Below are 251,691 nucleotides of genomic sequence, written 5' to 3'. Positions count from 1 at the left end.
ATTCTGGGCTCACCAGGCCTCCCTCCCGTCCAGCTTCAAGTGGCCCCTTAGTGTGCCATCCATCCATCCCATCCAGCACAGCAACCCCCTCGCAGCACCCCGGGCCTTACAGCACACTCCGAGTGCCTCAGGGGGCCGTTGGGCTTCTGCATCCCACCCCACTCACCCCTCCTGCCCAGCTACCCCATCCCAGCGACCTCAACCAAGCCATTTCACCTCAGCCCACGGGTACACCTCCTCCCGCCCCATCACTGAGCAGCTGCAGGAGCACATAACTATGGATGCCCCCATGCAGCAGCTCTGGGACCGAGTGCGGGCCATGCCGGGGGATCAAGGGATGCTGTGGCTGCAGGCCCAGCTCACTAACCTGTCTGGGGCTCCGCGCCCGGAGAGCACGAGAAGAAGGAGGCCTCCGGTCCGCTTTACCCCCGCAGGCTCCCCTGCCAGGAGCAGGAGGCGGGGGGAAGAAGGTCCCATCGCAGCGGAGGTCAGCGCGGGGAGCATGGGGGCCCAGGCAGCGGCGGCGGATTGCGGGGAACGCAGTGGGCGGGCGGATAGGGGCCGGAGTGCGGAGGCTCGCTCGCCCATGCAGCAGCAGGCAGAAGGTCCACGCCCCCTCCCTCTTCCCCCTCGAGGTCCAACCCAAAATGGCCGCCACCCGGAGCTCCCACAAGATGGCCGCCACCCGGGTCTCCGAAAAAATGGCCGCCGTCCTAGCTCCTCGAGCCCACGGCAAAATGGCCACCGCCGGGACAATGCAGGCAAGAGCCCCTGTCAGCGCGGCCAGCGCGGCGGCGAACTCAGTGGTGGGGCCAGCGGGAGCCCTGCGGCAACCCCCGAAGCGCAGCGCACACGCACCCCATCCCCAACCAGCCGCCAGGCGGCCACCACCACCCATAGGCCACACAGACATGGCCATCGAGGGGGACCCAGCCCAGCCCTGAGCCTGCAGGCACCGGGGCAAGTAAAGGGCTCACCACAGAGCCCCAGCACGGAACCGGGGACTGTTGGGGGGAGGCAGGAGCCACAGACAGGGGGCCCCAGGAGGACAGAGGGACGCAGGGCAGCGCAGGGGGGGGGGGCGCAAGTCTGGGGGGAAGAGAGCAGCGGGCAAGGGGGCCACAGGAAGCCAGGGTGGGGGTCAGGGGGCAGCACAGAGGCCCAGCAGGTGGGAGGGGGGAGGAGGGCGGCAGCAACAGCCGGAGCACGCCACGGAGGTGAGTTCGGCAGAGGAGGGGGGGGGGGAGAGCGAAAGAGATCAGGAGGAGGACCAGGGCCAATACGGGGGCCAGCAAGAGGGCGGATGGGGACATCAAGAAGGCGCGTGGGAAGCGAGGGTGGACCAGGCGCAAAGCCGGGCCAGCAGCAGCGGCGAAGGACAGCAGCAGCAGGGCGCGCGGCAGCGGTATAACTGGGCGGAGGGAGTCGCCTCTTTGTTATTGCCTCCGCAGGTCGCCCATCACGGCTCCGGGGAGCAGATAGCTCAGGGGCCACATGGAAGAGATGGACCAGCGACACTACAGGAGGCGGAAAACCAAGCAGGTGAGACTAACAACACGATTGCCAACAAAATGTATGCTTCTACAACTGCTAATGGTGTTTATCAGGTTGGGGACCAGCGGACTTTACTGCTGGAAATTCTAAAGGCCATTAGGGCAAATAATACAACATTAGGTGCCGCTGTGTGGGTTCCAGGCGGTGAGAGTGCCTGGGACCCCCCGGCCCCCGGTTGTATGGGGGCAATGGGAAGCCTCCTCGTGGCGCCCCTGGATAGTGCTGTATAGCATGAACTAATTCCCGCAGGGCGATTGTTTTGCGGTTTTTGGTTTTGACCCTGCATATTTAGGCATGCGAAAGCAAATGCTTATTTGCATGAGCAATGTCTCGTGATTAGCCAATAGGCCAAATTAGCAAAGCCAGATTTGTCAGGTTCACTTGGTTGATGCACACATGCTTTTTCTCTGATTATAGTTAAAATAATACAACTCAGCAGGTGGGGGCCTGGGGAAGGGGTGAGGAAGCAAGGCCCGCGAAACAGGCAGAGGTGTGCGGCTCGGTTCCAGAGGTTGGGAACGTTCAACCGCCGGTCGCCGCAGCCCCAGAGGTAGCAACGACCGAGAAGGCCGAACGGGCACCCCGTCTAGCCGATTCGGCTAAGAGCAGCACCTACATCTGTTTTGCGGGCCCCTTAGGTTTCCACGTGTCAGAGGAAACAAAGGAAAAAATTTGGAAGGGTCAGTACATTGACATATTCACAGTGCTCCCCCTGGATAACTATAACATAGACAAGTGGGAAAGGGGCAAAGAACACCGCAAAGAGGAGGACGACATAAGGCGAATGTATAGATTAATACCCAGGACATTCCCCAACTGGTCCAGGGCGTTCCACATCTTCGCCAGCATAGTGGGGGAAAAGACCCCAGAACAATGCGCAGCAATGTTCTGTTACTTAGACGGCATCAGGGAAGCATATCACAAATATGGAGGGAGGGCCTGGCTGCTATACGATGAGCAGTTCCGGCAGAAGATGGCAGTCAGGCCATCTTTAACGTGGGAACACAGGGACATCATGCTATGGATGTCGCTGAGTTGCCCAGCCAAGCCGGAGTACGGTAGCGAGTACAAGGGGGGCTACAACACCCCCTTTCAAGCGCCAGACGGTGGGGCAGATGCCTCGCTGGCCCAGCAGAAAAAAGGTTTATGCTGGAACTACAATAATGATATCCGCGAGCGGGGAACCACATGCAGATATAAGCACGATTGCGAGGCCTGCGGGGCCAGCGGGCATCCAGGGGCTAATTGTTTCAAAAGAAACAAGAACACACAGGGAACCAAGACAGAGCAATGAACTGGAAAAGGGGGTCACGCCAGTTAACGTCGGGGCAATGGCCCCACAGCTAGATAGGTACCCCAATAGGGAGCAGGCCGACCATCTAGCATATGGCTTTCGGGAGGGGTTTATAATGCCATGCAAATCGGCCTACTCAAACGGCAAACGCAAAATTAGAAATCCGCTCACCAATTCCCAGAGGTGGTGGCACAGACACTTGACAAGGAGCTAGCCATGGAAAGGATGGCAGGCCCCCCTTTTCAACACTCTCCCATACCCAATCTACACACCTCACCCCTAGGGGGGGGGCCTCAAAAGAGAGGCAGGTAAATATCGCTTTACCCATCACCTATCGCACCCATGGGGCACGTCGGTAAACGACGGGATCGACCCAGGCTTAGCGGCAGTACGATAGGCATCTTGCGTCAGGGCCGCGGCCATGGCGAATTAAAAAAAAATAAATAAAATGTTTGGGCCATCACGCTGGCACGGCGGATTGAACTACCGGGCGCACTGGAGGTATATCGCCGCAGTGAACACGAAAGTTCGTCTGTCCACTGGCTTCTGCATTAGCCTTCAATGGAGCTTTAAGGATGGGGGAGCTGGTAGGCCCCAATAGAAGTAGAGGGGGGGGGGGTACAGCGGGAGGATATCTCGCTGTCTCTTTTATATGGCCTGAGAGAGGCTCTCGAGGCAGCGCTCTGCGTGTGGGCGGGCATTCGTCCTTGAGAGGGCAAGGACGAATGCTGTGGCGGGTCCTTGACAATGCCGTATCTTTGGACATCGAGAAAGTATTCCCCACCGAGCTGGCATAACCAATTAATGCGCCGAATGAGGATCCCATAATGGAATATATATGATAATGATAATGGATAATGGCAATAATGGATAATGCAATAATGTATAATGTGATAATGTAAGCCGAAGGCTGGTGGCCGGCACGGGAGGGCATTGTCAAGGGACCTGCAGAGCGCTCAAGCGCCCCGCCATCTGTTAATAGAAATATGTTTGTGATGGTAATATGTTTTTGTTTCCCCCCCCCCCCCCCTTTTTATTTCAGGGTTTCTTGTCACAGCTCATTTAATGTTTAATGTCAATACTGTAATAAAGCTGTGGCCTTATAACTCCAATTGGGTGTCATAGCTTTTGTTACGGTAATTAAGAAGGTCGGCTCAAATAGGGCCCTACCCTGGTCATGAAAAAGGTTTTAATCTAGTATCCATGTAAGATAAACAATAAAATCGCTCATAGCGTAACTCTATAAAATCAACACTAGTCAGCCTGCGCTGGATTAAAACCTTTTTGACTACTTGTGATGGAAGTTGCTGATGCCTGGTTATTTTGACAACACATGCTAGACCCACCTGGATCTGAGGTGGATATGATCTGGTGAGCGGTTAATATTGCGGGAGAGTCTGCTGTGTCGACACATTGCTTGAATCACGCGTGCATCACTTTTCGCCCGGGGAGTGTGGTTTTTGGAAGATTAATTCCCTGCAAAATATCTTAAAGGAATTATCAGGCAAATGACATGAAAGCCGATTTACTTACCTGGGGCTTTCTTCAGCCCCTTGCAGCTGACATGTCCCACACCGCAGCCCCGCTCTCAGCCGACGGCCTGGGGTCCCCGCATAGTGTCTCGTCAGGCGTCCTCTACTGCGCCTGCGCGAGCGCCGCTGTCAACCAAGGCCATGCTGTCCGCGGCTTACTGTGTAAACGCAGAACTACTGCGCCTGCACAGTATGCTGCGTACAACCAGGGGTCTTGATTGACAGTGGCGCTTCACGCAGGCGCAGTAAGGACGACCTCGACGTCATCCTCTGCACCGTGCAGGGACCCCGGGCCGGCGGCTGAGAAAGGAGCTGTCAGCTTGGGACAGTCGGCTGCAAGGGGCTGGAGAAAGCCCCAGGTAAGTAGATTGGCTTTCATGCCATTTGCCTGATGACTCCTTTAATGTGACTCACGGCACACTTTGTGTGTTTTCTTATGGAGTGTTTGTAGGCAAAAAGAGATACAAAAATTACATTAAAGTTTGTAAGAGAAAGGAATAATAAGAAATTGAGGTGGAGAGATGCATTATATCAAGTGATTTCATATCTAAAAATACAACAGTGGTGTAGTGGATAGCACTGTCATCTTGGGTCCCTGGTTTGATTACCAGCCAATGCACCATTTTGTATGCTCTCCTCGTGTATGTGTGCATTTTCTCCGGGCAGTCTGGTTTCCTCCCACATCCCAAAAACATACAGATAGGATAACTGGCTTACCACTTAATTGGCCCAAGGCTGATGGACATATGACTATGGTCAGGATTAGATTATGAGCCCCTCTGAGGGACAGTTAAAGAGGAACTCCAGTGAAAATAATGTAGTAAAAAAGTGCTTCATTTTTTACCATAATTATGTATAAATGATTTAGTCAGTGTTTGCTCATTGTAAAATCTTTCCTCTCCCAGATTCACATTCTGACATGTATTACATGGTGACATTTTTACTGTGGGCAGGTTATGTAGCTGCTCCTAGCTGTTTTGGCTGTTAGAGGCAGCTGTAAACAGCTAATTCCTGTCTGTGAACATTGTTACATTGTGGCAGTTTGCCCAGAGTACCAGCGGTACTCAGAGCTTCTTGTGGGAGGGGTTTCAGCACAAAATCAGTCATACAGCCCCCTGATGGTCTGTTTGTGAAAATTATTATATTTCTCATGTAAAAGGGGTATCAGCTACTGACTGGGATAAAGTTCAATTCTAGGTTGGAGTTTCTCTTTAAGTGACAAGAATATATACTCTATACAGCGCTGTGGAAGATGGTGGCTCTATATAAATAATACAAATAATATTCTATTTACATTTTATACAGCCTCCAAACTTTTGGGGGATTGGGATGTACATTTATTATGACTATATTGTAAAATCTGTGATCATCGCCAGAGATCATGTGTTATGAATATATTACAATGGTTCTAAAATGTATATGCACCAACGGGTGTCCTAAAATATCTACTGACACAGTTAATATGTATTAATAGCACTGCTAGCAAAACAGATTTGTATAACACAAAAAATAAAATAAAATGAAAAAGTTAGGGCCCTGAGACTTAACAGGGAAGGTATCATATCTTATGAGAAGAATATTCCAGGCAGCTTGTATGAAATATAATGAAGAACATGTTGAAAATTAAAAACTTAATACAATTTTAAACAAAGAGATGCAGTTAGCTCAAAGGATGACAGGTAATAAGTAAGAACAGATCCCACAAGTGTTCAAAAAAAAATTACAGTACAGGTACATTAACCTTACAATAAGAACCCACATGGTGGTATAAATGTAACTAACACAATAACCTCTGGTTTATACAAATAGACATTCTGCAAAGCTAGTATTCTGCTCCGGGACCACAGATCGGGAGATCCACAAATAAGATTCTATAGGCTGAACAGGTTCACCTTGCAAACAATATACTGTATTAGACCAGGGGTAAATCCCAAATTATAAAGTAAAATTAGGAAAAGTAAATTAAAGAGGAACTTTTTTGTAAAAAAGCTTATTGAACAAACTTGCTTAATTTTACAATATTCATTTATAAATAATTTAGTCAGTGTTTGCCCATTCTAAAATCTGATCTCACCTTACGTTCTTAAATTTATGCCAGTATGTTTACTGCTGCCAGGGTGAATCACTGTGGAATCACAATGTATTTTTTCCTGTGTAAAGTAAGGAGGAATATCACATCATGTCCCATCATCATTAGTCAAATAAAGCTGCTTTCGGTGAAGCACTGCACCGATCATTTGTGCACCACCACAGGCCATAATGAGAATTACAGCTATAGCGGCGCTCTGCCCAGTGAGCAATCGCTGGAGCTCAAATTAGAAAAAAAGAGGTAATTCGGTTGCTGGCAATAGCCGGTGCCTGAATTACGAGTTGTCTTAACTCGGAGGGGGAATAGCATTAACACCACCCAGGAGTTTCACTGCAGCAGGGTGAGATGTATTTTGACTTCACCCTGTGCTGATATTTGGCCACGGCCATTTCAAATGTACACCCCAGAGTGCTCTGTTGAAAAAGGTTACATGACATCCTAGCCTAGGCTTTGACATCAGTGGGAGGGCGGGGTTACATGCAAAAATACAGCAATATATAGATATAAGATGTGTTTCAGATGCTGTAACCATGATAACTGAGAGAAAAATGGGTATCCTGAATATTTGTCATGCCCTATTATATAGCATTACAGTTCCTCTTTAAATAATCAATTTAATGAGCAACATACATCAATATAGCTACTTAACTAAACTGTACAGGGGCATATTGTGTTAATTCAAAGTATACCGCTAAGTATGTTGGTTTTACTTATTATGCACATGGTGGGATTTGTTTTTTATTATTGTCTATCTATTTTGAGCTCTTTCTGTCTATGTAATTGCAGCACTTTAAATTAATTAATAATTGTCAACACAACTCATTAACGGCCATAAGGTTTAGGTGGGACATTTTTCTTCAGCTTTCTATACATCGTCCCTGGAAAGTCCCAGGCTCCCCGCCCCCTTGTTTTGTTTCTATTTTGTTATCCAGATCTGTATCCTTCCATCAGTTTTGGAATTAGGAATAGTTTTTGTTTTGCACATACTTAAGTTGATGTATTTTTGACTGGACTGTTTTCCAATGTTACTGTAAAATTGCCAATAGTCAGCAATATTGATTTTCTGCTATTTGTAGAAGCATGTAGCAAATGACAGTCATTTATATTGGCATACAGAAGTCCCAACTGATCTTCTGCGGGTGCAGGATGGTGCTTCCACCACTAAGGCTGCAGGAGCTTGCTCTATTCAGCACTAAGCCAGGACACCTAATGGACTTCTTCCAACAATACATTCAAAAAGCATACAGACAAGAATGAGCATTATATTAGAATGCTGGATTGTGAGATATGTTTTATCTGTTATGCCTTTTGAATGATGCAGTGATAAAAGTGCATTCAATGGTTTTGGGTGTAGACTTTTAGTTCTTGGAGCAGCATCTTTTCAGCACAGTGAGATGGAGGATGTTTGTTTAGGGTGAAATCAGCTAAACGTGGCTGTCTAGCCTGTGGATCCAAAGTGTGTAGAAGTGTCCCTTGTTTAAAGATACAGCACACAGCATCATTGTTCCCCTCCATTCCCCCGTCCAACAATACCTTATCTATTGAGCGCCACACCGTCATTCCTTCTCCCCTACTAGCAACAGGAAGCATCACTCTGGTATACAAGAGTGACAGGTCTGTACAGGACTCCTCCCCCATCATGCCGCCGATGGGAATGAGAATGTTTTCTGATGGGAGAAACTATTTGTAGGCACATACATTGCACATACTTCTAGTTATTATAATGTATTTTTATACTACCAAAAAATATTCTGCAGTGCTACATACAGTACACTGAGCAACTCATGTCACTGTATATAAAAAAAAAAAACAATGCCTGTAGTACCAATCAGATTTACCATGAAAAAATACTGAACAACCCTGGATGCTTGCACTAGTTTTTTCTCTCTCTACTTTTGGCCTCCTCTGTCATTTCAGGCAAAACTATTAAGAATACTTAAAATGAGGTTACTGTCTGGATGTCATCTGTGCAAAGAAAAAATATTACCACATTATTTTTTAAACCATATTCAGTGAAATAGTGGTGCAGCTGTGCAGCCACAGCAAGGCATTCTATGCAACCCCCACATGCTCTAGAATACAAATGGGGGCTTGCTGGCCTCTACTTTGTACCTAGAGAGTAACAAAAAAACAATACACAACTATGAGTGTCAAAACTTTGTGTTGTGGTGGAGCACCCATGAACAAAGGATCACAGGTGTGCCAATGCCTGTAGTTACAGTACTTGGTGACTAAATAGCAAAAGAGTCCATACAGCCAGGCACCCCCATCAGTAAAACATAACTCTTAATTAGAAAGTCATTAAAATGACAGCCAAAGGTTAAAAAAATGGGCCCAGCACAGTCACTGGGGCCATTTTTAGCCTTCAACTGTCATTTTAATGACTTTCTAATAAAAGGCTATGTTTTATTGATGGTGCTGCCTGCCTATACGGCCTTTTTTACAACTATGAGTGTTATCAGTAGCTTTTTTTTACATATACCAAGTAAACTGAATTAGCTTTGTTAAATAGCGCAGCTTATTTATTTAAGGTAGACCTTCACCCTGCTTAATGAGAAGCGTTCAGAGTGCTCACTCCATATTGTGCTGTGTCATGGTCTGAGCATTGTGTTGGCCACCACAGGTGATGTTGGGTCCACCTGTGCATTAAGGCACTAATCCTAAATGGGGCAATACAAAAGGTGACATCCCTAAGGACCTTCCAACTGTGTCTATTACAATATATACATTAGAAAATATATTGCTTCTCTAGAAAACATTACAATGTAATTTCATTTACATTTGCTTATTATTTCCTTAAACGAAAATGTGAAATTAATAAATATAACAGTGGCAAAATATATATCATATTCCAAACAGTGTCATACTATTCTGTACCACAAAATTAGAAAATTGCTGTTGGTTTTGCTTAGTCAATGTCACAGTTCAGTTTTGGCTGGTTGTTGTCTCCATTGACCAGGCCTTTCTCCTGCTGCTCTGCCAATACTTGCCACTTCTGCTTATTCCTCAAGCACCCCTCAAGCAGCGGGTAACATGACTCAGACACCTGGGTTAAGGCCTGTACAAGGGGCAAAAACAAAATGGAGATATCATCAAGAATCTGCAGTCTGGAAATGTAATACCGTTCCGTTTACTTAAGTCTTAAGGTGGCCATTAATGATACAATCTCTAAACAAACGTCCAATCAGTTGTATTTCGCAGCATTGGTGGTACCAATGGATCATGAACAATAGATGTATTGATTGTTCTGTTATTCCATTTTTCTGATTCCCCTGAATGCATTAAATTGTGTGACATTTATGGGTCCAAACGATCATTTCTGATCAATTGGATCTCCCGGGCATCGTTTGGAAAATTACATCATTAATGGGCACTTTAAAGTGACACTTAAGAGAAAAAAAAATGAGTTTTACTCACCTGGGGCTTTCCTCAGCCCCCTGCAGCTGATCGGTGCCCTCGCCCTCGACGTGTCCCTCCGATCCTCCTGTCCCCGCCGGCGGCTACTTCCGATTTCGCCGTCAGAACCCGACAGGCTGGGAACGCAAGTGATTCTTCGCGTTCCCAGCCACAATATCGCCCCCTATGCTGCTATTGCGGCAAGGAAGGTCGCAATAGCAGCATAGGGGGCAATATTGTGGCTGGGAACGTGAAGAATCACTCACGTTCCCAGCCTGATGGCCGGTGACGGTGAAACCGGAAGTGGCCGCAGGCGGGGACAGGAAGATCGGAGGGACACGTCGAGGGCGAGGGCACCGATCAGCTGCAGGGGGCTGAGGAAAGCCCCAGGTGAGTAAAACTCATTTTTTTCACTTAAGGTTCACTTTAAGGGGATCAATAGATGTGGAGACCATTCAGGGACTACACACAGAGATGATCTATATGATCTGTAATCCCCTTGAAAGTACTCACTGGTGCAGGATCTGGACAAGCCAAACCATGAAGCAAAATGAAGAAAGGATCCACACACTTCAGCTGAATTTATGTAAAAGCCGGTATTGTTTATTGAAAAAAATCCACAGGTAGACAAAGACAACCACAAGGTCAAAAAACTGATGGGTATCAGGCTCAGACTGTGCCCTTAGTCATAGTTTTAAAGGACCTGAGAAAGAGGTGAGACCTTTATAGGTGGGGAAGAAAACTCCACCCACACTAAGAGCTGGTTCACACAGACGGTTGGCGGCGTTTACCGCCAAGCCTTCGGGACTCGTCGGCTAAATGCTCCCATTCAAGTGAATGGCTCCCATTCACTTGAATGGGAGCATTTAGCCGACGAGTCCCAAAGGCTTGGCGGCTACCGGCGATTACCATCGACTGCGCAAACACGGCGTTCTGATCCCGATTAAACTCATCATTTCAGATAGCCCTAAAAGCCACATGTGGCGTCCAGGGTCGCATAGTCGCCGCGGCTTCATGTCCCCTCACAGGGACGAAAAACGCAGAAGAAAATACTCGTGCTCCAAAAGACTTCTGTAGCCTTCTTCGGTGGCAGAGAGCAGTATTTGACCAATTGGTTGAATACTGCTACTGGTTGAGCCAGCGCTGGAACACGGGGGCTGTGAGAGGAGCGGGAAGGCTCTATCTATAGGACCCAGAGCCTCCCCTCTCCTTAGGTAAGTATCTGCTTGATATTTTTTTTAGGTTCCCATTTACTTTAAATTGTCAGCCTGAAATTAAGCTTTAAGAAACATATTACAATAGGACAGCATTAATTTTTACAATTTTTTGATCAGCATTAAAACCAAATACAGAAATATAATGATTACCAACCTCATAAAGTTCTAAGCAGATTGCGTCAATAAATCCAACCTGCATGCTGGGTATTTTGTCTTTCTTTTCTCTGTTCATTAGATCCTGAAAGATAACGATATCAGTTCAGACAGGGTTCTTTTGTCAAAACAGCTACTTTTCTTCCACAGAGGGCCCATGTACACTACGTGCATTGCGTAAATGGTTATAACTACAAGTACTTTTTATTATGTAACATGTATGGTGCACCAAAAAAATAATAATAAATAGAATGCATAATATGAATTGCAATATTCAAAGTCATTGGTAGAATGTTCCTATGTGTTATTATTCACATAAAAAGAGAACATCAGCGCTGCGTAATATGTTGGCGCTTTATAAATACAATAAATAAATAAAAATAAAATAAACATTAGAAGCCAACGATCGTGCGCACAGAACGCAGGTTCCTGCGTAGCTACCAGCCTGGGACCCATGGACTAGCGAGGCCCACTAACATGACAGAGAAACAGCTGTAAGGGCAGCAGTCCTGGAGGACCCCCTGTGCCACACCGCTTCCATCTTTTACCTCACAGCCTGTCACCATTAGCTTTGGACATGCAAGTACCTGCAGCCTGCACTGCAAGCTCTGCTCCCCACATGCCTTTCCCTTCTATGCTTGCTACATGCTATATATTGTAAATAATGCATTTGCTGGACATTGCTGACAAGTTACTACTCCTGGTTTGACTTAAAGGAATAGTATTAATGCCTAAGTGTTCTAAAATGACAATGTACAAATAATGTCTAAGTAGCTGTTTAAAGATTTTATTACTTTTCATGTTAAATATCAGAGGCATACGCTTTAATTTATTGAGAGTAGGATTTAGCTATATTGGGACAAATCAATTGCAGAAGGGGTGTCTGCTTCAATGCACAGCTAGAGTTGCATATCAGACTACAGAGTATCTTTCTCAGAAAGCAAAAACAGTATGAAAAGCTGTGACAAAAGCTGGGGGCTTTCTCCCTCTCTCACAGAGTTACACACAGGGTTAACTGATCAAGTGTGAGGGGAATTTCCCCTCTCCTCATGGCTCAGTCTGCCGTCAGTTTTGGCGTCAGTAAAGTTTGAAAGTATTTTGATAACAGTAAACAAAGAGGTTGCCAGTGAAATGTATACACAAGTACGTAGCAGCACTTCCCAAACAATTCCTATCTCAATTGAAAAAAATATGTAGATCGATAGTGTTCCTTTAAGCATAGAATGTGGAAAGGTGTGTTTTGGCAATAAAGTGGTGCCAGTATTTTTACCCCTTAAGTGTCTGCCTATTTTTCCTCCTTTGGTTGTGTAAAAATAGAACATGCATAGTGTCAACAAACTGTAAGGGACTGGCTTACATGGGCTTCTGCGTGACAATAAATGCAACGTTTTCGGCAAGCAACAAAAGCAACGTTTAAAAGTGATCAACTGCTGTTCTATTCAAATTAATGGAAGCGTATTTTTTAAATGCCGCGTACAGCTTTTCACGTTGTTTGCATAAATGCTGCGGTAGATCCTGTCATCTCATCTTAGACACTACGGGCTCGATTCACAAAGCGGTGCTAACACAGTTAGAGACTTTGGGCTTGATTCACAAAGCGGTGCTAACAGTTAGCACGCTGGTGAAAAGCCCTTTATCATGCCTAAACTCAGTTTAGGCATGATAAGTTTAGGTGTGATAAGTTTAGGTGTGATAAGTTTAGGCATGATAAGTTTAGGTGTGATAAGTTTAGGCATGCTAAGTTTAAGTGCCAACTGCGTTAGCACCGCAGTGCACAGCTGATCAAAAGTTTTACGCTAGCAAAGACTGGTGCACTTTGTATAAAGTTTAATGGCGCTGCTTTGCGTGCGGGACTTTGCAAGCGATCTAAACTTATCTAAACTTAGCATGCCTAAACTTATCACACCTAAACTTATCACACCTAAACTTATCACGCCTAAACTGGCTTTTCACCAGCATGGTGCAATGGTTATCATGCCTAAAGTCTTTTAGGCATGCTAACTGGGTTAGCACCGCTTTGTGAATCGAGCCCTTTAGGTGTGATAACCATTGCACCACGCTGGTGAAAAGCCAGTTTAAGGGCTCGATTCACAAAGCGGTGCTAACCCAGTTAGCATGCCTAAAAGACTTTAGGCATGATAACCATTGCACCATGCTGGTGAAAAGCCAGTTTAGGCGTGATAAGTTTAGGTGTGATAAGTTTAGGTGTGATAAGTTTAGGCATGCTAAGTTTAGATAAGTTTAGATCGCTTGCAAAGTCCCGCACGCAAAGCAGCGCCATTAAACTTTATACAAAGTGCACCAGTCTTTGCTAGCGTAAAACTTTTGATCAGCTGTGCACTGCGGTGCTAACGCAGTTGGCGCTTAAACTTAGCATGCCTAAACTTATCACACCTAAACTTATCATGCCTAAACTTATCACACCTAAACTTATCACTCCTAAACTTATCATGCCTAAACTGAGTTTAGGCATGATAAAGGGCTTTTCACCAGCGTGCTAACTGTTAGCACCGCTTTGTGAATCAAGCCCTAAGGGTGATAAGTTTAGGTGTGATAAGTTTAGGTGTGATAAGTTTAGGCATGCTAAGTTTAGATAAGTGTAGATAGCGTGCAAAGTTCCGCACGCAAAGCAGCGCCATTAAACTCTATGCGAAGTGCACCAGACTTTGCTAGCGCAAAACTTTTGATCAGCTGTGCACTACGGTGCTAACGCAGTTGGTGCTTAAACTTATCATGCCTAAACTTATCACACCTAAACTTATCACACCTAGGGCCTGATTCACAAAGCGGTGCTAACAGTTAGCACGCTGGTGAAAAGCCCTTTATCACACCTAGGGCTCGATTCACAAAGCGGTGCTAACCCAGTTAGCATGCCTAAAAGACTTTAGGCATGATAACCATTGCACCATGCTGGTGAAAAGCCAGTTCAGGCGTGATAAGTTTAGGCATGATAAGTTTAGGTGTGATAAGTTTAGGTGTGATAAGTTTAGGCATGATAAGTTTAGGTGTGATAAGTTTAGGCATGATAAGTTTAAGCACCAACTGCATTAGCACCGCAGTGCACAGCTGATCAAAAGTTTTGCGCTAGCAAAGTCTGGTGCACTTCGCATAGAGTTTAATGGCGCTGCTTTGCGTGCGGGACTTTGCACGCTATCTACACTTATCTAAACTTAGCATGCCTAAACTTATCACACCTAAACTTATCACGCCTAAACTGGCTTTTCACCAGCGTGGTGCAATGGTTATCACGCCTAAAGTCTCTAACTGGGTTAGCACCGCTTTGTGAATCGAGCCCTAGGTGTGATAAGTTTAGGCGTGATAAGTTTAAGCACCAACTGGGTTAGCACCGCAGTGCACAGCTCATCAAAAGTTTTGCGCTAGCAAAGTCTGGTGCATCTCGCATAGAGTTTAATGGCGCTGCTTTGCGTGCGGGACTTTGCGTGCCATCTAAACTTATTTAAACTTAGCATGCCTAAACTTATCACACCTAAACTTATCACGCCTAAACTGGCTTTTCACCAGCATGGTGCAATGGTTATCACGCCTAAAGTCTCTAACTGGGTTAGCACCGCTTTGTGAATCGAGCCCCTAAACTTATCACGCCTAAACTTATCACGCCTAAACTTATCACGCCTAAACTTATTATGCCTAAACTGAGTTCAGGCGTGATAAAGGGCTTTTCACCAGCGTGCTAACTGTTAGCACCGCTTTGTGAATCAGGCCCCTCATGTTGAATACAAGACAGCTGTGTTTGAGCAGTTCCGTGTCCCCTAGGGGGCTCAAGTGCACCATGACAACAAAATGCTGGGACCAGATTCAGTAGCAGAAAAAACACAGAACATTTATATTGTGCTTTCTCCTGGCAGATTCAGGGCCCGTTTCCACTAGCGCGAATCCGCATGCAGACAACGCATGCGCATTCGCATAGGCAATACAAGTGGATGGGACTGTTTCCACTTGTCAATTTTCATTTGCGTTTTTCTGTGCAGGATTTTTCTGCACGGTAGACCCTGCAGAATTCGCCTGCGTGTGGAATGCAGGCGAATCGCAGACAATGTATTTAATAGGGAAATCGCATGCGTTTTTTGCATGCGTTTTTTCCCGCGATTTCGCGTGCGATTTCGCATTGAAAGTAATGTAAATTGACACAGGCAGTGACATGGTTAAAATCGCATATACCCTGCCTATGCAAAATCGCGGCAAAATCCGCATGCGATTTCATCAGCGGTGATATGCGGCCATTCCGCACCGCAATAGTGGAAATGGGCCCTCAAACTACTTCAGGGCTGCAGCCACTTAGGGCACGCTCCACAGGCGACAGGATCATTAGGTAGCATTGCCCAAGACTCCTTACTGTTTTGTGTACTGGCTTGAGCCTGGATTCGAACCCTGGTCAGCGGCTCAGATCCTACATCAGGCAGCAAATTTGCCAGTACACTATCCAGCTGAAAACCCTTTGCATTGGCTGAATTAAGTCATCCTGACAGTCGCTTGTGGGAACCAAGCCTAAATCACTGGCAGCTTCCACAGCACGTCCCCCCCCCCCCCCACTCCTTTTTTTCATATCAGCATAGTCTGAGTGTGCTAAAAATAATTTCCCACTATGGATGCCTGCATGAACATGCACTTAACCTAATACTCATTCAGTAACCTTTATTAGTGAGATTCAAAAAAAAAAGGGATTCTGCTGCATGGTATTTATTACAAGGCTGCAGTACGGAACATATCTGAATAGGAAAACCATAGCATACTTACAGTTGGTTCTATATTCAGTTCTCGCCTCTCTTTATCCCCTTGATCATAAAATTCTGTAGCGACAAGCTCCGCTATCTGAAAATATAAAGTTATTTTTTTAAATAAAATATAAGGTGGCAGAAATTGCAGCCACTAGCAGGAGAGATGAACATCTATTGCAGTGAAAAAAATACATCTACTAACTTGGCTGTTTTTTGCCCAGAGCTAAGGTAGCCCTAATGGTCTCTATGCAGAGGTTTATGAAAAAGAGACACGTGTCGTTTACCATATGCAGGTATATCTTTAGTGCAGTGAGTGACGTTATGAAGAAGACACTTACAGGGCCAAACACATAAAGAATACAGAGTGGTGACAAGGAAGCAATAAGGAGAATGCTGGGGGAACTGGAGGGGTTGAATCAACACACAAAGATCATGACAAGGAGTTATCCTATGAAAGCCAACCTGGAGTCCCACGTAGCAGTTCCTCTACACCGTAGCAGCCAATATGACCAATGAGGTGAAAAGGTCCTCGCCAAGACTTTGGAGTCTGTAAACCCACCGTCACTTTGTTGATGCACTCAAAATAAATGTATATTTTACCCCAACATAGATTTTTGTTTCTGTTGTGCACTTACAGTATGCTTTTGGATCCCATTTCTACACAAACCTCAGAAAACTACACTTGAGCAGTCCTTCAGTATTCCATTCCCTGGTGCATTTCTGGTCTAATATTAGTGAAGAAGGAAGAGTCTACTGTACAGGCTACCACAAAACTCAAACATGATTACTTAGTTGCAGCGCTGCGTAATATGTTGGCGCTTTATAAATACAATAAATAATAATAATTAGTTTTTTTTTCTTTCCTCGAGTTCTTACAGTCATCCATGTCATAGATGACCTTGTACATAAATACAAAACTTCTGTAAGAAAGCTGAAATAATGTTTGCCAAGTCTTGCAGTTCATATTGTTCACACTGAAGAAAAAATATTGAGTTCACATAGCCCAAGAAAAACAAGAGCTTAACCTAATTTAATAGGCCTAATATACCTGGACTTTATACAGCATTAGGCCGTATTTGATCCACAACCATGCGTTTTTCTGATTCTCATGGATCTTCATCCTGGAAATACCACACCCCATTCCACCTACAAGCTAATGACACCATGGAAATGGAAATTACAGGCTTTGGAAATTCATGTGCATTCATCACCTGGGTAGATTAGCCCCCTGTAATGCCTCAGCCAGGGCCGGCCCTAGACTTTTTGCCGCCTGAGGCAAACTTGAAAGAAATTGCCACCCCCCCCCCAAGCCGTGGGTGGGGGGCAGTCCAAGCTGGAAAGGGTAGTGGGCAGGAAGGGGGTATTGGGCACAGTGGCGGGGAGGGGGGTCGCCCCCTCGCCTGGGTCCCCTGATCTGTGCTCCTCCTCCAGCTTTAAAGAGGATCTGTAACATCAAAAGATCCCCTGGGGGGTACTCACCTCGGGTGGGGGAAGCCTCCGGATCCTAATGAGGCTTCCCACGCCGTCCTCCATCCCTCAGGGGTCTCGCTGCAGCCCTCCGAGAATAATGACGTCAATATTTACCTTCCTGGCTCCTGCGCAGGCGTTCTGACGGCTGTCGGCTCCGAACTATACGGAAATACCCGATCGCCGTCGGGTCTGCTCTACTGCGCAGGTGCAAGTTTTCGGCGCCTGCGCAGTAGAGCGGACCCGACTGAGATCGGGTATTTCCGTGTAGTTCGGAGCCGAGAGCAGCCACAGCGCCCCCGCTGGAGCCTGCAAAGGTAAATATTGAACTGACAGTCGGCTCTGTCGCCGGCTGTTTGGAGGGCTGCAGTGAGACCCCCGTGGGACAGAGGACAGCGTGGGAAACCTCATTAGGATCCGGAGGCTTCCCCCACCCGAGGTGAGTACCCCCCAGGGGATCTTTTTGAAGTTACAGAGTCTCTTTAAAAAGTTAAGTAGCAGCCGCTACTAGTAAGAGGCAGCGGGCGGGGATGACTCACCTCTTCCGCGTTCCAGCGTGCGTTCCACTGTCGTCACTTCCTGCAATGCAGCCCACTGTATTGTAAGTGGACGGCATTGCAGGAAGTGACGACAGTGGAACGCACGCTGGAGCATGGAAGAGGTGAGTCATCCCCGCCCGCTGCCTTTTACTAGTAGCGACTGCTACTTAACTATTTAAAGCTGGAGTGGGAGCGCAGATTGGGGGACCTAGGCGAGGAAGGGGGGTCCGACCCCCCTCCCCACTGCTAGGCCCAATACCCCCTTCCTGCCCGCTACCCCTCCAGCTCGGCGCCCCCCCCCCCCCGCACCCACGGACAGGTGAGGGTCGCCCCCCCCAGAAGTGCCGCCTGAGGCATTTGTTTCACCCTGCCTCATGGGTGGACCAGCCCTGGCCTAAGCAACAAATCACAAGCTATACCTCACAATTATGTCAGAAGATGATATACAGCCCGTGTACTGCATGCTTGTCTACATCATAAACAATTTCACCCATGCAGTGAGATGTCAAGAAAGAAAATCCCACTTCCACTTGACCTTCTGGAACTGACCCGTGTAATTCTCATAATTCCATCCATCTCTGCTGCTCTCCTGCATTGTTATCTGTCTTCCAGGAATTCTGTTTGCTGGCCAGAGGCCCAGGACTCCATCTGGTGCCACGTCATTTAGAAAACGCTCTTTTTATTTGGTTCTGTGTCCAGTGTTATGATTAACACAGATACTGTATTTACTGTTCTACTGTAGGGAAATATTCTACTTCATTGGCCAGGATACAGTTTATGACTTTACATCTTGTGTATGAAATATGCCTTTTTTTATACACACCAGTTATAATGCAGTACAGTGAATTTAAATAGCACATAAAATAAACAACATGAACGGCAATATTTATTAAAGTTCCCTTGTGGAAATCCCCTGGAAGTTTTGACTGTGTAGTAACTCTCTCTACTCCATACAAAGTTTATAGCGGGAAACAGGTAATTTATATTGTTTACTGTATATACAATGTATGGGACTTCAAAAGCGCTTCTGATTGGCAAGGATCACAAGCCCCTCCCCTCAGATGCTGACCTTCAGTCACCAATTGCTGCCATTTTTTCTTTTAATGAAAGGTTGGAATGTTACTCAACATCATGTGATCTAGCTCAGCCAATCGAGAACTAGTTACCAGAGGGATAACATTTACTGTACAACAGAGGGGTGTTCTTCAATGCAAAGAAAAAAAAAAGACTGGTCTTTTATAAACAGGTTGACATTTATTTTGAAATTGCACTACATTACATTGCAAGGCACTAGTGTGAGAATCATGCTTTGCCTTCAGTGCATTGTCTTTTGACCTTGAATATTGCACAGTGCATTATAATGTGCATAATAATAGTGTAAGAAGGCTCACAGAGGCAAATTTTCTAAGGTAAGGGACACAAGGCATACTTTAAAGCTTGTCTGATATTAGGTGGTAAAGGTGCGAGTCCCTCACCTCAGTCATGCCAGAACACTGAGGGCTTCCTGAATAGTCAGTAAATGACAGTCCTGAAGTACCCCCAGTAAGATCGTTTTGGTTAGAAATTCAAATGTCAGACATTAGAGGTGCCTATACTGTATCCCCTATGCTATCAAGGTATTTTGTGTTCAGCTGAGGAAGCGGGCCATGACCCGTAAAACGCGTTGTCAGATTGCTTTTTGTATAAAAAATTTTTTCCAGTTGAACTGGTGTCTATATCATCTGGAGATGTAAGCAATTACCTCTCTTTTATTTGCATTTAAAAATACCAAAATAAAACATACATCGGGCGCCTCCATCCTACCCACTACCAGTCAGACCTCCTTTGGAGGTAATAGCTTTGCAGTTTTTCCGGAAAGTCTATCGTACTCCAGGAGAGCGACCGTCCAGTACCCAGCAGGACCTGGAGTACCGGGCAGGGATGGTTAATTCCTTGCAGGCCTATACGGTGGTTGCAGGAACTGCAACCCACCTTTGTGAGTATATATTTATATGAGTTTATCTTCCCTATACCTGCTGATACTGCACAATTGGGCTCCCGGTCTCTCCCTACTTCTTACCTACATATTCTTGGCCCTTACAAGAATCACCAAAAGGAAAAAAATATAACCTTAAAAATGACTAATACTAAGAAAAAATAATTTTTGTATACAATATAAAAAAATAATTCAACAAGACAGCCAGATATCTGGCTTTGTTTAAAAAGAAATAAATATAAAATTCAATTTCCCTCTCGATGCAGAGCCACGTTAAACATAAACAAGGGCATTTTACCCATTTACTTATGAGTAATCATAGCACTATAGAGGGAGACCATCTCCTTGCACTTGTGTACTGACTGAAACTCATCTTCAATCACCTGCTTTGAAAAACAGTTGATATAAATATACATGCATGAGCTGGTTTAGGTTAGATACACACCCGCTGTTGAACTGGCCAGGGTTTTGTTATTGCAGACAGGTCACACGCGGTCATCAGCATTGCTCTGCACAGAACAATCAGAATCAGTATCTGTTATTAAAAATGCATGCAAAAAAAGCTTGCTGGGTACCACCAATACTAACTCATTGGCCCATGAGCAATTAACTTTTTCTCCTGAATTTTGTCCTAGGAGATAATTTTTCATCTTGTATTCTAACATTTCAGCACTTTGCAATTGAAAAAGCACCAAAAAGTAGGTGAAAAGTACTATTACCATTATTTTGCATATGTTCTTGCTTGTTGGTAGTTTAAAAGACATTTTATTGACAAGTTTGAAAATATCGCCTAGGAGAAAACTCAGGAGAAAAAGGGAATTGCATATGGGCCATTGTCATAAAACATAAAGGACAGTATGCTATAGTAGAGCATGTGCCACTAGACTAACATAGTAAAGTCATCAATTATGTTTATAACTTGCATAGGTGCCAGCAATAATCTGGTCAGTCAGAATAACAACAAAACTACTGATGTACCTTATCAAACTATCAATCAAAAACTGTATAAAAGCCATAAAAACTTTATCAAAGCTTTGATCAAAGCAATCAAGGGGTTGATTCACTTTCCTACTGTAACTACTGAGCACAGACAGTGCACGGCATTTTTACCAGTGCTAATGCCGCTAGAGTAGTACACGTTATGCATAGGCAATGCTCACATTGCTACAGTAACACAAATTATGTTACTTGCATAATGTGTGTTATCATAGCAACCTGAGTATTACTCATGCACCAGTGATTGTGTAACATGCAGTACTCTAGTACTGGTAACAATGGCGAGTGCTGTCGGCGCATGGCTGCTTTCAATAAGGTATTGGCTCCCAGATTTGCCAGAATCATTAACCTATGTATGGCCATCTTAACCCATTAGCAGCTTCAATCGAGTTATCTCATTTGGGATAAGTGCACTGCTTTTGACCTCAGAATTTGCTGTTCTGTAATTAGCTTGGAATGCTTTGATCTTTCCCTGCTACCTTAACCACTTGCCGACCGCACGCTTATACCGTGCGTCGGCAAAGTGGTAGCTGCAGGACCAGCGACGCAGTACTGCGTCGCCAGCTGCAGGCTGATTAATTAGGAAGCAGCTGCTCGCGCGAGCGGCTGCTTCCTGTCAAATCACGGCGGGGGGCTCCGTGAATAGCCTGCGGGCCGCCGATGGCGGCTCGCAGGCTAAATGTAAACACAAGCGGAAATAATCCGCTTTGTTTATATTGTACGGCGCTGCTGCGCAGCAGCGCCGTAAGGCAGATCGGCGATTCCCGGCCAATCAGCGGCCGGGGATCGCCGCCATGTGACAGGGGACGTCCCTTCACTGGCTGCACAGGACGGATAGCGTCCTGTGCAGCCTCGATCGCCGGGGGGGGGGGGGGGGCAGGTAGGAGAGGGAGGGGGAGGATTTCGCCGCGGAGGGGGGCTTTGAGGTGCCCCCCCCCGCAACACCCAGACAGGCAGGAGAGATCAGACCCCCCCTGCACATCATCCCCATAGGGGGGAAAAAAGGGGGGCAATCTGATCTCTCTGCCTGCAACCTGATCTGTGCTGGGGGCTGCACAGCCCACCCAGCACAGATCACTCAAAACAGCGCTGGTCCTTAAGGGGGGGTAAAGGGTGGGTCATCAAGTGGTTAAAATACAGAAACTGAAAGCAGAAGTCCTCTATTATTGTTTTACACTGCCCCCTAGTGACAAGTGGCCATAAATACACATTACAGCAGTACTAATTAGAAGCTGGGAAATCTAACAAAGAAGAAATAAAAAAAATTACTAAAATAATTTGGTTTGGAGCACTTGCAAGCCTCTAAATAAATTGGCTGCTAAAGGGTTAAATGTGTAAACCTTGTATGGCCACAGATCAGTTAGATTTGATTGCTTGTCCAGCATGGTAGTGCAGTGATTAGTACTCTCAGCTTGAATCCCAGCCAGGGTACTATCTGCACAGAGCTTGTATGTTCTCCCTGTAAACGCGCGGGTTTCCTCCAACATCCCAAAAACATACAGGTAAGTTTCTGTATTTTCCGCCTTATAAGACACTCCTGAATATAAGATGCACCTAGGTTTAGAGGGCAAAAACCAGGAAAAAAAATAAATATATATATATATATATATATATATATATATATATATATATATATATATATATATATATATATATTAAACCTGGTGCATCCATATTCCAGGAGTGTCTTGTAGATGTTTTCCACCCAATAGGCATCCTCCTATTGCCCTCATGAGTCCTCCTGTGTCCACTTCTGTCCCCAGTGTGTCACCGTCTGTATCCAGTGCGTCCCCTTCTGTCCCCAGTGTGTCCCCTTCTATCCCCAGACCCCAGTGTGCCCCGTTTTGTCTCCAGTATGTCCCCAGTGTGTTCCGTGTTGTCTAACTGTTACCAACGCAACAGTATGTCCCCAGTATGCCCCTGTGTGTGTCCATTCCCTTGTGTGGTCCGCTCCCTCCAGCTTGTCTCTCCACCCTCCCATGTAATTAGTAGTGTAGCGCACGTCTTATCTAATCCATGATCCATCTCTCTCTTCTGCTTGGCTCCCCTTAGTAAACGGCTTGTGCTGATCGCGTCATCAGCACAAGCCATTACTAGAGCAAGCCGTGCGAAAGAGAAGGAGGTCTGCAATCGCCGCAGATTCCATGAATTAGGTAAGACATGTGCTACACTACTTATTACACCGGGGTAAGGGGGGGAAGTGAAGAGACAAGCGGACCACACAGAGGGAGCAGACATACACAGGGGCACACATGCAGGGAATTCTCGACGTGTCGGCGGGTCGTATCGGCAGGTGTTCGTAAGTCCGGGATTCCCTGCCGTTACCATATAAGACACAGGGACTTTTTCTCCCCAATTTTGGGGGGAGAAAAAGTGCGTCTTACACAGCGGGAAATATGGAAATTGGCTTCCCCCTAAATTGGCTCTGGACTACGATACATGCATACACATAGACAAATGACTATGATAGGGATTAAATTGGAAGCCCCTCTGAGGGACAGTTAAGTGACAAGACAATATACTCTGTACAACACTGTGTAAGAAGTCGGCGTTATTTAAAAACAAAATAATAATAATAATAATACAAATAATAATAAAGAAGAGATGGATTCTAAATGGGTAACACACTTTCTGTAAATTCAAATAATTGCGAAACTGAGAAAGACTGAATTTTCAGGAAACGTGAAAGCTATATGACCACTATTTTACAGTTCATCTTTAAATAATACAGCACATACAAAAATATAGCATATGTAGAAAGCAGGTCGGCACTTGCAATGGTGTCAGCTTAAAATAGCTTTATTTTATCTGGTTAATACAGTATTAAAATATAGCACAAGATTGCACATATTTCCTACCCGATACCTAGGAGCTGTGGGGTGAGGTGGGAGCGTTAGGGGCTGCCTTACGACCGTTTCGCTCTCCTGAGCGTCTTCAGAGGCAATGCGCACGCCATCGCGCCGGTTTCTAACCTATTTAAATGAGGGTATCTACCCATAATGCGCGGCGTGCTTTCCCCGTCATCCCTCCGTCCTCCTGCAGAAGCTGCGTCATTTGACGCTATCCGCCCGGAAGTTGGAGCGTTCCACGCTGGTTTCTGCTTCATGCGTCCAATTTTATTAGGTACGCATGATTGCCAAACCACCACTAGATGGAACCAAAGCAAAGGGAAGATGCAGGCGATGATTGGTGATGCAGGGAATACCTGATTTCATACAAATCAGTGTACCTTGCCAGGGAATGATCTCAACTCTACAGATGCTGACACGCCTCTACAGGTTTCATCCACGATTACCGCAGCTGCACCAGCCTCTTTCAGACTTTGCCAGACCCACGGACCAGCAATACTTACACAGTGAGTAGCTGCTCACTGACGGGACCCCCTGTGCAGCCCAAGTCCACGGCTCTAAAAAGGACTAAAGCCACTCACTGACGAAACCCGTACTGGCGAGTCAGTGGCTGAAGTGCTGTGGAAAAGAGGCCTAAAACTAAAAACAAGATTGGCTGCAGGTAGGCTTAAACCTCACAATTTTAACAAAGGAAGTGTGTGTGTGTGGTGTGGATGGGGGGACGCGGGATAATTTCTGTGGGAAAAACGCTTTAGCGATGCCTTCATGCATTTGCTCATGTAAATAAGTTGGAATGATGTCTCCTGTTCTAGCCATTCAGTTCTCAAAAAGCTGTAAATGCAGAGAACAGACATATTCATAGTGTTTCTTTATACTTACATAAACAGTTCTTTTTGTGTTTGATCTTCCCACCTGAATTTCTTTCTTTTTACTAGTTCAAAGAAATCCCCTCTCCTCCTGCAAAACAAGGAAGTATCATCACGTCCGTAGAGTGTGACCCTTAATAAAGTGCAGTAGTAAGCTGTGTTATGTAAGCCTGACAAGCACCCCTAGCTATGTTATGATGGTTACCTATACCAAGCTTGACGGGTCAGAGACAGATTACTCATTACGCACAAGAAAAGTGGGCACTGCCAAAAAATAGCTCAGTTCTTCCTTTTATGGTGAGTTTCCCTGAGCCGTGACTGAACCTAATAAATCAGAAATGATTGCACTGGGGAAAGCAGAAAATAATAGAACAGCCACTGATCATTTAGAACTTACTTTATATAAAGTGCCAAATCTGTAGCAAGGATGGCCTGCTTTATCATCTTCAGTGCAGACTTGTAATCCTGAACAGACAGTCCGCTCAGAATCTGGTTACCCTGAAAACAAAGGTACTTTAATTTATTGCAGACGCAGAATGCAGGGATAAGTGCGACACAACACTGATTTATAGTCATCTGTGTAATGATATAATGCAGGGTATGTATAATCTTAAAAGACAGATTTATAAGAAAAGCCACAGAAAATGAGTATCTCAGTTATACGTGCTGTCTGGAGGTTGAGTCCCTTTTATTTTTATATATCTCTTGGATAACTTTCTAGCTGTTTCAGGGTTTCATTTATTAAGGCTAATCCAGTGAAAACTGGGCCAAAATTGAGATTGAACAAAACATGTAAATGTTCTACCTTAGCCTGACTACAAAAATACATACAAATACAGACAGATGTGCTGCTGGATCTGGAGTTTTTTCTTAGCTAGGCTTGTTTTTGCCATTTTGTAAATCACAAAATTCAACAGAATCCCCACTAGTCCAGATCAGATATTTATATGGATCAGAGAGCAGACCTTCAAAACATTCCCTAATCAAGGTTTATTAAATCTGCAATAAAAAACAAGCTGCAGTACACCACTAGCCACCTGGCTATCTGCTGATAGTTTAAAAGAAGCAGAGAACTGGTCTCCCACTGAGAGCTATGCAAGTGGTTGATCTGATAGGCCTAGTGCACACCGGAGCGTTTCCGCTGCGGTTTGCGATCTGCTTGCGGGTGCGGATCTGCTAGGGTAATGCATTTCAATGGGGTGGTGCACACCAGAGCGGGTGGCGTTTTGCAGAAACGCATACTCCCGGGCTGCAGCAGATTTTGGATTGCGGATGCGTTTCTGCCTCAATGTTAAGTATAGGAAAAACGCAAACCGCTCTGAAAAACGGCACTTCAGAGCGGTTTGCCAGGCGTTTTTTGTTACAGTAGCTGTTCAGTAACAGCTTTACTGTAACAATACATGAAATCTACTACACCAAAAACGCTACACAAAACCGCAAAACGCTAGCTGAAACGCTGCAGAAAAATAAGAAAAAGCGTTTCAAAATCTGCTAGCATTTTGCGGATCTGCTAGCGGTTTTTGGTGTGCACCAGGCCATACATAAGTTATGAACTTTTGATGAAAAATTTCATCTGTTTCTTGAAATCCACAGGCTTGTACTTCACAAATCTGGATTCAGCAAAAAAGACTGTTAAAGTAACTTTAAACACTGACAGTATCAGACCTCCAAATGGTAAGCACTCAATATGAATGGGTTCTACTGAATCAAAAACACCAGCAGAGTGGTGTTTAGCCCATCTGAAAACGGCAGCTCAAGCAAGTTCAAATTTCCCTACTCTCACACATGTATCATAGTGCCACAACCAAATATTGCACACAATAACAGAATGTGCACAAAATGATAGGTGTATGTGGCAGCAAGGATAATCCAAAAAGTTTGACCTGCCCCTTGCTCACCTGAAACAGTGTTGTGACTGAGTGAGCTTGTCCAAGAGCACTAAAATGCTTTATTGGGAGGCAGGAAAACAAGGAGGGTTATAGTTTTCCTGCCTCCCAATAAAGCATTTTAGTGCTCTTGGACAAGCTCACTCTTAACTGGTTATTGTGTTGCTAAAGGTTATAGACAACATCTTTTCCAATAGCTCAAACATGTATTGATGAACTGTGGAGGTAGTGATTGATGCATGTTATTTTGGGTAACAATTGTTGCATTTGTTATTTGGGGTGGCGGTGGTGGGATAATTGCTTAACAGTAGGCTTATATGTTGGCCCAGCTGAACAGGTTTATAAGAAAACTTAATCTGGCCAAAGCAAGGTTTTCTGTAGGTAGTTAGGCCTCTTTTACACTAAAACTGATGTGTTTTAGCTTTTCATAACAGTGTGAAAAAGCTTTCAGTTAAAATGCATATAGTGTAAACTAAACTATAGGGAAACATGGACATTACTTTGAAGATCAGTTAGGCCTAGATTCCCCAAGATCACAACAGAATTTGTATGGTGTCTGTTAGCAAAAAGGTTTGATACAGGGTGACCTACAGCATAAAATATCTATATATATAATAGAGTAAGTGCCTCAACCTTCAAGCAAGAAGAAGAAGTAGTGCCCTGCCCCCAGGGCCGGTCCAAGCAAGAAGAAGGGGCTGGTCCAAGCAAGAAGACGAATTAGTGTCATATCAAACCAAGGGCAAAGAGGGATAATTTGCATATTCAGTAGCAGTGCATTGTGGTTAGCCACAAATGTTCACTTATAGATGAATTATTGCAGATTTGCTTCTGTTTTAAGAAGGCAAATTACACCAAGCTTTGCTTTTTTTTAGTGGGAGGGCCTTTTGGTCTCTTTTATCCTATACATCCTTTTGGTCTCTTTTATCCTATACATTCTTAGTAGTTTGGGTCACCCTGAGCTGCTTGGTTACTCTGTTGTACTGGTCCAAGCCCTATCTCATACAGCCACATCAATCCCTGCTATGTACTGAAGAGGACCAAACGTCTAAAATAGGCTGGCACATGTGGGTTTGATGTGGCTGTGTAAAATTTAAAGCTATAGGCTTGCTATACACCAGTGGTTCTGGATGCTTTCTTGGCTTACTAAGGTTGAAAAGGAATTATTTGCATATTTAGTAGTAGTGCATTGTGGGTAACCACAAATGTTCACTTATAGCTGAATTATTGCATATTTCCTTCTGTTTTAGGAAGGCAAATTACACCAAGCTTTGCTTTTTTTAGTAGAAGGTCTTTTTGGTCCCTTTTATCCCCCTATACATTCCGAGTGGTTTGGGTCACCCTGAGCTGCTTGGTTACTCTGCTGTACTGGTCCAAGCCGTATCTCATACAGCCATATCAATCCTTGTCATGTACAGATGAGGACCAAAAGTCTGAGGCAGGGAACACACTACATGCGTTTTTGCGCGTTTTGCCGCGAACGGCAAAACGCGCACGATTTTAAAGCCTATTGAAAATAATAGCCTAGCTCGGGAAACGCTGCGTCGCATGCGTTTGTGCGCGTTTGCGTTCGCGTTTTTTTCCGCGTTTTGTACCCGCACAGTTTTCTGCTTTTTTCCGCACATTGCATGACACTACATGCCATGCAAACGCAGAAACGCACGCGGAAAAACGCACGCGTTAGACGCGACCGCAAAACCCGACGGAAACCTGGGAAACGCAGGGGAAAACGGCCCTGCAAGTGTGTTCCATGCCTCAAACATGCTGGCACATGCGGGTTTGATATGGCTGTGTAAAATTTAAAGCTATAGGCTTGCTATACACCAGTGGTTCTGGATGCTTGCTTGGCTTACTAAGGGGAAAAATGAATTATTTGCATATTTAGTAGCAGTGCATTGTGGGTAACCACAAATGTTCACTTATAGCTGAATTATTGCATATTTCCTTCTGTTTTAGGAAGGCAAATTACACCAAGCTTTGCTTTTTTTAGTAGAAGGTCTTTTTGGTCCCTTTTATCCCCCTATACATTTCGAGTGGTTTGGGTCACCCTGAGCTGCTTGGTTACTCTGCTGTACTGGTCCAAGCCGTATCTCATACAGCCATATCAATCCTTGTCATGTACAGATGAGGACCAAAAGTCTGAAACATGCTGGCACATGCGGGTTTGATATGGCTGTGTAAAATTTAAAGCTATAGGCTTGCTATACACCAGTGGTTCTGGATGCTTGCTTGGCCTTCTAAGGGTGAAAAGGAATTATTTGCATATTTAGTAGCAGTGCATTGTGGGTAACCACAAATGTTCACTTATAGCTGAATTATTGCATATTTCCTTCTGTTTTAGGAAGGCAAATTACACCAAGCTTTGCATTTTTTAGTAGAAGGTCTTTTTGGTCCCTTTTATCCCCCTATACATTCAGAGTGGTTTGGGTCACCCTGAGCTGCTTGGTTACTCTGCTGTACTGGTCCAAGCCGTATCTCATACAGCCATATCAATCCTTGCCATGTACAGATGAGGACCAAAAGTCTGAAACAGGCTGGCACATGTGGGTTTGATATGGCTGTGTAAAATTTAAAGCTATAGGCTTGCTATACACCAGTGGTTCTGGATGCTTGCGTAGCTTCCCAAGGGGGAAAAGGGGAAATTTGCATATTTAGTAGCAGTGAATTGTGGGTAACCACAAATGTTCACTTATAGCTGAATTATTGCAGATTTCCTTCTGTTTTAAAAAGGCAAATTACACCAATACAGTGTGCGGCATTGCAGGAAATGACGACAGTGGAGCGCACGATGGAACACGGAAGAGGTGAGTCATCTCCGCCCGCTGCCTCTTACTAATAGTGGCGGCTGCTACTGTGCTTAAGCAGGAGGGGGAGCGCACATGGGGAACCCAGGTGAAGGGAGAGGGGTTCCTGCTGAGCTTAAGCTGGAGGGGGAGTGCACATGAGGGACCCAGGTGAGGGGGGGGGGGTTCCTGCTGAGCTTAAGCTGGAGGTAGAGCTCACATGGGGGACCCAGTTGAGGGGGGGTCCAAACCCCCCTCCCCACCGCTGTGCCCAATACCCCCTTCCTGCCCTCTACCCTCTTATGTGGCGTATGCTACGCCGCGGGTTGGCTAGTAGATTATAACTGTCTCGGTGAGATATGATTTGTTAGTTTGTTTTCACAATTAGGTAAAACTGGGTGTTAGATACTTATCTCACAGCATAAAGTCCTGATCATACTACACTCATTATTAAGAACACCATACTAATACGGTGTTTTACCCCCTTTTGACCTTCAGAACTGCCTTAATTCTAAGTGGCATTGATTCAACAAGGTGCTGAAAGCATTCTTTAGAAATGTTGGCCCATATTGATAGGATAACATCTTGCAGTTGATGGAAATTTGTGGGATGCACATCCAGGGCACAAAGTTCCCGTTCCATCACATACCAAAGATGCTCTATTGGGTTGAGATCTGGTGACTGTGGGGGCCATTTTAGTACAGTGAACTCATTGTCATGTTCAAGAAACCAGTTTGAAATGATTCGAGCTTTGTGACATGGTGCATTATTCTGCTGGATGTAGCAATCAGAGGATGGGTACATGGTGGTCATGAAGAGATGGACATGGTCAGAAACAATGCTCAGGTAGCCCGTGGCATTTCAACGATGCCCATTTGGCACTAAGGGGCCTAAAGTGTGCAAAGAAAACATCCCCCACACCATTACAACATCACCACCAATACACCACCATCACCAACCAGGCATGATGGATCCATGTTTTCATTTTGTTTACGCCAAATTCTGACTCTATTGAGACCCATTAGACCAGGCAACATTTTTCCAGTCTTCAACTGTCCAATTTTGGTGAGCTTGTGCAAATTGTAGCCTCTTTTTCCTATTTGTAGTGGAAATGTGGAAATGTAGTGGAAATGAGTGGTACCCGGTGGGGACTTCTGCTGTTGTAGCCCATCCGCCTCAAGGTTGTGCGTTTTGTGTCTTCACAAATGCTTTGCTGCATACCTCGGTTGTAATGAGTGGTTATTTCAGTCAACTTTGCTCTTCTATCAGCTTGAATCAATCGGCCCATTCTCCTCTGACCTCTAGCATCAACAAGGCATTTTCGCCCACAGGACTGCCGCATACTGGATGTTTTTCCCTTTTCACGCCATTCTTTGTAAACCCTAGAAATGGTTGTGCGTGAAAATCCCAGTAACTGAGCAAATTGTGAAATACTCAGACCGGCCCGTCTAGCACCAACAACCATGCCACGCTCAAAATTGCTTAAATCACCTTTCTTTCCCATTCTGACATTCAGACCCATATGCAATTAACTTTTTCTCCTGAGTTTTCTCCTAGGTGATATGTTTAAACTTGTCAATAAAATACATTTTAAGCCACCAGAAAGCAAGAGAATACTCAAAATACATTTGATAGTACTTTTCCAACTACTTTTTGGTACTTTTTTTAGTTGAAAAGTAATGGAAAGTTATTTTATATTGAAGATGAAAAATTATCTCCTAGGAGAAAACTCAGGAAAAAGTGAATTGCATATGGCCCTCAGTCTGGAGTTCAGGAGAATGGCCTCAATTCACTAAGATCATGCTGGAGATAATAAGGCAAGAGAAAACATACTTCCACACAGTAAGAGAGTTATCTTATCTCTTCATTCCTTAAGTTGCCTCCTCTGTAGTTAATTTACCTCCTCTGTAGTTAATTTACCTCCTCTGTAGTTATTTTCACACGCAGTTAATAAACAGCCTGGCCCATATGCAATTTGCTTTTTCTCCTGAGTTTTCTCCTACGAGATCATTTTTTAGCTTCTATTTAATATAATTTTCATCACTTTGTAATTGAAAAAAATACTAAAAAGTAGGTAAAAAGAACTGTCAAAATTAATTTAAGTATTTTGTTGCTTGCTGATGGTTTAAAAGGCATTTTATTGACAAGTTGTAAAAATATCACGTAGGTGAAAACTCAGGAGAAAAAGTGAATTGCATATGGGCCCCTGTCTTTAACTCTGGAGTTATTTTAAGGATTGAAGAGTTAACTTAAAGACAGAAAAGTTCGCTTTAGGTTTTCCTGAGGTAAAATGTTTCCTGAATACGACATGCCTCATCACCATGGTGATAACTCTATGTAACAATCAGTGTCAGCACACAGAGAGAATATGATTATTGGTGATCTGCAGTATCACCAAGAATACAGATATATACCTGATTATTGATGATCTGCAGAATCACCGATAATCCAAGTATAACCTCTGGACACCTTTATAATGTGAGTGTTTGGTGCAACAGTAATGACTTTGAGTAAGACCACCCGAGGAGCAGGTGGTCTCTGGCAGTATGGGCAATACCGCCTTTTGGGAAGTACAAAAAACATCCAACAGGCTGAGGCCTCCAAAGGGGGGGGAGTCCCAGGCTGAAGGTAGGAAGAACCTCCGAGTGAGTGACACCTGAAAGGTGGATGTCACTAGCAGGTCTGGAGACTATCTCTAAGGAGAGCGATAGCTCTCTAGGTCGGGCAAGCCAGGTCGGCAACACACAGACAGACAAGGTACAGAGACAGAAGGCTGATTCAGTATCCAAAGGCAGGCAGGGTTTGGCAACAGATAATCAGATACACGTGGGTACCGAATCAGAAAGCAGAGGGATAGTCAGGAATGCAATAGGTCATAACAGATATCAACAATGCCTAGTCTTGGGTGTGAGGTCCGTGGTCTCTACACCCTGGAACTAGTCTGGAGTATAATATCATGGTACAGAGTATTCCTAGACTTAGGTGTGAGGTCCGTGGTCTCGACACCCTGGAACTAGTCTGGAGTATAACAGAATGGTAACACAGAGTCCCTAATCTTGGGTGTGAGGTCCGTGGTCTCAACACCCTGGAACTAGTCTGAAGTATAACAGAATGATAACACAGAGTCCCTAATCTTGGGTGTGAGGTCCGTAGTCTCAACACCCTGGAACTAGTCTGAAGTATAACACAATAATACACAGACGTAATCTGGCTCAGTGTGAATTCCCAGGTCCTCCTGGTTCTAACACACTGTAGGGTCTGACTAAGGTCTGAGTGCTTCCACGTAAGTGTTCGCAACGACAGACAACTTGAGACTGACCAGCAGTGACTATATATAGCGCGGCGCTCTCCGGCGCCACCCATCAGCGATCAACCAATAGCCACTTGCTTTGAGGTCAGCTGACCAACCTGGTCAGCTGATCCCTCCTTGTTTGTCATAAAGGTTCTGCCTCTCAGCGCGCGCGTGCGTATTCCTCAGCCTGTGTGAACGAACAGACCCAGCCACACCAGACGCACGCTGCTGTGTGCAAACCACCGCGATGGACGCGGAATCAGCCGCCTTGCCGGCAGTACACGCGGTGGCTTTTCCGCATTTTATCACACTCTAGAAACGTTATTAACGACAGGAGATAAGCTTAGTGAATTGAGGCCATTGTCTTGACCAGGACCACACCCCCAAATCCATTGAAGCAACTGCCATGTTGATTGGTTGATTAGATAATTGCATTAATGAGAAATTTAACAGGTGTTCCTAATAATCCTTTAGGTGAGTGTATAATACATCAGAAAACACAGGTAGTAACGAGATCACCTTTGGCTTCAATGATTTGTATAAGAACAGAGAGCTCTACAGAAGTCCTCTAATTCACACTGCTGACTGCCAATGTTCACTGACCTGGCTGTTTAGTATCATGAGACACTGGTCAAAGTGATGATTCTCCATGATGGAATGACAGTATAGTTGGGCTAATGGGTGTTCACTCCTAAAAATGCAAGAAATATTGGTTAGACTCAAAGTGCACGTTGATATATTATTATTACAATAACATAGGAAATCGGAATGCAACCTTTATTATTGGCCTAAGGCCTCTTTCACACTATACTGAAAAAATGATAAAAACTGATGCTTTTTACCTTTCCATAGCAGTGCATTGTGAAAAAGCTTTCAGTTAAAATGCATATAGTGTGAACTGTGCTGTAGGGAAACATGGACATTACTTTGAAAATCAGTTGTCTTTTTAGTTATAATGGAGAGCAACTGATATAGTGTAAAATGACCATAAAGTGCAGCAGCAGAATGTATCCAAAGTGTGGTATACTATATGCACACTTCTCAGTGTGAAGTGCTTTACCCTTACATTGAAGGGACCCTGAACAATCTGCACTTAACTGGGGCTTCCTCCAGCCTCCCGTAGCCCGTGAGGTTCCTCGCCGTCCTCTGGGTCCCCTCCATGGTCCCTCTGGCAGCTCCGTTAACCTGGCGACCTTGGCTGAAGTTGCGCAAGTATGGCCCGTCCGCGCACCCGGTGCGTCATCACGCCGGTCGTCGTAAGTGTCTTGCGCATGTGCGGTTCTCGAAAGACTGAACCGCGCAAATACAGGACGTTTACGGTGTGCGAATGGTCTGCGCCGTGACTTCAGCCAAAATCGCCAGGAGGCGACCCAGATGACACCAAGGGACCTCGCGGGCTAGCGGAAGCCCCAGGTAAGTCCAGATTTCCTTTTTTGGCACTATTCGGGTCCCTTTAAACTAAATACAGTACTGCATTATAGGAAATGTTGAGGCATTCTTGTGTTACACACATAAGGGTGTCTCCTTTGTCTAAGTGTTGGATCAGTAAGGGCCCGTTTCCACAGCTGTGGAAACCGGGCCGAATTCGGAGAGTTTCCCCGCAGGCGAACCGCGCGGGGAAACCCTGCCATAGGAAACTATGGCGCCGCTGGCCAAATCGCTTACCTTAGCGATTCGGCCGACATTGCTGTCAGTTTCCGTGCAGGAGGCTGCAAATCCCATAGCCGTGCATGGCACTGCTTCTGGGATTCGTCAGCGTTCCCGCTGACCAGGAAGTGCCACCGCGCATCTTGCAGCCGCGCAGTGGCCAGTGGAAACGGGCCCTTAGACATAGAGGTCCATATGCAATTCACTTTTTCCCCTAAGTTTTCTCTTTGGAGATGATTTTTTCATCTTCTGTTTAAAACAAATTTTTATCACTCTACAATTGAAAAACTACTAAAATGTAGGTGAAAAAGTACTGTCAATATTGTTCTGAGTATTTTCTTGCTTGTTGGTGGCTTAAAAGGCATTTTATTACTAGGAGTGAAAATAACACCTAGGAGAAAACTTAGGAGAAAACGTGAATTTCATACGGGCCAGAGATATTTAAAGATTGAAAGATGATGGACATAGACCTTGTGACCTGAGGTGTTTTAAACATATATAAAATAGATTAGCAGCACTTCATAATTGTGGCAATGGCGACTTTGTTTTTAAATCATATTTTTCATTGTCCTTTTTTTGCATAGAAAAATATAACAATAATGCAGCACCAGGCTGCAGTCATACATTCCTCACAGCCGTATATCATAGTATACAATATAACAAATGACATTTTGTACAGCATGAAATGACTGTGATAGTATGTGTCCAGTAGAGTCTCCTTATTACAAGATGTTAAATATAGTATTCAGTATCTAGTCACCTAATTCAAGTCTATTAATAGCAATCCAGCGGCCCCTAGCTTTTTTGAATTTTTTTATGGCATTTCCTCTTAGCATATACCCATTTTAGCAGTAATTCCTTAAAGAGACTCTGTAATGTCAAAAAGATCCCCTGGGGGGTACTCACCTCGGGTGGGGGAAGCCTCCGGATCCTAATGAGGCTTCCCACGCCATCCTCTGTCCCACGGGGGTCTCGGCGCAGCCCTCCGAACAGCCGGCGACAGAGCCGACTGTCAGTTCAATATTTACCTTTGCAGGCTCCAGCGGGGGCGCTGTGGCTGCTCTCGGCTCCGAACTACACGGAAATACCCGATCTCAGTCGGGTCCGCTCTACTGCGCAGGCGCCGGAAACTTGCGCCTGCGCAGTAGAGCAGCCCCGACGGCGATCGTGTATTTCCGTGTAATTCGGAGCCGACAGCCGTCAGAGCGCCTGCGCAGGAGCCAGGAAGGTAAATATTGACGTCATTATTCTCGGAGGGCTGCAGCGAGACCCCTGAGGGACGGAGGACAGCGTGGGAAGCCTCATTAGGATCCGGAGGCTTCCCCCACCCGAGGTGAGTACCCCCCAGGGGATCTTTTGATGTTACAGATCCTCTTTAAGGGTGTATGACACTCAGGCCCATAAGCAATTTACTTTTTCTCTTGAGTTTTCTCCTAAGTGATATTATCACACCTTGTCAATAAAATGCCCTTTAAGCCGCCAGCAAGCAAGAAAATACTCAAATTAATTTTGATAGTACGTTTACACCTAGTTTTTGGTAATTTTTCAATTGTAAAATGCTGAAAAGTTATTTTAAATAGAAAATGGAATATTATCTCCTAGGAGAAAAAGTTAATTGAATAAGGACCCCAGTCTAATTTTAACAGGAGAGTTCTGTGTTTCCACTTCAAGACAATTATTTTGTGCACATATCCAACTGCAGACCAAAAGGCAGTAATTTTGTGTGTAGAGAGTAGGTCATTATTCAAATTACCCAACAGTAGCGCCTCAGGCAGCATCGGAATGCTTATTTGGAACACCTTCTGTAGTTCACTGTGCACCAGAGACCAGTAACACTAGGGCCCATATGCAATTACCTTTTTCTCGAGAGTTTTCTCTTAGGTGATATTTTCAAACTTGTCAATAAAATGCATTTGAAACCCCCAGCAAGCAAAAAAATACTCAAAATAATTTTGATAGTATTCTCTCTTCTACTTTTTGGTACTTTCTCCATTGCTGAAAACATTATTCTAAATTGAAGATGAAAAATTATCTCCTAGGAGAAAACTCTCTCTATATATATATGTACAGTATCAGAACAATGGAGTCACAGTGCAGGTATATAACTGTGCCAGACTAGTAAGCTGGTAAAACCTTACACTGTGACATCAGTCAGTAACACGCTCCTCACATGCCGTGTCTCACTCTCTACTGTCCCACAGTAAGGAATGTTATAGTCCTGAGTTACTGAAGACATCTGCTCTGCTTTTGAACTACAAAAGTCACATGAGGTCACCAAACATGAATTTTAAGAATTGCAGCTCAACTGGTTTAAACCAAGTGTTTTTGATAATGATTTTCTATAAAAAGGACCCATTTAGTCTAATGGGCCACGAATGGCCTGTTTTAGATTCCTAAGTATAACATTGTCTGCAAATTATGGTAACATCTGAATTATTTTATTTGGAGATGATTAGAAGGGACTGGTCATCAGATCTTAACTTGTAATTATTCCTGTAAAGTGTCAGGCAGTCATGTATAAAGTCATAAAGTTTTAGTTGACTCTGGTACAGATTTTTCATGGAAACAGAATGTGCTACATGTGGTTTAAGATTACACTTATACCACATACATCAAAAAAGGTGCCCGGAATATTGGGCACCCAGTAACCCCGATATTAAAATATTAGTAAATTTACCAATATTTTACTATTTAAAGTGGTCTGAAAGTCAGCATTTCTACTTTGCTCTAAAAGATTCCTCACAGATTGAAAGCTACTATCCCCCACATTTTTTTAGCAGAACATCACTGAAATGGTTAAACAAAGCACTTTGTCCTGCTATTCAGCTTCAAATCCGCATCCAAACTGGAGATAACAGTATATTTGTTTGCATTCCAATGTTGATACATGTATGTAAGTGAAAAGTAGCTCTCTGTGAAGCTCTCTGTGCTGCAAGTCATCACAAGTGTGTGTGTGTGTGTGTGTGTGGGGGGGGGGGGTCTTAGGGTTAGGCACCACTAGGGGGGTTAAGGGTTAGGCACCACCAGGGGGGATATCGGGTTAGGCACCACTAGGGAAGTCTTAGGCACCACCTGTGGGGTCTTAGGGTCAGGCACCACCAAGGGAGTCTTAGGGTTAGGCACCATCTGGGGGTCTTAGGGTCAGGCACCACCTGAGGGTCTTAGGGTTAGAAACCACTTGGGGGTCTTAGGATTAGGCACCACCAGGGGAGTCTTAGGGTTAGGCACCACCAGGGGAGTTTTAGGGTTAGGCACCACCTGGGGGTCTTAGGGTTAGGCACCACCAGGGGAGTTTTAGGGTTAGGCACCACCAGGGGGGTTAGGGTTAGTGGAGGGTTCTGTGTGAGAGTAGGGAGAAGTTAGGTCATATTAATCACCAGGGGCTGTCTTAGGGTTAGGCACCACCAGGGAGGGGTTAGGCACCACCAGGGAGAGGGTTAGGGTTAGGCACCACCAGGGGGTTTAGGCACCATCAGGGGAGGGTTCTGTGTGAGATTAGGGAGAAGTTAGGTCATAGTAATCACTTTTCTCAGCTATATCTAGAGCCCTTTTATAGCCCATTTTGCCTATATCAGCATCTTCTTTATAAACTAAAACTAGTGTGTGTGGGGGGGGGGGGGTCTTAGGGTTAGGCACCACTAGGGGGTTTAGGGTTAGGCACCACCAGGAGGGACATTGGGTTAGGCACCACTAGGGGGGTCTTAGGGTTAGGCACCACCAGAGGGGACATCGGGTTAGGCACCACTAGGGGAGTCTTAGGCACCACCTGTGGGGTCTAAGGGTCAGGCACCACCAGGGGAGTCTTAGGGTTAGGCACCATCTGGGGGTCTTAGAGTTAGGCACCACCTGGGGGTCTTAGGGTTAGAAACCACTTGGGGGGTCTTAGGGTAAGGCACCACCAGGGGAGTCTTAGGGTTAGGCACCACCAGGGGAGTTTTAGGGTTAGGCACCACCTGGGGGTCTTAGGGTTAGGCACCACCTGGGGGTTTAGGCACCATCAGGGGAGGGTTCTGTGTGAGAGTAGGGAGAAGTTAGGTCATAGTAATCACTTACTATACCTTTCTTCTTGCCACTCTTCCTTAAAGGCCAACTTTGTACAGTGCATGACTAATAGTTGTCCTATGGACATAGTCTCCCACCTGAGCTGTAGATCTCTGCAGCTCATCCAGAGTCACCATGGGCCTCTTGACTGCATTTCTGATCAGCGCTCTCCTTGTTCTGCCTGTGGGTTTAGGTGGATGGCCTTGTCTTGGTAGGTTTACAGTTGTGCATACTCCTTCCATTTCTGAATGATCACTTGAACAGTGCTCTGTGGGATGTTCAAGGCTTTGGAAATGTTTTTTAGCCTAAGCCTGCTTTAAATTTCTCAATAACTTGATCCCTGACCTGTCTTGTGTTTTCTTTGGACTTCACGGTGTTGTTGCTCCCAATATTCTTTTAGACAACCTCTGAGGCCCTCACAGAGCAGCTGTATTTGTACTGACATTAGATTACACACAGGTGCACTCTGTTTAGTCATTAGCACTCATCAGGCAATGTCTATAGGCAACTGACTGCACTCAGATCAAAGGGGGCCGAATAATTATGCACACCCCACTTTGCAGTTATTAGTTTGTAAAAAATGTTTGGAATCATGTATGACTTTCGTTCCACTTCTCATGTGTACACCACTTTGTGTTGGTCTTTCATGTGGAATTCCAATAAAATGGATTCATGTTTGTGGCAGTAATATGACAAAATGTGGAAAACTTCAAGGGGGCTGAATACTTTTGCAACCCACTGTGTCTTTGTGTCGAAGTGGTGCAACTAAATATTTTGAATTAAAAAAATGTTTGGTTTGGGTCTGCTTTAAGCACTGGAACGAACTGTAAAGAGGTACGTACATAATTCAATGTGGGAAAGTAACACAAGTATAAACTGTTATGAATAAGATTTTGGGAATGGGGTAGGAAGGATTGTGACAGAGGTATAGCTGGTACCATAGATGTTTGATGGGAGCTTATGAAACGCGGGTCAGTATTGAGATTATGATCTTTTGTGTCTTCTGAGTTATTTTTTCAGTGCAAAAATCTGTCTTTTCTGTGCATTTTTGCAATTTCCTGTTAAAAACCACGTTTTCAATTGAATGATATGATCGGGAAAAGTGGATGACACTAAAACAATAACCATTTTCTCTGTGTCCTGTTATAATATGCCTACGTAGATTCATTCTCTTCTGTAGTTTCTGCAAGGCCACAATTTGTTTTTTATTATTTTAATTTATAAAGCACCAACATATTCTGTGACACTGTACAAAGTACATTTTTTATGTACAGTAGCACTGTTTCTCTTAAAACAATAAATGGTAAAAGCTGAGAAACAGTGTATTTTTATATTTATCTACATCGTCCATAAAATAAAATAACTAGAAAAAAATTCTGGCCAAAGAAGATGTCCAAGCTACAGTGGCCTATAAGATAAAAAAAAACCTCTAGATGTGAAAAGGTTTAAGATCTTTTTCATCTTTTGAAAATAATGGAAAGATAAACTAAGTTGTTACTAAAAATACATAATCAAATAAGATTCAGATATGTTCCACAGGATAGAATAAACATACACTATTATGGTCAGATTGCAGTTCCATTTGTAAATTACACAGTCAGTTTCCCAGACTTGGCAGAAGTGTATGTGGTGCCCAACAATAGTAGGAGACAGAAAAAGAAGAACTGTCGTAGGCAATGCCATTTAATGGCTAACTAAATATATCTTTGGAATCAAGTTTTTGAGAACACTTAATCCTGGCATCTTCCAGGCTGCTAGTAAGGAATCCTTTCCTAACCGTACCTATTAAGTCACAGTTACTCCGATCCAGCTTATTTCAAAATACAATAAACATAAATTCTTCACAGACCTACACCAATACATACGTTTATTGTGTGTGCTGAGGTGCATAAAAGACTCAAGACACTGCATACTTCCCTTTTTGACAGTGTATAACCACTTAGTATATAGCAAGGTAAATCACTACAACGAAACACCAATACCATAAAAGTGCACACAGCTTTTTTTTTTTACTGATGTGGTAGCCTTTGTCCGAGTTCTAGATCATGATAGCTATATGATCCATAGCTCCATACCAGCCCGTTGAATATATAACAACCATGAAGACTGGATTTGATCAAACTTTGCAAAGGTATATCCTATTCATATTGAATAAATTATACCAGGCATGGGAATCTATATAATACATTAATCCCTTGATTCATGATTGTAGTATCGGTGTATCAGGTATAGCGCACCTGCTGGTGATTTCCATCACAAGAACAAGAGTAACAATTTCTCGCATGGTAATGGGAAAGGAAACACACATTATGCTGGATACACACGGTGCGTTCCCGCACTCTATTTCCCGCTCAATTCCCGTCGATTCGTTTATTTCCAACATGTCCAATTTGCTTTTCGATGGATCGTTAGGTCGATTTGGCACTTACATGCGAATCGACCTAACAATCCATCGAAATGCAAATCGGACATGTTGGACTTGGAAATAAACGAATCTACGGGAATGCACCGTGTGTATCCAGCATTACACAGAGGCTAGTTGCCGGTAATAGGACTGCTGTCCCTGCCAGTCTCTCACACAAGTCAGAAAGCAGTCCTCCTGGAGTCTAGGGACTGTCAAAACTTTTCAACCTGTTTAACACCTTATCTGCACATGCAGTCATTTTAACAATGGGGAGAGACCAGACAGATTTTTTTTCCCATGGACCCTCCTCTGCCTTAATGCTGTGTATATTTACCAGCTTGCCTGCCCTCTAATTGCACTTTTATCAGCTAGCCTAGTGTTTTACATTGCCTTACAACAACAAACCCGAATACAGCAGACACAGGACCAACCTTAAATCACTGAATAAAAGGCAGCCTGGGGGGGCAGTCCATGCCTGGCTGCTACACAGTCTCTACATCCACGCAGTTACCAGTAGCAGAGAGAGAGGGACTGAATGAATCTCGGGACTCAGGAGCTGATGCTGTACTTGGATCCCTGACTATGATGAGTGCCTTCTCTCACTGACTCATTCATTACTGTGGTTCTTTGAATCATTGAGCTGAAGGAAATGAATGAATCAGTTATGAGTCGAGTCAGGCGCTGCTGTTAGCTGCTGCAGTGTAAACTGATACCTGAGTGAGCTGAGAGGCATTTCTTCTCTCACTACTTAGTGCAGCAGCGCCCTTCCCTCCTCCTGCCGCTCTAGGCAAGAATTTATACTTGCCTGATGGCTCAGATGCCTCTGCACAAAACCATATCTTCGGTTACCTTTAACAGTACCAGCTTAGAATTTAATACAGGCTGATCATCAAACATACAGGCTAGTAAATGCAACTTTCATAGATTTGAAAGATTATGCTTGCCCATACCATATAGAAGAAAGTACCAATACCTATATCACATTTAGGAAATCTTATCCTTTCCCCTCCAAAGAAAGGAGATTAATATTTTGTCAATATATATAATTGTTTTTGTGGGTATTCAGATTGGCGGCTGTCTAAATTATGCATTTGACCGCGAAGGAAGAAATAATCGTTTTAAGATTAAGTTGCATATATTGTTTGAATTTTTATACCTAAGTACTGTATTTTTTGGACTATGAGCCTCTCACTTTTTCTCCCCCCAAAGTGGGGAAACAAGTCACCGTGTCTTATATTTGTACTATAATGCTGGGAAATATAGTCTGGCCACTTCCAGTTTTGGGAGTCACATAATTACTTGACTCACCCACTAGTTATGTCTACAAAATTCAGCTTGTAATGCAGATTTACTGGTAATTCATTAAAACGTATTTTGCCCATCACTTTTATATTATAGACTATTTATATTTACCGGTAGTCATCACCTAGATTTCTATTAAAATTTGTGTTGTCCAAGTCTGGTTTTGTTGGGGTTTAAAACTGTGAAATACAATTTTATTTACACTACAGCTTTTTTATCTCCATTTGGATATGTTTAAGTTTACCACATGTATTATTTAGGGATCTATATTCTTGCCAGTTTAGCAATTAACGAGGAACATTAAATGGTGTTTAATATTAATGCGTCCATTTTTGTTTACTATTAAAACCCTTATCTAGCCTCCCATACATGTCTGTACTTTTAGCAATAAATATATTTCGAGTAACTGGATGGGCGAGTCCTGCAGTTTCATTTCTTGTTGAGCAGCAGCACAGGTAGAAGGTGGAGAGAGATGACTGTTCTCTGGCTGGAGAACACCCACTCCGCTCCATACTTGCTACATGGATTTCAGGATCATACGACTGGCTGTCCCAAATGGAGTTTCTCTGGAATGGCTGCATCAAATATGAAAATGACGCACTAATGATGAAAAATCTGGAAGGGTGAAGCAGGGCTTTACAAACTGTTCCAGACACATGTGACACTTCCTGGGTTTTAAATTAAGACCGAAATTCATTGTGGTAACAGCCTTATGCCAGAAATTCCTCCCTGCTCTGTTTCTGTTCATAAATGGCACAACATTTCTAGTTTTCATGCAGCTATAATGACAATGGATGGGCTTGTGTTACACGCTCTAGGAGTACCAAAGATGTAAGCTCCTCTTATGTTGGCAGATGCCTGCTGGAACCACTTAATAAAGTCAAATCCAGACCACAAAAAGCTGTAACATTTTATATGACTCTAAGGCAGTTTTATGGTTTGTAATTATTTTGCAGCGGTTGTCATAGTGTTCTTTGGGTAATCGTGCTTTTAGTTAAAAAGATTTTTTAAGTGCAATTTTTTTGGTCCAATTACTCGAAGTCATAGCTAGCCACAGCAAGCACAAGTGCTTCCAGAAATACCATTTAAATGTTACCCTGAACTGTGGTTTTGGCAATAAACCATTTGGCATCCTGTATGCTCAAAACAGAAGAAATAAAAGATCTAAGAGTAGAATCATTTTTTAAACAGCTAAGATGCTAGATCAGGTATTTTTGTACTACATTACACGCAATCAAGCCTAAACTAAGGGAAATCTATTCTGCTGCAATTTTGGCCTAATTTGTGGAGATCGATGGGCTAGTGAAAAACTCTCATCCCATCTGCACTCCCAAGGCATTTGTGTATTTCCCTACAGCAATTATGATCCTCTAGGCATGGGTTCACTGTTCACATTTGTCATGTTATTGGGACAGCTAATAACAATGTTCTTACCTTTGTATAAAAGAGTTGTTAACGCCTCTGTGATCCAAGTCATGGCTTAACGTGGCTATCATTAAGGATAGAATCTCCAGATCACTTAATTTGCTCTATGGTAAAATGGCAAACAGTAAAATAAGATTAACAAATTAAATCAGAGCTAAAATCCAGAGATGTATTTAAAAATGTAACATAGTTGTATATTAAATTAAAAATATTAAATATATATTCAGTACATTTTAATTAACATTTTAAACTACATGTAATCTCCTACACCACAGTGCTATTTGAGGGAGGAGCCAATAATACAAGCCAATCAAGGTTTTCTACATTCTACGGTACTTCCCACTTTGACATAAAAATCATTGAAATAAAATGATTATGTCATTGGTGTACTCTACTCTAAACAGCAGACTAGGGAGATACTATGCTCAGGATATGACAGTGTTGTGTATGTAGTAAGGCCTATTTGAATCACGGAAGCAGCTGAAAATGATTTCTTGGCAAGGTCAGGCATTTACATATAATGAATTTCGACTGGAAATGTAAATTATCTATAAAAAGAAAAAAAATATATACAAAGGTTTCAAGTACCAATTTATGTGCCTGCTGCACATTCCAATGAGTTATGAGTTAAAGCCATTACATACAGTATGTTATGTTATCATTAACTACGGTATGTTCTAAATTACTACTAATGAATGAATTAAATAGTCCCTAAAGCCCACAAAAATGTTACCTTTGTTATAAAAAGACTTAAGGTAGCCATACACTGGTCGATTTGCCATCAGATTTGACCAACAGATAGATCCCTCTCTGATCAAATCTGATCAGAGAGGGATCGTATGGCTGCCTTTACTGCAAACAGATTGTGAATCGATTTCAGCATGAAACTGTTCACAATCTGTGGTGGTGGTGCTGCTGCCGCCCCCCCCCCCCCCCCGCATACATTACCTGCTCCGCCGGCGCGACTCCCCAGGTCTCTGCTGTCTTCTTCTCCGCTCTGGTCTTGTCTCCGGGTCCGGCATGCTTCACTTCTTGTCTGGGGGAAGTTTAAACAGTAGAGAGCCCTCTACTGTTTAAACTTCCTGCCGGGACAGGAAGAAGTGAAGAATTGAAGCATGCCGGACCCGGAGACCAGACCAGAGCGGAGAAGACAGCGGAGACCTGGGGAGTTGCGCCGGCAGAGCAGGTAACGTATTGCAGCTGTATTGCGTCGGTCACTCGAACACCGCTAGCGACGCGCTCCCTACCCGCGGGCGATCGACGGGAATTTTTCTCACGGAGCGAAAGACGGGATCGATCTATTTCAGGACAAAATAGATCGAAATTTAGCGTGTGGCGTGAACGATGTGACAGCAGATTTGATCCATGTGATCGAATCTGCTGTCGATCGGCTGGGAATCAGCCTAGTGTATGGCCAGCTTTAGTGATTCTGGTCTGGGGATGGTATCATGGCTAAATAGTAAGCTCTCTCACCTCTCAGCACTAGTCTCAGGTTCATATCCCAACCAGGACATCATTGTCTGCATGGAGTTTGCATGTCCTCACCATGTTTGTGTGGGTTTCCTCCAGGTTCTTAATTTTTCTCTCAACAGCCCAAAAAACATACTGGTAGAGTAACTGTCTCCCCCTCCCTCCCCCACAAAAGATTAAATTGGCCTTGGCCCTAGATTGTTGACAAAAGATTTGTCTCTGATTTGAAAATGTTTTGGGATGCTCGCTGACCCGCGGGCGATGTGGCGGCAGCAATGGCAGCAGGAGGGGAGGGGGGTTGTGAGGTCAGAGGCCTCGCGCCCATTATTGTAACAGGCCTTAGGTCTAGTATAATAATAATAAATGTAACCCATACCTGAATCTTGCCAGTCCTGAGTGAAGCAAACATACACTGGGCTGTATTGAAGGCATGTCTCCAGTTGTGGTAGGCTACATTCTTTCTATAATTTTTCTTCACACTTAAAATCCATCTACAAAGAGTCTGTAATGAAAATGAATGGTGACACAGTTAGTTGATGAACGTTTCAGGCATTGCAACTGTAAGGAAAGAGGTGTTATAGAAAATGACCTCATCCCCTGTTACCATTCTAGAACATGTTGCAGCTATGTTCAGGATGGTGAACTCTACATGAGACCCCTGCCAAATATGTTATCGCATATCTGTTCATGAGAACGGACCCTTCAGGGCACTGCATTTGCTAAAGGACTGGATTGTCCTTTAGCAAATAGGCCATTGCATTTTTCCTGTTAGACCTGCACTGGTCAACCATTCTGTTTGTGAGGTGGAAATGTTGACGAACAACAACAGCTCATCTATAAAGTAATAGGTAACACAAGCTTAAAGAGAAACCGTGACCAAGAATTGAACTTCATCCCAATCAGTAGCTGATACCCCCTTTTACATGTGAAATCTAATCCTTTTCACAAACGGATCATCAGGGGGCTGTGTATGGCTGATATTGTGGTGAAACCCCTCCCACAAGAACTTCTGAGGACCATGGTCCTGGCAGTTTCCTGTCTGTGAACCTTGTTGCATTATTCACAAACACCTGATTACTTAAACTAACAACACAATTGTTGCCTCTTTGGTAGGATATAAAACGTAACTTTTAATAAATAAAGATATAAAATACACCCAGAGCTGGCTGTCTTAATTACAAACTCATAACTTATGAACTAGGGGTCTATAATAAGCAACACTGGAAAGATTACTTCCCCCCCCCCTTACAGTTCATATCGTCAATAATAAATTACACAAAACCCCCACCAAAATAACCCAACATGTTTCACTTCCTAGCGGAAGCTTTTTCAAGGGAACAAAGTGAAGTGCAAAAGTGCATTGGTGCTAAGGTGCAATATTATTAAAACAAAGAAAATAACATGAGTCAAACAGCGTGTCCACTCATGACAGCAGCCTAAATGAACTGGCTTATTTGGAGTCCTTTTATACTTCCTGGACAGTCACATGGGTGTGGGTGTGTTCCCAACTCCACCCATTTGTGAAAAAAGTCCTGGTGATTGGTCCCTGGGCTTGTCAGAAAATGGCCCAGCCAATCAAAGAGACTCTCCATTAGGACCCATTGATACCAGATATCCCCTTATTCTATGTCCACTACACTCCTTAGATCAATATTTCATTTCCCTCTGTGTTTAAAATACTCAATAATCCATAGATTAGTCGCTCCTGGTAGCGCTAATACACAGAGTAAGAAGTATCGTATTTCCACGCCTCCCATTGGCTAACACCTTTTCCAAGCTCAGCAGCAGAGTGCCCAATCAGATTCTGGTCACACCCATCTCCCAACAAATCACCAATCAGCTCTCCCCACGGAACACGTCCAATAAGTCCGTGCGGAAGCCCATGTACTGAGGCACAGGATGAGTCACTACTCATGCGAGTGGCTCATCTCTCAGAGTGACTCACCATTGGAGTCAGTGCTGAACAGCTGCTCCATCTCTGGTTCGATTCCCACCCTCAGCAAAATATTTAATACCTCTGTATTATTAACTCATATTTATATGGGAGGAAATTACTGTGTAGTCCTCAATTGGGAATATATATTAATGTCTGTTCTATTGTTGTATAGCTCATATGATGGTAGGTAAAAACGACACAGGTGTTTATTTTAGGAAGATCATATAGCAGATGGAGGATCTTGGCATTCATACTCCCTCATACAATGGGGCCCATAAAATGCTCTTAATGATCAAAGGAGGGGGAAGTGGAAGAGGGGAGGGTCCAGTATTGTTCTTATTAACCCACATGTATACTAAGGTTAGTTGTCATTGCCGAAGCTTCAGATGGAAATACACAGCTAGAGGATCACTATAAAAGAGTATGTGTGAACATATCCATATTCTCCAGAATTCTTAACCCCCCCAACACCCCATAAATCCATACGCAGGGAAGGGGGTAAAGGCTGAATAATAGGGGGATGATACTTAAGGACACCTAGATACATATATATATATATATATGAGGAAACCATTCAGGTGTACATATACATAAAGTCGAGGTAGAAAAACCATAATGGAGCATATTACCCTGAGGATTGGCAATAGTTCTTCCATAAATATACATATTCAAATGCCCTGTTATACAGAAGGAACCACATTAAGGGGGGTGGGGTGGGAAACATCCCACCAGGGATAGTCCCTTACTGTAATAAATTATAGGAAAGGTGCATATGTGAAGCCTTCATTAAGGCCAACTGGTGACATGGTACCAAGTCTATAAATCCACTTTGCCTCCAGTTTTCTAAGCTTGAGGTCCAGGTTACCACCTCTGGGTCCTAGTTGCCATTGCTGTATCACCCAAAATCTCAAGAATGCTGGATCCCCAGCATGCATCTCCTCAAAGTGTCTCGCCACTGATGTATTTCGCTTATGTTTAATGTCCCCAATATGTTCTAGAATTCTCGTTTTCACAGCTCTAGTGGTTTCCCCTATATAGATCAACGGGCATGGACATTTCAGGGCATAGACCACTCCCTCCGTGTCACAGTTAAAGAAGTCTAGTAGTCTATAGACCCTGTCGTTTTTGGGGGCTCTAAACTCTTTACATTTCTCCACGTTATTACATGCTTTGCATCTACCACATTTGAACATACCGTTCAATACTGGGTTCAACCAAGTTCGCTTTTTCTCTTTAAATTTTGTGCCCTTTGCGGGCAAAAACGAGTGCATTAGGGAGTCACTGAGATTTTTTCCCCTCCTGTATGTGAAGCGGGGGGTTAATGGTAGAAAGGCCTTAAGTTGCGGGTCCAATTGTAAAATTGACCAATGTCTCTCCACTATTTTTCTTATGTTTTCTGATCTATCCGTGAATGTATTGATGATTCTAATTACATTATCTTTCTCCCCAGTGTTCATTTTCTTTCTTGGTATCAGTAAATCCTGTCACTCTGTTTCTTTTGCTTGGGTCTCTGCTGTCAACAGCACATTTTCTGGGTACCCCCTTTCCCTAAATCGTCTGTACAGATTTTGGCACTCTAGATCAAAGTCTTCCGGATTTGAGGAATTTCTTCTTGCCCTTAGGTATTGGCCTCTGGGGATCCCTTTTTTAAGGGGGGCTTGGTGAAAACTCTCCCAGTTCAGGAGAGAGTTCGTGGATGTTGGCTTTCTAAAGATTGTAGTGTCAAGCCCTCCACTTTGATTTTTCCCGATGTGTACATCCAGGAAATTTATGGAGTTGTAATCAATTTCATATGTGAAATACATCCCTATATCGTTTGTATTCAAGATGTCGACAAACTCTACAAACATCTCTCTGGGGCCGTCCCACAAGACAAAGATGTCGTCTATGAAACGGCCCCAAAAGACGATATGGGAGGCATAGACCACAAGCTCTTCTCCAAATACTGTAGTGTCCTCCCACCAACCAAGAAAGAGATTGGCGTACGTGGGAGCACAGGCCGTCCCCATGGCGCATCCCCTCTCCTGTCTGAAGAACTGATTTTGAAAAACAAAATAATTGTGTGTCAAAATGAATTTAAGAAGTTGTAAAATAAACTCAGAATGATCCCTCAGATGTATACTTCTTGCTTGTAGGAAGTAGTCAACTGCCCTCAGGCCTAAATCATGCCCTATATTGTTGTAGAGGGTTTCTACATCTAGACTCGCCAGTAGTATATTATCAGTTACTTTGATATCATTGATCTTATTTAACAGGTCCATCGTATCACGAAGGTACGATGGCAGACTCTCCACAAATGGTCTCAAGAAGTAGTCAACATATTTACTGATATTCTCAGTCAAGCTCCCATTTCCAGACACTATTGGGCGACCAGGGGGATCATGTAAGTTTTTGTGTACTTTTGGGAGTGCATAAAAAGTCGGGACAGTCGGATGTTTATTTAATACACAGTCAAAGTCTGTACTTTTTAGAATACCATTTTCCTTTGCCTGTTTAAGAATCGATTCTAGTTTGCTGTAATAGAAACTAGTTGGGTTATTCTCCAATTTGTTATACTGTTTCTGATCATCTAGAAGTCTGGAACACATCTGTACGTATTTCTCTCGTGTCATTATCACAATATTTCCTCCCTTATCAGATTTCTTGATGACAAGGTCATCATTTGACATCAGCCTATCAAGGGCTAGCTGCTCATTGACATTTAAATTACTCTGCTCCCTACATGGAGTGCTGATGAGGTGTTCCAAGTCCCTTGTCACCACATCAAGAAAACATTGGATGTTGGGATAGCTTGAAATACTAGGACAGAATTTGCTCTTCTGGTACAGATTGCTTTTAGGTATATCTAACTGTGTGTTTCCCGTTGCATTGTCCTCCAAGAGAGCAGTCAATGCCTCAGTTACTTCCCGTTCCTTTTCTTCTTCCCTTCGGGAAGCCATAGTGGGGGTGTTCATAAATTTGTGAACTGCCAACTTCCTAGCAAAAAGATTAATGTCTTTAACAGTTTCAAAAAGATCAAAGTGGGGGGTAGGAACAAATGATAGACCCTTTGACAAGACTGCAATTTCCAAGGTATCGAGTTCATATTTAGAGAGATTAATAACTTTTAGACCATCTCCTACATTGTTGTCCTCATTATCTACTACCATTCCTCCTCTTTCTGTCCTCTCTTGTAGGGTTTGTAGCCCCATCTGTTTCTGTTTCTTAGATTGCGTGGTGTCCCCTCCACTGGGGGATGCTGTCCCCGTGGTCTCCCCCTGCCTTTTGGCTTTTTTGGTTTTGCTGGTGATTCCCCCGACTTAGAATTCTAACTTTGATCACTTTCAGAGTCTGTTGTATCAGTGCCACCCACTGGATTACCACCATCCTTCGGTGGAACACCCTTTGGGGTGCGTTTCCAGTTATACACTTTATCATTTTTAAAATCATTACAATCTCTCATATATTTGCTGTGTTTCTTTGATTTAATTACTTCTTTGTGATTTTGTACTTTATTCTGTAGTTTATCTTCTAGTTCTCTGAAAGAGGGATGAGATTTAAATGTCATAACCTTTTTATGTTCTTCAGCTAGTTTGCTATTAATAATTTCTAGAACTTTAATTTCAAAGTCTCTAAGATAAGTCATCAGTTCCAATGTTTGTCTAGTTTTTAGCTTATTCCAGCCACTCATAAAATCCACATTTTCAGTATGTTTATGTGGGACAACCAGATTACGAAGTCCTCTCACAGTTATTTTCTCTTTAATATAACTATTGAAACTACTAATCTCCCACCAGCTTTTATTGTGTTCTTTATAAGTATTAAAGATTTTTCTGAAAGCATCATTTATTTCAGAGTCAGGGGTAGCCACAGGGGTCGTTACATTATCCTTTCCCTCTATGATAGAAAATACCTATTTTGCTTCAGCAATTAATTGGTTAACATCTGGTATTGAATCCAGAAAACCAGCCATATTTTGAGTGTAAACAAGCAGTCCTTTTGAGAGAGGCAAGGGTGTCAGGTCACCCTAATCAAATTCAAACAGTATTCACAAACACCTGATTACTTAAAGAGTAACTGTTAGCCCCCAAAGTGAAATTTAAATCTGTACATCAATGTTTTATTTAGTATTAAAGTGATCAAAAAAGCCAATGCGTTCTGCAAAAATCAATATAATTTTGCTACTATGTAGCCTTTTGCCCACGCTAACGACGCAAAGCCGCATATCAGATACTGATGACGAGCATGCAGAGCATGCCTATGTTTGCCCGACCTCCCTCTCCCCCCTCTCCCCCCCCCCCAGGACCAGGTGCCGATCTATTTGCACCACAAACAGCTGACCGCTCTGACACGGAGAGAGAGCGGCAGCACTTCCAGCGGGAGCACCGCAGAGCAGCCGCCGCCGAGTCACATGTGAGAGAATCACATGTGAGAGATGCACGGCGGCGGCTGCTCTGCGGTGCTCCCGCTGGAAGTGCTGCCGCTCTGTCTCCGTGTCAGAGCGGTCAGCTGTTTGTGGTGCAAATAGATCGGCACCTGGTCCTGGGGGGGAGAGGGGGGTCGGGCAAACATAGGCATGCTCTGCATGCTCGTCATCAGTATCTGATATGCGGCTTTGCGTCGTTAGCGTGGGCAAAAGGCTACATAGTAGCAAAATTATATTGATTTTTGCAGAACGCATTGGCTTTTTTGATCACTTTAATACTAAATAAAACATTGCTGTACAGATTTAAATTTCACTTTGGGGGCTAACAGTTACTCTTTAAACTAACAACACAATTGTTGCCTCTTTGGTAGGATATAAAACGTAACTTTTAATAAATAAAGATATAAAATACACCCAGAGCTGGCTGTCTTAATTACAAACTCATAACTTATGAACTAGGGGTCTATAATAAGCAACACTGGAAAGATTACTTCCCCCCCCCCCTTACAGTTCATATCGTCAATAATAAATTACACAAAACCCCCACCAAAATAACCCAACATGTTTCACTTCCTAGCGGAAGCTTTTTCAAGGGAACAAAGTGAAGTGCAAAAGTGCATTGGTGCTAAGGTGCAATATTATTAAAACAAAGAAAATAACATGAGTCAAACAGCGTGTCCACTCATGACAGCAGCCTAAATGAACACCACGCAATCTAAGAAACAGAAACAGATGGGGCTACAAACCCTACAAGAGAGGACAGAAAGAGGAGGATTGGTAGTAGATAATGAGGACAACAATGTAGGAGATGGTCTAAAAGTTATTAATCTCTCTAAATATGAACTCGATACCTTGGAAATTGCAGTCTTGTCAAAGGGTCTATCATTTGTTCCTACCCCCCACTTTGATCTTTTTGAAACTGTTAAAGACATTAATCTTTTTGCTAGGAAGTTGGCAGTTCACAAATTTATGAACACCCCCACTATGGCTTCCCGAAGGGAAGAAGAAAAGGAACGGGAAGTAACTGAGGCATTGACTGCTCTCTTGGAGGACAATGCAACGGGAAACACACAGTTAGATATACCTAAAAGCAATCTGTACCAGAAGAGCAAATTCTGTCCTAGTATTTCAAGCTATCCCAACATCCAATGTTTTCTTGATGTGGTGACAAGGGACTTGGAACACCTCATCAGCACTCCATGTAGGGAGCAGAGTAATTTAAATGTCAATGAGCAGCTAGCCCTTGATAGGCTGATGTCAAATGATGACCTTGTCATCAAGAAATCTGATAAGGGAGGAAATATTGTGATAATGACACGAGAGAAATACGTACAGATGTGTTCCAGACTTCTAGATGATCAGAAACAGTATAACAAATTGGAGAATAACCCAACTAGTTTCTATTACAGCAAACTAGAATCGATTCTTAAACAGGCAAAGGAAAATGGTATTCTGGAAAGTACAGACTTTGACTGTGTATTAAATAAACATCCGACTGTCCCGACTTTTTATGCACTCCCAAAAGTACACAAAAACTTACATGATCCCCCTGGTCGCCCAATAGTGTCTGGAAATGGGAGCTTGACTGAGAATATCAGTAAATATGTTGACTACTTCTTGAGACCATTTGTGGAGAGTCTGCCATCGTACCTTCGTGATACGATGGACCTGTTAAATAAGATCAATGATATCAAAGTAACTGATAATATACTACTGGCGAGTCTAGATGTAGAAACCCTCTACAACAATATAGGGCATGATTTAGGCCTGAGGGCAGTTGACTACTTCCTACAAGCAAGAAGTATACATCTGAGGGATCATTCTGAGTTTATTTTACAACTTCTTAAATTCATTTTGACACACAATTATTTTGTTTTTCAAAATCAGTTCTTCAGACAGGAGAGGGGATGCGCCATGGGGACGGCCTGTGCTCCCACGTACGCCAATCTCTTTCTTGGTTGGTGGGAGGACACTACAGTATTTGGAGAAGAGCTTGTGGTCTATGCCTCCCATATCGTCTTTTGGGGCCGTTTCATAGACGACATCTTTGTCTTGTGGGACGGCCCCAGAGAGATGTTTGTAGAGTTTGTCGACATCTTTAATACAAACGATATAGGGATGTATTTCACATATGAAATTGATTACAACTCCATAAATTTCCTGGATGTACACATCGGGAAAAATCAAAGTGGAGGGCTTGACACTACAATCTTTAGAAAGCCAACATCCACGAACTCTCTCCTGAACTGGGAGAGTTTTCACCCAGCCCCCCTTAAAAAAGGGATCCCCAGAGGCCAATACCTAAGGGCAAGAAGAAATTCCTCAAATCCGGAAGACTTTGATCTAGAGTGCCAAAATCTGTACAGACGATTTAGGGAAAGGGGGTACCCAGAAAATGTGCTGTTGACAGCAGAGACCCAAGCAAAAGAAACAGAGAGACAGGATTTACTGATACCAAGAAAGAAAATGAACACTGGGGAGAAAGATAATGCAATTAGAATCATCAATACATTCACGGATAGATCAGAAAACATAAGAAAAATAGTGGAGAGACATTGGTCAATTTTACAATTGGACCCGCAACTTAAGGCCTTTCTACCATTAACCCCCCGCTTCACATACAGGAGGGGGAAAAATCTCAGTGACTCCCTAATGCACTCGTTTTTGCCCGCAAAGGGCACACAATTTAAAGAGAAAAAGCGAACTTGGTTGAACCCAGTATTGAACGGTATGTTCAAATGTGGTAGATGCAAAGCATGTAATAACGTGGAGAAATGTAAAGAGTTTAGAGCCCCCAAAAACGACAGGGTCTATAGACTACTAGACTTCTTTAACTGTGACACGGAGGGAGTGGTCTATGCCCTGAAATGTCCATGCCCGTTGATCTATATAGGGGAAACCACTAGAGCTGTGAAAACGAGAATTCTAGAACATATTGGGGACATTAAACATAAGCGAAATACATCAGTGGCGAGACACTTTGAGGAGATGCATGCTGGGGATCCAGCATTCTTGAGATTTTGGGTGATACAGCAATGGCAACTAGGACCCAGAGGTGGTAACCTGGACCTCAAGCTTAGACAACTGGAGGCAAAGTGGATTTATAGACTTGGTACCATGTCACCAGTTGGCCTTAATGAAGGCTTCACATATGCACCTTTCCTATAATTTATTACAGTAAGGGACTATCCCTGGTGGGATGTTTCCCACCCCACCCCCCTTAATGTGGTTCCTTCTGTATAACAGGGCATTTGAATATGTATATTTATGGAAGAACTATTGTCAATCCTCAGGGTAATATGCTCCATTATGGTTTTTCTACCTCGACTTTATGTACATGTACACCTGAATGGTTTCCTCATATATATATATGTATCTAGGTGTCCTTAAGTATCATCCCCCTATTATTCAGCCTTTACCCCCTTCCCTGCGTATGGATTTATGGGGTGTTGGGGGGGTTAAGAATTCTGGAGAATATGGATATGTTCACACATACTCTTTTATAGTGATCCTCTAGCTGTGTATTTCCATCTGAAGCTTCGGCAATGACAACTAACCTTAGTATACATGTGGGTTAATAAGAACAATACTGGACCCTCCCCTCTTCCACTTCCCCCTCCTTTGATCATTAAGAGCATTTTATGGGCCCCATTGTATGAGGGAGTATGAATGCCAAGATCCTCCATCTGCTATATGATCTTCCTAAAATAAACACCTGTGTCGTTTTTACCTACCATCATATGAGCTATACAACAATAGAACAGACATTAATATATATTCCCAATTGAGGACTACACAGTAATTTCCTCCCATATAAATATGAGTTAATAATACAGAGGTATTAAATATTTTGCTGAGGGTGGGAATCGAACCAGAGATGGAGCAGCTGTTCAGCACTGACTCCAATGGTGAGTCACTCTGAGAGATGAGCCACTCGCATGAGTAGTGACTCATCCTGTGCCTCAGTACATGGGCTTCCGCACGGACTTATTGGACGTGTTCCGTGGGGAGATCTGATTGTTGATTTGTTGGGAGATGGGTGTGACCAGAATCTGATTGGGCACTCTGCTGCTGAGCTTGGAAAAGGTGTTAGCCAATGGGAGGCGTGGAAATACGATACTTCTTACTCTGTGTATTAGCGCTACCAGGAGCGACTAATCTATGGATTATTGAGTATTTTAAACACAGAGGGAAATGAAATATTGATCTAAGGAGTGTAGTGGACATAGAATAAGGGGATATCTGGTATCAATGGGTCCTAATGGAGAGTCTCTTTGATTGGCTGGGCCATTTTCTGACAAGCCCAGGGACCAATCACCAGGACTTTTTTCACAAATGGGTGGAGTTGGGAACACACCCACACCCATGTGACTGTCCAGGAAGTATAAAAGGACTCCAAATAAGCCAGTTCATGTAGGCTGCTGTCATGAGTGGACACGCTGTTTGACTCATGTTATTTTCTTTGTTTTAATAATAATGCACCTTAGCACCAATGCACTTTTGCACTTCATTTTGTTAACTTGAAAAAGCTTCCGCTAGGAAGTGAAACATGTTGGTTATTTTGGTGGGGGTTTTGTGTAATTTATTATTGACGATATGAACTGTAAGTGGGGGAAGTAATCTTTCCAGTGTTGCTTATTATAGACCCCTAGTTCATAAGTTATGAGTTTGTAATTAAGACAGCCAGCTCTGGGTGTATTTTATATCTTTATTTATTAAAAGTTACGTTTTATATCCTACCAAAGAGGCAACAATTGTGTTGTTAACCTTGTTGCATCGTAGGAAATAGCTGCAATATTATGGAAATCCTAAAAACAGCCACCACAGCCAAACAAACACAGACCACAAAGTAGGGAATTTCTTCAGCAACTATAGGTGGAACAAAGACTTTTTTATTCTGTGCTGTGCAAGATTTTGGGTCCACGTTAACTAAATAGTGAATTTCAGATCTGCCATTGCAGCCCACACGCACACACCATTTCACTCATGCACACCATTAGGCTGGGACCCACTAGAAAGCGTGAGTGGCTATTGCAATCGCTCATTGGCTTTGGTAGCCATTTTTTTAGAGTGTTTTTGAAGCAATTTTCAACTGAATGCAAGCAGCAATTGTGATTTGTGCTTTCTATAGTGATTTGCACTTTCCATAGGTTTAGCACTAAAAGCTCTGCAAAATCATATTGTACAGCGATTGAAATGCAATTTGAAATACTGCAATACTTCAATACTTTGTATTAAAGCAAAAATGGTCCAAACATGTTGCATGCACCATGATTGTGATTTTGGAAAATTGCAATCTCTATTATGGGATTACCTCCATTGACTTTCATTAAGGTAGCAGTTTTGGAATCCCCGGCGATTCCAAAATGCTGCTAAAAGAGCTCTAGCGGGCCCTAGGCCTACTACCATACATACCTAGCAAAACAATGATTGACATTTTTCAGCAATTGCTGATCATTCTTGGCTTTTCCATAAATTGGGCTCTATGTCTTTGCTCTGTCTCTCCTATTGCTTGTGGGGAAGACTCAGCACAATGATTTATACTGTGGTTCCAGGCTATTTATTTCCAGAACCTATGTACACAGGTTTTGTCTACTCAATAGGATATTCTATCTCTCTGTCCATGCCTGTGTCAGATGAGGTCCTCTACCCAAACAGATACCGTTTACAGTCTGAAAAGAAACGCACCATTTTCTTTTTGTTACAGGATTTGGAGTATTTTAAACCTCTCCTTGCTGTTTATAATTCACAAATTGTAATAAAATTATACCATGCTAAAAAAAAAAAAAATCATAAAAGCAAAGATATTATTTCACGTGAACACACAGGGTGTTCCATGGCTGGCTCAATGTGTGTTTCCTCAGTTAAGTCATTGCTACTTTCAGGAGTCCAACATAAACAACACAGTAATTAAAAATCATTTAATCAGTTTAGAATTTGTCGGTTTCAGTACGGTTTTCAGTGTTCCTACCTCATATTTCATTTGAAAGGTCTGCACAAGGTTGAGGTCTGTGAACATTCGACTTGTGGCTAATGTGGTTTCCACGTCAGAAAGCTCAAAGTCACTGAAGTAGAAGTCTGTTAATTTAAGTGATTGTGCAGATGGCACGACAGCACCCTTTGAAAGACAAGAAACGTCAATTAGCTAGAGGCACATCGCAAATCTTACAGGTAAGCTTCATGCAAGTGGGCACAGGGAAAATAAACAGCAGCTTGTACTACCCAGTTCAACATCCATAAAGGACAACATTCCATACTGTCTTCTTACAGCTATTAATGATCTGTAAACCAGATTAAGGTGTAAATCCCTATATAAATGTAACCGTTATGAAATCATGTCGCAGTTGTATACTCACAGATTTACACTTTTAAGTTGTGTCTGCTCAGCAATCCTATGTTTGTTTTAGAAAGACCACAAGATGAATTTTCTATTTTGCTTCATTTACTTTCAACCCGGCTGGATTTTATTTTTTTACCTGAACCATCTATGTATCTTGAATTTGTTCCTGCATCAAAGAGCATTTGCCTCCTTTGTATTTAAATACCCAAAACAAGTTGGTTTGTTTTTTAATTCATTTTGGACAGTTTCGTTTGGAATGGAATTAGAAGATCCGATGGCCCCAATTCACTAAGTATGTCTCCTGTTTTTAATAACGATTCTGAGATGTTTTACTGCTATCACCATGGTGATAAGTCATTTAGTATTCAATAAGCAATTTACCTCAGGCAAACCTTAAAATAAGGTTTCTGTCCTTAACTTAAGGAGTGATGTCTAAAGTTAAGGTTTCAATCCTTAAGATAAAGACATAATTCTAAACTTAAAGACAGGGGGCCATATGCAATTCACTTTTTCACCTGAGTTTTCTCCTAGGAGATAATTTTTCATCTTGTATTTAGAATAACTTTTCATCATTTTGCAATTGAAAAAGTACCAAAACGTAGTTGAACAAATACTATCAAAATCATTTTGATTATGTTCTTCCTTGTTGGTGATGTAAAATGCATTTTATTCACAAGCTGTGAAAATATCACCTAGGAGATAACTCAGGTGAAAAAGTGAATTGCATATGGGCCAGGATGTTAATTCACAAAGAGGAATGCAAGTGATAACAACTGTAACCTGTGTAAGGAGTTATCACCTGGCCTGAGCTGCCGTTAAGTGGAGTGTTACTAGAGACAGCAATGTAAAATGGAGGATTCTAAGCTGTCCTCTCTGGTCCGGAGGTAGGATTTACAGAGTGTTGGGGGAAGCGAACTTGCAAACTTTTCACTAGTACTTAAAGGAATACTAACAAAGATTGCATTTTTGTTAAAACATCTTTAATGAATGTAAAATAAATGTAAATAAAGGAGTCAGCATATATTTTTTGTGTGTTGTAATTTTTTTCTACAGCACTGTTATGTATTACAATGCTCTGTAAATCCTACCTCTGGACCAGGGAGGACAGCGGGGTGAGTGCGGGCATATAGGGGGAGTGGCCCAGCACTGGCTTTGCGTGTTACCTATCGTTTGATGGTGGATTGTCACTGCGGGGTGCAGGTGGAGGCACACTTTATATACAGAGATACGGTATGATTTATGCCTCCCCTCTCTTTGCATATTCTGTGATGGGCTCAGGTGACATAAGAAGAGGATAACCTCTAGTATTGGAATTGTTCAAGCTGACAGACCGAACGTTTGGCTACTTGCTGGGTGATATAATCCCTTTATTGTTGATAGAGACTGAGAGCGCGTTCTGATTTTCTTATAGAGATTTTAAACTGTTTGGCATTCACATTGCGGAGGAGTATCTTTTCAATACACTTCAGTGCAATTTGTATTTCCGTTACAGGAAGTGAGCGCCTCTTTTAGGCTCTCATTAGCATATCTAAATCCCATTACCGGACATTAGCGCAGGTGTTTGGGAAGGCGTGCTTTGGCGACGCAATCATCTGATCGAACTGCATAAAAACACCAGCAATCTATTAAAAATATCTACAGTACTAGTGTATGCCTAGCTAAAGTGTCTGCAGCATCTGTCAAAGTATGGCAACTTGAGAGTTTTATTTTATCTCATTCTACGTTTATAAGCCTACAAAACTGAAAAAATGTGTATTGTCACGCGTATTAAGTCTGAATTCTATTTATAACTGTTCCTGAAAATTGTAGAAGTAAATGACTGAAACTCTGCAGTGGCTACTGCATTTTATTTGCTAACATAAGGCCTTGAATAAGTTGAGTTCGCATTTTGAAAGAGCCTAAAGTAAATCTCATAAAGGGTTTCTTTACAGCAGCGTCTGGGATTGATGGCCTGTCAAGGGAAGCTTCAGGTTTACTCAATCAGGCCCCTTGTGTGGTCTCGCTGAAAGCTAACTGGATACAGCATGCAGATTCTGTGAGGGAACTAATGTGTGGTCATCACATGACAAGCACACCACTTAGTTACCACAGTGGAAAATGTCAACGTGCATTATGAAAACAATGGTCTTTAGGTATGCAGTACATGGCAGAGATGAGATCAAGTGAAGGAACGTTTATATCACTTTTGTTTAAGTTTTGTTTAAGGTGTTTGTAACACTTTAACACTCAGCCAAGTAGCATGTCTGCATCAGTGGTAACTAAAGGAGTCATTTGAAATAAGACAATTTATATTGTGCTTTTTTCCTGGCGGACTCAAATCGCTTGAGCTGCAGCCACTAGTGTGTGCTTAGTAGGCAAACAACAATGATTGTTTTAATTGACAAATATTGTCTGTCAGTACGTAGCTTTAAACCTGTACTGGTAATGATTTATTTACTGCAGCACAGAAGTAGCATATTAGTCATTCCAAAAATGTTTTTTAGTTGTGTATGTTCTTTATAAAAAGAAAAATGTCATTGTACTTATAGAAAAAGGATACATTTTCAAAATCACAAATGCAGGATAATATTTACACATGAATGCATTATACAAAACTTGCAGTTTAACCTTATACCTGTAGAGGGAGTATTACAACTGTTGTGACAATGATCCAGGGAGGTTATAATGAAAACAGTTAGGGCCCATTCACACTAGTGCAATAATAACCTATGGGCTTGTTCTCACTTGGGCAATTTGCGTTAATCGCCGGCGATTTAACGCAAATCGGCAAACGCAAATTTGTATCCTGCACCATTTTCAGGCAATTTCCCGGCGATTGCGTTTAGTGCTATAGAAGCGCTAATCCCGATCGCGGAAAATTGCCCCAAGTGTAAATGGCGATTTTTCGCGTTAATCGCAAAAAAATCGCCAGAGCAAACCGCTAGCAAAAGCGCTAGTGTTTTGCAATTTGCAAGTGTGAATGGGCCCTAATGTTCCTTTGTCTAGATGACACTAAGGGCTCTTTTACACGTAATGCGTTGGTACGCGTTAGCGTGCGTTAGTACGTGTTGGTATGCATTTTTTCCATAGCAATGCATTGTCAAAAAGATTTCAGTTAAAACACGTTAAGTGGGAACTGAGCCATAGGAAAACATGGGCATTACTTTGAAAATCAGTTTTCTTTTAGTTATAACTGAGAGCAACTGATTAAGTGTAAACGGGGCCTAAGGGCTGTTCGTGTTCGCGTCTATCTCGTTTTCTTTTCGGTCTGATCAGCCGGGTGTAAGGCGCAAATATGGTGCATTTGCATTTTACAACAGGAAAAAATGGGCTGCAAAATTGCACAGTGGTGTGATTGCTAAACAATTTTCCTGTACGCTATAAATTGTATAGGAGCTCAAGTTCACAAAAATGCAGAACACTAAGCAAAAATGCTAGCATTGCGTAAAACGCAGCGTTAACGCGTATAATGTTAAGTCAATGCGACGCATGAAAATACGCATGTATATGCATTTTTTTATACGTGTTTTTAAAATGCTGGTTTTGTTGCATGTTTTTCAAAAATGCATAAAAAATGCACATAATGAAAGTCAATAGTGATGCAATGTATTGCGTTTTGTATGCATTTTGCTTGCGTTTTTATATGCGTTTTAAAAACAACTATGTTTCCTGATGTATTTCTGCTTCCTGTTGACTTCCTAGTGATTTGCATAAAACGCATCAAATACAAAACGCACGAAAAACACATGTGTGGGAAGAAAACGCGAACGCACAGAAAACGCAATAAAAACGCACATGACAGAAAACGCGACCACGCACTGTCAAGTCTGCACGCAGCCAAAGGCACAATGCAAAGGCATCACACGAATGGAAACATCCCTGTGCAGCAATGCGATTGCATCACAAAATGCTGCTAGTGAAAAAGTGCCCTCCGCGTGTATTTGTTGGCGTATTCCTGAGGTAAAACACTAGGAATCAATACTTCTCTTCTTTATCACACTACTGATTAGGCTACAGGTTGTTAGAAGGAAAAGGCCAGCAATAATACAACAGGGGACAGCCCCAGAAACAATCCAGTAAACTATACTATTACAATATAAGTTACTTCTTCATGTCCCAATACCTTATAACATTTTGATGGTAAGCCTCTATGCATATAGATGAGTTTTTTTATACAGCAAGGAGATGTTGATTAACCCAATCAATTCATGTAGAGTGGGTGGGGTAAGGGACATCCATCTCAGTGCAATTTCCGTTCTAGAATGGAAGGGTGTTTCTAGTATTATTGTTTTAACATAGTTTGTCATGGGAGATCATACCAAGCTGACAGACCATAGGATATAATGTAACAGGACTTCCCATTTAATTCTCTAGGTAGTCAATAATTTGTTTCTAGAAGGCATGTGTGGCAGGACAACCATAGAGAGTGGGTGGCGTATCTTAGGCAGGTGGTGGTACTGCTACTTGAGAATTTGGCTATGAGGTTAGAGGTTAGAAAGGCCTCTAGTTGGCAAGGTTATGTCAACCCCTCCCTGGCACACAGTGAGGCAAGCTTGGGTACTGTGGCCCCATTCCACTCTACCTGTTCTAATGTGACAATATCGTGAATTCATATTCTCCATGTCGCGGGCTGACATGGGTTGTGCAGAAGTTGAATATAACTAGCTAATTTTGCCTTATAACTCTAGAGTCCTAGGTTTTATCATTTAGAACACTATCTGGACTATCAATCAGAACACTATCTATCGTATGTTCTCCCTGTGTTTGGGTGGGTTTACTTGGCACACACTGATCTTGTCTTCTTTTATCATAAGAAGTGAAAACAAAAGTAAACACAGTTTGAGTCTCATGATAGTGAGGAAATCATGCAGACATTTGCAATTACAGATGTGCTATTTCAGTTCACAGCCATACAGTCATTTATAGCTAGCTGCAGATTGCATACTGTAACTATGTCTACTGTAACTACGAGTATGTAATATTAAACATTATATTTTGAAAGAGAATTAAAATGTTTTTACCGCTGTTACCTGCAGCTCCATTGTTTCCTCTTCTGCCGCAGACGCATGATATGAAAGGATCTGCCATATAAAAGACAGTTAGACATTTGTGAACTGCCACAACCTATGGTCATTTGTACTGAAACATTCTGTGACCCTTATTTAAGTCACATTTTCTCCTAGGAGATAATTTTTCATCTTCTGTTTAAACTAACTTTTCAGCTCTCTGCAATACAAAAAGTACCAAAAAGTCGGTGAAATAGCGGTGTCTAAATTATTCGGAGTATTTTTTTGTGCTTGCTCTTTGCTTTAAATGCATTTGATTGATAAGATGTGACTAGGACCCAAATGCAATTCACTTTTCCTACGTTTTCACCTAGGTGATATTTTTAAACTCAAAACTCAATAAAATGCCCTTTAAGCCACCAGAAAGCAAGAACATATATTTTGATAGTCGTTTTTCATTTGACTTTTGATACTTTTTTGTTGACAAGTGCTGGAAAGTTATTTTAAAGGAGTAATCAGCCAAAAATAACTCCCCCCCCCCCCCTCTACTTACTCGGTGCTTCCTCTAGCCCCTTGTAGCTGCCATGTCCCACGCCACTGCTCCGCTCTCAGGTGCCAGCCCGGGGTCCCCGCCGGTGCAGAGGGCGGCCTCGAGGTCGTCACTACTGCGCCTGCGCGAGTGCCGCTGTCAATCAAGCCCATGTTGTCCGCAGTGTACTGCGCAGGTGCAGAACTACAATGCAATTCACTTTTTCACTGGAGTTTTCTCCTAGGTGAGATTTTCACAACTTGTAAATAAAATGCCTTTTCCTCCACTAGCAAGCAAACAAAAACTCAAAACTTTGATAGTGCCTTTTCACCTACTTTTTGGTACTTTTTCAATTGCAAAGTACTAAAAAGTTAATTTAAATTGAAGATAAAAGAATGTAAATGTAAAAGATGTAAATTATCTCCCTGGAGAAAACTCAGGTGAAAAAGTGAATTGCATATGGCCCCATGGGCTTGATTCACAAAGCGGTGCTAACCTACTTAGCATGTCTAAAGTCTTTAGACGTGCTAACCAGGGTGCTAAGTAGGTTAGCACCGGATTTCTCAATCAGATCGCGTGCTAACTTTGCGCACGCAAAGTTTTACGCGTGCAAAGTTTTATGCGCGCTAAGTCCTATAGGCTTTAATGGGCACTTCGCGCGCATAACGTTTTATGCGCGCATAACGTTTTATGCGCGAAAAGCTGGTTTAGACGTGCTAAGGGGGTTTTCACAGGCGTGCTAACAGTTAGCACCGCTTTGTGAATCAAGCCCCATGTGTTCAAACTGGATTATCAAGATAGAGGCAGGAAACATTTAGGGCTCGTTGACACTAGAGGCGCTTTTTCATTTTTTAAGCGCTGGCGATTTTGAAGCGCTTACACCATGCTTTCCTAATCGCTAGTTCAGATTGGGGGGTTCTGTTCGTTTTTTTGATCAGAAAAACGCTGCATGGACCATTTTCGGGGCGATTTTGCGATAATGGGAGGCATAGGAAAAGCTGCAAGGTGGCTTCCGCAGGACTGCCTAATGCTGAATTGCATCAAATCCTGGGGGAGAATATTGCAGGGGATGGCCTGCGGATGCGCGTGCATTCCCGCTTGAGTAACGGAGTAGAGCTCCATAAACAGTCTGCCGGCTGCGATCGTTGCCAGCAGACTGTTAGATGGCGAAACCGCTATTTATTTACATTGTACAGCGCTGCGATCTCCTGCAGTGCTGTACGGGGATAGCACTGTCACTGAGCTGTCCCCTCGATTGACTCAAAAAATGATCGGCTCTCATAGGCTGATGCCTATGAGAGCTGATCACACTGATTGGCTCACCGGGAAAAGGGAGGGATGCTGGGTAGGAAAAATTTAAGAAAATTTTTTTTTATGAAAAAACAATTACAATAAAATTAATTTAAAAAAAAAACAAATAAACATTGCAGCAGCAATCAGATGCGGAAACAGTAAATTCGGGCGCCTAAGGCTAGTGGACAAATCGGGCGCCGCCATTCACTCCTATAATAAATATCGTTTAATGGGCGCCCGATAGGAAAAAAGGGCGCCGGAGAAAACTAACGTTTTAAAAGCGGCGCCCGGAGACTTAATGTTTTATTACTGTTTCTCATGATTACACATTATTTAATGATTTATACATTTTTAAATATTATTTTTAAACGAAAAACAGTACAATATTTTTTCCCAAACATTATTTTTAAACGAAAAACAGTACTTTTTTTTTTTTTACATTATTTTTAAACGAAAAAACCAACAGGGGGGTCTTAGGTTTAGGCACCAACATGGGGGGTCTTAGGTTTAGGCACCAACAGGGGGGTCTTAGGTTTAGGCACCAACAGGGGGGTCTTAGGTTTAGGCACTAACAGGGGGGTCTTAGGTTTAGGCACCAACAGGGGGGTCTTAGGTTTAGGCACTAACAGGGGGGTCTAGGGGTTAGGGGTAGGTACAGGGAGGGTTACTTAGTAATTTTTTTTTTAAACGTTATTATACGTTTCACTATTTAAACGAAAGATTAACATTTTTACAATTGCCGATTTAATGCACATTATTTAATGAATTATAACTTTAAAAAACATTAATTTTAAACGAAATACAGTACAATACAATTTTAAACGTTATCCATGCTTATCGTTAAAAACCCGGCGCCCTTTTTTCCCAGCGCCCCTTTTTAACGTACGCATCAGATGCCACCAACGGAAAGCTCTATTGGTGGCAAGAAAAGGGGTCAACATTCATTTGTTTGCTAAGTTTTACGGCCCTGCAGCGAGCTGTTAAAGCTGCAATGGCCTGAATTGTAAAAAATAGCCTGGTCACTAGGGGGTGTAAGCCTTTGGTCCTCAACTGGTTAAACACCTTTTTGCAGGGCAGTGTGTTCAATCTAAGAATGTGTCATTAACAACAAAAAAATTAAAAGAAAATAAATGCACTTTTTTTTCCAATTTCAGCTATAAATATTTATTTTCTTCTTGTTAACAGCTGTAGTATGGTAATTGCTAGTAGTCAATGCATGTAAAGACATTTTTAGCTTCTAAAGAAGTATCTGGCAGTAGAGAATTGAGTTTACAGGCAGACAACAGATGGTGTCTGGAATATAAACTTCAGCCAACTTTCTACTGAACAGTGCAAGAGAAGTGCAAGCCCTTGAGAAGGAGCCCTGAATGCTAGTGTTTGACAATAATAATTAAGTGCTTGAAAAAATGTCAGAATTGTAGCAGGCTGCCAAGAACCATTCCTTCCATTGTAGACTCACCTCTAATGTCACCATCTGTTTGGCCATGGCTCTCTCCACAACTTCATACATCTGGGTGTTCTGGATCCCCAAACCACAGAAAATCGCAAAAGCTTCCAAAAATTGCTCATCGTTTCTGTTGAAGGCCTTGATTTTGCCAGAATTTTCTTCTACCTTGTTTACAAGCTGGCAAACTCCTGTATTAAATAAACAGCAAGAGACATTACGGTATTCAAGAATGCTTCAGAGCATGAAAAGTTACCAGTGTCCCGGAAATCTCAATGACATTTATACAAATCTGAGACACAGTTGTGGGAGCTTATTTGATATACTCTTAAGAAGGACCTCTAAAAATGGCCATACACAAATAGATTACCACCCCAATGTTCCAAAATGATCGATTCCTCTCTGAAAGGAATTGATTCAAAAAATAATCGATTCCTACCACACACAGCATGTCGAATTTAAGATTCCAGTGGGAAAACTATTGAAAATTGATTGAACCTCAGCATTGAACTGTTCAAGGCAATGCAACAATATGGGCCGATGATACTTTCTATACATATCCAGTGGGGACACAGTCAGCAGTAAAAGTCCAAAAGTGGTATTAACGTTACACTTTATTGAAAACGAATTGAAATGGTATTGATAAAGCTCGGTTTGAATAGGTCTATATGTTTCCTATGCAATTTAAAAAAAATACAATTACCTATAACTTTATTCTTCTTTCCATTCTTAATAGGAGCGCACAGTAGGCTCTGAATGTTCTTGCTGTTATTTTCTTCATTTTGGTTCTGTCAACAAAATGTAAATGGCATATCACAGACTGCATTCCAGCTGCATTCTCATACCACACACACACACACACACACACAAGCTTTCCCTGTACAAAGACAGTGAGCTGAGCCAGTAGTAACCCACTCATCCTCAATAATGCAGAGACACAGCACAATGCAGCACTGTTTCCTTTCTTGGCAAGCACTTCCAATAAGGAATGCCGCAACAAATGTATCAAACATATTCAATACATCATATCTACTGAAGAAAATGTTAGTTTCAAAGAATGGGGAATGGGTTTGGACTTCTTTGTTGCTGTTTGTCCCTATTTTGTTGAATTTTTTTAAGTCTCTAGAGATGATTTACTGAGGTTGGAAAACATAGTAAATCTGGGCTTGATTAGATGGCAGAAGTTTGCAATCCTTGTCTTGGGTCATAAAAGAGTGGGATTGCTTATAGGGTTGCTGAAGGGGTGGTGGTTGTGCAGCTGTAGTCAAATTGCACTTTTAAAAGAACTCCAGACTGTGGGTGCATGTATGAGAACACAGTAGCTAAAACCTGAGATAGAGGCACAATGATACACAAATATAACCTTATTGGAAGAGAGCGAAAATGCTAAAAATTAACTATCAATTCATAGGTTAAAAAATGCCATTGTTGTTGACTATATACATGTATTAACTAAATGTACAGTGGGTAGGAGGTGGGGTCACTCAAATTGGTCCTAGTTTGGTTTGTACTAGGATTACAGTGATACTGTATTGAATGTATTTTATGTAGATGTGTACCTTTGCATTGAGCACTTTAGGACTGGGCACTTTTGAACCCCTGACGAAGCTCTCCATTTGAGGGGGTGAAACATGTAGGGTCGGTTAGGAGTAATAATAGAACAAAAACCAAACAAGAACTAATTTGGGTGACCACCACCTCCTACCCACTTTATTTTCAGTTACTACATCTATATAGTAAGCAACAATGGAATGTTTAACCCATGAATTAAAAGTTAAGTTTTAGCATTTTTGTTCTCCTGCAATAAGGTTATATTTGTGTATCAGTTTAATCAGGTCTGTGTATTAATGAGAGGCACAATGACTGGGGGGTATAAGGAGAAGAGGAGGCACAGTGACTGGGGAAGGGCAGAATTTTGCAATATCCAGATCAGGTTTGCAGGATAGCTTACAATCTCTATTCATGATAAATCATATCCAAGGCCTTGTAAGCGATTAATTGACTGTATGCATGTTACTTTTATTTAAAGAAGAATTATACAAAGTCCCAAATAAAAATTCTGGCTCAATTAAACGGAACTTGTGCTTAAAGAGGAACTCCAGTGAAAATAATGTAATAAAAAAGTGCTTCATTTTTACAATAATTATGTATACATGATTTAGTCAGTGTTTGCCCATTGTAAAATCTTTTAAATCCCTGATTTACATTCTGACATTTATTACATGGTGACATTTTTACTGTTGGCAGCCTGGCAGGTGATGTCACTGCTGCATGCTTTTTTGGCAGTTGGAAACAGCTGTAAACAGCTATTTCCCCGACTGCAACAAGGTTCACAGACAGGAAACTGCCAGGAGTACCACGGTCCTCAGAGTTTCTTGTGGGAGGGGTTTCACCACAATATCAGTCATACAGCGCCCCCTGATGGTCTGTTTGTGAAAAGGAATAGATTTCTCATGTAAAAGGGGGTATCAGCTACTGATTGGGATAAAGTTCAATTCTTGGTCGTAGTTTCTCTTTAATCCTCTCTTCATTGATCTGGACCTCTCTGCTCCCTAAACACAAATGTATCCCTACTAAAATCTGCAGGCTGCCACATCAAAGATGGCTGTTGCACCCTTCCCATTCTAGATACATAAGATTGGATTGACAGAAAATAAACCTGCTTGGTGTTCCAAATATACTGTGAATGATGCTAAAGGTGATCGTTCAATGACAATTTAGTCAATCGGAAAAATAGTTTTATAATCGGTTGTGATGGATAGGAAGTAGAGATTGGATCATTTGGATGGAAAAATAAATGTTGTAGTATGAAAATATTTATCTGACTGCTCGGGCAATCCTTCACTGAAAATTGTATCCTGAGGCCTCTTTCACACTGAGACGTTTTCATTGTGGTGTGTTGCCTGTTTTTACTGCCGGATGATGATGGGGCAATGAAAGTCTATTGGGCCTTTCACATTAGATGCAATGCAGTGGGCCAGAAGTATTGCATCTGGGCGTTACCGTTTGACATGCACGGCAACATGCGGGGGACCAGAAATCATGTAAGTCTATGGCGACTATGTTTTTTAAACAGTTTTCATGTTGGTGTTGCACTTCTGCATGAATACACTTCTGCACAATTTCTATTTCCACCACAGGAAGTGAGGGCTAGAGGGAGCGCTGTAAAAAAAGTGCAGGAGATTTGAGCTCAGCCGACACCACCATAGGCCATAATAGGAATTACGGTTATAGCAGCGCTCAGTGAGTATGTTGGGTGCCGTCAGAAGACGGAGCACAAATCACTGCACAAAAACACTGTAATTTGGCCAGCAGCAATAGCTGGAAGCCGAATTACGTCTTTCCCCCTCTATCCATGGTGGCCTGGAGGGGGAATAGTAATTTAAGCTGCTGGGACTTGTGCAAGAGTAGGGTGAGCCGTATATCGGCTTTCCCCTGTGCTGAAATCTCCTGGCGGCTATGTAATAGGTACGCAGGCTAGAGAGCCTCACTTCCTGTTTGGCTTTTAGTCAGAAGGTGAATTACCGCTTATTAATGCGGAAATCCCCAAAGGCTGTTTTTGTTGTTGAAAGGTTGCAGTGTAAACTAGACCAAATGGAAAAAAAAAAGTTTCACTTACCTGGGGGTTCTACCAGCCCCTGCAGACATCATCCTGAGCCTGCGCCATCAATCAATGATCCTCTGATCAAATCCCCCATTCCCTCCCCCCCCCCCCCCCCCCGTCACAGGTAAGTTTTGTTTTTCAGCAACTGAGACTTTCTCCTACTGCGCCTGAACAGGATGCTCCCGGTGATGCGAACATGATCGACGACGCATGTGTGACCATCGACTGGCCAGTTGCTGAAAGACTAAACTTAACCCCGGTGGGGGTCGGAGGATCGTTGATTTATGGCGTGGGCACAGGATATCTGCAGGGGGCTGGTAGAAGCCCCAGGTACGTGAAACTTTTTTTTTTTTCCATTCAGTTTAGGTTTCCGTTAAGTAGCGCAAATTATTTTGCCTAGGTATTAATGCACATTGACATCATGAATAAAAGCTAAATATTTATTGTTTAAAAATATTATTTTTTCTTTATGTGTGTTTTGTTTTATATTTTATTAGCTGCACTTTCCTGAGCATGAGATGGGGAGGAGCAGCTGCAACGTTGTATGATACCTAAAACTTTTGTTGTGATCACATGTATCACATGTAACAACTTATGCTTTTCACCTATATAATTTTGCCTGTTTGCAAAAATGTAGGGTAAATTAATCTCCTCTAATAGCAACAAGCTGGATTTCACAATTTCATCAGGACTACAGGAAACTGTAAACTTATTTGTAGCTGTTATTTCCTAAATCCTAAAATAACTGTAGTTTGTACAGTCCAATGCATTAAAGAGAACCCGAGGTGTGTTTAAAGAATGTTATCTGCATACAGAGGCTGGATCTGCCTATACAGCCCAGCCTCTGTTGCTATCCCAAACCCCACTAAGGTCCCCCTGCACTCTGCAATCCCTCATAAATCACAGCCATGGTGTGAGGCTGTGTTTACATCTGTAGTGTCAGTCTCAGCTGCTCCCCCGCCTCCTGCATAGCTCCGGTCCCTGCCCCCGTCCCTTCCCTCCAATCAGCAGGGAGGGAAGGAATGCAGGCGGGGACTGGAGTTCTGCAGGAGGCGGGGAGAGCAGCAGACTGACACTATAGAGATAAACACAGCCAGCTCTGACAAGTTGTTTGTCAGCAGCGTGGCTGTGATTTATGAGGGATTGCAGAGTGCAGGGGGACCTTAGGGGGGTTTGGGATAGCAACAGAGGCTGGGCTGTATAGGCAGATCCAGCCTCTGTATGCAGATAATAATCTTCAAACCCACCTCGGGTTCTCTTTAAGCAGTTCTATGAGACATTGGCAACACCAGTGTGAATATTGTGCAAAACAGAAGGTTGCCTTCTTAAAACAGAAGGTATTTGCAATTATTCAGGTTGGAGTGAGCTGTGAGGTGTCCCACGATGCATCACTACTGAATATGCAAATCATCCTTATGTCCCTGATAGCTAAACACACCTCCAGAACCGCCGTAATGCAATGATGTGTCAGCTTGTTATTACAGAGCCAAACTAATCCAACATGCATAAAGACTGCTTAGGATTGGTTGATCCTCATTGGATTAATGTGGTTCTATGGCGTAGGACTTGAAATACCCAGAACTACACATTGCCCAGCTAGCTCATGGTGAACCAGAGCTCCTCGGAGTGTGCAAGGGGCTGAAAGAGACCAAAAAGCCACTTGTAAAATGAGGATATTTGCTTCCTGTGAGTTAATGTGCATCTCTGCTCTTTGCACTGACTTATGAAGAATATCCATCTGTATCATAATCAAATTATAATGTGCATCACTACTGTGCAGTGCCTGTATAACACTCTCTCATGCTGTGACCTATATATGAATGTGAATAGGCAACTAATTCCTTGTAAATTTCCACTACAACCCTGGACATATTGATAGGGTTTTTATCACATTGTAAATGGTGGTGGCTTCTGCCATGACAAAGGAAACTTCCAACTCGTTCAGGGGAGGGTGTCCTAGGGTGGTCAATATTTGTTCAGCTTGTAAAACGAAATGAGCCGGATGCTTCCAGCCAGAGCAAATGTTCTAATATTACCCAAATGGAAAACTGTTGTGTGTTGCTACAACTATACACAACTAAATCTGACCATCAATGTTTAATTTGTTAGGCTGTTTGGCTTTAAGACAGGAATAATCTGTTCGGGATTAGTTATGTACAGAAAGTACTTCCCTCAGAAGACTAGTAATAAAAATTGTTATGTGCATATGTAAGGCCAGGAAACAGTCTGTGCATTGTGGAATAAGCAAAATGACAAACACATTGCAGACTCAAACGGATTCCAGCATCAACCAACTGCTCCAACAACGAGTGTTCACATCACACACAGCAAAAACATGATTAGGAAAAAAAACCTCTGACAATTAGAAAGACCAAACATTGTATATATAATGTAATTAATATGATAACCCTTTGCTCTGCAATTTCCATTTTTAAAATAAATTAAATATACGCGAGTGTGTAAATAAGCAAACATACCATACTTGAATTTTCTTTATACAGCCTCATCCGAGATGAAAATAAATTGATGAGATAAACAATTGTATTTATCCTCCTACACCTAGAATGACTTCTTTTTTTAGATATACCATGGTTTTATTTTATGTTTAAACATTTACAAACTAGATTGAATGTTTTGCTGTCTCTGCTCAGTGCCTATAAAGTGTCCCTAAAGGAAAATTCAATTGACCCTTTTCTATCTCCCTCTGTTCTCAGAAGTTGTATACAGCCAGGAAAACCTTTAGGCTGTAATTTGCTTATCAGTGATGTTTTCTATATTCCTCAACAAGGTACCAGCAAGACAGAAGCTGTCATTTCCATGCCTAGAAATTAACTCTTTCAGTCAGCAAAATAAATCAAGTAAAACAGCCTGGTTATTAATATGTTTTGCTCTGTGCATACACGTTTATCCCATGTCACAAGCTGCCTCTGGTACACTTTAAAAAATATGCACACCTTTTCTGCTTTTACGTCTACTTCTCTCTTCTATATATTCTACTTGGGTAAGTATCTAATTTATTTTACCTAGGATTTGCCTGTTGCTATGTAGGAAAAATAATCTAAATTAGAGGTGAATACAATCTCTACTCATCCCCACCCATCCTTGTTCATTTTGGGTAGTCCTAACCTAGCCCAAAGGATGAGGATAGATACAAAATGAATAAGGATGTTTGGAGAATAGTGGTAATTGGCAGAGATCCAGTGTCTACTCACAGCAATAGTCTATATCAATTGATCAAGGTAATGCAGCAACCTACATTACGAATGTAGCTGATAGATGTAGGTAATTTCTTTTCAACCTCATTTTTAAAGAGACTCTGTAACAAAAATTGCATCCTGTTTTTTATCATCCTACAAGTTCCAAAAGCTATTCTAATGTGTTCTGGCTTACTGCAGCACTTTCTACTATCACAGTCTCTGCAATAAATCAATGTATCTTTCCCCTGTCAGACTTGTCGGCCTGTGTCTGGAAGGCTGCCAAGTTCTTCAGTGTTGTGGTTCTGCTATGAACTCCCCCTTCCAGGCCCCTCTATGCACACTGCCTGTGTATTATTTAGATTAGGGCAGCTTCTCAATTCTCTCTTATCTTTTACAAGCTGGATAAATCGTCCTCTGAGCTGGCTGGGCTTTCACATACTGAGGAATTACAGACAAAGGCAAAGCTGTTTGCAGGAAGAAAGGAGCAGCCTGAAACTTCAGTGCATGAGAGCTGAAGGGGGAAAGAAACACACAAATGATCTCTTGAGATTCAAAAGGAAGGGTGTATACAGCCTGCTTGTGTATGGATGTATTTTTGTGGACATACTGTACATCAACCTACTTCCTGTTTTGGTGGCCATTTTGTTTGTTTATAAACAAAGTTTTTAAAACTGTTTTTAACCACTTTTAATGCAGCGAGGAGTGGCGAAATTGTGACAGAGGGTAATAGGAGATGTCCCCTAACGCACTGGTATGTTTACTTTTGTGCAATTTTAACAATACAGATTCTCTTTAAATGTATTGTTTGAAAGTTTTTTTTTAATAATGTAACGGTTTCCTAACCCTTCTGAAAAGAAATAATTGACATATTACTGAGACAGACATGATTGACAAAAACCTATGCTCTATATAACTGCGAATGTCCATAACTATGTTTTCTTGTCATCTATACAGATATTTACATATTTATTTACAAGGCACCACTATTCAGAGTGATATTTCAGATATGGCTGGGGATTGGCATACCGAGCCACCCACTGTGTATCAAACCACTTTTACAATGAGATTTTTCTGCTGTTGCTTTTGGACCTCAGCCCACCTTGAATACTTGGGTTTACAGAGTAGCACGAGGCATTTTCACTGATGCTGTTATTCTCTCTATGGTACAGAATAAATCAAGCTCCAACAGATTGAACGGTATAGAATGTGGTAGGATAGAACTATGGTCATCTTTTTATTTCTATCGACTGTCCTCATTGGGGATATTCGCTTTCATTTCCTAGAGATGTGACAGGAGATTTGAAAACAGTTCCTTAAAGTGAACCTAAAACGAGGGTAGCCTCTGGATCCAGTAGAAGGCTTCCCACCGTGTCCTTCGGACCTCTGTTGCCTGGAGTTCTGATTTAATGTAACTACTTGCCTAGAATGTGCTGCTCCGCTGAAATCCATGCTGAGGCCTATCCTTGTCACATGGAAACATTCATGATGTTTTCTCCATCCCACAGTGATGCCCAATGGTACCATATCCCACAGTGATGCCCAATGGTACCATATACTGTTGCAACAGGTATGAGCAGCTACTAAATGTTATTATCTGCAGGGGGCAGCAGGGAGCATCAGCAGGCCTCAGCATGGACATCTATGGTTCGGCACATTCTAGGAAGGCAGTTCTATTAACATTTTTGCAGCACTTTTGAGGGAGGGACTATTGATAAGGGCACTTTGTTTTATAAAGCCGTGTACACAAATACTGTACAAGGACTGTCAACCGCCAGGAATCGAGAGTCGATCACTCAGGTGGCCGAGACTGTACAGACGTGTGCTAGCCAAGAGGCTAGTGGCACATCTATTACTATAGAGGTTAGAGGGAGGAGGAGTGATGACATGTGGCACACTACAGAGCGACTTCTGGTGGGCGGGGTGACTGGGAGAACAATCTGCTGGTTGTTGTTTTAGATCTCACATGCTGGATTTTAAGCAATGTTAGGGGGAGGGGGTGCACAAGTGTTTCCGTATTCATGCTAGATTCTCACTAGATTCTGACCAAAGCGGTCTTTATCAACCACTCCAGCCGAGATTCCAGCATGTGTATGCAGCTTTAGTGTGCTTATCCTTTGCGACAACATAGGAGGTCTGATATGTAATACATGAGATAGCAAGAACACATAAGCACTCATCACATACTTAATATGTACCAAGTGCAGCTATTTGAAACACAAAACCAATAGAGAAGAGGCATTAATAGTCTTCGGAAAAAGTCTCTAGATAAATATGATAATTCTGAGAAAATATTGTATTTCAAATGTAGGCAAGTTTAGAGTTTCCAGGACAAGAAGTCTTTTGACATGATATATCCAGTACACAAACACGGGGTTACAGGCCTTGGGAATGGACAGTTTGTTCAGCAAGCCTATTAGGTTTACATGGATTGAACATTAAACTGGAAAAAAATATATTAGCTCTCCAATCTAAAAATAATTGAGAATAAGACCTTTCCCAATAACAAAATATTCTCATAAATAACATCTAGCGTCTTCCAGACGGTTATCCCTTCACAAAGGTGACCTTAAAGGGTAAGTCTACCCAAAACTAAAATGTCAGCTTTGATAAAAGCTGGAAAGTGAAACCACTTAACACTTTCTTATATCCTTAGGGATTTGTGTAGTGAAAACTCTGGATTCTCCAGGTCTGTACATATAGGGGAATGATACACTAAAACCATGTAAATTTGTTGTACACAGATAACGTTTTGCTGTAATTTATGGAATTCATGTAGCATGCTTTGTGCACGTGGGACAACCTGCATTAAGTACACCAGTGATTCTCAACCTGGGGTCCGCGTACCCCTGGGAGTACATCAGTACCTGTCAGGGGGTCTCCCAGGGGCCGCGGACAAAATGGCGGAGAACCGCTGCATATCTCCCCCATAGCGCCGCTGTATCACAGTTTACAGTTCAATAATAATTGAAATCTCCCCCATAGCGCCACTATGCCCCATTCACAGTCGCTCACGTGGGAGATGTGTAGTAGCCTACGTCTCTGATTGGCCCAAATGCTGTCTGTCACAGCAGCGCATGCACCCGCACCCGGAGCCGCTGCTGTGACAGACAGCATTTGGGCCAATCAGAGACGTAGGCTACTACACATCTCCCGCTGCACTACGGGGGAGATTTCAATTATTAGTAAATTGTAAACTGCGATGCAGGGGGGGCTGGGGGGGGGGCAGCAAGCAAGTGTGATTGAGTTTTTATGGGGGGGGGGAGGTGGGGATGGTTAGATCTGCTTCGGCCACCATTTTCCTGTAGCCAGGAATAGAGGAGCAGGCCATGGGAAGGGGAGGGGAAGGCAAAGGAGGTGGCAGAGGCTCTTCTGTCCAGCGCCATTTGCAGACTGTTGCTGCATGTGGCTGGACGTGTTAGAGGGAGCTCTCACATTGTGTATCACTGTAATACTGATCCCAAAATCTTTTCTAAAAGCTATTATTAGGAGAAGGAGGGGTGTTATTATTAAGTGGATAGGTAGGCTGGTGGTGGAAAAAAACTGTTGTTTTTTTTTCAATCTTTTTCCTTGCTGAGGCCCATAGATTTTTATTGTGTGTGCTGTTATACTGCGTGACTAGTGCAAGGCAATCGTACTGTCACTCCTTCCCAGCGCATCACCACAAGCGTAAAAAAAAACGTGTACAAAAGTTAAAAAGAGAAACAGACTTGATGCCTCAGCAGATATACGCTTCAGCTGTCACCTCTGATACCAGATTTTACCAAAATTGCTACAAATATGCAACAACAGATTTCAGATTAACTTTTTTAAAATTAAGTATGGACACAGTCCCTGCCTATCTCATTTGTTAACCATGGACTACCTGTATTTCACTAGTATTTGGCTCCACCCAAATCATGTCCACACCCACTTTTTTTCGCCGCGGCTCGCTTTGCGGGCTTCCTTATTCAGTAGGGGGTACATTTGTTTAGGGATGACTCGTAAAGGGGTACATGTGCTGAAAAGGTTGAGAACCACTGAAGTACACAATGTACTGTATATTTCACAAGCAAGTATAGAGGACAGGAAAACACGAAAAGAAAATCCGCATACCACAAAGGCTGCATCTGAAATGACCAACAGCTCACATGTGCAGCACCTCTAATAAGCTATCTGCACACTTTGCATTTAATTCAGATGCAAATCATATGCATAACTACTATTACTTACCATGCAAACGGGAAACTCAAGAATACAGGCTGGGAGCAGCTAACCTGGTAGTTACATACTAGCAAAATTGCATGCAAACTATAGTGGAAGCCAAAGTTCCTCCGTAGTATAATAAATGTAGCATTTGTTTTGGACGTGGGGCATGCATTTTCAGCCTAATAGAGGTGGTGCATGCCTGAGCGATTAACCAGTTGCTCTCACCTGCGGCGGTCCACAAGACATACAGCCTTTTACACCCACACACATTCAAGGGGGAAAAAGTGCTTCTTATGATCCAAAAAATGCGGTACTTGTTGCTTCTATAACGCTTGTTATACCAACAATGCCTACATTGGCTTCAATTCATCAAGCATTACAGCATTCAGTAATGCTTAAAAAAAGATGATTTTTCAGAGCAATTAGGAAAATGTCAATTCATCAAGGCTGTTACTGCATGAAAAGCTGAAATTACCGAGCAGTGAGGTAAATTACCGACGGCTGAATGTATGATTAGGTGCTCTTGGGATGCTATTTTGGGGAGGGTGGGTTATACAGAAGAATACATGGTGGATATGCTGTAGTGGATAACCACAGTACTCCCTGGCTTATGCCTGTCTGAAGCTGGTGAATTACTCCTTCTTCTTCTGGCTGCCCTTCTATCTAAGCAAGAACTTTGGCTGGAAGAGGCTGAGGCGGACCGGCTGTCTATCTGGTATGAAATTGGTGGAATTATAGGAGCAACACTCCTGAATATGCAAATCATCTCTTTCTGTCCCTGAAGCCGCTCCCATCAAGAACTGCTGGTGTATAGCTCGCCAGTGGGAAGCGAATAACGCCAAAAAGGGGGTCCTAAGTGGATTAGGTCCCTCCTGAAGTAAGTGTAACCTCATATACCTTGGTCTGCCTTTTATCCAAAAATAAACAAGAACTTTTACAAAACCACTGAGAGCATCCCTGTTTTAGAGTGCATATACAGGTGGTGACAAAGTGGAAAGAAGCACACCAGTGAGAAGTACTAAGAAGAACTAATCTGCGCTGTGGTGTACTGTATTATCATTTGTGCGGTAAACACCTCAGGGAGACGTTACTCACAGAAGCAGAGAGGGATTACCTATGACTGAAAGGAGCAAAGAGCCAACAGAAACAGCCCGTCTCCTGCAAGCCCCTGTAATAGGATCTGAAGCCTTCTCGGTAGGGTTGAGCTTTTCTACCCCCAGGCAACGCAGAAGAGAAAGCGGAACAAAAGAAGTTTCCCCTGGAGCCCTTCAGACATTTAACCATTTAAGTTCCTGTTTGAAGATGTGGAGAAGCAAGTGGGGAAATCACCTAAGCATGGTGTGTGTAATGCCTCTTGGAAGTTCATGTAAGCTGTGGCAATTAAATAAAATGTTAAGAAAGACTAATGGACAGATTCACAGGGAGCAGAGACAGTATAACAAACAGTATAACAAACATGTACATTCTAAAGGTATGTCGGGATGCCTCTTACTATTGTAATGCCATCACTGCAATGAACAGCTTGTAACAACATTCTCTTCTGCTGATACCAAACAGGTTTTTGTGAATTTAAGCCATGGGATTCGGTAAATTACTGAACTTCTACCGCACCTATGAAAATCTTGATGAAACAGCAAAAAATGTCTAAAATACCGAATGCAGTATTATCCTAACTTTTTTTTTTTCAAACAGTCTTTGATTAATTGATTGCAAAGTATACGTAACACACGAGGGGCTTGATTTACTAAGCGGTGCTAACTTTAGCACTGGCCCTTAGCACGTCTAAACTCAGTTGAAATGTGAGAAGTAGTGATCGTGCGCAAAGTACGTCGCGCAAAGTTTTGCGCGCGCACTGCACAGAGCGCAGGGCGCTCTGCGCGAAGTGCCCATTAAAGCCTATGGGACTTAGTGCGCGCATAGAACTTTGTGCGCGCAAAACTTTGCGCGCGATCTGATTGAGAAATCCGGTGCTAACCTACTTAGCACCCTGGTTAGCACGTCTAAAGACTTTGGACGTGCTAAGTAGGTTAGCACCGCTTAGTAAATCAAGCCCGAGGTGTGCTATGTGCCCTGCATGCACTACATTACTTAAATACAGTAAACACTGGTAAATTTGCTATGCACCATCTGAATTACCACTTTGTTTTACTGTTTCGGGCCCTGTCCATTTATTAGTGGTGTTAATATGGAAACATAACTTTCAGTATTTTGGTTGATAAGTTAAGGGTTTGTTTCCATATGCATGCTTTTAGCCGCGTTTATGGAAACGCAATCACAGGGACATCAGAGAGTGCATAGACTGCACTGTCTGACGTTTCCATACATGCGTTGCAATTCACCACTGAATCACAGCGTATGGTTGCACGCATTTTGGCGCTTTCCCATTAATAGTAAATGAACGGGATAGCAAGCACCGCCGCTGGGGAAATCAAGTGCAACGCAGAGTAATGCTAATGCACAGCTCCAGCGCTGCATGTGGAATTGATCCCTAACTCTTCTATGTGATAGATGGTTAGTTTGTGCATATTCTGAAAATGTTCCAAGCTCTATTTATCTCACTTACAGCACTGTATGTACTACAAGCCTTTAGCTATTATTATTATTATTATTTATTGTATTTATAAAGCGCCAACATATTACGCAGCGTTGCACAATAGATAAATGGGTTAACATACAGGTAGAACATACGGAAACTCACAACAAAACAAGATCATGCAAATGATTTGATAACAATACAGTGTCATAGGTCAAGATAGAGACTGTTCCTCCTCCAGGAGACGCATCTAGAATCACATCACTTTAATTACATGAAAAAGAAATGGCTCGGTGAAGTATATGGGGCTTCGGCGGTTCATAAAAAGGCGGGTGTCCTAATTCTTATCAACAAAAACGCGCAACTTTCAGTACTCTCACATGAGGCAGACCCGAATGGCAGATGGTTACATATAACTGTAAAACAAGCCACAGAAACATTCAACATTTGGAATGTATATGGCCCTAATGAAAACAACCAATCCTTTTTTGACTCACTGCTTTCCAGACTCTCAAAAATAGCATCACCTAACCTAATAGTGGGGGGAGATATGAATTCGGTAGCTTCCCCACAGGAAGATAGATCTAAAATAGATACCCAAATACGATCTCATGATAGGAGACTTGTCGCACTCATGGAAGCCACCAACTTGATAGATCCCTGGCGCTTCCTAAATCCTTCTTCAAGGGAATACACCTACTATTCATATAGACATAAATCACACTCTCGTATAGATATGTTCCTCCTCAGAAATGCACTTATGGGGAGACTCCGAGAAGCTACAATTAATGACATGGTCATCTCTGATCATGCCCCAATCTCACTTAATTTACTAGATTCTATCCCCAGAGGAGATAAATTCATATGGCGTTTTCCATCGCAACTGTATGGAGATGAAAGCTTTGCTGGCAAACTACAGAACTGGTGGCTTGAGTATTCGTGCGACAACTCTTCTCATACCGAGAACCCTATCCTATTCTGGGAGGCTTCAAAAGCTGTCTTAAGGGGTAAAATTATGGGATTTTTAAAAAAGAAAAAAGAAGATGCAAACAAACAATATGAAGCAGCAGTAAAAGCGGTCAGGGAAGCATATAATCGATATCGAGCTACCCCAACAGACTCAACTAGAAGAGATTGGATTAAAAGCAAATTAAACAGTGACACATGGTTCAGAGTAAGAGAAGAAGCCCATAGGCCGTACATTAAGCTTAAATACTACAAGCATGGGGAAAAAATTGGTAGGATGTTAGCCTCCATAGCCACACGAACACTCTCAAACAGAAAACCAATCCTAGTCAAAGATGAGAAGGGGGCTCTGGCACATCACCCTACTAACGTATGTGATATATTTGCAAATTATTACCAAACTCTATATTCCACTAAATCACCCTCTAAAGAGGATATAAAGGCCTGTTTAGAACAAATTAAACTTAAGTGTTTGACGGAGGAGGAGAGGTCAGATTTAAATGCGGAAATAACTCCGGCGGAGTTAAAGGCTGCAATCACGGGTCTGGGTCTGGGTAAGGCTCCGGGCCCTGATGGACTTTCCTCGGAATATTACAAAATCCTTAGAGAAGAAATATCCCCGATACTCGCCCAAATGTTCAATAAAATTATGCACACAGGCACTTACCCTACCACAGGACACTTAGCACATATTAAGTTGATCCCAAAAGAAGGGAGAGATTCTGAACATGTAAGCTCTTACAGACCTATTTCTCTCATCGATACAGACATGAAACTACTTTCTAAAATCCTGGCAAGCAGGCTGGCTCTTACTATGCCAAGACTGATTCATCCCAATCAAGTAGGATTCACGAGACAGAGAGCAGCAGTCTCAAATATCCGCAAAGTGATTGCAGTCTTGGAACAGGTACGGGCATATCCAACAACCCATAAATCAGCGGCAGTGTTGAGTGTTGATGCTGAAAAAGCATTTGATCAGGTGGAGTGGGACTGGCTGTTTGAGGTGCTTGCTAAACAGGGGTTTGGTGGCCATTTCGTTAATGCCTTAAAAGCCATGTATTCTAACCCGAAAGCCCAAATAGCACTACCAGGATTTCTTTCCAAATACATCCCATTGAGGAGAGGTACGAGACAGGGCTGCCCCCTGTCCCCCCTCCTCTTTAACTTGGCACTAGAGCCACTAGCTCTATTATTAAGGAAAAATCTGGGAGGTATCGCAATAGGCAGTGAGCTTGTCCAGCAGGCACTCTTCGCAGACGACATTTTACTTTTTCTATCTGATCCTGTGACCCAAGTTCTGGTAGCTCTTCAGACAATCAGAGAAGTGGGTGCACTCTCCGGCTTTGTGATAAACCCAGACAAAAGCGAATTGATGCCCCTGTCGACAAAGGCAGACATCTCCTCTTGGTCATCACTGGGTGTTAAACTTAAAACAAATGCTATTAGATACTTGGGGGTTAACATATCTAGAGATCCTACACAAATCTACAACCTTAACTTTACCCCACTAATACGGAGCATAAAATCCCAGCTAGAATCCTGGCAGAATCTTCCCTTAGGTTTTGCAGGACGCATTGCTCTTGTCAAAATGATATCCATGGGCAGGCTATTATATCCTTTGCAGACGATCCCACTGCTCCTGAAGCACAAAGATATATCGGCGCTCAACACTGCCTGGTCCAAATTTATATGGCGCTCAAAGAAACCAAGGATATCCAGACTCAAATTATCGTTACCAAAAAATTTAGGAGGTTTAAATCTTCCTTCCATTAGGGAATACAATCTGGCCTCTCTTCTCCGTCACTCACATGATTGGGTTACTGCTAACGAGCATTATTCAAATACTAAGCTAGAACAAGAACAAGTATCTCCATGGTCCCTCACGGGACTCCTCCATGCTCAGCTACGAAATATCCCACTTAGACTAAAACATAACATCCTTTATAGGGATACCATAGCAGCCTGGAAGGCAGTGAGGAAAAAATGTGATCTCCCGTGGCAATTTTCTAAATATCTACCTATATGGGGAAACCCCAACTTTCCTTGTAGTATCCAACAGCAGGCTTTTGCCAATTGGGACCAAAAAGGGTTGAACTGTCTGGGTAACATGTTTGATCTACGAGAGGGTAGATGGCTAACATTTCGGGAGCTTAGGCAGAAATACAACCTCTCCCCAGGAGACTTCCTCTCTTACTCCCAAATGAAATCACTAGTTGATCAAAATCTACATCACCATAAAGCAATAATGACTCCAACAAAATTTGATAACATATTAAAACCCACATTGAGAGATAGGTCCCTATCAGATTTCTATCTAGCTATTCGAGGTCTGAGTGATCAAAAGATAGCGGATATGGCAATGATCAAATGGGAAAGTCTTCTGATGGAAGAAGGTGTGGGCAAAATGATTATAGAGGGTAATCTAGTGGTCAGACAGGTTATTAAAGATGAAAAATGGAGATCCTCCCATCTGCTAATGATACATAGAGGAAAATATGCCTTTAACATCAAATATAAGAAACCCCCTCCACACTACAATCCGTGGTGTCCTAAATGTAGGGCTAAAAATGCAGACCTCCTCCACTGTATGTGGGATTGTCATAAAATTCAGATCTTCTGGGACAAGGTTCTCAGATATGCCAATAAGCTTTGCAACAAAAAGGTGCCCAAATTGAAAATTCTTATGTTATTCAACTATTTTAAACGGTCCGATGATGACAACCGACAGGTTCCGTCATCTTTGTTCCATATAATTTTGATTGCAGCTAGGAGAGCTATCTTGTGCAAGTGGCTTGATGCTGCCACACCAGATATATCATTAGTGCGGCAGGAACTTTTATATATTTTCAACATGGAGAGACTGGACACCCTACAGGCCGAGGAACGGAAAGCTGGGTCTTTCTTTAAAGTATGGAGGAACTTTATTCTACACCAATTTACAGCTCAACAAGTGAAAGCATTGATGGGAGACTTTGTTCTTACTTCCTGGTACTGCCTGGAGGACATTGGAGATACACTTGGGAGACTCAAAGTCTAATAAATGGTGAATATCTATTTAATCAACATGGCACAGTGTGAACGGGTGGGGGGAGGGGTGCAAGGGATTTCACCGTAGGGGGGGGGGGGTGTTAGGTGGGGATATAACTTGTGTGTGACAATTATTTTTGACAGTCATTATTTTATATTTTGTTCCTTTTGCCTGATTGTCATACACTGAAAATTTTTCAAATAAAAATTGTTTAAAAAAAAAAAAAAAGATAGAGACTGTTCGAGTCTACAAGAAGGGTGGTTGTGAGTAAGATTGCATAATCAAACTGGATACATTAGGGAGGAGGGCCCTGCCAGAGGCTTACAATCTAAAGGGTGGGGTGGAGACAATAGGTGCGTCTTTTGAGAGGGGGTCTCACAGAACATATTATGATGCTGGTGTAGGGGGGTATGCGAGCGTGAAGAGGTGAGTCTTGAGAGCTTGTTTGAAGGTATTAAAGGTGGGGGCGAGTCTGACGGCTGGTGGGAGAGAGTTCCAGAGAGTAGGGGCAGCCCTGGTGAAGTCCTGCAATCGTGCGTGTGACTGAGTTATGCGAGGTGCGACTAGGCGCAGGTCATTGGAGGATCGGAGGGGGCGGGCTGGTATGTGCCTGTGGACCAGATCAGAGATGTAGGTCGGGCAGGTCTTGTGCACTGATTTGTAGGCCAAGCACAGGATTTTGAAATTGATCCTAAAGCTGATGGGGAGCCAGTGTAGTGCTTTACAGAGCGGAGTTGTAGAGGCGCTGCGGTGAGAAGAATGTATCAGTCTGGCTGCCGCATTCATTACCAATTTAAGTGGGTCAGTACGGTTAGAGGGGGGGCCAGATAAAAGAGAATTGCAGTAGTCTAGGCGGGAGATGACAAGGGCGTGGATAAGGAGTTTAGTGGTGTCAGGGGACAGGTAGGAGCGGATCTTGGAGATGTTGCGGAGGTGGAAGTTGCAGGATTTGGCAATACCTTGGATGTGGGCTGTAAAAGGAAAGTTCAGAGTCCAGAGTAACGCCTAGACAGCGGGCTTGGGAGGTAGGGTGGATAGTAGTATTTTCAATAGTGACGTGCAGATCTGGGAGGGCTGCTTATATATGGTATGCCTCACATTACAAATACTGTCCTTTGCAAAGCCCCCATATATAATATTGAGGCCATATTTGGTATGTGTATCAAGTCTAACCCAGGGAAAATATCTCTACAAATAATTTTTTAAACTCAAGTTTTAGAGAAAATTGATTTTCAAATTTAGGGGGGAAAGATATCTAAAAACCAGTGCCATGTTGGATGATGCCAACTTTTACATGCAATTCTTTTCACATGCACAAATCTGTGTTCCGTTGTTTTTCAGGTATTTTCCCTTGTTTTTATCTCTTCATTTAAGAAAACCCTGCAAAATGCTCGAAAGCACAGAAAACCACAAAATAAATGCAATGCTTTTGAAATACATAAGATGTGCAAGGAAAGCGAAATAGTAAAAATGCACAAAACATGTAAATTCAAATAAGTTTGAAAGGGGGCCAAAAAGATTTTTTTTCCTGAATCAGTTGGTAAAACTTTTAAAATTTAAAGTGACAGTACACATTTTCTTTAAAGGACTCACGATGTGACATGTGACATGATGAGATAGTCATCTGTATGTACAGTGCCGAGCACACAAATAACTAGGCTGTGTTCCTTTTTTTCTTTCTCTGCCTGAAAAAGTTAAAAATCAGGTATGTAAGTGTCAGTTCCTGTCCGGGTCGGGACCGGGTCGGACTCTAGCATAACCCTCACTCATGAGGAATTGCAGCCATAAAACACTTTTGTGGCAGTAAATGGCTTCTAAGAGCAGGAAAGAGATAAAAGTGGTCAATATTTCATATATTTTAGCCCTGGCATACTTCAATTAATGCGTCATTGAGAAAAGGCCATGAAACAGTAAAAGCTTAAAAAGTTGATTCAAATATTAAATAAAACTGCGGGATAACTTTAAAAGTCATTTTTAGAAGGATGAGGACAGATACAATTGTTTATCTCAGTTCTTTTTTTTTTTTTTTTGCCTAGGCTGGGCACACTGCCTCACTTGCAATGTATTTCTATAGACCGCTCAAGTTCCTGCAATTGTTCTGCTGGCTGTATACATCTATTTTTTGCAGTCTGCAAGCAATGCTAATTGTACTGTATTTATCCACTATTTATAAAATTGTATATGAATCCATTTCCAAAAGTAAAAATTGTGGAGAACACAAATTAAAATGCCATTGCAAAAAAAAAAAAAAACGGACAGCATGTGACTCCTCCCTACACTCAAGTGTGTTCCCAGCCTAACAACTTAAAAAATGGACAGCATGGGACCCCCCTTCCAATGAATTCTTAATGAAGATGTGTTATGCATGGCACGGTTTATGCACAGGGATATACAGTAAATTAAAGTGGAACTGCAGTCTAAAATTTCCTATCCGCTCAAATTGATGAGCCATGCTATTATAAATACTAAGAACTAACTCTTAAAAAAGTGGTTGAAAGTGTTAATACTGAGCCATAATGAACCGAGTAGTATTTTATTTCTGACTGCAGGAGATAAGGCTCATTTACAGCAGAAAGCTTCTGTGTGCAAGCTAAACTAATAGACAGCTGTACATTTATGGAGCTAGAATTGTTGTGCTTACAGGCAAAACTGGATGTTACATTATTATGTAAGATGGCTGCTTTCAGTACTAGCTTAGGGGAAAATGTGATTTTCACAAAGGTAGTTAGCATAACTATAAGGAGTTGCAAGCCGAGGTATTTCATTGCGTGCCATTGTAGTGCTGCTTAGAAAAGACACTGTGAATTCCTATTAATATCTACTACAAATCGAATCAGAACAGAAAAGGTTAAAGTATAGACTTGCACATACAGTAGCCAGGCTATTAGTGGTACTAACATAGGTGATCTGTCAGCTAATATTGTAGCTGTATCCTCCCCACCACCACACTATTTTCTGTTTCCAAACACAAGGATGAGTAATGTGGCCAGGTGCCTCCTGCAGAATTGAATGAAGAATGCGGCAGGAACTCCATTACCACACTGCTTGATGCTCAGCCAAGTGAAAGAAGTTACAGCTGTTGTGGGGGATGTGGAAGTGGAATCTTAGTTGGAGATTTCCCCACTGAGGTTCCTGAATTTTAGTAAAAGCCTCCTTATTTTTGTTTGGACTTACATTTTTATATTTTTGTGACCAATTTAATTATATCATCCCAATTCTCACTGTAAATTATTGCAAACTGGGGTAACAAGACACTTGAATGAATGACACAGAATGAATCAGTTTTAATAATCGTTTACTTACTGTCCATGTAAACCTCATGTCCTTGCACACATTGGGGATGTTCAGTGGTTCCATGGTGCTGGCCACATATTGGGCGTACATGTAATTTATTTTATTTACATCATATTCCCTGTTTGTAGAAAGAAAAATCACAATTAGCAGCTAAAATTAAATAACAATTAATACATATGATACATAATGACAGAAGAACAGGAAGAAGTAAGTACATACAGCACGAGGCTCCCGGCAATGTAAGTAAGTGATAACCCCTTCAGCCACTGCTCGTGCGCCTGCTGCTGCCTCCTCCCTTCTGTCTGGCTACCTATACTGGAGCACTTATGGCCCATACTCATGGGCTACTTTTGCTGCCTGTCGCTAGCACACGGGAGCGTGTGCGCGACCGTTCGGCGACAGCTCGTCGCCAGGTCCTTCCGCATACACATGCGGAAGTGGGACTAGGGATGCGACGGAAGCTGTCGCCGACGTTCCTCCCCCCTGCCGGAAACTCAATGCTCCGGCTATTAGGTTGCTGTCGCTAGTCCGCATACACACGCGACAGTTGCGGCGAAGTTGCGGCGGCATCGCCATGCGATTGACCGCCGCCAATCGCCTGGCGACAGCATCGATGAGCGACGGTTCGGGGTGCGTGCCTCATACTCACGGGCGACCTGTCGCCGCAACACGCGCGCGCCACGTGGTTGCGGCGACAATTGTAGCCCGTGAGTATGGGCCATTATTCCTGGCTACCTAAACTGCGGGCACCTATTCCTGGCTACATATACTGGGGCACCTATTCCTGGCTATCTAAACTGGGGGCACCTATTCCTGGCTACATATTAGGGGGGCACCTATTCCTGGCTTCCTGTACTGGGGGCACCTATTCCTGGCTGCCTAAACTGGGGCACCTATTCCTGGCTACATATAATGGGGGCACCTATTTCTTTCTACCTATATTGGAGGCTCCTATTCCTGGCTACCTATACTGGAGCACCTATTTCTGGCTATCTATACTGGAGCACCAATTCCTGGTTACCTAAACTGGGGGCACCTATTCCAGGCTGGCTACCTATACTGGGGGCACCTATTCCTGGTTACCTATAATGGGGCACCTATTTCTAGCTACATATACTAGAAGCACTTATTCCTGGCTAACAATACTGGAGCACCTATTCTTGGCTACCTTAACTGGGAGCTCCTATTTCTGGCTACCTATACTGGGGTACCTATTCCTGGCTACATATACTGTAAGCACCTACTCCTGGCTAACAATAATGGAGCACCTATTCCTGGCTACCTAAACTGGGGGCTCCTATTCCTGGCTACCTATACTGAGGGCACCTATTCCTGACTACCTATACTGGGGCACCTATTCCTGACTACCTATACTGGGGCACCTATTCCTGGCTACATATACTGGAAGCACCTATTCCTGGCTAACTATACTGGAGCACCTATTCCTGGCTACATAAACTGGGGGCTCTTATTTCTGGCTACCTATACTGGGGGCACCTATTCCTGGTTACCTATACTGGAGGCACCTATACCTGGCTACCATAAGGTTGGGGGAGGGGGGGGGGGTACATCTGTCTACCATACTGGGGTGGGATGGGGGTGCAAATTATTTAATGTAGGGGGGGGGGCAGAGAAAATGCATGGCGGGCAGGCAATTTGACGACTTCTGCGAGAGGGATGTATCTGTTAGCCACATTGACCAGTGTAAGGCCAGCCATAATGTTCTTAGTAATTACCATTTTAAACAGTGAAGAACTTTCTTTCACATCTGGGTAATACTTGCGCACAGGACACTGGGCTGTACATTTTCCTCTAAAGATCTTAAGCCCAATCTACACAATACAATTCTTTATGCGATTCAATTACGATTCTATTTACGATCCGATTAAATCCGACATGTCCGATCGGGATTCGTTTCGATTCAATATGCCATTGTTTTGTAATGGCAAGTCGAATTGAATCGAATCGAATCCCGATCGGACATGTCGGATTTAATCGGATCGTAAATAGAATCGTAATTGAATCGCACAAAGAATCGTATCGTGTAGATTGGGCTTCATAACTTAAGGTTCGTACACACGCCGGACTGGAGGCAACGACGGGTCCGTCGTCACCTTCCGCTGGGTGGGCGTTCCAATGACAGTCCGGCGTGTGTACGCACTGTCGGCGGACTGACATGGCTGTTTCTGAGCGATCCGCTGGGCGGATCGCTCAGAAGCAGCCGTATCAGTCCGCCGACAGTGCGTACACACGCCGGACTGTCGTTCGAACGCTCACCCAGCGGGAGGTGACGACGGACCCGTCATTGCCTCCAGTCCGGCGTGTGTACGGACCTTTACAGTAGCTTTGAAAAGACCTCCAAGAGATTGCAGAGGGCATACTCAGCAGGAAGTCTGCTGCTCTAAATAGCTTTCTTCAGTATCTCTGCTTATCTTGCAGTTCTTACAAACCTCAGCTGAATAGTCTGAGAAGTTGTTTCTGAATAGCTAATAATTGATGGCAATTACATTGCGTAAGCAAGCTTCCCTTTGTCCCTAATAAGTGAGCCTTGCCTTGAGCTGACAGAAAGCATCCATTGCAAGTAATGATATGCCGCTTGGGGAAAAAGTTCTTATCTTCATAAATAACAAACACTGCACATCTGATGTCTTGGAAAGTGGGACATGACTGTATAGACAAATGAAGTATTGATGTATAAAAGACAAACTTGTGCTGGTTATATACCAAGGCATCTTTACCACTTTATGACCAGAGGTACTTTTTTCTTTGTGACAAGATATATGGCAGACAGTCAGCATAGGATGTTATTACTATGCTCCATGCTGTATGTAAACTGTATGAAGCATGGAACTGTGCCGTCAAATGCAACTCCTGCCTGTTTGGATAGATACAGTTTCAAGCTGCATAAAATTTGCATTAAAGTCACATAAATCCCAGAATTATTAGAATCAAACTGACTGTTAATATGGAGGAATTCCATGTAGCCATGAAGATGTAAATGCAAGTACATTTAAAGTGAACCAGAGGCGGCACAATTTATTTTGTAACCACTTAAGTCTATCTGGACATCCAGATAGACACCGCTGAAGCCTAACTGTATATGCGTCCATGTGTATATGCGTTCAGTATTACAGCAGCGGGTGCGCACACGCGACCACCGCTTGTTCCTGGCGGCATGTTGATATCGGCGATTGGGGAAGAGGAATGAGGGTTCCCCAAACCAATCGCAGTGCCTGGAATGAATAAACATGACCCCAATCAGGGACCACGTCCATTCATAATAACAGAAGTCAAGTTAAAAAAAAAAATTAACACTTCCTGGTAAACCATGATAGCGTTTCTAGTGCCATCTGGTGGCAAAAAGTTAAATTACAGACACCACACATTTTTAATAAAAAAAATACAATTAATCCCTTCCAAAGCCCCCACTCACATGTACACACACAACAGTTACCCAGTTACCAAACAAATGTAAAAATAATAATAATAATAATAAAATAAAATACATACATAGTTGCAGCACAAAGCAACCTTGGGCTCTTTTCCACTACGGCGTTTGCGATGGCTGAATCGCAAAAATGCAAACTGCTAGTGATTTTCAAATCGCTACGGTTTGCTTTTTAACATAGGAATCGTGGTAGGTAATTTCCACTACCGCAATTCACGCGGCAGAACGATTATTGCCGCGATTTTGCATTGCGGTGCATAGCATAGCAAAATTGCGATCGCAAACGTCGGGAAATCGCCAGGTAATTTTTAACTTTTGCTGAATCGTAATCACTAGCGTTCAGCGCGAACGCTAGCAATTGTTAGTGGAAAAGGGCCCTAATGACATTTCAACTCTGTATAAATACATAATAACAAAAACAACAATACTGGTCATTTTTTCACCACATAATTGTAATATGTTGGCATTTTATAAATCAATAATAATAGTCTTGGTAATCCAGTAGTTATTTTTCTAAACAGATTTTTCTACAAACCAGGCAGAAATTTAGTTTTGCCAAACATGCCGATATTTAGAAAGCTTGTGTGTGAGGCAGAACAATAGATTTATTTCTGTATACTGTATCAGCATTTGGTATATGAGAAGCAGGACTCCTTAATGGCAAAATGTCCCTCTTTTTGTGAACACTCCCATTTGCAAAACATTTATTTCCAAGTGTCTCAAGCGTAATAACTGTCAGCAAGTAATTAAATATTTCATTAGTTTGTGACTGAAATCATCCACATGCTTTAGTCCTTGATTCACACCAGAAATGCATTCCTGCGTGTTTTCTTGACACATGTTTAAATTAATTGCATTATGTTCTCCACAAAACTGAGCCGCAAAGTATAAATCAAAGCACCAAAGGATACACTTTTCTAAGCCGTATTAGAAGACGCAATGGAGTGAGCATGCATCAATGGAAATCATTTTGAGCTTCCGCATGATGGCTGCATCGGAACGTATGATCACATGCAGGGCAATAGCCTGGTGTATGATGGCTTTTAATAAATTACGGTATCTTTTAAACAGTAGCAGTAGAAACAATTTAACATGACCAGTGGGTGTCACTATTGTGCAAATACTGAAGCAGTGCTGTGTGTAACTACAGAGCTTAGGAAACTCACGTGCAAGCGAGGCTGTAGATCTTTCCAGCAGAAGAATCATCAAGCTTTCCAAGATCATATTGCATTATTTTTACTTACAAATCTGCTTTAGGGGAGGAATTGAGTGCATCTGGAGACAATTGTAATTACCGAAAACCAATCTTTGGTAACAAAATGTAATTAACCCCAACACTAATGTATTAAAAAAAATAATCCTCAATGGTAGCATCTGGATCCCAGATCCATAATGTCATTATACTATCACTTCTTTATAGACTCGAGGGAATGCTAATGTATCACATGATAAAGAATCTAGATGGAAAGAGACGTGTCTGGTTTTTAAATGTTTAGTAAGGAACTAAATAATAAAAACTAAGTTATTCACTAAGCATCAACATCCTATGCAGCAACAACTAACAGAGTGCAGTAACTCAGTCATGTCAAACTTTGTATCTAAATTTGCTTACAGCAAACTTGTTCTAGTGCTCTAACTATGGCCCACTGAGACTTTTTATTAGCAACTTGTATATCTTGGAGACAGAAACATGGCTTAAGCTATGTACACACATCTGATAATTGTTGCCCATCGGGAATCAGGTAACGTTCCCTCGGGCGACAATTCAGGAAACTATGCTGTACAGGCACATCCCTAGCCTTGAGGCCAGCAATGTGCTCTGTTGCTATGGAGGGGGGCTGTTGCTATGGAGGGATGACGATCGGAGGACGATGGAGCAGCTTTTATCATGGGGGCGGGGGAAGTTAAAAATAGCATTTGATCAATCGTGCCTGGTAGCCACTGTACCAGCTGTAATGGTTGTTATCGGACATTTCAGCCAACAGTTATCGCATGCATGGGTACTTTAGGCATAGTTTCGTGCCTATTTTGGAGCGGTAGGTGTTTTACTCTTCGCCCCTGTATATCATAGAAAGTTTGGGCTGGTATAGCCTGCATGGGAGTCAAGGGGAGGACTACACACTGTCAATGGTCAGAATTACCATCAAAATCTGGCTTTTCAAGGATCTAAAAAGCACACTTCCATTTCAAATTTTAATATCAATTTTCTTAAAAATTATAACGTCTTTTTTCAAAATTACATTGGAACTCAAATGCTGGATTTGTTGAATTGGTAACTTAGTCATTCCAATCATCCACAATTATCTAATTAAAATGGCCTCTGTCACTGGTTGGATATAATGGCCACCAAGTGAACAGTCCATGAGCAAACAAGAATCGGAATAACTGATGGGGCCGCATTGAGATAGCTAAATACCTGTCTCAAAGAATTTCCAAAATGACAGGTGCTCTGGGATGTTCCAAGTATGTAGTGGATACTATGTACCAAATGTGAACCAAGGAAGGACAACTGATGACTGTGAGAGTGTCATGGACACCAAAGACACATCAATGTAGATACAATAGAGAATTGTACCATGTTAGCCATCAGTAAAAGCAAGAAGCTTTGAATCAGGATGATACCATTTATTGGCTAACTTAAAAAAATATAAAAGTATGCTTTCAGGTATTATGCCTCTATCAGATTTTAATCCTTTCTGCTGACTTCATTGATGTTCATTGATATAGTTCCTCAAGAGTTTGACTAGAGCAGAACTGAGAGATTTTTAAATGATTTTATTATCTACAATGTGAAACAGATTCGATTATATTACACTAGGCAACCACACGTTAAAAACATTCAAACAAAGGAAATCTAATTATTCATAAAGTAATTCCTGATGAGGAATAAAATGATAAAATAAACTGCCAACACTCGTGGCTGCACCACAATGGAGTAAGTACACTGGCTTTTTTCCAGGGATTATTCTAATATTGTCCTCTGGATGAATGCACTGTGTGTGTGTAAAGGTGTGTACACACGTCCAACTTTATGCCTGATTGTCGTTTAAACTGGTCGTTGGAACGACTTGAAGTGCAAACAACAAGTCACTCAGATGTCATGTACACACTGACCAACTAAGCGGCTAATATGCTAATTTACCTAATTTACATGTCATTTAACCAACTTGATAATGGAAAACGAACTGGATAGAACAATGGACTAGATTAAATGATGATCAAACAACTTGAATGTCTATTAGTTGGGCAAACGACTAAAAGTCGTTTGTAGACATGTACGGACCGAACAGTCATTTGATCTAACAGTTTGTCCAACGGATCCGATCTGTTATCAGTCGCTCGTCAGAGCATACACACATCCAACTTGTCGTTCAAATGACAAGTCTTATGACAAGTTGTCCAAAAAAGTTGGACGTGTGTATTTACCTTATGCTTCCTCACTCTGCATGCATAGTTTACATGTTACACATGACATCAAAGACACACAAGATTCCTGCATGAAAGACCTTGAGCTTCATTGCCTCAGCAAAGTTCCAAGATGATAGCCCCAGGTGAATTTTTACTTATGAAATACACTAGCCCTACATTTTTAAAGGCTGCATTGAGGAGCAGTGATGTGAAATTGTGATTGACTAAAGTGCCCATGCTGAAGGCATTCCAATGCCACCATTATGGAAATTTACTATACGATTCCCAGCACTCACTATGGAGCTTTATGCTCCAATATGAGGATCACAGTACAAAGAAAGGGCTATTTGGTGACCTATCGAAACTACCCTAATAGGTAAAAGTGGTCATTTCAAAAATAAGCAAATACACCAGCAACATGAGTAAACAATTTTAATAAAATAAACACACCTGGGAATTTGTTGCACCCTCAATGTTAAAAGCCATGTGGGTTATGATTGGCTAGGGGGTGTACCCCACACTTCCTGATTCTACCTTTCTGTCCTGGTCCTGTATGGTGATATAACTAGTTCTTATAGGCATACACTGGGATAGCCACATTTTCTCACAGAGCAGGCAGGATAGGTTTCATAGTTAAGGAAATCGTATTTATAGTTGTTGCGCTTCAAATTATCTTTAAAACAGGCTGCAAGATATAAAAGGGGTTAAGCCCTCCACCCCTACGTGAGAAAGTTATATATAAAAACAATACCTGCGCCAAAAACCAGTAAAATACCGTAATTCTTTATTTAAGAACCAATCTGAATAAATTGAATTAAAATTCACCTAATAGATGCTACTAAGGGAAGAATGACACCTTAATGTTGGATAAAATCATATCAATACTCCCACCAGTACACTCCTGTATGATTCCACACTCTGGCGTTTTCTATCTACCTATATTGCTCTATCAGGGTGTCCACTTGAAAAGTTCTCATTAATAGATCACAATCCTCTTGTCAATATATCCTGTTTCTTCAGCTGTATGCTCTGCAGAATGTGTCACTTTTCACAGTCACTATTATCCACTGTATTCAGTAAAACTTGCAATAGTAAATAAAATATTTTTGATACTTGCGGAGGTGTATTTCACCGAAGTTCACTTATACGTAATGGTCCAGGAGAGGGGAGAGAATATCAGAGTTTCCGTAGCTTACGGACATCGGGATTCCTCTAATCCTCCAACGGTAATGAGTCTCGGCCGAAGACTCACCCGGGTGTTCTTACGGCTTAAGCTTCCACCGTTTTCCACAGTCCGGACCCAAACAGATTGACAAACTTCCGGCGTACTCTACCGGACGTTTCAGGTGACGTCACCACTCACAAAAGCCAATCAGCCGACATGTTTCGGTAGGCACACCTCAGGGCGTGCCTACCGAAACATGTCGGCTGATTGGCTTTTGTGAGTGGTGACGTCACCTGAAACGTCCGGTAGAGTACGCCGGAAGTTTGTCAATCTGTTTGGGTCCGGACTGTGGAAAACGGTGGAAGCTTAAGCCGTAAGAACACCCGGGTGAGTCTTCGGCCGAGACTCATTACCGTTGGAGGATTAGAGGAATCCCGATGTCCGTAAGCTACGGAAACTCTGATATTCTCTCCCCTCTCCTGGACCATTACGTATAAGTGAACTTCGGTGAAATACACCTCCGCAAGTATCAAAAATATTTTATTTACTATTGCAAGTTTTACTGAATACAGTGGATAATAGTGACTGTGAAAAGTGACACATTCTGCAGAGCATACAGCTGAAGAAACAGGATATATTGACAAGAGGATTGTGATCTATTAATGAGAACTTTTCAAGTGGACACCCTGATAGAGCAATATAGGTAGATAGAAAACGCCAGAGTGTGGAATCATACAGGAGTGTACTGGTGGGAGTATTGATATGATTTTATCCAACATTAAGGTGTCATTCTTCCTTTAGTAGCATCTATTAGGTGAATTTTAATTCAATTTATTCAGATTGGTTCTTAAATAAAGAATTACGGTATTTTACTGTTTTTTGGCGCAGGTATTGTTTTTATATATAGGTTTCATAGTTATTTGATACTGAGCCTCTTATCTCACAGTAAGCATAGCAAACCAGGAAGTTGAGTCACAAAACTAGTCTCATGAATTACTTCTCTTACACTATTTGCATATTGTGTGTTGTGCAGATAAATCGAGTAGTGCTATTTGCACAATGTGCATTATGTTACTGTTACCAGTAAAATTGCTGTCTGCTATCTGTGCTCTGCTACCTAGGTAAAGCACACATTGCTAGCATACCATACACTAGCAACATGCAGTATTACATTGTAATTATCTCTCATGCCATTCTTACATTGTATGCGTCTATCTCACTGCAATGGCACAAGCTCTGTTTTATTAATCTTTCCCTAGGGGTGAGGAGGTTTGTCTTCTGTAATCAGAAAAACCTGCACTGAAATCGTAACAAAGGTTCTTAAGTTCTTCCAACTACATTTAGAATAAAATTAAATAGTTTGTCAGGAGTTAAACTTTGGATCACTTTTTAAAGGGAACCTGAAGTGAGAGGGATATGGACAATGCCATCAATAAAAAAAACAATTACTATCCCATGGCTGTCATGCTGATCTGTTGTTCTAATCTACGTACTCAGTGATTCACAAAGTATGGCAGAGAATCTGGACAAAGTCTGCATAAAGTTTTGTTTTTGTTTTTTTTAAAGAAAGTCAGCAATGGAAACTTCTATATCTGGTCCACTTTAGACCTCATTTAACTAAAAGTTAGCTTTATTTCAAATTTACCTTTTACTGCTATCTCTTGATTCTTGTAGTTCATCAGACTCCATATGAAACACACTGGAAAAAGTATCCTGCAAACAAAGATATTGTGAATTATTGCAGCATGTGTGTTCTTATAGCAAAAAAACAAAACAAACAAACAAACAAACAGGTGGCCAAGGCAATGACAGGTTTTTTTTTGCCCCTTGCTTATCTGTAGTATTGGAACAGAAGGTGTGCTGTTTTATGCTGGGTACACACTATGAGATTTTCTGGTCGATTTACTGTCAGATCGATTATTTCCAACATGTCCGATTTGCTTTTCGATCGATTTCCGAGCATTTTCCGATCGATTTCCGTGCACTTTAATAGGAACTCCCTCGGAAAATGCTCAGAAAACGACCGGAAAGCAAATCGAACATGTTGGAAATAATCGATCTGACAGTAAATCGACCAGAAAATCTCATAGTGTGTACCCAGCATTACACATGCTTGCAAACATTAGCATCTCATTCACCTCTACTGATCACTAATACTGTATATAAATCAGCAAATTGTGTTCACCCCTATTCAACATGGAGAGCACCATAGGCTATAATGTAAAGTTTGTTGCAGAGGTAGAGATATGTAGCCGCAAATCTAGTTAGTGGGCCTTGTTCTGCTGCTATCTGTGGCAAGAAGCAGTGGTAGCGGCTGACGATCTATCATTCACAAAAACTGTCACTTTAGAATCATCACCTTACCATGGGCGTAGCAATCACCCCTGCCATCGCAGGAGCACCTAGAGCCTTTGTGGGCCCCTCCACCTCCCTCTACCCAACAGCAAGTGCAGCCAATTAGCAAATAAACCTCACTCATGAAAACCCTGTGCAGGAGCAGGTCTAATTATTTCCTGCTTCCAGAGGCTGCTTCACAGCAGAACAATCTCTGCTGCCATTCACTGGCTCCCAATCGAATGGGGTTCGGGACAAAGGGGGACCCGTGCTATCATTTTTGCAGGGGGGCCCTGTAAGTCTAGTTACGTCCCTGTACTGTACTCAGGGATAAAAGTACTGTTTTCCAGGGAAAACAATGTAATTGTTCTTTTATAAATCTGGTATTACAAATCTGGTAATCATATTTTAAAAAGTTAGGAAAAAAATGGCGATCGATAGTTGCAAAACAGAGAAAAAGTGAGAAATCCTCAGTCATAGTAACATACTCCCAGTGGCGTAGCAATAGTGGATGCAGGGGCTGCGACCGCACCAGGACCCCTGGACCAAAGGGGCCCACAAGGAGCCCTCCTCCATATATACTATTAGCTTTTCATTGACACTATGCTAATAATGAATACCTCTATACAGTATGCGCATTGCATAGTGGTAATCCTTAACAAACGATTTACTTACTCTAAATACATCTCTCTGACACTGCAGCTGTCCTTGATGGGTTTAGGGACTCCATATCAAAAGAGTGCTTGGGGCTCCATGTAAAACTCGCACTGGGGCCCCAAGCTCTCTAATTACGCCACTGCATACTTCAAACCTCTTCTCTATCTCGCCCCTCAAACAGACTGATCCATTTGGATCTCAAAATTTGTAGAGGTATAACTGGATTTGTATTTTCTTCATTCCTCTAGTTTGAAAACATTAAATACATGGGTAATCCATTGTTTTAATGCTGGGGTTATTCATTTTTCCAGTTTTTATTTATTAGACTCCCAACTGCAATACAGTCAATCTTTGCTAGGATGGAGGCTGCATCTCCACCATCTTTCCCTGTCAAATTAAAAAAATGCACTCAGTTCATTAAAATCACATTCTTTATTAACCACCTTAGCAGTATGGACGAGCTCCGCAAAAAAGCCCCCCCCCCCCAGCGCAGCCTGGCCAATTACCATCAGGCTGCGCTATGGGGTGGATCGGGACTCCCCCTGATGTCATGACGTCGATGACATTGATGACGTAATTCCGATCATCCGATTCCGATCCATGGTGACGAGGGAAGCCCTAACAAGAAATCCCCTTCAGAGCGGGATTTCCTGTTGGGTATGATCGCCGCCGTCGATCGGAGGGGTGGGAGGGATGCCGCAGGGAGGGGGGGAATCATGTAGCTAGCGCTAGGCTAGCTACATGATGAAAAAAAAAACACAGGTAAAAAAACCACCCGCGGCCGAGTGCCGCAAAAGAATAAACCGCCAGGGTTGTTAAAATGTTTTTGCAAAGGAGCTTTATCACATTCCAAACAGGATTTATTGATACACATGACCACTGGCGTATGGGCCCCAGTTAGACCGCCAGGAGAGATCAGATGGTTTCTGCTTTATGATCCCAAACTAGCCTGGGGAAGGTACCATCTGGTCCTAACTTTATAATGTATTATTTGATGGCAGGTATTAATTGGACACCATACACTCCTGCAGGCTGATGACCAAAAGAATTGATAACTATTTAGATTTGTACAGCAAGCTCATGGTGACCAAGAACTCATTGGAGTGTGTAAGGGACTATAATGGTCCTAAAAGCCCCCTTACTAAGATGTTAAGAAAAACAAAAGTTTGCTTTCTTAAGCAAGTTTTAAGAAAGCAAACTTTTGTTTTTGTGTTTCTATTTAGATTTGGTTTTACTTTTCTTTTTTTTGCAAAAATGTGGCAGAATTGATCTGCAAAACTTACCTACAAACTCATACATTTTTATGTTAAAGTGGACCTGAACTCTTGCACAGGACAGAAGGAAAAAATACAAATGCACCCTCTATGTATTTAGAGAGTTTAGCCTGTCTAATTCCCCTCAGCTGTGACTAATCACAATCTGTAATTTAATCTCCATCTGTGCCACGGCAGAGCAGCTAATTTGTACACACAGGATGGTAACAATATGTCTGCTTCCATGAAAGCAGGAAGTAGACAAACTGCAGTTTTATTGCTGGATATGTAATAGCTTTAACAAAAAAAACTTTTTTTTATCTAAAGGTTATTATGCTTATCTTAGTTGTGTATCTTGTAGGGCAGAGATTAAGTTCTGAGTTCAGGTCCGCTTTAATTTCAGTGGTTATTTGACTTTAGAAACAGCATCTAATAGCAGTTTACAGAAAAGCTAATGCAGTCCATTTTCTTTTGTAACTTTATTAAATAAATATTAATTTCCAAAAGGCATTCCCAGATTTAATTTTATCTTGTCTGATAGGGAATCCCAGCTCACCACAGCTCAGATATGTAGAGTCCTCATATTTGGATCCAGGTCACTACCTTGAGACCGAGCCTTTGGTGATGCTGGTATAAAGTCTGTATTGATTTTCTTAAAGTGCCCATACACACCGATTTTCCCATTCTGTCTCCTGCAGAGTTTGGTCATTGAGATCAGGTCAGATGGGAATTCTATTAAATATCTGATTGATTCATTTTCGATTGATTTTGTCCTAAAAAAAAATCTAGGCTGATCTGGGGCAGGAGCAGCAGTAGATTGATGGCCCATATTTTTGCACTGCATCGAATGAGGTGGTTAAAACAATTTTTAATAGATTCCATGCTGGAATCTATTAAAATGTATGTGTTGAGTGTGGTAGGAATCATAATTGATCATTTTGGAACATTGGCTGGAAATCTTTATGTGTATGGCCAACTTCAGTCCAGGTCTTAATTCTACAAATAAGGAGGGTGTTAGCAGTGGATTTGAAGAGGAAGCAGCCAATTGGTCGATTATTTTCAGATACCAAGTCTTACAAAAGATACTCAATCTGATTTCGATTTTTATTAAGATCTTTCTAGGGTTGCCAATCCTCCTTTCCAAAATCCCGCTTAGTTTCATCCTCCTGTAATTTTGTCCTCCAAAATTTTTATCAAATGTGATTGCGACATAAAAGATTCTAGGAACGCTTTCCTGCCAAATAAATTCTTGGAATAAATAGTTCCATGATGTAAACTAAGTTCTAGGAAGGTCAATGGGCAAATTCTGTACAACTAATATGTCCTCGGGTGGGATCTTCATTTTTATTAGATTAATTTTTCCTAATAAATTAAAGGTAGGAAAGATTAGAGCATTTTCATTTTTTACACCTACTGTGACTCCTAGATATTTAACTTTTGGCTATTTGTAATTAAATGGCTTTTGCTTTTAAGCATCTCTGTCAATTCATTATTACAGCTGACCACACTTTATAGTGTCAGATAAATAACGTGAATCAAAAAGAACAATCCTGGAACAGAACTCTACACAATATCAGTAATGAAGCAAACCAGTGATGAAGATCATGCCTTTTTAAGAAACCTTTAACCTGTTGAAATATGTATGCTTGAAGTGGACCTGAGACGAGAGGAAATAAAAGTTTTATACATACCTGAGGCTTCCTCCAGCCCCCTCTGCGCATATCGCTTCCTCGCCACGGTCTGAAACCTCCTAGATCTTCCGGTACCAGTCCCGCGGCCAGTCGGGCGTACTGAGCATGCGTGCGCCCACTGTGCCACTATACTTTTGCTGGGAGCGAGACAGGGGAGCGCGTTTGGCCACACTGTGCCTGTGCCGACTGGCCCCAACTATGTGCAGAGAACGAGGCTGCTACCGGAGGATCTAGGAGGCTTTGGACGGCGGCGTGGGATGGGAGCGATTTAGGCGGAGGGGGCTGGAAGCCCCAGGTATGTATAAAACTTTTATTTCCCCTGGTCTCAAGTACATTGACCTGGAAGGATGTGGGGGCTGTCCTATTTGTTTCCTTTTAAACAATGAACATTGCCTGGCTATCCTGCTGACCCTCTGCCTTTAATACTTTAGTCAAAAACCCTGAACAAGCATGCATATCGGATGCTTGACTTACTTTTGACTGCATTTGCTGCATGCTTGTTTCATGTGGGTGATTCAGACCCTACTGCAGAATGAAAGATTAGCAGGATGCCAGGTAAGTAGTATTGTTTAAAAGAAAACAAATATGTCAGCCTCCATATCCCTCTAAGGTAAGTTGTATTTTAAACTCTGCTTTAAGATACAAAGCTGCAACTCATTTTTGTTTAATAATAAAACGGTTCCTGATTAGCTTTTTCTCATTGTGTGTTGAAGTGCTAATAACAATTTGCACAGGTATGATAACGAAGGCAGAAAGACAATTGACAAGAGAGAATCAAAGGAGCACTTTAAGAGAGAACAATGTTGAATAGAGATCAGCACACATTGGGCCAAAGTCACAACATAACAGTAAACTCAACATAAGTGTGTCTGTACAAAAATTAAATTGTGTAAGTCCCGGTAAACTTAACGTCTGCTGGTTGATTACAACCCTTCTCATGTTAGAAAATGTTTAAACACCCTAAGTACTCTAACACATCATGGCCCTTTCACACTTTTGAGTTATGCTACCTGAAGGATATCAGCATGTGTTCAATTTATTATGCACTTGAATGGGGCTAACTGTGTTCTTTACTGTACATATTCAGGACCTGATTACAAAGAAATGAATGCAATTTCTATTTAAAATGCATTTTATCCAGCGGAGTGCATGTTGTTAATTCAGAAGGATTAATTACAGTGCCTGGTACCTGTATTTACTTTCCTGGTTTAAAGGGACTCTGTAACAAAAATGTCATTGTGTTTTCTACCATCCTACAGGTTCCTAAACCTATTATAATGTGCTCTGGCTTACTGCAGCACTTTATACTATCACCATCTCTGTAATAAATCAGCTTATCTTTCCCCTGTCGGACTTGTCGTGCTGTGTCTGGAAGGCTGCCAACTCAGTGTGATCTGCTATGCATGCCCCCTCTATGCACACTCCCCTGTGTGTGTTATTTACATTAGCCAGCTTTTCTCTGCTCTCTTATCTTTTACAAGCTGGATAAATCCTCTGTTCACATACTGATGAGTCACATACTGCAGAATTACAGACAACCGGGCAGAGCTGTCTGCAAGAGTAAACAAACAATCAGCTTGTAACTCTTCAGTGAGCTGCAGGGGGAAAGAAACACACAAATTATCTCTTGAGATTCAAAAGGAAGGCTGTATACAGCCTGATTGTGTATGGATATATTTTCTATGTGTGGACATACTGTACATCAACCTACTTCCTGTTTTGGTGGCCATTTTGTTTGTTTACAAACAAACTTTTTAAAACTGTTTTTGACTACTTTTAATGCGGCGAGGAGCGGCGAAATTGTGACAGAGGGTAATAGGAGATGTCCCCTAACACACTGGTATGTTTACTTTTGCGTGATTTTAACAATACAGATTGTCTTTAAAGTAATTAATTTAAAGAGGGGTTTGTTAAAGCCAGGATATTAAAAACCAAGTTTATTTCTCAATATAAAAAAGGAAAATAAACAGAATTTAGAATATGTTGAGAAATTACCCACACCTCTTTGTAGCCAAAGTCAAGTGACCAATTCCTAGGCTCTTTTATCTCCTGGATGCTAATTGCTGCACCATCACGGCATCCTGATGCCTCTCACAGTGCCTTCTGGGATGGGGTAGCCCATCTCACCCACCCTCCTGCTATGCTCAAGGTGAGAGGGAACAGCTTGAATGGCAATTCATCCTCCCATCTGCAGCGCTTCTAACAAAAAGATGAGGCTGAAAATCACTTTATTAAGGGATCGGTATACAGATCTCAAATAAATGCCCAGTCAAACTATAATCTGGGACCATGTGAGCTCTGTGGCACACATAAAAAAGAAGAAGAGACGGAGGAGCGCTCCGTAGTGTATTACCCAAAAACAAATAGTTTCCCGCATTTGGGGAAATCGCAGGGGTCAACCTGCCCGGAGTGCAATGGACGGGCCTCACCCTGGGAGAACCACCTTATCACGAAGGTGGTTCTCCCAGGGTGAGGCACGTCCATTGCACTCCGGGCAGGTTGACCCCTGCGATTTCCCCAAATGCGGGAAACTATTTTTTTTTGGGTAATACACTACGGAGCGCTCCTCCGTCTCTTCTTCTTTTTTTCACTGTCTACCAAGTCCAGCTGAGCAACCCAGCCTGGAGGAGTCGCTAGAGTGTACTATCCGTGGTTCGCCTGGCGGATCGTGCAGCGCAAGATTGCCCATCTCTTGTTTTTTCTGTGGCACACATACCTGTCAAGGACTCCACCAAGAATTAGCAAAAAAAAACATAGGCCTCTTAGCCCAACTATTCTAGTTTAGTCATTTACAATATATTTAGTGAATTTATATGGTCTACTTACGGGGCAGTCTTCATCCACAATGAAGATTGTACACCTCTGAGCTTGCATAAAGGACAGAATTGTGGCTGCAATCTTCTTCAAAATAACCTCTAATGACTGCTGTTCCTCGAAGATCAAAGTAGCAAGATCAAGGAGTACCTGAAATGAAGTGCAATGTTAAGAACACAATTATCTCCAGGCACCAAGTTCAGCTTTATCCTGAGACCAATATGCTTATTATTTTCAAGGCCCAGCAGGTGTATGTGTGTGAACAAGCATATCTGCACTGGGCATGTGCAAGTAAGGCCCGCACATGCCCAGTAGAGGGAAGTGCTCATACGCGGAGGAAAAAGAACTGTGCACAAGTGCTTGCCTAATGTGGATGCTCTCACTCACAGTCGCACTCCCAGTCCTAAAGATAGAGAGGGACCCGGTGCTGGATCGGTGGTCTGGAGAGTGTTTCAAGAAGCCTCCGGACTATCCAGAGGCTTCCCACTAATGAGGTCAGTATCTGACCTTTGCACTTCAGTATTGCTTTACAGTTAGAATGTCTTACATCAAATTCCCATGTCAGCAATTCCTTTCACTTCACCCACCCATACTGTATTTCTGAAGCTACCTCTATGAAGTCATGCGAGTCTTGGAAATGTATTGTTTCTTTCACAGCCTCAAGGAAACAATAGCCAACTTCAATTTCATGTTAGTAGACAAGCTATGTGATGATCAGGCTAATCAGCTGTATTAAAATATATGCAAATTACCATATGCCAGGCACATATGGACAAACGTTTTCATCATGAAGAACAAAAGCTCTGAAATGTAAATTTACAAGTGAAATGTGTGCACAGGTAATAATCCTGGAGATCCGTGCCCTTGTTCTACACAGTTATTACCGAACAGATCCATTTCTCTTTGCATTGATTTTTCTACAATCACGCTATCTATTCCAGTTCATAAGCATAAGCAATTACTTGTGCTGCCTGAATAATATATTTTCTGTGCTGTACAACTTCAGACAGCTGGAAAAGCAGAATAAGCTTGAAAAGCAGAATACAAGAGGAGATTAGTCCTGTATAAGATGGACAAGTACTAACCTTGCATGACAGTCGAGACAACGCTGTATACTATATTTATTGGCGTGACTAGAGGGGAACAACCCCTGCGATCGATCTCGGGGGGGGGGGGGGGTGTTTTTGTGGCTGCACTTGTTATGGGATTGAAGACCATGGTGGCCACAGTTGTTTAATGACCTTAGTGAGATGGGTCCCAAGGCTATGAAGGGCATCAAGGGGAGGAAAGCGAAGGGATGTGAATATTGGGCTGACCATATCGTTTTGCTGGGGGGCCCCATGAATTTTAGTTAGGCCACTGAATATGTTGCAACAATGGCTGCTATAACTCAAAAGGCTCTACTGAGTACCAGTTAGTCCAGATGCTTGCTTGGGCTTTCTGGGTTAAAAAGAAGCTGTCCATTTTTGGATAATTTTGCTTTTTGATTGTTCCAAACAATTTCCCAAAAGGAACCTGATAGGATGGAAGATCCAGACCACCATACCCAGGCCCGAATTTACTTCATATGAGCCTATAGGCACAGATGTCCTGGCAACTCACTTTGCCCTCCATGAATCAACAAACCGATGCCAAGCTGCATCACAAGTGTGCTGGCTGGCCTAGCTGTCACTCCTCCCTTCCTTGGTGTAGGTATATAGGTGCCATTTAGTATTAGGTTGCCAAAGGTACCCTCAGTATTAAGTAGCTAGTGGTGACCCAACGTATTAGGTAGCTAGAGATGCCCCCAGTTGAATGTAGATCTCGTCAGTGGATCGGTGAAAGTCAGGTGAGTAACCTCTCAATTACACTCTGCTCGAGACTCTGCATAGGGAAGGAGAGAGGGAGACCATCAGGGAGGGAAGTGAGCTGCCTTTCTATCATCAGGTGCCTGTAGGCTTGCGCCTACAGTGCCTTATGGTAAATAAGGCCCTGACTGTACTGTACATTGACTATGGTGTTAAATCTTTTGTCCTCCTGTAGCTCTCTTTGGGTACTTACAGGAGGGAAGCTCTCAGACAGCAGGGCCAAATGGAGAATAGCAGGAGTCAGACCTTCTAGCACTTCTAAGCAGTGACATTTCTGGTGTTCTTGTCCCTCCAAGCAAGAAAACCTGTGTGTGGGTTGGAGTATATTCCTGTCTATTCACATTCTCAATATTTGCCTATTTGATGCCATGCAAATATGTGTGTCCCCACCCCCATTTTGCAAAACCGATTGAGCACTCTCTGATCAAGATGTGATTGGCTAGTGATCGATTCCTACCACATACAGCACATTAATTGTCCATAAACCTCAGCAGGAAATCTATTGAAAATTGATCAAACTGCAGTGTTGCACTGAACAGGCCCATTGATTGACCAATGGTTAGAATGATCACATCTGCTGTAAATCAAATGGGAAAATTAAAGCATGTATGGCTCACTCAAGCCTTATTTTGTACTCTCTGAACTTCAATAAAACTTGGCAACTGGACAATTGTCTATTCTGTCTACAGAAAGGTTGGGTTGTGTAACTCCAGACCTCCAGGGCCTAAATCCTCACACAGTTTTAGTATAGTTCTAATTAACACAGTGAATGAGGTAAGATGTTGTTTACAAACAAAGAAGACTTTGTCCATGCTAAAATACAGGCATGGATACAGCCCTTGAAGACTAGAGCCAGACAACCCTGTGTATATTTTATGATATGATAAAGAAGCTGAAACTATACTAAAGAAAAAAGCAACAAACAATACCTGGTTCCGCCTGTTCTCTAGTAGGGAGGTCTCATAGAGCTGTGCGTTGTGCAGTACAATACCACAGAATGCCAGGTATGCAGCAAAGTCCTGAAAACATTCAATGAAGCACAGAAATGAATTAATGCAAAAGAAACACAATTGAATCATAAGTCACGGAGCAATCAAGATTTTTTTTAGTGCAGCTTAAAAAATACAATCAAACATCTTTTAACTACTACATTTTGGCCCATTTCACACTGTCGTACTCTCCCCTGCCACTTCCACGTCACAAGGGCCATTAGACTCTATAAGGCTAGCCACAGTACTGAGGGTGTGACAGAAGTGCTTGGATCCATGCAGATTCTGCAGTGTTGACAAGCTGTGCTGGCAACGTCAGTGGCACCGCAACATGCGCAGATTGCTTGAAATCCAGTGACATAGTTACATAGTTATTTTGGTTGAAAAAAGACATACGTCCATCGAGTTCCTGTCCATCATACTTCCTGTCCAGCCCGGAGCATGTCACTCCGTGGGGGGCAGAGCTAACCAATTTGCCCTGTGGCGTATTTTGCCACAGGGTAATAAAAAGACAAAATGGTGTGGTACGACTGTCCTGCGGTGCGCAGAACCATTGCACCGCACCATGTATGGAATTTTTCTGAAAGTGATTGTGCAGTTTCCACCTAACGCTCCCGCACGCACTGTGTCCAGGCATATATAAGTATTAAAAACGTGCCTACTACTACCTCTGTCTTGGTACGAAAGGTAGGGGAGACCCTCTTGGACATGGGAGGCCGAAGACTTTTACCTTGTGCTAAAGGCCCATGGAACAGCATCAGCATTAATGAGTGGCAAACAATGGATTGTTCCGATTTCAGCAGGTGGTTACAGCGCCGCAATGACGATTGCTAAAAGATTATTGTTGGTTTAAGCAATTTACGTGGAGCATTACACAAATTGCATAACTTGCTATAAACATATCTCCAATTTATTTAGTGAATTAGGTAAATTGCTAAACTCAGATTAAACATACAACAGTTACTCAAGCAATGTAAGTGTTTACTCTCTCTCCCGCTCTCTCTTTTTTTAGTGAATTTTCTCCATAGTGTCTGATATATACAAATACCATACATTGCATCAAAAGCATGTCTGATATTCCTACTAATGCATTACAAGAGCCTATTTAGTATGATAAATGATGTCAGCATGACAACAGATAGCATTACAGTTTAGGTGTTGCTATACAATGCATGGCCACCTTATTTCATCTTGTGTGATTGAGATCTTATAGGGGTGTAAGCACTACACTGCGCTAAGCAGTAAAAAGTCCATAAAGTCTTACGCACGGTGAGTAGAGTGTAATGCACTGCATGGAATGTATTGCATTCGGCAATACTCATCGTGTGGAAAGACTCTGCACATGAAATTCTGCTTATCAAAGTTATTATAAAGAGCCAACATGTTCCGTGGCACTGTACAAAGAAACAAACATGGGGTACATATGGTAATGATGCAGACAATAGTATACACCAATATATAAAATACATAATTGGTACAAAATACTGACTTGGTGCAGTTTACTACATACACCCCTAAGTATCTTTTCTAATAATTTCATAGCCTCAGGGCCTAACTCTCTGGCAGGAAACACTACAACACTTCTCGAACACTGATGACATCACCTGTGCTTTCCTGTGCAGCAGCCATGTTAAAGGTGGAAGTATGTGACCACTCTGCTTTTTAGTAACTAGTAGACTAGATTGTGCAAGCAACAGTGAAGGGCTTGTTCACACTACAAGAGCTTTTTACATGCTAGTGATTTTGAAAAGCTCTTGCTAACGTAATGCTTTGGGGGATTTTTACAAAATCACATCGCTCCAGTGAGAACACACACATAGGATAACCCTAGCAAGGGCTTTTTAAATCACAAAGCGCTTAGAAAAGCTCTTGTAGTGTGAACAAGCCCCGAAGCATTTCTCAAACATACTACAAGGAAATATTAACTCTTGCTAGTTATAACACAGACTCAGGCATGGAGGAAATAGGTCTTCACCCATCAGTCTAGTTCAGCAGCCTCTGCTTACATTCAGGAGATGAGTGCACGGCTGGAGGTCCCAGATATAAACATCTGGATTTGTCTAATGGCAAAATGCTACATACTTAGAGAGAGTAGATGAATGGAAGATCACACAGTAAATCAGAGGTCACATCAGATTTGAAGGGTACATTTTATTTTGAAATTTACCATCATATGCATTGCATTCAGAGGTAAATCAACATTCATTCTATATCTTCCAACATTACACAACCTGTCAGGGAAAAATGACATAGGAAAAACCACTTAATGAGGCATGATTAGCTCACAAATAACTGCCACATACTGCAGGTTAATGCTGGAGTAAGACACAAGTGCATGTGGTATTTCTTAGTCATGTAGCACGTCCAGAAGAAGGTTGTTGATCTTCATACTTCAGTTTTGGATGTCTAACATTGATTTCTAAGCAACTCATCACAGAAATACTTTCTAGTCAGATATGCATTGCATTTGATGAGTACAGGTGTTCAATTTGCAATGCTATTAGGAAGATCAGCATTTTCTGTTTCTAATTATGCAAGGTACAATTTGGAAGACTGTTAAATAGACAAATATCAAAGGTAACAGTTTCATATGCCATTCAAATGTGGAACGAAAGAAGTTCAATAAATGTTACTATAATGCAAAATAAGCAGGGCAATGGATGCAAAGGTCTATTCAATTAAAGCTAACCTGAACTCAGAACTTCCCTTACCTCTCAGCTCTAAAGGATAAGCAAAAGCATAATAACCTTTAAAGAAAAACATGTCTGTTACAGCTGATACAAATCCTGCAATAAATCTGCATTGTGTCTACTTCCTGCTTTCATGGCAGCAGACAGAGTTAACATCCTGTGTTTACAAATTAGCTGCTCTTGCCGAAGCAGCAAGCTGACACAGCTGAGAGATCAAATTACAAATTGTGATTAGTCCCAGATTAGGTGGAAATAGGCAGGCTAAACTCTCTAAATATATACAAGGTGCCTTTCTCTGTTTTTCTTTAGTCCCATGCATGAGTTCAGATCCACTTTAAAGCTACAAAGTCAGCGTTCAAAGACAGACAGGTGATGGGGGTACCGTGTAAAACCGCCTAAAAGCTGTTTCGTGGGTCTCAACACTTCATCAGAGGCCACAAAGTGCTTGAACAGAAAATCTGCCAATGAAGATTTCTTTGTTCTAACACTTTGTGACTTCTGACAAATCGGGAAGTCCCACAATACAGTTGTTAGGCTATTTTGCACACTGATTTTGTAGCATTAGGATTTGGATCCAGTGCCGGCCTTTGATCTCATTTGGTAGTATCTACTTTGAATCCCTGAGAGCACAGATCTGTGGCCCGGTCTTTATCTGACCCCTGCATTGAGGCCTGGTGCACACCAAAACCCGCTAGCAGATCCGCAAAATGCTAGCAGATTTTGAAACGCTTTTTCTTATTTTTCTGTAGCATTTCAGCTAGCGTTTTGCGGTTTTGTGTAGTGGTTTTGGTGTAGTAGATTTCATATATTGTTACAGTAAAGCTGTTACTGAACAGCTTCTGTAACAAAAACGCCAGCAAAACCGCTCTGAACAGGCGTTTTTCAGAGCGGTTTGCGTTTTTCCTATACTTAACATTGAGGCAGAAACGCATCCGCAATCCAAAAAATGCCTCACCCCGGGAGTATGCATTTCTGCAAAACGCCTCCCGCTCTGGTGTGAACCACCCCATTGAGATACATTGACCAAGCGGCTGCAGAAACGCTGAAAAAGCCGCTCGGTGTGCACCAGCCCTGACTTATACATTGATTATCCCCTCCTTTTGAATTTTCACAAATGCTTTATGTTCTGAAGTGGCAATGTATTGTTTTATGTGCGTTAACCTAAAATAGGCTCGGAGTAAAAGAAAGAAGTTGCTGGGAATGGTAATACAGGGGAGGTGAGTAAGTGCAGGGGCTGCTGCAGATCTCTCTGCGGTATGTCTTCCTGCTTTTGGGGTCTAAAAGCACATGAAAAAATGATACCGCTTTTTAGACCCTAAAATCAGGAAAGAAACATACCGCCATGGAAGTTAAAGTGGATCCAAGATAAACTTTTACTCATTGCATAATTGTGTTCCTTTCATATAGTTTATAGGGCGTTCCTCAAGCCAAATACTTTTTATGTTTTGTTTTAATACTCCAATTCCCTATAAACTAAACAAGCCTCACCCACAATTTTTTCCCAGTGCCTTGGCACTGTAGCAAGGGCTTATGGGAGTTCAGTCTGGGCAGGAGGAGGTTACGAGCCAGTGATTTCAGAGGCAGGGGGGAGGAGGAGAGGGGACTGAATTTACACACAGGCAAGCTGATAGCATCTCCAGCCATCAGCCTGTGACAATGTGACAAACAGAACATGGCTGCCCTCATTGTATCACAGGAATAAATAATCATAAACTGTTGAAGCTGTTTGCAGCTGGATATGCTGTGTAAACTATCTAAACTTTAGATAAGATATATAGACAAGTTACTTGTTATAGTTAGTTTTTCATCTTGGATCCGCTTTACGAAGCTCAGAACAGGCTTATCTTGCTGTATCCTCCACAGCTGTGTCAGCAATTACAACCAATCCTTGTCTCTGCCTAATTAATCGTTTGTAGAGCTGCAACAGCTGAACAACTATTTGAATTCATTACTCTAATATCAGCTGACTAATCAAACATCTTTGAGAATATTAAAACGTTTATAATTTCTGAAAGACTAAGTTAACAAAACAAAACAAAAAACCCCACTTATTCTTATTCAGTGCTCATTTCATGAAACTTCATGGAGTACACTAAAAGTAACTGATCCAAAAATTTCTCATGGCGAATTTTGAGAATTTTGACATCTTTTTTATTGTTGTCGTTGTGTATATTTTATAGAAGTTTTGAATGGAAATCTTCAGCTATGCACTGCATTATGGCCGGACGCATGAGCCATGGTATTGAGCGCTGATACCACACAAAGCTTCCAGGATACTGAATCAGTGTTCTGTTTCCGTGGTGTTTGTAGAGAACAGAACAGCGTAGTCTCGCCTAAAGAGCCCGCGCATGCACTGTCGATATCAGGAAAGGAGAAAAAACGAACCGGACATTGGAGGGCATCGGAGGAGAAATACAGCGCAGCTGTCTGTGTGCTGCTTACAGGAGGAAGTAGATGGAGAATTCGGGTGGGTGCTGTATGGGAGGAAGCACCCGGAGCCCTGTTTTTTTGTAGCCAAGATGGCGGCGCCTAGCCACAATAGAGGATGGGAGACTTCAGGCAACATCACCTCATTCCTTACAGTACACTGAATTCTGGGGAACAGTTTTTTCCCCACATACCTGCTGCTCGGTTAGCTTTAACCTTTTTCTCCACTTGAATGAGTTATCTCATTGACGATAACTCATGTCCTGTGATCGACAATTACTTAAAGCTGTGTACACACATTAGATGAAACTTGGTTGAGGCGGCCATTAAGGACCAATTCTGACAAGAATCCACTATGTATGCAGTAACCCCCTCCCCTCTCATGTCAACAGAACATGTCGATAGCCTATAGGCTAGCAACATGTCTGTACAGCCTCAGCCCTGTACAGCCTCAGCCTGAGCTTGAACAAACAAGTATAGCAGAACTAATCTGTTGTCTCTCCTGCCTTCCTACACTGCCCTCTAATGGGCAATTCATGTTACTACACTAACTATTTCTTAATTCTGATTTATTGCTGCAAGTCCTATACAGTGGCTTGGCCCTAATAGCTGCTATTAAACCACACTTAATTGTGTGATATCACGCTTGATTTTTGTTATTGCATCGCAATGTGATCATGTTTTTGTTTGCATTTTCCCACCTTATTTTTCATGTTTTTTTTTTCATGCAGTTTTGTACTTGCATCAATCTATAACAGAATTAGCGATGTACACTTTAGTCAGGGAAAATCGATGTCTGATTTGTTTTATTGTGCAGGACCAGTTATCACAATATAACAATCAGGAGAAGCCAGACACAGTATAAAATCCACAACACACACGCGGTCATGCATTTACCAGTAGGAGGGGGAAGGAGATTCTATGTTGGAGTTGGACACCTAATAGTTATAGTAACTGTCTTTAATCAGACAGATCCTAGACCTGGGAAGTCACACCAGACATAGCAATACTGTGCTGGGGGACAACCCAGCAGCCACTAGCATTCTTGCAGCTGCTTATTGGGGACAGATAACAGTTAATCTGGGACTTTCCAAGCAGGGAGTATCCTATAAATTCACACCAGTGCTGAAAGCTTCATTTTTCTAATCACTTTATTAAACAGTACTGTATATATTTATGAATATTACCTTCTCATCTTGTTCTGTAAATGTGCCACTGTTTCCAGACTTCTTATTGATTGCTTGTGCCACACCAACGACCTGATTGGATCAATGAACAAATGCGTTAATTCCACTGTAAGCACACCAACATGATTGTCAGAAGATCAGTGAACAACCAATGCAAAGTATACTTTATAACCCAAGAAACATGAACTGCTGCACGCTTAACAAATGCAAATCCCTCATCTTTGATGCTCACTGTATTCTCACTACAGAAAATTCTACAGAAAGAACATCAAACACATGGCTTAGCATGTATATTTAGATCCAGACTTCGGTGCAAAGTTTGACCTCAGTCACAGAAACATGGAAAACACTGCTTCAATACAGTCAGGCCTAAATGCAATAGCCAGTATGACCTGACATTTATGTCACACACCACTGCTACAGTGTTCTGAGTTTTGTTGTGCTGAACTTTACTTTCATAGCCGCTTAATTAAGCAGGTCACAGAAACACGGATTCTAGCATTTTCCTAGGTTACCTCTGAGCAGGTTACATATCTCCTTGTGGAAATGGTTAAAATGAAAGGACATCTGTCGTGAAAAATTGTAACATTTATAATCCATACTTGTAAAATGTAGTTTTCTGCCAGAGAAAAATGCACCATAACTTACTTTTTTCTTTTATTGCTATCACTTACAGTAAGTAGTAAACACCAGACAGATCTGATAGGTATTAGACTAGTCCATCTCCTCATGGGGGATTTTCAGGTATATCTTTATTTACAAAAGCTCTTACTGGACAGCAGTTGCTCAGGTCAAGTGCCAAAATATTGTGTCAACAAGTAGGGAAGCTGGCTGGCATATTTATATAGATCTTTTCAAAGGAATGTTTTTTATGAAAAGAACAAAGGAAACCATGAGAATCCCACATGAGGAGATGGACTAGTCCAAAATAAGTCCGATCTGCCAGCCTTTACTGCCTTTTGTAAGTGACCACAACATCGGAAATATTTTATACAGTAGTGCATTTTAGCCTGAGAGAAATGTACATTTTATATGCAGGCATTTTAAACTTTACACTTTTTCATGATTGTGGTCCTTCAACCACTTGCCGACCGCGCACTCATAACGCGCGTCGGCAAAGTGGTAGCTGCAGGACCAGCGACGCAGTATTGCGTCGCCAGCTGCAGGCTAATTAATCAGGAAGCAGCCGCTCGCGCGAGCGGCTGCTTCCTGTCAATTCACGGCGGGGGGCTCCGTGAATAGCCTGCGGGCCGCCGATGGCGGCTCGCAGGCTAAATGTAAACACAAGCGGAAATAATCCGCTTTGTTTACATTGTACGGCGCTGCTGCGCAGCAGTGCCGTAAGGCAGATCGGCGATCCCCGGCCAATCAGCGGCCGGGGATCGGCGCCATGTGACAGGGGACGTCCTGTCACTGGCTGCACAGGACGGATAGCGTCCTGTGCAGCCCCGATCACCGGGGATGACAGGTAGGAGAGGGAGGGGGGGAATATCGCCGCGGAGGGGGGCTTTGAGGTGCCCCCCCGCAACTAGCCTGCAGGCAGGAGCGATCAGACCCCCCCTGCACACCATCCCCATAGGGGGGAAAAAAGGGGGGCGATCTGATCGCTCTGCGTGCTGCCTGATCTGTGCTGGGGGCTGCAGAGCCCACCCAGCACAGATCACAGAATACTGCGCTGGTCCTTAAGGGGGGGTAAAGGGTGGGTCCTCAAGTGGTTAAGGCATTTTCTCTCCCCCCATGACACCTCCAAATATGTCCATGAAGACTTAAAACTGGCCATACACCAAATAAACCTGACTGTTCGATCTTATCCTTCATTACCACATCAACGTAGTATAAGGGCCAACACATTCAGAATATGGTACTTTCGCCAGACTGTTCACGTGAGCTCTACTACGATTTACCTGAAAAGACAACTGTAGAGAGAGGTATATGGAGGCCGCCATATGTATTTCCTTTTAAGCAATACCATTTGCCTGACTTTCCTGCTGATCCTCTGCCAATAATACTTTTAGCCATAGACCCTGAACAAGCATGCAGCAGATCAGGTGTTTCTGACAAGATTAGCTGCATGCTTGTTTCTGGTGTTATTCAGCCACTACTGCAGCCAAATAGATTAGCACGGCTGCCAGGCAATTGGTATTGTTTCAAAGGATATAAATAAGGCAGCCTCCATATACCTCTCACTACAGTTTTCCTTTAAGCAGAGGAGAGGAGGAAAGAAGTACAAACACTTTCAGAAACTGTATGTACACTGCAAGGAAAAGGAAAGGCACAATCTCCATATAAATTTATGAATCAATCACTTATTGTGAATGTACAGTGTTAATTAACATGAGTGAAACAAGCTCAAGCTGCATCTTGTTTAGACATAGCCTAAAAATATATCTAAGAAATGTCGCTGATATTTGAGTAACGTGATTAGTAACTACTGCTTACATAGTCACAGCACAGATCTAGTGAATGTATAAACGCAAAGTACATATTTCAGCACAACCGTGCACTTTCAGTTCCTGCAGTAGCACTGGCCCTGTTTAAAATAATTACCTTTAACCTCCTTGGCGGTCTGATTCTTTCCAGATTTTAGGGTCTAAAAGCGGTGAAATTTTTTTTCCACTCTTTCAGACCCTAAAACCTGAAAAAAATCATCCTGGCAGGGAGATCTGCAGCAAAATAAAAAAAAAATGTACCTTCCTGGTCTCCTGTGCTGCAGTTTTCTTTTTGCCCACAAGATGGCGCTAATATACATATAAACGAACTTCTCTATATTTCTCTAATATAGAGAAGTTTGTTTTCAATATTAGCCCCGCCCCCGATGACGTCACGCTGCCACCACCGCTCTGCTGCCACCACCACGGCTGCGCTGCTCCAACTGGCTGCCGGGTCCCCGGAAGAATAGCGGGGACATGGGGGATCCCGGCGGCCAGGGAAAGACCCCACACTGCCGGGGAGAGAGGCTGGAGTCCCGCTGCGCAGCGAGATCGCACGCGGGACTCCACAACTAAAGGTAAAGCTCTGCAATGCCTACCCCGACCTGAGCTCGGGATCACCGCTAATAGCCTGTTTTTTCTACCCCGAGCTCAGGTCGGGAAAACCGGCAAGGAGGTTAAAGAGGAACTCCAGTGAAAATAATGTAGTAAAAAAAGTGCTTCATTTTTACCATAATTATGTATAAATGATTTAGTCAGTGTTTGCTCAGTGTAAAATCTTTCCTCTCCCCGATTTACATTCTGACATTTATTACATGGTGACATTTTTACTGTGGGCAGGTTATGTAGCTGCTCCTAGCTGTTTTGGCTGTTAGAGGCAGCTGTAAACAGCTAATTCCTGTCTGTGAACATTGTTACATTGTGGCAGTTTGCCCAGAGTACCGCGGTACTCAGAGCTTCTTGTGGGAGGGGTTTCAGCACAAAATCAGTCATACAGCGCCCCCTGATGGTCTGTTTGTGAGAAGCAATATATTTCTCATGTAAAAGATGGGTATCAGCTACTGATTGGGATAAAGTTCAATTCTATGTTGGAGTTTCTCTTTAAAATCAATATGAAATACACTGGCTACATTGTTCAGTGAGTGGTTGATCCACCTGAACTGTATATGTAAGATCAGGAGGAGTTTTACACTGAATGTATGCATAGAATTTGACATTAGTGTAGTCTCAGCTATGCTGCAAACCATGTCACCCAACCTTAATCACAGTGATTTCCACTCATCTCAGCTTTCCCCATGGGACAAGAACTCATAATCTCAATCGCTTAACTCAGTGCTCCCCAACCCTGTCCTCAAGTCCCACCAACAGTACATGTTTTGTGTAAATCCGCAAAGGTAGTTAATCAGCTCTACTGAGACACTAATTACCTCACCTGTGCATGTTTGTGGTTTCCTGCAAAACACTTACTGTTAGTGGGCCTTGAGGACAGGGTTGGGGAGCTTTGGCTTAACTAACTTCCTGCTCTACACAATTTCTTAACCTTCCCTTCTACACTAAGCGATACAACTAACCTTCATTAGCTACCTACCAGCCACATTCAGTGCCTATGCCTAATCGACTGATGTTTAACTTTTCATTTTCATATGCCTATTGCAATCTTCTTATTGGCTTCAGAGCCAGTGGCCTATCCAGTGTCCCTCTTCAACTCCCAACTTACTGAAACACTCTGGAGTGCTGGTTCCCAAACTAAATTGCTTCATCATGTTGTACTCTTTGATGTTTAACCAGAATCCATTCCAAATTAATTGAAACCATCAATCAAGACTCTCCACTAGTCCTACCTGCTTTTTTAAACAATCTGCCATTGAAAATCTTATAGAAATAGGATGGAGGCTTGCACTTCCAAAACTATAAAGCTCTTTTATTGAGACATCAGTTAAAACAAGTGGCTATGCGGCGACAGCCTGCTGTTTCAGGTTTCAGCCTTTTCTGAAGCTGATACAACCGAGCTATGTATCGCATAGCCACTTGTTTTAACTGATGTCTTAATAAAAGAGCTTTATATTTTTGGAAGTGCCAGCCTCCATCCTATTTCTAGTTGTCTGGATCCAAAGGTGTGAGGATCTTTTGAGGCTTGGGCACTCCTATCCCTTTTTGCTGTGAGTGCCGCTCTTTTTACCATTGAAAATCTGGTAGACTTTATTAAAGGGGCACTATGGCGAAAAACTGTAAAATTTAAAATATATGCAAACAAACAAATAAGAAGTACGTTTCTTCCACAGTAAAATGAGCCATAAATTACTTTTCTCCTATGTTGCTGTCACTTACGGTAGGTAGTAGAAATCTGACAGAAGCCACAGGTTTTGGACTAGTCCATCTCTTCATAAGGGATTCTCAGGGATTGATTTATTTTCAAAAGCACTTAGTGAATGGCAGTTGCTCTGTCCAACTGCCAAAAAACGGTGTAGTGAGCAGGGAAGCTGGCCAGCATCATTGTTTAAATCCTTTTTAGGGAATATTTTTATAAAGAATAAAAGCCTTGCTGAGAACCCCTATGGAGAGATGGACTAGTCCAAAACCTGTCACTTCTGTCAGATTTCTACTACTTACTGTAAGTGACAGCAACATAGGAGAAAAGTAATTTTTGGCTCATTTTACTCTGGAAAAAAAGTACTTTTTATTTGTCTATGTTTGCACATATTTAAAATTTTACAATTTTTCGCCATAGTGCCCCTTTAATCAATTTCAAGAATGTGAGTAGATTTCAGGCAGGTTTGATCAAAATTAAAGATGACCAACACTTCTTTTTTTTCTACCTAAACTAACCCTAATTTAACTCATTGTCCTACGCCTACTACCCAGGTTATATTTTAAAGAACACTGAGTTAGGTCATGCTATGACTGTCACTGGTCCAAGATTGTTTTTTTTTTTTAATGTTCGTTTGCTGGTAAACTGGTTGTCTGATTACATGATTATTGGCACTCGGTACTTATGATGATATCCAATACAAAGAAGTGGACACCGTGAGCCCACTATAGTGTAGTAAGTACTGGTATTTAAATGAATAGTGTAGAGTAAGTAAGTAATACTCACAAACCAGGGTTACCCATAGGCAACCACTAAGATGCAGGTGGGGAGATTAGACTTGTCCGCTCTCAGGGTTAAGAAGCCGCTCTCGGTAGATCAGAAGAAGGGGATAACACCCCTCCACCAGGTGTGGACACAGGTATTGTATAAAGCAAACAGAGGCACCAAAAGAGTAAAGTAGCTAAAATTGTTAGAAATGCTGAAGAGGCAGTGGTGGACTTACCTCCTTTAAGCAGACACAAATACTATCATTTTGAAAATCACAGAAATGTATTGACATACTCCAAAGGAAGTACAATGCGTTTCACAGGTATGACCCTGCTTCATCAGGCAATAATATGAGTATAGAACAGTAGCATGTCTAGGTAATACCAAGCACCTTTGTCCAATCCCTGCGCGCGTATATATACTCCATGTACAGAGGCGCTTGGTATTATCTAGACCTGCTACTGTTATATAATCCTCATATTATTGCCTGATGAAACAGCCATACCTGTGAAACATGTTGCACTTCCTTTGGAGTATGTCAATAAATATCTGTGATTTTAAATTGACAGTATTTGTGTCTGCCTAAAGGAGGTAAGTCCACCACTGCCTCTTCAGCATTTCTAACAATTTTAGCTACTTTTACTCTTTTGACGCCTCTGTTTTCTTTATACAATATGATAATAGCTAATTGGAAGTTAGTTTTCCTCTAAAACCAAACTCTTATGCATAAAATTCACTGACCATTGATAACTTTTTAGAAACCTTATCAAAAAAGAATAAATTACCACTCACAGCTGAGGAGGTACGACAGGCTGAGGCATGAAACATGAAATGGCTCATGTTATTATGATTTTCAACAGAGACCCTTAGGCTTTTATTAACACTTCTTTAGAAAGTAGAAAATAGAGGCATTTATAAACGTGTTAACAAGGACAAATATAGGATGTGTTCTTGTCACTGCAAGATTTGGTCTCCTTAAAGAAATCTTTACACTTGCCCAGGTGTGAAATGACATAGTCACACAAGGCATGTAGCTCAGGAAGAGGCAGGACATGAACACTGCTTTAACCAGATCTTTTTCTCTCATTAGGCTAGGATTACACAGAAGTGATATTCTCTTAGCATCTTTAACAATACTGCACATTTCCCACCATATTCTCACATTTGATTAGCCTCTTTTTTGTAACATTTTTCTCAGCTGACTAGGAAGCTGTTCCCTTAGGACACTTTAAAACTTTTACAATGACAGTAAAGGCTGCATCTGCTTAAACATGGCTTGGCTCTGCTGACAAAAACGTTCTTTGAAGGCTCTGCTGAAATATGCCAGAACATTAACAATTGTTTCAATCATTGTATTTGGTCTTTTTGAACAGGCTTAGATTTACAAATTGCAATTTTGTCACTGAAGAACCAACAAGATGGTTGTTGACAGTTAAAAGATGACTAAACACAAATGTAAGAAAAATATGTTGGTGTTACTTTGAAAGTCACATCCATCATACCAATAATGTGACTTTCTTGGCTTATCTTGACAGAGAAGTGGAAATCCTCACTTACCTATAGCTAGTGTCTGTAGCTGGTTATGCTAATGAACAGCCCCAATTTTTTAATTAAAATTTGATCGTATTGATCTGCTGCCTGGAATATTCTGATTTCTACAGAATTTAACTGATAATGTTTAGTTGATTCCAACAGCTAAATAAACTGTGATTGTAGCGGAGCTCTGCCACAGCTATTTTTCCCAAGCACCACTTGCTCCCGAATTTCTGTCTGTAGCCGGTATTTACATAGGCTCTTCTGGCAGTTCCCAGATTGCCTCAGCGCCACTTGCACCCAAGTAGTCCATTACACTTTTCCTCTACCTGTGTTTCGCAATCTGATTCCGATCGCTTGCGGATCACAAAACGCTGGGCACTTTACAAATTATTGCAAACCCTCCGGGGAGGTTTCCCGTACTGCACTGTGTTTGAGATGTGATTCTTTCTGATCACAATCATCGGTCCGGATACATTTTAATTTTTTTTTTAATTTTGCTTGAGTTATGCGATTTTTTCACGACCCAGTAATTCAAAATATTTTCCCGCCCATTTTTTCCCTTCAAATCCAAACACAAATCCCAAACGCACCGCAAATCCCAAACGCACAGCAGTCAAGCAGTACACGCAACAAATTGTGGCACAATTGCTGCAGGGAAAATAGAAAGTCACGTTTATTCGTTGAAAATGGCCCTTACTTCCCGTTCATTATCATATTCCCCCCCCTCACGGGAGTGGTTAGAGGTTGTGCCAAGCCCACATAGTAAAGCCATGTGATAAGCTCAATCAAGCATCAATATGTATGCAGGCATGGTATTGGTCTGAGTTCTAATATAGCATTTCTATTGGGTTATTTAATGTAATTTCAGTTTGCTTTGTCATTGTTTTCCTAAGATGTAGCACTGGTTTGCTGATCTTATCTAAATGTGTGTATTCCATTGTACTTTTGACACAAAGTAATGATCTTTCGTGTTATATTTTATGTTCTTGAAAATTCTTTTTGAAAATAAACAATCTATTAGAAAAAAAAAAAAGATAACAGCCCTTACTGTCACACCATAAAAAGCCTTCAAAGAAGCTATACACAGGAATCTGAGACCATTACTGTTCATGATCAATGGGAAGAGTGGCAAACAGGGAAAGTGCATGTTTGATAAGTGCTAGGCGTATGTAGTAATTCCTAATTCCTAGTGGAGCACTCCTTGTAAGTATTTAGTCAAGTCAATTCAGAAGGGACGCCATGAAGACTGTGAAATGGATGTTTATTTGCACATGCCCTGAAAAAGACAGAGAGGTCCATCAGCAGCAGAGGCTTAAAGCATGGCCTTTCATCTTTGCAGCTGTCATCCTCAGTTAACATGGTAAAGAGAACTGGAGTATATCATGCATCTCCAAAACAGTGTTTACTCTGGCCCATGTTTAACACACACACACACACAGGCACGCGCACACACACACACACACACACACACGCACGCACGCACGCACGCACACACACACACACACACACACACAGGCACGCACACACACACACAGGCACGCACACACACACACACACACACACACACACACACACACACACACACACACACACACACACACACACACACACACACACACACACACCAGAGGCCATTACAGTTCCATTGATCAATAAAAGGAGTGGTGACCAGGGAAAGTGCTTGTTTGGTAATGGCTTGCTCTCTGCATAAGTTCCCTATAGAGTCCTGCTTGTGAGCATTCCGTCGGCAGCAGAGGTTCTGAGCATTGGTACGTATTATCCTGTTGCCCAGTCAGTTGCGTGCAGGGTGAGACAAATGATGGCTCACCCTGCAGAAACACCAGGTGTTGCTATATACTATTCCCCCTCTGAGTTGTAACAACTTGGAGGGGGAAGTAATTTGGGGTTCAGCAAGAGCCGGCACCTGCAATACATTTGAATTCCTGCTGCGCCGCTATAGACGTGATAACATTACATCTATGGTGGTGCCCAGGTCAGGCGCTGTGCTGGATAGAGCGGGCAATGAAATGACCTGCTTTGCTGAACATGGCCATTTATCTTGGGAGCTGGTACTCTTTCACTGACATAGTTACAGAAACTGAAGAAAATGAAGCATATCTGACACCTTCTTTGCTCCTGCCCCTGAGTGGTATTTCCTACCCTAGCCCTCCCCCTTTCCTCAGCCCAAGCATAAACATCCCCACTAAACTATCCTGCACCTTAACACTAAGCAAAACCGATTTCTAATTACTACTAATGCCCACTCTATCCCAATTGCCAAACCTTAACCAAATCTTTAACCTAAAATTAATCTCAACCCTGTAAACAATCCCCAACCCTAATCTATATTCTGATCTATTGCTAACACTGGCCTAAGCCTATACTTTCCCCTAACTCTAATCATTAACATTTAACTCTAACTTTAACAATTAGCCTAACCTTATCCTAATGCTAAACCACCCAAAGCCTAACTTTTGAAACTACACCCAATGTTAATAACACCTATTTGATACCTATCTATCAGGATAGTATCACAGGATCAGTGCTGCTAAGTGACCAGTCAAAATAAGATGAAAATTGCTGCATCACTGCACTGAAAGTGTTCAGCTGTTACTGAAAGACATTATAAATCAGGATAGGGTAATCATTTGGACCCCTGTGTAGAGGATTATAGGAAGGATGTCTGTGGTGGAGTATTGGTGCTGGTGTAATAAAAAGAAGTAAAGTCACTGTTGCTAAGCTAAAGTAAATAATGTAGTCAGTGAATAGTAAGGTATAGCAAGGGACAGACACAATTTCAGCAGCAGTTCTTGCTGACTCAACATACTTTAGGACCTCTTTATTTTCTTTTTGGAGACCCATCCTGGCCAAGAGGCACCATGGCATCGTACCACGGCATTCATGAAATAATGTGTCCCCATCTTTTTTTTTCACACAGAAGCCCACACCACTAACTACACTCTACTTCTCCCACAGTATGAATATTCTGGACTTCCACCAATCTGACCTGGTGTCAAAACTTTATTAATCCGCAGATCCCAATGTTGGGAAAGAAGGAGTGAATCCTTTAGCTGTAAGCCAGTCACCGAAATATAAACACTGAGCAAGGCATTAGGTTTCTTAAAAAAAATGTTATTGTTTCTAATAATTATAAGATTAGCAATACCACAAAATCACGGCTTCCCATCGTCAAATTAACAGTTGGGTTAGCTCAGTTCAAGCCGTGTTTTTGCAGACCGATTTTCTTTGGCTTTTTGAGGATAAGCAGTTGACAGCAGCAGAAAGCACTGTAATTTAGTGACCAATTCCTTGAATAAAATCCCAAACCGAGAAACGTGTCAGCTGAACACTGCAGTGAAGCTGATGAAAACCTTATGCTTGACTCAAACCTTCTGTTGAGACTTTGGCTTCGCTCTTTCGTTCCGGAATCTTTTTTTGCCGGGATGTTGTTATTTTTTTATGCACATAAACTCACGCACACATCCTGCTGAATGCCATATTTTGAGTCGCATTGCATTCTTTTAGCCTGTGATGTTTAGCTCGGTAAATCTTGTGCCTCAGATCTGTCAACTGTGTTTCTAGATACAGCCTGATAATGTGCTATGGAGCCCTGCAAGCAGCCAGACTGAGAACGCCTGGACAGGATGTCTTACAAGTTCCAGCAGTGTTTTGCTCTGACACAAAAGTGATTTGCCCAGCACAGAACATGTTCATTAATCTTGGCTCAGGCTTTGTGTAATATTTTGACTATCCCCAGTGTTTACAAAAGCATGAGCCTGAAACTATTTGAAAATGGGAACTGACGGCGATGAATGTGTTGACTGCATACAGTGGTTTCCCTAATGACATCTTATCGCTCGCATTTGAGAAGCAGAAATACAAACTACTCCCTGCAACATTTCCAGATAGTCAAACTGTCTACACGCTGTCTGTTTGTTTTCCGCATGTTTAAAGTGCTCGTTGATGCATTAAACAAAAGCATCTCCCACAATATTTCCTTTATAGAAATCCATTTTAAATACTCAATTCCCCTTGCCAGCAGTCTTGTGTGAAACACAATTTACTCATTTACTCATAACTGCAATAAATCTCATTTCACTCCACCCCCTTCAACCTGATAACAAAGATAACCAATACTTGTAGTTAGAACCCATCCTTTCTATTGTGTCTGGAGTGTCACTACTATCTAACTAACAGTAAAATCCCCTTATAGCAAACTATAAAGGTGCCCATACATCCAATCGACCATATTTATAATATAATTATCAAACCAGATGAAAATTTCGGGCTGAGCATGTCGATCGGACATGCAGTCAGATGCCGAGCTGTCGTGGTCGATTGGGTGCACAGCAGTAATGGCGAATGATATCAGGACAAGTGGCAAAAGCAGTATACATTACCTGTCCGTGTTCACCGCTAGGTCCGGGCTCTGTCCATATATGCCCCCCCACGTGGTTGCCCACGCCCACGTTACTCCTTCAACCACATGGGACATGTCTATGGATGGAGGACAGAGCCAGCAGTGGACACAGACATAATGTATACTGCACTGGGCACCGGGGGTGACACATTGTACATGTGGGGGGACAGTGTGGGGCCGACAAGGTGGTGGATGGGGCGTCACAAGGCCGATTCCAGATGGATTTCAGCATGAAATTGGTCGGTAATCCGCCTGTGGTGTATGGGTAGCTGACAGATCTCGCTCTAATCAAATTCGATTAGAGAGAGATTTGTCTCTTGGTCGAATCTGCCCATCATCGCTAGATGTATGGATACCTTTAGGGACCTGGCCAAGTAGTATACTATATCCAGGCCCGTTTCTAGGGCCGTGCCGCCGAATGGGGCGCTGTTGGGAGGGGGGTGCTGTAATGGAGGGGGGAGCCGGAGCCGCGGGGAGGGCAGCCCGACTTCTCCCTCCCTCTCCTCTCCCGGGCCGCCCTCCGTGCTCCCCCCTCAGATGCAGAGCGAGCAGCCAGGAAGCGCTGTTTACAACTCACCTCCCTGGCTCCAAGCGCTGCTCTCTCGCCGCCTGTCTCCTCCTGTTTAGCCGGGAGCAGCATGTGTATCAGCGTGTAGGCAGATTGGAGAAGACCAGCGGCGAGAGAGCAGCGCTTGGAGCCAGGGAGGTGAGTTGTAAACAGCGCTTCCTGGCTGCTCGCTCTGCATCTCAGGGGGGAGCACGGAGGGCGGCCCGGGAGAGGGAGGGAGAGGTCGGGCTGCCCTCCCCGTGGTTAAGGCTTCCCCCTCCATTATAGGGGACAGCTACCTATCTAACCTATCCTGGGGGGCACCTACCTAATCTAACCTACGCTGGGGGGCACCTACCTAATCTAACCTATACTGGGGGGCACCTACCTAACCTATATTGGGGGGCACCTACCTAACCTATACTGGGGGGGCAGCTACCTAATCTAACCTATACTGGGGGGCACCTACCTATCTAACCTATACTGGGGGGGGGGGCAGCTACCTAATCTAACCTATACTGGGGGGCACCTGTCTAATCTAGCCTATACTGGGGGGCAGCTACCTAATCTAACCTATACTGGGGGGCACCTACCTAATCTAACCTACACTGGGGGGCAGCTACCTATCTAACCTATACTGGGGGGCAGCTACCTAATCTAACCTACACTGGGGTGCAGCTACCTCATCTAACCTATACTGGGGGGCACCTACCTAACCTATATTGGGGGGCACCTATCTAACCTATACTGGGGGGGCAGCTACCTAATCTAACCTATACTGGGGGGGCACCTACCTATCTAACCTATACTGGGGGGGGAGCTACCTAATTTAACCTATACTGGGGGGCACCTGTCTAATCTAGCCTATACTGGGGGGGGGGCAGCTACCTAATCTAACCTATACTGGGGGGCACCTGTCTAATCTAGCCTATACTGGGGGGCAGCTACCTAATCTAACCTATACTGGGGGGCAGCTACCTATCTGACCTATACTGGGGGGCAGCTACCTATCTAACCTATACTGGGGGAACTTATCTAACCTGTATTGGGGGCACCTACCTACCTAGCTAGCCCCTATACAGGTGGCAACTATACTGGCTACCTATATTGCAGGCACCTACCTAAATAACTTATACTGGGGGCACCTACCTATCTAACCTATGCTGGGGGCAACTATTCTGGCCACCTATATTAGAGGCACCCACCTAGCTAACCTGTACTGGGGCACCTACCTATCTAACTTATACCGGGGGCGCCTGCCTATCTAACCTATACCCTACCTGGCTAACCTATAGCGGGGACAACTATACTGGCTCACCTATGCCTGGCTACCTATACTGGGGGAACCTATACTAAGTGCAACTAGACCTGGCTAACCTATACTGCGGGCACCCATACCTTGCTCGGGGGGGGGGGGGGGGGTTGGGGGCGCAATTTTTACACCCTCGCCCTGTGTGCATTTTAGCCTAGAAACTGAACTGACTATATCAAAATTGGTCATACATTCTATATTCATAGAGGTGCATGATCAGGACCTGGACACTGAATTTACTATAGCCACGGTTTCCTATATCAGAGTTTACTATAACCAGTTTCTACTGTATAACTCAATCAAAAATACAAGTGCAAGTAACAATATGATGCTGTGGACAGTGAAGTATGATGACTTTATTATACTTTATTCACAGGATCAAATGGGTATACCGGTATTTATCGAAGCCAGTACAAAGAAAACTGGTACTGTTACCCAGGACAACCAATCATGAATTAAAGGGAAACCGTGGGGAGAGACATACATTGAGACTGACATATTTATTTCCTTTTACACAATGCACATTGCCTGGCTGTCTCGCTTATCCACTGCCTCTAATATTTTTTAGCCATAGACCATGAACAAGAATGCAGATCAGGTGTTTCTGACAAAAATCTGACAAGACTTGCTAAATGCTTGTTTCAGATGTTATCCAGACACAACTGATGCCATAATGATCAGCAGGACTGCAGGACTAATTAATATTAATAAGAAATAAATATGGCAGCCTCCATATACCTCTCCCTTCAGGTTCCCTTTAAAAAAATGTTTTTGTGTTTGGTGTCAGCAGCTGCTCCACTGTGCTCCAGTTTTCTTTGCACCTATTTTGATAAATTAGCTTCGCTGTTCCTAACGGGCTACAGTAGCTTTGAAAACATGCCCACTGTGGCCCAGCTACAGCACTACAAAGTGCTCAGGCCTCGTATGCTCAGAAACAGCCTTCCAAACTGTTATTATTTCTGTATGAATACAAGTTCATTAGGTTTGTATGGGTTTTCTCTAAAAAAATAAATAAATAACAGTAAGCAGCTAAAAAGCAGCATGCTGCAAAGCTTTCTGGAAATGCATAGGTTAACAGTACAGCAAATGATACACATATTCCTCAGTGCAGAAAGGCAGTCTTTATATACTTACAAGTTACTTCCCCTTTCAACCTTTCAATCAAGAAGTGAAAATATTTAGGGGAAAATTGCATGGCTCACCTCTTCCCGGTGGTTCTTAATTGGCATACAAAGAATACTTTGTGTTTTGTATCCAGTAATTTGGTCGACTTCCGCATTGAATCTGGAATCCTGAAAAAGGCAGATAACATGGTCTAATTAGATCAAAAATTACAGATGATATATCTGCATGATAATCTGATGTGACAATAGACATTCTAACCTAGACATAACACAGCAGCAGTAGCAGCAGCAGCAGCAGAAAGGGATAGACTCCCATTATAATTAACAAAAGCACAGACTGGTTTCACAATCATCACAATAAGCAATGTGCAGCAGCCTCTGCCGTGCCCTCACAGCTGTACGTTTGGACAACTGCAAAACCAAGAGTAAATGTTTAAAGACCCCTATCGCAAAAAATGTTAAAATCTGACAGAACCGACAGGTTTTGGGTCAGTCCATCTCCTCATGGGGGATTCTCAGGATTTTCTTTGTTTTCAACAGCATTTTCTGAACAGCAGTTGCACAGTCTAACTGACAAAATCGTGTGCAAGTGATTAGGGTGGCTGGCTGGTATCTGACTATTTTGGCAGTAATGCTGGGCATACATGGCTTGATTTTGCCGATCGTTTTCCGCGCTCTATTCTGCAGGCGATTCTCTTATCTTGCATTTGTTTTTCATTTCTTTTCCCATTGTCCTCCATGCAAAATCGAGCGCGGAAGCGATCGGACGGGAGATCGGGCATGTCGGAAATTATCTATCAAGCCATCTACATGGCTCAGAATCGAGCGTGTATTCCCAGCATTAAAGAGAACCCGAGGTGGGTTTGAAGAATATTATCTGCATACAGAGGCTGGATCTGCCTATACACCCCAGCCTCTGTTGCTATCCCAAACCCCCCTAAGGTCCCACTGCACTCTGCAATCCCTCATAAATCACAGCCACGCTGCTGACAAACAGCTTGTCAGAGCTGGCTGTGTTTATCTCTATAGTGTCAGTCTGCTGCTCTCCCCGCCTCCTGCAGAACTCCAGTCCCCGCCTGCATCCCTTCCCTCCCTGCTGATTGGAGGGAAGGGACGGGGGCAGGGACCGGAGCTATGCAGGAGGCGGGGGAGCAGCTGAGACTGACACTACAGATGTAAACACAGCCTCACAGCACAGCTGTGATTTATGAGGGATTGCAGAGTGCAGGGGGACCTTAGTGGGGTTTGGGATAGGAACAGAGGCTGGGCTGTATAGGCAGATCCAGCCTCTGTATGCAGAGAACATTCTTTAAACACACCTCGGGTTCTCTTTAAACTGCTGTTTAGGAAATGCTGTTGAAAACAAATAAAACCCAGGGAATTCCCCATGAGGAGATGGACTGGCCCAAAACCTGTCCGTTGTGTCAGATGTTAACTGCCTACTTTTTCGCGATAGTGGTCCTTTAAAGCAGACCTTAAAGAGAATCTGTATTGTTAAAATCGCACAAAAGTAAACATACCAGTGCGTTAGGGGACATCTCCTATTCCCCTCTGTCACAATTTCGCTGCTCCCCGCCGCATTAAAAGTGGTTAAAAACAGTTTTAAAAAGTTTGTTTATAAACAAACAAAATGGCCACCAAAACAGGAAGTAGGTTGATGTACAGTATGTCCACACATAGAAAATACATCCATACACAAGCAGGCTGTATACACCCTTCCTTTTGAATCTCAAGAGATCATTTGTGTGTTTCTTTCCCTCTGCATCTCTCATGCACTGAAGTTTCAGGCTGCTCTTTTCTTCCTGCAAACAGCTTTGCCCTTGTCTGAATTTCCTCAGTATGTGAAAGCCCAGCCAGCTCAGAGGACGATTTATCCAGCTTGTAAAAGATAAGAGAGAAGAGAGAAGCTGCTCTAATCTAAATAATACACAGGCAGTGTGCATAGAGGGACCTGGAAGGGGGAGTTCATAGCAGAACCACAACACTGAAGAACTTGGCAGCCTTCCAGACACAGGCCGACAAGTCTGACAGGGGAAAGATACATTGATTTATTACAGAGACTGTGATAGTAGAAAGTGCTGCAGTAAGCCAGAACACATTAGAATAGCTTTTGGAACTTGTAGGATGATAAAAAACAGGATGCAATTTCTGTTACGGAGTCTCTTTAACGCAGAACTTCCTCTGTGCTCTAAAGGGGGCCCATACACCTAACGATTTTCCCACCGTTATACAGCAGATTCGATCACTGTGATCGAATCTGATGTGAAATCGTTGCGCAAACGCTGACAGAACGATCGATTTCCGTCCGAAATCAATCGTTCCTGTCGATCCGTCTGTGTGGAAGATTTCGCTCGATCGCTGGTGGGTCAGGAGTGCATCGATAGCGGCGTTCGAATGCCCGACGACCCTTGCTAGCGGCAATACATTACCTGATCCAGCCGGCGTGTGTCCCCGCTGTCACCGCTGCTCCTTCTCCGCTGGGTTCTGGGTTCCGGACAGGCTGGCTTCACTTACTTCCTGTCCCGACAGGAAGTTTAAAAAGTAGAGGGTGCTCTACTGTTTTAACTTCTCCGGACAGAAAGAAGTATAGCCGGCTGGAACCCAGCGGAGAAGGAGCAGCGGTGACAGTTGGGACACGCGCCGGCGGAGCAGGTAAAGTATGCAGGGGGGGGGGGGGGGCGCGGCCGCAGTGGCAACTCCACAGATTGTGATCGGTTTCATAGTGAAATCGATTCACAATCTGTTTGCAGTAAAGGCAGCCATACGATCCCTCTCTGATTAGATTAGATCAGAGAGGGGATCTATCTGTTGGTCGATCTGTTGGCAAATATCGACCAGTGTATGGGCACCTTTAAAGATATGCAACAATAACCTTTAAAGAAAAATATTTCTTTGTTACAGCTGATACAAATCCTGCAATAAATCTTCTGTGTGTCTACTTCCTGCTTTCACTGAAGCAGACATATTGTTAACATCCTGTGGTTGCCAGTTAGCAGCTTTGCCATTGCAGAGGAAATTCCTGAAATGACACAGCTGAAGAGTTCAAATGACACATGAGGGGGAATCAAACAGGCTAAGCTCTCTAAATACATTCAGGGTGCATTTCTCTCTGTTTTCCTTCTGTTCTGTGCAAGAGTTCAGGTCCACTGTAACAGCAATCAGTTATCTGGTACAGTAAACGCATCATTGTCCTCGCACAGAGATTTGCAGGTTGGAGGGGAAGGCAGCCACAGGCCATCACAGAAGGCAGTGAAGTCACATCTCACCTCTCAATGAGAAAGTGGCAGCAAGAATTCCAGCAAGGGCTACATGATCACAGCAGTTATTACAAGAAGCTCATACCCAAAGAAGATGAGGGTTTCAGTCATTTCCAGTATTAAAGTGTAACTTTTAACACATAATATAAAAATGGTAACAAAACAGGTATATACAGGTATATAAAATGTAGGTAGTCAGGGGTGTAACTAGAAATCACTGGACCCCCCCTGCGAAACTTTTGATGGGGCCCCCTCCCCCGCTTTCTGCATGGATAAACTGAGAATCAATGTAATTCAATTGGCTAGTGCAAACTTGAATGTGTTTTCCCCATGCAGATAAAAAATGACAACAATGATGCACTGCATGCATTGTCTCTATCAATTACATTAGCTTCTGTGATTGATTTCACTCACATACAGACACACATGGTGTGCAGAAAACACACACAGAAAACCGACAGACCAGTTTTCTCCCAGCCTTATTACACTCACTCTGTCCATCTCTGATGGAGCACAACTAGCTCTGCCGACTTCTCCAGCATCATTACAGTACAGAGCACTTGGGGAGGGGGTGGGGAGGTTGGGGGCAGGGCATTGTACAAAAGAGCCTGCTGCCCACTGAATAGCGACTGCCTACAAATGTTTGTATGACTCCTTATCAATGGCTGAGTAGATGCAGTCATTAGAACAATTGTACAGAGAGAAGAGAGGTGTCTTTTTTTCTCTCTGTGCCCTTAGTGTCAGTTTCTCAGGACAGGAAAATGAAACTTCTCCCCACAGGGCCCTCTGTAGCTTCAGGGCCCCCTTGCAGATGCATCCCTCATAGGGTCTATTGTTACTCCCCTGTAGGTAGTATCATCTCTGTACAGCCTGACGTGCGTTTCACAACCCTAGTCGCTTTCCCAGCGGCATACATTGCAAGTACAAACCTCTGTGAGTAGACGTCAAAAATATACAAAAGTCCTTTCTTATAAAGAATCACATAAAACAACCACATAAGACTGTTTCCAAAAGGGACACAAGGTAAGTACCTAAATACTGCTATTGACAAGCTTAAATAGGCATTGCCAGTATGTATAATAGTTTAATAAGATCTTAGGGCCTGAACACACTTGCAGGCTTTTCTCCGCTGTTCAGCAACACATCAACGTTATGCTGGGAATACAGGATGAGATTTTTCAGTCGATTTACTGTCTGATCTTATTTTCGATTTTTTTTAATCAATTTCCATTCACTTCTATGAGAAATCGATCAGAAAAACGATCGAAAATAAGCTTGGACATGCTGGAAATTATCTATCGAACCATCTATCTGACCCCTGACCTACATATACAGGTGAATCCAATTATGAGAAAGATTATTTAAGGTGGTCAATTGTAAGTTTCCCTAATCTTTTAATTTCCTCTGAAGAGTAGCAACATGGGGGGCTCAAAACAACTCTCAAATGACCTGATGACAAAGACTGTTTACTATCATGGTTTAGGGTAAGGATACAGAAAGCTGTTTCAGAGATTTCAGCTTTCTATTTCCACAGTTAGGAACATATTGAGGAAATGGAAGGCCACAAGCTCAGTTCAAGTTAAGGCTCGAAGTGGCAGACCAAGAAAAATCTCGGATAAACAGAAGCGACTAATGGTGAGAAAAGTCAGAGTCAACCCACAGACCAGCACCAAAGACCTACAACATCATTTTGCTGCAGATAGAGTCACTGTGCAGTGTTCAACCATTCAGCGCACTTTACACAAGGAAATACTGTATGTGAGAGTGATACAGAGGAAGCCTTTTCTCCGCCCACAGCACAAACAGAGCAGCTCGAGGTATGCTAAAGCACATCTGAACAAGCCAGCTTCATTTTGGAATAAGGTGCTGTGGACTGATGAAACTAAAATTGAGTTATTTGGGCATAACAAGGGGCGTTATGCATGGAGGAAAAAGAACACAGCATTTCAAGAAAAACACCAGCTACCTACAGTAAGATATGGTGGTGGTTCCATCATGCTGTGGGGCTGTGTGGCCAGTGCAGGGACTGGGAATCTTGTCAAAGTTGAGGGACACATGGATTCCACTCAGTATCTGCAGATTCTGGAGACCAATGTCCAGGAATCAGTGACAAAGCTGAAGATGCGCCAGGGCTGGATCTTTCAATAAGACAACGACCCTAAACACTGCTCAAAATCCACTAAGGCATTCATGCAGAGGAACAAGTACAACGCTCTGAAATGGCCATCTCAGTCCCCAGACCTGAATATAACTGAAAATCTGTGGTGTGAGTTAAAGAGAGCTGCCCATGCTCGGAAGCCATCAAACCTGAATGAACTAGAGATGTTTTGTAAAGAGGAATGGTCCAAAATACCTTCAACCAGAATCCAGACTCTCATTGGAACCTACAGGCTGTAATTTCTGCAAAAGAAGGATCTACTAAATATTGTTTCATTTATTTTTTGTGGTTTCCAAATTTATGCACCTGCCTAATTTTGTTTAAACAATTATTGCACACTTTCTGTAAATCCAATCAACTTCATTTCACTTCTCAAATATCACTGTGTGTGTCTCCTATATGATATATATTTAACTGACATTTTTTATCGTAACAGCCAACGATTTATACAGGAAAATCCTGACGATTAACAAGGTTGACCAAACTTTCGCATCCCACTGTATCTGATGGTCCCTTTATTATTGAGGGGGCTATCAGATTTTACCACAAGTGCCCACTCAGGACCTACCACACTTGTGTGATAATTGCCCCACCTTCCCAATCACAAAGTGGGCATACGCCCCATTTCCATGACATTGACACAGGGGGTTTGCAGCAGAGAATAATCATTTCTGCCATGGAATTGAAGGATAGTATTGTTAAGGTAGAAGAGCCCCACACTGTCCAGCTCAGACCATCTGTCAGTACCAGCTGCAATGGGGTAGAATGGGTTAAAAAGGCTTGGGTTAATAAGTCTTAGTGCCATAGTAAAGCAGGTGATAAGTTTTATCCCCTTCTATCCTCATGTTTGATGTTAAACATTACCTCCTGACATCAAATCCACTAACTGAATCTGATGACAAGAATTCAGAAAGAGAAAAAAATCCAAACAAGCTCTTTCTCACATTGCCAGGAGAGCTATTGGGCTTTATTAATAGTCACCAAGCTGGTGACTATTAATGCATAATGCAGTAAATTATTCCGGATACTCACTCTTACAATATTTTTCTGGTTTCGGCATCAAAAACACCTTCTATCCTACCTAATAATAGGCAAGCGTCCCTGCGTCTGTCCGTGTGTCAGTGCTTGCACTGCGCATGTGCAGGGACAAGACGCAGAGACACTGCCGAGAGGCAGAGGAGGAAGGGGCCAGAAGGGGCGGTCCTGTGTGCGTGGTGGGTGTGCGCATGGCGGATTACTGACAGACCTAGCCTGTTTATAAACGGGCTAAGATCACTAGTACCTATATATTGCAGTATTTTGGTACTTGGTTCCACCCACCTAGTGATGTTTAGCCTAGCCTAATTAGCTATGCTGAATTGCCCACCCACCCCTCCTTCCCCCTCCCGCTCATTCCTTGGAGATCAGGTATATTATGCAATGGTTTTGGTATTCTCAGTATCCAAACATTCTGCGGAGATCACCTGGCAGGACTAAAGATGTCGCCACCTGTGATACATTTCAGAATGTAAATCAGGATGAGGAAAGATTTTACACTGACTAAATAATTTATAAATTAAAGCGGATCCGAGATGAAAAACTAACTATAACAAGAAACTTGTCTATATATCTTATCTAAAGTTTAGATAGTTTACACAGCAAAACTAGCTGCAAACAGCTTCAATAGAATATGATTATTTCTTCCTGTGATACAATGACAGCGGCCATGTTGTTTGTAAACATTACTCACAGGCAAGCTTATCAGCACCTTCAGCACTCAGCCTGTAAAAAAACCTAATCTCCCCTCTTCATCCCTCCTTCCCTCTGCCTCTGAAATCTCTGGCTAGTAATACCTCCTCCTCCTCCTACCCAGACAGAGCTCCCATGAGCCCTTGCTACTGTCGCTACTGTCTGAAAGTGCCTTGGCTCTCTGAAAAGCTGTGGGTGAGGCTTGTTTAGTTTATAGGAAATTAGAGTATTAAAACAAAAACAAAAAAGTATTTGGCTTGAGGAATGCCCTATAAACAATAGGAAAGGAACACAATTATGCAACGAGTAAAAGTTCATCTCGGATCCACTTTAATATTGTAAAAAAAAATGTGATTTTATTCATTACATTATTTTCACTACAGTTCCTCTTTAAAAGGTGAGTAAATCTGAGAATGTTTTGCAATTAGTGGCAGTGGTTCATAACACTGACTGAGCTCTGTTAATAGAGTTTTTACTCTCACTGCAGACATTAGATCAAATGCTGAGATTATAATGGCGTAACATAATAATACAGCTGTGCTTTATTCACAAAAAAATGACAAACTGCAGTACAGAAATCAATGCACCACATGAGCCGCATGTGACCTCATTTCACCATGTGGACGCTCAACTTATTGATGTTACTTTCAATTTGCAGCCAGTCACAGACAGAGCCATTGCTTTCAGGTTAACTCCAGCTAAATGTCTAAATACAATCAGAAGGATATTTGTGTCAACTCTATCATCTACCAAACGATTTTGTCAATCTAATCACCATTTACCACACTTCTGATCATTGTCCTGCAAGGAGGCAGGTGAAGACAGGAAGCTGCAATTTTGTAATAGGAGATAACCGTGTCACCTCATTGCTCTCTGGACTTTGAATGATTCCCTATTATTTCCCTTGCCTAAAAGAATGGCAGTGGTTGCTGGTCTTTTATTAGCTGTGGCACACTACTAACAAGGCTGTGTGTTTCACCCATTGCATTGTAACCAATATAACAAGCAAATAAAAAAAATATATGTATGCATAATTCTAATAACCACACATACTGGTTAAAGAAGAACATAAAGAAATGTCAAAAAATTAAAGGAGCCATATCAATGCCATAATCCCCACATTTAGTATTCTGAATTTACATTGGGCTACCTCCAGCCTCACATAGCCCGTGAGGTCTCTCAGCTTCCTCTGGGTCCTGTCCGTGGTCCCAGTGGCAGCTGTGGTAGGTGCCTAAACTCTTGCACAGGACAGAAGGAAAACAAAGATAAATGCATTCTGTGAGTATTTAGAGACTTTAGCCTGTCTAATTACCCCTCATCAGTGTCTAATAACAAGTTGTAATATGATCTCTCCTGTGTCAGCTGACTGCCACAGCAGAAGCTCATTTGAAAGCACAGGATGTTAACAATATGTCTGCTTCCATGAAAGTAGGAGGCAGCAACACTACAGATTTACTGTAGGATTTGTATCAGGTGTAACAAAGAAAGGTTTTTCTTTAAAGGTTATTCTGCTGTTGCGTATCTTTTAGACCAGAGAGGAAGCTCTGAGTTCAGGTCCTCTTTAAATCAAAATGGCAACAACACTAGTTAGGAAACTGTGCCTTGGATTGAAAACATTGCACATTTTATTACAGCCTGAATACAGGCAGTGTCTAACCTCCAACCCTCACTATTGTGCATAGGGGACTATGGGATGTTAATAAAATGCCTAAAGCTAGATATAGTTACTTGAATCAACATTTAAAATATTAAATGCTTTGAAATGTTACTCTGCATTTCAGCTATATGCAAGGCAAGTAGTTTTGCAGGCTGCATTACACAGACATATGTACCTGTACCTGTTTACTGTGTGGAGTTGACTATGCAATGTACAATAGAACTAGTATAATGCAATGTACTATGCAATAAACTATAGAAACTTATTAGTAGATAAGTGGGAGTGGTAGAGAGAAATGCAGAGCTTCACAGACAGGAACATATATGCAGGTAGATGCCTGAATGTCCAGACTTCTGGCCAAGACAAGAATTCTGGGAAGTCCAAGATGCCAAACTGTTTACTGTTGCCATGGCTTCAGGCAAGCTTAATTTGACCCCCCCCCCCCCCCCCTCTGTACTAGAAAGCAGTATAAGCTACATACAGAGTGAAATGGAAGAGTACACTTGGTTACAAAATGGTTTGCAACATATTAACATACATTATGTGATTTTTCATGAAAGTTCAGTTATATTTTACATTGAATCTTTATTTTATATTTGCCTGAAGTTCTGCTTTAAATACAAATGTCACACTGGAAAATGAATGGTATTGCCATGGTAGCAAAGCACTCCATGTTCCTGTTTCCTCAATCTTATCCTGCATTCTTCAGTGGTGATGCACTATAATGGCCCATAATCCATCAAACATATAGCAGTTCACAAAGCCATCAAGAGCAAAATATCAATACTGCCATTACACCCGGTGAATTAATGTCCAACCTCATTTCTAATGGTAAAGAAACTCAATATTTTTAGCTTTCACACACATCAAGTAACAATGTGATTTTCGTAATTATAATATGAGCTGTACAACTAAATTTAATAGCGCGCAGAAAATAATAAACCACTATATAACAAAAACAAAAAAAAACAAACACACAAAAACTAGGCTCAAAACTAAACTACATTTCAGCCATTTACAGAATTTGACATCCATCTTGCTCTCTACTTATATCTGGATACTGTCCACTGAGGCTTATGTTGCTTGCCTGTACCGCTCAGTCTCACTCCATGTGCCAGTCATGTTATACTGTAGTCTTATCTCAACAAATTGTGTCATATGAAGCGTATTTAACTCCACGACAAGGATAAAGACAGGCCAGATATTTGAAGAAGCTACCATTCAAAGACCTGAAGCAGGTGCAACCCCGAGCCACCCTTCAGTTCACAAAAGTAGGTACCACAGAAACACCAAAATTGTGCATCAAACCAATTTATTCCACAAAACTGCTTCATGGACAATGGAAACTCCAACATTAGACTTTGTAGCTTGTTGAATGGCTAGTTGGATGCATATATGTGTGTGTTCCCAATATTAAAGGTTAAGAACCCTAGTTGCACTCAGTTCAAATTTCAAGTTGAATTAATGAATTTTCTGCTGGAATGATTGGACCAATTCTGAGAGACTTTGACTGGCTTAATGTGAGAATACTGTAGCATCTGTGGAGAAGATAGATCCTCCATTTTATGTAGTAGTTTTTGTGGCAGTGTGTTATGCATTGCGGCAAGTGCAAGCTTTGAGTCCAAGGGTTAATGTTGATTTGGCCACATCCTTTTGCAGCTTCCAAATGTATGGTTTGTGTGGGATGAGTACAGCTATTTTGTACATTCCAGTAGATCAGGGGGACATGACAGGCAGGCCCTCTCTCCCCATCATTATTTGCACCGGCCATAGAGCCCCATTCATACTAATATGTAAAACGGAATACGTACAGCGGTTGTGCATGGGGAACTTGACGAATACATTGTTGGCACTGATCTGCTCTATCCTCAGTGAAAACAGCATTGTGGTTATTTCAAAATTTGGAGGATATCAATAAAATGGTTTATTATTCTAAACCCTCGTACACACGTTTGATTTTCTGGAACGACGGGTCCGTCAGACCCTCCCGCTGCGCAGATCGTTCAGAAACAGCCTTATCAGTCTGCCTGACAGACTGTACACACGCTGTACTGTCGCTGGAACGCCCGCCAAGCGGGAGGGTCTGACGGACCAGTCGTTCCAGGAAATCAAGCGTGTGTATGAGGCTTTACAGTTCCTCAACCAAGGCCTCCTCTCATGGGTTATCTGTTACAGTGGAGAGACGAGATTACATTAATAGGAATACTAAATACAAATGACCTTACACAGTGCTATCAATGTTGTTCCAGTGCTGACTAATCTCTGTAATAATTGTAGAATATATAAGCAACTCTTAATTTCCCTCCTGGAAAGAACTAGCCATGTTCCCAAAATCTGTATGTCTTTTGGATCATACTCGAATCATCCTTCCAGTGAAATTATGTTATAAAAATTAAGAAATATATATTCGATGTGGTAATGGGCCTCCCACCACTGCTTCACAAGAACTAACAGATCCCTGTGGGATTGGAGGGATGCAAGTCAAGAACCTCAGGCATTATTCTTGGCCAGCTCCTCTAAATATAATCAGGTTATGATTTGAGCAATCTCTTAAAAATCCAGCAACAGTACTTGAAGCAGTTATAATATGATCTTTACTGCTTCGCTGAGTCTAACATTTAGAGTCTATAGAGGTGGCCATCAGGGCTGCTCATCCGGATTCCGGATATCCGGGTAACCCGGATATCCAAACTTTTTTAAGCTATCCGACCGGATTCGGATTCTGGATACCTGGGCCAAAATCCGGATAGCTATTTGCGGATATTTGGCCGCATATCGCGGATATCTGCGGATTTTGCGGGTATCCGGATCTGAAATACTGTAACTAAGGAGATGACGTCCTGGAGCCAATCAGAGGGCTCCCAGCAGAAGCCCTAGCAACCAATCACAGAGGGAAACCCTGGCCAGCCCCACCTGACCTCAATGAGCCAATCAGAGGCCTCCCAGCCTAAGCTCTGGCACCCAATCACAGAAAGGAACACTGGCCAGCCCACCTGTATAATAAGGAGGTCTGCCATGATGAGACATATCGTCTTAGCTTGCTGAATGCTCACTGAGAGACATGCTCCAGTGCTGGTGGCCTAGCAGCAAGGGGGGTGTACACAGTTATAAACCTAAAGCTGTTCAGTGATTAACTCCTTCACTACTATCACTACACTATTGTTAAATCGTTAATTAGCTTGATTGATGTCATAGTGTGACAGTTAGAGTGTGTGCTCTACTCCAGCTCTGCTAGCCTAGTAAGGGCTGTACACAGTGATAAGCTGTTCAGTGATTAACCCCTTCACTATCACTACACTATTGTTAAATTGTTAATTAGCTTGATTGATGTCATAGTGTGACAGTTAGTGTGCACTCGTGTCTTCTCCTCTACTGTCTGACTGTCACGCGGCACTTGCCAAGTGTCACGTGTCACTTGCCACGTGTCACTTGCCAAATGTCACGTGGCACTTGCCAAGTGTCACGTGTCACTTGCCGAGTGTCACGTGGAACTTGCCGAGTGTCACGTGGCGCTTGCCGAGTGTCACGTGGCGCTTGCCGAGTGTCACGTGTCACTTGCCACGTGCTAGTGCCAAGTGCCACGTGCCACTTGGCAAGTGACACGTGGCAAGTGCCCCATGACACTTGGCAAGTGCCACGTGACACGAGGCAAGTGACACGTGACAAGTGCCACGTGACACTTGGCAAGTGCCACGTGACACGTGGTAAGTGCCACATGCCAACACTTGGCAAGTGCCACGTGACACTTGGCAAGTGCTATGTGACACTTGGTAAGTGACACGTGCTAAGTGCCAATTGCCACGTGCCAAGTCCGGCATGCTCCTAGCACACGTTACACCTGCTGCTGCTGCATTGCCCTGCTCCTGCTGCCTGTGCAGCTCCCACCGCCAGGCCAGGGTGCCACAGGCCACTGATACCACCTATATTTAACCCAAAACACAATTGCTGTGTAATTTTTTGGAGGTGTCTTGGCTGAAAACTGTCATGTCCCAGTGGTGTGGTTGGACTTTGGACACAATGTGGGCTGCACGACCGCTGTCTGGAACCTAGGCCTAATGTTAATTGACAGCCTTTTTTTTGGGGGGGGGGGGGGGGGGGAGTTGGAGTCCCCACATCATAAATTAGTGTTCCCCTTTACAAAATAATGATGGTACATGCCTCATTTACCCTAAAAACCCTTTTAAAGGCCACTTCCGTATTTTCTATCCAGATATCCGAATCCAGGCGGATACCCCGGATACTGAGGTCGGATATCCGATTCGGATCCGGATTGGAAAATTTTGAACTCGGATATCAGACCCGGATCGGATATCTGGGGATCCAGATCCAGATTGAAAAGCCAGTCAGCTGTCCACAGTTAGTGAACAACTCCGCGTATAGTTGTTAATCTGATCCCACCCAAGTCATTCGTATGTTGTAGCATTTGTGGTCAGCACTGCAGGTCATCTTCCTGACAGATCCTCATCCAAAAGTTTTTAACCCTTATTTATTTATTGTATTTATACAGCGCTGAAATGTTTCACAGTAGTTTTGTCACTAGCTGTCCCACACATGGACTCACAATCTAACAGGACTGTGGGAGTCTGAGCCATTTTGGGTACCTGGAGTCGGAGTCAGTGGATTCAATAAACTGAGGAGTCAGAGTCGGATGATTTTTGTACCAACTGCACAGCCCTGGTAATAATTAGACTAAGGAGTCGGAGTTGTGGAATCGGAGCAATATTGGGTACCTGGAGTTGGAATCGGCGGTTTCATAAACTAAGGAGTCGGAGTCAGATGGTTTTTGTACCCACTCCTCAGCCCTGCAATCTAATCCTTACCATAGTCATACATGTCCCCATCATAGTCTAACGCCAATTTTAGAGGAAGCCAAAATAACTTATCTGTATTATCTGTCTGTTGTTGTTTTTTATGTGGTAGGAAAATGGAGTGCCTGGAGAAAACCCATGCAAACACAGGCCGAATATACAATCTGCATTGCAAAAACATCCCTGTGGATCACACTAGTGATACAACGCATAAGTGTGGACAGGCTCTAAGGGCAGCCGACAGATGGAGGGAAGTGGCAAGAGCCTAACCAAAGCACTATCACAAGGCCAATGCAAACATAGTGATAACAGTACGTTACTGATATCCCATTGGCCTCAAGAATCGCTCAAGTGAATTAGGGCTTCTATTGAATGAAGACTTTTGTTGCTCCTTCCCATATACCGGTACTCCCTGCAAGCAGATTTTTTACATGTCTGTGATACTTCCCTATTCATAAAAATGCTCTTCCTGGTAATGATAGCAAACAGGACAATAAGCCCAATTCAACCCACACCTATGGCACTGCAAAACCTGTTTTACTGCAAATAAGAATATATAGACCTGCATTTTCCAAATTAGTAGAGAGGTGTGTTTATACAGTGTCTATCTGTTAGGAAATGTTAGCGCCAGTAAGAAACCTGAAGTGGGAGGGATATGGTGGCTGTCATATTATTTCCTTTTAAAGAGAATCTGTACTCTAATATTCTTACAATAAAAAGCATACCATTCTATTCATTATTTTCTCCTGTGCCCCTCTGTGCTGTTTCTGCCACTCTCTGCTGCAATCCTGGCTTGTAATTAACAGTTTTAGGCAGTGTTTACAAACAAACTAACCAGCTTGTAATAGTCTCAACTAAGCATAGTGTGTGAGTCATTCAGAGTGTGCAGGGGGTCTGCAGAGGGTGTGTATCGCTTCTACCAATCACAAGCAGCCCTGCACATTCCACACAATCAAGCCTTAGCCCGACAAACAGGACAGAGGAAAGATACATTGATTTATTACAGAGACAGTGCAGTTAGGAAAGACTGCAGTAAGCCAGAGCAGATTAGAACAGGCATAGGAACGTATAGGATAGAAGAACTAAGGCTGAAACATTTGTTACAGAGTCTCTTTAAAGAATGCCATTTGCCTGGCTATCCTGCTGATCATTCTGCCATTAGCAGTGTCTGAATCACCCATCTAAAACAAGCCTGTGGCTAATCCAATCAGACTTCACTCGGGGCACCGGATCTGCATGCTTGTTCAGGGTCTATGGCTAAACGTATTAAAAACAGAGGATCAACAAGACAGCCAGGCAATGTGCATTGTTTAAAAGGAAATAAATATGGCAGCCTCCATGTTCCTCTCAATTCAGGTTCCGTTAAATACAGATTATTTGCTATATTTGTAAAGCCACTGCTTCTATTATTCTCCAAATGTGTCACCAGAAAGTGTCACATAAAAATAGATCACACAAGTTATAAGATCATTTAGCTTTCAGTATGGAACTCAGGATTCTACAATAGCGATCTTACATTTTAAACATCCTACATACATAAAAGCGTAGAATGCGGTTATTGATTATTTGCTATTTTATTTTGTTGCCTTATCTGAAGTGATGCATGCAAAGTGCACATTAGTATCTACACAAGAGGAAATCTATATTTTGTAAAATGTCACGTCTGCAAATTACACTGTTTTCTATCAGGATAATGAAAGTGAAATTACATGGTGAGAAGCACTTTGCAGCAGCAGCAGGGTGGTTACATAAGAGAGAGATCTGAAGTGACACTTTTACAGCCCTCCGCATTGGTGCCTAGAGAATAAATCATTTATGTTTCTCTTGATAAACACATGCTTTTGTAGGGGAAGAAAGGCAGCTTGCGTCATGCTTTATCACGGTCCCTAGCTACGCTTTATCATGGTCCCTAGCTACGTGGGAGATCACAGGAAGTACTGGACAAATAGTGTACACAGCAGTTAAAAAACGTATTGTCAAATACTGCATGCACTGCACAGCCACAGAGATTCATTCACATCAAAAGATCATTCTGTAACTCGGAAATTGCTGTTGCTACATGAAAAGCACAAGACACATGTATGATTGTTAAACAAGTAATTTTGTAATAATAGACATAACTATTCCAGTATCATCATCTATTTTAAACAATAAACTGTCCAAAAAGTCACATTATGATTTCTTGTAACTAGAGCAACACTCCTGATTTTTGTACTAGTTTTCCGATTACCTTCTGTAATTTTCTTACTGTTGTGGAACTACAGGAAAGCAGCCCCTGCAAGCGGAAGGGGGGCTGTAAGTGGGTCCCAACTACCAGTGGCAGCTCCAGCTTCAGATTTATGTGGGGGCTCAAAAGGGGCACAATGGTTGACAGGCGTGGCTCACAGGGGCACCCCCGCCCCGCACCCTCGGAATGAGTTGAAAAGGGATCCTCAGCCATCTGCATTAGAAGGGCTCCTCCATAGACTTCAATGTTATTTCTTTATATATGGGCTACAAGGTGGTTAAAAGGGATCCCAAGTTTTCTTTTGGCTACAAGGTTTTCTATTTGGCTACAAAAAGGGCACCCCTTTGTAGCCCATATTTTTGATTCAGCTATAAATGGGCGCCCCTTTGTAGCCCATATTTTTGATTTGGCTACAAGGCTTTTGATTCTGCTACAAAAGGTTGCCCCTTTGTAGCCCATATTTTTTATTCGAATACAAGGTTTTCGGCTACAAAGATTTTAATTCTGCTACAAAAGTGCGCTCCTTTGTAGACCATATTTTTTATTTGGCTACAAGGTTTTCGGCTACAAGGTTTTTTATTCTGCTACAAAAGAGTGCCCTTTTATAGCTGAGATTTTTTATTCAGGGGTGCAAGGAGGAGGGGTTAGGATTAGGCATCACAAGCTGGGGGGGGGAGGGTGTCTTGGAGTTAGGCACTGCTGGGGGGGGGGGTGTCTTAGGGTAAGGCACCACCAGGAGAGGGTTATGTGTGAGAGAGAAGTTAGGTCATAGTAATCACTTTTGTCTATAACACCATCCTTTTTATAAACTAAAACTAGATTTTTGGCTACACCAGGCACCCTTATTAGCCGAATTTGGCATAAGGGCTACACCAGGCACCCTTTGTAGCCGAATTTGGCATATGAGCTACACCAGGCACCCTTTGTAGCCGAATTTGGCATATGAGCTACACCAGGCGCCCTTTGTAGCCGAATTTGACATTGCACGTACACCAGGTACCCTTTGTAGCCGAATTTGGCATATAGGCTACACCAGGCACCCTTTGTAGCCAAATCTGGATTTTTTCGTCTATATCAGGAGCCCTTTTTTTCCAGGAGCCCTTTTCAAATGTACACCCATCCCCCAAAAAAGGAAAGGAGTGAGGGCAGCATACTAAGCGCGCCACGTCAGGTAATGCCAGTTATAGGTGCCACCAGTATAGGTAATATAGCTGCCATAGTATAGGTAGCATAGTTGCCCCAGTATATGTAATAAATAAAGTTGTCCCCAGTATAGGTAGCTAATATAGTTGCCCCGGTATAGCTAGTACAGTTGCCCCCAGTGTAGCTATTATAGTTGCCCCCATTATAAGTAGTATAGTTGCCCACAGTATAGGTAGTATAGTTGCCCCAGTAGAGCTAGTATAGGTGCCCCCTGTATAGGTAGTATATTTGCCCCCAGTGATGGTAGTATAGTTGACCCCAGTGTTGATATTATAGTTGCTTCCAGTGAAAGTAGTATAGTTGCCCCCAGTGTAGCTAGTATAGTTGCCCTTAGTGAAAGTAGTATAGTTGCCCCAGTGTAGCTAGTGTAGTTGCCCCAGGAGGGGGAAGCAGCACAAGAAGGAGGGGCAGTGGGGACAGTGGTGGGGAGGGGGGCCAGAACCCCCCCTCCTCCCTCACCTGGGACCCCTCCTTCTGCTTCTCTTCCCCTCCATATATTGGCGGCAAGCAGATGGGAGGGAGGAGAATTACTCACCTCATTTCTGCGTTCCAAGAGCTGGAGTGCAGCATCACCATTGCCACAGGTCTTCGCCTTAAAATGCTGCTCACTGTGCTTTCGCTAATCAGGAAGCAGAGTGGCACTGGGCAGCACTGAAGGCGGAGACCTGTCTCGACGGTGACACTGCTCTCCAGCGCTTGGAATGCAGAAGTGAGGTGAGTAATTCTCTGCCTACCTGCTTCCCGCCGATATTTTGAGGGGGAGAGAAGCAGAAGGAGGGAACCCAGGTGAGGGAGGGGGGGTTCTGGCCCCCCTTCCCGCCACTGTCCTCGCTGCCCCTCCTTCCAGCGCTGCTTACCCTCCTGCTCTGTTGCTGTGGGGGGGATCGGTGGGGGGCCGGGGGCTTTCGGAGGGGCTCAGAAGATGCCAGCTGAGGCTTGAGCCTGGGTAAGCCCCAGTGTGGAGCCGCCACTGCCAACTACTTCTTCACTCTCTCCAATAAATGAGTTCATCCTCTAGATCAGGTGGTTTTGTGCCTAGTCTTGTTATGGGTATGTGCTTATGATGTCCACTTGTTTTATGACCCTTGCAAAGAAGGTCACAAAGGCGCAGCTGCGCAGTGACTAAGTTTCGATTTCAGCGACAGCCACCAAGCACTGCACCTGCGCAGCACTGCACCTGTGCGGCCCTGGCCGTACGTGTCTTAGATCATGCTCCTGCCGGCAGGAGCACCCTGCGCATGCCAGTGTTCTCCCCAGAAAATTTTTCCAGCCGGGTGGCATGAAAAAGTAGGCGGGGCACAATGGGGGAATGCAGGGCTGGTGCAACTCTGCTTACAGCATAGGAGGAGGAGGAGGAGGCGAGCTGATGACAGCCGTGTGCTCACTAAAATGAGCTCTACCTAAAAATGCCTGGGGAGAACACTGCATGCGCAATACGAGATTTTTTCATACTGCGCATGCGCAGGACGCACAGTGGTTGGCGACTAGCCCTGTGCAACTTACCACATAGGAGGAGGAGGTGAGCTGATGACAGCAGAGTGCTCACAAAAATAATAACAGTTATTGTGTTGTCTCGCACATACTCAAAAGTGCTGCTGCCGCCCGCTGAGTACACATCGCTGCATTACCTGCGAGTGTCTAGAGGAGTCCTACTCCCATTAACCCTATAGGAGCTTGTTTACAGTAGCTGAAATCCCTCAAACAAATTGTGCCTTGATAAAGGGGCCCTACGAGGCTCCGAAATGTTGGCTATATGTTTTATATGAAACCAATAAAAATTCACCTTAGATGTGCCAGCTCTTTCTGATTGCTTACCAAAATCAAAAGGGTGGAGCACCTGGCTAAAAGAGCCTGGGGAGAACACAGCGAAATTAGTCACTACGTGGGACCGGAGAATCAATCCATGATGGTGCGGGCACAGTTCTCTTAACCACTTAGCGACCACGGTTAGCCGATCGGCGGACCTAGGTGTTAAGTGAGTTTCCATGGAAACGGCTGCTCGTTCAAGCGGCCTTTCCATGTCAGTTCACGGAGGGTATCTCCGTGAACTGCCTGCGAGCCTCCGATCGCAGCTCGCAGGCAAAATGTAAACAAGCGGGGAAGAAATCCCCGCTGTTTACATCGTACAGCGCTGCAGCAGCGGCGTAAAGCAGATCGGCGATCCCCGGCCTCTGATTGGCCAGGGATCGCCGGCATGTGATAGGCTGGGGATCGCCGGCATCTGATAGGCTGAAGCCTATCCTAGGCAGCGCAAGACGTATCTCCGTCCTGCGCCGCCCATAGCGAGAGGGAGGGAAGGGCAGAGAGGAAATCGCTGCGGAGGGGAGCTTTGAGGAGCCCCCCTAATCACAGCACGCAGATAGCCGGCGGCGATCAGACCCCCCAACAGGACATCCCCCTATTGGGGAAAAGGGGGGGGGGGGAAGTATGGTCGCCCTGCAGAAAACCTGATCTGTGCTGTGGGCTGGAGAGCCCATGCAGCACAGATCAGGGAAAAGGAGCCTGGTCCTTAATTAAGCACTTGTACATCAAAGAAACTTGTACATCAAAGTGAAAGACATCTTCAGATAAGGTTTTACTGCGTGGAAGTTCAAAGGGTCATTAGTTCTGCTCTGTTTCATAGTTTAAAATACAGAGTGTATTTTGTAAAAGTGTATTTTGTAAACTGCAATGTTATATATTTATGTATATAAAAAAATCTATATAAGGCCTCTTGCACACTGCAAGCGATTCCGATTCAGATTCCGCTTTTTAATCGTTTTTTACATCCGATTCAGATTCCAATTTGCAGTTTGTTCCCTGCACACTGCAAATCGGAATCTGAATCGGATGTAAAAACCGATTAAAAACCGAAATCGGAATCGTTTACAGTGTGCAAAAGGCCTAACTGCAAATCAAAATATGAGACTATTTTCTTTGCTACTAACATTCTATGAATTATCCGTACTGCACATACAATTCATTCTATCATGAGGTTTTTTTTCCGATTCAGTTTCACTTTAAAAGCGCCCTATATGCAGTATTCATGTTGCAGTAACTGCCTTCAACCTTATATAAGTGTATGGAGCACAGCACCATTACCATGTTTTTTTTTTGTTTGTTTGTTTGTTTGTAAGCAATGAACTATGATGTTAGTTTAGGCTCTACACATTTACATAACTGCTGACAGCAAACTTGCAATGCCTGGAAAACTGCCAAATGTGGTTTAATAAGGCTTATTTGGGAACAAGATTACTGGTGTTTTGTGACCAATGAAAAATAAGCTTTTAGCAGCAATGAAGTGTGGTTGCACCAATTGTTCTTTGCACCGTTTTATTAAAGAAGCCAACATATGTAGCTGATTTTCATTAATAAAGGTTGTGAATGCACAAATCCTCTTGGGATGACAGCAGATTCCTACCACCGCAAGCTGTGAGTTATAAACTCTACTAATTATGGACTCCTTACAAGGCTATATACTGGTCTGATTATATTCCATGTTAAACAGGAAATCTAATCTTTTTTGATTTTGTTGGCACGGCAGTTTTATGAGATGCGCTATATATGGTAATAACTTTTTTCAATATGCTAGAAAGATGAAGATGAGGAATTATACCAAACCTAATAATACCACTCAGAATCAGAACTAGTCAATCAAAACAAAGCAACGTGACCTATTAGAATAATGATGACTACACATTAAAATTAAAATTTTTGTGACAATGAAGCAACATAGCTATGGCTCTAATGCTGTAGAGCAGTGCTGTCCAACTGGCGGCCCACTTTTTTTTTGTAATCTTTTCCCTCATGCCTCACCTGCTATAATGTAAATTTACAGCTCCGCTCCGATCCCTCGTTCCCCCGATGCTGCTGCTGCCGCTGCCTCACCTCAGATCAGGAGATAGGATCCAGCCACACTGGCGCATGGCAGCCGCACGGGGGACTTTAAATGCTGGACGTGACCGATGATGTCACTTCCTGCATTTAAATTCACCGCCCAGCAGCCGTGCGCTGGTCTGGCTGGTTGCTGTCTCCTGCCCGGTCCAATCTGAAAGGTGAGGTGGCGGCAGCACGGGGGAAACGCGGAACAAGGGGAGGGGAGCGGAGCAGAGACTGGCTGTAAATATTACATTGGGCTCTATTCTCAAAGACTTCCCGCATGCGGTAAAGTACATGCGGGAAGTTTGCACCCAAAATACCGGCAAGTTGGGATTCTCAAAATGTTCCGCATGTTTTTTCCGCATGCGGAAAAAGTGTGATAAAAGTGCGGGATTCATGCGGTAAAATTTCCACAAAAGTCGGTATTTTCCGCAATAAAAGATCAATTCTCAAAGATGTTCAGGCGCATCATTTCTTCGTTAATTACCGAATTTTTATCACCTACAAGTAGTAGGTGATATATTCCGCATCCCATTGACTTTAATGAAGTGTGGAGGCTTAAGGGCTGTGCTTGGTGGACTTTAACTTTTTTTTTTTAAACACTTTTTCATGCGACCTTTTTACCGCATGATTCCCGCATGAATAATGCCTGTTTCCGCATCTTTTTTCCCGCATGCGGAAAACATGCGGAAAATGTTAGTGAATGCTGAAAAAATGCGGAGTTTACCGCTGGCGGGAATTTAGCGCTAAAATTTTGCGGTACTTTTGGCTCTTTGAGAATAGAGCCCATTGTAGCAGCCGATCTGACTGCATTTTGTGGGCAAATCTGCAGCCGATCTGACTGCATTTTGTGGGCGAATCTGCAGCCGATCTGACTGCATTTTGTGGGCGAATCTACAGCCAATCTGACTGTATTTTGTGGCCGATCTGACTGCATTTTGTGGGCGAATCTGCAGCTGATCTGACTGCATTTTGTGGGCGAATCTGCAGCTGATCTGACTGCATTTTGTGGGCAAATCTGCAGCGGATCTGACTGCATTTTGTGGGCAAATCTGCAGCCAATTTGACTGCATTTTGTGGGCAAATCTGCGGCCAATCTGATTGCATTTTGTGGACAATCTGCGGCCAATCTGGTTGTACTTTGTGGGGAATCTGATAACACTCTAATTGCATTTTGTGGAGAAATCTCTGCTAGATTTCCCCCCCACCCCCCGGGGGGTGTCCGGAGGTCTGTCGGCCCTCCACCATGTGGTCTGGAAAAAAAACGGCCCTCCGTGCCCGCGAAGTTGGACAGCACTGCTGTAGAGTATGTTTGAGTCATCCACATGAAAATAAGGAGAGGGGAGAAGTTTATTTTAGTTTTGAATTATATGAAAAAAGGTCTTACTCATCTGTGGAATTGCATTGCTTTCTGTGTCCCTGTTGGACACATTTTTCCCTCTTTTCCTGTCCCTGCCTAAATGGACCATGAGACTATGATTCCGTTGCGGAAAACGCGGAAACGAATTTGCTTGCGGATGCAAATTTATATGCATGCCAATTTTAACGCAAAAAATGCACACATTTTCACTTTTTTTTTCCGAACTATGCGATTTTAACCATGTTAGTGCCAGTGTACTTTTTCATTTAGTTTCACGCGAAAATGTATGCAATTTTCCTATTAATTACATATGCAGGCAATGTGCAAATTCTGATGGCTCTGCTGTGCAGAATTTTTTTTGTAGTGGAAACAGGCCCATTGACTTGCATTGTCATGCGAATCTGCATGCAGAAAATGCATACAAATTCGCGCTACTGGAAACGGGCCCTAAGGACTCATTCACACTAGAGGCGTTTTTCTCCTTTTTTAAGCGCTGGCGATTTTTTTAAAATTGCCCTGAAAGCGCTTACACCATTATTCTCTATGAGACAGTTCACATCTGAGTGCTTCGTTTCCGATTACACCATTACTCTCTATGAGACATTTTACATCTGAGCAGTTTGTTTTCAATCCGCTCAGAGAAGTGGTGCATGGGCCATTTTTGGGGCTCTTCTGCCTCAATGGAAGGTATAGGAAAAATGTAAACGCTCAAAAAATCGCTTTGTGCAGCAATTGCATTTGCTTTTTTTTAAGAATTAATACATTGTATTTATGTTTTTCCGGATCAAAGAGTTCACTTCCTGACTAACGCCAGGAAGTGAAAAAACGGAATCGTTTGGAAAAACCGCTTAGAAAAGTGGTTCACAAAAATAACAGCGCGCAGGTAATCGCCGGGAATCGGAAAGAAAAATTGCGTCAAACGTGGACGGACACACGGACGGAATGCAATGTGAACAAGGCCTAACAGATTTATTATGAAACAGCAATAAAACCTGGTGGAGAACTGTTACTTTGTCCCTGTCATTATAACCTCCCTGGTGGTATTGACGGTTATGCACGTCAATACAAAACATGCTGTGAACAGTACTCTCCTGCACTGTATACTAGACCCTTGCTAGACACATTTTGGCAAGTTACAGGAAAAAAAAGTTATACAATTTAATTGGATCACTTTTTGCACAGAAATCCTGGGGAAATTGAATGCCAGGAAGGTTAAAGGGGACCCGAACTGTTGCACAGCATGCAATGAAAAGTTTTCATTCCACATATAAGTGCTGTAGAAATCAATTGCATTGAGCTGTGTTTATTTAGCTACATCAAAGTGTAATCATCTTTATTGTCTCATTAGTAGCTGTGACTCACAGTACCACGGCTCTGCTTGTACAGGACAAGACAGATGTTCTAATCCTTTCTGTGCTCCTTGAAAGTCAGATCATTTAAATCTTCAGGCTTTTTTTTTAGGATTTCCATAAACTGTAATTCATTTCTTCCCCTAATGTTATCATTCTGTGCCTAATCTTTTAAAACAGAGAAGAAGTTCTGAGTTTAGATCCACTTAAAGCGGAATATAACCCTGCATTTCAACTTTGCTCTAAAATATTATTTACAGCATATTATATGCAAAAAGCATTTTTTTTACTAGACCAGCATTGGAAGGGTTAAACACAGAGGTTTAAAGTTCCGTGGAGAGATATGCAGAAGTTCAGATAGATACATTCTATCTAGTTATATGTATCTATTGATAAATGTTACACACTCTTTGGCTGTCCTCCAAGCTCCTTCTCAGTCAGAGAGATGAGTCACATTCAACACTTAGATACATTTATGTAAACAAAATGTATCTATTTCAGCTTCGGATGCGTCTGCAGAAATCTCCAGGAACTTTAAAGCCCTGTGTAACCCTTCCAATGCTGGTCTAGTAAAAAAAAAAAATGCTGGTTGCATATAATATACTGTAAATAATGTTTTAGAGCAAAGTTGAAATGCAGGGTTAAATTCCGCTTTAAAGAGACATTTTCTACTTCCTTTCTGGACAGGAAGCGATATAACTTATTACTGATGGGGGATAAAAGACAACAATAAAATATAAAGTATATATACAGGATCTTCTCAAAAAATTAGCATATTGTGATAAAGTTAATTATTTTCTGTAATGTACTGATAAACATTAACTTTCATATATTTTAGATTCAAATACACACAACTGAAGTAGTTCAAGCCTTTTATTGTTTTAATATTGATGATTTTGGCACACAGCTCATGAAAACCCAAAATTCCTATCTCAAAAAATTAGCATATTTCATCCGACCAATAAAATAAAGTGTTTTTAAAACAAAAAAAATTCAACCTTCAAATAATTATGTTCAGTTATGCACTCAATACTTGGTCGGGAATCCTTTTGCAGAAATGACTGCTTCAATGCGGCGTGGCATGGAGGCAATCAGCCTGTGGCACTGCTCAGGTGTTATGGATGCCCAGGATGCTTCGATAGCGGCCTTAAGCTCATCCAGAGTGTTGGGTCTTGCGTCTCTCAACTTTCTCTTCACAATATCCCACAGATTCTCTATGGGGTTCAGGTCAGGAGAGTTGGCAGGCCAATTGAGCACAATAATACCATGGTCAGTAAACCATTTACCAGTGGTTTTGGCACTGTGAGCAGGTGCCAGGTTGTGCTGAAAAATGAAATCTTCATCTCCATAAAGCTTTTCAGCAGATGGAAGCATGAAGTGCTCCATAATCTCCTGATAGCTGGCTGCATTGACCCTGCCCTTGATAAAACACAGTGGACCAACACCAGCAGCTGACATGGCACCCCAGACCATCACTGACTGTGGATACTTGACACTGGACTTCAGGTATTTTGGCAATTCCCTCTCCCCAGTCTTCCTCCAGACTCTGGCACCTTGATTTCCGATACTTTGGACCACTGAGCAACAGTCCAGTGCTGCTTCTCTGTAGCCCAGGTCAGGCGCTTCTGCCGCTGTTTCTGGTTCAAAAGTGGGTTCATGCTTCCATCTGCTGAAAAGCTTTATGGAGATGAAAATTTCATTTTTCAACATGACCTGGCACCTGCTCACAGTGCCAAAACCACTGGTAAATGGTTTACTGACCATGGTATTACTGTGCTCAATTGGCCTGCCAACTCTCCTGACCTGAACCCCATAGAGAATCTGTGGGATATTGTGAAGAGAAAGTTGAGAGATGCATGACCCAACACTCTGGATGAGCTTAAGGCCGCTATCGAAGCATCCTGGGCCTCCATAACACCTGAGCAGTGCCACAGGCTGATTGCCTCCATGCCACGCCGCATTGAAGCAGTCATTACTGCAAAAGGATTCCTAACCAAGTATTGAGTGCATAATTGAACATAATTATTTGAAGGTTGAATTTTTTTTGTTTTAAAAACACTTTATTTTATTGGTCGGATGAAATATGCTAATTTTTTGAGATAGGAATTTTGGGTTTTCATGAGCTGTATGCCAAAATCATCAATATTAAAACAATAAAAGGCTTGAACTACTTCAGTTGTGTGTATTTGAATCTAAAATATATGAAAGTCTAATGTTTATCAGTACATTACAGAAAATAATTAACTTTATCACAATATGCTAATTTTTTGAGAAGATCCTGTATATATATATATATATATATATATATATATATATATATATATATATATATACATATATACATATATATATATATATATATATATATATATATATATATATATATATATATATATATATATATATATATATTTCAATAAGATCTAATCCATATTAGTTAAAATGTGGAATTGAGCTTTAAAAATAAGGACAGAAATAATTTATTTCAAATAGAAGAAAATGTTACTAAAACAGGAATGAATCTCACCCTCCCTTTCTAAGTATAAATCATTTCATCTGCCAGCATGTATTCAGAATATATGGGCATTAATACCCCATACCAACTACACACAGCCCCTATATACACACACAAAAATACAAATGAGTTTGCAGTATGCAGCATTGCAATTCAGCACCTATGGACTTTAACTGTCTTTCTGGGTACCCATCAGCAAAAAGTGGTTTTAACATTTACTTTTAATTAACTAAGATACATATCTGGATTCTTTCAATAGGATTTATAATTTTCTCTACTGGAAACTTATTTAAGTAACAAGTTCAAGTGCCCCTTGAAATACATGTGTCAAGTATAGAGAAACTATTGCCAATTTCTCCCAGGTGCCACCCTCTCCCCTTTCCCTACTATGTGGACATACTGTATACTGTATGAAGGCAACAGAAAGAACCATTTAGTGATTCCAGATGTACTAAACAAAGAGAGCATCTGGAGATCTTCAGAAACATAAGTACCTTGTGAGTAGTGCCATGGCATAACATTCTTAAAGGAGAACTGTAGTGAGAGGTAGATAGAGGCTGCCATATTGATTTCCTTTTAAGCAATACCAGTTGCCTGGCAGCCCTGCTGACCTATTTGGCTGAAGAAGTGTCTGAATCACACAGAAATAAGCATGCAGCTAATCTTGTCATATCTGTCAAAATTGTCAGAAAAACTTGATCTGCTGCATGCTTGTTCAGAGGCTATGGCTGAAAGTATTAGAGGCAGAGGATCAGCAGGATAGCCAGGTAACTGGTATTGCTTAAAAGGAAATCAATATGGCAGCCTCCATATACCGCTCACTACAGTTCTCCTTTAGCTGGTTTTGAAGCTATGTATCATTTAAAAAAATGATAGTAATATCCTATCTATGCCACAAAGCTACACAACACTTAAAGCGGACCCAAACCAAACATTTTTTTAATTAAAAATATTTAGTTGCACCACTCTGACACATGCAAAGATAAATAAACACTCCTTCAACCCTATGAACATTTCAGTGCATGCTTTTCACCCTTCTCTTTTTATAGCTAGGGTTATACTGGGGGCAGCCATTAGCAATTCCTCCATTGCTGGACACCATCTACTCCACCAGTTTGCCAGAAAAATCCCGGCAATTTGAAAGGAAGGGAGGGGTTCCTCCTATAAATGTAAAATATTTTATATTTGTCATCATGCAGCTAAAAAAAGGCTGCTATTTATTATTATAATTTAGAAAATAGATTTTATTTCTGAAATCTTGTATTTTTAATTTGGGTCCACTTTAAACTGCTAGTCATTGCTTCTCAGAATCAGGAAAATTCCAGTCCAACCTCTACACCCTAGATGTGCAGCGCAACTTGCTTCTAACACCCCAGGGGTTGTGACCGTTGAGAAATGTTCCTAGGCATATGAACTCTGAAATCAGCTTGATTTAAATCCTGTAGGGCCAATTAACTGGGGTTCATGTGAATTATATGGCTTGTGTGTTAATTAGCAGCCGCATGACTGGAACACCTGCAGGGCAATGTACTGAGCCTTCTTGTGGGCTTTCCAAACTTTAACATAACAAACTGCTACTTACAAATCAATCTGCCTTATGTAATTGAGAAACTGCTTGCTTATACACAGCTTGACCTTTCTGTGAATAAATTAACGTGCAGGTCTCAAAAGAGTAATCATGGTAAATCCACTGGATTTACACTAAAGATAAGAAAATATTGACCTCTTAGTGGAATGATGTTTTACATTTGTAACTACCTCAGTGTATCAAATCGCACTGTGTAGTTATTCAGACTCATAGGAACACAGCAGCGGGAAAGTGAAGTTTCATCTGCTGTTTGGGTTATATTTCTGAAAACACTGTTGATTTAAAGCTACATTCCAGGGAGGCAGCTTAATGTATAACTGAAATATAAAATATATGAATGATTGTTCCACTATCCACCGTAATCAAGCTCCCAATGTTAGACTGAATGACAGTACAGTCCTTATGCCCTGGTGTGAGTGTGGATGAGATTACATTCATCTGATATAAGACAGGTTCAGGACAAATATTTAAAAAGGTTGCCGTAGTAATTTTGGGCACCAGAGAAAGCTGCTAGTGGAATATCTGTAAAATTAATGATGTTCCACTACTTAATCCCTATAGTAAAATATTGGTAATCTTTACCATTACACAACCGTGCACGAGCCTCTCAATTCCTGTGTGTCCATGTCAATAGCAACAACCATAGACATATGTTTGAAGCTAGTTTCCTAGGTAAAAACACAGGCACACATGACAGCCCTAGAGTTGGCACCTTTTAACTATCTGGGGACCGCCTAACGCCAATGGGCGTGGCCGCAGCGGCAGCCCCAGGACCGCCTAACACCAATTGGCGTCAAGTCCTGGGGCTGCAGTTTCCTAGGGAACGGCCACGCTCATGCGCGAATGTTCCCTGCCACTTCCTGGAACGGAGTTCCGTGATTAGCCTGCTAGCCAACGATCGCGGTTAGCAGGCTGTTTGTAAACAAAAGGGCAAAGAAATCCCCTTTGTTTACATCCATACAGCGCTGCGGTCCCTGGCAGCACTGTACGAGATCGTCGATCCCCGGTTTCTGATTGGCCGGGGATCGCCGTCCTCTCATAGGCTAATGATCGCCATCCTGTTCCAATTCAGAACATGGAGGGGAGGAGGGAAGGGGCAGGTGGGAGGGAAAGAGAGCCTCACAGAGGCTTAGTAAAAAAAAAAAAATGAAAAAAAAAACGGCCACAGCGATCGGACACCACAGGCGGCATGTCCCCTTGGGGACAAAAAAAGGAGGTGAGTCCGACCGCTGGGCTCCATAGCTGGACTGAAAAGCCTGCACAGCCCAGCGCATCAAAAAACAGCCTGGTCGTTAAGGGGGGTTAACACTGCGGTCGTCAAGTGGTTAAAGTATACCTATTACCACCACCTGAAAGGGAATCCACAAGATAGCAACGGAGGATATCCGAAGAACTGAGCAACACAGGCACAATCTAAAGATTAGTATAAAAACCTGGCTCAGTGAGGAAGATACAGATAGCTTTTATTTGAAATAGAGGCGCTCACATTTGCTGGCCTCAGACTCGCAGGCACTGTTTTTATACTTGCAGAAGCGGGCTGAGGCCCATGAAATGCAATGTCCTTTTAGTGCTAATAAAAATACTGTCCAGTTATTCTGGTTCCTTCCTTTCTTCAGGAAAGGAACCATTATACTATTATACCTCTCCTATCTTGATTGTGCTTGTACGCATACATAGAACAGAGTGGGCGCCTCTAAACTAAGTTGTGTTTTTATTTGAAAGGACACTCCATACCAGAGTTTGTAACGCTAGGTTCAGACAAACGTAAATAAATAATAAATAACATGCCAGTTGACATGGTGCAAAAATAACACGGTATAATCTCAAATTCTGCATTCAAGTTAACAATCAGCCCTGAATGGACCAGGCAGTCACTACATGCTACTAGTATTGTGTAGCAGTTAGGGATAGCAATGTTTAGGAGAACTCATGGAGAAGCATGTGATCAGTTTGATCAGCTGATAGATTTGTAAGGCTCTGATTTGCTTGTCATGATCATGAGCTAGACCAGGACGTCATCATAGTCTTACAAATCTATCAGCTTGTCAAACTGATCACATGCTTCTCCATGAGTTCTCCCGAGCATTGCCATCCCTAGTAGCTGCCTAACCTGGTGGCCCGCCGTAATAGATGTACTTTGGAGTACAGCATGAACACCTTTCAGGAGCTGTGTGCATTTCCGCTAGCTTCACACTTCACGTAGGGGTGGGTAAAAACAAAATTGTTGATGAAAAACTGAAACAGGTCACTTTGCAGGCCTGGTGGGGAACCTTTTGTATTTGGTAATTCTAATATCAGCAGTCATTGTACAGATATTTAAAGCTGACTAATCTGCCTGCTATGTCAACTCTGAAAATGACTAACAAATCACCTTCTGCTTTCTAACGTAAAATAACTTTTTTGTTCCCCTTTCACTCTGCTTTCTCTCATGTGAACATGGCTCTATGACGAAGCCAACTGCATCTTGCGATTCAGGCGGTGACCTGTGGGGGGGGGGGGGGGGGGGCAGCACTGCAGCACTCTCTCTCTCTGCCGTCTCTGTACAGATCTGCGCATTTGACTATGCAGGAAGAGACTTTTGTCTTGTGTCATGCCCACTGAGTCACGGTCTTCATCCTCTCCTTTGATGAGAGCCACAGGAAATAAAGAGAGTCAGAGAGAGCTTTCCGTGCCCTCTGCCTAACATATTTTTTTGGCGCCCAGGCTGCAACCTATATTCCCTAAGACACTTTATTGACCTGAGAAAGCGGGCAGAGGCCCAAGAAATGTGTTGTCTTTTTTAATTGTGCTTGAATAAACCCTACCTGATCTAAACCCTTGTTTTCTGGGTTGGTTCATCTGAAGAGATAAGATACCTCATGTATTTATTAATATCTTTATAACGTATACTCTGAGAGATATTTAATTTTGGGCACCTCCACCCTTCTTCTCTGCCTGATAGGACATAAGATTACTACTGGCCAGAATGGTAGGAGAGGAATGCAGAAATGAGCAGACAGTACATCGCATGATTACATGTGCCACATACAGACACACGGAGGAATTGAGGTGGGCTCTGGGGGTTGCCTGCCTGACTGAGACTTGTACTGGGGGGTGTCTGGCATTATAACTCTGTGCAGGAAGGACTGCTGTGCACTGTTGGGCTCTGACTGTGTGCAACTGAAATGCAGCTGAATGGTGGCATTGTAACACTACGCGAGTGCTTGAAACGCAATTGTGTTACTGCGTGGCAAAAAAATGCGTCACATCACCTCTGAGCACGGTTGCGCTCAGATGTAACTTTATGGGGTGGCCGTCTGTCGACTGCCGGTACTGAACTCTAACAAGCACCCGCCAAAGCATGAGAGCAGCTGACAGCCGGTGAATTCACCGCCTTCAGCTGCCCATATGAAGGAAGCCTAAGATAAATAAAAATACAAATGTAATTACCAGTGACAGTATCTGTGCCTCCTAAACTCTGCAACTTACAGTGGATAATATTTAAGTTCTGTAGCTTACCTTATATGCATCCTGTATGTTCAGTGGTTGTCCATATGCTGCCACATATCCTACAATTCCTTTATTCCACTCCAGACGGATGCAGTTATTTGAAGCCTGCTCCAGGGTTGTGCCTTCCGCTACATCAAACAGTCTGCTGACCAGGAACTTCTCATTGGAACTGTCCTCACAGACTAAGAAAAGCGAGTATCTGTCGGCAGAGATTAGTTCATTTATGTGTAAGAAGATTTTGTGACAAAGGGCAGTGACGTCTAGATGGCTGGATATATCTTTTACTAGTTCCAAAAGTCGTGTGCACTGATCACTTGCATTCGATATACGGGGAGGTTGAAGAGGCATCTGTTCCTTTTTTTCAGAATCGGCAAGAAACGTCAGCGTTCCCTCAGAGTCTTTAACCACGATGGGCCTTAGCGGCCGGTCAAATTCCGAGGCTGAGATCTTCCTCACCGGAGTGCCCTGGGCGGTGTTCTCAGTGGAACAGGCCTGCTGGTTGTGTTCTGTATTGCTTTTCCCTCCTTCCTTTGTTGCTGGTATTGTGTGAACTCTTTCAGCAAACCAAGCATTGACCATTTCTCTGAAAAAGCAGAGAAAGTGATAAATATTTCACTACAGAAAAGAACGTAATTGATGTCAACTGTCAGCATGAATATTTAAAGTGATCATTATTCACTTAACCTTTATGAAGGGAACACCACAATGGTCTGTTGGTTGACATTTGAGTACTTTCAATATAATGGTCTGTAATTTGGTTAGCATCACTTTCACAATGGAAAAAGACACCAACTTCAGGATTTGTTATCATTTACCTCAGAAGTTCCTGAGTACACTTGTGTGTTACTGCACTGATTTCAGCAACCTATATCAGTGCACAGGGATAGTACTGCCTAACGAGCACACTTCTGCCCTGCATGCATGTCTATGCACAATGCAGAGCTGTCCCATCCAATATAACTGAATTAGGTTAGTTATGTCAGTTGCAGACAATGCTCGTATGCTCAGAAATGATTTTCAGTAAAGAAGAGTCTGTCATTTCTTAAAGGGAACCTGAAGCGAGTAAAACTTAAAATAAACACATGACGTAGCTGCAAATGAATATTACATACTAACCTCACCGTCAGTTCCTCTCAGAAGCTCAATGTTTTCTTCTTACAGTGATCCCTTCCAGTTCTAACAATATTTTTCAGAACTGAAATATACTAGTTGCTGTCAGTTATATATCAGCAGTTGTCAGTTACAACTGAATGACCAAGGTAATGTCCATATTTCCCTATGGCTCAAGTGGGTAATATTACAGTTTAACAGTGTGCTGACCAGGAAGCTGTTACCGGGTAATGGCCTTTTTAAAATGAAGGACAGAGAATTCCATTGATCACAGTGGACAAATGGGACGCAGGAGAGAAGAAAGAGATTGAGGAGTAGACTACACAGGAGATATATATGACCTATGTATGGTTATTTTGACTTTTTATTTTCAGTTCAGGTTCTCTTTAACCTCTTTAGCGGTAATCCTGGCCTAGGCTCAGGGTGAATAAAAGATGCTGTAAGCGGTAATCCTGAGCCGGAATTAGCTGACCGGGGGGTAAATGTACGCAGCACAGCTACGGTTGTAACTCACCTCCGATGGGATCTTGCTCTTAGCAGCTTGTCTTCTTCTGGTCGTCGTAAGCTCTTGATCTAAATAGGTACTGACCCTAGCCAGTACACTATCCAGCAGAGGATCAACATGATAGCCAGGCAACTGGTATTATTGATTAGAAGGAAAAAACATTATGGCAAACTCCATATGCTTCTCACTTCAGTTTTTGGCTCTTGGCTGGTGTTCTACTTCAGCATTACTCTGTATTAGCAGAAGTTAGAACCATATTATGTTATATAAATCCTTTAATTTAAAGTTTGAAAATAAACTTTACAATGAACAAAATTCACCAAATAATGTGCATAAGAGCCTTCTAAACAAAACTCCCTCTATAGTTGCAAAAAGCCACTTTTAGTTAGATCTATAAATATGACAAATGAACATGTTAGTCTATGAAATAGGAGGGCTGCCAGATGAGCACAGAACTGCTGAAAAAAATAAAAACATACGAACCCACAAAATAAGCAAAAACACAGGAATGCATTAAACCTAAAGAAGAAAACAGTCTGCAGTGGTTGCATGATTTTACAAGAATCAAGAAACTGTGATGTGTTGATGGGAAGCAAAGGCCACTGACCACAAATTTAGAAAATAAGGGGAAAATAAATAAAAAATGGTGCCAAATATGAGCAATCATATCTCTAAGGGTAACAGAAACATGTTGTTATGTCCTGTGAGATTCACCAATGCCCTCTGTAACCTGCACCTAGCCCAGTGATGGGAGTTTAACAAAAACGTACTGATCACAGACTCTGAGACATTTTCTAGGCTACAGCCACATAAAATGAGGGGCAAAGGGGGTTCTCACAAAACTCTGTAGTTTTTTTTTCTTACAACATCCTGCCATATCCTCGTTCTTAGCAGCACCATGACCAATGTGTTCAGTGCAATTTCAGCTCCATACAAATCAGACACTGGGTTGTCTTGTCTTTAGTTTATTTATGGTTGTGATAATAATTATGTAACATGGTTGGTATTGTAAAGAAATGCAGCAGTTACAGCAGGAAGTATGAACTGTGAATGAGGCAAACCAGGGAGCTACGCTAGGTCTTTTAGTTTAATCTCCTAGCCGGCTTATATAATGACAGTGTTATTTCAGCTTTTTTGCAGCTCTCATGGGGATATTAAAGGACAAATATGTTTATCATGAAATTCTGGACCTGTCCCCAAAAGATGACTTCACTGTTTACAGCGTGTTTCTTGTGGGAAGAAGGTTATATACAGAGACACTGGTGACATCAGTTAACCTCACTGATTTGTTGACGGTTCTACTTTGATGCTTTGCATGTATCTTTGTAATGTTTCAAATAAATAAAACCAACATATAAGCTGTTCATTCTTGAACTGCCCTTATATACATTTGTGTAGTTAATTTACAAGTACTGTAGTATCTAACTCCATTTGGACACATGAAAAATATAATTGCATGCAGAACAACTATAAGAATTGCAAAGGTTTTAGCAAATTTTATCAACAGAGGTTTCCACTTTTGGTTGCCGTCTCTGGGGAGTTAGCACCCTTCTGCCATTAGGTGGGTATTGACTTGAGAGTGTCTAGCAAGAACCGGACCGGAAACAAGAAATTCAACACTTCTTGCGCTGCCTTAGGCTCCCTGCACACTGCAAATCCGTTTTCCGATTCCGATTCCGATTCCGTTTCCGATTCCGATTCCGATTCCGTTTCCGATTTTCCTTGAATACATTCAACAGAAAAACGGATCAAAAAACGCAGCATGCAGTTAAGATTAAAAATCTGAATCGGAATCGGATGTAAAAACAGATTAAAAATCTGAATCTGAATCTGATTTGCTTGCAGTGTGCAAGAGGCCTTAGATGTGCATATTCCCTACCCATATACAGTAAATAAGCGAGTTAGAAAATGTCAGTATTGTTATCATTACAAAGTATATACTTCCTATTTCCTCTTTCAACCACATCAAGTGGAGAGCTTGGGGCTGTCCTATCTTCAAAGTGTTGGATTGCTGTCATGAATGTAGGAACAAATAATATCAGACTTTTGCATCGTGTGGCTGCTGACAGGAATATAGCAGCATGTTCGTTCAGTGTAACATCAGGCACAGTACAATTTCAGTCAGAGCCAAAACATTCATTTAAAATTCCAGTGGCGTAGCTAAGGAGCTGTGGGCCCCGATGCAAGTTTAAACAATGGGCCCACCAAGCACTCCATACATAACAATTGATACCGGGCACCAAAACCTGCCAAGGACAGCTACAGTGTCAGAGGTGCAAGAAGGGGATGGGAAACAGATCGCTAATGATTACAACTATTCAAAGTATCTATAGAGTGGCTGGATAGTGTACTGGTTAAGGGCACCGCCTTTGACATGGGAGACCAGGGTTCAAATCCTGGCTAGGTCAAGTATCTATTCAGTAAGGAGTTCAATGCAAGAATCCCTAACACTGCAGGGTGGCCTCTTGAGCGCGTCCCAGTGGCTGCAGCTCTTGAGCGCTTTGAGTCTGACAGGAGAAAAGCGCTATACAAATGTTCAGATTAATATTATTATTATTATTACAGGACCAATAGAGAGCTAACACTGCAGTTGAGGGAAATTCATTGGAGGAGCAAATAGAGCCAGTCAATCCTCCAGCCGAAAATTCCATATACACAAAAAAAGGTAAAGGACGACACTACAGCTATGTAGATGGACACATGTCAGCAACCACATCCAGTTACTGTATATGAGAGCCCATTCACACTGCGGCATGTTATGTATGATTATTAGGAGCATTTCCCACCACCTAAATGAGTCATACAGCTGTAGGCTACAGATGTCGAGCTCCAATCCTCGAGGGCCATATCCATGCCAGTGTTTAGGATGGACTTAAAAGTTGAGAAATATGTTCTACTTGATGAACCACACCCATCCCGATTCAGTACCATCAATTAACTCCAGCTGTGCCAAAAATGTGTGAGGACCTCAGCCCATTAGGAATGCAGTATGACATCCCTGCTATAGGCCAATGGGCCCCAAGGTGCATTTTGGGAAAAGGTCCCCTCCAAGCTGATCTTGGGCCTGTGCACTGCCCCTTCAATAGCCCTAAAACAGATGGATAACCTTGTTACTGTAGTACCCTCCAATGCTCCCTGCAGGGCATTCTGCTGCCCCTATTTTACTATGCTCTTTTGCATTTTTATTGCTGTCCTGTACCCCATCAGTGCCCATACATCTAGCAATGGGCACATTAACATTATCACCTAAAACAATTATCGCACGTCACGTACCCCATCGACCACATTGGCCTGAGATTTCCCAGCATGTAGTTGAATTGACGATCAGGCATGCTTGTTGTGGCACCAAGTTTAATCTCATTCAATAAAATTACTAAATTGGATGGTTAATTGGCTGTAAAATTGATAGATGCATGGCCACCTTTACAATCCAGAAAGGAAGTGTCAATCTCTCAGAGAGTAATGGCCCATACTCATGGGCTACAATTTTCGCCACAACACGCACCCGTGAGTATGCGCCATTGCACGGGCGCGCACCGCCGCAACTCCGCCGCAACTGTCGCTAGTCCGCGTGAGTACGCGGACTAGCGACAGCAACCTCCATTGAGGTATACGGAGCTTCCGGCGGGGGGAGGAGGAACGTCGGCGACAGCTTCCGTCGCGCCGCTGGTCCCTCTTCCGCGTGTGTACGCGGAGGGACCTGGCGAGGAGCTGTCGCCCACACGCTCACGTGTGCTGGCGACAGGCACAAAAAGTTGCCCGTGAGTATGGGCCATAAAAGTGACAGCAACAAATAAAATGAAGATCACAGGGATAATAAGTGAGAAAAAACATATGCAACTGTCATAAACAGCAAGTGTCTAAACTCTTTCCATGCTATTCAAAACTAAAAATAAAAAACAGAAAAAAAAAAATTAAACAGAAGATTTCATATTTGCTTTTAACTAACTTAACTGGATATTTGTACCACAAAAAGCTTAATCAAAATTTTGAATTGGACATAGAACTGAGTGCTCACATAACTTCAATAAGGCTGAGTTCACACTATGGGTACTGCACTCACTCTGCACATTATAATGTGCATGTTACTTGTCATAGTATGAAGACTGCTATGGCGTTAGTTTGTTACAACGAAGAGATGTGAACACACCCATACAGCAAAGTGATGCCCGGCCATACGATAGTATGAACATACCCTTTAGGTATGCCTTCCTCTTAGCAATGATGAATAAGTGACTGAGGAATTGATGCACAAAAAACTTCTCATTAATTAACTCACCTTACTTATTTTTACCTCATCTATAACTAGAGCTATTAATGAGATAAAAGGCGAAGGAGAGAGAATGTATTAAATAAAAAGATGAGGGGAGAAATTCAATAAGAAAAGACTTGTAAATTAACCCCTAATGCTGGCAGTACACTAATTGCTGGCATTTTGACAGCAGCATAGAACTCAAAGCATTGCACTAGCAATAACTTTCTATGGGCCGCAGAAGATTCTGCATTTGTTTGCGTTGTTCTGCTATGACTACAAGCATCTACTTTATGCATGCTGCCAGCACTGTATTTTGCTGGGATTTATAAAATTGCACAAGAAATGCATTTCCAAAGCAAAAATGTTTGCATGTGGTCGCGGTGCAACACAAAAAAAGAAAAAACGTACACAATTTGCACACCTAAGTGTGCACCTAGCCTGAATAAATGGGTAAGACAAGTCACAACCCTCATTTATATTGAACTTTTCTCTTGGTGGACTCAAAGTGCCAGAGCTGCAGCCGCTAGGGAGCGCTCTATAGGCAGTACCAGTGTTAGGGGGTCTTGCCCAAGGTCTCCTTATTGAATAGATACTCACTTGCTGAACAGGAAGAGCCGAGAGGCAGAGGCAGAGCCCTTAACCAATACACTATCCAGCTACTTCTCCTAATTTAACCTAATTTAATACATACAAAACAGAAATTTAGTAGTAACCTCACAACATAATTACTATACTTAAAAATTAAAGCTGGAATTTCACTATTAACCATTTACCGCCATCCTAACGTATTAAAACGTCATGCTTACCGCTATTAACAGCAACATGACGTTTTAATACGTCGCGCATTCCCGCCGCTGCTACCGCCGTGTGTCCGCCGCTACCGCCGCCATTACCGTCGGGATCCCGTGCTGGGCGATTGGGGAAGAGGACTGAACAGTCCTCTACCCAATCGCAGTGCCTGGAGTGAATGGACGTGACCGCGAACAGCGGCTACGTCCATTCACATAAACAGGAAATGTAACAGTTTAATAAAGTGTGTAAAAAAAAAAAAAAAAAGTGAACACGTCCTATGAGTGTTCACCAGCGCCATCTTGTGGCCAAAAAGTATATTACACCTACAAAACACACACATTTTCAAGTATATACACATCATTAATAAAATTACACTTCCAACCCTCCCCCCCAAAAAAAACACTTGTAAAAAAAAAAAAATCAGCTTAAAAAAATAAATAAATAGTTGCCTTAGGGACTCAGCTTTTTTTATTCTATATTTTATGGGGGAAAATTAATTTTAATTTATTACATAGGGGCTTGTAATTATGGCCAGAACAAACAGAAAAATAACCACTTATATTTCAAAATAATATACTGTCGCCATACATTGTGGTAGGGACATAATCTAAACGGTTTAATTATCGGGACCACTGGGCAAATAAAACGTGTTTGTTTTATCCACAGGAGAATGTTTAATTTTAAAACTATAAAGGCTGAACACTGAGAAATAATGATTTTTTTTCTTTTTTTTTCTGTTTTTCTCATTAAAATGCATTTAGAATAAAAAAATTCTTAGCAAAATGTACTATCCACAGAAAGCCTAATTGGTGGCGAAAAAAACGAGGTATAGATCATTTTCTTGTGATAAGTAGTAATAAAGTTATTAGGGAATAAAAGGGAGGAGCGCTGACAACTGAAAATTGCTCTGGTCCGTTAGGATAAAAACCCTTGGGGGTGAACTGGTTAAACACAGACACACACACACACACACACACACACACACACACACACACACACACACACACACACACACGCACACACACTATACTTTGTCAAATTATGTACACACAATCCACTAATAAAATGATGCATGTGTTTTAAGAGAATTTGCAAGCCTCAGAAAGCAGCACCATAGATGATGTCATTTGCAGTGTTCGATTTATGTAATAACGGCTCTGTAACTGTCATGTCATGATGTCTTTCTACCCAAATACAAAAATAAAAAGTCACAGGAAATAAATGCTTATTTGCTAAAGCTGCGATAATATGCTGTTTGTGCCTGTCAGCTTTTTTTAGAATACGCTCCCAGTGTGGTTACACATTGAAGAAGGTTATTTAAAGTTATTTACACACTGAAAAAATGTGAACACAGCAATAAATGTTTAGCCCCTGACAAGGGAGCATTATTCCTTTGCATTAGACATAAAACAGGTTTTAATCTGCAGGGTCTGGTCTGTAATATTAGCAAGACGGCTCCTGGGGGGCAAGGGCTGCACGGCTCTAGCTAGCAAGGACTTAGTAAAACTACTGCTTTAAATATTGAATGATTTAGGTTAAAAGGCAGGAATGTATAAACACCCAAGGCATTTCCTCTAATCAACATAATGAAAAGGGAATGCTGATAAAAACAGAAAGATGCTTTAGCAAACAAGGCCTTTACACACATAAAAAGGCTCTTGCAGGAAAAGTGAACTCCTGTTTCAGACCACATCCCAGAACCTATGGTGGGGCCACAGTTGTTGATACGGTTATAACAGACCAAACTGAATGACACTGACTGCCATACTGCCCAGGGGCGTAACTACAGGGGAGCAGGCCCGGCAACTGCAGGGAGGTCCAAAGGTGTGGAGGGACCCCTACTACTAACCTTCCCTCCCTCCAGTAATCCAGATCGGGTGTTCTTGTGGCCACTACACGTTATGGGTGTGAAGATCCTTATGGCCACACTTGTTTTACGACTCTTGTAAGGTGGGCACCCAGGCTGTGAGGGTCACGTGCCGTAGGCAAGGGAAAGTGTCTGACCATTAAGGGGTCCAATCAGTTTTTTTTGTTGTTTTTTTTGGAGGGGGGGATGGGGGGGTCCACGATTTCTAGGTCTGCTCCTGTACCATCAACATGGATTACGTCTTTGCCTATCATTATGCTGAAGTGACACTGTTGCACATTTCTAGGGTTCCCGTGCTGCACTCCTGGGGGATGTACTACCACCTGGGTTGAACAACTGATTAACCCCCCCTCTCGTGGGTGCACTTACCAACTCCTGACTTGAATCATGCATATCACAGATAAATCTGTATTTTCCAGGCGGTGTCTTCCAATAGAAATAGCTTTATTAAAACAGGCAATGACGATGTGTGACAGACCTTATCCTCGCTCTGGCCGCGGCACACAGAGCAGTGCGTCCACACAGATTTCTGCCTGGTACTTCCTATGACATCAGCTCGCTCCCTTGCTCCGCCCAATGCGTTTCGTCAATGCAACTCATTTAGGAGCTGGTCGCGCACTCGCCAGACACCTCTAATATACCGCCGTACGTCAACATTTGTTCCGCCCGCAACTCCGCCCTCCTCGTTGCTAGGCACATCTGTTGGACGCACCTTACATAAAATTTGCATATAATATACAAAAACATATTAAAATATATATACCATATATAGAATAAAAAACCTGGTACCTAGCCTTACATATGGGCGCTATTCCTTACTATTTTTATTCATTACATATCACGTAACATTCAGAGTTCTAATGCACATATCCAATGATGTATCCTATTACCCCCCCATACTGTGCATTACGCATACAGAGATATTGCACTACCGAATAAATTGTACTAGGTAAATAAATACTGGAGCACTTTGCCTCTGGGGGCCTAACCACATATGTACATAATGTATACACAGAGATATATGTCAGTCTCCTTGTTCCCCTTTATGATTAGAAACACTGTATATACTCTCAATTCATAAGAGGGTTTACTTAAAAATAAAGTGTGTCGCATTAACGAAACGCATTGGGCGGAGCAAGGGAGCGCGCTGACGTCATAGGAAGTACCAGGCAGAAATCTGTGTGGACACACTGCTCTGTGTGCCACGGCCAGAGCGAGGATAAGGTCTGTCACACATCGTGGTTGCCGGTTTTAATAAAGCTACTTTTATTGGAAGACACCGCCTGGAAAATACACATTTATCTGTGATACGCATGATTCAAGTTGAAAGTTGGTGAGTGCACCCACGAGAGGGGGGGGGGGGGTCAATCAGTTGTTCAACCCAGGTGGTGGCACATCCCCCAGGAGTGCAGCACGAGGTGTCAGCAATTGTTTTAAAAACAACGGTACTTGGCACTATGTGCGCATTTTATCTTTTATAGGGAAATCCTCCATACTGTCTAAAGTAAGGATAATACAGAAGCGCAACTTTGGTTGGATTGTGTTGATTGAGCGAGGTACTCTTGTGAAGTTGCAATCCCCTATATATTTGGTTGGATCCGTTGAATTTCTAGGGTTCAGTGCAGTCATCCCTTACCCAAGGCTTTTCATATTGTACTGTGGCTAATTGTAAAGCCCACTGCCTGTCTATCATACCATTATATACATTTATGGATGGTGCAGTTCCCATTTGGGCTGCATCCCACTGGAAGCACTTTTTGTAGTGATTTTAGCAAGGTTTTCTGGAGTGATTTTTGGTGATTTTAAAGCACTTTTTAAGGGCTTGTTCACACTGCAGGTGTTTGTTATTTTTTAAGCGCATACGATTTTTAAAAAAAAAAATCGCCTTGAAAGCGCTTACACAATGATTCTGTATGAGATAGTTCAAATATGAGCGGCTGGTTTGTGTTCCGCTTTGTAAAGCGGTGCTTGAGCCATTTTTGAAGTGATTTCGCCTCAATGGAAGGTATAGAAAAAAAAAAAACAATCACAAAACCGCTTTGTTGAGTGATTGCGTTCACGTTTTTAAGAATCAATACATTGTATTTATTCTTATCCGTATCAAAGAGTTCACTTTCTGACTTGCGTCAGGGAGTGAATTACCAAAACGCTCGGGAAAAACGCGTCGGAAACCGCTAACCACATAAACGAATCGCCCATCCAAGCGCCGGGAATTGGAAAAAAAAAGCCTAAAAAAAGCCCACTGCAGACGGACACGCGAGCGGAATGCAATGTAAACAAGGCCTAAATTAAGGTTTCCGATGCAAGTGTAAAAGGGGCCTCAAGGGAACCTGAAGCGAGAGGTATATGGAGGCTGCCATATTTAATTCTGTTTAAATAATACCAGTTGCCTGGCTGATCTGCTGATGTCTTTGGCTGCAGTAGTGTCTGAATCAAACACCTGAAACATGCATGCAGCTAATCTTGTCAGATTTTTGTCAGAAACACCTGATCTGCATATGCTTTTTCAAGGACTATGGCTAAAAGTATTATAGGCAGAGGATCAACAAGACTGCCAGGCAACTGGTATTGACTCAACAGAAATAAATATGGCAGCCTCCGTATATCTCTCTTTTCAGGTTCCCTTTAAGGACTTGAGTGAGATGCTATTGAAACAGCCCAACATAGTGGAGCAGAGAGAGGTCCAGTGGCAGGAAACAATGACGGCAAAAGACTTGCTTGCTTACCAACACTGTCATGAATCATATTTACAAGACAGTATCACATTATAGGCTGGAACGGCCTTCTCCAAATAAAACAAAATACAAGAGACCACAGCTGCAAGAGCTTTATCTTTGTTATGACCTTGAAGTTGTGAGCAGAAAAACAAAACACTGTAGGGGAATCTTTCTGATATTCTAAAGCGATATAAGAAGTCTGTGAGTGATTTGCATGGACAGCTATGCGTTAGATGTAGTGTGTGTTTTATACTTCCTCATAGCTGCACACCATGTTCTGTCCCTGTGGCTGTCAATGCTTATGAGGCAACTGAAGTCACCTCACACCACTGACACGTCCACTGGCAATACTATCACAATGCCCAACACATGACCATGACTGAGGGAGGTAACCACTCCAGAAATACTGCATGCGCTCCAACTTTAGCACTGGTCTTAATAAATAAAATTCAACTTGAAACAATCATTACTGATTCCCTTTAAACATTGTTACTACAGAGACACTGCTGAATGCTATGCTGTTGTCTTTATTTGACCTAAAATGGACCTAGGACGCACTAAAAATTACTGGACAGTAAGGTTTAATCTAAACAGCATTTATGTTCTCCTGGACTGCTGCCAGGCTTCATACAGTCCCTGGGATCCCACATGCACACGTATGCCTCATAACGTCACTGTGTGCAGCACACAGGAGGGTAACTTGAGACCGCCACTTGAAGGGAGGGGTGGCAGAAGCATGGTCATGTGGGAGGCGGTAGAGTGTACAAACTATGGGTTTCGCAGAAGTTACAGTAAGAAGACAGGAGGGTGGAGAAAAGAAGATCTAGGTTACGTTCATACTGGGGTGTTGCATTGGACAATATGATTTTATTGCTAACTAGACCTAAGGCCCGTTACAATAATGAGCGCTAGGCCTCTGACCTCACAACCCCACCCCCTCCCGCTGCATTGTACGCAGGCCACAATGTGTACCTGCGCGCACACCCGCCCCCTGGCCCAGTCCTCCTGCTGTCCCAACGGCCGCGTGCCGCGCATGCGCAGTAGGGCAAAAGAATGGACACAGGAGGGTGCAGGGACTCAGGGGTTTTATTGTATAGGATAGGATGCAATGCAATCATGTTATAATGGTACATTCTTACTAGTGTAGTGTAGCAAATAATTCCAGGCATGATGTGCGGTATCAGACAACGTTAACCTTGTGAACAGTTGCAGTGAATAATACTTTTCATTGACTGTATGCTTCACTAGATGCATCACATACCTAACGAATGAAGCAACTTTTTTCCTCCATTGCATTATGATACTGTTTTTATGGGAAAGGCAACGCAACACCCCAGTATGGCTCTAGCCTTACTGCAGGTATATATGACAGCTTTAATGAAAACCAGTTAGAAGCTAAGAAGCTATGGTTCACAGTGCAAGTTCTACGCTGGGCCATCTCAGCTACTCTATACATAGCAATGGGCATGGTGCACCAAACCTCTCAAGGACAGTACCAGAGTCAGAGGTTTAAGCAGGGGGAGCGGAACAGTTTTTTTATTAAGTCAACAATAAAGTCATTATACCTCATACATACGTATGGACTGTCTGAGATTTTAGCTTAACAAAAGCATGGGTATGTAATCTAAAAGAATCCAGTGCAGCTTTTCAGTCTTTGGAACCTGTATATTAAGGATTTCCATGGAGCAAACTAATAGTAAGAGGAATAAATGAAGCTCTCTCATAAGCATTGCTCTTCTGCCTCCCCTCTCCTCGTCTGTATAGTCAGATCAGTAGAGATGATCAATGAGATGACATTTTTTTTCTAGCTGCATCAAATTGTATTGCAATCTGCAGCTTAACAAATTTGCCTTCTTAAAACAGAAGGTATTTGCAATTACTCCAATGTGATGCATTGTGGGACACCTCATAGACTCACTCCAACCTGAATAATCTCAAATACATTCTGTTTTAAGAACTTACATTTCTGTTTTCCATAGCATTTTAGTAAGAGGACTTTCTGGTCCCTTTCAGCCCCTTGCACACTCCTAGGAGTTCTTATTCACCATGAGCTTGCTGGGTACTCTGTAAATCTGCAGCTTGAAATTGAGACAATTTAAATTGTCAGCAATTGTCAGAACAATTGTTTAATCTGCAGAGCATTGTGCCAGTACAAAGCCCTGTGACACCAAAAAATAGTAAAAAAAGAATTGTCAGCAACTGCATTTGATTAATCGTTAAAGGCCAGCATATGTAAACTTTACTTTATAAACATAAATGCTCTGTGTTCAAGGATTTTAGCTTTTGCCTAGATATACAATTCAACTTTTCATGTCAAAGCTAAAGTTGAACAAACACCAAAGCTGTTATAGTTAGTAAATTACTTATGTCAAACTATCTTTTTTTTATTTTATTTTTAGTTACAAGTATACATTAGTAAGCTGTGGTTTTACAACCCAAATAAACCATTTTTCTTCCGAGGAAACCATGTACATGGACCATATTATTTTTGGGTACAGGGTTAACACCACTGTCAGATTCCTGTTGTGCAAAAGATCTGAGCCCTAGCAAGGCCTTATTTGACAGTGTTCCCGTCTCTGCGCATTGTACAGATAGGGCAGCTATTGTCACACATTGATTTCTAAGGCTATCCCAAACAGTCATCTGTGAAATAATTTCACACATGGAGTCATCTGGCCTGAGAATCGGGGTCAGGATCCAAGGTCTTCTTTGGTCACACAGGCAGCAGTTAATGTTCACAACTAGAAGGTATCGTTTTTCTACCATGACTGAACAAACTTCTGCATTCAGTGCACCAGGGTAGAAGTCACTGTTAAAGGCATTCTATGGCTTTGTGAAAGTGTCAGGCCCATTTCTACTATGCACATCATTTGCATTGGTTGTGCACACACTTCACGATTATGTGGAGAAATAGCCACAAGAGTGCATTGGTTATGCAACCAATGCAGAGTAGCTCTCTCAGGTAGTTTAGATGGACACCACCATGCAAAGCCAGGTTGCAAGATCATTTACCGTATACGTATGAATGTTGCTCCTCAAGTCTTCCCCATCTCTAGCTTACAGTATCCTAGGGGGGGGGGGGGGGGGGTCTTGGATTCTATCTTTTTAACATATTTATCTTGTGAGTAGTGAGCTGGCAATTGCTGAACCCCATTCTGCCAAAATCAGCTTAATTGGGCAACAATTATCTTATGTCTATGGCAAGCTTCACTGTGTGAATCATTTTGGCAGCCAATTCCTATTCTACATTCCACAGAGAAATTTATACATGGTGAGGTCTGTCCTCCAGAAGGCAACAGCCTGAAAGCATGCTGTTCAAAGCTACTTCCTAGTCACCCAGCTACATCCTGAAGAAAGCATCTCTCTCCAGGCTAAGTTCTTTTGCAGTTTTTCCTCCATTTCCTCCCTCCCAGTAATCATCTGACATAAGAATACACTAATAAAAAAAACTTAAATTGAATCTGTAATTAAAAAAAAAAGGGAGAAGTTAGATACTTACCTCAGAAGAGGGAAGCCTTTCAATAGTCCAGAGGCTTCCCGATCCATCCTCATGCCTACTGATCCTGCCCAGGGCTCTTCTGAACATATGACATGAGCTTGTCACATATTTCCTACCGTCTGCGTATGAACATGGTGGTACTGCGCATGCGCAAGTATGGGCCACTAAACCTCTCGTGCATGATGTTTTCCTCTGTGTGCGAGCAGCTTTGTGCAGCTGCGCAGGCTTGACCCTTACTCACGCATACGCCTTATGGCTCTGCTCGTCCATTGAGGGAAAGGGAAGCATGGCAGTAAAAGAACCAGCAGCGGTGTGTTCAAGGGAAACATGGGAACCTTCTGGAGCATCTAAAGGCTTCCCAATACTCAGGTAAGTATTTAAAGGGAACCAGAGAGGATCAAGTATACATACCTGGGGCTTCCTCCAGCCCCATACGCACGGATCGCTCTCACGCCGCCGTCCTCCGCTGCCTGGATCCGCCGATACCGGGTCCCGTCATTACCGCCAGTCGGCCGGCGGACGCGGCCAATTCTCCGCATCACAGGGGGCTCCCTCCATACAGTTACGCGTGTGGCTGCCTACGGCGCAGCCGCATGCATACGGGTATGGAGGGAGCCCCTGTGATGCGGACAATTGGCCGCGTCCGCCGGAAGTGACGGGCCCGGTACCGGCGGATCCAGGAAGCGGAGGATGGCAGCGTGGGAGCGATCCAGGCTTATAGGGCTGGAAGAAGCCCCAGGTATGTATAAAATCTTTTTCTATTTTAAAAATGCATTCCTCTCTGGTTCCCTTTAAAGGAAACCTAAAGTGAGAGGTATATGGAGGTTTCCATATGTATTTCCTTTTAAACAATACCAGTTGCCTGGCTGCTGATCTTCTGCCTTAGACCCTGAACAAGCATGCAGATAAGATATTTCTGACAAAAATCTTACAAGATTACCTGCATGTTTCAGGTGTGTGATTCAGACACTACTGCAGCCAATGAGATCAGCGGGATGCCAGGCAACTGGTATTGTTTAAAAGGAAATAAATATGGCAGCCTCCATATACCTTTCCCTTCAGGTTCCCTTTAAAGTAAACCAAGCACCATTTTAGTACCCAGGGAATCTTAATAGCATATTCAAATTTCATACAATAATGTGACTCATTATTAAAAAAAAACTTTTTACATTTAAAAGTTTAGCAGAGGTCTGCCCAACCACAGAAATGTCAGATAGGGACTGATGTAATTACTTTATTGCACACATTATCAAAGAGCAAACAAAATCTTCCATCAGGGGAGGGGGTGGGTACACAGGACACGGTGCTTCAAAGAGTTTAGAGAAGTCCCAGATGCTATTTTCACATCTTCGCCTGGATAAATAATGGGCAGCTAAAAGGGGAGGGGGAACATGGCAGCTTCTATAGCTATTAGAAACCAGGAAAAAAAGGCAGGGCTGTGGAGCCGGTACAAAAATAATCTCCTCAGTTTATGAAACCACTGACTCCGACTCCAGGTTCCCAAAATTGCTCTGACTGTGACTCTTCAACTCTGACTCACAGCCCTGAAAAAAATGGCGCTTAGTTCCCTTTAACATTTTTAATCACTTACATACAGTATATAATTGACATACACATGCATTAACATTTTAAAAATATCTAGAGCAAACTAAAAATGTTGAAAAACAAAACATGTACAGTAGTTGTTCACTTCACTTGCATAATGGAAATGAACATTGCGGTATTAACTTCATCCCAGAATAACACAGGCAGATTTTCCTGATGAAGCACTACAAGGAATTAGTAGGGCTGTGCAGAATGATGTGCCTGTGCCAGCATATGCTGGAGATTGGTTTGATCTGAACTGAATGGAAGCTTTTACAATGTTCAAAGTCATTTTAGCAAATGATGATTTTTTTTTCCTGATTACTTTAGCTCTTTGGTTTAGAAATGTATTATTAAAAGAACACAGTATAAAAACAAATATTAAAGCTTTTCACCTTATATTCATGTTTGCCCCTGCTAAAACGCCACTATCCAGCGGCAGAACGAGGGGTCTTTACCCCCCAAACTCCCCCGTGGTGTCCGGGGATCGCTTCCTGTTGAGGCAGGGTTAATGGTCACAGCCCTGCCTCTCAGCGCGTCTATCAGTGCAGATCGCCGCCTCTCCCCCGCCCTCTCAGTCTTTCTTCACTGAGAGGGGCGGGGGAGAGGCGGAGATCCGCCGCCGCCGCTGATAGACCCGCGTGGAGGCAGAGCTACAGCTGAAAGCTCTGCCTCCAGGAGCAGCAAAATCTACGACCAAGTTGGTTGTGGATTTTGCAGGGGGGATTTGGGGGGTAAAGACCCCTCATTTTGCCGCGGGATAGCAGCGTTTTAGCTGGGGCAAACATGCCCCTGTTAAATATAAGGTAAAAAGCGAGTTTTAATCTCGCTTCAGGGTCTCTTTAAAGTACAAAAAAAATGTTGGTACTCCATATTTGAAGCAGTCCTAAATTGAAAATAAACTGAAGAGATAAACAATTGTATGTATAGTCTAATTCCTAAAAGGACTTTCCTGGAATCCCACAGTCCTAGCAATGTTCCCCAACCCTCTCCTCAAGGCCCACCAATAGTGCATGTTTTGTATAAATCCAAAGAGGTAGTTAACTACCTGCGGACTGAGCGAGTATGAATCTACGGCGGGCAGGGGGCGCTGCGGTCCTGACCTGACATAAACTCTACGTCCCATTGACCGCGCGCCCCCGCCCGTCCCCGTCGCTCGGTCCGCTCTGCCCCCGCCGCAATGTGATGCCCTGCCTCCTCTATGATGGCAGAGCACTGTGAGCCAGGCAGGAGCCGTTTTCATTGGCTTACATGGAATGGCAGGGTCAGGAGCCAATGAAAGCGGCTCCTGACCGGCGCACATCGCTCTGCCGTCATAGCGACGGCAGAGAGAGCAGCCTGCGGCGGGGACAGAGCGACGTGTCTGGCGGGAGTGACGGTAACTTGCGGCGATTCGTCGGGAAGCGGCGGTTTGCTGGACCAGCACCCTCTGGTCCTTAAGGGGGCAGAGGGTGCTGGTCCCGAAAGGGTTAATCAGCTCTGCTGAGACACTAATTACTGCACCTGTGAATGTTTGTGGTTTTCTGCAAAACATGTACTGTTGGTGGGCCTTGAGGACAGGGTTGGGGAACTCTACTATATTGTGTCTCAATCTGAAAATGTAGGCAAAGAGAAGAAAGTTTGATACCACAGCAGGGGAGCATCTGAATGCTCCAGACGTTTCACCTATCCTCCATGATCCCTCTACTGCCAGCTGGCACCTTCATCATCTGTGCAGCATCGCTACTTTCTGTGTACAAGCACGGCTACACTGCACAGGTACCATTCTGTACTACTGCGCAAATGTGGGCCGTATTTTGCGCCTGCGCAGTGTGGCTGAGCTCGTACACAGAGGGGAGCATGGCTACAAGCAATCATATACAGTAATGTCAAAGATTGCTTAGAGGGCCCTGCACAGCACAGGAGGTGAGCACAAAGATCGGGAACACTTCTGGCCTCTACAGCAAGTATGTAACTTTTTCACTGACTACAGGTACCTTTTTAGAATAAATCTACAGTGCCCTTGATAATTCAGTAACCATCTGCCAATCCTTGCAATGGTATGATGTAACTGACATCTATATGTTGGCAGACAGAGCAAAAGAGGATGTACGTGCCAAGTTATCCATGTTGATGTAGAGCACAAAATAAACTTATAGGGAACCTGAAGTGGGAGGAATATGGAAGCTGCCATCGTCATTCCTTTATAAATAATGCCAGCTAAGGACCCATTCACTCTAGATATCGCTAAACGCAAACACTGAGCGGTTTTCTGGTGTTTTTTTCCTAATGATTTCCCAGCGATTTTTCACTGTATAGAAAGCATTTTACCAGCGTTTGGCGTTTTGCAATGTCTAGTTTAACTTAGCCTGCAGAATCGCTCAAAAAACGCGGCAGGCATCGAGTTTGCGTTTCAGCAAATCGCAAATCGCTTAGATGAGAACACTTCCACATACTTTCATCGTACACACATTTTTCGAACCGCTAGCGATTTTCAGTGATGCTAAAATCGCTCTGAAAATGCACAAGTGCGAATGGGCCCTAAAGCTTTTGGCTTTAGTTGTTTTTGAGTCCCACACCTGCACAGCAAGCATGCAGAGTCAAAGCATCTGATCTGCATGCACTTTCATGCAGAGAGCAACATTGTGGGCCATTGATCTACCGCTGCTCCTCCCCTTCCCTGATTGACAGAAAAGTTCTGTCCAATCCAATTGATTTTTTACCCTTTTCTTCTTCCTAATCCTGCCAGCTGAAAACTGTTCTGATTATGACATGGTAAGATTTGCAGCTCTGCCCACTGCCCAGCCTTTCTTATGCCTCTCCTCATCCTGTCCCTTCTGATGAGTCATGCTGTCTACTCTCTGTGTGCACAGAGAGGTAGCTGCTTAGTGTGTCCAGTACTGTCCAAACCAGGCATGATTACACTGCACATATATGTATTAACAGATACAGAACATTATACAGACAAAAATAATATCTAGGGTATTACTATATTATAAAACTAATACTATACTGTATTACTGAACTAAGTAATACTATGGGCAGCACGGTGGCATAGTGGTTAGCTCTCTCGCCTTGCAGCGCTGGGTCCCTGGTTCGAATCCCAGTCAGGGCACTATCTGCAAAGAGTTTGTATGTTCTCTCCGTGTCTGCGTGGGTTTCCTCTGGGCACTCTGGTTTCCTCCCACATTCCAAAAACATACAGATAAGTTAATTGGCTCCCCCTAAAATTGGCCCTAGACTACAGTACTTACACTACATAATATAGACATATGGCAATGGTAGGGATTAGATTGTGAGCTCCTTTGAGGGACAGTTAGTGACAAGATATATATATATATATATATATATATATATATACACTGTACAGCGCTGCGTAATATGTTGGCGCTATATAAATACTAAATAATAATAAAAGTATGGGAAGAAAATATCCAGAATTATCTGGGAAGACTGCAGCCTATAGCTTTGAGAGCTTGTTGAAAAGCAAATGAAAAAATGTCTGGGATCTCAACCAAGTACTTTACAAGCAATTTATTTATTTTACATCACGTATAGGTAACAAAGAGAGAGAGTAACATGGGGAAGCTAAACCTTGCATAATACCTCAATACACAACAACAAAGAAACCTGGGAGCTAGGTCATTTCCATAAGCAATGTCATCCCACACTAAACTGGCAAAGTGCATCACAGGCAATATATTTACAATATGTTTCAGCATTCACAGGCAGCTGCTTCATGTGAAAGTTGTAGTAACTGCTTTTTGCAGGTGATTACTAATAGTTGCAAATCTGTGATTAATAAGACCTTCCCCTGAAGAAGTCCACTCTGACTGGCGAAACATGTCTTGAATACAGTCTGTATTATTATTTCTAGAGTCCTTCATTCTTAAAGGAAGTGTCACCCTCCTATGCCTTACATGTTATAATGTTGTGTCAGTCCACTCTGCACCTTACTTTTCTGCTAGTGATACATTGTTTGAATAATCGAGCTTCCTTATATGTAGAAACAAACTCTGCAACTAAATACTACACAGGTCTTAGAAATCATTTGTGCCATTTACAGTGGACCTGAACTCTTGCACAGGACAGAAGGGAAGCGTAGAGAAATGCACTCTGTATGTATTCAGAGAGTTAAGCCTCTCAAATCCCCCCTCATCTGTGACTAATCACTAAGTTGTAATTTGATCTCAGCTGAGTCAGCTGGCTGCAATGGCGGAGCAGCTAATTGGTAAACGCAGGATGTTAACAATATGTCTGCTTCCATGAAAATAGGAAGTAGTCAAACTGCAGATTTATTGCAGGATTTGTATCAACTGTAACAAAGAAATGTTTCTCTTTAAGGGTTAGTATGTTGTTGCTTATTTTTTAAAGCAGAAAGGAGGTTCTGAATTTGGGTCCACTTTAATGTGGAACTGTACTCTTGCACAGCACATTATGAAACACATTTATTCCACATATGGTTGCTGAAGAAATCCCCAGCTCTGTGTTCTGTGTTTGTTTAGCCAGATCAAAGTGTCTAATTCGTTCTTATCAGCAACTGTGAATACACTGCAGACTCACTGCCTAGGCAGCTCTCCCCATACAGTAAAAATTGAGGCTTAACTGCCTAACGACCGCTCAATGCCAATCGGTTTGTGAGCAGAGTGGCAGCCCCAAGACCACTCCACGCCAATTGGCATGAAGTGCTAGGGGTGGAGATTGCAGGAGATTGCGCACGCCGATGATCTGCTCCGTCATCAGCCTCCCAGCGGCGATCGCTGTCTAATAACACAGTACATCGCTGCGATCTAAGGCAGCGCTGTACTGAGGACAGGCATGTGACACGGCTGTCCCCCTGGGTGGCAGAAAAGTGATCCGCTGTCATAGGCTGAAGCCTTTGACAGCCGATCACACTGATTGGCTGGCAGGGGGAGAGAGGGTTAAAAACAAATAGAAGAAATGTATTGAAAAATAAACACATAAATATAAAAAAATAAAAAATAAACATTGGGGGAGCAATCAAAGCCCACCAATAGAAGGTGGGCAGAAAAGGGGGGGGGGGAGATCACTTGTGTGCTGAGTTGTACGGCCCTGCAGCGAGCCCTTAAAGCGGTATTGTCATCATAAAAATCAAATTTCAACAGCAACTGGTCTGAGTGTATTAAGTGATAAAGATGCTAATCCTGCATTCAAAACTTGCAAAACTTTTCTGCTGTTATGGTTTGTAGTTATCACATACTTTAGGAGCACTGGCCCTAGTGCCAAACAGTGCCAAAGAGTTGAATGCTGGGAGTTATTTTTATCTATAATATATTCCTCCTCTTCCATGTATTTCTCTGCCTAGCTCCTTATCAGAAAAACCCTCTGATTACTTGTGTTTACAAGCAAGGCTGAGGTGACTTGTGATTGGATGTGTAAATAAAAAAAACAGTGCAGTTGTTAGTATACACCTCAGTGGTAGTGTCTGAAGACTCTGGGAGGAGGGCAGCTAATGCATACACAATGAGCAAGAGAAGGAAGGGGGAGAAAACAAGAGTCAGGGAGGATATGATGACAGCATTAGCTTGGCAAGAGGGCCACTGCCTAGAATAGGATTTTCTGCTTTTCCTTTATAAAATTCACAGGAATCATTACGTGGATAGCACAATACATCTGTTATGTAAGTAGAAATAGTATTTATCTACTTATATATGTGTTTTTTTATTTCTAGGTTAGCATGGGTGTCGCTTGTTCTTTAAAGCAAACCCAAACCAAAAATTTTCATAATTCAAAATATTTAGTTGCACCACTCTGACACATACAAAGATAAATAAACACTCCTTGAAGCCTATGAGCATTTCAGTGCATGCTTTTCACCCTTCTCTTTTCATAACCAGGGTTATACAGGTGGCAGACATTATTTCTGAGAGCTTGGTAGGAGGTTTTAGATCATGGGTGTGATTGTAATCAGCTACCCTCCCTCACAGGGGCGTCATATATGTAAAATCTCACACAAGCTGAGATCACCTCCACTGTGACATCATCAGTAGCAGCCTGTGTTTTGTTTTTGGTTTTTATCTCCTCCACCAGTCTGCCAGATTCTGTCCCGGCAATATGAAAGGAAGGGAGGGGTTCCTCCAATAAATGTAAAATATTTTATATTTGTCATCATGCAGCTAAAAAAAGTCTGCTATTTGTTATCATAATTTAGAAAATAGATTTTATTTCTGAAATCTTGGATTTTTAATTTGGGTCCACTTTAAAGCTGTAGTGGCCTATTTTGTAAAAAATGGCCTGGTCACTAGGGGGTTTAAGACGACGGTCTTTAAGAGGTTAAACTGTTAAGTGCCCCAAGCAAAGGGAAACAAAATTGTAAACTTTAGGTGTTTTTAGGCTTTCTATAAATTGTAATGATGACAATTATTGTCCATGAAGGTTATCATGCTGTGGCCGATGTTTTAAAGCAGGGGGAGGAAACCCTGAGTTAAGTTCCACTTTAAAGATCGTTATGGCTCTTAATGATTGTGAATTTGAAATAAGAAGCCACAGTATGAAATGCATTGGGGTGTTCAAGTGCTGATAGACAGTGTACAGAGATATGAGGGTCATCACAGAGCTTGCTGTTTTATATGAAATCCACTGTAGCGTTTTTATAAATGGTAGTAAACAGTAAACATGGGTCCCCTGTGCTAAGATGACAGCAGAAACGGTGAGGCACATTACACAGGGTCATGCCAGGACTGCCCATGCATGTGCACTCTGCTTAATTAGTTAAATATTCTACTGCAAATAATCCAATTACTTCAACTGCCTGTGTGGCTGGTGCATAGGAGCCCCACAGGATATTGGGGAATTCCTGTGAGGTGAATTTGGGGTGCTGGCATACAGGATGATGGGAACTATTATCTTTACTGCTGAACCCTAATGAGGAAGCTGATGTGTAGAAGGAATGGGCCACAAGACTGGGTCCATCGGTGCTGGTAGTCCCATAGAAAGACATTAGGACCGAACTGAGAGATGTCATGTGACGGGGAACACAGGTAACATTATCCTTGTAATCATATTGTTGCTGCCTCCAAGTACCCGATGCACATAGACTGGCCAGGTGGCACCATGGCAGCTACAGTAACCATCACAAGCATCAATACTGTGCTTTGAACCATTATACAAAATATTAATGCTAACAAAGGTATATGAGTATACCCTGGCAATAAACGTTCAACAGAAGAAGACAGTAAGTGAGAGGAATATGGAGGCTAGCATATTTCCTTTTAAACAATGCTTATTGCCTGGCTGTCCTACTGATCCTTTGCTTCTAAAGTTTTTAGCCATAGCCATCTTTGGATTAGCCCATTTCCTCATGGGGGGGTTCTCAGAGTTTTGTTTATTTTCAAAAGCACTTAGTGAATGGCAGTTGCTCTGTCCAACTGCCAAAAAACTGTACAGTGAGCACGGGGGCTGGCCAGCACCTTTGTATAAATCCTTTTCAGGAAATGTCTTCATAAAAATATTATTAAATTATATTATAATATTTACTCTGGAAGAAACATGCTTCTTATTGGTTTATGTTTACATGTACTTTAAATTTTACAATTTTTCGCAACAATGGTCCTTTAAGGCTGCTTACACACCAAGACGTTACAGGCGCACGTTAGTGCGCCTGTAACGCTCCCCCAACGCACAGCAATGTAACACAAGTGGGCTGTTCACACAGCCCACGTTGCGTTACATGTAACGCTGCACGTTCTGTGCAAAGTGCAGCATGCTACGGCGTTGGAGCGGCTATAGCCGCGTTAGACTGTTTGCACATGCGCAGTGGGGGGCGGAGAGGAGGCGGGGAGAGCCAGCTACAGTAGCCGCGCACATGGCTACTTAATATTCACTGCACTGGCGGGCGCTGATTGGCCGGCGGGACCACGTGATGCGGAGTGTCTCGCTCCACATCACGTGGTCCCGCTGGCCAATCAGCGCCACTCTGGGAGACATTATAGGAATCGAGCCGCCTAACGCGGCTCACTCTACCGTCGGCTCTTGCAGCACCATACGTTGTGTTAGGTGCACGTTATGCGACCTTAACGTGGCACCTAACGCAACGTCTTGGTGTGCAAGAAGCCTAAATGTATAGTCAGTCCCCTGGCTGTCATTCTCATATATGTGTATCTCACAACTTCTTTACCTAGACTGTGTTCACAGTATGCCAGAGCAGAAATATATATCTATATTTAGTGGAGGTGCTGAACACCTGGCAAAGTCCATTGCAGGCTGTGCTGCCCTCCCCAATGTGCAATCTAATAAACAGCAAATAAATCAGCACTGCAGCTGGATTTTATTGCAACAGACTTGGTAAGACCATATCTTAACTGTGAACCAGGCCATTGTAAATCATTGCATATCACTACCTGTATATTTTAAGTCAGCTGCCTGGTCCATCAAAATGCCAGGCAGCAGAAATAGTGTGATCTGTCCCTTATGGTCCTTTTACACTACATAAGTTGCTCTCAGTTATAACTAAAAGAAAACTGATTTACAAAGTAATGTCCATGTTTTCTTACGAAAACTTTTTCACAATGCACTGCTATGGAAAGTTAAAACGCATTTGTTTTTCAGCATATAGTGTAAAAGACCTGAGTGAGCCACACAAGCTGGGAATTCTGAACTGTACTGGCTGCATGGTTATCTAAGTCAATAACTCTCAAAGCAGTGAAGCCATTTGACCATCACGATAGTAAGTGAATGGAAGGAAATTAAGCTAAAAATGGAAAGTTCAGTTATCCCAATGTTAGGCTTTTTTTAGGAAAACAGTCCATACCTCTGGGAGCTGCCAATCATCGTACACACAGCTTGCACACTTCCAATTTTGATTAGCCAGTGACTGGCAAATTTTATCACTTCCATGCAGTATTAGGGCTAACAGATTTCAAATACTATGAACAGATTGTGTAGGTCAGCACTCATAATACATAGAAGTGGTAAAATTAGCCAATGGGGATGGGGGGGAAGGGGGGCGCTTAAGTGGCATGTGGGAGGGCCTTGCGACATTTCTAGGTGAGAGGTAAGGTAGGTATCACAATCCCAACACAATAGTAAAATTGCCATGTGCTCCCTGTGCAACATTATAGTACTTTACTGAACACGCACGCACACACACGTTTTTACTGATGTACTCTCCTTACACCAGATTTCTTTCTACTGTGAGTATTTACTAGAGATTGTACACACCATGCAATTTTCACTTCAGATCCTATTCAAGCAAGCGATCGAATTGATACTCAGATCTGACATTGTTCCGATATAGAAGAAAGCTAGCATACACTCGTATGTAATTGTTTCAAATTCTGATGAGATTTCTGATCATTTTTCCAATTGGTTATTGATTGAAAATCAATCAAAAGGATATTTGCATGGAACGATAGCCAGTATTTTGATCAATATTTTCCAGCATGTCTGATCTGCCTCAGATTGAAAAACCGATTGATTCTAAACTTGAGATCAATTGCTGGCAATCAGTAGGCTGTATATTTTTGTTGCCCAATCAAATCATTTACTTCATCAGAAATAGCATCTGAAGTGAAAATTGTATGAGTTGTACCAGGCTTACTACTGTAGTTTTCATCTACGTTAATCTTTTTGCATGAACATAAAACACTGTGCTTATTTGAATTCCAATATGTAAGTACATTATGCAAATACAATATGCAAATACAGGGTCAGATGGTAAGGCTGTTTTCCTTTCATGTAGGGTTTGAACCTCTGACCAGGGTTCGAATCCCGGCTCAAGGCAGTACATAAAACAATAAGGAGTCTTTGGGCAAGGCTTCCCTTTGATCCTGGCCGTCTGTGGAATTAAGTAGCTGCAGCTCTGGTGCTTTCAGTCCACCAGGAGAAAATTGCAATAGCAATATACTGTGTCTTGTCTAATATACTGCGCTATATTAAAGTACCCGTTTCTGCAGAGTTTGACATTTATGTTACTTCTGTCATTTTGGACACATGGTAGCCCTAAAACAGCGCTGTTATTATTTATTGTATTTGTATTTATAAAGTGCCAACATGTTACGCAGCACTGTTTATTAGAAGAGTAGACCAAGAGAGATCTTTTGCCATGAAGTTGTATTCAATCTACAATATTAATCTTCTCCTTTAGTAACTCCTATCCAGTTTTTGAAACTCTTTGACCAATGTTATGAAACTCCAATATGCACTGTTAGTTGTCCTTTTACACATAACAATTCTTGTACAGTGTGAATGTCCATTAGTGTGGTGCTGTCTGAGTGACGCTGCATTGCTTTTGCTCTGCAGTCTCATGTTTCTCATGGATAGGAGTGACTGATCTATGAAATTCAATATAGGACTTTTTCCATATGTTTAGAGGCAGCTAGGAGTCTGGCACAGATGGTTTCAGAGAAGCAGGTGGTTCAGAAGGCTGTTGTACTTGCGGTAGTCAATAATTAATCTGATCTTGACTGAGCAATCTCTCTAGACAATCTGATCTTTCAGCGTTCGTGCTACGCAGACATGCAAAATGATCCCTGCATGTTTTCGCTTTTGCAGATGTGTAACCGAACAGAAGCTTTTTCAGGACAATTTAAAAACCATTAGCTGGCTCTAGCAAAACCTGTCACTGCCTGGGGACCTGGCGAAGCATTGATTCCAGTCACACACCACTGCCCCAAACGACATTTCATAAGAGTCGCACACGGCCACCAAAGTGACTTCTCTGCACTCAAATATCAGTCCTGAAAATCATTAGCAACACCAGTGGCGTAGCTAAGCAGCTATGGGCCCCAGTGTAAGTTTTACATTGTGCCCCTCCAAGCAGTCTATACATAGCAACTGACCTGTCAAGGACAACCACAGTATCAGAGGTGCAGGAAGGGGAAGGGGAACAGCTTGTTAATGGTTACCACTATTCAAAGCATCTACAGAAGTGATTATTACAAGCACAGGACCAATGAAGAGGTTGACGGAAGACCCCGGTGCGATCGTAACCTTTGCATCCCCTATTGCTATGCCTCTGAGCAACACATTGGAACACATTACCAGCTGAAAAAAGTTCTACTGGGCAATGAGTGCTTTGCAACAACTGACAAAAAAGTACACCAACCGCTACTTAAAACAGAATATATTCACAAGTTTAAATTACACCACAGGCCCAAAAATCATACATTTAATATACTGTACAACTAATAATGCTCATTTAAAGACATCAGGCAGAGAAAAGTCAATCATTCCTTTACATAAAAACTGAAAATATGTTATAATGAGTAATAAAAGGCTGGCTATTTATGTAGTGACTTTTCCAACATATTCTATCACTTTGATGAAATCTACCAGTGATCTGTTGCCCCCAATATGTCTGATCCACTTTTGATAGATTTGGGACAGTTTCTGTATGGAAAGGATGATGGGGCATGTTGTTGGGAGATCTCCCTGGAGCAGGTGGGGGAAGGGATAGCAGTGATCACCAACTACATATCGCTGTAATACATCAAGCACTACACCAGTAGTGTGATCAGTTGTGCGCTAAATTGGTGCTGACAGCCAAATGAGATAATATGGACAAGGTTGTAGAATTTGAAAGCTACTAGTAGTTGGAATTTTTGCTTGGGGATAATAAATCACTTGCGATACTGCGCCATTATCAATTTATGTATGACTGGCATGATTAGTAGGTTTGTATTTTTATTGTTAAAATGCTTTAAAAAGTAATGGCCATCTGGTGGATCTCTAACAAGCTAGAAGCAGTACAAGTTCTCTTTGAACATCAACATGCCTCCACCAATTAATCTGTTACATATTTGTTGCATAGTTACAAGGCAAAACTTGGCAGCGTAGTTCGTAAAGTTGTTAATCAGAGTTCCAATGAAATCTCTGTGACAATCAAAAGGTGTCTTTGATGCTAGCCATGCACACGTGTTATTTATATTATTGCGGCTCCTGGATCAGACCCTTCTCCAGCGATCTCCCCCATCCTGGCTGCGGAAAGGAGAGCTACTCTTGTTTGTTACTCTGAAACAAGGCATATCCCAGCTCTCCTTCCTCTCCTTATTAGGACACAATAACCCACTCTTCACTGTAACAAGACTCTGATCACTGCAACTCTGTGGGATCTGGTTATTTAGCTGCAACAATATAGGAAACTTATCTATTTATTATCTATCATCTATGTCTATTAATCTATCTATCTAGTGCCTGACTATATCTGTCTAGTTTGACATCTGTCCAACAGCAGGCAGTGAGACTGAGGACCAGCCTGACAGAGAAGAAAGTGCAGGCAGAGTGAAAGTGACAATAGCCCCAGAAGAAAGTTCCATAAAGCTGCAGCAGCATAGTAGCGATCATCCTTTGTGCTACTTGCAGATGCTGGTCTTTGTACTCACAGTTTGGCAGCACTTACTGTAGGGAGCAGCGCACATGCGCCGAGCTGTTGCTGGAGGTGCCTGTGGTGGGGACAGCTGCAGAGGGGTCCTCAGTCCGGGCCCCGGGGCTATCCCCCAGCTCAGGGCTGGGAGACACTGGCAGAGCAGCAGGAGTACTCACTGAGGCTTCATGGACAGCTTTCCCCTGCAACATATTCCCAAGGCAGGCGCCAGGCAGAGGAAAGTGGGGTGAAGTACAGGAAGGAGGGAGGTCAGGCTGCATTCACTGATAAATGATGATGTGTTTGGGGAAAGGCTGAGCTCATGCGAGGCTTCCCACAACTTCCTAGAAGCGTCCGTGTGATTGTCCTCTGGATCCACCCCAGCAGACGGAAGTAAGAGGAGCATTCTCCACTCAAGTCAGCTCAGCAGCACTGACCCACAGCCAGGACTAGGGTACCACACCAGGATGGGCGTGCTTCACACTTGTTATCCTTACATGCAACCTCTGTCATTGTGCAATCTGCATGTTCCTGCACAGTGCAGCCACAGACACACATCTATCTATGCATCCATCTATCTTTCCATCATCTGTCTCTCATCTATCATTCTCACCTGCTGGATCATGTCTGTAGCACCCACATCTCTGCGCAGTACAAGCCCCGCGTGCTGTGCGCCCCCCAATATAGAGGAGAGACCCCAGAGAACCTTGCAGGGACTGCCCTCCGCATCACTCAGCACCGGGTGTCTCTGGTCGACTGCAGCATTCACTAATCACTGACAATGTGCAGGAGGTAGCCTGGTAGGTGTCACCCCGGTGCCATGGCCATGTGCCCATCTATCCATCCTGTTACATAACAAAAGTAAAAGTCCCTGCTGTCAGATGATGCCAGTCCCCGCTGCATCTCCCAGCCCCTGCCTTACCTCGTGGCTTTCCTTACAAAGTAGGAGTGAGTGAAGTCCCAGTGGTCGTCCAGCCAGGACTCTATGCCCTCATAGTCCTGGGGTTGCGGGCTGCAGCTGCCCTCCATGGTGTGTGGCTGATCCATGTAGAGGAGGAGGAGGTGGGAGGAGAAGGAGGGCGCACAACTCACTACAAGCAACTGTCTCCAGAGCAGAGTCTGCCTTATTGCGCTCTGATGGTCCTGAACTAGTAGTAATGCATGCCGTAATGAATGAGTTTCCTGTGAGAAGCTAAAGGGAGAAAGACCCTTGAGGGGTTTCCAGCATGGGATTGGGTGACAGGCGGCGGCAGCCTGCTAGTAATGAGCCAGCTGTCCTCATGAGAGTTTATCTAGCACTTCCTCCTCATTTTACTACTGTTTTCTCCGTACCTTCCATGGTGGTGCTGATGTGTGCTACACAGGCACCTTCAGGTGAGGGATTTCAGGTTCTAAATTGCCCCACTACTGCCCACTGCTGGATACACAAAGACACTACTTGAGTCAGCTACATAATACTGCTGTAATCCAAGCTGATTGCTGTAATCCAAGCTGATTGATTGATTGATTGATTGATTGATTGATTGATTGATTGATTGATTTTATTTAACGTTTCACTTACCTGGAGCTTCTACCAGCCCCCTGCAGCCGCCCTGTGCCCGCGTCGTCCTGGAACGATGCTCCGGTCCCCCACCACAACTAGGTTTTGTACGCGTCCTCAGGGCCGATTCTCTCATGAAGCGAGGTGAAACATTTGCATCAGGCACAGAGATTACAGGGGCAGCATGTTTGTACTGTGTGTTTACACTAACAGCATGCAGTCAGATTAGGAGGAGAAGGGAGAGGAGAGTGAGGTGAAGAGGTTATCATTGGGAAAAAGCACTCACAAATTTGCCTCATGCAGCAAAAAGTCTAGAACCTGCATTGTGCATCCTTGCTCTCGCTCACGTTGCCGTTCTGTGCATGATACCTCTTCCTGTGCATGCGCAGGACGGCGACGACGACGTGAGCAAGGACGTACGTGACCCAGAACGATGCTCCAGTCCACCGCCGCAACTGGCAACACTGCGTCAGCGCAGCCCTGGCCACGTGCGTCCTGGCTCACGTCGTCATCCTAAGATTTCTCTTCCTGTGCATGTGCAGGAAGGCGACGGCTGACCAGTCACTGAAAACTAAACTTAGCCGTGGCATGGGTCTGGAGGATTGTTCCAGGGCGGCATGGGCACAGGACGGTTGCAGGCGGCTGGTAGAAGCACTAGGAAAGTGAAACTTTTTTTTTCACTTTGGTTTTGGTGTCCTTTAAAGAGAACCCGAGGTGGCATTCCATTACGTTAGTGGGGCACCAAGGCTGGTTGTCCACACTAACACCAGCCTCTGTTGCCCCATCGTGTGCCTCAAAGACCCCCCTGCTCGCCGCTACACCCCCGCAGTGCTGGCAACACGCAGCGTGTCGCCAGCACAATGTTTACCCTAGCGCTGTCTGTCAGCACCGCTCCCCCGCCTCCTCCGCATCGCCGCTACCCGCCCGCGTCCCTTCCCGCCCGCTGATTGGAGGGAAGGGACACGGGCGGGTAGCGACGATGCGGAGGAGGCGGGGGAGCGGCGCTGACAGACAGCGCTAGGGTAAACATTGTGCTGGCGACACGCTGCGTGTTGCCAGCACTGCGGGGGTGTAGCGGCGAGCAGGGGGGTCTTTGAGGCACACGATGGGGCAACAGAGGCTGGTGTTAGTGTGGACAACCAGCCTCGGTGCCCCACTAACGTAATGGAATGCCACCTCGGGTTCTCTTTAAGGGTCACTTAAAACGGACGGCTGTCTGCTATTGTCACTGTCATTTATGGGATGCATTTCTTTGTGATTGAGATGCGGTCGATTGAGTTATACTGGACGCTACATACGGCTTCTGAAATCGGCCAAGTTTGTGGTTACATTCTGTCACCCTAGGCCATAGGTTCTCAACATGCGGTACGCGTACCCCAGGGGGTACTTCTGATGCTTCCAGGGGGTACTCGGGCTTTATATACTTAACCAAGAATAACAAATTTAGAGTTTTAGAAAATGATAAATCTTATTTACACAACACCAAATCAGTATTTTAGCTAATTAAAAGCAATAGTAAATGCTTGGAAATTGTTTAGAACCAATTATAATGTACTACGATAAAATATATATTTGTCAAGGGGTACTTGTGATAATGTTTACTATGCCAGGGGGTACTTGGTGTCTACAGGGTTTTAAAAGGGGTACATATCAATAAAATGTTGAGAAACACTGCCCTAGGCCATTAACATAATAAAAAACAATGTAAAATGTAGCAGAAAAGCTTTTGGCTGCAATGAAATTAGTTGCCAGGAGCCGTTTGTCAGAACCAGCCCTTAGTTTGTGGTGTTGGGAAAGGGTCTGAAACTTTTTTTTTTGGGGGGGGGGGGATAAGAGGTTGTTATTGCTGCCTGGCCCCACTGAAAACATTATCCCTCACATTCTGTCCTGGCTCCCAGATATAGTTTTGTGGCTTTAATATGAATATGGTAATTAATTGTCGAAGGGGCAGGAGATAATAGACTGAAGTAAAAGCTAGTCAGGGAATCTAAAGGTCTTTTTCTATTGCGTGTTGTCACAGGAGCCCTCAGTGGCTGACCGCACTTAGCCTTCTAAACGGTGCCAGCGCACAGATCGTGCGAACTCTGGTCGCAGTCAATGCGCAGGAACCGTTAAGAATTAGCCGCAGACAACTCAGAAGGGAGCCTGTGAGACACGGGTAATTACAACGTCACCTACTGGTTCAGAGTAAACTGCCACCACCGCGGTTACTATGGGACCGTGGGGCCCACTAACTGACTGACTAATCCTGCGAATAAAACGGTTAAACACACGATATTCTGTCTAGCCAACAACAAACAAACAGTAGCGTATCTTCAGAGACCCGGGATCATTTCTGTGTGTGCTGATAAGCAGGGTAGCGAAACAGTGAATGACTTGGGGAAAGTCGTTTATTCACGCAATATAAATAATTAATATATACAGACAATTATGAAAATCAACAACTATTAAAACCGTAATAGCCAGTATGGAAAATAAAAGAAGGGAGAAAAATACTTAGTTCCTGGAAAGATGTCCTTATTGTGGGAAGAATCATAAAGTTCTTGGTTTCAAAGTCCAGAGTTCAGAGTTCAGACCAGGTGGATGCCAGCATATCCTCAAGCTGGCATCTGATGAGTGCAAGATGGTTCAGTGTGGAGGACACTGAGTTTGGGTCCTCAGCCATTCTTATGCCCCTGCTTCAGTAGGAGGGAGTGAGGGCGGGGAGCCATACACCCCCTTCAAAGATGAGATGAGCCCTCCCCTTGTACTGGGGCTAGAAATCATATCTACCCATATATGGGCTCTATCTCACAGAACCGTACAGGTCAGGGCAGATTTATTAACATTTTCAGGTCTGTCTCGATTTACCCAGCGCCCTGATACCAGACATGAGGGGTGGGACCCCTGTGGTATCATCAGGGCACTTTGAAACTGCCTAGCTGGAAGTCCTTACCTCCGAAGGTTCTGAAACTTCCTCAGAACCAGCACCGGGGCTCATGCTACACTTCCCCCATGTTTGGTGAAGCTGCCATCTCAGGAACCCCAAAAATATTACAGATCTGGGAAGTTATGGATTATGCCATGAGACTGAGGTTGTGTTCTAGCTGCTAACAGCTGACTTTCCTTTGATCTTTAGCAGAGAACAGAGTGTCCAGACCTCCCGTGGATTCGTAGCCTGCTTGGCTGCACCTAGGCATCCTTTGGTTAATTAACATCTCCATGAGATCAGCTAAGTGTCACCTGGTTCCCAGAGCCAAAAGGGAAATTGGGCCTTCCACAGGGAATATGTCCAAGCTAATTAACACCTCCCCCCAGGCTTTCACTCAGCTAAGACAGATTCCCCAGCTGTTTTAAGCAGAGGGATACTACACGTCAAATCTTGGTTCTATTGATCTGAGGCGCACTTGATGCAGGAATCGAGTGCGATCGTTCTTTTCTTCACGGGCGGTTCCAGGACGCGCCTGCGTCCCCGCAATCGTCCGTGACAGCCCTCCCCCTTGTCCGTGGCTTAGCCACTCATCCGCAAGATGTGTGGCGGCGCCGCTAACCTGGCTGACGGGCCTCGAGTTGCCGGTACGGCGGGAAAACCTATTGGAGCCTGTGGCTCAGTTCCCCTGGACCGGTCGCGGTCTGCTACCCTCAGGGTTGACCCAACATGGACCGTTCTGGACAGGGCGTTTGCGCCACTGCAGTCGGACGTGGTGTCTGCCGGGACTGCTGACAACGGGCAGTGGGTTGGTTAGGTCAACAGCCAGCCCACGCAGGGTTCCCCTGCTGAGTGGCTGTGGACCTAAGGGAACCCCGCGGGAATCCCCGGACCTTCCCAGCTCCTGACAGACGGCACATGCCCTGCAGTAGTTTGCTACATCCCTGTTCATCCGGGGCCAATAAAACTGGTTCCGAATACCGGCGAGTGTCTTGCGGACACCCGAGTGCCCTGTCAGAGGATTACCATGTGCGGATTTCAGCACATGTCCCCTGAACGCACTCGGGACCACAAGCCACTTGGTATCCGCGTGGGATCTACCTGTAGGGGGCTGTGCGGACTCACTGTACAGTCTCCCACCTTCCCAGTACACCTTGAAAGCGGCCCCGTCTGCGAGGGGCTCAGCGGCTTGCTGCCTGAGCACCTCCAGGCTTGGGTCACTTTGTAGTGCGGCTGAGAATATGGCGCTGTCAGTTTCAGCCAACTGGCTCATGTCACACGAGGCCAGCGGCTGAAAGGTCTCATCCCTGCGGTCAGAGGAGGGGGAGGAGGCCGGAACCCCCTCCACCTGTTCTGAGCTCGGGTTCTGAGCAGTGCAGCTGCGCGGTACTGCTAGCACAGGTACACTGTCAGAATGGCACAGACGGACATTACTCAAATCATCATTGCATGCAGTAATGACATTAACAGGTATACACATTTTTTCATTACAGATAGGTTGTACAGTAAACTCAGGTACAGCTACAGCATCATCACAACAGACAGTCTGTACATCAAACTCAGGTGCCTTTGAAGCAGGCACTATTGAACCTGGTACCCTTGAACTGGGCACATTCAACCCACCTCCCCCTGGTGCTCCCCCAAGTGTATAAAGTACCTGGTGGTGGGTGGAGAGTCCGTCTCCTTCCGTGAGCGACAAGGCGGTCGTGGCAGGTTCATAGTAGGACACAAGCTTGCCCAAATCAGTCCCTAGCAACACAGGGACTGGGAGATCCTTCATAACCCCAACAACCCGTTCTTGGACTCCTCCCACTCCCCAATCCAGCTTCACTTTTGCGTGGGCTATGTGGAAAAGGGTGCCCTCTACTCCAGTAAGGGCAAGGGATCGGCTGGAGCTGATGCTCTCCTTTGGCACAAGATGTGAGTGAACTAACGTGATGTCAGCTCCGGTGTCTCGAAATCCGGTGACAACTTTGCCGTTCACTCTAACAAGTTGCTGCTGGTCGGTTCGGTCGCGGATTTCCTGTCCGCGTGCAAACAGGACAAAATCTGATGATCCAGGCTGTGGTTCGCTGGCGGGTTGCCTCTGCTGTGGGTGAGGTGCAGGTGATGTCTGTCTCCGCTCCGGGCAGTCGAACTTCATGTGTCCGGGCTGGCGGCAGTAGTGACAGGTGACCTCTCCAGGCGCTGCAGGCCTGGGTGCAGCAGCTGCGCTGGGTGGCCTCTGTGGCAGACGGCTCACAGGGGCAGGAGGGTCTGCCGAGGTATTGGGCTGACCTCCTCTCCAGCTGGATGGGACAGTTCTGCGGGTATCAGCCACCCGGGTAGTTGCAAAAGTCTCAGCAAGGTCTGCAGCGACAGTGGCTGAAGCCGGCCTGCGTTCTAACACAAACTGTCGTACATCAGCAGGGCAAATGTTCAGAAATTGTTCGAGGACTATCAAGTCCTCCAGGACGCCATAAGACCCTTTGGTGAGGCCTAGCGTCCACTGGCGGAGTGTGGTGAGCAAGCTGCTGGCCACATCTCGGTACGAATCAGAAGACTTTTTCTGCCAGGCCCTAAACTTTTTCCGATAGGCTTCTGGCGTCAGCTGGTACTTAGTAATGATAGCGTCTTTTATAGCAGCATAATCATTATCCTTCTCCGCAGGCAATTCTGCGAAGGCATCAAGCGCTTTGTAGCGCAGCAAAGGTGTCAGATGTCTGGCCCACTGGTCTTGGGACAGACGATACTGACGGCATGCTTTTTCAAAAGACCGCAAAAACAAGTCAATGTCTGTGTCTTTTTCAATATTAGCAAATTTAAATTTTGCACTTACGGGTGGTGCAGCTCCTTCAGCAGGGAGGCTGGGCGGTGAACTCCGGCTGGCCTGTTGCACTTTTGCCATGTTTAGCTCATGCTGTCGTTGGCGTTCCCGCTCAGCGGCATCCCTCTCCGCGTGGCATTCAGCAGCAGCAGCAGCAGCAGCTTGCCGCTCCCGTTCCTCCCGCATTTGGCGCTCTTCACGCATGTACTGCAGGTACTTGTCCAGGTCAGTGTCCATCAGCTTTTGTAACGCCTGCTGCATTAGCGGATCAGTACAAACGGACAGTCCAGTACTGGCCGGTTCCAGGCGAGTACTTTCAGAAACTCTGGGATTGGGGTCCACACTGACATTCTCCGGCGTAACTGTTGATGCAGGGCCCTCAGGATGCACAACCTCTGTACGGTCAGGAGTCTCAGTCTCTGGTTCCCCTCGATTGTCAGATGGGCTGGTATCCACTTCAGCGGACACTCCCGGCTCCCGCAGTTGCTGGGTATCCCATTGAAACAATTCCGTTACCAGGTCCTGTTGTTTCTTGCGGCCGACCTCAATGCCTCTCTCTTGGCAAAGATTTTGCAGGTCCGCCAGGCCCATTTTCTTGTAGTTCCCGGACATTTCCATGCCAAATAAAATAAAACTTTTGGGGAGGGGTACTGGCTACACAGTCTCTCTGTATATATAAAAAATATATTGCCTTCCAGCTACACCAACGAATTAGTTCGTTTCTCGATAGCGCTAGCGCTATCGTAGATACTTTCAGCACAACACAGGTCCCAACCGCTGCCTAACACTGTCACAGGAGCCCTCAGTGGCTGACCGCACTTAGCCTTCTAAACGGTGCCAGCGCACAGATCGTGCGAACTCTGGTCGCAGTCAATGCGCAGGAACCGTTAAGAATTAGCCGCAGACAACTCAGAAGGGAGCCTGTGAGACACGGGTAATTACAACGTCACCTACTGGTTCAGAGTAAACTGCCACCACCGCGGTTACTATGGGACCGTGGGGCCCACTAACTGACTGACTAATCCTGCGAATAAAACGGTTAAACACACGATATTCTGTCTAGCCAACAACAAACAAACAGTAGTGTATCTTCAGAGACCCGGGATCATTTCTGTGTGTGCTGATAAGCAGGGTAGCGAAACAGTGAATGACTTGGGGAAAGTCGTTTATTCACGCAATATAAATAATTAATATATACAGACAATTATGAAAATCAACAACTATTAAAACCGTAATAGCCAGTATGGAAAATAAAAGAAGGGAGAAAAATACTTAGTTCCTGGAAAGATGTCCTTATTGTGGGATGAATCATAAAGTTCTTGGTTTCAAAGTCCAGAGTTCAGAGTTCAGACCAGGTGGATGCCAGCATATCCTCAAGCTGGCATCTGATGAGTGCAAGATGGTTCAGTGTGGAGGACACTGAGTTTGGGTCCTCAGCCATTCTTATGCCCCTGCTTCAGTAGGAGGGAGTGAGGGCGGGGAGCCATACACCCCCTTCAAAGATGAGATGAGCCCTCCCCTTGTACTGGGGCTAGAAATCATATCTACCCATATATGGGCTCTATCTCACAGAACCGTACAGGTCAGGGCAGATTTATTAACATTTTCAGGTCTGTCTCGATTTACCCAGCGCCCTGATACCAGACATGAGGGGTGGGACCCCTGTGGTATCATCAGGGCACTTTGAAACTGCCTAGCTGGCAGTCCTTACCTCCGAAGGTTCTGAAACTTCCTCAGAACCAGCACCGGGGCTCATGCTACACTTCCCCCATGTTTGGTGAAGCTGCCATCTCAGGAACCCCAAAAATATTACAGATCTGGGAAGTTATGGATTATGCCATGAGACTGAGGTTGTGTTCTAGCTGCTAACAGCTGACTTTCCTTTGATCTTTAGCAGAGAACAGAGTGTCCAGACCTCCCGTGGATTCGTAGCCTGCTTGGCTGCACCTAGGCATCCTTTGGTTAATTAACATCTCCATGAGATCAGCTAAGTGTCACCTGGTTCCCAGAGCCAAAAGGGAAATTGGGCCTTCCACAGGGAATATGTCCAAGCTAATTAACACCTCCCCCCAGGCTTTCACTCAGCTAAGACAGATTCCCCAGCTGTTTTAAGCAGAGGGATACTACACGTCAAATCTTGGTTCTATTGATCTGAGGCGCACTTGATGCAGGAATCGAGTGCGATCGTTCTTTTCTTCACGGGCGGTTCCAGGACGCGCCTGCGTCCCCGCAATCGTCCGTGACACGTGTGCTCAGAGATGGAATAAAATGTAATGGGGCCCTAGGCAAATTAGTAGGTTTGGCGCCCCCCTTGTGTTCCTTTTGGTAAGCTGAAGTAGAGAGAGGTCAGAGAAGGTGGCTTGTGGGTACCTTGACACCCACTAAGCCCCAAGCATCTGCCTAGGTTGCCTGGTGGATGATCCTGCCCTGCATGTGCTTCAAACCAGTATTGCTGTGCTCATTTACCACTGCTTGCACTGCAATGCGATTCTAGTTGAATTGCAACACATTGCCTGCAGAATATTTGGTGTGATTGCCGTACAGTGCAATTGAATGCATTGCGCCCATGGGCAAGCATCGCGGCCATGCGCGCTCGTGTGGACATTGCTACGGTGGGGCAGGGTGTGGCTGTAATCTGAGGGGCATAGCTGCTGAGCCCTAGCACCCATTTTTAAACAGGCAGGCTTAGTACTAGTTAAAAAATAAACAATTAGTAGGATAAAGCACTTACTAAACCTCTTACTATGGCTTGTTGCCTTCCGAGTCCTGTCTGGTTGCTTTTCTGCTTCAAGTGGTTGGTTGCCACCTACCTTTGTGAGTACCATTTCTCTATTTGGTGACATAATGCACTATTTAGGCTCCCGTTGTCTCTGTGCTTCCTTTTTAAGGTGTCAAGCCACCTCTCTCTGTTGCAGATGGAAGTGATGCTCATTGCAAATGCTAGCAATACTATGCAGCTGCACGTGTGCAGGGATGTCAGAACTGCCTGGTTGTAATTCAGCTGCAAGCAGCAGGACATGCCACGGGTCAATCCCCAAGAGATTAGAATGCCACCTAAGCTCACAAGATGATTCCTCAAGACCTCCTATGGAGCTTTGGGAAATCCCCAGGCCTGGCTCACGAGGACAACTGTCCAGACCAGGGCTTACAGGAACAAGAACAGTATCTGAGCATGCCGGCGTAGAGGTAACGACTGGGCACGCTGGTACCAGGGAAGTATTTGAGCACACTGTCACATAGGATGCATCTGTGCATGCTGGCCTATAGAACACATCTGGGCACACTGGGACATGGAATGCATCAGGGTATGCTGGCACATGAGACGCTACTGGGCATGCCAAGGCACCTCAAAATTAGCCATGACATGACTGAGACCAGAACAGCGCAAGGAACCATCATGACCAGAATTTTCAATCAGTTGACTCTCACTAAAGAGTAACTGTTAGCCCCCAAAGTGAAATTTAAATCTCTACAGCAATGTTTTATTTAGTATTAAAGTGATCCAAAAAGCCAATGCAGAACTTAAAAATCAATATAATTTTGTTACTATGTATGTAGCCTTTTGCCCAAGCTAATGACGCAAAGCCGCATATCTGATACTGATGAGCATGCAGAGCATGCCTATGTCTGCCCGACCCCCCTCTCCCCCCCAGGACCAGGTGCCGATCTATTCGCACCACAAACAGCTGACCGCTCTGACAGGGAGAGAGAGCGGCAGCACTTCCAGCGCAGCCACGTAGAGCAGCCGCCGAGTCACATGTGAGACATGTGAGAGAGATGCACGGCGGCGGCTGCTCTGCGTGGCTGCGATGGAAGTGCTGCCGCTCTCTCTCCCTGTCAGAGCGGTCAGCTGTTTGTGGTGCGAATAGATCGGCACCTGGTCCTGGGGGGGAGAGGGGGGTCGGGCAGACATAGGCATGCTCTGCATGCTCATCAGTATCAGATATGCGGCTTTGCGTCATTAGCTTGGGCAAAAGGCTACATAGTAACAAAATTATATTGATTTTTAAGTTCTGCATTGGCTTTTTGGATCACTTTAATACTAAATAAAACATTGCTGTAGAGATTTAAATTTCACTTTGGGGGCTAACAGTTACTCTTAAGGGCTTGTTCACACTATCAGCATTTTCTGATTTTTTACCGATGTGACATCATGAGATAGACATGTGTATGTGCAGTGCCTAGCACACAAATAACTAGGCTGTGTTCCTTTTTTCCTTTCTCTGCCTAAAAGAGTTAAATATCAGGTATGTAGGTGGCTGACTCATTCCTGACTCAGACAGGAAGTGACTACAGTGTAACCCTCACTGATAAGAAATTCCAACTATAAGACACTTTCCTAGCAGAAAATGGCTTCTGAAAGCAGATAAGAAGGTTCATAGATTTTAGCTCTGGCATACTTCAATGAATGTGTCATTGAACAAAAACAATAAAACAGTTAAAACTTAAAAAGTAGATTTAAACATAAAATAAAATTGTGGAACACATCTTTCACTTTATTTGGGCACAAAAAAAATCTAGAATTACAAAGGCTACCATGATGTTGCACAAAAAAGAGGGGGCTTATCTGTGCCAAACCTCTATAAGTATTACCAAGCATCCCAACTAGCCTTCATACCAACAATCTACTCAGGCCCACATACTCCCTTATGGGTGAAGGTGGAAAATGACTATGGCTCCCCTGAACTGGAAAGGCATACTATGGGCTCGGAGATGGAATAGTTCCATGATTAAATTGTTGTCTCTATTCACCTATCATACAATCATTATCTAGAAAAGAGTTTGTTTTAAGTACAGGCTGTAGTCAGACCCTTCCCAGCTAGCTGAGATTTTTCACAATCCTGAGTTCCTTGAAGGACAGACTGAATTGAACTTTAGTTGGTGGTTACGACACAAATTAACTACCCTTAAGCAGTTACTATACAGAGGGAAAATTCCAACTAAGCAGGTTATGATAGCAAATTTTGCAATCCCGACCTCTGAACTCTTTAGGCTATGCCAATTACATCATTACATGATGTCGCAGGCTAAAGTAGGGCAAGAAGTATTAAGCACATCTTTTGAAAACATTTGTGCAACAGACCCCCTAAGAAAAGGTATACTGTCCTTTATTTACTCCACTTTAAATACTAGGGGTCATATGCAATTCACTTTTTCACCTGAGTTTTCTCCTAGGAGATAATTTTTCATCTTCGATGTAAATAACTTTCCACCACTTTTCAACTAAAAAGGTACCAAAAAGTAGGTGAAAACGTGATATCAAAATAGTTTTAAGTATTTTCTTGCTTTCTGGAGGCTTAAAGGGCATTTTATTAACAAGTTTAAAAATATCACCTCGGAGAATACTCAGGAGAAAAAGGGAATTGCATATGGGCCCAGGACTCAGGAAACTAAATGTCCATTTCAGCTGGCTTTGGAGGGAGATCTTCAGAAAGAGCATGATGAGAGTTGGACACAATGGCCTCAATTCACGGAGCTTTATCAAACACTTTATCAAACGTTTGATAATTTTCCTCATGGGTAAAATCTAATTTTCAATTCACTAAGGTGTTATAGATTTATTGATCATTTCATCGATAAAACATTCGACAAATCTATAACACCTTAGTGAATTGAAAATGAGATTTTACCCATGATGTAAATTATCAAACGTTTGATAAAGTGTTTGATAAAGCTCTGTGAATTGAGGCCAATGTCTCGATACACTCTCGAGAGGTAGCCTCTATGTTACAGACATGGAGGTGTCCTTTCGCCTACTTCACAGAACTTATATGGTCCCAGAAAGATTGCATCACATTTTTGAAGATGTATCAGAACTCTGTTTCAGGGGATGCCAGGATGTTGGCACTCTTCTATCACACGTGGTGGTCCTGTCCGATTGTAGCTTCCATCTGGCAATATTAGTCCGTAAAGCCAAAAATATCTTAATGATCCACCTGGATCTTGATCCAGCCTTATGCTTACTGGGTTGGCAGCCAGAACATGTCACTAATGCTCAGCACAAGCTTATACAATTTTTAAGGAACTCTACTAAAACTTATATTGCATCTCAATGGAGGCACCCTAACTTACTATACTCCAGACTGCTTGCTAAGATACATACCACAATGTTAAACGAAAAAATAAAGGCAAATCTGTCGGATGGAAGCTCCTTGCACACTGCAAATCTGAATCGGAGGTAAAAACTGATTAAAAAGCGGAATCTGAATCTGAATTGCTTGCAGTGTGCAAGAGGCCGGAATCAGGAGTCTTTTAGAATCTTTCTAGGACTCGCTTCCTTTTACTCAACCACATTGTCAAGTACCCTCCAGAACCTATATACGTAACCTCTTCCTTCTCTTCCCTTATACAGTGGTTTGCAAAAGTATTCGGCCCCCTTGAAGTTTTCCACATTTTGTCACATTACTGCCAAAAACATGATTGAATTTGATTGATATTCCATGTGTAAGACCAATACAAAGTGGCGTACATGTGAGAAGTGGAACGAAAATCATGCATGATTCCAAACATTTAAAGTGGGGTGTGCGTAATTATTCAGCCCCCTGAGTCAATACTTTGTAGAACCACCTTTTGCTGCAATTACAGTTGCCAGTCTTTTAGGGTATGTCTCTTCCAGCTTTGCACATGTAGAGACTAGAGACTGAAATCATTGCCCATTCTTCTTTGCAAAACAGCTCCAGCTCAGTCACATTAGATGGACAGCGTTTGTGAACAGTAGTTTTCAGATCTTGCCACAAATTCTCGATTGGATTTAGATCTGGACTTTGACTGGGCCATTCTAACACATGGATATGTTTTGTTTTAAACCATTCCATTGTTGCCCTGGCTTTATGTCTAGGGTCGTTGTCCTGCTGGAAGGTGAACCTCTGCCCCAGTCTCAAGTCTTTTGCAGACTCCAAGAGGTTTTATTCCAAGATTGCCCTGTATTTGGCTCCCTCCATCTTCCCATCAACTCTGACTAGCTTCCCTGTCCCTGCTGAAGAGAAGCATCCCCAGAGAATGATGCTGCCGCCACCATATTTGACAGTGGGGATGGTGTGTTCAGAGTGATGTGCAGTGTTAAATTTTCCGCCACACGTACCGTTTTGCATTTTGGCCAAAAAGTTCCATTTTGGTCTCATCTGACCAGAGCACCTTCTTCCACATGTTTGCTGTGTCCTCCAAAATGGCTTGTGGCAAACTGCAAACGGGACTTCTTATGTTTTTCTGTTAACAATGGCTTTCTTCTTGCCACTCTTCCATAAAGGCCAACTTTGTGCAGTGCACAACTAATAGTTGTCCTATGGACAGATTCTCCCACCTGAGCTGTAGATCTCTGCAGCTCGTCCAGAGTCACCATGGGCCTCTTGACTGCATTTCGTGATCAGTGCTCTCCTTGTTCAGCCTGTGAGTTTAGGTGGACAGCCTTGTCTTGGTAGGTTGTACACCTACCAAGACAAGGCTGTCCACCTAAACTCACAACTGTATGTTGTGCCATACTCCTTCCATTTCTGAATGATTGCTTGAACAGTGCTCCGTGGGATGTTTAAGGCTTTGGAAATCTTTTTGTAGCCTAAGCCTGCTTTAAATGCCTCAATAACTTTATCCCTGACCTGTCTGGTGTGTTCTTTGGACTTCATGGTGTTGTTGCTCCCAATATTCTCTTAGACAACCTCCGAAGCCATCACAGAGCAGCTGTCTTTGTAATGACAATAGATTACACACGGGTGGACTCTATTTAGTCATTAGCACTCATCAGGCAATGTCTATGGGCAACTGACTGCACTCAGACCAAAGGTGGCTGAATAATTATGCACACCCCACTTTGCAGTTATTTATTTGTAAAAAATGTTTGGAATCATGTATGATTTCCGTTCCACTTCTCACGTGTGCACCACTTTGTATTGGTCTTTCACGTGGAATTCCAATAGAATTGATTCATGTTTGTGGCAGTAATATGACAAAATGTGGAAAACTTCAAGGGGTCCGAATACTTTTGCAAACCACTGTATCCATCTTAATAGTAACTTTGACTCACGGTTGACCACTAGTTGTTGTGTTCTTTCATTGGTTAGTAATTATTTAGTTCCTGTTGTTTTGTTTACTCATTTTGTTTGCTTAGTCAAAGCCCTTGTTAATTTACTATACCTTGCAATCAATTTCTAGGGTTTTCGCAAATAATAGCAAATGTTAAAAAATTATATAGGTAGCATAACAACATAAAAGTAATGACACTTGGAAGTGTAGTTCAAATATGGTCTTTTATCTTTAATCTTCTATGTACCTGTACTGAAATATGACAACCAAAGTATTTTTAATATGTATTTTGTACTGTATGCGTATTCCAGTTATTTTAAAACTGCTACCTAATAAAAAAGTTTTTAAACTAAAATAAAATTGTGGGATATCCTAAAAAGTCATTTTAGGAGAAGGATGCTAGATACAATCATTTATTTCATTTGTTTATTTTCACCTCGGGTGTCCTTTAACCAGCTTAGCGGTATGGACGAGCTCAGCTCGTCCAGTACCGCCGGCGCCTGCCGCTCAGGCCCTGCTGGGCCGATTTTGATCAAATAAAAAGCAGCACACACAGCCGGCACTTTGCCAGCCGCGTGTGCTGCCTGATCGCCGCCGGTCTGTGGCGATCCGCCGCGTGCAGCGGCGAAAGAGGGTCCCCCCAGCTGCCCGAGCCCTGCGCAGTCGGAACAAATAGTTCCGGCCAGCGCTAAGGGCTGGATCGGAGGCGGCTGACGTCAGGATGTCCATGACGTCACTCCGCTTGTCGCCATGGCGACGAGGAAAGCCAAACAAGGAAGGCTGCACATTGCAGCCTTCCTTGTTAATTCTGATCGCCGGAGGCGATCGGAATTATGCTCCAGGAGCGCCCTCTAGTGGGCTTTCATGCAGCCAACTTTCAGTTGGCTGCATGAAATAGTTTTTTTTAATTTAAAAAAAACCCTCCCGCAGCCGCCCTGGCGATCTCAATAGAACGCCAGGGTGGTTAAGTGCTGCCGATTTTGCAAATCGTTCTAAAAGCGCTTGTGTAATGATTTCCTATGACAGTGTTCACATTTCAGCATTGCGATGTTTTAAAAATTGCAAACTCCCTACCTGTACCATTTTCTGAGCGTTTTGACTCAATGGAAGGTATAAGGAAATCGCAAAGTACTTGAAAAATAACTTTGTATTGTGATTTCCCAAGCAATTTGATAAATAAATAAATTGTATTTTATTCATTTCTGGGTTAAAGAGTTCACTTCCTGACTGAAGGAAGTGAAAAATCAACTGCTCTGCAAAAGCGCTTAGAAAAGCTCTTTTCTAAGCCGAAATTGCTCTGAAATCGCTTCTAAAAACGCTTTCAAAATCACTCGATAAATCACCAGTGCTTGCGATAGCGCTGGAGATTTATGTGAACAAGGCCTAAGAGATTAAAAGTAATTTGCTAAACTAGACTGGAACTCTAATACAGACGCTAAACAGGGGCTCTGAATCATTCACTTTGCATTCTGAGAACTTCACTGAGCAAGATAGAAATTCTAAATCATCCACTGCACAGGGCAAGACTTCTGAAACACTCACAGGACATGGCAGGGATTCTATGACTTCAGCTGCACTGGGTAGGGTTTCAAAATCATCCATGGTACAGGGTATGACTTCTGTAACATTCACTGGACAGGGTATGGCCTCTGAAACAGGATCTGGACAGTGAAACCATGACTGTGAAACTGAGGCAATAGGATCTTGGTTATTCAATTGAGAGGCTGGATGATTCAGATGCTGGGGTTCTAAAGTTACAGAACAGGACTGCTGACATTCTGAAGCTGAAGGACCGGAGGATCAGCAACTGAAGGGGTGTACATATTAGTCTCAGCCTGCTGCCTGCAGGATGCAGAGAACAAATCAGAAGAAATCTATTTCCTTTTAAACAATACCAGCTGCCCGGCTATTCTGCTGATCTTTGGTTGCTATAGTATCTGGATCATACTCCAGAAACACCCTGAACAAGCATGCAAAGCAGAGCTTGTCCAGGGTCTATGGCTAAGTATTAGATGCAGAGGATCAGCAGGGCAGCCAGGCAACTGATGTTGTTTAAACCTTTAGCAGCCACATATAGCAAAACTATATGAGAGCTGCAGGGCCGTTTTTTTTTCCGCTGGGGAAGTGTGCCTTCCCAGCCTGGCAGGGTACGCAGAGCGGTGTAGGGGAATTGTCATATTCCGGGTGGCTGGATAGGCTTCTCCTCTCATCCACACGTGGCACTGCAATGCCGACATACTCTTCGGAGTTCTGATCACATGATATGATGTGTGATGTAACCCAGGGGATGGTATCAGTGTTGCAGTGCCACCCGGTGGTGGAAGAGGGGTGATGGAAGAGTGTCTTTCATCACCCCTCTTCCCCCACTGGGCAGCCCTGCAACACTGACACCATCCCCTGGGTTACGATCACATGTCATATCATGTGATCAGAACCCCGAAGAGGATGTCGGAAACGTGGATGGATGAAGAGGAGAAGCTGATCCAGACACCCAAAACAGGTAAATATAAAGAAGCTCTCTGCGCAGCTCTGCATACAGTGGGATGCAAAAATTTGGGCAACCTTGTTAATCGTCATGATTTTCTTGTATAAATCGTTGGTTGTTACCATTAAAAATGTCAGTTAAATATATCATATAAGACAGAGTTCCCCAACCCTGTCCTCAAGGCCCACCAACAGTACATGTTTTGCAGAAAACCACAATCATGCACAGGTGAGGTAATTAGTGTCTCAGCAGTGCTGATTAACTACCTCCGTGGATTTCCACAAAACATGCACTGTCGGTGGGCCTTGAGGACAGGGTTGGGGAACTCTGATATAGGAGACACGCACAGTGATAGTTGAGAAGTGAAAGTAAGTTTATTGGATTTACAGAAAGTGTGCAATAATTGTTTAAACAAAATTAGGCAGGTGCATACATTTGGGCACTGTTGTCATTTTATTAATTCCAAAATCTTTACTAATTATTGGAACTCAAATTGGCTTGGTAAGCTCAGTGACCCCTGACCTACATACACAGGTGAATCCACTTATGAGAAAGAGTATTTAAAGGGGCCAATTGTAAGGTTCCCTCTTTTAATTTTTCTCTGAAGAGTAGCAACATGGGGGTCTGAAAAAAACTCTCAAATTACCTGAAGACAAAGATTGTTCACCATCATGGTTTAGGGGAAAGAAACAGAAAGCTGTCTCAGATATTTCAGCTGTCTGTTTCCACAGTTAGGAACATATTGAGGAAATGGAAGACCACAGGCTCATTTCAAGTTAACTACCTGACGACCACGTCACGCCAATGGGTGTGAACACAGCGGCAGCCCCAGGACTGCCTAACGCCAATTGGCGTCAGGTCCTGAGGCCGGCTACTGCAGGAGATCACGCGCACGGTGCACACGCATCTCCTGCTTGAGGGGCGGAGCTCCGCCCCGACTTCAGTCTCCGAGTGGCAATCACTGCTCGGGAGACTGTTAGACGGCGTAATTGCCTTCTAATTACCATGTACAACGCTGCGATCAGCAGCAGCGCTGTACTGGGGATAGCTGTGTGACACGGCTGTCCCCCCTTGGGCACAAAAGAGCAATCGGCAGTGATAGGCTGAAGCGATCGCTGTGATACACTGGCTGGGGGAGGGAGGGAGCAAAAATGAATTTTTTTTTAAAAGAGACTATAAATATTTATAATAAAAAAATAAACAACTGGGGGGTGATCAGACCCCACCAACAGAGAGCTCTGTTGGTGGGGGGAAAAGGGGGGGGGATCACTCGTGTGCTGTGTTGTGCGGCCCTGCAGCTTGGCCTTAAAGCTGCAGTGGCCATTTTCACAATAAAAGGCCTGGTCTTTAGGGGGGTTAATCACTGTGGTCCTCAAGAGGTTAAGGTTCCAAGTGGCAGACCAAGAATAATCTCGGATAGGCAGAAGCAACGAATGGTGAGAACAGTCAGAGTCAACCCATAGACCAGCACCAAAGACCTACAACATCATCTTGCTGCAGATGGGAGTCACTGTGCATCATTCAATCATTCGGCACACTTTACACAAGGAGATGCTGTATGCGAGAGTGATGCAGAGGAAGCCTTTTCTCCACCCACAACACAAACAGAGCCGCTTGAGATATGCAAAAGCACATTTGGACAAGCCAGTTTCATTTTGGAATAAGGTGCTGTGGACTGATTAAACTAAAGTTGAGTTATTTGGGCATAACAAGGGGCGTTATGCATGGAGGAAAAACAACACAGCATTCCAAGAAAAACACCTGCTACCTACAGTAAAATATGGTGGTGGTTCCATCATGCTGTGGGGCTGTGTGGCCAGTGCAAGGACTGGGAATATTGTTAAAGTTCCCCGGCGTCCTCCTGGTTCCCCTGGTGACTTCATTACCGGCGACACCTGGGCCGAGTGTCGGCCCACCACGTCCTGACCGGTGACGCTCTGCGTCATCATGCGGCCGCTACGCGTCATCACAGTGGCCGGAGTGACAGTTTTGCGCATGTGCAGTTTTCTAACTCTGGAGGAAGCCCCAAGTAAGTACCGATTTCATTTTCATCTACTGCTCAGGGTCCTGACTGTCTGAGAGGCTGCTGAAAACCTGCTCTAAATCATTCAGTCAGGGCCAGTGCACACCTAAAAGCGCTAGCATAATCGCAAACACTCAGCGCTTTTAGAAGTTATTTTTCACGGCAACTCTTGGCGTGTGCCTAGCGATTTTCTATTTATACCTAACGATTTTGGAGCTTTTTTTGTAGCATTTTTTTTATGTACAGTACAGCTTCTAGTGTAACAAAAACGCTTGGAAAATCGTTCTGATCTAGTGCTTTTCAGAGCGATTTTCCACTTTCCTATACTTAACATTGAGGCTGAATCGACTCAGAAATGTTTCAGGACCTGCGTTTGTGAGAAAATCACATCGCTCTGGTGTGATCCGTCCCATTCAAATACACTAGTCAAGCTCTTTTTAAAGCGCTAGCGTTTTTAAAATCGCTCAGAAGCGCTCTTGGTGTGCACCAGCCCTAATATCACAAGATTTAATTTATACACGGTTTCTGGCATATTATTTCATCCATGCATTTCATTTGTCACAGAGTCAATGCAAGACTTTTTCCATGGATATTTAAAGTAAGCAAATCGTGAGATTCAAGTTAGCAAAAATCTATAAAAATATGAGATAAAACAGGCGCTAAAGGCACTAAAGATGTTTAGTTTATCAAACCCAATGAAACAGCTTGAGAGAATCTGATAATCTGGCACATACAGATGGTTTATGTCAGAAGTCAAGCACATTCAACAATAAACACATAATGTTGATAGCCATTCATCTATCTCTGCTTTGTCTTTTTGGATGCAGTGTTTGGATAAAGAAAATTCCATAGTTTTCAAGCATGAAACAAAGGCTCTCCTATATGTCCTACACTAGATTTCAGACAATATGAAGCCTATTAAGCAAAATTGGTGTTATCCAACAATAAAGCCTCCACCGTCTACTTCCTTTGAACTGTTGCTAGTTACTTTGTGGGGATTTTTCAACAGCACTTCAAGCACTGATGCAGCTCACAAAACTGGACAACAGGCATATAGCTATATTATCCAATATTATCTACTTCTTGAGTTTTACTGTTTAACCACTTAAGGACTGCAGTCATAAAACCCCTTAAAGAAAACCTGAACTGAAAATTAAAAGTCAAAATAAGCATACACAAGTCATACTTACCTTCCATGTAGTCTACTCCTCAGTGTCTTTCTCCTGTCCCGTGTCCTGTTTGTTCCCTGTGATCAAGGGAATTTTCCGTCCTCCATTTTGAAAATGGCCATTACCCATAACAGCTTTCTGGTCAGCACACAGTTAAACTGTAACATCGCCCACTTGAGCTATAGGGAAACATGGACATTACCTGGTACATCAGTTTTCCTCTCAGCTATAACTGACAGCATCTGATATTTTACTGACAGCAACTGATATATTTCAGATCTGACAAAATATTGTCAGAACTGGAAGGGATTATTGTCAGAAGAAAATGGTGAGCTTCTGAGAGGAACAGATGGCAAGGTAACTACTGTATGTAATGTTTATTTGAAGTTACCTCGTGTTTATTTTAAATATTTTTACTTAGTACAGGTTCTCTTTAAGGACCATAGCCTTTTTTTCCATTCAGACCACTGCAGCTTTAACGGTTTATTGCTCGGTCATACAACCTACCATCTAAATTAATTTTACCTCCTTTTCTTGTCACTAATAAAGCTTTCTTTTGGTGCTATTTGATTGCTGCTGCAACTTTTACTTTTTATTATATTCATCAAAAAAAGACATAAATTTTGTCAAAAAAATTATTTTTTTTAACTTTCTGTGCTGACATTTTTCAAATAAAGTAAAATTTCTGTATACATGCCACACGAAAAATGTGGACAAACATGTTTTTGATTAAAAAAAACCCATTTAGCCTATATTTATTGGTTTGGGTAAAAGTTATAGCGTTTACAAACTATGGTGCCAAAAGTGAATTTTCCCATTTTGAAGCATCTCTGACTTTTCTGACCACCTGTCATGTTTCATGAGGTGCTAAAATTCCAGGATAGTATAAATACCCCCCAAATGACCCCATTTTGGAAAGAAGACATCCCAAAGTATTCACTGAGAGGCATGGTGAGTTCATAGAAGATTTTATTTTTTGTCACAAGTTAGTGGAAAATGACACTTTGTGACCAAAAAAAAAGAAAAAAAAAAGTTTCCATTTCTTCTAACTTGCGACCAAAAAAAAATGAAATCTGTCACGGACTCACTATGCTCCTCTCTGAATACCTTGAAGTGTCTACTTTCCAAAATGGGGTCATTTGTGGGGTGTGTTTACTGTCCTGGCATTTTGGGGGGTGCTAAATTGAAAGCACCCCTGTAAAGCCTAAAGGTGCTCATTGGACTTTGGGCCCCTTAGCGCAGTTAGGCTGCAAAAAAGTGCCACACATGTGGTATTGCTGTACTCAGGAGAAATAGTATAATGTGTTTTGGGGTGTATTTTACACATACCCATGCTGGGTGGGAGAAATCTCTCTGTAAATGACACACAATTGTCCATTTACAGAGATATTTCTCCCACTCAGCATGGGTATGTGTAAAAATACACCCCAAAACACATTATACTACTTCTCCTGAGTACGGCGATACCACATGTGTGGCACTTTTTTCCACCCTAACTGCGCTAAGGGGCCCAAAGTCCAATGAGTACCTTTAGGATTTCACAGGTCATTTTGCGACATTTGGTTTCAAGACTACTCCTCACGGTTTAGGGCCCCTAAAATGCCAGGGCAGTATAGGAACCCCACAAATGACCCCATTTTAGAAAGAAGACACCCCAAGGTATTCCGTTAGGAGTATGGTGAGTTCATAGAAGATTTTATTTTTTGTCACAAGTAAGCGGAAATTTATTTTAATTGTTTTTTTTTTTTCACAAAGTGTCATTTTCCGCTAACTTGTGACAAAAAATAAAATCTTCTATGAACTCACCATACTCCTAACGGAATACCTTGGGGTGTCTTCTTTCTAAAATGGGGTCATTTGTGGGGTTCCTATACTGCCCAGGCATTTTAGGGGCCCTAAACCGTGAGGAGTAGTCTTGAAACCAAATGTCGCAAAATGACCTGTGAAATCCTAAAGGTACTCATTGGACTTTGGGCCCCTTAGCGCAGTTAGGGTGCAAAAAAGTGCCACACATGTGGTACCGCTGTACTCAGGAGAAGTAGTATAATGTGTTTTGTGGTGTATTTTTACACATACCCATGCTGGGTGGGAGAAATATCTCTGTAAATGGACAATTTTTTGATTTTTTTTTTACACACAATTGTCCATTTACAGAGAGATTTCTCCCACCCAGCATGGGTATGTGTAAAAATACACCCCAAAACACATTATACTACTTCTCCTGAGTACGGCGATATGACATGTGTGACACTTTTTTGCAACCTAGGTGCTCTAAGGGGCCTAACGTCCGATTCACAGGTCATTTTGAGGCATTTGGATTCTAGACTACTCCTCACAGTTTAGGGCCCCTAAAATGCCAGGGCAGTATAGGAACCCCACAAGTGACCCCATTTTAGAAAGAAGACACCCCAAGGTATTCAGTTAGGTGTATGGTGAGTTCATAGAAGATTTTATTTTTTGTCACAAGTTAGTGAAAAATGAAACTGTGAAAAAACAATAAAAATCAATTTCCGCTAACTTTTGACAAAAAATACAATCTTCTATGAACTCTTCATACACCTAACAGAATACCTTGGGGTGTATTTTTTCTAAAATTGGGTCACTTGTGGAGTTCCTATACTGCACTGGCATTTTACGGGCCCAAAACCGTGAGTAGTCTGGAAACCAAATGTCTCAAAATGACTGTTCAGGGGTATAAGCATCTGCAAATTTTGATGACAGGTATGTCTATGAGGGGGCAAATTTTGTGGAACCGGTCATAAGCAGGGTGGCCTCTTACATGACAGGTTGTATTGGGCCTGATCTGATGGATAGGAGTGCTAGGGGGGTGACAGGAGGTGATTGATGGGTGTCTCAGGGGGTGGTTAGAGGGGAAAATAGATGCAATCAATGCACTGGGAAGGTGATCGGAAGGGGGTCTGAGGGGGATCTGAGGGTTTGGCCGAGTGATCAGGAGCCCACACGGGGCAAATTAGGGCCTGATTTGATGGGTAGGTGTGCTAGGGGGTGACAGGAGGTGATTGATGGGTTTCTCAAGGTGTGATTAGTGGGGGGAATAGATGCAAGCAATGCACTGGCGAGGTGATCAGGGCTGGGGTCTGAGGGCGTTCTGAGGGTGTGGGCGGGTGATTGGGTGCCCTAGGGGCAGATAGGGGTCTAATCTGATGGGTAGCAGTGACAGGTGGTGACAGGGGGTGATTGATGGGTAATTAGTGGGTGTTTAGAGGAGAGAACAGATGTAAACAATGCACTTGGGAGGTCATCTGACGGCGGGTCTGCAGGCGATCTGATGGTGTGGGTGGGTGATCAGATTGTCCGCAAGGGGCAGGTTAGGGTCTGATTGATGGGTGGCAGTGACAGGGGGTGATTGATGGGTGGCAGTGACAGGGGGTGATTGATAGGTGATTGACAAGTGATCAGTGGGTTATTACAGGGAAGAACAGATGTAAATAATGCACTGGCGAATTGATAAGGGGGGGTCTGAGGGCAATCTGAGCATGTGGCGGGTGATTGGGTGCCCGCAAGGGGCAGATTAGGGTCTAATCTGATGGGTAACAGTGACAGGTGGTGATAGGGGGTGATTGATAGGTAATAAGTGGGTGTTTAGAGGAGAGAACAGATGTAAACAGTGCACTTGGGAGGTGATCTGACGTCGAGTCTGCAGGCGATCTGATGGTGTGGGTGATCAGATTGTCCGCAAGGGGCAGGTTAGGGGCTGATTGATGGGTGGCAGTGACAGGGGGTTATTGATGGGTGATTGACAGGTGATCAGGGGGGATAGATGCATACAGTACACAGGGGGAGGGGGGTCTAAGGGGGGGGGGGTCTGGGGAGAATCTGAGGGGTGGGGGGGGGTAATCAGGAGTCCCCAGGGGGCAGTTTAGGGAATACAAAAAAATAGCGTTGACAGATAGTGACAGGGAGTGATTGATGGGTGATTAGGGGGGGTGATTGGGTGCAAACAGTGGTCTGGGGGGTTGGCTGGGGGGGTCTGAGGGGTGCTGTGGGCAATCAGGGGGCAGGGGGGGGCAGATCAGTGTGTTTGGGTGCAGACTAGGGTGGCTGCAGCCTGCCCTGGTGGTCCCTCGGACACTGGGACCACCAGGGCAGGAGGCAGCCTGTATAATACACTTTGTAAACATTACAAAGCGTATTATACGCTTCCTATGCGGCGATGGTCGGGTTAACAACTCGCCGGCGCTTCCGATTGGCCGGCGGGTTGACGTCGCGGGTGGGCGGACCCTATTGCCGGCGGATGCAATCCTCGGCAACACAGTGTCCCAGGACCCGAAGCCAATGTGCGTTACGTGGTCCTGGGGCTGCCACTTTGCCGCCGCCAATGTGCAGTGGGCGGTCGGCAAGTGGTTAATTTTCTCTGCTCAATAACACATGCATTAAGTACAAGAACTAAGATCTATGAACTATTGACCCTTTTTATCGCTTTACTGTGTTCAGAAAACATTCTCTGCAATGAAAGTGTTTTATGGCTGTAATTCCTTATCAGTGAGGGCTATGTTATAGTTTGGCCCGTCCCGACCCAGACAGAAACTGTCTCTTGTATACCTGATTTGTAACTCTTTCAGGCAGAGAAAGAAAAAAAAAGGAACACCGCATAGATATCGGCACTGTACAGTTAAGTCATTAAAGGAGAGATGAATTGTGAGTTAATAAATAAGGTGAGACCATTCAACAGAAAAGCTCTGTGAGGCCTGGTGCACACCAAAACCCGCTAGCAGATTTTTAAACGCTTTTTTACATTTTTATGAGACGTTTTGCTAGCGGTTTGTGGATTGCTGCTGCGGATTTAAGTGTAACATATTTCATATATTGTTACAGTAAAGCTGTTACTGAACAGCTTCTGTAACAAAACCGCCTGGCAAACCGCTCTGATCTGCCGTTCTTCAGAGCGGTTTTCCTATACTTAACATTGAGGCAGAAACGCCTCCGCAATCCAAAAAATGCCTCACCCCGGGAGTATGCGTTTCTGCAAAACGCCTCCCGCTCTGGTGTGACCCACCCCATTGAGATACATTGACCAAGCGTATCTCAATGGGGTGGTTCACACCAGAGCGGGAGGCGTTTTGCTGAAATGCATACTCCCGGGGTGAGGCATTTTTTGGATTGCGGAGGCATTTCTGCCTCCAATGTAAAGTATAGGAAAACCGCATACCGTTTTGAAAAACTGCAGTTCAGAGCGGTTTTGCAGGCGTTTTTGTTACAGAAGCTGTTCAGTAACAGCTTTACTGTAACTATCTGAAATCTACTACACCAAAAATGCATCACAAAACCGCAAAATGCTAGGTGAAACGCTACAGAAAAATAAGAAAATGCATTTCAAAATCTGCTAGCATTTTGCGGATCTGCTAGCGGGTTTTGGTGTGCACCAGGCCTCAATCAGCTCCTGTGTCATGAAAAGTAATTTTGTTGTGCTACATAATGACAATAAAGTGCTTGAAACTTGAATAATGGTGGTATGGTAGATGCAGTGGAAAGCCATATTGACAGATATACAATATTATGATTTTTCCCATGAAGTTCAGATGATTTGGTAAGAAGAACACCTCTGCTCAGCTACAAAGAACTGGCAATCGTCATGGCTGGACACCTATACTACATGTCAGACTGCCTACAGCCAGCCAAGAAGTTAGAACATGTCTTGTGCCTACACCTGGCATTTCTATCTTGAATGTAATGATTTTAGGCCTTGATAGTCAAAACTCAGAGAAGGCAAGAGAAACATTTGAAAATCTGCTGATATATTGATCTTTTGTATAATATTCACAGGTAGACATATGGTAGAGGTATTTTGATTCTAGTACTCAAGGATGTTGTGGGTAGTGCCTAGATTGGTGGCATGAGGATAAAGATATAAGCAGGGTCAGATTTACCAAAAGGCACTGTAGACACGTGCCTATAGGCGCCTGATGATGGAAAGGCGACTCATTCCCCTCCTCCCCTCCCCTAGTGCCTCCTTCTCTATGTAGAATCTGAGCAGAGTGTAAATGAGAGGTTACTCACCCAGCTCTCAGCATTCCACTGACCCGATCTCCCATTCAGTCAGGTACACCAGGAGCTACATAATACTAGGGGTACCTCTGGCTACCTAATGCTAAGGGACACCTGTAGCTACCTATGACAGGCAAGGGAAGATAGGGAGAAGTGACCGTTGGACTAGCCAGCACACTTGTGGTGCAGTTCAGCAGAGGTTTGTAGGTTTGTGAAGGCTGAAGTCTAGGGTGCCAGGATATGTGTGCCTATAGGCTCCTGTGAGGTAAAGCCAGGCCTGGATATAAGCATAGACAAGGGTCACTCCCTGCCTCTGACAATAATACTGTGATGTTTCCTTGTGATTACAATATTGCTCATTGCTCAAAAAATTTGAATATCCTGCAAAAAGTTCATTTATTTCTGTAATTCATCTTAAAAGGTGAAACGAATACATAAAATAGACTCATTACATGCAAATCGAAATCTTTAAAGCCTTTATTAGTTACAATGTTGATGCATATGGTTTACAGTTTATGACAACCCCAAAATTAAAATCTCAGACCATTAGAATATTGTGAAAATGTTCAATAGTCTAGGCTAAAAGTGTCAGACTCTAATCAGCTAATTAATCCAAAACACCTGCAAAGGGTTCCTATTTCATATATTAGTTTCACCTTTTAAGTTGAATTATTGAAATAAATGGACTTTCTGCACAATATTCTATTTTTCGAATTACACCTGTAGTTGCAAGAGGTATACGTCTTAATAATAATAATAATAATACATTTATACAGTGTTGATGGTTTCTACAGCCCTGTACAGAGTACAATGAAAAATTCATGTCACTAACTGTCCTGCACATGGCATGGTTTGCCTTCCTATTCTTTTTCTCCGTTGAGTTGACCCTGGAAGTTGAGATCTTATTGTCACTGGTAGCAAAGTAGTCCACTGACCATTAGGGGTAGTAGCTGACTGACCCTTGTGGTATCCTCTGAGGAACTCCACTGACTGGCTGCTAGGCACACTAGGGGAGTCCAAAAGCTTCAACTAGAGCCAGAATAAACAGGGCCCTGACAAGGATATAATGAGATTAATCAAGATTATTCATATAAATTAATAATAGTAGTGCTTTTATTGCTAATTTTGAAAAAAAAGGTGTGGTATGTAGGATCAGGGCCGGCCCGCCCATGAGGCGGAGTGAGGCAGGTTCCTCAGGCGGCAGATGTGGGGGCGGCACCGGGCAGAAAGAGGAAGTGAGTGCGTCTGGCATTTGCCGCCTGTATTGGACTGGACCCCTGGGACCTTCTAGGCTGTGCACTTCAGCCCACCACCCTAGATGCAGCCTCTGAGTGAGTCCTTGTTTTGCTGTCATCACGATGATGGTGTGCCCGACGGAGGCAGAATCCGGAAGCGATTGGAGTCACGCTGCCTGCCGCCCGTCTTGAAGAGCACTGCCAGTATGATGACCTGCCGCTGCCACCTGCTCGCCAGAGCGAGATGGTTGCCCGCTGCCCCCTGCCTGCCATCACCACCGCTGACTATAACCTTTGCTGTCTTGCTGCTGCTGGAGCCTCAGTCAATGTTTCAGCCGCTGTAGCTCCGCCCCCAGCAGTGTTTGAATGGAGCTCGGGCCGGGGATTAAGGGGGACTAGAGCATGCCGCTGGAAGAGAAGTGAGCTGCGTGGGGCAAGGAGGAATTGAGGCCAGAGCCAGCAGGAAGCAATCTCGGAAGATCAAAGGATGCAGCTAAGCCAGCAGACTGCAGAGAGTCCGGGCAAGTGTCGGGGGAGGAGGTGCGTGTGATTTGTGATGTCTCCCTTAGTTCTTTCACTGTGTCTGCGTGTGCGTGTGTGTGTGTGTGTGTGAACAGTGTGTGTGTGTGAACAGTGTGTGTGTGTGTGTGTGTGTGTGTGTGTGTGTGTGTGTGTGTGTGTGTGTGTGTGTGTGTGTGTGTGTGTGTGTGTGTGAACATTGTGTGTGTGTGTGTTTTCGTTCTTTCTTTCTCTCTCTCTATCCTCCCTCTATCTATCCCCATCTCTTTCCCCCTTTCTGTCTCTCTCTCTCTCCCCCCTCTCTTTCCCCCTTTGTGTCTCTCCCTTGCGCTCTCTCTCTCTCTCTCTCTCCCCCCCCCTCTATCCCCCTTTCTGTCTCTCCCTCTCTCTATCCCCCCCCCTCTCTCTCTCTATCCCCCCTCTCTTTCCCCCTTTCTGTCTCTCACCCTCTCTTACCCCCCCCTCTCTCTATCCCCCCTTTCTGTCTCTCTCTCCCCCCTCTCTCCCTCTGTCTCTCTATCCCCCCCTCTGTCTCTCTATCCCCCCCCCTCTGTCTCTCTATCCCCCCTCTGTCTCTCTACCCCCCCCCCCTCTGTCTCTCTACCTCCCTCTCTGTCTCTCTACCCCCCCTCTCTGTCTCTCTACCCCCCCCCCCCTCTCTGTCTCTCTACCCCCCCCCTCTGTCTCTCTACCCCACCCCCTCTGTCTCTCTACCCCCCGTCTCTCTCTATCCACCCCTCTGTCTCTCTACCCCCCTCTGTCTCTCCCTCCCTCTCTCTGTATCTCTGTCTCTCTCCCCCCTCTCTCCCTCTCTCTCTTTCTCCCTCTCTTTTTCTCTGTCTCTCTCTCTCTCCCTTTCTTCCCCTTTCTCTCTGTCCCTCTCCCTCCCTCTTTCTCTCTCTTACCCTCTCTCTGTCGCAGGACATCATGGCCACCACCAGCTCCGACCACTCTCAGCCGCACTACCATTGCGACCACTGTCAGCTCTGCCACCGACTCAGATCCACCAGCCCCCATGGCAGCCAGGCCACCATCCCTGGCCCTGTTCCAGGGCAGCCACCCTCCACCCACTATTTAAATATCACTTCAGGCCCCCCGACTAGCACCTACTTGACACTATACCTGGCTACCCTATACAGGGGGCACCTATACCTGGCTACCTAACTACCTCCTAACTACCTATACTAAGGGTGAAAATTGTGCTGTGTGCTCCTTCCAAGTGTGTGTGTGTGTGTGTGGGGGGGGGGGGGCGCATGCTCAGAAGTTTGCCTCAGGCAGCAGAAAGTCTAGGACCGGCCCTGTGTAGGATCACAAAGGGTTAATATGTCTGTGTTGTTTGATTAGGCTATAGCTTTTTAAACTTCTCCGCTCGTTCTACTTAGTATGTATACCTTAAGTATTACTTCTTCCTGTTTGTGAATGCGCATGTGGAGTCAGGTGACCTGTCTCAGGACTATAAAATAGTCCAAAACCTGTTAAATGCTTACTAAGTAAATAAATGACAGCAAAACAGGAAAGAAAGTAATTTATAATACATTTTACTTTTAGAGAACTGTATGTTTTATATGTATGTGTTTACATACATTTTAAATTTTACAATTTGATGGTGGTGTGGTCCTTTAGTATGGGTAAAGGCTTTAGACATAACTTTCAAATGTAACTGGACTGACCAAAGGTTGAGCCCTTAGCTTTGTGAGTGCTTAGTAAAAACCATTACAAAGCTATTGGTAGAAGTACTCCATGCACTTTCCACAACACTTGCAGTAACTTTCAGTTCCAGGAATCCCATCAACATTCAGGCCCCTTTTACACTTGCATTGCAAGTGTGCGTTGAATTACCCTGTTTTACCCTGCAACAGCAATGTAAGTCAGTGGGGCCTTTTACACTTACTGAAGTGTTCATCCTGCTGCAATCCTGCCGCACAGCCTGCAGCGCGTTACCGCAAGCACCGCGCTTAAAGGGACACTTTTTAAGTCTCTGTAAAAAAAAAAATGAGTTTTACCCACCAGCAGCCCCCAGCAGCAGTCCGGTGCCTACGTAGACTCCATCAGATGCTCCTGGCCCCGTCGGCAGCCACTTCCGGTTTCAGCGACAAAAGCCAACAGGTCAGGAACGCGAGTGGTTCTTCTCGTTCCCGGCCACAATAGCGCCCTTTATGCTGCTATATGATATATGCTATAGCAGCATTGTGGCCGGGAACGCGAAGAATCACTCGCCTTCCCAGCCTGTCGGCTCAAGTCACTGAAACCGAAAGTGGCTGCCGGCGGGGCCAGGAGCATCTGATTGAGTCTACATGGGCACTGGACAGCTGCAGGGGGCTGCTGGAAGCCCCAGGTGAGTAAAACTAAATTTTTTTACAGAGATTCAAGTGTCCCTTTAACGTACAGTACTTGGGGTAATGGAAGTCAGTGGGCAATGCAGTAAATGTGCAGACCGAAATCCTAGGGACAAACTTCCTGTCTAGCAGGGAGTACGTAGCTGAGCGTGGTGCAGCGCTATGCATATGACTCTGTTGCCGCATTCTGCCGCAGGGTCACATGTTTGTCTTTTTTTGCGTTGCTGTGGGATGCGGCAGAAGTATTGCATCCCATCACACTGCAAAAATCAGGTGTAAAACTGCCCTCAAGCTTACATCGATCCATTGTAGATGTAGGTACCACCGACCCACTGACTAATTGCTGTCTATTGATGAAAGCTTTATAAACAATACTGAAAGATTCAATGTAAGGCCTCTTGCACACTGCAAGTGATTCCGATTCAGATTCCGCTTTTTAATAAGTTTTTACATCCGATTCAGATTCCGATTTGCAGTTTGCTCCCTGCACACTGCAAATCGGAATCTGAATCGGATGTAAAAACTGATTAAAAAGCAGAATCGGAATCGGAATCACTTGCAGTGTGCAAGAGGCCTAATGGCTGTCTTTGGTTGGAATGCTGCAGTTATCAATCCATTCAATTCCTGGGAACCCAGTACGTGTGTTATTTAATTTCAGAATAAATATGTAATGGCCTTTGTGCTTCTCTAGGAATACTGTTAGAGTTTTGTGAGTCTACCATTACTCACACTTGGAGAATAGAACATAGACGCTTGCTGAAGTGTCTCCAACTGGCATTGTTTAAGCTTTTCTGAAATGTAATGTTGGCACTTGAATTGGCAAACACTATGCTTTTGGTTACTAATCAAAGTAAGCAAATCAGGTATTGTAAAATCGTATTGCGAAATAATAATGTATTTTCATATTATTTGTATTGTAGGGTTTCTTGTTTTACAATGTCTGTTATTATTGTCCTTTATTTAATTACTAATTTATTCAGTTCTGTACAACAAATTAAAAGTAAATAAAAGTATTGTTTCTCTCCTCTAATCAATAATAAATGTTAAAACAGAAAGAGAGCAGCAGTCATATGGCAACGGGCAAGTTACTTGCAGTTTAAAGTAACATTTAATAATAACTCCAAAAACTAAATTTATTAAATGTTACTTTAAACTGCAAGTAACTTGCCCGTTGTGCATCCATTTCTTCCAGAAGGGAGGTGAGTCCACCCACTTCTCCCTTTTTAACGATTTTAATTAATTTTACTCTACCTGGTGCCTCTGTTATCCTGCTACAAAATAATTTAATCCACCCTTGGTGGAGGGGTGTATCCCCACTTTTTCCTATCTACAGAGAGCGACTTCTTAGACCTGAGCGGGGTCAGGTTATAATTCTCCCCGCCTGCTCGCCCAGTGGTTGCCTTGGTGGCGACCTACCTTTGTGAGTATAATCACCTTCTTTATCACCAGATACCATTACATTAACATACTACACCATATCGGGCTCTCGGTTTCCCTCTCTTTACACAGCAGTCATATAGATCAGATCATCTGCCAAGCTGATACAAGTGTCAAACGGGTCTATGGACAAAGTCATAACATCTAGCAACCTTTATTTTAAAGCAAACCTGAAGCGAAAATAAACTTCTATGCAAAAGAGCATCTCTGAACTTTTCGCCCCAATGGGTTGAATACAGTCTTGTTTTCTAAAGCACTGAAACAGCCAAGAAACAGTGAGAGACAGCTTGAGATAAGGTTTTACTGCAGGAAAGTTCAAAGGGTCATTATTTCTGCTTTGTTTTATAGCTTAAAAGACAGAGTGTGGTATTAAAACTGTATGATGCAATGTTAAAAAAGAAAAAGCAATATAACTGAAAATAAAAAATATGAGACCCTTTTCTTTGCTACTAACGTTCTGTACGACACATAAAATTCATTGTATCATAAGTTTTTTTTCACTTCAGGTTTGCTTTAAAACAGGAGGATTAGCCATACTATGCCAGGGAAAAAAACACATACATAAGTAGATAAATACTTGATCTACATGCATAACACATGTATTGTACTGTCCACGTTTTGATTTCAGTGAATTTTATATAGTAGATGAAGAGAATTCTGTTCCTGGTGGGGGCCATGTCTTTTGCCTGCAGTTTAGGCTAAATCCTGATGTCATTTCTGCCCTTTACTTTTTTTTCTCCTCCAATCGCTGAGTCACCTCAGCCTTGCTTGTAAACACAAGTGAGCAGGGGATTGTGTTTCAGATAGGCAAATAGGCAGCTAGCCAGGGAAATAAATGGAAGAGGAGTAATCTATTATAGATAAAAATCCCCCAGCATGCAGCTGTTTGGCACTGACTATTAAAAGGCCAGTGCTCCTCAAGTATGTGATAACTCCAAATCATAACAGCAGAAAAAGTTTTGAATGCAGGATTAGCATCTTTATCACTTAATACACTCAGACCAGTTGCTGTTGAAATTTTATTTTTATGGTGACAATCCTGCTTTAAATGACGACATACCACAAACCAGTATTGGTGTTTGCTGTACACCTCACTTCAGCAACAAAGTTAGTGGAGAGGGTCATGAGGTTTCGGTACACATTGTGCTTCCTGTACCTCTGATGCTTCCTCTTTCCAACCCGGGAAGAATAAAGCATGGGAGTCACATTAATTTGACGCTCTTCACTAGATTTGGTGCTGAAGTAGAGGTGTATGGCATAACATTTAACCATCTAACAAGCACTCACCCATTCTCCACTGTCAGGTCAAGATATCATTAACTTCTTTTGCAATTATGAATGTTTGGGTGCATGTTGCCCTGTAGTAGTCACTGTTATAACCCCTTGAAAGACAGAGCATATTAACCCTGAATTATAAGCACAGTGTCTACAGGTGTCCCCCAGTGTCCATGGACTGCTCATTAGAGATCACTCATGGTTTCCTAGTTGTTATTTTATGATGCAGGCACTGTCAGTCTTTCTTGCTTGTGTTCCTTTACCCTCTCCAGCAGAACACACTGTACAGCTGATAGCCGAGCAGCATGTTTGTACAGGAGAAGGCTGTCTGAACTATCTAAATGAAATCATGTTGGTGACCATTATTGCAAATATTTTTGTAAATTTGCTATGGCAACATCTACATTTCTTTCCTCACTGACTCACTTTAATCAAAAAAGATAAGACCTGACTGATGATCCACTAGGTACAGATTGTAATGGTAAATGCATTCCACAAGGATAAATAAAGAGTACTAGTCAAATGTCTTCTATCTAACCATGCAGGGAAGAAGCTTTTAAGACACTTTCACACAGAGAATAGATCGTGTCAATTATTTCCAGCTGACCTAAATAGAAAGCTTAAATCAGGTTAAATCTTTGCAACAGCACTGTTTGATCGCAGGGTATGAAATTATAGTTTGTTCAGGGCTAATAAATAATTAAAGGCATAACAAATTATGAAAGCTTGGTAGACTTTTACTTCTGATCAACAAGGAGACTGTATTATCATATTCATTAAAGGAAATTATATTACGGAATGGTCCATAAGAAAGTACTTTGATGTCTGTAAAATTTACATTTTGTAGTGGTTATCACCTCGAGGACCTGAACCATTTTGTCAGTACGCAGTTTACTGTTTACTAAATTGTAAATATAGTATTTTTTACTTTTTCTCCTTGTTTTGTATCTACTGGTACTTGTGGTTAAATGTATCAGCAATACATTAGAATGGTGGACTAAAAGCGTACCTGAAGTCATATAAATAAATAAAAAACTAGATACCTCAGTAGAGGGAAGCCTCTAGATCAGGCATGGGCAAACTTGGTCCTCCAGCTGTTGAGGAACTACAAATCCCACAATACATTGCAGGAGTCTGACAGCCACAGTCGTGACTCATAAAGGCAAATGCATTGTGGGATTTGTAGTTCCTTAACAGCTGGAGGGCCAAGTTTGCTCATGCCTGCTCTAGATCGACCAGAAGCTTCCCTGATCATCTTACACCCCTTCATTCCAGTGCTAGGTCCCTCTAAACAAATCCAAAAATAATATTGAATATGTTGCATACATGGATGGGAGCATGTCTGTGAAGAAGAAGAGGGTCCAGGCCAGCAGTGGAGCGGTCAAGGAGAATTGCGGAAGCCTCTGGAGCATACAGAGTCTTCACTCTACTGAGGTAAGTACCGGTATTTCGTTTCTCTTATATGACTTCAGATTGGCTTTAAAGTGAACCTGAGATGGTTCACTATGGTTCACTAGCAGAATGAAGCCCCAGGTAAGTAGTATAAATAAATGCCAGTGTACCATCTCAGGTACACTTTAAGGATCTGAAGAGAGAGGCCACAGAACTCTTTTAGGGATAACAGAGACATTATATCCATAATGCATCACTTCCAGAAAGTGAGTGAATGTGTCTGTGAAAGACAAGCATAAATATGGCTCTGTAACATTAATAGGCTATAGATGTGCAATAATCCATCTGAGCGGGCTTCTTTGCCACCTATGTACCATTTCATTCTTTCAGGGAACCTCCAATGCCCCTCACTTCTCTCTGTGCATCTACATGTCCTTCTTGGTGCATGCGTGGAGCTGCATGTGCAATGACATCATGTTAAATTGAAAAATAGTCAATGGGTCACAGGTTTTTTGATATACATTAGTTGGGCATTCACTATAGCAATAAAGAGGTCCACCACCATAGTCCTCATACATCCATGGCAAGAAAGACAAGACATATAACATTTACATTGTGCTTTTCTCCTGCAGTTAGGACACTATCCAAGAGGGACCAGCAGCATTAGGGAGCCTTACCCAAAGACTCCTTACTGTTTGACATACTAGCTTGGGCTGTGAGTCAAACCTTAGTCATAGGCTTGAATCCTACATCAAAGGCAGCACCCTTAACCAGTAAGCTGTCCAGAAAGAGCCAATGGTAGGGGCTCAACCAATGAAGGTATATGTTCCCTTAATTCAGGGGTGTTGCTAGGCTCCTAAGAGATCCGGGGCACTTTTGGGCGCTCCAGCCAGAAAATTGGTGAGGCCGTGTACCAGAATGTGGGTGTGGTCATGGGTGGAGCCACATTTACAGGAACTTAACAGCGGTCTAAGTAGGCCTGCCCAGCAAAATGTTGGATGAAGCCTCCTCTACATTAATACAAAAAAAAATGCAGCATATTACATAAATAGGCAGTGTCACTTACATAACTAGGCAGAGTTACCCGGCTTCTGTGCTGGCTGGTCTGGCTTTCTGCTGGGTGGGCTGGCCTGCTGCCAGGTTGTCTCTCCATAGCATTCCCCGACCTTCTAGTGGACCACAACTCCCAGCATGCCTCCATAGAAGAACTACAGCTCCCTGCATGCCTCCATAAAGGCATCACAGCACCCAGTATGGCACCACAGCACCAAGTATGCCCACATAGAGGCACCACAGCACCCAGCATACCCCTGATTGATGCACCACAGCACCCTGCCTGGGGACATCCGGGGCACGTGCCACTGATCTTTGGGGCTAGCAACGCCCTTGCCTTAATTCAAGCATGTGCTAAGAAGGCAGCTGACATAACAACCAACAGTAAACAGGCAAAGCACTAGTAAATCTGTCTCTGAAGAATTGAGATTAATTATAAGTGCATAAGTAAATGTATATTAATACCTGAGTTATCCATACGTCTCACATCCTTCTCTGTAACAGCAGAATAAAAGCAGGGAGAAATAATAACATGCTCTTAGCTTATTTATAGTGAAAAATAGCAGTTACTTTGCGTTATTCATTCAATAAAGTCATTATAGCATGGGCATGCTTTTCCAGTTAATTAGTGACTGATGCATTGTATCTTTGAACTCACAAACAAGAATAGATAAAACGTAAAAGCAAACGGTTACACATAACAAAACATTGTAATCTCAATAAATGTGCCAACTTAGTAAAATATGCAAAGGAAGCAGTTATACTTATCTTCTAACAACATTTCTAAAAAAAAAAAGTGCTACTGTGGCATGCCTGGAACTTCCCGACAGATTAATTCTCTCTTTAACTCAACTCAGTCCTAAAAGATAAGTGTACATATAATAAATATACTGAAACAACTGTAAATAGCCTCCTTATCAATAATGCAAATATAATCTATTGTTAGAACTGCAATTAATGAGAAGATGCAATTAATGAAAACCTCATATGATGTAATGATCACAAGGATCATTTCATATTCATAATTGAATAATGCAGCCACAGCATAGTTATAGGCATTACATTTGAAGTGTTGCTCCGAGTCCTTATAGGTCTGATACACGAACCTATGGTAACACTGGCATGTACAGGTAGCGTACAGCAGCAATACAGCTGCAAAGTACCTCCCATTGCGCAATAAGCGTGACCTGCGGTGCACAGATATGACAAGTGTTGCTATGGTAATTACTTGCTTAAAGAAAATCTGTATTGTTAAAATCGCACAAAAGTAAACATACCAGTGCGTTAGGGGACATCTCCTATTACCCTCTGTCACAATTTTGCCGCTCCTCGCCGCATTAAAAGTGGTTAAAAACAGTTTTAAAAAGTTTGTTTATAAACAAACAAAATGGCCACCAAAACAGGAAGTAGGTTGATGTACAGTATGTCCACACATAGAAAATACATTCATACACAAGCAGGCTGTATACAGCCTTCCTTTTGAATCTCAAGAGATCATTTGTGTGTTTCTTTCCCCCTGCAGCTATCTTCCACTGAAGTGTCAGGCTGTTTCTTCCTGCAGAGTGCAGACAGCTCTGCCTGTATGTAATTCATCAGTATGTGAAAGCCCAGCCAGCTCAGAGGAGGATTTATCCAGCTTGTAAAAGATAAGAGAGAAGCTGCCCTAATCTAAATAATACACAGGCAGTGTGCAGAGAGGGGCCTGGAGGGGGGAGATGCATCACAGAACCACAACACTGAAGAACTTGGCAGCCTTCCAGACAGGCTGACAAGGCTGACAAGAGAGAAATAAGTTGATTTATTACAGAGATGGTGATAGTAGAACGTGCTGCAGTAAGCCAGAACACATTAGAATAGCTTTTGGAACTTGTAGGATGATAAAAAACAGGATGCAATTTTTGTTACGGAGTCTCTTTAAAGAGACTCTGAAGTTTGGGGGGATTTAGTTAGATTTCAGCTGCGGGGATGAAACGTTTTAGTTAGGGCAAACATATTTAATAGGTTTTTAAAATAAAAATGTGATTTTAAGGAGGTTTCAGTGTCACTTTAATGCACATTACCAAAACACTCTTGTTATGTATGTACTGTGAGTTATGCTAATTGTGCAATACGCTGTCCTCCACTGATGTTAGTACTGTCTGTGCACAACAATATAATTATAGGTTCATGCCCAATGCCCCATTATCTTCTATTTACCTTTTGGCACACCTACGGTCCTGCAGAGGCAGTTCACCATAAAAGTGTGTGCGTGTTTTAGGCCACGTTCACAGTGGTGTGGGTGCATTGTGGTACAACGTGTATTTCAAGCATTGTTTATTATCGCAAACCATGCGCATTGGCGGTTCCAGTGAAGCATACTTTTCATCAACTGTATACACCGCGTGGGTAACATGCAATGCTGCTTTCATGATCCTGCTGTCACAGGGAATGCAACCCAATGTTCACTGTAAACATGGCCTACAATAAAGATGCTTTTCAGATCACCCCACTTTTAAGAAAAACCATTGTTTGTGGTGATGGAGCCTCAGCAATAATTTTAAGGGTGCCCATGTAGCTTGCATATTTCATGCCGTCAGGAAGTAGGGGAAAATAGTGGTGTTTGTTCAAAACTTCCTGTTTGCCACATTTGTTGCAGATTACCACTTTAGAAAGTGGAACATGGCTGCAATTAAAGTCAAGTGAGCTACATACTACATAGAACTAATGTGGCAAACAAGTAGAAAGGCACATCAGTTTAGGGGAATTGCAAGCTTAAAAGATAATACTTTTAATGCCCAATTGCCAAAAGACAAAACCTGGTAACACGTTTATAAATTTAGCCTAATAAAAGTTGAACTTAGTTTTGAAAACTGGAAAAGTAAAAAAAAAAACTGGAACACTTTGATTATTATTTGCATTATAAAGCATCCCACATGACTTAAAGAGGTACTTTGACCATGGATCGAAATTCATCCCAATCAACAGCCCATACCCCCTTTTCCACAAGGATTTTAACTTTTCTCAAATAGATCATCAGGGACATCTGTATGGCTGACATTGTGGTGAAACCCCTCCCACCGTGTGATGTCATGGCCATGCTCCTGACAGTTTGCTTTTTGTGAACCTTCTTGAATTATGGGAAATAATGGCTTTTTCCAACTGCCAAGCAAGCACTATCTCCCTCTGTGCAAAGAACTCTCAGTAAACGAACATTCCATAGAGATCACTTGGCAGGAGTAAAGATGTCACCACCTGTGATAAATTTTATAAAGTAAATCGGGGAGAAGAAAAAATTTGCAATGGGAAAACACTGACTTAACCACCCTGGCGTTCTATTAAATGCGCCAGGGTGGATGCGCAGCACTATTTTTTAATTTTTTTTTTCTGTCATGTAGCTAGCTTAGCACTAGCTACATGATTCCCCCCTCCCTTCCGCATCCCTCCCACCCTTCCGATCACCGCCGGCGCATCTTCCCATAAGGAAATCCCGTTCTTCCTTTAGGGCTTCCCCCGTCACCATGGCGACGATCGTGATGACGTCATCGACGTCGTGACATCATCGGGAGTTCCGATCCACCCCTCAGCGCTACCTGGCACTGATTGGCCAGGCTGCGCACGGAGTCTTGGGGGGGAGCCCTCTAACGAGGCGGGTAGCGGCGCATCGGCGGTGGGTGGCGGCGATCAGGTTAGACACGCAGCTAGTAAAGTGCTAGCTGCGTGTTTTAAAAAAAATATGATGAAAATCGGCCCACCAGGGCCTGAGCGGCGCCCTCGTCATTACCGCCAAGGAGGTTAAAGGAAACCTGAAGTTACTTAAAAAAATTAAAAAGTTTCACTTACCTGGGGCTTTTGCCAGCCCCCTGCAGCCACCCTGTGCCTGCGCTGTCCTGGTGCAGGATGCTCCCGGCGACAGGAGCGCGAACGAGGACGCGCGCAAACAGGGCCGCAAAGGTGCAGTGGCTGTCGACTTGCAAGTCGGTGATGATGATTTTCCAAAATTCTATCTGTCAGACTGGCTTCGATGGTGCACTCTTTAATCCAAAAAGAACAATCTGGCTTTATACCGGGCCGCCAGGGGTATGATAATGTCCGCTTAGCCCTTAACCTTATCCAGGACTCCCAGCTCACTGACTCTCGCTTTTTGATGTTAAGTTTAGACTTCAATAAGGCTTTTGATTCAGTGGGCTGGGAGTATCTACATATGGTTTTACCCTCCTTTGGTATACATGGTCCTTTTGTGTCAGCTATAAAGGCCCTATACACCGACCCAGTAACTCATATTCATATCCCAGGAGCTTGCTCTATCCCCATTAGGTTGTGTAGGGGCTCCCATCAGGGGTGCCGACTATCTCCTTTGCTCTTTGCTTTGGCTGTGGAGCCCCTGGCGGAAGCCCTGCGCCAACACCCTGACATACACGGTTACGATGAAACCTATAAATTGTTGCTTTATGCAGATGACGTGTTGTTATTTTTGTCTCAGCCTGTCACTTCCCTTCCAATATTGCTCCCTCTATTGGGAAAATTTGCCTCTTTCTCAGGACTAGAGGTTAACACTGCCAAGTCTGCGGCCATGCCAATCAACCTTCCCAGACCTGCTGTTAAACTATTAGAAGCCAATTTCGATTTTAAACGGCAGCATCATAAATTTAAATATCTGGGGGTATTCTTGACCCCCAAATATTCATCCCTTTTTGAAGCAAATTATCCCCCTCTATTTACAACCATCTCTAAACACCTCAAAGACTGGTCTACCTATAAGATTGGCTGGCTAGGCCGCAGCCTGGCATGTAAGATGATCCTCTTACCCAAACTGCTGTATTACTTCAGGACTTTGCCTACCCTCCTTCGGAAGAGCCAATTAGCCCAACTCCAATCCCTTTTTAACAAATTTGTATGGGACAATAAACCCCCTCGTATCCGTTCCAATATATTATACCGGCATAAGCTTTCTGGCGGCATAGGCATGGTCAACTTATGGTTCTATTATTTAGCTGCTCGTACCTCTCAATTATTGGACTGGAACCAAACTGTGGATCCTCCATTATGGTGCCAATTTGAAGCAGGCTCAATTGAACGTTATTATTTACCTACATTAATAGCCTCTCCCAATAAACAGATAATCTCTAAAATTCTCCCCCTCAATACTATTGTAGCCCAATCCCTCAAATTGTGGTTTCTCACCCAAGCCCAATTTCAATTAGCCCCTACTTTGTCTACTCGGATATCCTTTTTGGGTAACCCAGATTTCCTCCCAGCCCTAGAAAACCCCCAATCTTTTTCTTGGTGGAAAGACCAAGGTTTAATCACAGCCAATAAATTTTTGATAGCAGATAAGTTCTCATCCTTTTATCACTTTCGCTTCTCCAGATCTATTCCCGATGAAGAAATGTTCCACTATTGCCAAATTAAGCATTATTTTCAATCATTATACAACCCAATTCCACAAGATCCCCTCAAACCTTTTGAGAATATGTACTATAACCAAGGCCGAGGCAAAGGCTCCATTTCAAAAATGTACTTACTACTGATTGGTACGGGCACTGACAGTAAACTGCCTTACATGTTAAAATGGGAACAGGACCTAGGAGAGCAACTTGATCTAGGCGCCTGGGCTAAAATCTGGTCAAATGTGGCTTCAACTTCAGCTTCCAATGTCCTAAAGGACACCGCCATTAAGCTTATGCTTCGCTGGTACTTTACTCCAATGAAACTGCATAGGATATTCCCTTCAGTCTCCTCCTTATGCTTCCATAATTGTAATAACAATGGCTCCCTTTCTCATATTTTTTGGGACTGTAGGGTCGTTCAAGAGTTTTGGGATCAATGGAACGAGCTGGCCTCTAAGATATTCTCTTTGAATATTAAGATCACCAAAAAGCAAGCTTTATTATTTTTCCCGAACCCAGTAATTTTAAAGAAATCTCAGAAACTATATAGATATTTGGTGTTATCAGCTCTCTGGGCCATAGCTCTGAAATGGAAAACTGCCACTCTTTCCATTGCCCTGATCTCTGACAGGATGAACAATATTAAACTAACTGACAGACTATTTTATGCCTCAATTGATAACCTTGATAGATTTAACTCTATCTGGGATCCATGGTCTACATATTGTGAGAATTTATATCCAAACACTTAGAGTTCTCTTCTATATGCCTTTTTTTTTCCCTCCTTCTTATCATGCTATGATTGCCGATTGTATGACTTGTTATGATGGTTTGTACCTGACTTGTCAATTGACCATGTTATTGCTAAACTTGAATAAAGCCTTTTTATATAGAAACAGCTGGGTGGGTGACCGGAGGATCGTTACAGGACGGCGCGGGCACAGGGCGGCTGCAGGGGGCTTTCCAGAAGCCCCAGGTAAGTGGAACTCTTTTTTTAAAGTAATTTCAGGTTTCCTTTAATAATTTATTAATAAATATTTTAAAGAATAGGCAATTTTATTAATTACATTATTTTCACTATAGTTCCTATATAAAGTGTAATTATCTAAAGGTTTTTCTAAAAACCAGTAAAAGGATTTTAACCAGTAAAAGGATTTTAAACATTTCAAAGTCTCAAATGAATACATTAGGATTAGCCTAAATGATTTTTAGTTGGCATTTTACCTTGTCTGTAAATACTCATCCTACTTCTGGATCGTTACTTTGCAGTGGTGAACGGGCTTGTGTACCTCAATACAATGAGCTATATCGTGTAGGGCCACCCAAGACAAGCAGGTCATTGCAGAGAGGTTAGACTAAATATGATTCACTGGAGAAGGCACTGGCAGCCCACTCCAATTAAGGGCTCGTTTCCACTATCGCGAATCTGCATGCGTCCAACGCATGCAGATCCGCACATGTAATACAAGTGGATGGGCCTGTTTCCACTGTAGCGTTGTTGAGGTGCGTTTTTTTCAGCGTGAAAAAAACGCACAAAAGAGCCAACGATTTCGCCTGCGTCGGGAATCCGTGCGAATCGCCGCTAATGTATTTAATAGTAAAAACGCATGCGTTTGTTACATGCGTTTTTACCCGCGATTTCGCGTGCGATTTCGCACCTTTTTCAATTTTATTTAGCCCTGGCAGTGTCATGGTTAATTTCGCATGGCACCCTGCCATGCGAAATCGCATGCGAAATCGCGGGTAAAAACGCATGTGGAAACGCATCCGCATGCGTTTTTACAAGCGTCGGAATGCGGCCGAAATCGCGTCGCAACAGTGGGAACGAGCCCTAACTTCTGCCAAGGAAAGCAGGTAATCAGAAGCAATCAGAGTTATGTCGATATGGCAATGGGAGCCTTGTCCACCAGGCCAACCATGCAGTTGCCTGGGGCGCTGTGAGGGGGGGCACTCCCAGCAGATTGTGGGACCCCCCAGGTGATAAACTGGCTTGCCAGTTCACTCCCCGCAGACCGCAGCTTACCTCAGTCTTTAGGAGTCTTCCAGCAGGCAGAGCAGGGCTACGGGAAGATGGCGTCCGAAGCCCTACACTGGAGACGCTTCCCGCAGCCCTGCTCTGCCTGTGTCAGCACAGGAGTTTTGTAGCCGCTGGCTGTAGGAAGAGGATCGGGGAGCTGCGCGCCGGGAGAGGAATCTTCTGCAGGTGAGTCAAGTTTTTTTTTTTACAGGTACACATTATTTTCTGGTGAAACGCTGCCCACATTATGATTATTTTTTAGTGAAACATTGCTGCATAACGATTATTTTCCGGTGAAACGCTGCCCTATTATGATTATTTCATGGTGAAACATTGCTGCATTATGATTATTTTATGGTGAAACATTGCTACATTACGATTATTTTCATGGGGGGGGGCACCACAGGTTTTCTCGCCTGGAGTGACAAAATGGCTAGAGGCGCTCCTGGATATGGCATCCGAAGATGAGCCTCCCCAGTCTGAAGTTGCTGAAGATGCCCAACAAGCTACTGGGGAAGAGCAGAAGACTAGTATGAGTAGAGGAAGAGTTAATGATGCTGATGGATTAAAGCCAAGAGGGCATCCAAAGAACAGATACAGTACTTCTACTTGGAATATGTATGCTGAACAAGCACCAAGCTCCCTGATGAGTGAAGTCAAATGGGCATTAGAAGGTCTTGCTAATAACAAGGCTCCAGGAAGTGATGAAATCCCTGTAGAACTTCTGAAAATTTTGCACGAGGATGCTATTAGAGTGCTGTTGGCAATGTGCAATAAAATATGGAAAACACAAAAGTGGCCTTTGGACTGGAAAAAGCCAATTTACACACCAGTCCAAAAAAGGGCAATGCCAAAGAGTGCTCAAATTATTGGACAATTGCACTTATCTCACATTCTAGCAAGGTAATGCTTGAAATTCTACAAACCAGACTGCAGCAATATATGGAGCGAGAACTGCCAAATGTGCAACCTGGTTTTAGAAGATGGAGAGGCACAAGGGACCATATTGTCAATGTTCAGTGGATAATATAGAAAGCAAGGGAATTCCAGAAGAATTTCTACTTTTGCTTCATTGACTATTCTTACTGTGGCCAAATAAGCACCACCAGGAACATACGTAGTAGCATATGGAGAGGGGTGTAGTAAATGTAGGCAGACACGCTCAGATATACAGACCCCCAAAAAGTGTGGAACAGAGATTAACAATATCATAAAAAGTGGAGCCCAGGCCAAAATCACATGATCATGAGCTGTAAAAGAAAATGTAAGGTATTTTTAAAAGACTACTGTTTGTTAGCTTTACAGGAAATGAGGGTAGCAGGCATCTGGATTAATACATTCCTGAAATTCTACTGTAAGGTATGGTATTTTTAAAGTCATGTACCTAGGTCCTTAGTCAATTAGCTTTGCTTCTCCAAGCAGAAAATTCTCCATCTTTCCTACAAAAGAACTTTTTAGCGCCTGACAATTGAAAAATTTAGGTTAAAAAATGATATCAAACTTATTTTGAATATTTCCTTGTTTGCTGGGGGATTAAAATGTACTTTATTGATAAGATGCAAAAACATCTCCTAGGAGAAAACTCAGGAGAAAAGTTAATAGGGGACAAAGAGTCTACAAACAAGAAAAAATATCACTCTAATGACCAAGCACAGAAAAAAATTACAGTCCATCAATCCAGTGTCTGTGGTTTGTGGATGAGGCTGGTAGAGATAGGACCCAGGAGACTCTCCATCTACAGCAACTGTGTCCCAAATGCTTTAATTGATGTAATCAGAGGTAAAAAGCAAACAAACAAATTAACTGCTATCTACGTCTTTTGTGTCACACCACCATCTACCATTTTTCTGCACTATCAATTGCAATTTTGTTCACTGCAAGGTACTGCACACTCCAAGGAGTTAGTGGCATCTAACAGTGAAGTAGGTGATCCATTGTCTATACCTCACTAACGGTCGGTGACATTCCACAGGATCGTCTGCCAATTGCAACTTTAATGACTCCTGCTCAAACCTTGTTCAGTGTTTTTTTCAGGATGTCCAATAAAAATCTTTTCCAAGTAGCAAAGATTCTGTTATCTTCATGTTAATTTCCATCCCCAATGTTTCCATCAGATTTTCATTCCATTTTCAGAGTTGAGTTGGTTCAGCAGAAATTACCACAAAATCCTTGTGAGTTTTCAATAGTTTTGGTCTAAGCCCATAAAGAAGATGTCATCTGTTTATTATCCATTTGGCCCTCTCTATCCTGATTGCAACATTGAATATTGAGTGGATTTATTCCAACCAGTTTGTAGATTCTGTCAATCTGGGTTGGTTTCAGTCTACCCACAATGCAATTGCACGCCTCAGTGAGTACAAGATGAATCTTCTGGATAAGTGTTGACCTCTCCCACACTGGCCAGGCGTTCTCAGCTGACGAGTCAGTCAAGTCGTTTCTTAAAGTGACTCTGTAACAAAAATTACAACGTTTTTTCTACCATCCTACAAGTTCCTAAACCTATTCTAATGTGTTCTGGCTTACTGCAGCTCTTTCTACTATAACCATCTCTGTAATAAATCAATGTATCTTTCCCCTGTCAGACTTGTCGGCCTGTGTCTGGAAGGCTGCCAAGTTCTTCAGTGTTGAACTGTTCCTCTATGCACACTCCAGTGTGTGTTTTATTTACATAAGCCAGCAGCTTCTCTGCTATCTTATCAGTGATAGAAGAGAGCTGGATAAAAATCCTCCTCTGGAGGCTGTAAAAGGAGCTGGTCTGTCACATATTGAGGAATTAACCACATAGGCAGAGCTGTCTGCAGGAGTGATCTCTTGAGATTCAGAAGTAAGGCTGTATACAGCCTGCTTGTGTATGGATGTATTTTCTATGTGTGGACATGCTGTACATCAACCTACTTCCTGTTTTGGTGGCCATTTTGTTTGTTTATAAACAAACTTTTTAAAACTGTTTTTGACTACTTTTAATGCGGCGGGGAGCGGCGAAATTGTGACAGAAGGTAATAGGAGATGTCCCCTAACACACTGGTATGTTTACTTTTGTGCGATTTTAACAATACAGATTCTCTTTAAGCTGTTTTGTGAGTAGACTTTAACTCGAAGCATTTGGCTGGATCTTCCTTCAGTTTGTTGGCTTTATAGTGGTCTGACAGCCCAGATAGAGCCCCTTGCAGTGATGTTAAGGACTTCCTTGGTAAAGGACTTTCCATGAACTGATTGCCAATGTACTAAGTCACCAGTCATGCAAGAAATTCAGTGTGCTTCAGAAATGCTTGCCAAATGCCACCTTCCAATGTTAGGATTTGCTAAACAGAAAAATATGGGTCTGTACTTTACTAAGTATGTATTGCTATATATAGTATAATTGTTCAGGTACATATTAAATATAAAGTAATAAAGTGCAGGAAACAACGTGGCCTCTATTAATTTCCCCAGAATGAACAAAGCTTAACTAGTAAGAAATAGCTCATGATAAAATATCTCAGAAAATAGTGTTTCTACTTACGTCTCCTGAGAAATCTGGCTAAGGACAGTACATTAACCACTTCCCGACCGCCGTATTGACAAATGGCGGCCGGGAAGTGCACCCCGCAAGGACCGCCGTATAGACAAATGGCGGCGGTCCTTGTAGGGGCATGGGCGGAGCGATCGCGTCATCAGTGATGCGATCCTCCGCCTGGCGCCGCTCACCCGCCGCAACATCCCGCCGGCCATACGGAAGCGCCGGCGGGATGTTAACCAGACGATCGCCACATACAAAGTGTATAATACACTTTGTAATGTTTACAAAGTGTATTATACAGGCTGCCTCCTGCCCTGGTGGTCCCAGTGTCCGAGGGACCACCAGGGCAGGCTGCAGCCACCCTAGTCTGCACCAAGCACACTGATTCCCCCCCCCCGCCCCAGATCGCCCACAGCACCCATCAGACCCCCCCCTGCCCACCCCCCAGACCCCTGTTTGCACCCAATCACCCCCCTAATCACCCATCAATCACTCCCTGTCACTATCTGTCAACGCTATTTTTTTTTATCCCCCCCCCCCCTGCCTCCTGCTCCCTCCTGATCACCCCCCACCCCTCAGATTCTCCCCAGACCCCCCCCCAGACCCCCCCCCCATGTACTGTATGCATCTATCCCCCCTGATCACCTGTCAATCACCTGTCAATCACCCATCAATCACCCCCTGTCACTGCCACCCATCAATCAGCCCCTGTCACTGCCACCCATCAATCAGCCCCTAACCTGCCCCTTGCGGGCAAACTGATCACCCACCCACACCAATAGATCGCCCGCAGATCCGACATCAGATCACCACCCAAGCGCAGTGTTTACATCTATTCTCTCCTCTAAACACCCACTAATTACCCATCAATCACCCATCAATCACCCCCTATCACCACCTGTCACTGTTACCCATCAGATCAGACCCTAATCTGCCCCTTGCGGGCACCCAATCACCCGCCTACACGCTCAGATTGCCCTCAGACCCCCCCTTATCAATTTGCCAGGGCATTATTTACATGTGTCCTTCCCTGTAATAACCCACTGATCACCTGTCAATCACCTGTCAATCACCCATCAATCACCCCCTGTCACTGCCACCCATCAATCACCCCCTGTCACTGCCACCCACCAATCAGCCCCGAACCTGCCCCTTGCGGGCAAACTGATCACCCACCCACACCAATAGATCGCCCGCAGATCCGACATCAGATCACCTCCCAAGCGCAGTGTTTACATCTATTCTCTACCCTAAACACCCACTAACTACCCATCAATCACCCCCTATCACCACCTGTCACTGTTACCCATCAGATCAGACCCTAATCTGCCCCTTGCGGGCACCCAATCACCCGCCTACACGCTCAGATTGCCCTCAGACCCCCCCTTATCAATTCGCCAGTGCAATATTTACATCTTTTCTCCCCTGTAATAACCCACTGATTACCTGTCAATCACCTGTCAATCACCTATCAATCACCCATCAATCACCCCCTGTCACTGCCACCCATCAATCACCCCCTGTCACTGCCACCCACCAATCACCCGCTGTCACTGCCACCCATCAATCAGCCCCTAACCTGCCCCTTGCGGGCAATCTGATCACCCACCCACACCAATAGATCGCCCGCAGATCTGACGTCCGATCACCTCCCAAGTGCAGTGTTTACATCTGTTCTCTACCCTAAACACCCACTAATTTCCCATCAATCACCCCCTGTCACTGCTACCTATCAGATTAGACCCCTATCTGCCCCTAGGGCACTCAATCACCCGCCCACACCCTCAGAATGCCCTCAGACCCCAGCCCTGATCACCTCGCCAGTGCATTGCTTGCATCTATTCCCCCCTCTAATCACACCTTGAGACACCCATCAATCACCTCCTGTCACCCCCTAGCACACCTACCCATCAGATCAGGCCCTAATTTGCCCCGTGTGGGCTCCTGATCACTCGGCCAAACCCTCAGATCCCCCTCAGACCCCCTTCCGATCACCTCCCCAGTGCATTGATTGCATCTATTTTCCCCTCTAACCACCCCCTGAGACACCCATCAATCACCTCCTGTAACCCCCCTAGCACTCCTATCCATCAGATCAGGCCCAATACAACCTGTCATCTAAAAGGCCACCCTGCTTATGACCGGTTCCACAAAATTTGCCCCCTCATAGACCACCTGTCATCAAAATTTGCAGATGCTTATACCCCTGAACAGTCATTTTGAGACATTTGGTTTCCAGACTACTCACGGTTTTGGGCCCGTATAGGAACCCCACAAGTGACCCCATTTTAGAAAAAAAGACACCCCACGGTATTCCGTTAGGTGTATGACGAGTTCATAGAAGATTTTATTTTTTTGTCAAAAGTTAGCGGAAATTAATTTTTATTGGTTTTTTTTCACAAAGTGTCATTTTTCACTAACTTGTGACAAAAAACAAAATCTTCTATGAGCTCGCCATACACCTAACGGAATACCTTGGGGTGTCTTCTTTCTAAAATGGGGTCACTTGTGGGGTCCCTATACTGCCCTGGCATTTTAGGGGCCCTAAAACCGCGAGGAGTAGTCTAGAAAACAAATGCCTCAAAATGACCTGTGAATAGGACGTTGGGCCCCTTAGCGCACCTAGGCTGCAAAAAAGTGTCACACATGTGGTACCGCCGTACTCAAGAAAAGTAGTATAATGTGTTTTGGGGTGTATTTTTACACATACCCATGCTGGGTGGGAGAAATGTCTATGTAAATGGACAATTGTGTGTAAAAAAAATCAAACAATTGTCATTTACAGAGATATTTCTCCCACTTAGCATGGGTATGTGTAAAAATACACCCCAAAACGCATTATACTACTTCTCCTGAGTACGGCGGTACCACATGTGTGGCACTTTTTTACACCCTAAGTACGCTAAGGGGCCCAAAGTCCAATGAGTACCTTTAGGATTTCACAGGTCATTTTGCGACATTTGGTTTCAAGATTACTCCTCACGGTTTAGGGCCCCTAAAATGCCAGGGCAGTATAGGAACCCCACAAATGACCCCATTCTAGAAAGAAGACACCCAAAGGTATTCCGTTAGGAGTATGGTGAGTTCATAGAAGATTTTATTTTTTGTCACAAGTTAGCGGAAAATGACACTTTGTGAAAAAAAAACAATTAAAATCAATTTCCGCTAACTTGTGACAAAAAAATAAAATCTTCTATGAACTCACCATACTCCTAACAGAATACCTTGGGGTGTCTTCTTTCTAAAATGGAGTCATTTGTGGGGTTCCTATACTGTCCTGGCATTTTAGGGGCCCTAAACCGCGAGGAGTAGTCTTGAAACAAAATTTCTCAAAATGACCTGTGAAATCCTAAAGGTACTCATTGGACTTTGGGCCCCTTAGTGCAGTTAGGGTGCAGTAAAGTGCCACACATGTGGTATCGCCGTACTCAGGAGAAGTAGTACAATGTGTTTTGAGGTGTATTTTTACACATACCCATGCTGGGTGGGAGAAATACCTCTGTAAATGACAATCTTTTGATTTTTTTACACACAATTGTCCATTTACAGAGTTATTTCTCCCACCCAGCATGGGTATGTGTAAAAAATACACCCCAAAACACATTGTACTACTTCTCCCGAGTACGGCGATACCACATGTGTGGCACTTTTTTGCACCCTAACTGTGCTAAGGGGCCCAAAGTCCAATTAGTACCTTTAGGATTTCACAGGTCATTTTGAGAAATTTTGTTTCAAGACTACTCCTCGCGGTTTAGGGCCCCTAAAATGCCAGGACAGTATAGGAACCCCACAAATGACTCCATTTTAGAAAGAAGACACCCCAAGGTATTCTGTTAGTAGTATGGTGAGTTCATAGAAGATTTTATTTTTTGTCACAAGTTAGCGGAAATTGATTTTTATTGTTTTTTTTTCACAAAGTGTCATTTTCCGCTAACTTGTGACAAAAAATAAAATCTTCTATGAACTCACCGTACTACTAACTGAATACCTTGGGGTGTCTTCTTTCTAAAATGGAGTCATTTGTGGGGTTCCTATACTGTCCTGGCATTTTAGGGGCCCTAAACCGCGAGGATTTCTCAAAATGACCTGTGAAATCCTAAAGGTACTCATTGGACTTTGGGCCCCTTAGCGCAGTTAGGGTGCAAAAAAGTGCCACACATGTGGTATCGCCGTACTCAGGAGAAGTAGTATAATGTGTTTTGGGGTGTATTTGTACACATACCCATGCTGAGTGGGAGAAAGATCTCTGTAAATGGACAATTGTGTGTAAACAAAATTAAAAAATTGTCATTTACAGAGATATTTCTCCCACCCAGCATCGGTATGTGTAAAAATACACCCCAAAACACATTATACTACTTCTCCTGAGTACGGCAATACCACATGTGTGGCACTTTTTTGCAGCCTAACTGCGCTAAGGGGCCCAAAGTCCAATGAACACCTTTAGGCTTTACAGGGGTGCTTACAAATTAGCACCCCACAAAATGCGAGGACAGTAAACACACCCCACAAATAACCCCATTTTGGAAAGTAGACACTTCAAGGTATTCAGAGAGGGTCGAGTCCGTAGCAGATTTCATTTTTTTTTGTCGCAAGTTAGAAGAAATGGAAACTTTTTTTTTTTTGTCACAAAGTGTCATTTTCCGCTTACTTGTGACAAAAATTAATATCTTCTATGAACTCACTATGCCTCTCAGTGAATACTTTGGGATGTCTTCTTTCCAAAATGGGGTCATTTGGGGGGTATTTATACTATCCTGGAATTCTAGCCCCTCATGAAACATGACAGGGGGTCAGAAAAGTCATAGATGCTTGAAAATGGGAAAATTCACTTTTTGCACCATAGTTTGTAAACGCTATAACTTTTACCCAAACCAATAAATATACACTGAATGGGGTTTTTTTATCCAAAACATGTTTGTCCACATTTTTCGCGCTGCCTGTATACAGAAATTTTACTTTATTTGAAAAATGTCAGCACAGAAAGTTAAAAAAATCATTTTTTTGCCAAAATTCATGTCTTTTTTGATGAATATAATAAAAAGTAAAAATCGCAGGAGCAATCAAATAGCACCAAAAGAAAACTTTATTAGTGACAAGAAAAGGAGCCAAAATTCATTTAGGTGGTAGGTTGTATGAGCGAGCAATAAACCGTGAAAGCTGCAGTGGTCTGAATGGAAAAAAAGTGGCCGGTCCTTAAAGGGATACTGTAGGGGGGTCGGGGGAAAATGAGTTGAACTTACCTGGGGCTTCTAATGGTCCCCCACAGAAGTCCTGTGCCCGTGCGGCCACTCACCGATGCTCCGGCTACGCCTCCGGTTCACTTCTGGAATTTCAGACTTTAAAGTCTGAAAACCACTGCGCCTGCGTTGCCGTGTCCTCGCTCCTGCTGATGTCACCAGGAGCGTACTGCGCAGGCACAGACGATACTGGGCCTCCGCAGTACGCTCCGGGTGACATCAGCAGGAGCGAGGACACGGCAACGCAGGCGCAGTGTTTTTCAGACTTTAAAGTCTGAAATTCCAGAAGTGAACCGGAGGCGGAGCCGGAGCATCGATGAGTGGCTGCACGGGCACAGGACTTCTGCGGGGGACCATTAGAAGCCCCAGGTAAGTTCAACTAATTTTCCCCCAACCCCCCTACAGTATCCCTTTAAGGGGTAGAAAGCCCTAGGTCCTCAAGTGGTTAAGCTGCAACTCTTTGAAACGCCACTGAATTACAATGAGTTTTACATTTGTAGAGACAGACAACCTATATTGCAACTGTGTATAAGCCTTTAGTAAATCAGGGCCACAAACTGTGCTAATTCAGGAAACAACAGTCATATAATATGCCACACGTTCTCATAAATACACATATATACAGTATGTCTATCTAGATTACAGAACTTTAAGTGACACTGAAGCGAAAAAAAAAAAACATGTGAGATCATTAATTATATGTGTAGTACGAATAAATAACAGACCATTAGTAGCAAAGAAAAGAGTCTCATACAGTATTTTTATTTTCAGTTATATAGCTTTTTTTATAACATTGCATGGTTCTCTAATATTTGCAGTTTACAAACTTCTCTCTGCATTTCAAACTATGAAACAGAGCAAAGTTAATGACCCTTTTGAACTTTCCTCTCAGTTAAAACCCTAAACAAACAAGAAACAGTGAGAGACAGGTTGAGATAAGTAGGTCACAAAACAGCACTGTAGCCAAATAAGTTTGGTCAGAGAGCTCAGAGAAGCTCTTTTGCATAGATAACAACTGAAGTTTCTTAACTGTTCCTGTACTGGAAACAATATGAGTCTCATATGTGTGCTACTAATGTTCTATTTCTTAGCTGTACTACACATACAATTCATTATATCATACGTTTATTTTCACTTTATTGAACAAGGAAAATGTGAAAATAGAAAGGACTATGCTCTTGCTAACAACCAGCAACACATTTCATGGAGTTTATATATCACCTCTTACAATTATACTTAAAGAGAAACTCCAACCTAGAATTGAACTTTATCCCAATCAGTAGGTGATACCCCCTTTTACATGAGAAATATAATGCTTTTCACAAACAGACCATCAGGGGGCGCTGTATGACTGATTTTGTGCTGAAACCCCTCCTACAAGAAGCTCTGGGTACTGCGGTACTCTGTGCAAACTGCCACAATGTAACAATGTTCACAGACAGGAAATGGCTGTTTACAGCTGTCTCTAACAGCCAAAACAGCTAGGAGCAGCTACATAACCTGCCCACAGTAAAAATGTCACCATGTAATAAATGTCAGAATGTAAATCGGGGAGAGGAAAGATTTTACAATGAGCAAACACTGACTAAATCATTTATACATAATTATGGTAAAAAATGAAGCACTTTTTTTACTACATTATTTTCACTGGAGTTCCTCTTTAAGAAGGACAGTGTTCTTGGAAGGAGTGCTCTCAGCTGGAATTAACAATAGTGATTGGTCATGCTTTCAGGGTGCTAATAAGCAGTTTGCAGGCATCAGGTGACACCTCTACATGCTTTGGAAAGGCACTCAAAATGATCATAAATGATTGAACAGTTAGGCTTCATACAGACATTAGATAATGATTGCTTGAAGCTACCAACACGTGAAGCCACTAACATGTGATAAACTATTCTACACCCATTTGGAGAAAGTAGCAGTATTGCTCCTAGTTAGCCATCAGTAAAAGCAAGAAGTTTTGAATCAGGATGAAGTCAGCGAATAAAGGTTATCATCCTGTTTCAAACCTTCTTGCTTTTCCAGTCAAAGAAACAAGTATGCATGTATTTGACCGCAGTTGCATGATCATCTAAAAAAATATTATAATAATCTTTCTATAGTCCAGTATGGCACAAGGGAGGGATTAAACCTTTTTGCCGCTTAATAAAGCACAGATGTTAATCGATCCAGGGTTTCCAAATTTTGTTTTCAATGGTTCTTCATCTCTGGAGAAACATAATCAGGCTTATCTATATATATAATAGAGTAAGTGCCTCAACCTTCAAACAAGAAGAAGAAGTAGTGCCCTGCCCCCAGGGCCGGTCCAAGCAAGAAGAAGGGGCTGGTCCAAGCAAGAAGAAGAAGTAGTGTCATATCAAAGCAAGGGCAAAGAGGGATAATTTGCATATTCAGTAGCAGTGCATTGTGAGTAACCACAAATGTTCACTTATAGCGGATTTATTGCAGATTTGCTTCTGTTTTAAGAAGGAAAATTACACCAAGCTTTGCTTTTTTTAGTAGGAGGGATTTTTGGTCTCTTTTATCCCCCTATACATTTTTAGAAGTTTGGGTCACCCTGAGCTGCTTGGTTACTCTGTTGTACTGGTCCAAGCCCTATCTCATACAGCCTTATCAATCTCTGCTATGGCTGGCATTCATGAAAGTGCTGTTGGTATGGAGTATCAGTGTGGGAAAACGGCCGCAAGGTCGGGGCCAGCTTGCTGGCACGGGGACTTCGGTTCCCACCCGGCTCCCTCTCGGGGGAGCCACCCAGACCATGTGGACACGGTTGCCACATGGCCAGGCCCTTTGGGTAACCACTGGGCGCAGTAGGGGTCCTCCTCGGAGGACCCCAGGATCCTTCAACCCCTCGGGTGTTGGAGGATGCCACCCCCTGAGCCGAAGGCAAAGGGGGAAGGTTCCCTTCGGGGAACAACCGGAAGGGCCCTGCAGCATTGTGGGGCCCGTGGCTACTCGTGCACGTTTTGTGGGGGTGCTTTAGGGCACTCACGCTTTTTCCGTGCACGGGGCTAATAGCCTTGCTTACCCGGGACCTCTGTTGCATGCAACAGGGGCCAAGAAAGCTTAAAAAAAAAAAAAAAAAAAAAAAAAAATCAGTGTGGGAAAACACTGCTGATGGTGTTTTAGACTTCTGGCTGCTGATTCATAAAAAAAGTATCCAGGTGCAGTAGCAGTGTGGAGAGTCCCCGAACTAGGCTGGTGGTAGGCTTGCGGAGATATGGAAGCTGCCGAGCTGATACATTTCTCCGTGTTCCGCTCTACTGCAGCTGCCTGGGAGGTCTCTGTGTCTCCATTCACTTAACATTGTTATCGCCACATCAGAGGCAGCAGTACTTCCCGACCTCACACCGCTTGCGGTGATCTTTATGAATTAACATTTTGCTACATTTTTTTACAACAATCACTGCACTAGGCGGTGATTTATCGCTCTGCTTGGTAATGTCAGCTTTTGATGCGGAAGGAGCCCTTATGAATGCAGATTTTGCTACGTGTGCGGGAAAGTCAGCTGTTTTAAGCATTTCCGCATGCGGAAATGCTTTATGAATGATAGCTTATGTAGTGATGAGAACCAAAGGTCTGAAATAGGCTGTCACATGTGAGTTTGATATGACTGTGTAAAACGTAAAGCTATAGGCTTGCTTGGCTTACTAAAGGCTCATACACACATTAGACCATAGTCTTTGGAAAATGAAAGATCACAGACCAATATTACCCCCCTTCCATGTAGTATGAGAGCCATACCTACACAGTCTATTCTATGGAGCTGCACTCGATATCAGACAGAAATCTTTGCAAGATGCTGCACACAAACATGCTGTAGACATTCAAAAGATCAGTATCTGCAAAAGATCTGTTCCTGCAAAAGATCCGTTCCTGCAAAATGCATTCATAGTCTATGATATCTGCAGATCATCATACACACCTGGTTTAACAGACATTCATCTGCAGATCAGATCCACCAGGATGGATCTTCAGATCTGCAGATGATTGTCTGATCTGCAGATGAATGTCAGTTAAACAAGGTGTGTATGATGATCTGCAGATCCCATAGACTATGAATGCAATTTGCAGGAATGGATTTTTGGCAGGAACAGATCTTTCGCAGATACTGATCTTTTGTGTCTGTACAGCATCTGTGTGTGCAGCATCTTGCAAAGATTTTTTTTCTGATGGGGAGTTCAGCTCCATAGAATAGACTGTGTAGGCATGGCTCTCATACTACATAGAAGGGGGTAAAATTGGTCTGTGATCTTTCATTTTCAAAAGACTATGGTCTGATGTGTGTATGTGGCCTAAGGGTGAAAAGGAATTATTTGCATATTTAGTAGCGGTGCATTGTGGGTAATCACAAATGTTCACTTATAGCTGAGTAATTGCATATTTCTTTCTGTTTTAGGAAGGCAAATTACACCAAGCTTTGCTTTTTTTAGTAGGAGGTCTTTTTGGTCCTTTTTATTCCCCCTATACATTACGAGTGGTTTGGGTCACCCTGAGCTGCTTGGTTACTCTGTTGTACTGGTCCAAGCCCTATCTCACTCAGCTGTATCAATCCCTGCCATGTACTGATGAGGACCAAAAGTCTTAAACAGGCTGTCTACATGTGGATTTGATATGACTGTGTAAAATTTAAAGCTATATGCTTGCTATACACAAGCAGCTCTGGATGCTTGCTTGACTTACCAAGGGGGAAAAGGGGTAATTTTCATATTTAGTAGCAGTGCATTGTGGGTAACCACAAATGTTCACTTATAGCTGAACTATTGCAGATTTCCTTCTGTTTTAAAAAGGCAAATTACACCAATACAGTGTGCGGCATTGCAGGAAGTGATGACAGTGGAACGCACGATGGAACACTGAAGAGGTGAGTCATCCCCGCCCGCTGCCTCTTACTAATAGTGGTGGCTGCTACTGTGCTTAAGCAGGAGGGGGTGTGCACATGGGGGACCAAGGTGAGGGGGGGGGGGGGTCCTGCTGAGCTTAAGCTGGAGGGGGAGTGCACATGGGGGACCCAGGTGAGGGGGGGGGGTTCCTGCTGCGCTTAAGCTGGAGGTAGAGCACACATGGGGGACCCAGTTGAGGGGGGGTCCAACCCCCCTCCCCACCGCTGTGCCCAATACCCCCTTCCTGCCCTCTACCCCCTTATGCGGCGTATGCTACGCCGCGGGTCGGCTAGTATTACTAAGACTATTAACCCATTTTACCCGCATTTGCCAAAGTGAAGAATCAGTCATGCTCAGTAGTATTCTGTTATAGAATACAAAGTGCAAAATGCATGGCACACTACCAATATGTAGGTTACCTAGGTAACCAGAGTTGCGCTATGCATGCATGGTGCACTACATCATTTGCGTAAATACTGGTAAAACTGGCTTGGGCTTTGTGCACAGGGTCATTTTACTGGCATTTAGTGACTATGCCCTTATATCAGATGCCTGTCTATCATGATGATGAGTCTTTTAAAATAATTTTGAGCCATTGACCTACCACATTTCTGCTACTCAAGTGTTCTTTTTTGCTGTAATTAAACGTTAAACTGAATTTAAAAATGAACAGTCCACTATATACTATAAGCAGGATGTAAAGCAGAATAATGAGACTTAGAAGTAAGGGGAGGACCCAGAAAGGCTATAGCTTATTACCATTCATGAATAACATAATAAATAAAGAACAAGGTATTTTTATGTAAAATTCTCCTTTCAGTAAAATTGAAACTGCCATAATTTGTAACCCCCGAAAAATGTTTTTATTGTTTATTTATTTAATTATTTTATTATTTATTATTTAATTGAAAGCGCTGATGGTATAAAGAAGAGTATTTTGTCATCTCACTCACTCACTCACTTACTATGTTTTCCTTTATTTAATCATCAGAATTCCCAAAAAGTTATTTTTTTGCTGGTGTTCACTGCGGATAAAATAAGGATTTAAAAACTGTCTTTTTTTCTCTCTGTCTCTCTGTCTCTCTCTGTCTCTGTCTCTGTCTCTCTCTCTCTCTCTCTCTCTCTCCCTCTCTCTCTCTCTCTCTCTCTCTCTCTCTCTGTCACTCTCTCTCTGTCACTCTCTCTCTGTCACTCTCTCTCATTCCTAGGCATGTTCTTTTTAAGCAATTTATTAAGAACCCAATACAATATCTTCAAATGATCACCTACCTTTTTGGACATCATAGTGTATATGATCCTGTGGAGATGAAGACAGGAGTCTTTACTTTCCATAGAGCTGTCTGTCTCCTCTTTGGCTGTGCTCTGTTCAGTGCACTTTAGTGCAAATACAATTTTGCAGTCAGAAAAATCTTTGATTTACAGCTGGCCATTCGACTACATATATACAGCAGATTTTACTATGTTTCACTGCTAGTATGATGGCTCAATGCATATACCAAGCAAGCATCTAATTAGTCTGGATATTAGTGACAGGCCAGTGACCGCAGTGATAAAGCAGTCATTTTTTTCCTGACAAAAAAGGACAGTGAAATGCTTCCAGTCTGCTTGGTAAAGGCACTGTAATATAGATGGACATTAGGTTAATGAAATGCCAACTCTGCCTACCATTTGAAAAATATGGGCCAATTGGAAATTTTGTTCATGGAATAGTAATAAAGCTATAGTTATGTTTTTAATTGTAGACAGAGTGGATATACTATTATTATAGGAAGTGCAGTACTGTTAAAGATGACCTCTAGTTTGACACAATATCAGTTAGTTTTATAGTGAACACCAAATAGAGTGAGAACATAAATTTGGAATGAAGACACCGAGAGGGAACAGGGAAGACTATAGGATCCAGAATCTTTCCTCTCCATAGGTAAGTAACTTATTTTTACCGCTTCAGTTTTACTTTCAGATTCAAGCGGTAATCTGGTTACAACATACACTACCGTACCTTAAGGTTCACAGTGGTCAGTTGTGTTGAAGAAAAATTCTGCATGTCAACTCACTGCCCATACAATTCTATGGGCCTGCTCACAGTACTGCATTGTTATGCTAACTCTCTGCATGTAGGCTTTCTATTTAAGTCTATGCTCAGCCTCCAATGCAGTTCATTGTCACTATAACGCATTTATAATGCGTGTGTTATGCAACTGACCACTGTGAATCTAGCCTTAAAATTGCTGTACTCTTTGTAGATTAGTAAAAATACCCCAAAATGTTCATCCAATGGAATATGAGGATAGTTCAAACTGTCATGGCTATCACACCAGTGTTTTTGTGTGTAATTAAAGTGGACCTGAACTCTTGCACAGGACACAAGGAAAACATAGAGAAAAGCACCCTGTATGCATTTAAAGAGTTTAGCCTGTGTAATTCCCCCTCATTTGTGTCTAATCACTAGTTGTAATTTGATCTCGCCCCTGTGTCACATGATGATGGCAGATAAGCCCGTTTGAAAGTACAGGATAATAATAATTCCTTTTTTTGTATAGCGCTTTTCTCCTGTCGGACTCAAAACGCTTGCGAGGCAGCCACTAGAGCGCACTCAGTAGGCAGTAGCAGTGTTAGGGAGTCCTGCCCAAAGAGCTCCTTACTGAATTACTGGCTTACTGAACAGGAAGAGCCAAGATTTGAACCCTGGTCTCCTGTGTCAGAGGCAGAGCCCTTAACTAGTACACCACATTGTAAACAATATGTCTGTGTAACGATTTGTGTCAGCAAAGAACAGAATTCTGATTATTAGGTGATCTGCAGTATCACCTATAATGCAGATATATACCTGATTATATGGTGATCTGCAGAATCACCTATAATACTGGTATATAGGAAGCTGATGTGACAACAAATAGCAATGAGTGATTGGTGCAACAGTAGAACTGATAGCTTTGGCAATACCTCACCAGAGGAGCTGGTGGGTACTAACAGTACAGTGTTCCTCACCAGAGTCAAGGGCCCTCTGGTGAGAGTAGAGTGGTCAGACAGATCGGGTTCGGCAACAGACAGACAGATGCAGTACAAAATCGGGAGGCAGAGACAGAAAGGTATAAGCAAGCAGAGTCGGCAGATAGATCAGATGAGCAAAGGTACAGAGTCACTGAGCAGAAGAGTAGTCAGAACGAGCCAGAGTCATGCACAGGGGCGTTTCTAGGGTCCTTGGAGATCGGGGGCACCTGTGGGCACCAGGCGGGGAGGTATGGGCGCGGCCATGAGGTGATTGGGCGTGGCCATGGGTGGGGTCAAATGTACATGAACTTAGCAGCGGTGTAAGCTACAGATAACGGGCCTGCCCATCGAAATATTGGATGGAGCCCCCTGTCCTTTATTTAGATAATTTACAATCAGTATAGGCATAGATCAGATGTATACGCACATACAATTTTGATTGGTCAATCACTGACCCCCAATTTTACCACCCCCGTGCAGTAAGTGGGCCAACAGACAATGAATTTTATGAACAGAGCTAAAATTGGCTAATCAAAATTGTATGTGTGTACCAGGCTTTACAGCTAATACTGTACATACTGAAAGTAGCAGGGATCAGCATACAATATAGCTGGTTTACAATCAGTAAAGGCACAGAGTAACACCTTACACTGTACACACTGGAGATAAATCAGCACACAGTGCAGGCACTAGAGAACAGCGTATACTGTACATACTGTAGGCAGCAGAATTCAGCACACTGCAGCTAGCGTGCCAAAAATATGAGGATTTTTGGCACGGCGTGCTTATCGCGCCACACCGAAAAATGGGTGGGCCATGGACTAGAATATAGGTGTGGTAACGGGTGGAGACAAATTTACATGAACCTAGCAATGGTGGGACATTAGATTATGACAGTGGTGGCGAACCTTTTGGAGGCCGAGTGCCCAAACTGCAACCCAAAAGTCACTTATCTATCGCAAAGTGGCAACAGCAATTTAAACTAAATACTGTACAAACGTTTTAACTCATACATGAACATTATGGAAAATCCAAGTTGAAAATAAACTGTGAAGATAAACAAATTTCATCCATCCTACTCCTGAAAAATATATTCAATTTTTTAGAACCTCCCAGTTTTATTTTCTGTTTTAAAAAGCTAAAAAAGTAGGTTTAATGCTATTGTCTCATATGATAAGGATTCAGCTTTTCCCATAGTCTCGCAGTTAGCAATCATGTGACCCCCAACAAGACAAATTCAGCAATCATGAGGCCCCCAACAAGACAAATTCAGCAATCATGAGGCCCCCAACAAATCATGAGGCCCCCAACAAGACAAATTCCGCAATCATGAGGCCTCCAACAAATCATGAGGCCCCCAACAAGACAAATTCAGCAATCATGAGGCCCCCAACAAATCATGAGGACCCCAACAAGACAAATTCAGCAATCTTGAGGCCCCCAACAAATCATAAGGCTCCCAACAAGACAAATTCAGCAGTCATGAGGCACATAAATAGACAGCATTTCACATAAATAGGCAGAATGCCCCCTTAATATGGTAGCCCCCCAAGTTAGGTAGTGAGTGAAAGGGACCCCTATAGTGAATGACAGGGAGCCCCTTTAGGTAGTGAGTAAGTGCCAGGTAGCCCCTTTAGGTAGTGAGTGAGTGCCAGGGAGCCCCTTCAGGTAGTGAGTGAGTGCCAGGGAGCCCCTTCAGGCAGTGAGTGAGTACCAGGGAGCCACTTCAGGCAGTGAGTGAGTGCCAGGGAGCCCCTTTAGGCAGTGAGTGAGTGCCAGGGAGCCCCTTCAGGCAGTGAGTGAGTGACAGGGAGGCCCTTTAGGTAGTTAGTGAGTGCCAGGGAGCCCCTTTAGGCAGTGAGTGAGTGACAGGGAGCCCCTTTAGGCAGTGAGAGAGTGACAGGGAGCCCCTTTAGGTAGTGAGTGAGTGACAGGGAGCCCCTTTAGGCAGTGAGTGAGTGACAGGGAGCCCCTTTAGGCAGTGAGTGAGTGACAGGGAGCCCCTTTAGGCAGTGAGTGAGTGACAGGGAGCCCCTTTAGGCAGTGAGTGAGTGCCAGGGAGGCCCTTTAGGTAGTGAGTGAGTGACAGGGAGCCCCTTTAGGGAGTGAGTGAGTGACAGGGAGCCCCTTTAGGGAGTGAGTGAGTGCCAGGGAGCCCCTTTAGGGAGTGAGTGAGTGCCAGGGAGCCCCTTTAGGCAGTGAGTGAGTGACAGGGAGCCTCTTTAGGCAGTGAGTGAGTGACAGGGAGGCCCTTTAGGTAGTGAGTGAGTGACAGGGAGGCCCTTTAGGTAGTGAGTGAGTGCCAGGGAGCCCCTTCAGGCAGTGAGTGAGTGCCAGGGAGCCCCTTCAGGCAGTGAGTGAGTGCCAGGGAGCCCCTTTAGGCAGTGAGTGAGTGCCAGGGAGCCCCTTTAGGAAGTGAGTGAGTGCCAGGGAGCCCCTTTAGGGAGTGAGTGAGTGCCAGGGAGCCCCTTTAGGGAGTGAGTGAGTGACAGGGAGGCCCTTTAGGTAGTGAGTGAGTGCCAGGGAGCTCCTTTAGGCAGTGAGTGAGTGCCAGGGAGCCCCTTTAGGGAGTGAGTGAGTGAGTGCCAGGGAGCCCCTTTAGGGAGTGAGTGAGTGGCAGGGAGCCCCTTTAGGCAGTGAGTGAGTGACAGGGAGCCCCTTTAGGCAGTGAGTGAGTGACAGGGAGCCCCTTTAGGCAGTGAGTGAGTGCCAGGGAGCCCCTTTAGGGAGTGAGTGAGTGACAGGGAGGCCCTTTAGAGAGTGAGCGCCAGGGAGCCCCTTTAGGGAGTGAGTGAGTGGCAGAGAGCCCCTTTAGGAAGTGAGTGAGTGACAGGGAGGCCCTTTAGGGAGTGAGTGAGTGACAGGGAGGCCCTTTAGGGAGTGAGTGAGTGACAGGGAGGCCCTTTAGGGAGTGAGTGAGTGACAGGGAGGCCCTTTAGGTAGTGAGTGAGTGACAGGGAGCCCCTTTAGGGAGTGAGTGAGTGACAGGGAGCCCCTTTAGGCAGTGAGTGAGTGACAGGGAAGCCCTTTAGGTAGTGAGTGAGTGACAGGGAGGCCCCTCCCTCTAGCCGCCGCCGCTCCCCCCAGGTAGTGAGTGAGTGACAGGGAGGCCCCCCCTCTAGCCGCCGCCGCTCCCCCCTCACCTGGCAGACCTCAGGATCAGCGGTGACCCGACCAGTACCAGCGGGCGCCGGACGCACCCGCTCGATATGCGGAAGTGATGTCACTTCCGCATATCAGTGTGGGCGCTGGGTCCTAGCGCCCGCACGATTGGTCGCCAGCTCGCCGCCTGATCCTGAGGTCTGAGTGATGCGGCGGCGGCTGGAGGGAGCCGCTGACAGAGCGGCCGGGCGGAGATCCGTGGCACCCCAGGACAGATTGGGGGCACGTGCCACCCCAAAATAGGGCTAGCGACGCCCCTGGTCATGCACAAATAATAACACAGTAATGTAAATCTTTAAGGCTATCAAACAATTCCTATCTTGTGTGAAATCCCCGGTTTCCTCCCGGATCAAAGCACACCGGAACTATGTAAGGGTCTAAGCGCTAACACAGAGTATTCGCAACAGCACACAAGTTGCGAGTGATTCAGCTAGGCTTATGAAGCTGAGGAGACCCTTCTGGCACGCCCCCTCCTATCAACCAATGAGGAGCGGCGTCGGCGAGCATCTCCTCTGATGTCAGCCGACCGGCCGGTCAGCTGATGCGCCTCCTCCCCACATAAAGGTCCTGTCTGTGCGTGCGCGCACGCGACAAAGCAATCCTATGTGCAACTGACAGACCCGTCCTCAGCGTGCTAGACGCCTGATGCACGGATACATTGCTAAACAGGGAGCTGGAGGCAGCTGCGGTGGTAGCGCTGTTCACCGCGGCTGCCTCTCCAATGTTTGTTACAGTCTGCTTCCATGGCTCAGGAAGTAGAAACTGTGCAGATGTATTTTAGGATTTGTATTAGCCGTAACAAATATATATTTTTTTGTTTAAAGGCTGTTGTGTATCTTTTAGAGCAGAGTGGAGGTTCTGAGTTCAGGTCCACTTTAATAGAAATTAGTGATAGTCAACAATGGAAAGAGGAAGTGTAATTAAAGAATCCTGCTTTCTCAGTTTCATGCTGACTTCAGTAACCACAAATCCACAACATCATCGAGTAAACATTCCTCCTAAATATATCTGCCCATCATAAATTCACTGAGTTTTTTTGCTTGTAGCTTAGATTTACTAGTTCTTTATTCTCTGACATCCCAAGAGGACAACGATATATATATAGATCTTTATTTTAATATGTAACAATACCATGAGTGGAAATGGTGGTGTTATCCCATGGAAATAATAAAACAGACAGTGACAGGAGGTTTCTGTACACTCTACATCTATCCCTTGTCCAGCTGCGGCAACAGCTGGTCTCTCACGCATGGTCTGATGTTCATGTGAACTCATGAGAAAACAAAAAAACAGACGTCAGCATCTAAATATGGAATAAGAAAAATACAATCCTTAGCAGTTCTGTTGCTCCAGCAGACTTTGATTTTCAGCTCTCTCAGAAATTATGTACTATGAAGACTTATCCCAAAACAGAACCTTCAAAGAATTATACCATGCTTAAATGGAAGGAAAGCTACAGGCTAGGTTCACAATGGTCAGTTGCATAATGCATGCGCTATAATG

At 43.3% G+C, this 251,691-nt stretch overlaps 1 protein-coding gene across 10 annotated transcripts; it reads right to left on the bottom strand.

Moving 5' to 3' along the window:
* Nucleotides 1–9,238: 9,238 nt before the first annotated feature.
* On the bottom strand, nucleotides 9,239–245,434 carry PDE5A (phosphodiesterase 5A). Of its 10 annotated transcripts, none has more exons than XM_068280447.1 (22): nucleotides 186,867–187,021; nucleotides 159,825–159,947; nucleotides 158,210–158,783; nucleotides 127,082–127,171; nucleotides 112,560–112,631; nucleotides 106,196–106,285; nucleotides 103,432–103,569; nucleotides 96,316–96,383; nucleotides 86,659–86,767; nucleotides 66,546–66,630; nucleotides 65,858–66,033; nucleotides 62,592–62,651; nucleotides 57,223–57,369; nucleotides 45,287–45,412; nucleotides 43,450–43,544; nucleotides 33,225–33,312; nucleotides 25,061–25,161; nucleotides 24,677–24,754; nucleotides 20,398–20,461; nucleotides 15,991–16,065; nucleotides 11,237–11,320; nucleotides 9,239–9,527 (listed from the first exon to the last, which is right to left on the bottom strand). In XM_068280447.1, the coding sequence occupies exons 3-22, from the start codon at nucleotides 158,777–158,779 to the stop codon at nucleotides 9,378–9,380; spliced, it is 2,466 nt and encodes an 821-aa protein (XP_068136548.1). In that variant the 5' UTR covers nucleotides 158,780–158,783; nucleotides 159,825–159,947; nucleotides 186,867–187,021; the 3' UTR covers nucleotides 9,239–9,377. The 10 variants fall into 10 exon arrangements, with proteins under 10 accessions (XP_068136548.1, XP_068136539.1, XP_068136557.1 ...); XM_068280438.1 differs by lacking the exon at nucleotides 186,867–187,021 and adding an exon at nucleotides 164,668–165,061 and having other exon boundaries at nucleotides 159,825–161,536; XM_068280456.1 differs by lacking the exon at nucleotides 186,867–187,021 and adding an exon at nucleotides 161,757–162,270.
* Nucleotides 245,435–251,691: the final 6,257 nt, after the last annotated feature.

This window comes from Hyperolius riggenbachi, chromosome 1, assembly GCF_040937935.1.
Source record: "Hyperolius riggenbachi isolate aHypRig1 chromosome 1, aHypRig1.pri, whole genome shotgun sequence".
In the NCBI taxonomy this organism is placed as follows: domain Eukaryota; kingdom Metazoa; phylum Chordata; class Amphibia; order Anura; family Hyperoliidae; genus Hyperolius; species Hyperolius riggenbachi.
Note: the sequence above shows the minus strand (reverse complement) of the source record. Positions and strands in the feature narration are given on the sequence as shown.

Coding starts and splice junctions, on each gene's coding strand:
- PDE5A (XM_068280420.1), bottom strand. CDS start 187,859: ATGGAGGGCAGCTGCAGCCCGCAACCCCAGGACTATGAGGGCATAGAG. Junction 66,631..86,658: donor ACATGAGGTTTACATGGACA/GTAAGTAAACGA, acceptor TTTTGTTGACAG/AACCAAAATGAAGAAAATAA. Junction 62,652..65,857: donor AACAGATGGTGACATTAGAG/GTGAGTCTACAA, acceptor TTTATATGGCAG/ATCCTTTCATATCATGCGTC.